At 36.1% G+C, this 288,358-nt stretch overlaps 12 protein-coding genes across 27 annotated transcripts; 5 read left to right on the forward strand and 7 right to left on the reverse strand.

Annotated features, from left to right (window-relative positions):
- Positions 1-16,037: 16,037 nt before the first annotated feature.
- LOC128211055 (B-cell linker protein-like) lies at positions 16,038-79,544 on the reverse strand. 5 transcript variants are annotated; one of them, XM_052915454.1, is made up of 13 exons: positions 79,427-79,544; positions 60,319-60,393; positions 57,717-57,821; positions 44,932-45,090; positions 42,454-42,519; positions 41,859-42,059; positions 40,645-40,669; positions 37,616-37,837; positions 29,073-29,092; positions 24,465-24,596; positions 22,137-22,226; positions 20,950-21,102; positions 16,038-20,265 (listed from the first exon to the last, which is right to left on the reverse strand). In XM_052915454.1, the coding sequence occupies exons 2-13, from the start codon at positions 60,385-60,387 to the stop codon at positions 20,134-20,136; spliced, it is 1,374 nt and encodes a 457-aa protein (XP_052771414.1). In that variant the 5' UTR covers positions 60,388-60,393; positions 79,427-79,544; the 3' UTR covers positions 16,038-20,133. The 5 variants fall into 5 exon arrangements, with proteins under 5 accessions (XP_052771414.1, XP_052771413.1, XP_052771412.1 ...); XM_052915453.1 differs by lacking the exon at positions 29,073-29,092 and adding an exon at positions 31,956-32,011; XM_052915452.1 differs by lacking the exon at positions 29,073-29,092 and adding an exon at positions 32,483-32,556.
- A 4,388-nt stretch (positions 79,545-83,932) lies between these two features.
- Positions 83,933-132,653, forward strand: LOC128210273 (inositol polyphosphate-5-phosphatase A-like). Of its 2 annotated transcripts, none has more exons than XM_052914497.1 (17): positions 83,933-84,172; positions 94,962-95,003; positions 96,782-96,882; positions 103,780-103,867; positions 105,114-105,177; positions 109,049-109,080; positions 109,562-109,686; positions 112,766-112,829; positions 116,400-116,455; positions 117,414-117,498; positions 118,239-118,325; positions 119,206-119,283; positions 120,009-120,082; positions 120,988-121,099; positions 121,926-121,988; positions 122,691-122,727; positions 124,867-132,653. In XM_052914497.1, exons 1-17 carry the CDS (start codon positions 84,101-84,103, stop codon positions 125,025-125,027), a joined length of 1,341 nt encoding a protein of 446 aa, XP_052770457.1. In that variant the 5' UTR covers positions 83,933-84,100; the 3' UTR covers positions 125,028-132,653. The 2 variants fall into 2 exon arrangements, with proteins under 2 accessions (XP_052770457.1, XP_052770456.1); XM_052914496.1 differs by having other exon boundaries at positions 122,691-123,519; positions 124,867-125,005.
- Positions 132,654-132,863: 210 nt separating this feature from the next.
- Positions 132,864-170,250, reverse strand: LOC128210274 (RCC1 domain-containing protein 1-like). 8 transcript variants are annotated; one of them, XM_052914501.1, is made up of 8 exons: positions 170,186-170,250; positions 140,431-140,641; positions 139,655-139,885; positions 138,785-138,974; positions 138,447-138,574; positions 137,877-137,957; positions 134,479-134,610; positions 132,864-133,820 (listed from the first exon to the last, which is right to left on the reverse strand). In XM_052914501.1, the coding sequence occupies exons 1-8, from the start codon at positions 170,201-170,203 to the stop codon at positions 133,651-133,653; spliced, it is 1,161 nt and encodes a 386-aa protein (XP_052770461.1). In that variant the 5' UTR covers positions 170,204-170,250; the 3' UTR covers positions 132,864-133,650. The 8 variants fall into 8 exon arrangements, with proteins under 8 accessions (XP_052770461.1, XP_052770462.1, XP_052770464.1 ...); XM_052914502.1 differs by having other exon boundaries at positions 170,068-170,206; XM_052914504.1 differs by lacking the exon at positions 170,186-170,250 and adding an exon at positions 142,273-142,337.
- Positions 142,344-161,571, forward strand: LOC128210272 (uncharacterized). Its single transcript, XM_052914495.1, has 6 exons — positions 142,344-142,467; positions 145,108-145,225; positions 146,287-147,492; positions 148,194-148,256; positions 149,845-149,964; positions 150,581-161,571. The coding sequence occupies exons 2-6, from the start codon at positions 145,111-145,113 to the stop codon at positions 152,035-152,037; spliced, it is 2,961 nt and encodes a 986-aa protein (XP_052770455.1). The 5' UTR covers positions 142,344-142,467; positions 145,108-145,110; the 3' UTR covers positions 152,038-161,571.
- Positions 170,251-173,074: 2,824 nt separating the features above from the next.
- On the forward strand, positions 173,075-180,140 carry LOC128211976 (uncharacterized). 3 transcript variants are annotated; one of them, XM_052917171.1, is made up of 8 exons: positions 173,075-173,208; positions 173,594-174,062; positions 174,371-174,664; positions 176,647-176,718; positions 177,519-177,761; positions 178,279-178,533; positions 178,844-178,975; positions 179,545-180,140. In XM_052917171.1, exons 2-8 carry the CDS (start codon positions 173,622-173,624, stop codon positions 180,106-180,108), a joined length of 2,001 nt encoding a protein of 666 aa, XP_052773131.1. In that variant the 5' UTR covers positions 173,075-173,208; positions 173,594-173,621; the 3' UTR covers positions 180,109-180,140. The 3 variants fall into 3 exon arrangements, with proteins under 3 accessions (XP_052773131.1, XP_052773132.1, XP_052773133.1); XM_052917172.1 differs by lacking the exon at positions 173,075-173,208 and adding an exon at positions 173,220-173,275; XM_052917173.1 differs by lacking the exon at positions 173,075-173,208 and adding an exon at positions 173,255-173,382.
- A 3,279-nt stretch (positions 180,141-183,419) lies between these two features.
- On the reverse strand, positions 183,420-186,902 carry LOC128212067 (acetylcholine receptor subunit beta-like). Its single transcript, XM_052917313.1, has one exon. It carries the CDS (start codon positions 186,784-186,786, stop codon positions 185,563-185,565), a length of 1,224 nt encoding a protein of 407 aa, XP_052773273.1. The 5' UTR covers positions 186,787-186,902; the 3' UTR covers positions 183,420-185,562.
- A 145-nt stretch (positions 186,903-187,047) lies between these two features.
- Positions 187,048-188,941, forward strand: LOC128212158 (acetylcholine receptor subunit beta-type lev-1-like). The gene is made up of 2 exons (XM_052917454.1): positions 187,048-188,075; positions 188,282-188,941. The coding sequence occupies exons 1-2, from the start codon at positions 187,103-187,105 to the stop codon at positions 188,518-188,520; spliced, it is 1,212 nt and encodes a 403-aa protein (XP_052773414.1). The 5' UTR covers positions 187,048-187,102; the 3' UTR covers positions 188,521-188,941.
- Positions 188,942-190,764: 1,823 nt separating this feature from the next.
- Positions 190,765-204,333, reverse strand: LOC128210704 (homeobox protein Hox-A2-like). The gene is made up of 3 exons (XM_052915056.1): positions 203,469-204,333; positions 200,776-200,999; positions 190,765-191,403 (listed from the first exon to the last, which is right to left on the reverse strand). Exons 1-3 carry the CDS (start codon positions 203,899-203,901, stop codon positions 190,765-190,767), a joined length of 1,296 nt encoding a protein of 431 aa, XP_052771016.1. The 5' UTR covers positions 203,902-204,333.
- Positions 204,334-221,652: 17,319 nt separating this feature from the next.
- LOC128212138 (uncharacterized) lies at positions 221,653-226,462 on the forward strand. Its single transcript, XM_052917428.1, has 2 exons — positions 221,653-222,031; positions 223,255-226,462. Exons 1-2 carry the CDS (start codon positions 221,944-221,946, stop codon positions 225,693-225,695), a joined length of 2,529 nt encoding a protein of 842 aa, XP_052773388.1. The 5' UTR covers positions 221,653-221,943; the 3' UTR covers positions 225,696-226,462.
- An 11,410-nt stretch (positions 226,463-237,872) lies between these two features.
- On the reverse strand, positions 237,873-253,492 carry LOC128210705 (peroxidase-like). Its single transcript, XM_052915057.1, has 15 exons — positions 253,306-253,492; positions 251,378-251,525; positions 250,653-250,867; positions 250,105-250,208; positions 249,167-249,303; positions 248,181-248,287; positions 247,787-247,888; positions 246,158-246,256; positions 244,650-244,810; positions 243,188-243,441; positions 242,465-242,641; positions 241,897-242,013; positions 240,327-240,496; positions 240,040-240,142; positions 237,873-237,933 (listed from the first exon to the last, which is right to left on the reverse strand). The coding sequence occupies exons 1-15, from the start codon at positions 253,490-253,492 to the stop codon at positions 237,873-237,875; spliced, it is 2,142 nt and encodes a 713-aa protein (XP_052771017.1).
- A 4,435-nt stretch (positions 253,493-257,927) lies between these two features.
- LOC128210293 (F-box/LRR-repeat protein 2-like) lies at positions 257,928-267,589 on the reverse strand. Its single transcript, XM_052914551.1, has 11 exons — positions 266,948-267,589; positions 265,967-266,122; positions 265,622-265,767; positions 265,143-265,222; positions 264,616-264,664; positions 264,098-264,244; positions 263,423-263,512; positions 261,970-262,194; positions 261,191-261,346; positions 260,539-260,721; positions 257,928-259,958 (listed from the first exon to the last, which is right to left on the reverse strand). The coding sequence occupies exons 1-11, from the start codon at positions 267,240-267,242 to the stop codon at positions 259,842-259,844; spliced, it is 1,644 nt and encodes a 547-aa protein (XP_052770511.1). The 5' UTR covers positions 267,243-267,589; the 3' UTR covers positions 257,928-259,841.
- A 6,329-nt stretch (positions 267,590-273,918) lies between these two features.
- Positions 273,919-284,158, reverse strand: LOC128212137 (uncharacterized). Of its 2 annotated transcripts, none has more exons than XM_052917427.1 (3): positions 284,104-284,158; positions 275,455-275,717; positions 273,919-275,218 (listed from the first exon to the last, which is right to left on the reverse strand). In XM_052917427.1, exons 2-3 carry the CDS (start codon positions 275,628-275,630, stop codon positions 274,477-274,479), a joined length of 918 nt encoding a protein of 305 aa, XP_052773387.1. In that variant the 5' UTR covers positions 275,631-275,717; positions 284,104-284,158; the 3' UTR covers positions 273,919-274,476. The 2 variants fall into 2 exon arrangements, with proteins under 2 accessions (XP_052773387.1, XP_052773386.1); XM_052917426.1 differs by lacking the exon at positions 284,104-284,158 and adding an exon at positions 278,640-278,805.
- Between the last annotated feature and the right edge of the window lie 4,200 nt (positions 284,159-288,358).

Raw genomic sequence — 288,358 nt, forward strand, 5'->3', positions numbered from 1 at the left:
ATTTGCTATTTTCTATGCTATCATTAATAATGATTATCTCTTAACTATGCTTTTAAACTATTCTTGCCACGAGCCAAAACGTTACGGCCAATGATGACAGAGCTTCGTATGATTAGATGTAGGTTTGCGGTAAATGGTTTTCCCTTATATTTCACTTTGAGATACATACGACTTTCAAACCTCTTAATGTCATGATTGTAAATGGTAGTTTATTGTGCATGTCGGAAAACTTATGATACGATTATTATGCTTTATATGAACTAAAACTAGATCATACCTTAGAATACATTTATATTTGCACTCTAAGAAATATGTCGAATTGTCTTATATCTAGTTTGATTCTGTTTGATAGGGAACAATATTCAAATCATTATGTTCAACCATATTCTTTACCCAATCTGAATGGAATTTCGGACTTGTTTGATACCATGTCACTTAGTTAACCCAATTAATGTAACCTGTTCCCATGGAGTTGTGAAAATAGCTACACAGTACCAGATACAACAGTATATCTCTTTTATTTTAATTCAAACACCCGTTGTACTTGCCAATAAAGATGAAGTTTAGTTATCAACTGGTAGGCGCTTAATCACTCATATTTATGTTGCCTTTCTTAATCGAACAATAGACAAGAGAGTGTTTGGTTTGTAGCAAAACGTTAGAAGACCAATACAAAAAGGTGTTCGTCCAGGGAAGGTCCAAAAATAATCGAAAGCATAATCATTTTATTATGATATATGTCCTTATCTTCTTTGTTTTGTTTGACATTCTGGTTTGTAAACTGATACAATTATTTTGAGACTGTATGCAAACCTTCAATTCACTCTGAGGAGCTATGTCAGATAACTGTCTTTGGATGATTTGATCTTACGGTGATGTCTGTATTTGGTTGTATTTAGTAACTTAAGGAGTTGGCACTGTTGCGCCGGCTGTATACCTTCGTGATCGGTGATGTCTGTGTATGGTTGCTGAGAAGTTTAAAGAGTTGGCACCGTTGTTTTAGCTGGATGCATTCGTTAAACGGTGAAGTTTGTATCTGGTTGTGAGTTTAGAGTACCTTAAGGAGATGGCACTGTTGCTCCGGTTGGATTCATTCATTGAACGGTGATGTCTGAATCTGATTGTTGAGTACCTTAAGGAGATGGCACTATTCCTCCGGCTGGATTCATTTATTGAACGACGATGTCTGAATCTGATTGTTGAGTACATTGAGTAGATTACACTATTCCTCCGGCTGGATTCATTCATTGAACGGCGATGTCTCTGTATTGTTGAGTACCTGAAGTTAATTTATGTGTCTATATGTATTGCTTTACTCTTGTCTTCTTTGTCTTCAAGTTGTTTCTGGCTCCGATTAGGCTTATACTTGTAGGATTGCAAATATTAATAAATGCTGGGTTTTATGTGAGTTTTAAAATCCATAAACTAGATTTAAACCACAGTGAACTCTGCTTCGCTGACCGTCCCAAGCTGGTGACCCCAACATTTAGAGATAAATATATACTGATGCATGTGTGGACTATCTGTGTTGTTGGTAAGTTGTAGTGTCTCACATTCAGTCGACAATATTTATATGAAAAACTGCAGAAACAAGCTCAGTAGCCAAAAATTAAAACATAAACCCTGTTTAATGGCACAGGGTAAACGCGAAAGACGTAGAACAGAAAAAACAAACAAGAATGGAACAACAGCACAAAACTCCGCAAGCAACACAGTACATACACATATACACATATACTATTTAAAACAACAAGGTATGCTTATAAAGGATTGTTAGGTTCCGCCTTGGGACGGCAACTCGTAATTGTAGAAAATATATTTTAATGTTACGACAAATGCCCCAATTTCTCGTAGCATGCTTAGAGTAACGAGCTTTAGTACCGTATTTCAATTAGCCAAATAACTTACATAAACTTAATTTTACAAAACAGAAAAGTTTTGATCATGATTATCATGAATTTGATTTCCTTTAAAAGTCTAAGAGGTCTTAAACATTAGAATGTTACACATTATATAGCAAAAATAAGTGAGCTAACATTAATCATGCTAAGGGACATAAGCTGTTAGAGAAATTGGTTCGAGTAAGTGTAAACCCTTAGCAAAATTATACGTACGTTCACTCTTTTTGCATGATGAAAAATGAGATCATTATTTGTTTGTTTTCATTGCTCTTATTCAGTTTGATGTTTTCTAGTGATGTATATAGACTTATGAGTTAAATAAAAAGAATGCTTGTTTCTGTTTATCTAAACAACATATTTTTCACCTTCTGAAAACCTAAAGTAAATATTTCACTGATCGCTACGCCATTCGTTAAAATAGCTTTTGATGCTTTCTCGGCGAAATGTATTACGATCTTACACTGAAACAATTTTTTGCAAGGCGTTTTCTATGTAAATATTTATTTTGTTCATTTGTAGTACGTGAGTTTGAACCGTAGGTAGAGAGTTTAATAAACTGTTGAAACCTAGTTCATTGCGCCATTCCTATAACAGACGAAGAAACTGTTGACTACAAATATTTTGGGTTTTATCACCCAATAACTTCGTTTGGAATTGGCGTATAATTCCTGCTTCTAACCAACTTTTCTGACGAAAGCGGGCTTTATATATATATATTTTTAAATAAAGACCTTGTCTTTTACCTCACAAACTAAAAAAAAAAATCCCGAGGAAACTTCATCACCGTTTATAAACCATTCCTTTCTCAGGTGATTAAGAGGGATCCTGACTTGACCAACCCTGATTTGTATGGTACAATGTACGTCATAAAAAACACCCAAACAACGTCACAATGAATTAATACGATCTGTCCGTAGGAACAACGACATTGACTATAACCCGGCAAAAACAAACCCATTTCCAAAGTACCTCTTTACAACGTCCGTAATGAACAGGTCTTATTTTTTTTAATTTACAAACTTCTATTCACTAGTTTAAGAGCATTCTTGTTTTTCAAGAGTTACAAGCTTACAATATGATGTCATTGATAAATTGTTAAATAGTCTTTTTATGGACTTAACATGAGCACGAGATGATCGAAGTTGGCAATACGTTTTGTGGCCATAACCAATTTCCTTTATACGCCCGTTACAAATGCTTTAAAATTTAAAACTACTTCAAAAGCGACGACGGCAATAACAACAAAATCAGCATCAGTAGCAACAACAAAATAACTCAAACCACTTGTGTCTATAAACATGAAGTCGGAGCTTCTTACCAGTCAAAAATAAAATTAATTGAGACGAAATAATTTCAATGTTGGAGTACAGATCGTCAGAATACAGAGGGTCCTTCATGGTTGACTACTGTCGGAAATCTAGGGTCTTTAACAATTGTGAAAGGGTAACAATATAATTTTGCTCAGGATCTACAACTTAGGTGGAAATGGAGGAAGGGACTCCATTGTTTGTATCAAGGTAAACTCCTTACACTAGACCAGCGTTCTCACACTCAAAGCTATGTGGGTGCTTCAAGCTAATTAGGATGCTTTTATCCATACATAGTTCATAATTGCATTGTAGTACATGTATATGAATCCTCAGATATTGTTCAATTTATTGTACATGTGGAACCTCATTCGAACGAAGATGCTCCGATTGAGGTGTTAAAAAAATAATGCATTGTGTATTGACCGATACAAAAGGGGTCATCCGTCACCTACCACTGAAGTTTAAGAGTCATAGATCAATGATTTCCCGTGCTATTATGTAGACAAAGTTTTGGACATAAGACTATTGACTAGGGGACATCTTCTGGTTGTGTATTAAATATCGCTGGAGTGTAATGGTCATAGGTCAAATCGTTTTCAAGACCGTGTGCATTTTCACAAGAATGACCTCAAAATTAATAGGAATCATCAATTTGCCAATGGCAACCTACCACTGAAGTTTCATGGGCCCTGATCAAACAGTCTATGCAGATCGAGATGTCATAAGATTAGAATCCATGACCTTGATTTAATAAATCGAAAAAATGAGGTCTTCTGTTGGCCAATAGTAAATTATATGTGATGTTTGATGGACATGGATCAAACCGTTCAATTTGTTATGCGGATAGTTTTCAAAATATTTTTTGACCGTGACTGTGACATCTTCTCTCGAGTTTTTGTGCTAACAAGACTTGTTATACAGAACTAACGACCTATATGCCCATGTTTTCGTTACACATCAATTAAAACAAGGTATGTATGTGAAAACTTTAAAAAGAGTGTTATCATGTCTAAATCTTGCATGTGCTAAATTGAATAATGTATAAGAAGTAAAAAAGGGTAAAGGTAGAAAAAAGATGGAACAAGGGGGAGGTAACGGGAATGGTTAGGTCGATAATGGGATAAGGTTTGTGTAATATTTATTTATATCCAGATACGTTTAGATTAACGTATATAATTCTGAACGTGGTCAAATGTATGTTTAATTTTATTGTTCGTCTCATATGAGGCCTCCTTCGATCCAAAGAGAAGTAATCGAAGAGACAAATCACAAACGGTGGATACCTGACCAATTAGATGATTTCTTTTGGCGTTATGTAATGGACAAGTGAAGAAATAGTGGAAGGTAGCCTCAATAACTCCAAATTGACAATTACGTTATGATACAATGCATATGCATCCTCGCATGATGACACAAAATTTGTGGTTACCTTCGTATTAGAAATCGGGAACATTCTTTATATTCTTATAAAAGTCGTCCTCGTCATTTAGCGTCAGGTTATCCCGGACAATCCCGGCAGATTCCAACAGAGGCCTTATAAATGCAAATACATCTAACTTTAAGCGATTTACGGTCAATAATGTATTTGAAATATCGCATAAAGAAAACTCAGTGTCAAACGTTCTTTTTGACGGATTGTATATGATCGTGCCATGAGGCTTACATTTTTATTCAACACAATAATCAGTACAAAACATATTCTACATATGAATATAACACTCTTCATGGTTGATGTTCAATTCAGGTTGCAGACGGTCAAAACCAAGGAAACCATTTGTAATCTGGAAATAGACAAAAACATGACTATATCAATTATACATTGTTTTATTTTGAAGAATTTCCTGAGCTCCCAAGAATTCGACATAATGCGTTTTGGCTGTATATCAATTATTTGAAACGTTTTTACAAGTTATATCATAAGATGCACAATTAAAAAAAACAATATTTTTCTTTAATCAGTGTTATGGCAAGTATGGTCCTGCTGTTTATGAAGGTGTAAGGCGGTATTTTAATTCGAGCTAACAATAGGATGTGATGAATGATATTACTAACCTTAATACACTGCTTGTTGAAAAACAGATTTTCAAAAGGACTTTAGTTGGACATCAACATGTTAAGTATTCTGACCAATTATGCTTGAAGAATAAAAACAATTCCAACCAACTTTAAGCTTTTTAAAATTTAACGTTTGACTCGATTTGTTAAATTTCAAAACCTGCTATAACACTGTCAGAGACAACATTCGACGTCATCACCTTGACCTGCATATTAATGAATAAGCATTATGATCAAGCCACTTGAAGCTTGGCTAGAAAAAAACAACCCATGTCTGACCAAGTGACCTTCTTGTTTGCACATCACAACCCATAATCAAACTTATCCAGATTTTCTTGACACGTTCAGATAGGATTTTAGAAATATTTTGTCCTACTGTTTACCCATTGTATCCCATAGTCCAACCCGACACAAGAATTTCAATGCCAAACATTTTTGCAAACATTTCCTCATCACATTGTTACTATGAGTTTGATATAATGACCTATAATCAACCTTGACCTTCATTTCAAACATATAACACTTTGACCAAGTAAGTAGAAGCTTGGGTAGATAATGTACCTAATGCCTGACTCAGTGACATACCTTTGGACACATTGCGATAATCAAACGTGTCCCTAATTATATAGACACCTTCTGACCACATTGCAGACAAATACAGTCGAACAAAAGGTTTTCAGTGTTTCAAACATTTGACCGAGTGTTTTTTTATATTATAATATACATTGCATGTAGTCAAATATGACCAACATTTTATTAAACACACATGCTGATCAAACTTCATGAATTTTGAAGGTAAATGTAGATAATAAGATTGTTGTATAATTTGACTTCATTATTCAAATTTTGACTGCATATGATCCGCCTAGAAAACGTTTTGATGCACACATTTTAGTTTCATGAATGGTTGAAATGTTGTGTATCGAAAACGACTAAACGAAACCAAAGAACAACTGTTTTTGATATCGAATGGTGATCGGTGTTACTTATCAACGCCAAGAAGGATCAACACGAATCTTACCATACTTTCACTTCTTTGGAGTAGACCGTTGTTTTTGTTTTTTTCAATTTCGTCTTTCAGAGCATGTTGTTTCACGTCGATTTCAAATGACAGACATTCTTCTTCTATCATACTTAAATAATTGAAAGGAGGCCAATTTACATCTTTGCGAGTTTTTATTTTTTGAAAACATTGAAGTTGAGGAGATTCTCAAAGAAACAAACAAGATGCTATCCTCAATGATCTGAATCCATTATTTCACCGTTAGTTTCAGCGGAAAAGGCAAGGTTCATCATGAGACTAGACGCTGTTCTAACAAATGCATGACAAACACCAATCTTGGAAGCAGAATGAGAGTAGAATGTTGGACAGTGGAACTGTATGCACGATTTCTGAAATAAAACGAACAATTGAAAAACAAGAAAATATAAAAATCAAACCAAGACAAAAAGAAAACTCATCTTTCTTGAAAAATCTCTAAAACAACCTGCCACCAAGTTATTGTTTTTTGCTATACTATTTGAAATATAAAAAAATCAATATTTCGAATGCGGTCACGGGACATCAGCACGTGATATGCGCGATGGTGTTAATAACCGCTGTGGGTTTAAGTTGGAGAAACATCAGAATGTTTACGATCTTGAGAACATACTTGCTAAACCTCTTTTTTAAGATTTGCGATTTGTTATTTACGATGTAAATGTGTGATAATAATCCGCCTCAGATCATTCCAGATGACCATAGGACACACGTTATAAATAACTTGAAAACTGTTTAATATAATTTGTAACGCAGAATTCGGCTAGATTCTTTGCAGCAGTATTCGGTAAACAATATGGTGGGGGTTACACCCACATTGAAATCAGGTAATATTTCTATTTATAAGCGATTCAAAATTAATTTCTTATAAAAAGCAAAGCAGATATACCTGTAACGGGTCAAACATCGACCTCGTCCTTGCCACACACCGGAGCGTCTTTTGGTTCAACTCTTGTGGACAAAATCAGACTGAAATGCTTGCCCTCAAACCGTTTTCCCAAATTATAATCTTCACACATTTTTTCAACATATGCAGCAGTCTCAAAGCAATGAAGACAAACTGGGTTCTAATATAAGCGTTTTTGTTGAAAAATGTTTGTAGATTTGTCAACCGTTTTACATTTCATCTCGTTTTCAGTAATAACCGCTTCATTAAAAATAAGTCATTTATATCACCAGATCGTCTGCATGTGTTTAAAATGTTACCCGTACTCGAACACCCATATCTAAGGATATCGTCATATAAGCTGACTGGTAGCATCGGGAAAAGAGGACATGAATCCAAAACTGCTTTTTTTCAAATTGATCAGTGCTATTTAATATGTTACCCATTATTTGTTCACATTCCATAACATTAAGAGTCCGTTCGACAACATCTTGAACTTCATTATGCAGCAGTCAATTGTAACCACGGCCCCAAGGTCCGGAGGTATACCGGGGGTAGCGGTTAAAACGGGCCGTGTTTTTACCTTTCATGTGGCCCCGAAGTGCCGAGTGAAAGCGCTGGTTTTGTCTTCGCTCCGAAAATAGCGGAGAATGAGCCTTGCCTAGGTATCCCCGGGTACGGAGGCATTTGGCGGGAAATCACAAGTTCTTTGTCCCCGCAGAGCGGGGATTTTACCCGGGTTTGGCTGGACCGAAAGTCAAAGTCCCCGCTATTCCCCGGACCTGGCGGGGCCGTGGTTACAATTGACTGGTGCATTACAAACTACACATTTCCGGTTCACAAAAATGCGACTGTCGGTATTTCTCGCCACCGTAATGTAATCATCACACTTCTGCATTTCTAAGCACGATTCATAGCCTTGGTTATCTTCTGGTCAGCTAATTATGGTTATAAAACCTTCCCGTACGTCTGCCATCATAATTAAGTTCCTTAAAATGTTATAAAGTTGATCTTGAGTGTAAAATCTTGTTCAATGTCCATTTTAGGCTCAAAGTCGTAGCAGCACTCGTACTATTTTTCATGCCCGTTTTAACGAATTTTATGTCAATGCGCTCTATGTTTAACAGAATGACGTCAAAACCATAAAATGAAATAGTTTTATTGCGGCCCGAGTAACTGTTCGTCCTAGTTATTTCCGCGCTGTACTTTTGTATCCCGGTGTTCTTTTCTTAGCAGAATATAACTATTTTAAATCGCTATATTTATACGATTAATGTGGAAGGCAACATAGTGATATTCACTTTAGAGTTGAGCCCAATAATTTCCAGAAATTATTACAGGAGGAATTCGCCTGGATTGGACTGTACTCTCCAATGCACGTAATTTTGTGATATTATTATTTATTTTAAAACACACGTAACAATTCGCACTTGCCCTTATTTACCCCAAAACAACAAAACCATTCGGTGTACGTCCACAAGCTTTGTTCAATTTACAATTCGCCTAAGGTCCTGCCCGCAGGGGTCTTACAGCGCATTCCGCGCTTTGATTATGGAATTACATGGATGTCGAGGAGCATTCTCAGGATTTGATGTTGTTAGAGGGAACGTATCTTAGGGACGTAGCTTCATGACTTGCGGTCGTCCCTCCGAACCGAAATTTATTTGTGTTGGCAGGGGTTTTCTCTCCCAACAGATTTTTAACAATTTCTATTCCGAAATGGTGCATTTTGGATGTCTGTTATTACCTTAATTCTTATTTACTGAATGCATCAGTCAATTGGGACCACGCCCCAAATAGCGGGGACTTTCGGTTCAGTCAAGACCGGGTAAAATCCCCGGAGACGAACTGCTGGTAAAATCCCCGCCAAATGCCCTCGCACCTCGAGGTAAGGCCCATACCCACTATTTTTGGCGCGAAGACAAAACCACCGCATTCCCCCGGCACTGCGGGGCCACATGGAAGGCTAAAACACGGTCCATTTCCCCGGCTATCCCCGGTAACCCCCCGGACCTGAGGGGGCGTGGTTACAATTAACTGGTGCATAATAAAGAGTAAACAGGGACAATTTTTTAAAGCTTTAACTAAATTATATCCATTAAAGAAGTAATTGTCAGCATACGAAATCAAACGTCTTTTCATTGTAAAAGCCCTTAAATAATAGAGAAAATATTACCTTATCAAGTCATTATTTTAAACACTGACATTAATTATTCTCCGTATGAGCAAGGTCCTCCAATAACAGAGAAAAGCATAACAAAACCTACTTACCTTACCATGGCAAAGTTTTAAATACCTTGATTAACCAATCAAAAGGAAAAGCATAATAAAAGTACTCCACGACATATGCTGACAATTTAACTGCAATCTCAGCGGATTTTTACATTTTATAGACGCTTAGGTACAGGGCGTCGTTAACAGGTAAGGTAATTTACATGGCTATTTTTGTACTGTTAATAGTTCACTTAACTGTTTTTCGTACCTTGTCAAAGTGCGGCCAGGGGCGTACCTTCAATGTATGCATACTCCAATACGTCCTTGTACACATCAATATTGGTTCTGAACAGGGAAGTTTAAGGAAACCCGTACCTTGCGTAAGTAAAAGTGCAAATTGCTTAACTTAAAATTGACAGGTACTGGAATAGTAGTGTGGTCAGGAGAGAACAAGGACATACAATTGTACTCCAGTACGCCTTTTTACAACAATATTGGTTCTCCTGAATAGGGAAGCTAGAAAACCTGTACCTTGCAATGGTAGAGCGGCCAGGTGCGTAGCTAGGCACACTCAAGTTTGCACTGGTAATATTGGTTCCCCTGTATTGGCACGTGAGGAAACCCGTACCTTGCAATGGTAGAGCGGCCAGGTGCGTACCAAGGTACACTCAAGTTTGCATTGGTAATATTGGTTCCCCTGTATTAGCATGTGAGGAAACCCGTAACTTACAATGGTAGAGCGGCCAGGTGCGTACCTAGGTACACTCAAGTTTGCATTGGTAATATTGGTTCCCCTGTATTAGCACGAGAGGAAACCCGTAACTTACAATGGTAGAGCGGCCAGGTGCGTACCAAGGTACACTCAAGTTTGCACTGGTAATATTGGTTCCCCTGTATTGGCACGTGAGGAAACCCGTACCTTGCAATGGTAGAGCGGCCAGGTGCGTACCAAGGTACACTCAAGTTTGCATTGGTAATATTGGTTCCCCTGTATTAGCACGTGAGGAAACCCGTAACTTACAATGGTAGAGCGGCCAGGTGCGTACCAAGGTACACTCAAGTTTGCATTGGTAATATTGGTTCCCTTGTATTAGCACGTGAGGAAACCCGTAACTTACAATGGTAGAGCGGCCAGGTGCGTACCTAGGCACACTCAAGTTTGCATTGGTAATATTGGTTCCCTTGTATTAGCACGTGAGGAAACCCGAAACTTACAATGGTAGAGCGGCCAGGTGCGTACCAAGGTACACTCAAGTTTGCATTGGTAATATTGGTTCCCTTGTATTAGCACGTGAGGAAACCCGTAACTTACAATGGTAGAGCGGCCAGGTGCGTACCAAGGTACACTCAAGTTTGCATTGGTAATATTGGTTCCCTTGTATTAGCACGTGAGGAAACCCGTAACTTACAATGGTAGAGCGGCCAGGTGCGTACCTAGGCACACTCAAGTTTGCATTGGTAATATTGGTTCCCTTGTATTAGCACGTGAGGAAACCCGAAACTTACAATGGTAGAGCGGCCAGGTGCGTACCAAGGTACACTCAAGTTTGCATTGGTAATATTGGTTCCCTTGTATTAGCACGTGAGGAAACCCGTAACTTACAATGGTAGAGCGGCCAAGGGCTCAGGGGTGTTCATGCAAATGTACATGTATTGTTTTACGGTTTATGGCCGTTATTTCATTGAATGTTGGAAGTTCCGAAAGCTTGAAAATGGTTCTAAGTCCCAAAATAACATGTAGTATTTTCAAACCAATGACATAATGTGTTGCACACCCTGTCAAAATGATCTGGGATGTTTGTCCATCCTGTCAAAATGATATGGGATGTTTTGTCTACCATGTCAAAATGATCAGGGATGTTTAGTCCAACCTGTCAAAATGATCTGGGATGTTTAGTCTACCATGTCAAAATGACATGGGATATTTGTCTACCATGTCAAAATGATATGAGATGTTTTGTCTACCATGTCAAAATGATCAGGGATGTTTTGTCCAACCTTTCAAAATGATCTGGGATGTTTTTTCCACCCTGTCAAAATGATGTGGAAGGGTTTGTTCACCCTGTCAAAATGATGTTAGACGTTTTATGCACCCTGTCAAAATGATGTGGGATGTGTTGTACACCCTGTCAAAATGGATGTGTGATGTTTTGTCTAGCGTGTCAAAGTGATGTGGTAAATTTTGTCCACCCTTTTAAAATAAAGTGGTAGGTTTTTTCCCCAACAAATCATACTAATCTGGGAGTTTTTTTTCCTACCCTATCAGAATGATTTGGGATCTTTTGTCCACGCTGTGAAATGATGTGGAAGGTTTTGTCCACCCTGTGAAAATGATGTGGAAGTTTTTGTCCAACCTGTGAAAATAATGTGGAATGCTTTGTCCAACCTGTGAAATTGATGTGGAAGGTTTTGTCCATCCTGTCAAATTGATGTGGAAGGTTTTGTCCATCCTGTCAAATTGATGTGGAAGGTTTTGTCATCCCTTTCAAAGTGATATGGAAGGTTTTGTCATCCCTTTCAAAAGGATGTGGAAGGTTTTGTCATCCCTTTCAAAGTGATATGGAAGGTTTTGTCCATCCTGTCAAACTGATGTGGAAGGTTTTGTCCATCCTGTCAAATTGATGTGGAAGGTTTTGTCATCCCTTTCAAATTGATGTGGAAGGTTTTGTCCATCCCTTTCAAAATGATGTGGAAGGTTTTGTAATCCCTTTCAAATTGATGTGGAAGGTTTTGTCCATTCTGTCAAATTGATGTGGAAGGTTTTGTCATCCCTTTCAAATTGATGTGGACGGTTTTGTCCATCCTGTCAAATTGATGTGGAAGGTTTTGTCCATCCTGTCAAATTGATGTGGAAGGTTTTGTCCATCCTGTCAAATTGATGTGGAAGGTTTTGTCATCCCTTTCAAAATGATATGGAAGGTTTTGTCATCCCTTTCAAAATGATGTGGAAGGTTTTGTAATCCCTTTCAAATTGATGTGGAAGGTTTTGTCCATCCTGTCAAACTGATGTGGAAGGTTTTGTCCATCCTGTCAAATTGATGTGGAAGGTTTTGTCCATCCTGTCAAATTGATGTGAAAGGTTTTGTCATCCCTTTCAAATTGATGTGGAAGGTTTTGTCATCCCTTTCAAAATGATGTGGAAGGTTTTGTCCATCCTGTCAAATTGATGTGGAAGGTTTTGTCCATTCTGTCAAATTGATGTGGAAGGTTTTGTCATCCTGTCAAATTGATGTGGAAGGTTTTGTCCATCCTGTCAAAATGATGTGGAAGGTTTTGTCATCCCTTTCAAATTGATATGGAAGGTTTTGTCATCCTGTCAAATTGATGTGGAAGGTTTTGTCCATCCTGTCAAAATGATGTGGAAGGTTTTGTCATCCCTTTCAAATTGATGTGGAAGGTTTTGTCATCCCTTTCAAAATGATGTGGAAGGTTTTGTCCATCCTGTCAAATTGATGTGGAAGGTTTTGTCCATTTTGTCAAAATGATGTGGAAGGTTTTGTCCATCCTGTCAAATTGATGTGGAAGGTTTTGTCCATCCTGTCAAAATGATGTGGAAGGTTTTGTCCATCCTGTCAAATTGATGTGGAAGGTTTTGTCATCCCTTTCAAATTGATGTGGAAGGTTTTGTCATCCCTTTCAAAATGATGTGGAAGGTTTTGTCCATCCTGTCAAAATGATGTGGAAGGTTTTGTCCATCCCTTTCAAATTGATGTGGAAGGTTTTGTCCATCCCTTTCAAAATGATGTGGAAGGTTTTGTCATCCTGTCAAATTGATGTGGAAGGTTTTGTCCATCCCTTTCAAATTGATGTGGAAGGTTTTGTCCATCCTGTCAAATTGATGTGGAAGGTTTTGTCCATCCTGTCAAATTGATGTGGAAGGTTTTGTCCATCCCTTTCAAAATGATGTGGAAGGTTTTGTCATCCTGTCAAATTGATGTGGAAGGTTTTGTCCATCCCTTTCAAAATGATGTGGAAGGTTTTGTCATCCCTTTCAAATTGATGTGGAAGGTTTTGTCATCCCTTTCAAATTGATGTGGAAGGTTTTGTCCATCCTGTCAAATTGATGTGGAAGGTTTTGTCATCCTGTCAAATTGATGTGGAAGGTTTTGTCCATCCTGTCAAATTGATGTGGAAGGTTTTGTCATCCCTTTCAAAATGATGTGGAAGGTTTTGTCATCCCTTTCAAATTGATGTGGAAGGTTTTGTCATCCCTTTCAAAATGATGTGGAAGGTTTTGTCATCCCTTTCAAAATGATGTGGAAGGTTTTGTCATCCCTTTCAAAATGATGTGGAAGGTTTTGTCCATCCTGTCAAATTGATGTAGGTTTTGTCCATCCCTTTCAAATTGATGTGGAATGCTTTGTCCATCCCTTTCAAATTGATGTGGAAGGTTTTGTCCATCCTGACAAAATGATATGGAAGGTTTTGTCCATCCTGTCAAATTGATGTGGAAGGTTTTGTCCATCCTGACAAATTGATGTAGAAGGTTTTGTCATCCCTTTCAAAATGATGTGGAAGGTTTTGTCATCCCTTTCAAATTGATGTGGAAGGTTTTGTCATCCCTTTCAAAATGATGTGGAAGGTTTTGTCATCCCTTTCAAAATGATGTGGAAGGTTTTGTCCATCCTGTCAAATTGATGTAGGTTTTGTCCATTACTTTCAAATTGATGTGGAATGCTTTGTCCATCCCTTTCAAATTGATGTGGAAGGTTTTGTCCATCCTGACAAAATGATATGGAAGGTTTTGTCATCCTGTCAAATTGATGTGGAAGGTTTTGTCCATCCTGACAAAATGATATGGAAGGTTTTGTCCATCCTGTCAAATTGATGTGGAAGGTTTTGTCCATCCTGACAAAATGATATGGAAGGTTTTGTCCATCCTGTCAAATTGATATGGAAGGTTTTGTCCATCCTGTCAAATTGATGTGGAAGGTTTTGTCATCCCTTTCAAAATGATGTGGAAGGTTTTGTCATCCCTTTCAAATTGATGTGGAAGGTTTTGTCATCCCTTTCAAAATGATGTGGAAGGTTTTGTCCATCCTGTCAAATTGATGTAGGTTTTGTCCATCCCTTTCAAATTGATGTGGAATGCTTTGTCCATCCCTTTCAAATTGATGTGGAAGGTTTTGTCCATCCTGACAAAATGATATGGAAGGTTTTGTCCATCCTGTCAAATTGATGTGGAAGGTTTTGTCCATCCTGACAAAATAATGTGGAAGGTTTTGTCCATCCTGTCAAATTGATGTAGAAGGTTTTGTCATCCCTTTCAAAATGATGTGGAAGGTTTTGTCATCCCTTTCAAAATGATGTGGAAGGTTTTGTCATCCCTTTCAAAATGATGTGGAAGGTTTTGTCCATCCTGTCAAATTGATTTAGGTTTTGTCCATCCCTTTCAAATTGATGTGGAATGCTTTGTCCATCCCTTTCAAATTGATGTGGAAGGTTTTGTCCATCCTGACAAAATGATATGGAAGGTTTTGTCCATCCTGTCAAATTGATGTGGAAGGTTTTGTCCATCCTGACAAATTGATGTAGGTTTTGTCCATCCCTTTCAAATTGATGTGGAAGGTTTTGTCATCCCTTTCAAAATGATGTGGAAGGTTTTGTCATCCCTTTCAAAATGATGTGGAAGGTTTTGTCCATCCTGTCAAATTGATGTAGGTTTTGTCCATCCCTTTCAAATTGATGTGGAATGCTTTGTCCATCCCTTTCAAATTGATGTGGAAGGTTTTGTCCATCCTGACAAAATGATATGGAAGGTTTTGTCATCCTGTCAAATTGATGTGGAAGGTTTTGTCCATCCTGACAAAATGATATGGAAGGTTTTGTCCATCCTGTCAAATTGATGTGGAAGGTTTTGTCCATCCTGACAAAATGATATGGAAGGTTTTGTCCATCCTGTCAAATTGATGTGGAAGGTTTTGTCCATCCTGACAAAATGATATGGAAGGTTTTGTCATCCTTTCAAATTGATGTGGAAGGTTTTGTCCATCCTGACAAAATGATATGGAAGGTTTTGTCCATCCTGTCAAATTGATGTGGAAGGTTTTGTCCATCCTGACAAAATGATGTGGAAGGTTTTGTCCATCCTGTCAAATTGATGTGGAAGGTTTTGTCCATCCTGACAAAATGATGTGGAAGGTTTTGTCCATCCTGTCAAATTGATGTAGAAGGTTTTGTCATCCCTTTCAAAATGATGTGGAAGGTTTTGTCCATCCTGTCAAATTGATGTAGAAGGTTTTGTCATCCCTTTCAAATTGATGTGGAAGGTTTTGTCCACCCATTCAAAATGATGTGGAAGGTTTTGTCCACCAAGTTAAAATGATCTGGGATGGTTTTGTCCACCCTTTCATGATGATGTGGTAAGTTTTGTCCACCCTTTCAAAATGAAATGGGAGGTTTTGTCCACCCGGTTAAATTAATCTGGGATGTTTTGTTCACCCTTTCAAAATAAATTGGGAGGTTTTGTCCACTCATTTAAAATGATGTGGAAGGTTTTGTCAATGGGAGGTTTTGGCCTACATTCGTTCCTATGGCATCAATAGCTTTGAAGATACATGAAAAGTCCACATATTTTTTATCACCCCTCAAACTTAATATAATATAAATGAAAAAAAACACAACAACACTGGTTAATAATTGTTCATATTTATTTCAGCTTAATTACAGAAGTGGAAGAATTAATCTGCAGACACACAAACAATTACAGATGAGGTTAGAAAACAAACGATTTAAATGCCTTTATTTAGAATAACTACACAGCCAAGTTTACACACACAAACCCGTCAATTAACATGAATCACAGAATTATTATATCATATTTTTTACATAAAACATTTACTAACTAATTGCATACTAAAATCTTATAACAAATGGCAATATTTTGTTCCCAGAATGTATGTGGTTGCTTCTGGGGCCATGATTACGAACAGTCTCAAGTCACAGTCGAAGTCCAGACTTCAGTGGAAAAACTGCAAATCTTTATTTCGTTGTATCTTTTTATCTAGTTGATTTTTGATGACCAAATTTTTATGACTGTTCGCAATTGCACAATTATTCACGATAATTATTGTAAAACTGATAGAATAAGGATGACTCTGAGTCTAGACTCAGACTTAAACCTGTTTGTTATCAGTGCCCCTGGTAATTTGCTTTTGTTTCGTTCAATAAAGCAACAGGCATAACTCAACAATTATTCAAGTGAGAGAGTAGAGACTCGTTAAACACATTTATTTTATGCTTTCTGGTGATTTATAGATATTTATCAGTGAAATAAAAATGATATTTCAATGTTTAAATCACAGTGAAATATCAATTTGATATTTTTACTGTGTGAAATTTTAGCCCACTCTCACTTCCAAATCAAGATTCAGCGTGCCCAGACAGAGCTGGGACAAAATGTCAACGACTTCATTTACCAAAATGGAAATTACGTTCAAATACAGTTTGACCCGCTTTTCTGAAAAACTACAATAAAATGTCATTTTATGTTACATTTTAGACAAAAGAATAAAAAGAAAAATTGTTGGTTTAAGTGTAAAATCACAAAATATTTCACTTTGTGAACATCGCTCAGTGAAATATACTATGATCTTACTCAGAAACAACAATTATCCTCTATGCAATTTTCAGTGTAAATGTGTGTTTACCGTATACCTTCAAAAAGAGTTAAGCTAAAGACTTGTTTGTTTAAAACATGTTAATTATATAAAATAGATATTTTGATTATGTCATTTTTACATTATTTTAGCTTTAACATATTATTTGTGTATCTTAAATTAGGTGGGTTATACATGGAATTGTAAAAAAAAAGGCAAGATATGGAATAAATAACGTTTTCAAAGCTTATGGCACAAGAAGTGATCCAACACCTAGGGTATTTCATGGAACCTCGTAATTTCACCACACCATGAGCAATAATTTTAAATTTTGAAGCCAGGTGACCGCATATAATTTTGGTATCATTTGAAAAAGCATTGCATAATGATTACAAATGTGTAAAATAAATGTTCAGAAAAAAAATGAATAATAAAGCTGAGTTTTAATTTATTTATTTTTATTTCTACTCGAATCACCCTTAATTGTTTTATGACTGTTTAAACATTGAATATGTGATCATTCTCTTTCTTATTGCATAAACAATCAAATTTAAGGAGCAGCAGAAAAACGAGGGGGGGGGGGGGGGGGGGGGGGGCGGGGAAAATCTTGCAACTTATTTATAGTTGCCTAATCAGCTTCTTTTTCAAATAATACAAAATTGTAAAGGGTCTTCATGCATCAACATTTAACAATATGGCTGATGGAGCTATGACAGGATGCCATTAAATGTTATGGATGATAGAGCTATGACATTCTATCTGTTTTGTGGGTGAAATACCTTAACTAGGGTAGTTAAAATTAGTGGAATGTTCTGGTAAATATAGTATAACAATATAAATATATCTCTGATAAAAATATACAAAAATGTATATTTGTGTACAATGTACATGCTTAAATACTGACTGGGCCTGAAAAATAATTGTTTGTTTCAGGTAACCAGACCCTACCTAAAAAAGGCTGCAGACCCTAGTATTTTTGTCCAAAAAAAAAAAGAAAAAAAAAAAAGTTAAACATACAAATTAAACCCCATACAACTGCAATATATGATTGACATTTGCAAGGAGTAGGGCTATTTTCAAGAAAATAAAAATATAAATAAAAAAAATCCTGCCTACCCTACCTAGTAATTTTGGGGATGTTACCCGAAACAAACATTTAATTTTGAGCCCTTATATTATCAAAAACAATTTAGATCTCATAATCATTAAAATTATTCAATTCATAAACAACATGGAATATTTTAAGTATACTCTTAAACAGTACAGTACATGCATACTGCATACATACTATATAATAAAAACAACTTTTTTACTTTATTCATTAACACTGTGGAATATTATGCACATAAAATAACCATATCAGAGCATGATTAAACAAAAAAGTCCTGCTTGGTGGAATGAAGTTCAAGATATGATAAAATGCATACAAGTGATTTAAATGTCCACATATTATTTTCATCATAAAACAGTATTTTCAACTACAGTGAAGATATTGATTTTCACATGATCATTGGATATCGAGCGATGTCAGTAATTCCGTTATTAATATCAACAAAGTTCTAACAATCGACCCAATAATTTGGAATGATTTTTTATAAAGACTGAGTGAATATTCATATTAGCAACATTATACTTATCCTGCTGTTATATAATTTTTAGTATAAATAAATAAAAAAATATTAAAACATTATTTAATTTCTTCTTTTTACATTTTTAAATTATTTGCAAATTTTTAATATACATAAATGGTGTTTGGAGTTGAATGAAGGAAAATATTATTGTCAATTTATTGATTATGGATGGACTGCTTTAGTAATAATAAAATACACTTTATCGTAAAAACGCCTAATTACATATAAGCCCTCAATAGCCATATTTTTCTACAAAAAGTCTACATCTACAGAATCTGATTGTAAAGTTTAAAATTTAACAGATTTGCTCAAACTGAAAACATCTATATCTAAAGAAAATTAGCTAACGCTAAAATAAAATTTGGACGCAAAATTAAATCATTAATCTCAAATGATATCCTAAAATATGTCAATATTTTATAAATTCTAGGGAGTTCTAAATCTTCAATCATGCTTGTTCAAAAAAAGATATATTCATGCCCAAAGTTGCAGCTTGGAGAAATTAGTAATATTTACTTTCTTGAATAAACATATGCCAGACGGGATACATTCACTTAAATTTATATTTTTTATCAAAGAATTTAGCACCACCTTATCCAAACAAGTTAGCGGAATTGACATAATTGTATATGAGATATCTTAAAGGCACTCATTCACGTTTTATAGCATCAGACATTGAAAAAAAATAATTGTGAAATGTGATCAAAATGCTGGTTTCATTGATAAAACATCACCACAAATTCATATAAGAGCTCTAACCTTAATAAGTTCTTAAAAATGTGATTGAAAACGCTCTATTCTGCCGAAAATTCATAGTAACACTATTGAACATTGAATTGATTTTAAGGCTCTTATTAATAAAATTTTGTTCAAGTGAATAGCTGTCAGTTGCTGTTCGTTGTTTGTTCATTAAAGGAAGCAAAATAACTCAACTTCCATAAGGTTCCACAAAAAAACATTGCAAATATTTTTTTTAATTGAACCCTTTAAAATGAAATTATGAAAAACATTGAATACAACTGGCAAATACAAAAGTCTTTGATCAAAATTCAAATTCATCCGGGTTCCCTAAGTGCAAGTTGCAACTGTTGGTACAAACTACAATTTATCATTTAATAAATACAGATATGTAGTACTTTTATAAAACAGAAATTAAAAAAGAAATGCAAGATTAACCTTTATACAAATACCTGTAATAATTATTCAAAATAGTTGGTTATACTTAGCATAGAGTAAACAGTTCAAGGTGCCAAGCAAATGAATGGCTATTTAGCTTATACAGAAAAAAGAGCAAAATTAATAAAGAATTAAATAAAAAAAACATTCCACAGACTTTTATCATAACCCTAAAAGAATTATTAGGATTTCCTGGAAAATTTAACGTCTGCAATTCCACTGAAGATCACGTATGGAAATGCATTTCCAACTGAAGATCCACAAACGGAGATAATAAAACTTCCACAAGGGAGGTAATAAAACATCCACGAGGGAGGTAACTTCTATGAGAATCCATTGATTCTGATGGGGAATCGTCGCAGGAGGGTTTGATATTGTTTGTTTTGCTTGACATTGACCAGAATCACTTCATGTTTCTTGTGATGGTCGACTAAGGTGGATACGTCTTGAAATGCCTGCAACAGAAAAAAAGCAAGAATTACAAGCCTTGCCGTACATGTGTGTCTTTTCTCTGGAAACATGAGTACCAAATTTAATTCAAATATCTAAAAAAGCTTGAGTAATTAACATGACAACAAGGTTATCATAATAGTGTTCATACAGCCAGACTAGCAATAAATGAAGGAGTTTTCAAGGATGTTTCAAGGACCTTTATTTGATTTTCAAGGACTCTCTTAAATAAGAAAGTATGAAAATGACACATATTTTCAAACACTATCAATAATTTTTTAATAGCAAGCTATGATTAGACTAGTAACTAGAAAGCATTCTCTAAGTGAGATCAAACCTTTTACGTAAGTTTATAGTTTAAGAACTTTTCATCCAGCAGCCTAAAATTCAAGTACTTTTCAAGTCTGTGCAAACCCTGTCTATACCAATACTTAGTTTTTTTGTTCGAAAATAAGACAAGCATTTTATGATCTAGCCAAACTGACATAAAATAGAAAGAATATTAAAATTTTCAACAAACTTGTATGACATTCAATTAACTTTTGAAGATAATTAATAAAAATTGCAAAAAAGGCATTAAATCCAAGGCTGATGGACCAGAGTCACCATCTTCTATTCATTTTTCTAATTTGTCATCACAGTTTGGAACAGAAACATAAAACTTCTATTTAAATAAATCATGAAATTACCAGTTCATCGTCCTTCCATTCCCCGAGGGCAACCTGATTGTCGTCTCGTACACGGACCTTCAGGTTGTACACGTGACTCTGGTATAAGACGACCAGCGTGTACGGCTGCTTGTCTCCGCCCTGTTTACTCTTGCGAACAAGGAATGTTCCATCCTAAAATACATGAAAAGAAACATTACATCCTGAAATGTATGTACAATGTATGAATATAGAACGTTTCATCCTGAAATGCATCTAAGCAGTTTAAATTTAATATATTTGCATATACTTATCTAACTATTTTAGCTTAATTTGAAGATGTAGTTTAACTCTGTGTTGGCTCAAATTGGATGTAAAGGACCAACTTTTTATACTTAAGGTAAGCCTTCCCGCTTGGCTTGAACTTGTCGAGGCTCAAGGTATCTTTGCCGCCCCCTGTGAGTTCGAGCCATGGGGATTCAACTGTAGCTATATGAACACGTAGTCTGATTTTGACCAGCAAGCTTTGACCTTTTTGTTACATTTCTTATGAAACATACTGTAGCATCTCACTGGTTTTGGAACTTGGTATACAATGTGAACATTTCTATTTTTGTAAATAAATTCCATGTCATATCAATTTTAAGTATACAAATACTGGCAGGATTAGTCTAAAGAAACAGATTAGGAGATTCTCCTGATGAAAACGTAAAACATACTCAGCTGACCTATGATTCATCAACTTACTAATTATCGAGTTTATCATAGATTCCAATGTTTCATATTACCATGGGAAAACTGTAAACAGAGTACATATTGTCAACATAAACAGCAAATACTGTTCTTATGCTTCAAAACAGGTCAGTGTGCTAATTTACAAATCTTGCTATTGAAATCTTCTGTAATTTTTTTTTTATTTAAAGCCAATTAAGTTGCTCAAAGCCAAGTTGCTCTTCAAGTTACCAGTAGTGTTGGGAATTGAACCAAATTTTCGATAGTGATTATCAACTGATATTTTTCACTTTTTTTAAAATTTAAGTCCGCCTTCAGTTCCTATTCAAACGTCAGCACACACAGGGTTGGGCCATAATTTCAACGACTTCATTTCCGAAATTACTTTTCATGCACATACAAATTGGCACGTTTTTTTTTAAAAAGGCATATGATAAAATGAAAAATGGTTGTTTCAGTACAAAAAAACTTTAATGAGATAAGAACCAGACCCTTACCTGTCCGATTTGGTTAAGGCGTGACTCAGTTTCGCGACGTTCTATGTTACCATGGTACCACTCCTCCTTACTCAGGGGATCTTGAGGGGGCTGCAATAAAATTATATAGCAGAGCTTCAAGTAACAGGGTCATATTTGGTGTAAAAACGCATTAAAATGCACCACCAATTTCAATATAAAGTCAAACATATATTCAAGAAGTATTCTGGTTATCAGAAATTAATGTCATGTTGCGTTACATTTCATATAAAGTTTTTACCATATCAACTGTTTTTTTGTCTATTTTTTTTTCAAAGTGCTTTGTGTTTCGTACTTTTGGTCTCCTTAGCAACGTTTATGTAAAATCTACAGACTTGTGATTTATCATTTATTATTGCTATATGGTCATATTTACATAATCTGTGTCTTAAATGAACTGAAAAAGGTGACTCTTTGAAACTTTGGATCAACATTACATTAAAAATTATGATCAACATTACAAAACTATATGGGTATTGAAAAATTCAAAGCCTGTCAATGAACTTTACGAACAGTCCTCGTAGTTGCAAATTTTATCAGAACAGTCATTCTAAAATTGCTTTTTTTCTGTTGATTGTTTTCCAAAAGCTTTTTATACTCCTCAAAAACAACATAACAAAAATGTTTTAATATTGAACAAATCGTTTAGAAACAACCTTCGCTGTATCATAAGTTTGTTCGTCAGTTGGAATGTTTTCACAGACTTTATTATCACCATCTGTTTTCTTACGTGTTCTTACGTTTTCTTACGTCTTCAAAATAGTCTTTATATAGTAGCATTTTCTGTTGATATATCCTAACTGTGAGATACTTTTAGTTCATTCTTATTAAAGTACTTTAAAAATGATTTAATTTTAGATATATTTGCAAATACAGTAAAAATTGCAATGTCAAAGGCGTTGGGACCTTAGGCAATACTTCAAGAAAATGAACGTTCCATAAAAAACGAAATACAAAACATGTCTATTATATAAACTAAAACAAAAAATTCAATGTTAACTGACAGTGCTGACTTGACAATTCAATGTTAATTGGCTGGGCTGACTTGACAATTCAATGTTAATTGGCTGGGCTGACTTGACAATTCAATGTTAACTGACTGTAAGGACTTGACAATTTAATGTTAACTGACTGTAAGGACTTGACAATTCAATGTAAACTGACTGTGCTGACTTGACAATTCAATGTTAACTGACTGTGCTGACTTGACAATTCAATGTTAACTGACTGTGCTGACTTGACAATTCAATGTTAACTGACTGTGCTGACTTGAAAATTCAATGTTAACCGATTGTGGTGACTTGACAATTGAATGTTAACTGACTGTGCTGACTTCACAATTGAATGTCAACTGACTATGCTGATTTTACAATTCAATGTTAACTGACTGTGCTGAGTTCACAATTCAATGTTTACTGACTGTGCTGACTTCACAATTGAATGTCAACTGACTGTGCTGATTTTACAATTCAATGTTAACTGACTGTGCTGAGTTGATATTTCAATGTTAACTGACTGTGCTGAGTTCACAATTCAATGTTAACTGACTGTGCTGACTTGATATTTCAATGTTAACTGACTGTGCTGAGTTCACAATTTAATGTTTACTGAATGTGCTGAGTTCACAATTCAATGTTAACTGACTGTGCTGACTTGATATTTCAATGTTAACTGACTGTGCTGACTTGATATTTCAATGTTAACTGACTGTGCTGAGTTCACAATTCAATGTTAACTGACTGTGCTGAGTTCACAATTCAATGTTTACTGACTGTGCTGAGTTCACAATTCAATGTTAACTGACTGTGCTGAGTTCACAATTCAATGTTAACTGACTGTGCTGAGTTCACAATTCAATGTTTACTGACTGTGCTGAGTTCACAATTAAATGTTAACTGACTGTGCTGAGTTCACAATTCAATGTTAACTGACTGTGCTGAGTTCACAATTCAATGTTAACTGACTGTGCTGAGTTCACAATTCAATGTTAACTGACTGTGCTGACTTGATATTTCAATGTTAACTGACTGTGCTGAGTTCACAATTCAATGTTTACGGACTGTGCTGAGTTCACAATTCAATGTTAACTGACTGTGCTGAGTTCACAATTCAATTTTTACTGACTGTGCTGAGTTCACAATTCAATGTTTTAAACTGACTGTCCAGAGTTCACAATTCAATGTTAACTGACTGTGCTGACTAGACATTTCCATGTTAACTGACTGTGCTGACTAGACATTTCCATGTTAACTGACTGTGCTGAGTTCACAATTCAACGTTAATTGACTGTGCAAATCAATGTTATCTTACAACATAGCTGGAGGCATCGTCATATACATCATCTTGCTCCCACTCCTGAGCAGGCGGTTGTGGCGGGGGTGGGGCGGGGGCAGGAGTTATCTTTCTTTCTACCACTGGAGTAACTGGCTTTTCCATGGGCTTCTACAATGTAGCGAACATGTCAACATTACACAAAGGGGAGTGAACCCATTATTCTTTAATTGTATTAAATGGAAATAGAGCTGCATATTCAGGGTATCTGATTGAAGTAAATAATGTCTGAGTTTAAAGATTTTCAATTTGTCTGTTCAAATTAAATCTTATAGCCTCAAATAATACACATTAAACCAAACTGTCTTGGGCTGTATATATTAAAAAGCCCAAGTGTCTAGATTTTTAACATAAGTATGCAAAAATGCAAAGATTATAAGGCCACAATAAAAAAATGTTTGTGGTTACCCTACCAACAATTTTGGAAGCAGATTACGAGATAGGTAAGGATTTCTTTTATTTTTATTTTTTATATTTTTTTATTTTTCCTCCACCTTTTGGCTATTAACACCCCTATGTAGAAAAATAGAAAAGAACAATTTTTGACACCAATTTGTATTTATGTTGGTCGGGTAGCCGCAAACAAACATTTTATAAGGTTAGCCCTGTATTAGCAAGCAGCAGTGTACAGCGAGTTACAGTTATATTAGCAAACTATTATATAACAAGAGAAAATTGGTTATAAGCATAGTTCAAACTGAACAAGAATTACAGAACATATTATAGGCCAAAATTACTTAATATTCAGTTTAGTTACCTGTCCCAAACTTATAGGTCTCAGTAGAAAGGTATGTTTATCCTTTTTTTTACTTTGTAACCCCATAATTCCTACATCATTTTTTTTTACAGAGATATACAGATAAAAATATAGGCACAAAAGAAGCTAAAAAAATGGAGTTGCGATTATTTTTATGAGAAAGTCCAGTAAAGCCAAAGAATATTTTTATTAATTGTGGACCTACTGGCATATATATAAGAAAGCGCATGTGGAAACAGGCATTCTTTTGTGTGTATTTTCGAAATGATCAATTTTTTCTGCCTCTTTCTAACATGTTGTTTTTTACATACAGAAAAAGGCTTAAGCTTATTTTCTGATTATAACTCAGTTGATCTAACACTCATTCGCTTACTTCTGTTTAGCAAGGGGCATAACTATAAAAAACAAGCATTTTATCCAGAGTGAAGGGATTTGCATTATATGCATATAGTCATTTTGTACAATGTGTACTTAGTCTTGTATCAATATCTTGAATGGAATCCAAGATATGGAAAACAGTAAGGGGACGTATTTTGTAGCACAACAACTGTGACCGACCACAGACAACGATCACAATGACAACGACGACAATGACAAAGACGACATCAAGTTTACGACAATACCTTGACTGTTCTAAAAATATTAAAATATATCTTACACAAAAAAAACGCACCTGTGGAATGGGTGGGGGGCCAGGGGGTAAGGGGGGTGGTGGCGCCAAGCCCTGGGGTGGGGGAGGAGGAGGTGGGGGCCCTAGGCACCGGGAAGACATCTGGGTTGGGACAGGGGGAGGAGGCTGCCGTGCCCACAAGGGGGTGGGGGCACTGTAGAGGGGGCGAACTGGCATCAGGGGCTTGGGGCCTGAAACACACATGCGCCTACGTGTAACATGCTAGCAAGCTATTTATGTGAGACAAACACATAATATAAGATGCTAGAATCACACAAGTTCATAAAGTGTTATGCATAGAATAAGCCTGTCCTTTGGCAGCTCTTTAGTCTAGAAATCAAGAGTAAAGGAAAGCTGGAGGAAAGAAAGCTGAAAAGCAGGTTAATCAACGTGTACATATAGTTTATAACAAGGTGTTTAGCACAAATTTCAGCAAAAAATAATGGCAAGTCCACTTCCACAATCTAGGGTCAAGAGTAGAAAGCAGCTGAAACACTAAAAAGCATTAAAATGGCAAATACAGTATAAACTATACCATTGCTGTAAAAAAACTAAGAGTAAAATGTATGTATACATAGCAATAATGTGAAATGTGTTTTGTTTATTGTAGTAAAATTATTGTAATAATATACCTGAACAATTTTTAAACTCTACTTTAGCTGTTGTACCAATCAGCAACACATTTTTTCTTGCATGCTTTTGCTGAGGTGTTTGTTAAAGTCTATAAGACAAAGTACATTATGTTTGTTGTAGCCTTTAGGACGAAGTAAAAAAAATATGCCTGTTGTAGCCAATAGGACAAAGTACAAAAAATATGTTTGTTGTAGCCTTTAGTTCAATGTACATTATGTATGTGGTAGCCTTTAGGACAAAGTACATTATGCCAGTTGTAGCCTTTAGGAAAAAGAACATTATGCCTGTTACAGCCTTTAGGACAAAGCACAAAAATCATGTTTGATGTAGCTTATTGTGCAATGTACATTATGTTTGTTGTAGCCTTTAGGACAAAGTAAAAAAACAACATATGCCTGTTGTAGCCTTTAGGACAAAGTACAAACATTATGTTTGTTGTAGCCTATTGTTCAATGTACATTATGTTTGTTGTAGCCTTTAGGACAAAGTACATTGTCCCTGTCATAGCCTTTAGGACAAAGTACAAAAAGTATGTTTGTTGTAGCCTTTAGAACAAAGTACTTTATGTTTGTTGTAGCCATTAGGACAATGTACTTTATGTTTGTTGAAGCCTTTAGGACAAAGTACAAAAATATGTTTGTTGTAGCCTTTAGAACAAAGTACTTTATGTTTGTTGTAGCCTTTAGGACAATGTACTTTATGTTTGTTGAAGCCTTTAGGACAATGTACTTTATGTTTGTTGTAGCCTTTAGGACAAAGTACTTTATGTTTGTTGAAGCCTTTAGGACAATGTACTTTATGTTTGTTGTAGCCTTTAGAACAAAGTACTTTATGTTTGTTGTAGCCTTTAGGACAATGTACTTTATGTTTGTTGTAGCCATTAGGACAATGTACTTTATGTTTGTTGAAGCCTTTAGGACAAAGTACAAAAATATGTTTGTTGTAGCCTTTAGAACAAAGTACTTTATGTTTGTTGTAGCCTTTAGGACAATGTACTTTTTGTTTGTTGTAGCCTTTAGGACAATGTACTTTATGTTTGTTGTAGCCTTTAGAACAAAGTACTTTATGTTTGTTGTAGCCTTTAGGACAATGTACTTTATGTTTGTTGTAGCCTTTAGGACAATGTACTTTATGCCTGTTGTAGCCTTTACGACAATGTACTGTATGTTTGTTGTAGCCTTTAGGACAAAGTACATATTCCCTGTTGTAGCCTTTAGGACAGAGTACAAAAATTATGTTTGTTGTAGCCTTTTGTACAATGTACTTTATGCCTGTTGTAGCCTTTAGGACAATGTACTGTATGTTTGTTGTAGCCTTTAGGACAAAGTACATAGTCCCTGTTGTAGTCTTTAGGACAAAGTACATAGTCCCTGTTGTAGTCTTCAGGACAAAGTACATAGTCCCTGTTGTAGCCTTTAGGACAAAGTACATAGTCCCTGTTGTAGTCTTTTAAGGACAAAGTACAAAAATTATGTTTGTTGTAGCCTTTTGTACAATGTCCTTTATGCCTGTTGTAGCATTTAGGACAAAGTACATTATGCCTGTTGTAGCATTTAGGACAAAGTACATTATGCCTGTTGTAGCATTTAGGATAAAGTACAAAGTATGTTGTGAAATATTCTGTAACTTTTATGACAAAGTAGGGCAATTTAAGTGTCATGTCCTAATACATTTTAGGACAAAGAATTATTTAGTATGTTGTGTTTGTTTTAGCTTGTACCAAGACAGTACAGTTATGTGTGTTGAGGACAAAATCTGCGCGGTATGTCTTTAAAATAAAACTGTTTTCCATGGACACATGGATAGATTATACTGGCCCTATGGATAGATTCTACTGGTCCTATGGATAGATTCTACTGGTCCTATGCATATATTCTACTGTCCCTATGGATAGATTCTACTGACTCTGATGGAAAGATTCTACTGGTCCTATGGTGGATAGATTCTACTGGCTATGATGGATAGATTCTACTGGCCCTAAGTATATATTCTACTGGCCCTTAAATGATATTTCTGCTTTGTTTATAAGAGACAAGTCAGTCCATGTTTTTTGTGATCTTTATAACAAAAAAGCCGGCTATTATATATACATTTCATAAGACAAAATGTGGATTTCTGTAGTATTTTTTTTTACAATCAGCAGATAACAGAACAAATTATCAGCGTCTATTTTATGTTATATTTTTGGAAAAGAAATGAACAGTTTTCATTGTTTCTAGAAGTTTGGTGAGTTTTTGTCTAACTTCTAAAAGTACACCACCATATACATATTGTGTATATATGTTTTTGTGTTCACAGCATTTTAAAATGTTCAAATATAAACATGTTTGGTAACGAAATATAGGTCATGTTATATTTTTGGTGAGAAAAAATGATGAGTTATGCGTTTTCTAGCTTCTAGAAGTTCAAACACACAGATTCTGCAAAATGCTCGAAATTCAAAACAACAGTTATACACAGTGCTATTAAATACGCAAACCTCAAGCAGCCAGGCTTTGTCAAACCATTAGGAAAAAGAAAATCTTACATTGAAATTTCTTAATCCAACTACAGAGTAAGAAAATTAAACAGCATGTTAAAAAATATTTTACTCCTCAAAAATGTTTGTTATTGATATTATATGATAGAGAAATAACAAAACTAGAGCCATCACAGGAGTGATAAGGACCCAGAATGACTTTGTTTGAGAGGGGATGGCAATCTGAAGGCATGTTATTAAGTATATAACCAAGAATCTATTGCTCAATTGTTATCAACAGTTCAGAATTTCTAAACATACAAAGGGCCGTAAATCTGACTATATTTAAGCATGACTTACATAACTTGTCACAATTAAAATGGAGTTATTTTATAACTTGTCAAGAAAGAGCAGATTGTCAATATGAGTAATTGTATAAAGTTTGAAGGTGATACCTTCTACGGTTTAAAAGTTATTAAGAAAACAAAAACAAAGATAAATTATATTTTCAGACAGCCATAAATCTTACAAAACTGAAGTTGGAGTTATATTTCTTGCCTTTGAAGAAAGCATTGTTACTGTGAGTAAGTAAATGAAGTTTGAAGTCAATATTTCCATGGTTATAAACTTGTACGGAAAAAACATGAAAAATGTAGGGGGGGTTTCAAAAGTTCAGTTTTTTAAAGGGCCATCATTCTTACAATATTTCAGTTGGAGTTATATAACTTGTCAGGAAAGAACACCATTGTTACTGTGAGTAAGTCTGTGAGGTTTGAAGTTGATATCTTCAATGATTGTTAAGTTAATGATATAAAACATAAAAAGTTTGTATTTATTTTAAAACTTACAAAGGGCCATAACTCTAACGATATTTCATTTAGAGTTCCATTACTACAAAGGAGCACATTGTTACTGTGAGTAATTGTACAAAGTTTGAGATTGATGTCCAAAACGGTGGTAGTTATTTAAAAAAAAAAACACATGAAAAATGCGGACGGACAGGGTAATTAATACTATAGGGCACCCGCAATATTTTAACTGAGGCCCTAATAATAACTACAGTTATGTTTGATGGGCTGATATGGAGAATAGCTCAAAGAAGATGCCACAGTAGCAGGTCAAAGTGGTTTGACTTAAGAAAGATAGAACTGGTAGAGCCATCGTCAATTGTGTGTGTAAAAGCTGATTAATCAAATAACAATTTCAATTAATCCTTGATCTTCCTGACCAGAGAAAAAAACTTCCAAGTGTTGGTGCTTTATTTACATAAAGTTCAATCACTTTTTGTTCTGCCTTATTTATATTCAAACATCAGTGCTTCAGAGGCAGTTTAGAGGTGTTGACATTATCTATTTAACATCACCCAAATGCATTAGTTGGTACAAAATGTTTGTGGGGTATACATTGGTGGTAAAGTAAAAAATTAATTCACCCCTTTGCAAGTAGAATGATTGATTGATTGAAACTATCATGTTTCGTGATTTTCAGTATCTTTCATCCAAACAAACGGTTGATGCTTGTTTTAGGAATATTACTCACCTAAAACAAACTTTTATGATCAATTGACATCAGCTCTAATAGGAAAGTAACAGAAACTCTGAGAAGTGGAAAGTTTTATATAAGATTCTCCTTGTGTCAAGTAAGGGTCAGATTATTCGTTGCCATCAAATTAGCAAGAATTGCAAACAAATGCATTGGTCTTCGCAAGCTGTGAGCAGGGTGCTTTAACATCTGGATAAAGCTTTTCGTACTACCATCCCCGATATCAAGTGATATGCTCAAATATCAAGGATTTTAGACTAATGCATTTGTCACTGAAAGCTGTGATCTGGTGAGACTACTGTATGAAACTTAAACATAATTCTAATTATGGCTTTTAATAAACTTTTCACAAGATGCCAACAGCCTGGACCTATAACAACAGGGATTATATAATATTTAAGTTGACCGATGTCAATGATCTCTTAACAAAACCCAGTTCAGTTCTAACCAGCTCATCTTGTGTTAAACATGTTCACACGTTTTCAACGGTTCCGAGAAATACACTGTAATAAACAATTTTTCGAGAAATTTCGTGCCCAGATGTAAAAATTAGTGAAATGATGCTGAAATTTTCAGAAAGGAATCGAACACTTATTCAAATAAACTTTAAGTCAAAAAAAGAAGAAGAAAAAAGGTTTCACAAATGACAGAGTACTGAGGGACCGAAATTATTACATTAAGGCTAAGTAAAAGTTTTTCTTAATCATTAAAATATTACTTCAGGTCATCTAAGTATCTTAGACTATACTATATTTCATTGGCTGACACATTGTCAACACAAACTCTGACTCTGCGAGTGTGTATGGGACAGTGGCAGAACGCGGACTTTTAAACAACCACGAAAGTTGAAATTCTTAATGATTAAGTCTAGTACTTAATTTATTGCCTAGCTGCAATTTCATTGGCTGAAAATGTAGGTTATTTTCTAAGTGGCATAATTTCTCAAAATTCTTGTAACATTTAAGTAAATGAAATAAAAACATTTCAAAGATCTATAACCTATTACTAAACAGTAGTAAGATGAAACTTAAGAGAGGATGGCATTTACCAAATTTAAGCTCACTTTTAATACTTATGATAACTGACAGGACGCTGAACATTCTTCATTTGAATGTGTTCATAACTTAAATCAACCAATGAAAAGGATGAAAAAGCAATATGGGTGTACAAAATTAGATTTTAGCGTCATGTCAATTTATCTTACATCTCTTAAAATAAATGCACTGAGTAACAGAAATTATGAAATAAGATCTATTTGCTACAAGTAATAGCTATCTGCCATCTGTAATAATAACAATAATTAGAAAGCAGGTTTGGTTATAATTATTGTCTAAAAAGGGCGTGGCTAAAGTGATATACTGCTGATTGATAGGTGTCATATAGAAAGGTGACTGTTTGTGCAAGTCTTACTGCAGGTGCTTGGGCTCTGCCCATTTGGGGCTTGACAGCGATCAGTGGCTTGCCAGCTGAAATATCAGAATTTCGAACCAGTTGTCAGTCAGAGAGAAATGCATGCACAGCTAGAGGGATACAAAGCTAGGAGAAACAGTGACCTATAATATGAAGTTATATGTTATTTTTATAAGACATTGGTTATTTCAAATGAAATGTCACCCTATAAAAACAACATATTTCTCCGCATGTTAGTTTCACTGTGAAATTTTAGGAGGTAAAATAAGTCAATGACCTTTGTACAAAAACGTTAAAAAAAAATGTAAAAATCTATTGATTATCCTTATTAAAATTCTTTACTTAAAACACAGAAAACAGCTGTTAAGTAATAACTTCATGTCAAAATAAAAATTATCATAATGACTAAAATTTATATTTGCCAAAAAAATTAAATAGTTTTGTACAAAGTCATAAGCGGGGTCACGTCAAATCATTACTAAAGCACATAGAACATCTCTATGGAGCACATGTCCCTATTTTCTTACAACAGCATGTTGGGGTGGAGAAGTGACGATCGTGGGCTTCACAGGAAGAAGCGGTTTACCTGCAGACGGTTTACCTAGGCAGACAGTAGAAATATGCTTAACACATGCAAATTAGGCGAAATGTGGCCTCATGGTTGATCATGAGTTTTATGCCTCAATAAATGGAAGATGTTTCAACTGAAAATCTTGATGTGAAATTAAAGGTCGTTATTCGGATCCCATTCTTCACGATGCATGTCTGTTTAACAGGATTCATGCGTGCTACTATTTAATTATAAACGTTAGGATTTACGTAAACCTAGTATTATTACAATGGGTGGTGTTCAGAATTTATTTATCATTTAAATCCTAAAAGGGGAAACAACACTAAAATTCCTTCCTATTATGGGGACACTGTGTGTGGCAGAGGAAAACTTCCCTCTAATGTTTTTATAAAGTTATGAGCCTCATGGTTTAACAAACATAAATTCTGCAAAGTGTTTACATAAAGCTGCACCTATCTATATTCTTGTTGGCCAAGAAAAATTGGAGCGAGCGAGCACAATTTTTTTTTTTATCATTTCCTTTGATAGGTAAAAGGTTACAATAATAATCCGTTCGATATTATTTTGAAAATAAGAATCTTGTAGATACAAGGTAACATTAATTATCCGGTTGATATAAGTTTGAAAACGAGAAGCCTTCGTAGATACAAAGGTATCATAAATTGTCTGTTTGATATCATTTTGAAAAAAATATGCTTCGTAGATACAAGGTAAAGTTTGAAAAAGAATTAATCATAAATACAAGGAAACAATATAAATTATCAGTTCCATATTGATTCTCTATTATTGCATGTGCAAAAATAGCGGAATGAGCATTAACACTTTAAGTCATGCTAGAACATCTGCAGTGGAAACTGAAAACAAAGAGACTGAAAGGATTATAATACAGGGGCCGTTTCAAGCTTTTAGTCGATTTTAGGATCTTAGTGTAAAAATTTCATTGTTTTACTACATATTTGATTGAGCTGAACTTTAGCCAGTGTTAAAAATGAACACAGAGTTTAGGACATAAAACAAATCATTGCCTAAATACCTTTCGGAGTTCGGAGTTTATACAGATTTAAGATTATTGATGTTACGACTAAAATTCTTTATTGAAACGGCCCCCAGAATCACACAAGTGTGTGATTTTGGTGAGACTCGAACATAGGATGAACCGTTCTTGAAATCCTTGTCAGGAGCACTGCCAACTTAACTATCAAACACTTGTGAATAAATCTTGAAACTTTCTAATGATAAATCTCCACATCAATTTGCTTTCCGCAAAATTTAAATGTCCCAAGGTACATGATGAATATTCAGGGTATCCGAGGAAGTGTTAGTATCATTACCTGACATAATCGGTGAAAATAAGCCCTAGTTGTGGTGGAAAAGATAAAATTTATGTTATCTGTTGGATATCCATTTGAAAACACTAAATTATAAACAAGGAAGTGTCATTAATTTCAAAATAACTGTTTTGACAAAAATTTCAACTTGACGCAATTTTGTAGAATGATGCAAAGCTGAAATTTTGGCCAAAGGATTGCATCATAAAAACACAAGCAAATATTTCACACATGTAGAATCAGAAAATAGCATAATCTTTTATAGGCTAAGAAGTAATTTCACATATTTTTGTCAAAATAGTTATTTAGAAATTAACGTCACATACTTGTTTGTATACATCGATTGTGACCCGTGGTGACCAATATGAGAACCCCTTAAGTCACGTGATTCTTCACCCTGATTATTCTACATCAGATACCTTAAAGACACAGCATCACAAGACAATCATTGCCTTAATGCAATATCCCAATAACTCGCTTCTTTTTTCATAAGCAGTTACAGTCAATCCCTAATGGCTCGAACTCGGTTGGCTCGAATTCCTCGTTGGCTCGAACTGGATGTTAAGGACCAATTTCTTTCTACTGAAGGTAAGAATTCCTGCTTGGCTCGAATTTTCCCCAGGCTCAAGGTATTTTGCTAGTCCCTAGGAGTTCGAGCCAACGAGTTCAACTGCATTGAGTGATTGCATTAGGATGACGGAATGTTTTTAGGAGTGTTTTTGGAAGAATAGGTAGAAATTGTAGATAAACGAGATTTTGGTCAGAACTGATTTTCTTCAGGTTATTATTTTAAATACTTTACAGCATTTTCGAAGAACATGCCAAGGATAGTTTAAACAGAACAGGGGAGAATTCATCAACTGTAAGGGCTGAAATGATAGTTGAAACCATCCAGAGACATTTTTCATTAATTGCAAATCAAGGATATAGGCCTATAGCATTCATGATTGGTTTTGAGAGAATAAGGTATTCCAAACATATGTTGAATATAATCAGGGTATATTAAACCAATCATATGTTCGGAGAGAGATAGGATGTTACCATCTGCACACTAGCTGTGGTATCCCTGTCTGTTGTTCTTGATGGAACGAGGTCATAGCCGTAAGGGCGTACTGTGCTCTTGGGCTGTAAACTCCCAGGTGCAGTTTTCCCAGGCTTTGCAGGGGTGCGTGGGGGTTGCTTACTGGGCTTTACGGGGAGAGGGGGTTTGTCTTGGGTTTCTGAATTCTTATTGCTGGCTTTAAATGGAGTTTCACTATGTATGCCACTGATCAATGCCATTCTTTGTTTTATAGTTAAACTTGGCATGTTTTCATTATTATCAAAATCTGGTGGAGTTCTTACAGGCGTAGGGGAGCGATTTCTTACAGCAATTTTAGGCTTTGCACCTCTGTAATCACTATCTGATTTTGAATTACCTATATTTGGAGTTGCTTGTACAGAAAGGGTTGTTTGAGGGGAATTTGAACGTCTGGGTTTTGAAGGCAGTTGAGGGCGGGATTTTAAAGATTTTCGAGCATTAGCAATTTGTGAGCTTAAGTCGGACCCGTCACCTTCAGGGTCATCTGTAAAAAAAGAACAAAATTATTTTCACTTTCTAAATAATCCTGGAACCTAGAAAAAATGGTAGTTCAAACTGAATATAAAACAAATAGAGAAAAATTGGTCGTTTCAGAGTAAGATGTTTATATATTTCACTGTATAAGACTTAAAAGTTATGTTTCTTGAGTGGTCTTCTTGGCACGAATGATATTTACATTTTTAGTGTTCATGAAGTGAAATATATTGCGGTCTTACACTGAAACAAACAATAGCAAACAATTAAAATCTGTAACATAATATAAAATGTTAATTCACCATATGGGAAGAAAAAACTAACTTGTTATAAAATAAACCCTGAAAATTTTAATACAAAAAATATTAGAATCAGTTGATAAAACAAAATAAGAGAACAAATTATGTATTTTTTAAAACAAGGGATTTGGATTAAAAAAACACATTCCCCTTAAAAGAAATCCACCATCAACTTTTGCATAGGCAGACAAAATATCGCTAATATGATATTCGCTTTTTCTTGCCATTTTTAAACGCTATTTACCAGGTAGATCTTTTAAAGTGTATACTATAATTATATTTTAATTACAATTTACAACATTTCTATCTAACATAGAAGGTTCGTTAAAAACTGTTAACATGATGTGATTTCATTCATCTTCGCAAAAATAGGTTTGAGGTGTGATTTTGTCTGGGGTGATTTTTTCGTAAAACAAACTTGCTTTGCCCTGGAATTGTTAAAAGTATCTCAACTAAATAGTAAACCACCCAACATGCTCCCGACTGTAAAATTGTAAATCATGCACGCTCCAATGTACACTGCCCAATAGTCAATCATGGTCCTGATGGAAGCTAACCAATGGTCAAAAACATGCTAAAGGTTAGTTTGCACATTAAAAATGATTTGATTGGTTAAAAGTCATTGTTGGATAGATATTGACCAATCAGAAAACTTCTTAGCTAACTTTTGAATTAACACCTTTTACCAAATTAGTTGCAGAACACCATTTCAACTTAAGTCCTTTTTTACGTATACATGTTAGAATTGGAATTTATCTTAACATATTTAAACAGTAAATACAGATTTATTTTTGCTAAATTTTGAAGCTGGCAAGTCAACGAGTCAGCCTCCGTTCAAAGAGAACTGCAGTCCAATAATAATGGCTATGAGAAAGCGCCTCTTGTGGGGCTAGAACACACAACCCCTTGGGTGAGAGGCAGATGTCTATACCACAAAGCCACCCTTGGTTGTCATTTGAATTTAAGGTTCTTCACTTTATCTAATTTTATTTGTAATGTTTTATAAACCAATAATATTGTCGATTTTGCCGTAGATCCGATACAGATTTATACTTTTGTTAACCATCAAGTTCAGTTTCTCGAAACCAAGCTATATATTTAGAAAACAACCACTACATCATTTCAAACGAGAAAAAAAAGACTAATATAACACCCAGACAATGGGCCAATTGCTCAAAACTTTAACTTTACCAGAGTTCTGAACAATCCACACATTGCATCAATTCTGATGTTTTAAGGAAAGAAACATCACTTATGCACAACACTACCTCACATTTCGAGTATATGGTATCTTTCAAAACAAAAGATAGCCTCACACTCCTGCAAGGTGACCACTATTCAGAGGCTTGGTCAATTTTTTCAAAAAGTGATGAGAGAGTATACTTCCCAACTTGCAAAGCATAGCAATCACAGTCATTTTTATCGTTCACCTCGCTGGACCCTTACAATGATAATTTTGCTTCTTTACATAAGCTCGTTCTTTTACTGGCTTAATTATTGTAAAGCTAAAAAAGAAAGAGATGAACCATTTTTATACCATTTAAGGGTCTCTTAACACTTGCAATTTTATTCATTGCATCGGTAACAAGCATCTGTTTAACTGCGGTCATATTTGATAAAACATATTGCGCTTATCCTAGTATCATTATCTGGTCATCCCCATATCGTTGTCGTCCTTCATGAGGCATCGAAAATCAAAAATGGGTCATTTTCTAAAAAAGCTGTTTTGTTCTTTGCTCACAGAGCTCAAAACCTAGATGCACACGGACGCACAACAAAATTACAGAATGGCCTCATCTGTCATGAAAACAAACATTATTGGTACTGAATGCTGTAATTGTTGCAATAAATGATTATTAAACATCAGACTTCATGTTACTATGGTATTAATGATGGACTTAAAATACCTTTTTCTGCCGTTTTGAACAAAGCCATTCGTTGTTGAAAAGATGAGCCAACAGGTGCCGTCTCTTGCTTTTGTACTTCCTGTTTTGGGGGAGGTTCCGAATTTTCAGACGTCGAAATTTTCTTTAGTCTGTTAAGTTTGTTTGCTAGCTCGTTTTGGGAAATACCCAACATAACGGCACCGTCACCCGATACTTTTTTGGTTTTATTCGCTGCAGGTCGTTCTTTGTGGCCCAAGGGGAGGGAAAAAAGAAAAACAGTCATGCAAACCAAAACCATGCACACCTCTAAATAATATTGTAATGACTTTTGATTTGAATACCGTACTTGTCCAAATAAACTCGCCCTGTGCATGTTGTTTTTTAGATCCGCTAACATGAATAAAAATGTCCAAATTTGTCAGTAAAAGACTTACCGATACACCGTTTTACTGCACATTAAGGTGTTTATAACACTTTGAATCAGAGTAAGGATAATCTCTGATAATGCCTAGAAACATATACCCTTTATGCTTGTTTTAGGGCATGCACGCCCATAAGGACAAATACGGTATTCATAATCAGAATTAACCAATGAAAGATGTTTAAGCCCTGCGCCCATCTTCAATCAAAATTATTATTTCTTTAAACAAACATGTTAATTACCAATTACCAATTATCAGACATAATCTGATTAATATATAACCTTAATGTTAATTTCTATTATAAGGCATGGTGCAAAATTGTCTTGAATTCTTTCACAATTTAGTTTTGCACTTTGACCTCAACCATAACCTCTGCTGCAAAGATGCATAGAATAATGTAATGTTTCTTTTATTTTATGATAAATTCCTTATATACCTTAGAATTTACATGAACATTCTGAAGATAGGTAAGGGATAAAAGAACTGTTGGATATGATCATACTGAAAGGGATTGCATTAAGCCATTTTTTATTTTTTTTATTTATTTATTTTAGCTCTTATAATTGAGCAGACAGCTAATCCTATGGGGTTTTTTATACACCATTTTGATAATGGAGCTGGGGCCTTCTCTTTTGACTAAAATTGGGAATACCAAATTTGCATAGAAATGAGCAAGAAAGATTTAAAAATAATGACAGAAAAGATAAAAAAGATTTTGATAATGTTTGTTTCTTTACGAATACACTAACTTTTCCATTTAAAAATAGTGTGTGGGTCCAATCTTTATTTTTTTTCAAATTTTTCTTTCATTTTTTTATCAAAACATAACACCTTCACATATGGGAAAATGTATCGAAAAGAGACGAATTTCTCCCCCAAATGCCTCAAAAAAAATATTACAAATACTATTTGTAATAATTAAATATAATTATAAACATTTTTTGCCATTAAGAAATAGATACTTTTAATATTGTTCCATCTTCCCTGCTTTTATTCCTATGACCAAATATGGTCATACTTAAATTCATGAGAATAATGAATGATAGATTTTGCACCTTTGACACTTTACATCAAAACAATAAAAAAAAATGATATTCCTTGAACATTGTTTTTTGGTATTGGTTTGTCAGTTACATTACACACAAGACCGATTGTGAACAACAGAAGAAAAACATTATTTTGTTTTATATATATATATATATATATATATATATATATATATATATATATATATATAAGCCAAAAATGCACCAAAGTTTTTCTGAAAAAAATATTTTTGTGTTTTTATTTTGTCAGATATTTTCCACACAAGAGACAGACTATGAACAACAAGAGAAATGACAAATGCCAGTTTGTTGCAACAAGATAAATAACAAATAACAAATGGCAGCTTGTCATTAATACATGTATGTTCAAACAAGTCGAAGAACTTTCACGACTTTACACACATTAGACGCAGTGTGAATAACAAAGGAGTGACATGAGAAAAGCAATATGTGTGGCCCTGTTTATCATTATTAGTAGTAGTGGTTTTAGTATTAGTATTAGTAATATTATTGTTATTATTACCATTTTTATTTTTATTATTATTATTATTACTATTATTATTTTTATTACCACCATCATCATTATTATTATTATTATTATATTATTATTATTATTATTAATATTATTAATATTATTATTGTAAATATTATTATCATTTTTATTACTTTTTCATTATCATTTATTTTTTTATCATTATTACTTATTTTTTATCATTATTTAAAAAAAATTTTTTTATTATTATCATTATCATTTTATTAATTTCTTCATCATCATCATCATTACTAATAAAAAAAATGACCAACCATGCAAAATAGCCAAAATATGGTATGAATGATAAATTCTACACCTTTGCAACAGAGGTATTTTTTTCTTCTATAAATTAATGCCTTATATAGAGAAGAACCAAATAAAATAGCCAACAATAACCAAGCACATGTTTCAATTCTTTTTAGATAAAGATAAAATAAAGCTTAACAAAAATACAACAGTGTTATAGTACTGGGTTTAAATACGAGAGGTTGTATTCGACTTGAACAGATTTTTTCAGATTTTGATTTTCATGTGGCCATTATAAACAGAATGAAATCAAAATGTATAAAAACCCATGTGTGTCAAAAACGACATTCTAAACAAAACGCAGTACTAATAACCCTTTTATTATAAACTTTGCTGGTTAAAATCACTAACAGTAATAGACACATGATTTCATAATTAATGACATTTTAATAAAACACTTTTTTCTTTTATGACGTCATTTAAACATCGCGCAATGATACTTTTTATGACATGACGACAGTAGAGTGGAAAATGGCAGTATTACACCGGAGACAAATATGGGCTACCTTTTTTTGCGATATGTATTGTGTGTGAATTCATGATGGGCATATAATACAATATATAATTTGTAAGGAAACGGATACAGATTAAAAAGGTCACTTTCAATAAATAATCAAAGTTTACGATTTGAAAAAAAGATTATGATACCGAATTTAGAGTTTAAGCACTATATTTTCAAGAGATATATTTCTGTAATAATAAGACGAGAGGTGTTGAAAAGCGAAAGAAATATTAAATAATTACCCGGAACAGGCTCTGGACTGGCATCCTGAAAAAGATTTTATTCAGAATTTAAGTGACAATAATTTGAATATGAGACTATTTCCCGCTGTAGTTTTATAAGGTACGGGGTTAGTAGGTGACCTGGTATGAGATATATGTGGCAAATGAAATCATATCGGGTGAGTGTGATTAGCTCAAAGCCATAAATGGTTTTGTGCGCCCCGTTTATCCCTTATCGGTTCACCTAATCCCATAAAATCACGTTGACAACCTTTATAGTAAAACACTTTATAGACTAGTTATGGGAAATGTTTCATTTAAAATTCAAAAATAGACCCCATTTTGGTACGATATAAAGATTAGTGACCCAATATGGAAAAATATGAGGTCACCATGAACAGTCCTGACCCAATGGTGTCGCATTATTCATGTTGGAGGCGTCTCATGAAAGTGACTAAGCTCAAAAGTTCACATACTTTTTTCACAGCCGTTGTAAAATAAATTAAACAAGGCTATCGTTGGAAACGAAGAGTATAAATTTGGTAATTAATTGGAAAAAAATACTTTTCAAGCTTTGTTTTTAACTCTCAGTTATACATATTGCAAGGCTTTTGGTTTGGGGCAGAAGCACAATCATCAACACTGAAGACAGTCATTTCTGTAGCATATAAATCTGTATAAGTCAGGTAAAATGATTACAGGGAGAGACGAGGCTGTAGGTGGGGTGTTGAGACTCATTTCTTCCATCATGGCCTCCACAGAAGGTCGTGTATCCTGTTTTTAACATTAAGTACACAACTGAACTCTTACCCTGCTTGTAGGTCTTTACAGAGTTGGTTGACAAGAAGGGACAAGAGTACAGTTGGGGTGTGGTGATTGGGCGGTGCAGTCATCTATTCCCCGGAGATGGTTATTCTAATTTTAACATTGAAGCACACAACACAGCCCTTACAATGTGTGTCGGTCATGATGATAAGTGCCCCCCAGAGAGGGAAGCAAATTCAGGGGGCTGCAGAGAATGGACTCTGCCGTCCTCACCTCCCCTAATGATCGTGTTCCTTTTTAAAAATTGAAGTACACAATAGAGCCTTACCCTGTGTATAGGTTGTGAAGGTGCTGGGCAACTGGGAGGGTCAGGGGTACAGTTGGACTGCAGTAAATGAACTCTGCTGTCCTCACCTTCCCCAATGATTTTGTTCCTTATTTTAAACTGAAGGTACACAATAGAACCTTACCCTGTGCATAGGTCGTGAAGGTGCTGGGCGGCTGGGAAGGGACGGGGGTACAGGTGGGACGGGGTGAGTGGGCTCTGCTGTCATTGCCTCCCCAGGCACAAACTCATATGTGTCCTCCTGGATTAATTCCTCCTGGGGTGGGGGAGGGAGGTCCTCTTCCTCCTCCTCAGACTCTTCCTCTACCTCATCTTCGACATCACCCTGTGGGAGGGAATGGTGTAGTAAGAGGAACGGTAAATTAAGCTTTGTGTGCAGGAAGGGTGGATTTAAAAAATACCCAGTAAATGCTGCTGTTATCATGAAAATTATTACATCATTACATATTTTACTATTGTTATGTTTGATGTGAGAAGTTTTGCTAACTTTGCATGCTTAAGGGGTATAACTTTCGGGTTACTGAGGTCAGTCTTCCCTGAACATGACATAATGCCTTCAAACACTGTCACCAAGTATCGTGAAAACTGAATGACAATGTAATATCTACCCAAGATGTACCCGGTAGCTTATGAAGGCGATGCCCACAGTGCCTACGACACCAAAACTAAAACCTATACGTCGCCATTTTAGGCGACAGACTCAGCTTAAAAACACCTACCATTTCATACAAAGAATCCCCCTGTGCTTCCGGCTCCTCTTTAAGTTCACATTCAGCGTATTCCTCCTGCAAACAAATTAAAAACATATGGAATTTTATGTTATTTGGTTGAACGGTTTGGTTTAATCACTTCCGAGTGCCTTGTGTAAAGTCCAGATCGCACCAGAATAAAGGTTGAGTGCAATGTATCTTTATGTAAGCAAAGAGAAGTTATTCAAACCCATAGATCAAGTAACTCACATTCAGTAAAACTGTGATCGCTCGAGGACACCAGGGACTGAGGCAAAACCTCGAGGGAACCGATGTTTGAACGATCCGAATTTCAATTTTCCAGTCTGTTATGAAATATCTTTTAGTGCACTTTAAGTTTGAAGACGTCAAACCAACTGTTTACTAAGACACCGATTGGTGTGGAAATCGGTCATATGTTCAAAGGCTGTCGAATACTAAATGTAAAATGTAAAAGAATATCAATAAATTAATAAATAGAAATGTTTATTTTTACAAAATTGACATATTGCGAAGCAAAGTGACAAGTAGAAATTCTTTTTAGATATTCTGACGTTGTTTCGATATGGTAGTGTTATACTCATTTACATTTCTCACAATTAACTTTTCGTCATTAACTTCTCATAATTATCTTCTGAAATGCCCTTATCAACTAGTATCGTTCATGCGTAAACAGTGATAAATGGGTTTTCACACCTTAACAAATTGCCTTTCAACTGTCATTGCATTTTTACAATTTGCGAAAATTGTAACACCTAGCAATTGTTTGTTGATTTTAGAACACTCATTCGGGGAAAAAGTGTGAAATTATGACCTCGAGTGAGCCATGTAATTTAAGAAAGAACTTTAAAAAACGCTATATAATCATAGCATTTTTTTGTACTTTCACCTACTTTTTATATAATAGTAGCATCATTATGGTGTTATTCAAAAATGCAATCCATGCAAAAATAATATAATGATTAATCAATATAAATTTAAGTTACCGGTAACGTAGAAATAATCTCGATTTTAATATCTAAAATGCACTAACACATGCTATCTCAATCCGAACCCCTCAGCCATTTTCCATCGAAAACAACCTCAGATGTATGCTGGTACATCATGCATATAGCCAGTAAAAGTAGTTGGTAAAATTAATGACCGTATAATAATATCAATTATTTGTGTGTTTAAATGTGTATTTTGTATTACTATGTACAAAATGATTGCCAGTAAAGTGTATTATTGCAATTTAATCGTTATCATTCCGAAGAGTTAAGAGCTTAGGTTTATCAGCTAAATTTGAATTACTACGCCTTATACTTGCAGAGTAGTTAATTGTAAACATTTCTGACATGGTAGGACATCCATAAACCTCTGACGTTGTTTTCAATGGAAAATGGCGAATGGCCGATGTCATCTTTGCATCCTTATAATCTATAGGTGGGAGTAACATATTTTACCAGCTATACTGTTTATTATATTACAGACCATGGTAAATAAGTGAAACCACGCATCACTTATGGTACTCGGGTTCATATGTCTGCACTACTTTTCAAGTGCTATGTCATCCAGATATTCATACACTGAACATGTTTTAAAAAATCAAGCAAATATTTTAGTCTGATATTTGTGTAAAACTCTGAATTGTTGACCTAAATGAAAAATGATAATTTTCCAGACCTTTGAAATATTTCCCAGGAGAGATTGTAATCCTTAATATCTTAATAAGTTCTTCAGTAACATTATTATTTTTGTCTAATGAAAGACCATCTTGAATTTGACAATGAAAATACCAATATTTAAACTGACATTATAAAATCAAGCATGCAAAGGGACTAGGCCGCAACTTTTGGCAACATCAGTTACAGTTTTCTCCCACTCTACCTTCTCGTGTCGGCCCACAACGAAATGCTTCCGAGTCGTAGTACCCCTTTAAGTAGTTCTTAAAAAAAATGTTTCTCCCCATTAAGGTAGCATTTGATGATGTGTACATTCTATTCTTGTATTTATTTTCAAGTTTACACATTATTTTAAATCATATTTGAAGATAATTATGTGGTTTTGAGTGATATTTGCAGGACCTCTTTCTTGGGGGGATGGATTCAGAGATGACCCCAGAGATGCAGCCATGACTGTGGCACATGGACGTTATTGATAGTGACTGTAAAGAAATGATGATAGCAGAAAAACGAAACTTAACTTGATATGGTTTTCTGGTGTTTAATCAGCAGACAATTAGTGTTCATAATTTCTGGGAAAATAGTGTCATAGCTGAAATCTATTCTGGAAATTCATAATAAAGTGGTGGACTGGAGTGATTTTACATATAACAAGAAGTGCAATTTCTTTGTGGACCGTGACCTTCTACAAACAGTAGTGATCTTATCTATGTGTACATTAAGAAAATCCATGGCATTGCAAATAACAACGTTTTAACAGATTTGTGAGTAAAAATCATTGGAAATACTACAAATTATTCATTACCTGTTCAAACTCATCTTCTTGCTGTTCGATCTCGCAGGCGTCATACGTTTCCTCTTCCACAGGTCCTCGAGGGGGTGGGGGCATGTGGCGGACAACAGGGGGTGGTGGGGCAGCTGAGCTGTCCGGCTCCTCATAGGCTTCTTCGCAGTCTGAACTGTCCTGAAATGTGAATGGCTTAAGTTGATTATATGGAAAATCAGAGCACCACATGCTCAGTTGGAGCTGTGTTTTTTCACCGATAAAGGGGGAATACTCAATAACACAAATGCCAGAGTTATGGGCAAGGCTACACATGCATGAATTGTCACTGGCAAGATTTTGATCACAGATATCTATTAAACATAATGTATATGGTATGTATACATACTTATGTAGCCCATATGAACATACAAAAAAATGAAGAAGCTGTCTGTAATCCAAAGACAATTACCTTCAATGTGTTTTTAGATATGGCCATGTCTTCACATGCAAAATGCTGATGTTGACGATAATAACAATCCTTTTATCATACGGTAACTTGATTTGTATTTTCTTAAAAAACAGATCTCACAGTAGATGTCTGGCACATAATATTACAAACATTATATTATACAAAGTGTCAGTGTCGGATACCCCGATACACTACTATGCTTAGTTATGTACCGTAGGTGATTTTGCTAAGAAAATCTTGTAATCATGATTAAATAATGAGGCAGCTGCATTGGTTCAGCAAGGTACCAGATGCTTCCCAGTTTAAAAATATCTGGCGAAAACGGCCTTATCAGTACAATAATATTTGTCAGCAGTCAAGACCTCTCAGCCATGGAGGCTACTTGCACTTCATGCAAATACTTTGGAAGAATATAAGTATCTTCCATGGCCGAGAGAGTAAGATTATAAGTATCTTCCATGGGCGAGAATGTAAGATAGGTTCATTCCGACCCGAGCGTAAGGTGTTTTGCGGAAACGAGGTTTACCAAGTTTCCGCAAAACACCTGGCGCGAGGGTCGGGTTGAACCTATCTTACACGAGCGGCTATGGTAGATGCTTTTTCTCCCACCTCAGTTAAACAAAATTAAGTAAAAATGTATTTTTTGCTGGAACTCTTTTGTGCTTAGTGAAAATAATTGCGTATGGATATGTGATAATTCATGGTTGTCATGGATATGCATGCAGTGATTCAGATTATGTTAAATGTCAAATCAGTCTTTAAATAGTTCTAAGGAGAGTGAAGCATTATTTCTTGAAAGGTGCATGAAAACTGTTTAATGGTGACATTTGAAGCGAGAAATAGTTAATTATTGCCACAAGACAAGGTTTCCATGATGCTACAGACGACTGTCTTCAACAAGGGAGGTAATTACAATGTGGTGACCATGAAAAAAGAGTTCCATACGGGCATTTTATCTTCGCCCGTGGGCAAGATAAGAATTTCTAGCATGGTTAAAATATTGGATCTACTTATCTAAGGTGGGAGAACAGTTGTATCCCCTGCCTCATGCATATTCATTAAATTGAGTTGTTGAAAATCAAATGTCCAATGGTATTTATGAATTATAACGGCATCATGGATTCTAGTCATAACTTAAATCTGAATAAAGTCATAAATGGCAACATGGATTCTAGTCATAACTTAAATCTGTATAAATGTCCCAAATGGCAACATGTATTCTAGTCATAACTTAAATCTGTATAAATGTCTCAAATGGCAATATGGATTCTAGTCATAACTTAAATCTGTATAAAAGTCACAAATGGCAACATGTATTATAGTCATAACTTAAATCTGTATAAATGTCTCAAATGGCAACATGTATTCTAGTCATAACTTAAATCTGTATAAATGTCTCAAATGGCAACATGGATTCTAGTCATAACTTAAATCTGTATAAATGTCTCAAATGGCAACATGTATTCTAGTCATAACTTAAATCTGTATAAATGTCCCATATGGCAACATGTATTCTAGTCATAACTTAAATCTGTACAAATGTCACAAATGGCAACATGGATTCTAGTCATAACTTAAATCTGTATAAATGTCTCAAATGGCAACATGTATTCTAGTCATAACTTAAATCTGTATAAATGTCCCATATGGCAACATCGATTCTAGTCATAACTTAAATCTGTATACATGTCTCAAATGGCAACATGTATTCTAGTCATAAGTTAAATCTGTATAAAAGTCACAAATGGCAACATGGAGTCTAGTCATAACTTAAATCTGTATAAATATCTCAAATGGCAAAATGGAGTTTAGTCATAACTTAAATCTGAATAAAAGTCTCAAATGGCAACATGTATTCTAGTCATAACTTAAATCTGTATAAATGTCACAAATGGCAACATGTATTCTAGTCATAACTTAAATCTGTATAAATGTCTCAAATGGCAACATGGATTCTAGTCATAACTTAAATCTGTATAAATGTATCAAATGGCAACATGTATTCTAGTCATAACTTAAATCTGTATAAATGTCTCAAATGGCAACATGTATATTAGTCATAACTTAAATCTGTACAAATGTCACAAATGGCAGCATGGATTCTAGTCATAACTTAAATCTGCATAAATGTCACAAATGACAACAAGTTGGGTGATTTTGTTTTCTTATCTAATACTGATTAAAGTTCAATTAATGCCATTACACATGTATATTGCGAAATAAGGAAAATATGGCACTAAAATTAATTCAACCAGCCGCTGGGCCCTGTTTCAATAAAAAAGGTAAAGCTTAAGATCTTAATTTCCAGGCATAACCCCTTTCTATAAGTAAACTGTGTTTCAATAAAAACAAGAGGCCCATGAGGGCCTATGCTCTACTGGCATGGCTCTTGTGGTCATTTTCAATCCAGACCATGTATGTATGGGTAATAGGCAACAAAGATATAGTTCACGTTTTGTGTTTGGGTAAGCTGAAAACGTTGCACATTCAGCGTCTAGGACAGAAAGTGTTGTAAGCAGATAAGTTGCATGAACTATTTAAATATGTGCCAAGTAAAGGTCATCTGATAAAAAATGCTTTCAAACTGTTCTCATGCTCAAAATTTCTGTAGTTTTAAAATGCAGGAACTAGTATTTAACATTATCATAATGAGTATATATAGATAAAAAACACAACAACAACAATAATAAACAAGAGGCCAAAAAGGGCCTATGCTCTACTGGCATGGCTCTTGTGGTCATTTTCAATCCAGAGCATTAATGTATGGGTAAAAGGCAACAGACATATAGTTCACGCTTTGTGTTTGGGTTTCTTGAAAACGTTGCACATTCAACGTCTGAGGACAGAAAGTGTTTTAAGCAGATTAGTTGCATGAACTATTTTAATATGTGCCTGGTACAGGTCATCTTACAAAAATAAGACTTGCTTTCAAAACTACTCATGGTCAAAATTTCATTTGTTACTTTAAAAATAAAAAAGTTGGTCAAAGTCAAGGTTATCCGAGGACAACATAGATGCTTGATTGCAAAACTGTACACATGGTCCAAATTTCATTGCTGTAGCTTTAGAAATAAAAAAGTAGGTCAAAAGGGGTGGGCTTTCACCCAAGGGGCAAAATTTCAACTGTTTTGCTAGATGGTCATCATATGATGGTCCACAACAAATATCAAAAGTATGAGCCAAGAATATTTTGAAAATATTTCTTGAATAAGTCTTGTGACTTGTACCCCCGGGGCATAATTTGAACAATCATGGTAGTGGACCACTAAATTATGCCTTATTCAAAATAGCAAGGGTCTGCATAGCTGGTTCTGACAAAAAGATTTTCAAACATTCCCAATTTAAGTATACCAAACCTGTGAACCCCGGGAGATGGCCAGTAATGACCCCAGGGGCATAATTTGAACAAACTTTCACAAGCAATTGTGTTTAGATGTATGCACGAACACACAAAAAGATTTTCAAACATTTCCCAATTTAAGTATACCAAACCTGTGAACCCTGGGGCATGGCCAGTAATGACCCCAAGGGCATAATTTGAACAAACATTCACAACCGATTGTGTATGTGACAGACACTTTGGCCAATAGAGCTAAAAATGGCCTTTGGCTTTTCAACAAGAACAAGGGAGAATTATTTACAAAATCAACTGCAGAACCAAAAAGCAAGTTGTCTCCCTTTAATACTAGACTTGACATGTAAACTTGGCTAAAAATAGACTTAGCTAAAATAGCATGTTTTTTTAAACTTTCAAGGCCCATAATCTAGGCATGCATGGGCGGATCTGGCTGGTTTTCAAGAGGAACCAAGCTCTGATGGATATCTAAATATTGTACAAGTTTCATCAAGATACAAACAAAACTGAAGACTGTATTGTGTTCACAAGCAATTGTTTACAGACGCACTGACGCATGCACTGACACACATATGACGTACACATTACCATCGCATAAGCTCTTCGGGCTAACTGACACTATGAAATAGGTGCTGATCCTACCATTTTAATAGTCATTTTTAAATTAAAGAAAATCATTTAAGTGTGTGTTTTAATATGTTATTTAAAACCTTTATAGGGGCTGCATGTACTCCGTATGATGAAATAGCGAAAAAAAAGAAGAAATGTGTCGAAAACTGACAAAAACTTGGTATCGATGTGTACAATGCATTGAAACTTACTAACTTAAGTACCACATATTTTACAATTAATTTATTTTTCGCAGTTATTTCGTATTTTTCCATTAAAAAAGATTACTAGGTATGTCTACCTAGTAGAATTTATTCCTTATGCGTGATTGGCTAGTCGAGTTTTATCACGTGATATTACCAAGTTAGGCATATATATGCTTAAACATCCAACCGGTTAGGGTAGGTTTTCGTAGCACAGATGATACAACACTGGACTGCAATTTTGGCGACGCCAGTTCAAACCCGGTCTCCGACTCAATTTTTTTTTACACTTTGGTGGTTTTTTTACAATTATGATATCAAAGAGTAAAACATTTTATTAAATAATTGCCCTGAGATTCGTTACAGAAAATAACTTTTTTTGGTGCCAATCTGATGTACAGTCCCTTTAAAGCTTTATACAGAAGATCACTTTAACACCATTCTCAAATGATGACATAAACATTCTTATATAAAGGAGAATAAAATAAAAAAATAAGTAAAATAGCCTACCTACCCTACTTGTTATTGAGAAGGACGCAACAGTAGAAAAAACATTTTTTTGGCCCAATGTAAGACACAATCTATGTCAGTATGTTTTTAGTTCAAATCAAAAAAAAAAAAAGTTGTGAAAAAAACTTACAAAGCTATCATCCGATATTTCATTGTCGAACTCCTGTGGCTGAACATGTGGAGACTTAATATCCGACAAGCTTAATTTACCGATATTTTTACGAAAGAATTTCTTCATTATTTTATCGATGCAACCACACAACATTCTACTACATAAGAACCACTTGTACTTGTTTCCTAGTCTATACGCTATTCCAATTACTCATCATAACAGAAAAAAGGGAAATACTTAATCCATTGTCAAGATTTTTTATAACGTGCTTTAAAAATACCACAGAAAAAAACGTTATGAATATTCCTTTTGAACTTCCCTCAGAGTCTGCAATCCAAGTTAATGTATTTAGTTGGTTTGATAATATTTCACACAATTATGACTTAAAAGACTTAAGCACTTTCAACAAAATTGTAGTTTATAATAATAACACATATATTGCAACGTTGATTTTTTTCTTTACGATTTAAACACAAAGTTTTTACACGCACATGGAAAATAAACGAAGAAAATTTTCCAACAGCAGAAAATGAAATGTATTTAATCAAACATATATTTTAAAATCAATAAACCACATGATGTCAAATGTAATATTATTCATCTGTCTGATTTCCGGCAAGAAATATACATGATGTTCCCCTGGGGCATTTTGTAAGTGTTTAAATTTGTCAAAACTTAAGTAATAATACGTCAAAACATGGGGCGAACAAATTGACCAGGTTATCATAATATTAATTATTTTAACAGATGAGTATTCAAAAGTATGCAGTATTTTCATCACTTAGTATACATTACAAGTGTATTCTTTAAATATCTTAAAATGAAAAAAAATAAATATTTAAACATTTTATTTTTAAAAAATAAAATAAAATATGTTTTCTCTACATTATATTTAAGATATTAAAAAAAAAAAATTGAGTTGAGTCGATAAGTGTTTTTTCCAAAGAATATATCTACAGTATAACACTTAATTTGTTTAAAAATTCTCAGTCCATTTATTTCCTTGAGTAATAGACTTAAGAGCCACATTGTCTGTTTTGTGTGAAAGTATCTATCAACTTGGTATATGAATTAAATTCACTCAGGGAAATAATATTCTTGTATCTGGATCATTCTGAACAAAGAAGAAATACATAAAAAGTCCCTGATCATCAATTAACTGAACCACTAATTAGTCTTAAAGCTGCACTCTCACGGATTGAACTTTTTTTTGTCTTGGAACGAGCTAATTTTTGCGAAAATCCATGGAAACCAGTTATATAAGACTGCTGACAAAAAATAAGATCGCAGATTTTTATATTGAAGTTAAAAAATTGATGTTTTATGCATTTTTCTTAAACTGTTAGTAACGGTTTAAGCCATAAAACATTAATATTCGAACAGAAATATGAAAATCTATGATCTGATTTTTTGTCAGCAATCTTATATCATTGGATTGCAGATATTCACGCAAAAATTTGCTCTTTCCAAGACAAAAAATAAAAAAGTTGTAAAAATGGTATATCTGTGGGAGTGCAGCTTTAAATTGCAACAAAGAGATATTTGGTCAATTGTTCAAAGATAACGACATAAATGACATTGTTGTTTACCTTCAATGTGAAATAATAAATTTTGACAATGTGCTCATATATCTAAATAAAACATTAGAACAGCTAAAATAGTTTTCTCAAATCTGGTTAGAAATGCTGCAGATCACAAGAGATTTCATTTATCATCCAGAGCAGTACGTATTATTAGGTTTTTAAGTTAACAATAATGATGTTAACAATGTTGTAAACATTAACAAAGTTCTGAACAATCGGCCATTTTGATATATATATATAGAATATTGTCATATATTCTGGTATTAATGACATTTAAACTGAAATTAAAGTTGCAAAATTGAATATTCATTGAAGTCAGCCCAAGATATGCCTTGCTACATGTAATTTAAAGCATAGCTACATTGGTAATAATACATAAGTTTCCAAAAGGAGCACCTCGGCTATTATCAAACAGATATGACCTCAGAAATAATGCAGGTCTTCAAAAAATAGTCCATCATGGCAACGAAAGCACATATTGACAACATGTTGTTTGTTCTTTCAACTGTCAAGGGACATATTAATGCACCAGTCAATTACAACCACGGCCCCCTCAGGTCCGGGGGGATAATCAAGGAAACGGGCCATGGTGGCCCCGCAGTGCCGGGTGAATACGTTGGTTTTGTCCTGCGCCAAAAATAGCGGGCAATCAGGGCCTTACCAAGGGTGCCTTAGGTGCGGGGGCATTTGGTGGGGATTTTACCAGCAGTTTACTCCCACAGGGTGGGGATTTTACCGGGGCTTGGCTGGACTAGTGCATAAATTGAACACATGGGGAATAGTATCAAGCTATTTTTCTTTTAATTTGAATCTTAATTTAAGTGTTTTTCCAAAGCATAATCAAGACACAATCAAAATAATTCATTTCAGGAAAGTGTTTATGTTATGGAATGAATCTACTTAGCGTTATGATAATTGAGTTAATTGCGAGCGTCCTCATCACATTTTTTTTTAAATCTTGAGGCCTAACGTATTTACAAGGTCTATCCCAAACCTTGCTGTAGATGGCGTTGTTACGTATGACAAGTTTTTAAGCAACACTGACACCATAACCAGTACCGTAATTATTTTCTTTGAAAACCAGACAAGCTAAGAAAAGTCGGAGTGAAAATATTCAACACTGAATTAATTTATATCTGAAGAAATTATTCATGTTGTAATGTAAAAGAAATTTAGTAATAAAAAATTATATTTCTTCACACCAGAATTACATCACTTCAAAATTTAAATGTAAGAGTATAAATATCGCAGATAAAAACCCAAAGCAAAACAGAATACATATCTAAAATTATCATAATGAGTAAATATACATTAAAATATCAAAAGATCAGGAAAAAAAGAATGAAAATTAAATAGCAATTTATTTGTCATGGTAGTGTTCATAGTGAAGAAATCAAGTGAGTTATCCTCGATGGTTAGTTCAGTTGAAAGAGCACCTGCATGACTTCCAAGTAGGGGGTCCCCAGGGTTTAATGCAACCTGTGACATTTGGTGGGACTGTGCTTAACCCTTAGGCTGCTGATGGCGATTTTAAAGGCTTTGCAAACAGCTTGGAACCAGACCAGTCACCGAGTAACTCGGCGCCTGGTCAGGTTCCAAGCAGTTTGCCACTCAGTCAATATAACCCCAAAGTTTTAAGGAAATGGAAAGAAATGTAGAATAAACCAGACAACATTTTTGAGCAGACGACAATTTACCCAGCATGCAAAGGGTTAAGTGCACAAGTTGGATTAGTGAGAATTGTAGTTTTCGAGTCGAGGGGACCACAATGGTTATTATATGGTCTAGTTTGGGAATTCAGAAACATATTTGAGTACAGAGTGGCTGAATGCCACAGTTACGTCACCAAAACAATTTAGCAAGTTTACGAGACATGTTGGTCTGTTTAGTTACTATAGTTGGTAAAGCACGAAAATTGTAAATAGGAGTTTTCAAATTCAATACCCCGATGCCAGCCACATTCTTTTGTGAGCCAAGAAAAAATAATTTCATGCATGAACAGGGTAAATTCCCACAAAGCATAGAAAATGAAATTCCCTGATTTTTCCCTGACCAAATCCCAATTTTTCCTTACCAAACTATCATTGAGCCACATTCTATATAGAAAATAAAATTCCCTGATTTTTCCCTGACCAAATCCCAATTTTTCCTGACCAAACTATCATTGAGCCACATTCTACATAGAAAATAAAATTCCCTGATTTTTCCCTGACCAAATCCCAATTTTTCCTGACCAAACTATCATTGAGCCACATTCTATATAGAAAATAAAATTCCCTGATTTTTCCCTGACCAAATCCCAATTTTTCCTGACCAAACTATTATTGAGCCATATTCTACATAGAAAATAAAATTCCCTGATTTTTCCCTGACCAAATCCCAATTTTTCCTGACCAAACTTTCATTGAGCCACATTCTATATAGAAAATAAAATTCCCTGATTTTTCCCTGACCAAATCCCAATTTTTCCTGACCAAACTATCATTGTTCATTAGAAGCTTTATCGGTCATCTATGAGCATAATTACTAATGTTGGCCTCCATCCTCCCCATCAGCCAACCCTTAACACTTCTTCTTGTATAGTGTATTGGCTTTTTATAATTTATCTTTGTTTAACTGGAAAGGAAGAAGCTGCCTTAGCCTTACTTCCTTCGTGCTGCTATTTAACAAATTGTTTTGACAGCCCTCAGTCTCAGGTTCCAAATTTCCCCTGGCAAATTTGAAAATTCCCTCACACTTCCCTGACTTTTGCCCATTTCCCTAATTTCCCTGAACAATTTGAAAATTCCCCAACCTTTCCCTGACTTTTGCCCTTTTCCTGAATTTCCCTGACCAATTTGAAAATTCCCTGGCATTTCCATGACTTTTGCTCATTTCCAAAAATTTCCCTGACCAATATATTAATTACCCAACTTTTCCCTGACTGTGGGAACCCCGAAGAAAGCATGGAATTCATAATATATATTAGTATGAACAGTGAGTGCTTAACAAATACTTTTTTAAAGGTGAGGAAAGTCCTTAAGTAAAACATTAGTGCCAAACACCAGAAACTAGATCACCGAGGGCTTAACAGGGGCGTACAAAGCGTTTTGGAGGTACAGGAGGTGCTGTGGTAACCCAGGCGTCCGTCTCGATGTATTTCTGTTAATATACACACAAATATTAAACTAGAACAAATACTGTGAAATTACTGGCTTAGGATTAAACAGATCTGAAACACGAGTATTGCAGGAATATATGAATGCTCACCAAACGCCAATTTTCTGTGAAAGGCAGATATAGTAATACAATATGCTGATAGAAGGTACATAAGGTAGCATTATTATACACAAATCAATAATATTCATAACATGCAAAGATATAAATATTTTTTTCATTTTTACTTTTAAAGTAAATTTCAACTAGAAATGTGTCCATAGGACACGGATGCCCCCACTTCGATTTTTTGTCACAGAAAATAAGCCATAATGATTATTCAGGATAATCTGAGGGCCCTAACTCCTAAATGATTAAAGCGATTTCCATGGCTATCGAACTTGATCAAGATATTATGGTCACAAACATGTGTTAAAAGTTTGGTGAGGATTGGACAAACAGTTTTCAAGAATTAGATCGGAAACAATCTTCGGGACGTATTTTTCAAGTCTTTTTTTGCAAATAAAGAGCCGTAACTCCTAAATGACAAAAGCGATTTCCATGGCTATCGAACTTGATCAAGATATTATGGTCACAATCATGTATGTAAAGTTTGGTGAGGATTGGACACATACTTTTCAAGAATTAGATTGGAAACATATATTTTTGAAGTATTTTTGGCAAAAAAGGGCCGTAACTCCTAAATGACTAAAGCGATTTCCATGACTATCGAACTTGATCAAGATATTATGGTCACAAACATGTGTTTAAAGTTTGGTGAGGATTGGACAAACGGTTTTCAAGAATTAGATCGGAAACAATCTTCGGGAATTTTTGGCAAAAAAGGGCCGTAACTCCTAAATGACTAAAGCGATTTCCATGACTATCGAACTTGATCAAGATATTATGGTCACAAACATGTGTTTAAAGTTTGGTGAGGATTGGACAAACGGTTTTCAAGAATTAGATCGGAAACAATCTTCGGGACGTACGTACGTTACAAGTCATATACGTATGTACGTACGTACGTACGTACGTACGTACGTACGTACGGACAAGGGCAACCCTATATGCCGCCACTTTGTGGGGGCATAAAAAATGAATAAAGCTGCAATTGAAATTCACAAATATCAGTAGAAGAGGAACATTGCATGATAGCGTGAATATGGATCTTTAAACATTTTACCATGTCATGGCCATCTATCTATAATCTAAGTTTCGTTTGAGTTCCTTTCGATCATTCCAAGATAAGATCCGAACATTTGCATCCATTATGGAAAATATGGTCAAAGGGAGACAAACAAATATGCAGGGTGGAATTATTGTTCTTGGGAACTCCAATTCCTCTCATTGCAATCTATATTTCGAGTTTCATTTCAATCCCTTTAAACATGCAAAGATATGGCCCATACAAGCACCGATTTAAAAAAAAAAAGGTTTTAAGGAGATAACTTAAGAAATTCGTTGGGAAGAATAATGGTTCCTGTGCACTGCACTTTCTATCATCACCATCTATCTATATTTTAAGTTTCAGTTAAATTCCTTTAGAACTTTCACAGGTATTGGTTTGGACAAGCCTCGATTATGAAACAATAGTTAAAGGGAGATAACACAATAAATATGTATGATAGGATTACAGTTCTTGTGCACTGCACTTCCTCTCATTTACCAAGTTTTATTCCAATCCCATCAGTAGTTTTGAAGCTATTTTCCAGACAAGGGTGTGGCAGATAGACAGACAGACGGACAAGGCGACGACAATATGCTCTTGTCTTCTCAAAATCATACAGTTCTAAAATCTACTTTGAAGATGTATGCCCACACAAACACACACACACACACACGCAAGCACACAAATACTCTAGAAATGGTGAATTACTGTGATAATCTTTTTGGCTTAAAGTATACTATGGGAAAAATGGGCATTTTTAAAAAAAAATGTAAAATGACACCTCAAGGACATGTCAATCCTACTTAAAACTAGAAATTTTCTTATCAGATAAGTCACCTGTTGGGGAGTACCAATTTTTTTTCTAAAAAAAGGTCACTATGACATGATGACCCATAAGTCAATTCATATCATCTTCTTACCTTGACCAATGTGCATACCAAGTTTGAAGAAGTACTCAACACCATATATTGACCCATAAGTCAATTCATAACATCTGCTGGCCATGATGAATGCACATAGCAAGTTTGAAGACATACTCTACACCACATAATGACCCTAAAGCCAATTCAAATCATCTGCTGGCCATGATGAATCAGAATGTGCATACCAAGTTTGAAGAAGAACTCTACACACAGATCTGAAACAAAAGTGTGACACCAGTGCGGACAACATAAAACCTATATATATCTGCTTTGTTTCACAGGTGACATAATTAATCCGGAAACAATCACGCTGAAATATAATAGAACAGTTTCCTCTCAAGAAAACAGTTATTTCAACCCAGATAAGTATAGATCCAAATAGTTGGCAAATTTTGGATAATCCTTTCCTTGCCAACGGTATTGATAAAAAAGTACTCGTATGTTAAAAAATAAAATACATTTTTACTATATTTCATTTAAATGAGGTGGGAGAAAAAGCATTTGCCATTGACCCTTGTGTAAGATAGGTTCATCCCGACCCTCCTGCAGGGTGTTCTTCCGAAACTTGGTAAACCCTGTTTCCGCAAAACACTCTATTTTTGGTGCAAAACATGAGTGAGTCTGTCAATGTATGTACAAGTATCGCACTTATATTAAAAAAAGTGGTTGTTGCTGTAAGGATCTGTTTTATGCATGGGCTCATGGGAGATCAAAATGGGAAGGCAGCAGAAGTGGGGGGAGGGGCAGTACTTACATGTGTGGGTTGTGGTGGCTGTTGGGGTGCACCTCTACCTGATCGATGTGGGGCAGGGCGGGATGGCAGCGGAGGGGGTGCGTCACTAGATCCAAAAGACGTTGGCTGAAATAATCACAATGTTTGGTGATATCAAATACAGTTAACAAAACGCTCAAAATCCACATGACTCGGACACAAAAGAAATGACATCATTGCCAAAATGCATACAATTTTTTAATCAAAGCGCTTAAAGCGTTGAATGGCTTTCAACCTGCAACGTTTTGTGAGTATAGTCATGTAATTGTAAGACTTATTTATTAACATAGACATCTAAAGATAGTATATGCTCACTCATAATTTCCTTCGCGAACACTTTTAGAGTTTAATGTTGATTCTCAATGAGATCATGAAGTATAAGTCACTTGAAATGTGGAATACGCCAAAATAGTTACATAATAACGGGAAGGTATTGAGTAATTCTCAATATCATATAAAACCTTATCTAGAGATTTGGTTTCATAAACAATGCACTGCCAAGGATAAAGCATTATGGAATTTTTAGTAAAATCTACTCTACACTTCAAACTTGACAGTACACTTGAGGTGTATTTAATTTACTACCAGAGTATGGCAACTAAACCAAATCCATCCCAACAAAATGCATTGGACATATTAATTAGGTTTATGTTTAAGGCTTCTTTCTACAACTTCAAATTCCTCTGGATCGAATCACCCACATACTATTTATTCCCTGTATGTTTGATGTACATGTATCTTAATAATGCCCTCAACATATGTTGTTACTCAAGGACACTAGAACTCCGCGAGTCGGATGTGTCGCCTGACGAATTATTTACTGTCGACATTATAGCTGTTAGATTGGCATTTTATTCATTTATAGACAATGATGTTGCCATTTAACTTTCAAGTGTAGGTGGCATTTGAACCCTCAATCAGATATACCTACGGAATAAGTTTCAGGTTGAAACATCCTATAGTTTACGAGATATGCCACGGACAAAACCTAAGCAAGAAAATTAACAAAGGGCAATAACTCTAAAAATATGGCAGCAAGAGTAACGGTTCTTGTGCACTGCACTTGCCCTCAATGAGATCTATCTAGCAATGAAGTTTCAAGTTGATACCTCTTATATTCTTCAAGATATGCCCCGGACAAAACTTTAAGCATGAAAATTAACAAAGGGCAATAACTTTAAAACTAAGAAAGCAAGAGTTACTGTTATTGTGCACTGCACTTGCCCTCAATGAGATCTATCTACATATGAAGTTTCAAGTTGATAACTCTTATATTCTACAAGATATGCCCCGGACAAAACTTTAAGCATGAAAAATAACAAAGGGCAAAACTCTAAAAATATGGAAGCAAGAGTAACACTTCTTGTGCACTGCACTTGCCCTCAATTAGATCTATGTACATATGAAGTTTCAAGTTGATACCACTAATAGTTTAGGAGATATACCCCGGACAAGCGAAAATGGGACGCAGACACGGCCGACACCGCCGACAAAAGTAACCCCTATATGTCGTCTTTTCAGGCGACACAAAAATGAACAGATTTATATCAGTTGTTTTTTTTTAATATTCATATGAGTTATGCTACAAGCTCAATATATTGGATTGAAATTACTGAGACAAACTGAGAAATAATCACATACTTTCTGTTTCATTCGGCACTACATGACTATGACACAAATTGTAGCAGGTCGATAGCCTGTCAACACTTTACGCCATTTGATTTTAGTGGTAAAAGTGTATATTATTTATTATATTCATTTAGTAATGGTTAAAAGGTTGTTAGTACATGTATGTACTTACACAAGAGAATGGTTTTCATGATGCTATCACACATTTTACAAACGCAAGTAAAAAGTAACAATCTCAATTAAAAATGTCAAGTAATAGCCAATTTAGGCAATTTAAAACATAGAAAATATACTTATAAATGAACTACAATCACCAAGAAACTGATTGTACGATATAATGAAGTATTATAATTTAATTTAAAACATTATGAATTGGCATTTAATTGCATTAACCGCATTACATAGACTGATAACTCATTACAGCGCTATTTATAGCAAGCTAATTAATATGCAGAACACAGTCCATAGCAATTAGAGCAGATTGCTTACTAGGTATTTTCGAATTGGTAATGTAAATTAGGTCGGTGACCACCGCGGTTTTAACAGCGCTGGGGTTGATATGCCCGTGTGCGCATTATTTCGTCAAAAGTTAAAAATGTTCTGTCGATCTGCCGATGCAATTTCCGAGATACATTTATAAAAGTCTACAGGCCTAGCGGCCTACAGCCTAAAAAATACAACTAAAGGTCATTATATATCCAACTTAGGCATATAATTAAAAGAGAAATTGTGGGGTTTTTGTTTCTGTGGTATGATTACACTATATATCACCTCATGAACAGCAAAAGTAAATAATTTGCCACTTCTCGTGCAGCTTTTGGTGCTCACTCTGTGGAATATATTGCAATCTTACACTGGTACATAATCCTCTATTTCTTGAAATATTTTCAAATTTATTGCATGTGAATACATACACATTATATTTTATCATAAGAGTATAAAAATCTAAACTTACGTCTGGAGGGAGAGGGCGACCACCACCTGAGCGGGCAGGGGGAGGCGGCAACTTGGACTTGGACGGCATCTTAATCTGAAACAGGCAACACAAACCAAACTTAGTAGGCTTCAGAAAGTTGTTGTTTTGTCCATCCTGTCAATATGATGTGGAGGTTTTGTCCATGGGATGATTTGTCATACAGTCCATAAATTAGCATGGTGTAATGATCAGAAATTAGTAAATTAGCATGGTGTAATGATCATAAATTAGCATGGTTTAATGATCATAAATTAGCATGGTGTAATGGTAATAAATTAGCATGGTTTAAAGATAATAAATTAGCATGGTGTAATGATCAGAAATTAGCATGGTGTAATGATTAAAAATTAGCATGGACTGAAGTTATGATAATAAATTAGCATGGTGTAATGATCATAAATTAGCATGGACTGAAGTTATGATCATAAATAAGCATGGTGTAATGATAATAAATTAGCATGGTCAAATGATCATAAATTAGCATTGTGTTATGATCATAAATAAACATGGTGTAATGATCATAAATTAGCATGGACTGAAGTTATGATCATATTAAAGCATGGTGTAATGATCATTAATTAGCATGGACTGAAGTTATGATCGTAAATTAGCATGGTTTAAAGATCATAAATAAGCATGGTATAACAGGATTTTGCACTTTGGTAATTCCTTACTTGTTTGTTCTATTGCTTCTTTGTTTTACTTGTTACTTGTTTTCGATCAACAGTCTTGAATTTGCGGTGTATAGATATTCCCTCGGAAGAGAAACATTTGCGTAATCTATGTGGACTATCAACTGAGTCGATTGTTCAGAGCTTTGTTAAAGCTAACAGCATCATTGTTAACTTTTAAAGGTGATATATTTTAAGTTGTGCTTATATATTTTAATAGAACAAGCATAGCTGAAAAAGTTGTCTCACAATTTGTAATAAGTAGTTTATATACCTAACGTATAAATAAAACTTCCAGAGAAGTAAATATTTGAAAGTTAACAACGATCATGTTAACAACACTGTTAAATTTAATAACGTTCTGAACAATTGACCTAATGTGTCCTGATTATATATTGGTTATCCATCTAGTTAATAAAAAGGACTTTTTGATTTTTGTTTTGCCCAAGATCCCCCCCCCTCCCGAAGACCATTGCAGGAGTCAAATTCATAAGTTAACAACATTCGACAGAAACAAAAATCTGCATAAAACACTAACCAATTTTAAAGCTCCTATTCAAAAGTGCTAATATCGCTAATTATATATGTTACGAATTTCTGAAAGCATGATCGAGGCATTAGCATATGGACATTTTCATAATAAAAGTTGAAGAGCAGTCAAAATAGGCTTAACTGGCCAATGACCACACTGCTGATGGGGCAGCTGCAAGGAAACAAAAAAATATAAGATAACAATAAACTTAACACCTTTATTATATTGCTTGTTGAAACAAAGGAGATATGCAGAAAAACATGAACTCTTGAGTGGTCAGATACATATATACATAGAAGGAAAATTAACACCAACTTTGTTTTGACGCAAAATTGACAGCAAAAAAAGTGCAGCCATAAAAGTTCAATGCACCAGTGTATCCAGTACTATAGCTATTGGGAATCTCTTGTCAATGATCTTACATGTATCACAATATCATTTTCATCACAAGATTACTTTTTTATCACAAGATCACTTAATCTTATCACAAGATCACTTAACCTTATCACAAGAATACTTGTTTTTATCCCTAGATCACTTGAGCTTATCACAAGGTTTCTTGTTTTGATCACAAGATCACTTAATCTTTTCACAAGAGCACTTGTTTTATTCACAAGATCATTTAACTTTATCACAAGATCACTTAACCTTATCACAAGATCACTTGTTTTTATCACAAGAGCACTTTTTTATCACAAGACACTTATCCCTTCATCACAAAGTATTTAGCTTATCACAACATTTCTTGTTTTTATCACAAATTCACTTGATCTTATGTGATCTAATCATAAGATCACTTTTTTGGAGTTTTAAGTATTTAATCCCTTCCGAAATACATTTAGTTTTTTAAGTGACACGGCTGAGGATCAAACTCTTTACTCCTGGATTGGCAGTCAAGTGTCTTACCACATGACCACAGATCTACCTGGTAATAATCATCTTCAGGTGTTGTGAAAGGGACTCACTTATGATTTTGGACAAAACAGTTATGCATCTGAAAACACTAATATTACAAATATTTTACTCTTTGATACCAAAATAGCAAAAGAAATAGAATTATTTATAAGTATAAAACTGGTTTTGGTGGGGATATGACCATTGCCAGTTCAGTCAAGAAAAAAATAGAAAACGGACAACAAAACCACTCACCCAAAAGGACTCTAACATAAGCTGAGCGATAATCTAACCTTTTGTTGAAAAGCATGAGTAACGCTATTCAAAACCATAACTTCATTGACAATATTTGAATATATATCTACATTTGTTAAAGTGTTCCAGCTGTCAATATCTTAGTTTTAACACTCGTTATGATTTGCCACACTTTATTTTGTCATAAAGTGCATTTTACAAGCCATGAGAGAGTCTCTTCAACCATTTGGTCAAAGGGGGACAACTCCTCCAAGATATTGGAGAATATGTTACTGGATTGTGTGAAATCTCTCTCAGAATTGAATTATACTGTGGACCACAGTCATTTGATAGGAATAAACTCCTGCTTTGGTATCATATGACCTGAAATACATAAAGTGACATTTAACCTAAAAAAACACTTCATAATTATCAAAGGGTTCACTCCTACCAAGGATCTAGCATAAAATAACTATGAATTACTGCATATTAAAAATGTCAGAAAATCTCAAAAGGCCTAAATAGATTAATAAAAGGATGAAGTCTTTAACAGGGATATATCATGTTGTTATAAGTAATTAGCGCATGTAGGATGTTTATGGATTAGCTGCATTTTTCATTTCACTTACAGAAAATACTTTCCCATTTGAGGCTCTGTTAGTGGTTCGGTTTAGACAAATAATATTAAATAGTTGAATTTAAATAAAATTTCAGGAAATTGTCTGTCCAATATATGTCTTCATTTCATGAACATATTTCCTGAAATATAGATATGGAAAAGTCGTGTAAAAAAATTAATATGACAATACGTTTCCAACGAGTTTGATCGCCAACTATCATTTGTAAAACAATGTCCAATTTTATCAGCATACAAAGTGAAATCACTCAATGCATGTCTTGCATGGAAACTTGCATAACTGTACAGGGAACAGTCTTACCGTATTGCCAAACAGTTGTTTTCCGGCTCAGTCAACAGTTTTCGAAACCGTACGTGTATATTTTACCACAATGTCAAATACTAGCTGAATCTATTGGGCACCATACACTTTTGTTTTTTTTGCATCAATAATGATTATAAGTATTCCCCACTAGCTATGGCGTAAAATGCACTCTATGTTAGGTAATAATCTGTTTGCAAGCTATCAGAAGCAAATAGCTGCAATGTTTTCCAGGTTTACATACTTAAATCTTTTCTGCAAATTATGTGTGTCTCTGTACAAAGTCATTACAAGATATACTCATTTACTTGGTAAACCATTTGTGTTCCTTCTTGAACAGATTAAGGACCAAACAAATAACGTTATCAACTGTGACAATCTTACGCCCAGTATTCAGAATTATTATTCATCAAGACCATATAATTAGATATTACAAAAAATATGATAGCCAGCCTTTTAAGTCTAATTTCTTTCGCTTTTGCCTCAATAAGACAACATATTATTGACACTGAACACATTTATGCTAATTAAATCGGAATATCAAACTTAATAATTTATTAAAATCATAGTATCGTATGAAAACCACATCCTTGTCTTATTACTTTCGTTTTCAGCTCAATAAGGCACTAGGTTATTGGCTTTGAAAACATTTATAAATTAATTTACTGATTATATGCAGCTGTGTTATTCTATAATAAATAATAATTGAGACTCACTTATCAACACGAATGAACAAGCGCAATTATTTAAGGAATGAATTGCGGGCTTGATGTCATTATCGGGGATATGAACGCAATTGGGCTGGTCAAAGTATGCGTGGAGTCCGAAAGCCCGTAATTCATTACTTATATTTACACCAATAGTTCATTATTTCATTCAATAATTGTTAAAAAAATACTTAATTTCGTTTAAAAAAACCTTTCAGTAACCCTTTCCTACCCAATCTGTAAATAGAACGACCCGACAGTAACCGGAAGCATTTTTTTCAAATGACGTCACAATATCGCAGGAAAAGATCAACCACTTGAAATCACTTTTAAACGTAAAATTCAAACAGTTATGGCAACTAAACATTTAAAATTTAAAAAATTAACACTTTCTAAGATGTTGAGTTATATTTTACGGGACCTTTTGACACAGTACAAACAATAACAAGATAAATATTTTTCATGTATATTGTTATGCAATGAATTGCGATCCGAACATATCCGAAGATGTTGCGTTCATCGATTAAAAAGCAGTTCATTTAAGGAATGGAAGTTGAGGTGTAAATATTTCCCAATCTATATTGTTTAGTTATGTCATAATTGCTTGAACATACTTGTATGCATTTAATTACTTATAGACATTAAAGTTTTATTACTATTTTTATTTTTTATTTCTATTGTCTTTCCATATTTTATTAGGTCATACAACAATGTTCCATGTATATATGAACATATTCGGTATCACTTATAATTATGTTTATATATAAATGTATGTAATGCTCTGTTCAATCTCTTCTTCAAAAGTGGAAATAAAAGAATTATCTATTGATCTATCTTTATCTTTACGAAACCAGGTAGTATGCAATTTTGCTCTGTCAATTAATGGGCGACCAGGGCAGCCCCCTCCTTTTTAAACTCTTGGTTACCTACAACCATCTTTGTTTATTTGCATTTATCAAAGTCTGCCCGCGCCCATTGGCTGCATCATGGCTTGACCCCGCCGTGATGCCATCACCACTTAAATTGTGTTTAAATGCCATAAGTGACATGAGATAGAAGTAACAGCAATTTGTGTCAAATCCAGACATTGAAAAACTTGAAGAAACAGAGTGGGATACATTAGAGATCCGGTTGCGATACACTAGCTCTTTGAGAAGATACCTCTTGGTTCCCTAGTTACAAATTTAAAATGGCAAGGGATCTTCCAACATGTTTGCTGAAAAAGGCCCTGTATGTAAAGTAAGATTATATAAAAGTTATACACTTCTAATTAATTTCCCTATACATTTCAATGTAAGTAGGCATACTTCAGATTGGAAAAAAATGATATTGCTAGCACTTTTCGTATATATGACAACCATAAATTTCCTTAAAATTAAATTCAAAGCCAATTGATTTCAATAATAATAAGAGCTGTCACAGAGACAGGCCTTCCGGCAGCCACTTACAAAAAAGTAGGAAAAAAGTAGGAGGTTTTCTGACAGAAAAGAAGGAACTAGTAGGAATATTTTTTACAAAAAAGTAGGAAAAGTAGGAATATTTTTGGTTAAATATGTAATTATTAATACCTATTAACTTACCTAGAGGAGATGTTTTTAATGCAAAATCATACCATTCTATATGCCACATTGAATATTTTAGTGAATGATGCTTGGTCGGTTTCTGTTGCTGAACTGTGTGGGTGAAAAGATGATGCACGTCAAAGTGGAGCATGTTGCCACACCTTTCAACAACAGAAACCAGCCAGTTTGACATCTTCTGTTCATTTTCTGCAAATAAAACTAGCACAAAGATCAAACTTTAATATTTTTGCGACTTTATTTTCAAACAAGAGTGACACTCACAAAATACGCCCATCAATAATTTCTTGGATTCTAAGACAACTTACTGTCACATTGGCCCTTTGAGAAGCAAGCTTTTCAAGAAGCAAATGATTTGGCACAATATGGCATTAACAGTAGAAAAAAATTATTTTAATTTCAGGGTTTTACCAACAAATATTTTCAGCAAGTTTTGTGAAGATCAGATGATAACTGTTCAAATTAGACAGTGGACAAAGCAAAAATGGCAAATTTTGACCAATTCAAGGGCCATAATCCTGAAGAGCCTGGCTGGTTATAGAACTTTGCCAAGAATATATACCAACAAACATTTATAGTAGCAAGTTTGGTGAAATTCGGATAAATACTGTTCAAGTTTGATAGTAGACAAAGCTAAAATGGCCAATTTTGATAAATTCAGGGGGCCATAACTCTGGAGTGCCTAAAGTGATTAGGCTGGTTATCGTACTTGACCTAGATATTTCACCAAAAAACACTTTCATGAAGTTTGGTGGAAATTGGATGAGAAATGTTAAAGTTAGAGAGCGGACAAAGCTAAAATGGACAATTTTGACAAATTCAGGGGGCCATAACTCTGGAGTGCCTAAAGCGATTTGGCTGGTTATTGAACTTGACCGAGATATTTCACCAACAAACACTTTCATGACGTTTGGTGGAAATTGGATGAGAAATGATCAAGTTAGAGAGCGGACAAAGCTAAAATGGCCAATTTTGACAAATTCAGGGGGCCATAACTCTGGAGTGCCTAAAGCGATTTGGCTGGTTATCTTACTTGACCTAGATATTTCACCAACAAACACTTTCATGAAGTTTGGTGGAAATTGGATGAGAAATGTTCAAGTTAGAGAGCGGACAACATTGTGGAGCCGCCCGCCCGCCGCCCGCCCAATTTTGACAAATTCAGGGGGCCATAACTCTGGAGTGCCTAAAGCGATTTGGCTGGTTATCGAACTTGGCCTAGATATTTCACCAACAAACACTTTCATGAAGTTTGGTGGAAATTGGATGAGAAATGTTCAAGTTAGAGAGCGGACAACATTGTGGAGCCGCCCGCCCGCCATGGGTGTTCCCATAATACGGCCATCGTAAGATGGGCATATAAAAAGTAGGAATAGTAGGAGTTTTTTAGAAAAAAGTAGGAAAAAGTAGGAAGCTGTATAAAAAGTAGGAAAAAGTAGGAAAAGAAGGAAAAAGAAGGAACGCTGGAAGGCCTGCAGAGACAGCACGCTCACCTATTCCGCCACTTTTCAGTGTATTAGGATTGAAACGTTTTGGCGAGACACGCATGGATCACTGTTAGAATAGATTTCAATGTAATACATGATGTGCTGAGATATTAACATAAATGTGGCTACATAATTCATAAATTAGCATGGCGTAATGATCAGAAATTAGCATGGACTGAATTATGATCATAAATTAGCATGGTTTAATGATCACAAATTAGCATGGTGTAACAGGATTTTGCATTTAGGTAATTCCTTAATTGTTTGTTCTAATGCTTTTTTGTTTTACTTGTTACTTGTTTTGAACAATCTTGAATTTGCGGTATATAGATATTCCCTCGGAAGAGAATATTTTACATAATCTATGTGGACTATCAACTGGGCCGATTGTTCAGAGCTTTGTTAAAGCTAACAGCATCATTGTTAACTTTTAAAGGTGATATATTTTAAGTATTGCTTATATATTTTAATAGAACAAGCATAGCTGAAAAAGTTGTCTCAAAATTTGTAATAAGTACGGTAGTTGATAAACCAAACGTATAAATAAAACTTCCAGAGACACGGCGGGGAATCCACGTGACCAAATGGTAGGTTTCAGTGCAAGATGGCGTCACCAAAACGCTCGACTCGAGCCGAAAATCAAGGCAATACATATGATTATAAAAGTTTCTTTATTTTTTAACATAGCCTATCATATGCCCACCTACCTAGTGTGTAATAGCATATCCATGTTTTCCTTGAAACTTTAACCGTTCTCGAGAACACTTCTGCAATGATTCCAAAATGTACGAAATCCGACTGGTAGGTTACAGTTCCATTTATCATTTTGGCTCGGATTTAGCAGAAAATGAGGTTGTAATTTGGGAAAATCGCAAAAACACTTAAGTTTTGTTTAAACATAACAGGCATATGCATTTGGCAACGAATATTTTAATGATTTTAAAAGATATGAGGACGAAAAGAAAATGATAGGTTGCAGCTCCGATTTTTGAAGAGATAGGTTGCAGTTCCATATAAAGGTTGTCGTCTGGACTGCAAATTATGTAATGTGATTGTATCACTGATATTGTATACAAGCATGGAGGAATTGAAATGTGACAAACTGTTTTTTTTTATGAAATAAAGATATATATATATATATAGGATTATTGAATAATATCACGTTTAATATATAAATAAATGTTAAACATCCTGATATTATATACACGTCGTGTATATAATATCAGGATGTTTAACATTTTTATTTATTTACTGCCGATATATTATTATGTGAAGTATTATGGATACAACTTTTCTACCACCTCAGATTAGTACATCCAATAATTTAACCATGCTGGAAATTCTTATCTTGCCCACGGGCAAAGATAAAATGCCCGTATGGAACTCCTTTTTAATGGTCACCACATTGTAATTACCTCCCTTGTTGAAGACTGTCGTCTGTAGCATCATGGAAACCTTGTCTTGTGGCAATATTTAGAATGCTAGTTAATTATTTCTCGCTTCGAATGTCACCATAAAACAGTTTTCACGCACCATTCAAGAAATAATGGTTCACTCTCTTTAGGACTATTTAAAGACCGATTTTACTATTGATTTAATCGGAATCACTGCGCGCATATCCATGACAACCACGAACTATCTCATATCCATACGCAATTATTTTCACTATGCACAAAAGAGTTCCAGCAAAAAACTCATTTTTACTTAATTATTTTTAACTGAGGCGGGAGAAAGAGCATCTACCATAGCCGCTCGCGTATGAAAGGGTAAACCTCGTTTCCGCAAAACACCCTACGCTCGGGTCGGAATGAACCTATCTTACACTCTCAGCCATGGAAGAAACTTATAACCTTTATCCTGATCAAGTGTTAAAGATTTCTTTAGTTGAAGTTACCTTTAGGTTAACACAAGGTTTAATAAATAAAAAATACCAATCACTTGTTTGGTATTTGTTCATTTAAACTAAGGTGGTCTCAATTGGTCTGACGTTGTTCAACACGGCGCATTAATCGAAAGCTAACTCTTCAATATCTTACATCATATTTTTTCTAGTACTGATATTAAGTCAGGTAATGCATGTTCATGACACGGAAGGATTATAACAGCGACGAATGTAGTTTTATAATTAAACAATGGAGGAATAAGCTAGGTTTAAACCACATCATCCTGCGATTAAACAATATTTTTACATATAAAATACATGTTCACATTGAAAACCAGTCGAGTTTAATTCGTTGATATTGTTCAAACGCAAGCAACAAAGTTAAACGTTATACTTAACTAAAATGACAAACATTGCCTTTCATGAGTTCTGCTTACATGAACTGATGACCAAATATGTATTTCATGTAATATGTAAGGAGCGATTTAAAAGTTCAAGCGTAAATGGGTAATAAATATATATAGCTTTATTTTCCCCATTTTCTGGAGATGTACATGGTATATGGTAATACATACATAAGCATGAATATTTACAAACACAATACAAATTTGATAGTACATAGTAATGAAAGAAAGTCACAGTAACATAAATTGCGACAAGTTTGTTTTATACGCATTAAGTTGGTCTCGTTTACAATTTATAATTTAGCCGCTGCATACAAGTCTGATCTTACAAACGATTAGGAACAATGATAATGCATCGGCTAAAATCAATAGACTATTTCCCATTAATTTAAGCAATATTTCTTCGAAAGCGAAATAGAAATAATTGTTTAAGGATTAGCTCATTTTGTCGAGTGGCATTGTCATTGGTGAAGTGCACGCATCTAAATGCGTCTTAGTTTAACACATCATTGTATAATTTAGCACAGTTGATAAGGAAGTCCGGGTATAATTGTACATCGAGTACCTTTATCAAATGTTCATCGATTTTGCCAAGTGTGTATATAATGAAGGACTGTCTCGATATCGTACTAAGTAAGTCATACATCGGTCCACTCAAACTTTTAATCACCACCAGGAATAAAAGTCGCGAATAGCTATTGTTATTTGAGCAACACTCGAACATCAAGTGCTCGAGCTCATGGCTGCATTGTCGATGGCATAAACGGCAATCAATCGGCTGGTCTGGGGGACGCTGGCAGCAAAGACATGCTAGCAGCTTCATAAGGGAGAGGCTCTCGGGACGAGCTCTCGCGACGGACCACACACTTGATAGGCACAGATGCGGTCAGAGCTTATGTCCATTCTCGCTTTCCATGCAGTCACTTCGTGGTTGTAGACAGCTGTTTTGCAGACACGTTTCCAGATGTACTTGTTTGGGAATGGCACTTTGACTAGGTTCAATATATAATATTATAACACACACACATATATATATATGAAAGCTAAATTATCAAATGTAAGAACGGCATCAGCATAACATGAACTTTTTACTATGATATTTACAGTGAAAATGGATATATTTGTCATGTTTTTTTGTTATGAGAATGGCACATGAGTCTTTTCCGATGATCTTTGTTGGAAGCTGTTTCGACAAATTTCATCTAGCCTTTTCCCAACGTACACCTAAAGTTTCCCTTTGTATTGCATTTCTGTCTGTGAGTGCTGTCGCTTTCTTTCTGCGTGAGGCCAGTCTTGACCTCACCTTGTGATCAAACGAATGCTCACTGAACACTTCTTTTGTTTTGTTGTATCGCTGCCATTTTTTTTGGTTGGCTGTTTAGATATCCTGCATTCATTTCGTTTAGGTTGATGAAGGGAAAGACTCTCTTATTCGTGTCATTGGTCTAAAAGATAAAAATGCATTCCATATGATATATCGAAAATTGCAAAACATCGATTGACACGTAATACAATAAAAGTATAATGGTGTGCAGATTTTATCACAGATAATGGTTTAACAATTCAACTCTAAACGTGTAATACATCAATTTGTCACAGAAAACAAATCATTAATGATGGTAACCTTATAAATTTGTAAGCAGAAAAATCAAAAGTATAAAAACAGCAGTCTCGATGTGATTTTCAATGATTTTATAATTTTAGATGATGTAATAACTATGTAAAAAGAACAATGGTATAGAAAAATATCAGTTGAGTTTTATGGGAACCTATATGTTTGGCTTGAACACTAAAACTAAGTCAAAGAATCTGCAGTCCAGACGGCAACCTAAATATGGAACTGCAACCTATCTCTTCAAAAATCGGAGCTGCAACCTATCATTTTCTTTTCGTGCTCATATCTTTTAAAATCATTAAAATATTCGTTCCCAAATGCATATGCCTGTTATGTTTAAACAAAACTTAATTGTTTTATGCGATTTTCCCAAATTATAACATCATTTTCCGCTAAATCCGAGCCAAAATGATAAATGGAAGTGTAACCTACCAGTCGGATTTCGTACATTTTGGAAACATTGCCGAAGTGTTCTCGAGAACGGTTAAAGTTTCAAGGAAAACATGGATATGCTAATACAAACTAGGTAGGTGGGCATATGATAGGCTATGTTAAAAATTAAAGAAACTATTATAATTATATGTATTACCTTGATTTTCGGCTCGAGTCGAGCGTTTTGGTGACGCCATCTTGCACTGAAACCTACCATTTGGTCACGTGGATTCCCCGCCGTGAGAGAAGTAAATATATAAAAGTTTACAACGACCATGTTAACAACGCTATTAAATTTAATAACGTTCTGAACAATTGACCCACTATGTGCTAATTATATATTGGTTATCCATCTAGTAAATAAAAAGGTATTTTTTTTTGTTTTTGTATTGCCCAAGACCCCCCCAAACACCAAGTCAGGGGTCAATTTTATAAGTTTACAACATATGACAGAAAAAAAAATCTGTATAAAACACTAACCAATTTTAAAGCTCACATTCAAAAGTGGTAATATCGCTAACTACATGTTACGAATTTCTGAAAGCATGATCATCGCATTAGCATATGGACTTTTTCAAAATAAAATGTGAAGAGCGGACAAAAGAGGCATAACCAGCCAATGACCACAGTGCAAATGGGGCAGCACGGACAAAGAAAACACAACTAAGATAGCAATAAACTTAACACCTTTATGATATTGCTTGGTTAAAGAAAGGAGATATACAAAAAACTGACTTCTTGGGAGGTCAGATACATATATGCATAGAAGAAAAATTAACACCAACTTTGTTATGAGGCAAAATTGACAGCGAAAAAAGTGCAGCCATAAAAGTTCAATGCACAGGAGTGTATCCAGTACCAGCTATTGGGACCCTCTTGTAAATGATCTTACATGTATCACAGGATCATTTTTATCACAAGATTACTTCTTTTTATCAATAGATCACCTGATCTTATCACAAGATCACTTGATCTTATCGTAAGATCACTTAATCTTATCATAAGAGCACTTGTTTTTATCCCTAGATCACTTGAGATTTCACAGTTGTTTTTATCACTAGATTACTTAATCTTTTCATGAGAGCGCTTGTTTTTATCACAAGATCACGTGATCTTAATATAAGATCACTTTATCTTTTCACAAGAGCACTTGTTTTAATTCCTAGATCACTTGAGCTTATCACAAGATAACTTGTTTTATCACAAGATAACTTGTTTTATCACAAGATCACGGGATCTTATCACAAGATCACTTAATCTTTTCACAAGAGCACTTGTTTTTATCACAAGATCACAGGATCTTATCATAAGATCACTTAATCTTTTCACAAGAGCACTTGTTTTAATCACAAGATCACAAAATTTTATTGTAAGATCACTTAATCTTTTCACAAGAGCACTTGTTTTTATCACAAGATCACTTAACCTTATCACAACATCACTTAACCTTATCACAAAATCACTTGTTTTTATCAGATAACAAGAGCACTTGTTTTTATCATGAGATCACTTGATCTTATTCTTACATCACTAAGTATTGAGCTTATCTCAAGATTTCTTGTTTTTATCACAAGATCACTTGATCTTATGTGATCTAATCATAAGATCACTTTTTTCAAGTAATATCATATATTACGTCAACAACCTGCTGACATGTTTAAATGTTTAATTTATCCAATCCATCCAATATCGGGTCACTTATTTACCCCGTAACTTATATTATTAATCATCAATACAATATTATTAATTATTATAAAAAATGTGATAGCCAGCCTTTGCCTAATTTCTTTTCTTTTCCCCTCAGTTAGACTACCGGGTACCCGTACATATTATTGGCAATGAACACTTTTATGCTAATTTAATCAGAATATTATAACTTACAAATTTATTAAAATCCTAGTATGATATCCTCATCCTTGTCTTATTATTTTCATTTTCAGCTCAATTAGGCATTAGGTTATTGGCTTTGAAAACAATTATAGATTTATGTACTGATTATACGCAGCTGTGTTATTCTACATTAAGTAATAATTGCACCCACTTCAACTTGCCACTTGCACAATTCAACACAAATTCTTTTTTTAAGCACCATTATTTTCCTTTAATTTATATTGTAATGTTACGTCATTAATGCTTGAGCATACATGTATGCATTTGCTTATAGACATTAAAGTTTGATTTCTATTGTCTTTTCATATTTTATTTAAGTGACACTTATTCAAAATCAATACATACAAATGCATAACAAAATTGTAGCCATGTATTTAATAGCTGAAAACACCAAAATATTAATGATTGGTGAATGCTAAAAGATTTACTGCAATCTTATATTGTCTAATAAGGTAGAAGTACCCTGTTTGCTGCACCTTTCTTTCAAATAAAACACGGTATGCTTCATAAGAACCATTGACATTGTTTTCAACATTTATTCTTCCTTTTAGGTATATTAAAAAAATTGTATTAATTGTGGTAAATCTTATTTGGGAGTAAGAGTGCATCTTTAAGTCATACACCCATGTTCCATGTATATAAATAGATCTCACTTATAATAGCGTCTATGTATATGTATGTAATGCTCTGTTCAATCTCTTCTTCAAAAGAGGAAATAATAGAATTTTCTATCAATCTATCTTTATCTTTGCGAAACCAGTTAGTATGTTATTGGGCTCTGTCAATTAAAAGGGCACACCAGGGCATAGTAAAACAGCAGCAAGGTGCCAAAAAAGGGCAGCACGGCAGCCCCTCCTTTAGACTCTTGATTACCTCGTAACAACCATTCAAGAGAGCCTTTGCTAATATAGCTCATCTTTTATGATTCAGGTACACCATTTTGAAGCCTTGCGATCCCATATTAATCTGGTATCATTTGAAACAAATTTATGTGACATTTTTTACATTTGTTTATAAAAAAATTCAATCAAGAAATGTAGGAATGTAAAATACTATAATAATAAAGCATTATGCACCAGTCAATTGTAACCACGCCCCCCTCCCCCCAGGTCCCGGGAATAGCAGGGACTTTGACTTTGGCCCATTCCCCGCTATTTTTGACACAAAGACATAACCACTGCATTCACCCGGAACTGCAGGGCCACCTGGAAGGTAAAAACACGGCCCATTTCCTCTGCTATCCCCGGTATAACCCCGGACCTGGTAAGGGGGCCATCATGGGTTACAATTGACTGGTGCATTAAATCATTGTTAGTGCTGATGTTATAGTTTTGTTTGTTTCTTATTGTTTTTCAATCTTCCATTATTATGAATAAATGAGTTCAAAGCTCTTACCAATAACACCATTAAATTTTCCCAATTCAAAGCATTTATGCATTAAATTTTCACAAAATGAAAAGGCAAGGCATCTTCCAACATGTTCATTGAAAAAAGCCCTGTATGTAAAGTAAGATTATATAAAAGTTATACACTTCAAATTAATTTCCCTATACATTTCAATGTAAGTAGGCATACTTCAGATTGGAAATTCAGATATTGCTAGTGCTTTTCGTATATGACAACCATAAATTTCCTTAAAATTAAATTCAAAGCCAATTGATTTAAATTATGAAAAGGTAGGACCGGTTTCTCCTAAGAACATTCACTCACTTTGAGAGTTTATTAAGCACCATTAATTTTTCAGGCCAAAAGTAATCAAAGTTGTAGATCAACAGAAAATACATATATTTAATCTCCAATACATTCTGAGAATTTTTTCTGTCTGATTGCAGGTATTGGACTATATTTAAAATGTAATGGTCCACTGTATAGGCAGATGTGCGTTCATAGTACAGTAGAACACTGCTATTTCGAACACCGATAAACCAAATAAATTGGTATTTCGAACTTTTTTTTCGGTCCCGATTTTTTTCCTTCTTTTAATGTAAAAATTAATGTTTAAACCGAACTTCACTATTTCACTTAATTGATTTTTTTAACTAAACATTCGGTCCCAGATACATTTTTCACGTGTATTTATCAATCCTTATTTCAAATTCGAAACTGCACAAAAAATAGTAGATGTAATTTTTTAATCCGCTAGCAGACGACCCATGCTCCTCGCTTTGTTTAGTTTTCACACCTACGCTGACATCGGCGTGACAGACCAATTAACGTTATAATAAGGTGCAATTATCGCGGTTTAAGGAATGCCTTGGGTTAATTGGCGCGTATATGGAGCAAACAACGGTGTCGAATACATAGAGTGATTAATTTTGAGTGATATTATTTGTATATAACGGATGTTTCTTTCAGTAAAATCATCATTCGAAATGTCTGCCACAACAACACCGATCGATGCTTTATTCACTCAACCCACTGCCGAGCAATCTGGAGAATGACGCGGGTAGAGTAGAATTCGGATGCGCCGGATTTCGGAGACAATCGTTGGTGGAACTTCGGATTATTTCTCTCAATGTTTATTTCGAATAATTGTTATTTCGAAGTATTTAGCTGGGTCCCGACGACTTCGAAATAGCGGTGTTCTAATGTATAACATTCCGTTATAGACGGAAGTGCGTTCATAGTACATTGATGTACTTGTTTGGTAATATGCAAATTAGCAAAGCCCGGGTTCTGTATAGATTGAGAATTTACTGTATATAAAGACCAGTGGACCCCTTCAGGGTCGAGCATGCTTTTCTCTGAAGGGATCTGTTGGCCTTGTTTGGCTTGCACGTTACAAAAGTATGACAATTATAAATTATCTGCTTTACTCAGGCTTAAACAAAATATCAGTCTAAAGTAGCAATCTCAATCTTAAATATAGAGAGTGCATCCTGGACCGCGTCTGGACACTTAGCATTTATCTATAAGTACCTTAAATCATACGGAAAGTGATAAAACAAGATGTTTTTACTTAAAACATCACACAATAGGTCACTCTTTGTTGAATTTCAGATGAGATTTAAAGAATAAAATACAATTTGCAATAATTTCATGCACAGGTATAAAAAAATACTTTTGAATCGGGTTACCCGACCACACCTATAAAATAGATGCTAACCCTACCGTTGTTATTGTCTGTTGGTAAAATGAGGTTATAAAAAAATGAATAACATATTTAAGTGTGTGTTTTAACATGTAGATTTAAAAACTTTAAAGCTTCATACAGAAAATTAAATTATTGCCATTCCCCAATGATGACAATAACTTTCTTACATAAAGCCTAATAAGATAATAAGAAAAATAAGGCCTATCTAAAATACCTGTTTTTGAAAAGGATGTAACCATAACCAAACCATTTCTTTGGGCTTCATCTATAATGATGTTTTGACCTCATCTTTAATGATGTTTTGGTCTCATCTATAATGACGTATTGTCCTCATCTTTAATGATGTTTTGGCCTCATCTTTAATGATGTTTTGGCCTCATCTATAATGATGTTTTGGTCTCATCTTTAATGATGTTTTGGCCTCATCTTTAATGATGTTTTGGCCTCATCTTTAATGATGTTTTGGCCTCATCTTTAATGATGTTTTGGCCTCATCTATAATGATGTTTTGGTCTCATCTTTAATGATGTTTTGGCCTCATCTATATTGATGTTTTGGCCTCATCTATAATGATTTTTTGGCCTCATCTATAATGATTTTTTGGCCTCATCTATAATTATGTTTTGGCCTCATCTTTAATGATGTTTTGGCCTCATCTTTAATGATGTTTTGGCCTCATCTATATTGATGTTTTGGCCTCATCTTTAATGATGTTTTGGCCTCGTCTATAATTATGTTTTGGCCTCATCTTTAATGATGTTTTGGCCTCATCTTTAATGATGTTTTGGCCTCATCTTTAATGATGTTTTGGCCTCATCTTTAATGATGTTTTGTCCTCATCTTTAATGATGTTTTGGCCTCATCTATATTGATGTTTCGGCCTCATCTATAATGACGTATTGTCCTCATCTTAAATGATGTTTTGGCCTCATCTTTAATGATTTTTTGGCCTCATCTATAATTATGTTTTGGCCTCATCTTTAATGATGTTTTGGCCTCATCTTTAATGATGTTTTGGCCTCATCTATAATTATGTTTTGGCCTCATCTTTAATGATGTTTTGGCCTCATCTATAATGATGTTTTGGCCTCATCTATAATTATGTTTTGGCCTCATCTATAATTATGTTTTGGCCTCATCTTTAATGATGTTTTGGCCTCATCTTTAATGATGTTTTGACCTCATCTTTAATGATGTTTTGGCCTCATCTATAATGACGTATTGTCCTCATCTTTAATGATTTTTTGGCCTCATCTTTAATGATGTTTTGGCCTCATCTTTAATGATGTTTTGGCCTCATCTATAATGATGTTTTGGTCTCATCTTTAATGATGTTTTGGCCTCATCTATAATGACGTATTGTCCTCATCTTTAATGATTTTTTGGCCTCATCTATAATTATGTTTTGGCCTCATCTTTAATGATGTTTTGGCCTCATCTATAATGACGTATTGTCCTCATCTTTAATGATGTTTTGGCCTCATCTTTAATGATTTTTTGGCCTCATCTATAATTATGTTTTGGCCTTATCTTTAATGATGTTTTGGCCTCATCTATAATGACGTATTGTCCTCATCTTTAATGATGTTTTGGCCTCATCTTTAATGATTTTTTGGCCTCATCTATAATTATGTTTTGGCCTCATCTTTAATGATGTTTTGGCCTCATCTATATTGATGTTTTGGCCTCATCTATAATTATGTTTTGGCCTCATCCTTAATGATGTTTTGGCCTCAGCTATAATGATGTTTTGGCCTCATCTTTAATGATGTTTTGGCCTCATCTATATTGATGTTTTGGCCTCATCTATAATGATTTTTTGGCCTCACCTTTAATGATGTTTTGGCCTTATCTATAATGATTTTTTGGCCTCATCTTTAATGATGTTTTGGCCTTATCTATAATGACGTATTGGCCTCATCTATAATTATGTTTTGGTTTCATCTATATTGATGTTTTGGCCTTATCTTTCATGATATTTAGATGGCATCTTTAAATTATAATGTTGTTTTGGTATTACGGACATAACGAATCATAGACATAACGGACCAGACATAACGGATCATATTTTTGGACAAACCGGACCATCTAGAGAAACATAACAGACCAAGATGCACTCTCACTCCCAAATAAGATTTAACACAACTAAAAAAAACTGTAAGTAAAAAGATAAATCATGGTCCATAATGTCCCCAAATATGGTATGTTATGTCACCTAATATGGTCCAATATGTCTGTCAGTTATGTCCATGTTCCGTAATGTCCTAACACCTTGATTTGGCCTCATCCATATTAATGTTTATATTTTTTATTTATATTATGTTTTGGCCAATTATTTCATATACTACAGGAGTAAACAGCCTTCAAATGAAACCTAAATTGTATGGTCCAGTTAACAAAATTGGACAGAATGGCCAATGGCTAGATAAAATGGCTTGCTTATTTAACGGTCAAATAGATCATGATGCATACACACAATAATATACCTCTTTAAAATTTGGCACATCAATTTTAAAATTGGTCAAATAAAAACCCTGAGGGCTGTTCTTCTTTGTTATTTGATAATCTAGTTTAATATCACACACATTTCATTAGCCAAATAAAACGACAAAGTAAGGCAGATTTTGTTTACTTTTGACTCAGACCTATGTCTATGAACCATTTTTTGACAGTTCTGTAGCCTATAGCGGTATTTAATAAAAAGAAAATCAAGAAATAAATTATTACCTTTATAAAATATACAATTAATTTAGTATATCTTCCTTCTAGCTAGCATACAATAAAAAATCAACAGCTCTCTAAAAAGTTAATAAACTTTTAAAACTTCCTGCTTTGCACTTCCTGGTAGCTTCTGCACATCAAGGTAGATAACTGATCAAAAAATTAAACGGTTAACATCCACTGATATCATTTGATTGGGCAACTATTCTCCGACACAGTGATCTCCCATATTGATTTTTTAGGCGAAATGAATTCGGTAGGACATACGGTAAGAATCTGGCGGCTCCAGAATGCGACGTTAGAGGGGGCGTAATTTAGGGGCGTAACCTTTAGACTTGCGCCCCTCCCTCAGAACCGATTTTATTTTGGTTTAAAATGTTGGCAGGGGGTTTGGAGTACTCCCTCAAGAAAATTTTAAGAAGTTCTAGTCTGAAATGGTGCATTTGGGGCGTATTTTATTACTTTTGTCTCCTATATTGAAATAAAAAGTAAACTTGGACGATTTGGATCCGCTAGTGAGAAGTGGCAGAGGGAAAAAATCCCATTTTAGCAAAATCCCCCGTTAAATCCTGTTAGAGGGGCACTTAACGTGCATTATTCAAAAATGCGTTCTTACAATTAATTTATTCCCTTTGTAATGGTTTCTTTCAAAGTTTGATGAATGAAAACATGTACCATTATAATGTTTATAAAGGGATCTGAACAATATAACAATCAAATTAACGGATGTCTTCATTGTATTTAGAAATGGAAGGGAAAACATTATTAATATAACCCTTTGAATTTCCATTCAGGCTGTCCATGGGTTATGGAATATTACCTAAGCTTTCTTTTGTAAAACCAGTGAGCTAATGTAAGGATTTTAAGCCTTCATTATCTATGTAACGAATCAAACTCGCCACAGAGGACTGAGACTAGCTGCATGAGGTGTTTTGACTGTGTGTGGTTTTTTTTTTTTAATTCAACCCATGGAGCAGGGGAATCCCTGGTTCATGTAGTTGAAGAGACCTGTGGGAAAACTTCGACAAATTGGGCGGGGAAGGTGGTGACAACTAGATAGCGTGTGTACACATAAGGCTTGTAGTTGTAAAGATCAGTGGGAAGACTTCGGCAACGTGGGAGGGGAAGGTGGTGCCAACTGCACAGTTCATGGAGGTCATGTAGTTGTAAAGACCGGATGGATAACTTCTACAACGTGGGACTAGAAGGTAGTGCCTACTGGGCAGTTCATGAAGGTCATATAGTTATAGATACCAGATGTATATCAACGTGGGTGCATGAGCAATATCTGCTTCATATGTCTATTCTGTTTTATTCCTCTTTGGAACTGTCCTTGATATAGTGGATTTTTCATGTGTTTTGCATATTATTGAACTTCTTACGGTTACACTTATGAGTATGCATCTATTCATATGCAGTTTTATATTATGCGGCATTGATTTGCTATTAACAGTACACTGGCTTTTTTCAAGTGCACGACTGATACCCGGAGTGACATAACACCGTTTCTCCAATTTCAACACTACAAACCCTATGTATATACACAATTATTTAATGTATTCATCCCGGAGTATAGCACCTCGCCTCAAATAAATAGGCCGTTTCCATGTGTCAACCACCCTATTGCTTAGCACGTGTTGTCTTGATGACGTTCTAACCCTGCTCTGTAAGAGTTTGTGATAGTGCCCTCTTCCTGTATCATCATCCATATTATATCAAAGAATTCGACCAAGAAAAAATATATTTAATGAATACATTTGTACACTTGAATCAGATCCACCATTTGTGCTCCATACTTCAAAGTTAGTAGTCCTAATTGCTTGTTTCTTTTAATTGCTATTATATCCTTCTTACACTTTGGAGGCCATGCAGGCGAAACATATAATAACCCAAATGTGGTCTTACCATGCTATGTTGATTTTCCCGCAAATATAATCATTGGATTTCAGATCAGTTTGTCAAATGTGATGCCAATATCATATTCTTTCAACTCTTGTAATTTCATTAATATTAATATATTCTCTTCCCTCGTGTTTGCTGATGTGCATCGTTTTACATTTTTGTTTACGTTGAACATCAACTGCCACTCATTTCTTTAAGGTATTTGTTCACACTCTAAGCAATATAAAAGCTGCAGTCGGTGGTAACCCTAGCCATAAGTATATAAATTAAATGTAATACAAATTTTCGCCAACGCCAGCAGGCTCTTGAATGTGAATATTTTATGAAAAGGCCATGCCTCCTCCAATGTTTTGCTGAAAGGTCCTGACTGGCATCAACCAAGAAACGTACAGAAGTGTGGCGAAAGACATTGGCCTTGAACAGCTCTCGTGATTGTGTGAGTCCTGCTCTTCAATAGATATGCAGGTCAACTCCACGACATTGGAGGAATCGGCGATGCTAGCATCACTAGAGTGGTCCAACATAACCAACAAAATCATGGATTTGGCTGAAGATGAAACCCAGACTTGAGGAGATAAAGAAGAATCTCCAACGCAACTAACATCGTGAAAGCAACAACGTCCATCTCCATGGACGACTCCATGGTCACCACCTGCGCCGCGGTCGGTCAGCTCCTACCCGAGAGGACGTTCGACATCCCGAACAGGGACTTCGACCATCCACCTTAAATCTAGACTAGTAAGTATTCATATCGAAAATAGGTATATCATGCACCAGTCAATTGTAACCACGGCCCCCAGATCCGGGGGTACATCGAGGATAGCCGGGGAAATGGGCCTTGTTTTTACCTTTCGGGTGGCCCCGCAGTGCCGGGTGAATGCGGTGGTTTTGTCTTCGCTTTAAATATAGCGGGGAATGGGCCTTACCTAGGGCCCCTGGGGCGCGGGGGCATTTGGCGGGGATTTTACCATCTGTTCATCCCCGAAGGGCGGGGATTTTAGCCGAGGTTGGCTGAACCGAAAGTCAAAGTCCCCGCTATTCCCCGGACCTGGAGGGGCCGTGGTTACAATTGACTGGTGCATTATCTACACTCAGCAAAAATCTGAAACCTAGTAGATGTAACAAGATACAATTGTAAACCTCATTAATAGAGGCGGATCCAGGAATTGACGTTAGGGGGTGGGGTTTCATTTAGGGAAAGTTGAGCCTTTGATTTACGCCCCTCCCTCAAAATCTTTTTTTTAAAAGTGTTGGGAGTTTTTTTTTACAATTTCTGGTCCGAAATGGTGCTTTTTGGGCGTATTCTCGTACCTTTTTCGTCTGTATTGAAGTAGACTGTAAACTTGGACGAGTGAATGGGGGTGTGTAGGGTGCACCCCCCCCCCTCCCGAATTCGCTAGTGATTTAGTAATTTAAATGTATACACTCGATTCTTACATTGTCTTGTTTTACCGTTTCAGCGTTCAGATGCCAATTGATCTAATTTTATATTTATAAGGTGACGGTTAAATGTTATGTTTGGAGTTATATAGAGAGAGAGAGAGTCCACACGATACGTGTTGTACTATGCTTAATTCTATTACAACTGCCAGGATGTTACTGTAGTTGCGGGATTATCTATAAAGTTCTGGGCATGCTCACTGCATACAATATAATCATGTATATACATGTATAACAATTATTTTGAAATAAATATTATTTTTTTTATATTGCTTCTCGTGCTGTCATATGTTTTCACACAACTGTGTTGTATAAAGAAAGACGCTTTTACCGCTATTTTAAGTACCCTAAATAGCTATGGTCTCCTTTAACGACCACATTAGCACGTACCACATATACACGTTATAAGGAGGTTTTACAGGTGTTAAACCTGCAAAATCCTCTTTATAAATTGTATATGAGGTACGACGTCTCCAACTAAATGGTACGATATCTCCAGCAGCAGATATGTTGATATATAGCTTTGACAGTTAGTACAGTGAAGTTAATGTAATTTGAATATACATTATCTTTTTTTTTTTTTTTGAAAATGTATTTTTTATGTATTTTTGTTAGATTTGTTTTAAAGTAAAAAAGTTTATCAATATTTTTATAAATATATGTTTTTATGTTGAATTACAAATCTCATTACAATTTCTATTGAAACACAATTTGAATATTTCGACTGCTTTTATTACATTTAAAAAAAAACTTAAATAAAATTAAGGGGCCGAAATGTCTCTGTGAAAAACCAGTAAGGGGCCGAAAAGTCTCGAGTCAATATTTTTAAGGGGCCGAAATGGCAGGGCCGAAATATCTCAGGGCCCGATTTGGTAGTAGGCCGATTTGGTGGGGTATGGGGCCGATTTGTCTCGCTCCCTCTCAGTCTTACACTTATCCGGGTTCGAGCCCTATCTGGTCGCACATATATCTCACTCTGTGACATTTACATGTATCTGGTTTATTTTGATTTAATAAAGTAAGACGACAGTGTGTGCCTAACCCACAACCCCGACTGAGAAATGTCATAGGTGAATTTACAAGGAACGAAAATCTATAAGATACGAAATATTTTGAGTACAAATTTAGTAACAGTTACTTCCCTTTGAAAAATATAGGTGGCGCAAGTAAAGAAAACAGAATCAACAGGTTTTGCTAATTATTAACCAATTAATTGCGGTATTATGATTTGAAAGGATACTCAAAAGTGCCATAAATGTGTCGTATAGCAAAAAATTGTATAAACGACTATACCCCTCCATATTGCACAGTTTATGTGCTCGATTAAAGAAAATTACAATGGAGGTAGATAGAGTTGATAGTACAAAACTGCTGCTAGTGACAGCAAATGTTGGCTCTATATTTGAGGATGTAAGTATTTGATATTGTTGAACAAATGCCTTATCTATATGCGTTATAAGTTAGATATATTTATTTTTGCATTGCAAGTGGCACTTAACTTGAAAAGCTCGGACTTAAATATTACACAGTTTGTAAAAAAAGGTCCCAACTATTGTGAGTCGCAGTGAGACTATATCAATAACCATATTAAAAATTAACACTTGAGGTAGGATAACCTAGCTCAGACATATTTTAAACATGACCCAAGATACTGCTATGACTCTTCTCAGTTGATGGACTATACCTTTCAATTAGTGTTTTAGCTAAAGCGGAATGGAAGGGCGGCCCGCCCTGCCCTTTTTTGACCCCGCCCCGTTGCCCCTTTTTACACGCCCTGTCATATTTTTCCCGCCCCCTTGCGCCCTTCTGGCCATTCAGATCGTTGTTTATCACAAAGTTACGCCCTAAAAGTATTTCATTGGACAATGTCGCCGTTTCCTAATCTGTCACAGATCAGTGCGTTCTAAGGCACATGACCGTCATCACCGCGGGTCTGATTAACGGTAGTTCACGCTTCTAATCAGGGTGCTAATTGCTGTTCATTATGACACATTATTCCTTGTCGGAGACATCGAAGTTGTCGATCTTTGATGCCGATGTTGTTACAAATTTAATTAATTTAGCAATTTATAATCGGTAATCTCCTAATCACACAATTGGGTCTTCTATCATCCAATTATCGAAACGTCCCATTTTAACCAATCAGAGAAGACACTGGTAAAATGATTAAAAGTTTGTTAAATTGCGATAGAAAACGCGAAGAAAGAATGAAAAATGTTGTCAAGTATTAGTAAACAATTGATACTTACAGTGTAAAAACAAGGCACACTTTTTAGAACAGTGTTTCGTTTGAAGCAGACGGTCATTGAAAAACAGACGGTGGCGCTAAGAAAATCAACTACTTGACTTCATGACCAATATTTGATAGTTTTTGTGTTGAATGTTCGTAATGAAAATTTGTTTTGATATCTCAAAACTTTTTTATTTGCTTTATATAGCGTTTACTTAGAGTATTTTCCTCATTTGTACGATGTTTAAAAGTAGAAGATTCGGCGAGTCACCGCCATTTTGTCATAACATTTTTCGGAGTTTATTTTTCGATTTTCTAGTTCTATTATTAAGTATTAGTGAGTTTTTCATGAAGGATAGAGATTTTAAATGTCATTTTGTTTTAAAATGTCAGCATATTAAAATTTATTTAACCAAAGACAAGTAAACAACAGCAAAGCTGAATGTGACATTCGTACCCTATCCTGATCATACCAAAACAAGATTCGCCCCTGCACTTAAATGTTTTTAACAGCTCATATATAAGGCCATTCTGATTTTTTGTAATGGTATTTTTTTAAATGTCTTTGTTTTTATTTTATACACTTTTTTGGAGGTAAACTTTACATTACAAAAAGGAGACTCTAGACAAGTACACTTTTGATAGGCCAAACAAGAACACTTTTTTAACATTCCATCTAGTAAAAGCAATCAAAGTAAATGTGAATTTAAAGTTTTGTGGCATGGCACAATATTTATCTCGGGTTTAAAGATAAGTATTTCGTCTCCTAAAAGTCTCCCCACTTCTCCCTAATTTGACTGGTGGGAGAAGTTACTTCCCCAAAACATCAGCCTTGTGAGAGCCCTGGTGACAACAACCCGAGATGGTAAAGAAAGTGTCTGAAGTGAAAATGAACAAGAAAAAAGAATTAAGAGTATTCTGTAGGGATATTACTATAATGTGTGCATGAACATGCATGTACTTTGATAAGGTACATGGTTGTTTTACAACAATACAAAGCTAATATTGTGCGCATTGTTTTCCCATTTAAGAAAGCACCATGCCCCTATTTTAGCCCACCCTGCCCTTTTTTTGGCCCACCCTGCCCTTTTTAATTCCTGGCTAAAACACTATTTCAATACTAAATTATATTTACTGTGTTTTTCCTGAACCAGTTAGGGCCTCAAAAATATAGCTCCAATGGCCATTTTATTATTATTATATCGATAAATACACTTTTTCCAAAAAAGTTTTCTTTAAGCAACAAACCTCCTCAGCATTTTGCTTTCCCTGTCAATATTTTACAGCAATATAAGTAATAATTGATAATATCAAGGTAAAAATTGGATTTCTCAAATTTAGTTAAAAGTTAATAAAACAAAGTCTTTTTCCCAATTTGAAAAGTCCTTTGGCTTTCGAAAGTGGTGGAAAAACACTAGCATAATCACTAGTATGTATATTTTTCCCAATTTTAAGAAAAAAATGCTCTATGAGATGAATTGCTGTCACAAAAAGGCTGGCACTTGTGCCCCTATTATGCACCAGTCAGTTGTAACCAAATGCCCCTGCACCCCAGGGACACTAGGTAAGGCCCATTCCACGCTATGTTTTGCACCAAAACAAAACCACCGCATTCACCCGGCACTGCGGGGCCACCTGGAAAGTAATAACCGGGCCCATTTCCCCGGCTATCCCCGGTATAGCCTTGGACTGGGGGGGCGTGGTTACAATTGACTGGTGCATTACAGGCATGGAGTTTTGGCGCAGGAACAATTCATTCTGACCATTTTTTCATGTTTATTTTACAATTAAAAAAGCTTATATTGGTAAAGTTCATGGTTAAAAACACTTATTTCACATATACCTGAACATGTGTTAGTTTTGATGTATGTTTGCTACAGGCACTACTTTAAAGGTTGACTCTAACCTGCACAGCAAACAGTGCAGATTCTGATCAGCTTGCATGGTTGAAATTCTGCTGATCTGAGTCTACACTCAATGGTTGCAAAGGGCAGATGGCATGCTGTGATCTGGGTTTCAAAGTTTTAATTCAAAAATTTAGACTTTGATATTCATGCCTTAAATAATGCACATTTCATTGAATTAAAATTTGTAGTACTGACATCTTAAAGCTCTTACAGTATTACAAAGTGTATATTTAGACACTATGGTACAATTTAACAAAGTCTAAAATTTTGCAACTTTGATACACTGGTTCAACATAAAAAGTGCAAAGACTTCTATTTTTTTAAAAGACACCTTGTCAATCCAATACTGTTTATTTTCTATCTGATACATGTATGTCAACATATTAAAACCTTTTACTACTTACTAAAAAATGTTTTTATGAAAAATTTAATTACTGTTACCAAGATTGTAACCGTGTATTTAATAGCTGAAAACTCAAAAATATTAAATGATTGGTGAGTGCTTAAAGATTTACCGTGATCAACTATCGTCTCATAAGGTAAAAATATCATGTTTTCTGAGCCTTTCTTTCAAATAAAACTCAGTATCCTTTATAAGAATCATTGTTTTCGACATTTATTCATTCTTATTTTGCAGGTACAAAAAAGTAACATTAAAAAATGTGGTAAATCTTATTTGGGAGTAAGGGTGCATCTTTAATAATTTTTCAAGTAAGTGGAATGGAGTTATTGGTGCCATCCACATTCAGGAGTGCCACTGACTGAGCTAGCAAGAATGACATCAATCCATTTTGGAAAGTTTGTTTTAATTTGCTTTTGATGAAAGCAATATTTACCAGTTAATTTTCCCATGGGAATGATGTGGAGCAGAGCTTAATCGATCGCAGAGAGATAGCTGATGAAGATGTATTTGATGTGCAAAAATTAAATCTGATTTTATCATTAGTCAAAATAAGAGCAAATCCACAAGCAATGAGCTGGTAAAAAGGTTTCTGGGGTTATCTAAAGCCTGCATTTTAAATTGCAGAGCTTGCTGAAAAAATGATGCCAAGCTTTAGTATTATACTGTATAATAATTTAGGCTGTTTTAAAAACAAACAGTTTTTTTTTACTGACTGCTGTTTACTGATGGGTCTTAATTACTATTGAATGACTATGTATACCTATGCAACTCGCAGGGAGCACATGGAGTTATGGTATAGTAAGCAGAATTTTTGCTGGACACCATAAGGATACTTGACTTCAAAATAATTTAATAAATGTGCCAAACATCTTAATTTACGATCTTCTTTTTGAACTTGAAGGAAGTATGTCAGTCCAGGTTATGGACTTTATGCACCAGTCAATTGTAACCACGGCCTCCCCAGGTCCGGGGAATAGCGGGGACTTTGTCTTTCGGTCAAGCCAACTCCGGGTAAAATCCCCGCCCTGCGGGTACGAACTGATGGTCAAATCCCCACCAAATGCCCCCGCCCCCAAGGTGCCTAGGTAAGGCCCATTTCCCGCTATATTTTGCGCAAAGCCAAAACCACCGCATTCATCTGGCACTGCGGGGCCACCTGAAAGCTAAAAACACGGCACATTTCCCCGGCTATCCCCGGTATACCCCCGGACCTGGGGGCCGTGGTTACAATTGACTGGTGCATTATACCAAAGGTTTTCTGCACTTTTGTTGGGGCCGAATATATATATCCATTCCAAATGCAATCTTATTGTCTAAAAATAATTATTATTTGTTTTATTTATGTTCGAAAATTGATGTTAAATGTCTGAAATGCTTTAAGAAAAATGATATATGTTCTACTTAGAGTTATCTTATATGACCGGATTGAAGACATTGATGCCAAAATCAGCTTACTCCGAGACAAATTAATAAAAACTGTCAATCTGTGAGAGTGCAGCTTTAAAGCTTCAGGGATGTGATATGTGTTTGAATATTTTGCGGGAGGGTGGGTGGGTGGAGGTGTCCCTGGGGCCATTGGATCCGCAGTCACAGTTACTTGGTTGCGTTTGGTTGTTAGAGTTCATATTCCAGTTTGGTTCCAATTTCAAGTCAGGAGAGTCTTCAAAAGAGCTTCTAAACAGCCATTTTTCTTCTACGGCATTGTGCTTTTGACCCCAAGAGCGCCCCAAGAACCCATGGCTGAAACGATTTCAGCCTCCCAGCTGCCAGGTCAATCACATCTCTGAGCTTGCTGTCATCACAGTAGTCTTTATTTAATTAAAACTTGTCAATCAAGAGAATAAAGTGATGAGAGGATTTTCTCATTTTTGTAGAAATCAATGTTCATGATTAACACATGTATGTTCTACTTTTAATCAAGTAAAACAATAGAACTTGCTTTGGGGCTGTAATCATTCTATCAGGGTTGTACGTAGGCATAGTCCAGTATGCCTGGGCATCCAAGTTAACTTTGGTTCTCCTGTCAGAAATAGCAAATTCTTCAAGATATCAAGAAGGCTTAAACCATACCCATTGAATATTGGCGCCACATTCAATGTATTGAGACTTGGGGCCATGAACAGTCTCAAGTCCAAGTCTAGGCTTAGACTCAGGAAAGCATTTTTATGAAGGAACAAAAGCTCATATTCATTCCAACTCTTCTACAAAAATGTATGTAAATTATAGGGATATTTCAGCAAATTTCACCATCAATGCTTTGATAGAAGGAAAATCACAATGAAATGATATTTTGCCATATTGAGTATTACTCATGATTTGTGGATCAGTGTTTTTCAGCCCCATGCATTTCTGAAAGAATATCAGAGCTTCAGATAACTTTTTTACTTGCAACCTAGTAAAGTGTACGGTACACCCTTGGGCCATTCATTAAAGTGTAATGGCGATTTCTGAAGTGTACTGGTACATTAAAATACAAAAATCAATGACTGATTTTATTTAATGAACTTTTATAGTACATATTTAAATTAGAACTTACCCAAAATTGTAATGTTGCTCAGCAAATTACAAGACCTGATTAATTTAAACATCTTTACTAACTTCTTGGCTTATAGCCTTCTGTAAGTCTTTTGGGATAGTGAATCGATTTTAACAAACCGGTTTAAAATTTAGTCAAAACAGCTAGCTAGAACAGTAAAAATACTCGGAAGAACGAAACGCCCTATTTATTATTTTTAATCGTACCGTTACGAACAGCTGTTTGATTTTATGTTGTAATGGGCTATTTTAAAAGTGTATTTACGCCCATTATGAACCTTATCTGTAGCTCTGAAATATAATTCTCCCTGTCCAGGTAAAAAAATTCCCTTGAACAAAAAAAGGTTTGTTGAATAAAATGTTAACATATCATTCCTCTTTTTGCCAAAACGATGCTATTTTTCCCACATCAAAGGCCCCCACCACCATTCCCTTTGATGTGGAAAAAATACTGTAGGTACAATTCAAAATGCTACAGGTATGCCCCAGTTATTGGCAGCTTCTTCATACATGTAGCATCAATCATCACCTAATTAATATAACTATTATCTATTAAATCTGCCTTGTTTTCTTGCATAAAGTGATATGAAGTGCACTGTGATTAAAGAATTATATATCGCATGCACAGTTGTGGCAGTTAACAATAAACTGTTATTGTTGCACAAGTAGTTTGTTGCCCAATCTTTCCGTACAAGATACACATGTTTTCTGTCAGTCAATTACCTTGTTATGCAAGTGTTATTTCTGTAACAGTCTCGTACATGTTTATTTATTTGCAATAGTTCGGAGTTTTAGCACGTTTGTTTTTGCAAAGAAATGAAGTAACGGTATTGTCATAGCCTTGTTGTCGCTGTTGGCTACATTGATTTATAGAGCAATAACATTAACCTTTGCTTAAAAGTTGTTCAAGATATTCAAATGAAACTTGGTACACATATTGCTCAAAACCATGGCTAAAAAATATTCAAAATATTCAAATGAAACTTGGTACACATATTGCCAAAAACAGTATGCAAAACATATAATAACAAATATTTATAGGCCCATATCTCTTGACTTCAATTATTTCTGTGTTATTTCGCATTAACAATTCCAAAAAAGAGAAGAGTTTTATAATTAATTGGCATTCTCTCCATGGCGCTCTTGTTTAGTTTCATGACAGAGGCTGCAGAAAGTCTTTAAGGACATATGTACCTGGTATTTCCCTGACAATTTATTTCTTATCAAGACAATTTTGTTTAAGATGGCATTAAGTTGTATTTTTATCCGTTAAGCATTAAGTTGTTCTGTTCTGAAGTGTCGTCTTTGTAATGTAACAGTTTTTATAAAAGAGTTTAAGCCAGGTTTTTAAAACGGCAAGGTGCTGCATAAAAGGGCACATTAGGCCACACCAAATTAATGTTTAGTTCCTCGGATTTTTGCCAAAAAAAATTGAAGCGAGCGAGCAAAAAATATATTTTTCCTTATATTCAATATAAATAAGAAAGATTGTTCAAAATAGTTGCCCTTAAACCCATTTTAATGCCACCTTGAACTGAACCTAAAATAGACATTGGGAAAATGTCGGAATACATACTATTTTTTCATCCGTGTTTAGTACAAACATTATATGGATAGATCTAATTTCTTATATAATTAAAACGTACAGTCGAACCTCGTTATGTGGACTTTTACGGGACCTTGTGAAAAAAGTTGAGATAACGAAAAGTCGACTCATCCGAATTACAAAAATATCACCAATCCCAACACGTTTGAGTTGGATTGTCCGATGTTTACATCCACAATTTACAGTTTACATCTTGTTAAATATTTTCGTCGTGAAAACAGCAAACTTATTATTGAAAAATAAAGTGAAACAAAAGAAGAATTATTTGTGTCAAATTTATTTCTTTTACGTTTATGGATCACACAAAACACATATAAAACCACAATTGCATACATTTGTACATTGTAAGATTTTATACCGGGTCCTTCTCTGAATTGGTCGACCAGAGCAGTGGAACTAACATGTGACATTTTGAAGTTATTCTTTCTGTTTCCATTCGGGATTGATATCTAATCAATTAAATGTTCATGTTTTATACTATACCACAGAGCTTGAGCAATAAATGTCTCTTTAATTAAATACATAAACAACTTTAATTATTCGCACTTACCAATTACATTTTTGTATCCCCTAATTATGACAGTTTGTTATATTGACACGCACAGTATTTTGCGACATGCCGCAAACCGTCATAAATATTTTCACAACTACGTCTCGATCTACAGTTCGACATAAAGAACATAGGAAATGTGTGAAATTCGATCACTGGGACTGAAAAACGAGGTCGACATAGCGAAAAAGTCGAGATAAAAAAATCGACACAAACAGATTTATTTTATATAGAAGTGGGCTGGGCAGTGGTTACAATTGACAAGTGCATTACAATCCCGGATTATGCGGCAAATAAAAAAAATATATAAGGTGATAAACTTAGGCTTACTTATGTTGAGGTATATCCAGACCAGTGTTTATATCGCTATTTGTGAAAAGATATTTGTTCAAAATGTTGTTTTGTCAGAATTTGATCAAAAATGAGCTTGATACATCAATTTGGACCAAGCAATGTTCCAGTTAAGTTGACCTGTCATCTTCAGCATCGTCGTAACGAGGTAAAATTTTGGTCCCTTGTATTATGACTTGAATAAAATAGTACTAAGTTGATCATTCTGATTTCCATTCAAAACGAGTCACTAATTACGCAATATAATCGCTACCAGTCTCAGATACACATGCTTTATTGCATAACGATTGCTTTAAATAATGATCCTTTAGTGCATGAGATGATCAACAATGACTTCAAGCATGCTCAAAACATATTTATTGTCAAAAATAAGATTTAATTTCCAAACTTCGAGCCACATTGTTTATGCCATTTTGATTGAATTTATTGAAACCCATGCTAAACCGATCGATATACAGTATAAAAACACTACGCATCGGTAACTTCCCTTTACAGAAACACGAAAACTAGCGTAGAAAAATTATACTTGATTATTTTTAGCCTTTTAATAAATTATTACCTGAACAAAATCTGCTTGGCGATCAAAATGGAGGTGTGGGCGCACAAATTTTTTTTTTTTTTTTTAATTTTCCAAAAAATAGGATCGGTAAATCCGCGGAACGAAATATCACTTTGGTGTGGCCTTATGTTAGGCTTCATAAACTTATTTTCGTATTATGAATTTGACGGGAATGTTGTTAAAAAGATGTTTTATTGAAATAGTTTTTGGTTCAACTGCCAAGCATGTATTAAGTTTGTATGTATTAATCATCGTATAATAAGCTTTAAAACAAAACTTATAAGTTAGTTGACTACAGATGTCTTAAAGATGCACTCTTACAAGATTTACCACAATTAATAATATTGTTTTAATATTCCAAAAAAGATGAATGAATGTCAAAAACAATGGTTCTTATGAAGGATACCGAGTTTAATTTGGAAGAAATGAGCACAAAACATGGTATTTTTACCTTATGAGATGATAGTAAGCCACAGTAAATCTTTAAGCATTCACCAATCATTTAATGTTTTTGCGCTTTCTGCTATCAAATACACGATCTTGTTATCAGTTATTTATATTTTTCATAAATTCATTATTTAGTCAGAAGTTAAAGGTTTATCAGTCAAAATTTATGTTTGTTATACATCATTGTGTATGTATTAATTTTAAATAAGAGTGTCACTTTAAGCTTTCAATCATATGAAGGCAGATGGATGCACATACTCTTTACATAAAAAGGGCAGGGTGCAGCACACTTCAAAAATTCTTCTTAAGTTAAATATGAAGCCCTTTTTTTCTAAGTACATTTAAGTGCTTGATAACATGGAATAATTTATCTTAATATACTGTTACTTACCAATATTTGGTACCATTTCTTAGGGCGTAAGATGATTTTTATTTGATTTTTAATGTAACTATTAAGTACATGTACATAGCTGTTAAAGCTTTAAAATGCTGTTTTTTTCTGGTTGAATCTGGATAAAATAATTCAAAGGGGTATATTGAGTTATTAATCACGCATCAACTGTTATGTATATATATATATTTACCCAATTTGTTTCTCTCCCGTATGGAGATTCTGACTTGCCTCATGCCCTGATTTCTCGAACAATCTTAAGTCCAACATAACACAGGGGCAGGGTGCATTGCCAAACCCTATGACCATCCCCCCCCCCCCCAAAAAAAATAAATAAATATATATGAATATTTAAAAAGATAAGATATTCCCAGGCGGGGACTGACAGGGGAACTGTTACTAGTAATAACTGACAAGAATTATGTATTTTTTATACTTATATATATATTATTCTATAATCTTTGTAAAAGACTACAAAGATTATAGAATGATTGTTTTATTACATGCTATAACAGTTCCTCCATCATTATTAATAAGCCCGGGGAGTGGGTTGGGGGGCGTGGTCATAGGGTGTGCATAACAACGTACCCTGACCCCTGTGCATCGTAACAGGATCAAGCTAAGAACACTTTTTTGTTTTGGTATAATTTGTATAATATTCTTCTGTTTTATGATCCTGTGACTTTTAATTTAGAAGGGCTTTATTTTCATGATCATATGATAAACCCTTTTTTGTAATTTGGCTAAATGAAATTTATAAACATATATGCATAAGATTTTTAAAGATGCACTTTTAATTACTACCAAATAAGAGGAACAACATTTAAAACAATTGTTTTAATTTAGTGAAAGAGGATGAATAGATATCGAAAACAATGGTTCTCATGAAGTATTTAATTTGAAAGAAAGGTGCAGAAAACTCGTTATTTCTACCTTATGAGACGATAGTTGACCACTGTAAATCTTTTAGGACCCACCAGTCATATAGTATTTATGCGTTTTTAGCTATTAAATACATGGTTCTATTCTTGTTATCATGTTTGCAGTTATTTACATTTTCCATAAATTCATTATTTAGTAAGTAGTGAATCGTTTATCACTCAAAATCTATGTTTGCTATATATACATGCTCCGGTATGTATTGATTTTAGATTTTAGTGTCACTTTAAGAAATTGTATACAGTTTCCAAACTCTAATATATTTTTTTTTTCAATTTCAGCCGGAACACATGCTCAAGATATGGCTGAAAGAGTTCTTGGCAGTAAGTATTACCATTGTCACATCACAGGGAGAAAAAACCCTTGTTCTATTTAACATCTGACATGAAAAAAACACAAAGCAATCTTGTTTTCTTTGGAGCATAGAGAAAATGGATCTATAGAGTTATTCTAGGATAATTAAATCATAATGAAACAGTTGTATGCACACCAGAATCTTGCATGGGCTTGAAAGATGTGGTAAAATTTGTTTTTTAGATAGACGAAAAAATGAAATATGATCTTGAATTCATGCACGAGAAAAAACAACTTTCATTGTACTTTACTGTACAGCGGATATTTTAAGGAGACATGTGTAAAACAAGATCCTGTATCCCAAAATACATTTGCTTAAACTTAAAGCTTTACCTAAGGCCCCCCCCCCAAAAAAAAAAATCAAATTGGTTTGGTTTAAGGTTACATTCCTTTCAAAAACAGGTAGGGTAGGTATGCTTTTTTTATTATTTTTTTTATAAGGCTTAATAATAATTTTAAATATTGTAAGAACGTTAATATTATTATCGGAGAATGGTGTTAAAGTTATCTTCTGTAAAAAGCTTAAAGTTTTTTAACTACACTCATTTAAAAAAAAAATATATATCTTTTTTTTCTCCTTTTTTTCTCTACCAACTGAATATAAAATGGAAGGAATGGCTTTTATATCATAGGTTGAGTCAGGTAATGTGGACCAAATTATTTTTTTAGGCCCTAGCTGAAAATAACAGAAAAAAAATCAAGGACATCTTAAATGCTGCATTTCATGATGGAGAAAAACTGGTTAAGTTGCTAAATGTATTGTAATTTGGGCTATTAATATCAATTTGAAACTAATGAAAATAATGGGGTTAATACATTAGCTGATTACCAATCCATTAAAGAATAAATTATAGGTAATTTCTTAATGTGAGTCCCACCCGATTTATTTGGCAATATATTTATGATTACCCATATGTCCATTTAACTGTGGACAAGGGATTTATAGATCATGAAAATACAGTGCTGTTTTGGTAACCTAATTGTGGACAAGGGATTTGATAAATAGGGAAAACATTACACCTATGGCCATTTAACTGTGGACCAAAAATGATAAATGGTAATATATTACACATATGGTAATTTTTATGTGGACAAAGAAATGGTGATACACTGCAACTATAGCCAATACATTGTGGACAGAGAATTTGATAAATGGTGATGCATTAAATCTATGGTCATTTAACTGTGAACCAATAATTAAATTATAAATAATTGGTGATACTGATATTAAATGGCATGTGTTTGGCGATATTTTGTTTGGCGATATGTAGTTTCTGTATTATAAGTCTCTATCTTCGAATGAAGGATTCTCCTTCTGTTGAACACGTTCATGATTTTTTTTCACCATTTTAAAGAATGGTTGCTTAGTGATTTCGATTACATAATCTGTTTATGGAGCATAAAAATCATGCAACCTTTGAGTAATTTATAATGATAATCGATGATGCGATTCCTCAGCACTATTTTATAAATTAGAAAAGGCTTATTCACAGAATGATATTAAGAAAGACACATACCAGTGTTTTATGAAAGTATCAATGCTGTGAAATCCAAATATTGTGCAATCTACAATTTTTGGGCTTATTTAGGTGGTGCGACCCCTGGATTGACAGTCAAGTGTGTTACCACTAGACCACGGATCTGCCACAATGCTTATTTATACCCTTTATTAAGACCACTCATGACCAATGGTGTGTGTTCTATTTATAGCGTGAGTGTGGACCAATTATGCATGTTTTATTTATAGAGTGTACGAGACCTAGAGCCAGGGATGCTGGCCATCCACTGTCAGGAGGTCGGCGGCAAAAACTACGAGGCTTCCATGCAGCATGTCAACCAATTTGTCAAGTATGTATCCGGTTTAACGGGGAAACTTTGTTGGTAATTGAAATGAGTATATCAATTTAGGATTTCCTTGGCCTCAGATCCTGTGCCATACATGTGAAGCAGGATATTGACCTAGTGCTTTTAACAGTAAAGACTGTGTATACTCTGTTATTACTAAATATAGTAGGAAAATAAGACTCAAGGTTAATTGCACTTAAGATGAAGTAAATTACATCTAAATGGGTATGAGATTATTATGAACTTTTAACTAAAAGAGTGTACCCTTTCATGTTTTCAAAGCAGCACTTATAGTCATTCACATACAATTGCTGGTCTTTTAATTATCGTTTCACAAATGCATGTATATTGAACAAAGAATGTACTTTAAAAATGATTTTAAACATCAAAATATGCTGCAATATTATAAAATTGTTTCTCTAGTTGGTATCTACTTGAAAGTCATTTAATGGTGTCTGGTAACAAATACAGGAATTTTGGACTTGCACTATTTTGGAGAAAACTTCCTGAAGTGATGGCTTGTTCGTTCCTCACCCGGGGCATAACTTTTACCGTCTCCGTGGCCTTGTGGTTAAGCGTCCGCCTACGGAGCGGGAGGTCGTGGGTTCGATCCCGGGCCGCGTCATACCGAAAGACGTTAAAAGCTGGTACAGGTAGCTCCCTTGCCTGGCGCTCGGCATTTAAAGGGTAGTGCTTGGGAAAGTGGTGTACTCAGTACTGGTCCTACCCAGGAAAGTTGTATCCCGTGTATCGGTGCTTTACACCGAGCACGTTAAAGAACCAAGAGGTCTCTTCGCAAAGAGCTAGGGTATCGCACCCGGATTTCTTGTATCTCACTCTGTTTCTTCAAGTCTTCCAATGTCTGGATTTGACTGCGAATTGCTGTCATTTCTATCTCATGTCACTTATGGCATTCAAACACAATTTAAGTCGTGATGGCGTCACGGCGGGGTCAAGCCATAATGCAGCCAATGGGCGCGGGCAGACCTTGATAAACTCAAATAAACAAAACAAAAGTGATGGCTTGGAAGTTCAGAATATCAAAGCAATTGGTATCAATGTTACTTAATGACCACATTTTCAATAACTCTTGGAAGTAAATCTTATTATTTAAATTTTATTTATTTTGTGAGGCTACAAATTATTTAATATTTAAAGTGTCTTGTTGGACAATAGTTTCTTAGAGTTTGAGGGACATAAACTTCCATATTTCAGAGAAAAACTTTCAATATTGATGCCAAAGAGGTCCATACTTTAAAGTTTTAAATTCTTAATGGTAGCCTTGTGGATGCTTGATGACCCCATATTAAGTTTGTATCATTTTAAAGGGTTGAGCATTGGACAAAGAAAATGTTATAATTTGAAGTAAATTTAATTTTGAGTTTTTTTTTTTACAGAAATCTCTTGACTCAGGCAATGAAATTAAAATGAAATTTATAAAAATAAAAGCTGACTTATTTATAGTATTATTGGATTATATTCTTAAGCAAAAATAATTACAAAAATGCAAAAGTAATTCAGGTATTACTGGATAGATCCCATAGCCCTGTTCGTTTGTTATTTGAGATGCAATCAGAATTCGGAGAAATTAATTTGCTCTAGGTTATGTTTAAACCATAGGTAAATGATCTTTACCAGCATAGTTTATTTAACAGCAGACTATACAGGAGATTTTAATTAGAAATCATTTTTGCTTCCCTATGCCAGTGCATGCCACATTTATATATATAAAGGTCTTAAAATAGCTTGATTGATGTATTGAGAACGTTTGAAAACTGCAATATATTTGTAATTCAGAACCTTTTTCTTTGGAGAATCGGATGTTTATAAAGGAACACTGAGCATTTTTCCTGATTTTTTGAGACCGAAAAAGTTTCTTGCTTAACTGACGTGCATTTCCGAGTTTTACCAAGCCTGAAAATCTCTCACGAAGATGACTCAGAATAATGTTTTGATGGATAATGATGCTAAATTAACTATAGACTATAAACCAGAGACTGAGAACAAAATGTTCATCAAGAAAATTATTAATACAAAATCAAATGAAAACCTCAAAACGGCGTCGTAAATTTTTAGGAACTATTTGACATTCACTTCAAATTACTCCGTGTCATGACGTTGACGTCAATAAACATCTTTGCATGCATTTGTTAGTGGAATATTTAAAGAAACACCATCAAAATTACACTTAAATCTATATTTTCGGTATGTAAGGAAAAAGTATTGTATTGTTTAAGTGTATGCGAGGGGGATGGAAATATCTGATCCTTGGGCCCGCTGTAGTTAGGGAACTCAGTAAGCCTCATTACCGGGTTCAGCACATGCCCTCAGGTCAGATTTTTCCATCCGCCCCTTGTACATGAGAAAGATACTTATGTTGTGTCAAAATTGAAATCATTATTATATAAAGGACAATTGTTTTTTACAGTGTAATATTGCAATATATTTCACATAGTAAGCACCAAAAGCTGTATTTCACGAGAGGCAGAAGCTGGAGTTAAAGTATTTACTTTTTGTGTTTACGTGATGAAATAACAATAGGGTTCTTGCATTGAAACAAACATTCCTTGAATTATATGCATCAAAAGGATATAAAATCACATTCAGTTGTAGTTTTTAGAAAAGCAACAAAATGGCATGCCAAAGAAACGTAATTTCGGAAATGATGTTGTAAAAATTGTTTCCAAGCCCTGTGTGTGCTGATGTTTGATTTGGAAGTGAGAGAGGGTAAAAATTTTAAAACAGTGAAAAACAGCAAATTGTTATTTCACTGTTGTTGAAAGCAGTAAAATCCTTGGCACTCTTGTTAAGGCAAAAGAAATACATTGTGAAGTTTAAGGGTTACATTCTGTCCAAAAAACAAACTAGGTAGGTACGTAGGCTTATGTTTTTATTTTTTTTAGGCTTAATGTTAGAACATTATTGTCACCATAATAATGGTATAAAATTAATCTTCAGTGTAAAGCTTTAAAACTACAAATTAAAACGCACACATTTTTTTTTAAAAATAATAAACAAAGGACTATAAAAATGGTAGGGCTGTCGCCTATTTTGTTGGTAGGGTTGGGTAACCTGAACCAGAAGTATTGTTTTTAGCCCTTAGAAGGTGGTCCACAGCAAACAATATTTTAAGGATGGCCTGAAATTGTATATGTAATAATATTATAGTTAACATCTCTGCAGTAATTATTGCAAATATAAGTGTCTGGGGAAGTTTGAAATCATGCTGTAGGGAAGTGAGCTGTTTTCATGTAAAATCAGATTTTTTTTCTTTCAAGCTTCGCCAGAAATGGTTTGAAGTGGCCCAACCCACAATATGAGTCATGGACTGTGGAGGGGATGACTTTAAGGCAAACATCCCTGTTGTTTTAAGGAATTAGGACAGCTGTATTTCCCCATTGACTGAAAAAAATAATTTAAACCCTCATAGTTGATTTATCAAGATACAGTCGGCTCTCATTCGCTTGGCTAAACATTCCCCGTTTGGCTCGAATTCTCCGAGGTTTGAGGTATTTTCACCGGTCCCTGAGAGTTTGTGCCAATGGGGTTCAACTGTATTTTAATTTATCAAACAATGGTCACAGGCTATTGCGAATTACTTTCAAAAAAGTTATTCTACAGCCAGGGGCCATTTGTATAATACGGGAAAAGTTATATGCACTCATGCTATCTTTTGGTTAGTTTGCACATGTAAGCACTTTAATTGGTCGACAGACCTACTTGACCTGAGGTGACCCATATTCATAAATGTTCAAGCCAGCATGTAGAAAAGTACTCTGGCAAAGTTTCATAGCAATTGGACAATGACTATTTACTTTATGACATGGAATAAAAACATCCTACGATTTGACTTAGTTTTTGACCTGAGGTAACCCATATTCACAAATGGTCCAAGACAACATGTAGACAAGTATTCTGACAAAGTTATGTAACAATTGGATAAAAAGTTTTTACTTTATAACATGGAATAAATACTTTTACACAGAATTGTTAACATTGATGCCCGCATTATATAACCCATAATTTTTTGTTGAAAAATCCTGCTATTAAGAGAAGTACCAGAGCTTTGCAGAAAAAGTTTTGCTTGCTATATCAATTAGAAAGAATAAAACATGAGGTGGGTATTTTTAAGTGTGTTAATTTTAGGCCACTCAGGAAACCAACAATTGTTAAAGGGTGGTCTGAAGAAATTCTGATTTTATTATAGTTTGCAAAACATTAACAACATAAAGGTGTCTGAGAAAGTATAAAATGAGGTGATTTGGAAGACTTTAGAAGCTTAAATTTAATTTGTAAAAGCAGAAAAATCTTTTTGGCATATTTTCATTATACCCTTGCTCTTGTGTATAGGAGATGGAGAATCCAGCCATAGTTTTTACGAATATAATGGAGCAGGTTTCGAGAACAAAATAAGTGCATTGTAAAAGAAATCCATTATTTTCCCCATGATGTGTGCGGAATGCTCGTCGGTTCAGCTTTTACATTTTTTGCTGCAGAGAATTCCATCATTAGGTTTGATTTTCTTAATATTGATGTTGGCAAATCAAATGATTACAATTTATGAACGTTATTCAAGAAATCTTTTCACCCTTCAAGAACTTATGACACAATTCACAGCAACAAAAATATTGCCCTGATCTGATGGACTGTGGCCAAGTATTACAGCTGATTCTCCATGTGCAAGTTAGAGTGTTAAATTCTATCCTTCTGTAATGAATCAATAATTGCAACACCAAATGTCAATTACAATATTGTAAACATGAAAGTTCAAGGAGTGCAAACTTTTCCTAACATAACAGAATTTAGTAATCCGATAGGTACCTGACACATTTTCAATGAAACGCCCCAATACTTAAGTGTGCTTAAAGATCTTCCATAAGTTTGGTTTCAGAATCTCATCAATATCATGGGGTGGATTTTTTTTAAGAATACATTTATGAAAGAACCATTTTCAAGCAAACCTTACACCAAGATATACTTGAGTAAAAATAAAACAAAATTTTCCTGTACATTGTTGCATGGTTTATACACCCACTTCAAGATTTTGATTTGTTTTTGAAAGGATTGCCATTTCAAGAGGGGGGGGGAGGGGTGTGAGTATGGCCAGTTACACACCTGGTATTGAGGCTGCACTGGAGTATACCCTCAACAATCATAAGTAGCACAATTTTAAATTGAAAAACTTCCATCTTTTACTATCCTGAATACTCAGGATTATAAGGCCTTAAAATGCAAAGGAAGGCCCTGACCCTTATTACTGTTTTTATAGTCAATTTGTAAGAACGAAAAAAATGTATGATTGTTTGAATAATAACAGCATTTAAAACAATCTGCCTATCGTATACCTGTTTTTGGACAAGATGTAACCCAAATGTAACCACACAATTTTTTATTTGGCCTTTTCCACACGTGTTCTGTCTATTAAAAATATTTTTTGCAAATTTTTACCAGTCCAACTCAAACTTGGCATGCCTTTGCTGGTCGGTAAGACGGATTTTTCAAAGAAATGTCAAGGTAATTTGAAATTTACAGGGGTGGATCCTGGATTTGGCGTAACTTAAGAGGGTGAAACCTTTTGACTTGCCCCTCTCCTTCCTAACCAAGATTTCATTGGTTTAAAGTGTTGGCACTGGGGTTTAGAGGTATACATCTCCAAGAAATTTAAACAATATGTAGTCTGAAATGGTTCATGTTTGGGGAATTTTAAATTTTTTCTCCTATATTGAAATTTAATAAAAAGTAAATTTGGACAATTTTGGGAGCCTGCACCTGGAACACCCGCCCCCTGGATTGCAAGTGATTTTTAAATATTAAATGACATTCACACAACACTTGGTACACCTGTTCATAATAACAATACGCTGAATGCATGTTTAGATACTCCTCATCACTTTTGCCAAAACAATTTAGGAGTTATCTACGACCCTAATGATTTGATTGAGGAAAGCATACATTGTTTTGGCATCAGTGCGGGCTGCTATCTTGTTTAAGAGTCAGTGCCTGGTATTGAAGTGTTACAATGGTAATTGAAGTGACAGACAATACTTCAAACAGATAAAACAGTGTCAGGTTGTGTTTTTTTCATCTTTTTGTGAAGGGGGCAAGCAACTTTAGAATTGTAAGAATAGTGACAAATTGCCAAAAAAATTTAATTTTCCCTGCACCTTGGTAAAGGTGGGAGAGGCCAGGCCCCCTTTAAGGTCTTTGAATTGAAGGATATTGAAAGCCTAAGACTTCATTTAAATGTTAAATTCTGTTCTAGTTGTTAACAGTTAAAAAAAGTCCATAGAAATTTGGATTTTGTGGTCATTTTTATTATTATTATTTTTTTATTGTGAATCGGGGTGACTTTTGGCCCCATTTTCAGTTGAAAAGAAAACTCACTGTAATAATTGGGGATAAAAGCGTCCAACAAAAAGAAACATTGTGAAAGTTCTACAGAGTAACATTAGGGATTGTTAACCCTTGTTTAAGAGCAATGTATTATAGCAGCAATGAGTCAAAACCCGCATTTCAATTTTTAATCTCTTGAATTCTCTGACTTTAAAGATTCCTGTGACCATGACAAGTATTATTATTATAAGTTGATGGAGTTGTAAACATGTGTTACAGGACAATAATGGGCAGCAATGAGTTACAGAAGTATGATGGAGCCTGCAAATCGTTTTAACAGTTACTGTTGAATACCCTGATTTTAAAGGTTCAGAAAACATTCAGTAGAACTGTATCATCGTTACAAATTGATGGGATTGTATACCCCTATTACAGGGTGATGTTGGGCAGCGATGACTTTTAGAAGTATTATGGAGCCCGCATCTCTTGTTAAACAGTTAAAAACACTGATGTTTAATGTTCCTGAGACAAAGTATTGTATAATTATTATAATTTGATGTATAACAGGGCCATGTTGGGCAGCGATGAACTACAGAAGTATGATCGAGCACGCATCTTCCTCGATGAGGACTATACAGCTGCTGATAAATTCACAGTACGTTTTTTTGCTTAAATTCAATGTTTCGTTGGCACGATTGTTAAAAAAACTGATATCGTACAGTATCTTGAAAGACAAGATTTGGTTTTCTGGGTAGAAACCTGAACATTATGAATTATGAAAGGTCAGGAGAATGGGGACCCTCGGGTGAAGTTCAAACCCTAGACCTCATTGACGAGAGACACACACCGATACTATTATTAGGGTTTCAGTCATGTTTAAAAAAAAAAGGGCCGGGTGCTACAGAAGAGGGAGACCGGGTGCTTAGAGTGAAAAGGACAGTTTGCATTAGATTGTGTAGAACTTGAACAATGAGAGTTTGAGAGAAAATGTTCGAAAATTGTGTTCATTTGAACTAATATTAGGTTTTAATTGCCATCTATGTAAAGCTTGTATGAATTTATAATCATAATATAAGTTTGAATGAAAACAGATGAAATATTTGATTATCTTAAGCATTTAATTCTATGAAGGTAGTAGGGTGCCCATGCTGGTCTCCATAGGTCAGAAGAGTGCTACAAGAAAGGGACAGGATGCAACACCCTTCCATATTTTTAGCTAAAACCCTACTTTAAGAAACAGGGATGTCATTTGTCCGGAAATCATCGCAGATTTCCACAGATCTAATGGCTTCAAGGACAAAAATAAAAAAATAAAAATGGGGTTTCTTTTGGTTGTTAGTTTATTTGTAGTTGTTTTGTTGTTAAAGTTGGCACTTCAGTCTGCTTCCTATTAAAAGTCAGTAGAGCCCTTAAAAGGGGCTAATAAAAAGCAACTTTTGCTTCTGCGCCAGGTCGCTTCAACCCCCTAAAACACCCCTAAAACCCATCACTAAAATGGTTTCAGTCTTTAAGCTGCCCGGTCAATGACATCCCAGGAGACTTTGTACTATGAACGTTTTATACAGGCTCTTGCATTTAAAGGGGTTAAAAACAAAAAGGTTCTAAGTGACATTTGATTACTAAATGAACAGTTTGAATTTTGTGCTGTTTTAAGGGCCATTTAGTTTGTAGTAACTTTAATTTAACTCGCAAGATTGATTGTTAGCAAACTGAAGACAGCTGTTAGCAAACATCACACTCAAGTCTACTTCTTCTGATACTTAAGAACACTCTCACTTAATGTGAAATATTCTCTCGTACTGTCATTAGTTTTAATAAAGTGTACACTTAGATTGAGTTTGTTTTTGGAGAACTTGTTTATAAAGTGCATGTTTGTATAATGTGTATGCTGTTTTTTTCAGGCATTGGGTAACCTGTACTTCATACACGAGTGTGTGGAAGAGGTGTCAATATATGACTTCATAGGTAAGCACCAATACACCTTTGGACATAATAGTGTGGACAAACTGATTAAGCACATGTTCGGTCATAAACTGGACAAACTGATTAAGCACATGTTCGGGCATAAACTGGAAAAACTGATTAAGCACACCTTTGGGCATGAACAGGACAAACTGATTAAGCCCAACTTTGGGCATAAACTAGACAAAGTGATTAAAGACACCTTTGGGCATAAACTGGACAAACTGATTAAGCAAATGTTGGGGCATAAACTGTACAAACTGATTAAGCACACCTTTGGGCATAAACTGGACAAACTGATTAAGCACCTGTTTGGGCATAAACTGTACAAACTGATTAAGCACACCTTTGGGCATATACTGGACACACTAATTAGGCACACCTGCGGGTATACACCTTTGGGCATAAACTGGACAAACTGATTAAGCACATATTCGGGCATAAACTGTACAAACTGATTAGCACACCTGCGGGCATAACTGGACAAACTGAATAAGCACATGTTCCGGCATAAACTGTACAAACTGATTAAGCACACCTTTGGGCATAAACTGGACAAACTGATTAAGCACATGTTTGGGCATAAACTGAACAAACTGATTAAGCACACCTTTGGGCATAAACTGGACAAACTGATTAAGCACATGTTCAGGCATAAACTGTACAAACTGATTAAGCACACCTTTGGGCATTAACTGGACAAACTGTTTAACACATGTTTGGGCATAAACTGTACAAACTAATTAAGCACACCTGTGGGCATAACTGGACAAACTGATAAAGCACACCTTCGGGTATAAACTGGACAAATTGATTAAGCACACCTTTGGGCATAAACTAGACACACTAATAGAGAACGTTAGTACAGCGGAAGTGGCACCTGTTGTATGTATGGTAATGGCCAGACTGGGAGGAGTAAAGAAAGAGTTGTTATCCATGATACAGTGAAAATCCCAGTAGCCATATGTTAAACATTGACCCTGGTCAGAGGTCCAATATTTTGCCAAAAACAAGGTTGTGACATTTTATAAAATGGCTTCGTCCACAAATTTATGGCCATATGGGTAGTTTCTATAGTGAATGGGGTGTTTAAATGGCATTAATGCATGGGTATATTATAATCATAGCTCCCTTTTCCTGTCCTGTGTACCTTTGTCTGTATTAAGTATTAATAGCATTCCAAAATAAGGGTGTCATTTCATTTTGCAATTTCATATATTTTCAATAATTGGTTGTATCTTTTATTCATACTGTTAATTGCTCATTTAAATTCTGCCATAGTTTAGCTTACCATTCAAGACAGGTAATTGTTTGTGTAACATTATGACATAGTTTTGCATCATGTGGCTTCATATCCTGGTGTTCCTTGAATGTTGAAGTGCTCATGATAATGTTAAACAAACACATGGACTATTTGTTTGTGAATTTATCATGTTCTGATGTCCAAAATGTTTACAAAGTATGATATAAGCTGTTCTAACCTTGAAAATGATTCTTATTTAAACACAATGACCTTACTTAAGTTTAATGTAAACATTGACAACAGATAAAAACGACATTTTCGGCAGTAAACACTCTAAATTACCTACACTCCATACAATGCACAACGTTTTATTATTATACTGATGGGCTGATAAGTTTATTCTTTAGCTGAAATAGTATTGAAAGCGCTATTTACTGTCAGGGAAGTATCACTTCAAAGATATTACCCGACCCTTTTTATTTATCCTATATGAAAGCAAATATCTTTAATAATACAAAAATGCAGTTGCAAAAGTTATTTGTGGAAGTATATTTAGTTTAAGGTATGAATTGTGTAATAGATGTCATTATTGGGGATATGAATGCAGTTGGGCTGGTTAAAGTGTGTAGAGTCAAAAGGTCTCCACACTTACTTTTCATACTTTTCGTAAAACATTCCCATATGCAGAAAGGCTCATCATTGAAGGGATTGAAGTTGAGGTGTAAATATAGAAGTGTAAATATGTCTTTCAAAAGAAAGTTTTAGGTATTGGTCTTAACATTGGTGTCTTTGTTTTTGGCATACAAAATTTGAAACTTGACCGTTTCTTTAAAAACCAGTTCAAGATATTCATATGAGACTTAGTACACATGTTATATGTTACAATGCAAACAGTAGCAAGGGCCACAAGGCCTAAAAAATGGTTTGGTTACGGTAACATCCTTTTCAAAATCTGGTAGGGTAGGTAGGCTTTTCATTTTATTTTTTTTATTATGTCTCCCCCTCTCTGGGGGAGACATATTGTTTTTGCCCTGTCCGTCAGTCCGGTAGTCCGTCAGTCCGTACGTCACACTTCGTTTCCGATCGATAACTGGAAAACCGCATGACCTAGGATCACCAAACTTGGTAGGGAGGTTGGTCGTGAGGTGTAGAGGATCCCTATTGTTTTTGGGGTCACTAGGTCAAAGGTCAAGGTCGCGGCGACCCCCAATATAAAAAACATTTCTGCTCAAAATCTTGAGAACGGTTTGACCTAGGTTCACCAAACTTGGTAGGGAGGTTGGTCATGAGGTGTAGAAGATCCCTATTGTTTTTGGGGTCACTAGGTCAAAGGTCAAGGTCGCGGCGACCCCCAATGTAAAAAACATTTCCTCTCAATATCTTGAGAACGGTTTGACCTAGGTTCACCAAACTTGGTAGGGAGGTTGGTCATGAGGTGTAGAAGATCCCTATTGTTTTTGGGGTCACTAGGTCAAAGGTCAAGGTCGCGGCGACCCCCAATGTAATAAACATTTCCGCTCAATATCTTGAGAATGGTTTGACCTAGGTTCACCAAACTTGGTAGGGAGGTTGATCATGAGGTTTAGAAAACTCCTATATTTTGGGGGGTCACAAGGTCAAAGGTCAACGTCGCTGTGACCTCTAATGTAAAAAAATATTTCCGTGCAATATCAGGAGAATGCTTTGTTCGTTTCCGATCGATAACTGGAAAACCGCATGACCTAGGATCACCAAACTTGGTAGGGAGGTTGGTCGTGAGGTGTAGAGGATCCCTATTGTTTTTGGGGTCACTAGGTCAAAGGTCAAGGTCACGGCGACCCCCAATATAAAAACATTTCTGCTCAAAATCTTGAGAACGGTTTGACCTAGGTTCACCAAACTTGGTAGGGAGGTTGGTCGTGAGGTGTAGAGGATCCCTATTGTTTTTGGGGTCACTAGGTCAAAGGTCAAGGTCGCGGCGACCCCCAATATAAAAAACATTTCTGCTCAAAATCTTGAGAACGGTTTGACCTAGGTTCACCAAACTTGGTAGGGAGGTTGGTCATGAGGTGTAGAAGATCCCTATTGTTTTTGGGGTCACTAGGTCAAAGGTCAAGGTCGCGGCGACCCCCAATGTAAAAAACATTTCCGCTCAATATCTTGAGAATGGTTTGACCTAGGTTCACCAAACTTGGTAGGGAGGAAGTACAAATTTCATGTCCATCATTGATTATTTCTCACCTACGACCACACAATGGGGGAGACATGCGCTTTTTCAAAAAAGCAATCTCTAGTTTTTTATTAGGCTTTATGTAAAAATGTTATTGTCACTATTGGGGAATGGTGTTAAAGAAATCTTCTGTATAAAGCTTAAATGTTTTAAAGTACATATTAAACATACACTTAATTTTTTTTAACATACATATATATTTTTTTCATATTTTTTAGCGACTGACTATAAAAACAGTAGGATCAATGCCAATTTCATGGGTAGGGTCGTGGAACCTGAACCAAATGTATTTTTTTAGACCTTACTCTGTGGTTTCATAATTGTCAAGTAATGCCCCTAGATTGGTGGAAAAGAAACAACAACAGACGAGCGATGGCACCCGCTTGTGGTACTCTTGTTTACTAATTTACTGTCTGTTTCAGAGTGCAAATTTCTCCCAGTGGAAGGAAGGGAGGTAGGTCTTTAGTTTAACAAATTTCTTATAGCTTGATTGTGATGTAAGCTAATGGCTTTAATAATCAGGCTTGAGTCTGTTTCCTGAGTAGAAACCACTACTGGTGTCCAATATAAGAGCACTTGAGGAGGTACCCCTGATGGGGATAGAACCCAAAACTTTTTGTTTCAGATGTGGATGCCTATACCACTAGACCTATAGGTCTATCGGTATCTGTAACAAATAATTGGTTCAATTATTTACATGTCTTGTGTTGAAAATATAAGTGAATAAGATAATTTGTAACATTTGAGAAATCAAATTTCTGATTCTCAAACTCAGATTGAATATGTTGTCTATTTTTTAAGCTTAAATTGTTACTTTGATCTTTGAAAATCAAACACAAACAGTTTTTTAAATTATGTGTGATGTCAACGAAGGTATTTCTTTTTCTTTGAAAACTGTAATTTTAAGCTAAATATTTATGTCTTTGATGTTACAGGTTTTATCAGGGAATATAGAAAACATTCAAATCAAAGAAAAATCCAAATATCCCCAGAATTTCTTCCCCGATTTCAAATGGTCTCGAAAAGGTTTTTTACGGACGAGATGGAATATAAATAACAGGTAAAGTGTGTTAGTGAGTTCATACAGTTTGTACGTAAATTGTTTATAGAACGTATGATGGGGTATACATTTATGACATTTTTAGCAGGACTGTTATGATCTTGTCTGGTTTTGAAGAAAAAGGCTGAGGTAAGGCTTAAAAAAAAATATGTCCGTTTCAGATAACCCGACCCTACCTATATAAAAATGCGCCGACCCTAACTATTTTTTTCCGTTTCTAAGCAAAAAAATATTCGTTAGCGAATAGAGAGTTACGAAGGGCGGATACATGCAGATTTTAATCAGAATTATTGTTTATATGATAAAACAAAGTCAGGCAATGACAGTAATGTAGGAAAGACTGCCATGTGCAAGAAAACACTCTGAACGTACGACAGATTTTGAAAAAAAAATAAAAAAAATAAAAAAAAATCCCTACCTACCCACCTAGAAATTTTAGGAAGGTTACCCTAAACAATTTTATTTTTTTTTGGCCTAACTAACTTTGTGTCATTGGCAGTGGTGTTGTGAAACAAATTTAACCTTGGCCATGACTCAAAAAACAGTTAAAGATTTACAATGGAAAATTGGTACACCTGCTACAGAAGAAAATACAAGCATGTTTTGGAAGGCCCTTAACTCTGCTAGCTGTTAATGATTTTCCAGTTTTTCCCTTGTTCAAAAGTAAAAAAAAAAAAAGCAGGTGAGCATTGACCTTTGTCAGCGGTGCTCTTGTTTAAGGTAATGTGATAGCCTTGGTGTCATTTTCAGCAGCCTGTAAAACTTGTACCTATGCCTTTTAAAAAAAAATCAAACTTGGTATACATGTAACCTGTGATGATAATTGTGCTCGTGTGTAACAAGGTGTATTTCTTAAATAAATAAATATTCAAGATGATCCCCTTTTCAACTTTTTTTCAAGATAAGAACAGCTGAGCTTTGCTATTCGCTTGTGATGCTATTGTTTTAATGTCTGTGATGTTTTCTTCCTGAAATGATTGGGGGGGGGGGGGGGGGGGGAGAACAAAGCAAAAAAATGATTACCTGGGTATTGCAGATCGCTTCATTGCAGTTAGTTTAATGGTATTTATAGTTTGTGCAACTAATCTTAGTACCAGTGCTTGAGAAATGTTAACATTAAGGTGACTTATAAGCCCGATTGGATGGGTGTTATCATCATTTATATTTGTATTGTGAATATCTTTCGTGTTATGCACATGTCACTATAATAAACAACTTACTTACTTTCATTGGTCATTCATTGTTTTAGTGACAGTCTTATTCAAAATTAATACATACACATGTATAACAAACGTAAATTTTGAGTGATAAACCTTTTTACAACTGTACTTAGTAAATAATGCATTTATAGAAAACATTAATTACTGATAACTTAAAATCGCGTATGTTATAGCTGAACATGCAAAAATATTAAATGATTGGTGAGTGCTAAAAGATTTACTGTGATATTTTATTGTCTCATAAGGTAGAAATACCATGTTTTCTGCACCTTAATTTCAAATTAAACTCGGTATCCTTCATAAGAGCCATTGTTTTCGACATTTATACATACTGTTTGGTATATATATTTAAACATTTGTATTAATTTTGGTAAATTTTATTTGGAAGTGACAGTGCATCTTAAAGTTATTGTGGAATCTTCACTATTCTATCAAATTTGTTATTTTACCAGCTAATTACTGTCAGCATAAAATGCATGTCTTAATGCTGTCAAAAACTTAACAATGAAATTAATGATGCGTTTTACTTTCTGTTTATTAAGATAAATTGTTTTTGTTTTCTCAAATTTAAGTACAGTTATGTAAAAAGCATATATTTATGTTGGTTTATAAAGATCAGCTTAGAAAAGTGAAAAACATCTAGTGAACAATGAAGTATACTGCCGGCAATATCATAAAAAATACTGAAGTCAAGTTTCAATCCAAACTCATTTTACTAAATAACATAAAAAGTTATTTAAAATATCATTTGTTTTTACACTTTTCGATATAACATTCTCCCATACATGTATTGATTAAAATATTTGGGAAACATTACTAGACCAAGAAATGTACTTTGTACTCAAGTCCAATTTATATTATATCATTATTATGGCCTGCGTCAAAGAAGTTGGGGTATATTGCTTTGCACAAGTCTGAGTCTGTCTTCGGTTGGTTGGACAAGATAGAGTATTTTGGGCATAAGGGCCTCAAAATTGGTACAGAGGTCAGTTGGTCAAAGGTCACAGTCATGCATGGTGACCTTGAACTCAATAGCTTGTTAGTTTGATAACTTGAGTATGCTTAGGTCTTCCATCCTTAAACTTGGTAGGGAGGTTGGTCATAACCAGCAGAATTTTATAGATTTTGATTAAAAAAAAATAGGGCCACAATGACCTTGAACAAAAAGACCTTGTCTGATCAATATAAAGAGAAAACTGTGACCTAAGGTCTTCAAACTTGGAAGAGAGGTTGGTCATGACCTTAAATTACCCCACAGACATTTAATGCAAAATGGCTAATTGCCTGCCATTAGGGGGGCAAAGATGTTTTACAAACATTTCTTGTGCTCTTACGCTGTTACATTTGGAAGGCCCAATCAAAGGTATTTGTCATGTGACTGCGATAGCACTGTTTCTCAAGTACATTTTGTACTCTAGAAATAAAAAAAAACATATTCATTTAGAATATTGAGCAATATAATGCACAAGAGTATGTGATTATAAAAACATTAGTAATTTGGATATATGCCATCCTGTATTGAGGATATTTGAGTTAAAGCTGCATTGTCACCAGTTTCACTATTTTGACAACTTTTATTAAAATTTTGTTTGTCTTGGAATAAGCCAATTTTTGCATAAATGTCATGAAGCCAGTGATATAAGAAGGCTGACTTAATATTAGGTCGCTGTTTTTCATATAGATGGTTGGAAATTTATGTATTATGTCTAAAACTGATGTATTTATGCATGCACAGTCTTTTTGTTTGACTAGTTGTGAAATTAGCGCAATAACTGCAATTAAAATAAAAGCTTGTATGGAGTTCTTGCATTAATGTGACATTGTATATTTTAATGAGTGAAATATTCTTCTGTTTTCAGTTTGTTTGATCTGATCAACATTCACCTGTTCCACGATGCCTCAAATATCGTAGCCTTGCAAAAGGTAGGGGGTGTATGTTTACAATTGGGCGTAGGCTTTTATTGGAGGGCATTTCACTTGTTGTTTAAAAGGAGTCTCTCAAAGATTTTATTTTGATGACCTTTTTTGTCATGTTTATCAAGCATTAACTAACCCATTTTAGCTCGTCTATTCAAGGAAGAAGGAGAGCTATACTACTCACTCTAGCATCAGCATCAGTGTCAAACTTTAGTTTTTACATGATGTATTTTACAACGATTGTGAAGAAAGTTATGATAACTTATACTAAGTCACTTGTTGGCATGATGTTGCTTGAGAGTGTGGTCTTGTGTTGTGGGGGAAACTGGAGTGGCCTTGAGAAAAACCCACTTGTCAGGCTTGGTGACCACCAACCAAACTCAAATCCACCCAGGCCAGGAATCAAACCCAGAAGGCCTTGGTTTAGAAGCAAGTGTGCTTGCAAAGCAAGTGCGCTAATCACTGCGCTAACCATATAACCAAACATGAAAGCTTCAGACTTTGGTCAAGGTTTTGAATGTAAGCACATTTAATTCAATATCTCATGAAATACATCATGTATTGCATTGAAACTTTACACACATATTCATATATATAACTACTTAATTAATCAAGTAAGATAGCCCTATTTTGAATATAATGCAAGCTATGGCTGTTGATTATTTGACTTCTAAATCTTGGTAAAGGTTTTGCATGTTATCTAATTTAACAGTGATCCATGCATGTTTTACAAAAACTTTGCCATCCTTAAAGTTATAAGTGGTGAAATGACAACATGAGATATTAATGTGCTCTCTCTGTGACAGCTCTTGTAAAATACCCATAAATATCTCAAATTTTTGTTTACAAAGTATTTTCGTCACATAAAACATATAGTTAGAATTTTTGATGTCTGACCCATAGCTGTGAAAGAGTTCATTTAAGAGGAGTTTATTTTTTTTTGAATGAATGTGTTACGTGAACTGTAGGATAAGAAGACGCTTAATGGGATATCTGTTGAAATTTGAATCCACTACAATTTTAACAAACACATATTTGTTTGCACATGAAGAGCTTGAAATGAGATGATTTTAGTGCAAACTATTAATGATTTGATCGTTAGCCAGAAGCTTCTTTTAAGTTTATCCAAGTGTATTAGATCAAGTTATGTGGATTGAGTGTCAGTTAACGGAAACTGTTGCCTGCTACCTTTTACCATCCAGCCACCAATTATGTCCAGATGCCTGTTTCATTAAAGCTGTTGAGGTGAAATTATCTGAGTGTTGAATGTTTTGGGGTTTTTTGCTTGATATTTCAGGATTAATCTGAAGTCAGGATTGAGAGCATTAAAACAATAGATAGTACCCTGGTAACAAACTCAAAAGGGATTTAAAGCTGCACTTTCACAGATTGAACGTTTTGACAACTTTTTATGTCTCCCCCTCTCTGGGGGAGACATATTGTTTTTGCCCTGTCCGTCAGTCCGGTAGTCTGTCAGTCCGTCAGTCCGTCCGTACGTCACACTTCGTTTCCGATCGATAACTGGAAAACCGCATGACCTAGGATCACCAAACTTGGTAGGGAGGTTGGTCATGAGGTGTAGAAGATCCCTATTGTTTTTGGGGTCACTAGGTCAAAGGTCAAGGTCGCGGCGACCCCCAATGTAAAAAACATTTCCGCTCAATATCTTGACAATGGTTTGACCTAGGTTCACCAAACTTGGTAGGGAGGTTGGTCATGAGGTGTAGAAGATCCCTATTGTTTTTGGGGTCACTAGGTCAAAGGTCAAGGTCGCGGCGACCCCCAATGTAAAAAACATTTCCGCTCAATATCTTGAGAATGGTTTGACCTAGGTTCACCAAACTTGGTAGGGAGGTTGGTCGTGAGGTGTAGAGGATCCCTATTGTTTTTGGGGTCACTAGGTCAAAGGTCAAGGTCGTGGCGACCCCCAATGTAAAAAACATTTCCGCTCAATATCTTGAGAATGGTTTGACCTAGGTTCACCAAACTTGGTAGGGAGGTTGGTCGTGAGGTGTAGAGGATCCCTATTGTTTTTGGGGTCACTAGGTCAAAGGTCAAGGTCGCGGCGACCCCCAATGTAAAAAACATTTCCGCTCAATATCTTGAGAATGGTTGGACCTAGGTTCACCAAACTTGGTAGGGAGGTTGGTCGTGAGGTGTAGAGGATCCCTATTGTTTTTGGGGTCACTAGGTCAAAGGTCAAGGTCGCGGCGACCCCCAATATAAAAAACATTTCTGCTCAAAATCTTGAGAGCGGTTTGACCTAGGTTCACCAAACTTGGTAGGGAGGTTGGTCATGAGGTGTAGAAGATCCCTATTGTTTTTGGGGTCACTAGGTCAAAGGTCAAGGTCGCGGCGACCCCCAATGTAAAAAACATTTCCGCTCAATATCTTGAGAATGGTTTGACCTAGGTTCACCAAACTTGGTAGGGAGGTTGATCATGAGGTTTAGAAAACTCCTGTATTTTGGGGGCTCAAAGGTCAACGTCGCTGTGACCTCTAATGTAAAAAAAATATTTCCGTGCAATATCAGGAGAATGCTTTGATCTAGGTTCACCAAACTTTGAAGTGAGGTTGGTCATGATGTCTAGTTGATTTTGCAATCAGTTGGTCAAAGGTCAAGGTCACTGACCTTGAGGTGAAGAACCGGTTTCTGCTCAATAACTCAAGAACGTTTACACCCAGGAACTTCATACTTGGTATGCCAGTTAGTCATGACTAGTTGATGGCCCCTATTGATTTTGGGATCCATCATTGATTATTTCTCACCTACGACCACACAATGGGGGAGACATGCGCTTTTTCAAAAAAGCAATCTCTAGTTTATTTTTTGTCTTGGAACGAGCACATTTTGCGTTAATATCTGCAAACCTATGATAAAAGACTGATGGCAAAAGATCAGATTGCAGATTTTCATATTTCCGCTCCAAAATTGATGTTTTATGCATTTTTCTCAAACCGTTAGAAACGGTTTAAGCCATAAAACATTAAATTTGGAATGGAAATATGAGAATCTGCGATCTGATCTTTTGTCAGCAGTCTTTTATCACTGGTTTGCAGATATTTATGCAAAAATTTGCAATTTCCAAGACAAAAAATGAAAAAGTTGAAAAAACGGTAAATCTTTGAGAGTGCAGCTTTAAGCCCCAATTACCCTGCTCTGGGCAATGTATCCCTCAAACTCAAAACAGACCCATGGCTATTTTTCAGGATTGTCAATTATCAGCTTTTAGAATCTCACGGTGATATAGGTATAATAAATTGATTGTTCATGGTTTTATATGGCAGATCCCTGATCTAGTGGTAAAACACAGGACTGTCAGGGGTCACAGGTTCGATTCCCTGCTGCACCACTAAAAAATTGAAAAAAACATCTTCCAGTAGGGACGTTAAATTGGGGTCCTGTGTGAAGGTGCTTTACATTGGTGCACGTTAAAGAACCAGGGTTACAGTCTGTCTGTGCACTATGCGCAAAAAAACTAACATGACTAACAATCTTATTGGAGCACTCACTAAATGAGCCTTGCCCGAGTGCCAGTATAAATAAGCTAACACAACCACCCTTCATTGTTTCAGAGTCCCTCAGTGTACTGTGACAACAGATACCGGGCCTTGGCACACACATTACAGAGGTAAGAGGGTTGTCTCACATTGTTGGCATTCCTTATGCACTACAGTACAGTAGAAGGTTTCCTGGCTTACTTGAAACTTAAAATATTATATAGCCAGGCTTGTTACAAGTTCTTTAGCCAATTAGTAATGTAAGAATTCTGGCTTGTTCAATGAAACGCCTTGAAGGTGTGAGTTGTCTGGTGATAAAGGTATCCGCCATTCACCTAAGAGGTTGTAGGTTCATTCTACACCAGAGGAATATCAACATAAACTAATATGCAATTCATTGTATTGTTATCATTGAAGTTATAACACTCTATGAACAACAAGCCATGATTCTTAAACGGCTATTAATATTAACTCAATCCTGCACTCCAACATTTTGTAGCAGGAGTACAAAAAATGCACTGATCGCCAACTGAGTTGATTTGAAATTTCTTGGGTGATTTCATATTGGTTTTGTCGTCAGTCCTCTGTGCGGTGTGTGAGACTTAGTTTTCATAATGACTCTTCTGTGTATGTGCGTGCGGAAGTGCATCCGTCCGGACTGAACCTTGTCTGGACTGTATATTGACCATGCATTATAAAATTTACAAATAACATGCCATGTCATGCACATGTCCGGTCAGGTCTGTACCTCAAAGGCCAAGGTCATCCTTACAGGTCAGAGGTTGAAATGATTCTTGTCCGGACTGTATCTTGACCATGCATTATGGCATTTCAAAACTATAGGTTCACCATGATGAGATGTCATGTCGTGCTCTAGTCCCAGGTATGTTCTTCAAAGGTCAAGGCCACTCTTAGTTGTAAAAGGTTGAAATATTTCTGCGTCAAAGGCTTGACATGTTGCCTGTTGGCATCTTGTTATCCATTTTTTGACAAAGAAATAGCAGACCCAATTTGACATCACTTTACAAAAGCATTATAGACTAATATTGTGCTTGATATAAACTAATATTGTGCTTGATATATTTTCAGATTTGAAACAGACCAGTTTGAAAAAGTCCCCTATTTTATATTTGGTGATTTCAATTTTCGTCTAGACATTCAGTCAGTGTTAAAGGTAAGTGTGCTTTTGTGACTGAGTTTAAGCCTCGGGGGTCATGATTACAGAAAGACTGATGTCCAAGTCTAGACTCAGAAAAGCTCCTATATTAAATGACAAAGAATCATCTTTATTCTATACGTTTTGTTTTACTAAAATAATTTTGAATCATTGCAGTAAGTACTCAAATTGAGCGATTTTCATCATCATAATCAACTAGATAGAATGTTGAAATGAAATGAAGATTTGCAGTTTTGCCACTTGAGTCTGAACTCAGACTTGAGACTGTTATAAAGGACTTGAGACTGTTTTAAAGGACTTGAGACTGTTTTAAAGGACTTGAGACTGTTATAAAGGACTTGAGACTGTTATAAAGGACTTGAGATTGTTCGAAAAAATAAGGCCTAAAAAGCAATATCATAAATAAATAGGCCTAGCGGTTGTGACTTGGAATCTAAACTCAAGGTCTTTATTCTAGTAAACAAATCGCTACATCAATCTGCCATGTTATTATTTTTCTGTTAGTATACTTGGCATTTTATATGGAATATATAGATTTATTTCATGGAACATTTCAAATTCCAATTTTAGATTACATGTGGGAGTGAAATTAATTTTGAAAATTGGTAAATTCCGTTTTAACTGTGTATGAAAAACAAAGCTTTAATCTAATTAGCCATAATAGTGCAGTAATTTTGAAGTACGAAGCTCGTATATGCAGCTAAATTTCTTGAATAACGTTAATGTCAATGTTACAGGACCTGACTGAGAAGACTGAAGTCAACGAAATCCGTGGTAAAAAGAACCAGATCTCCAAGCTCACGTACACTGATGCAAATAGCAAGGTGAACATATCTGTGTATATCTATGTACTGTTAAGTCAATAATTTTTCTTTTGCTTAATTTTGACTATGAGTCAGTTGTTCAGATCTTTGTTTAAGTTAACAATGTTGTTATATCATTGTTGTTTACTTTCAAATGTTGGAAACTGCTCTGGAAATTTGACGAAAACATCTGCAGCATTTCTAACACTATTAGAGACAACTGTTTCCGCTGTTCTTGCTCTTTTTAAACATATGTAAAAATCATCAAAATTTTCATGTTTAAAAGTGTATCACTTTGTTAACCTTTAAAGTTTAATCGTTCTATAAGTGCACCCCCCCCCCCCCCCAACCATGTTTTGTACACAATGTCTGTATATTGATCTTAATCTAATTTCCGAATTGTCTTATCAGATATCTGAATATCCTGCTGTGCAGTTTTGGAGGTTTTATTACAGAAATGGACCTTAAATGGCTCTGAGCCAATAAACAAGAAATTGGCCCCTACTGTGACATCAGTGCAATTAGCAGGAGATGCACAGCAGGGGATTGTCATGCCAAACATTCCTTAAACTAGGCCTTTAACAAAATTCTGTACATTTGGCCAATATCTTGCATTTAAAACATTACTATGATACCAAAAATTACTGATACTAGCATCATATCAATAACAACCATGCCACAAGGCTATCCAATTTTTAATATGTGGTGTCCTTTTTCAGACTTTTTCCAGCGCTTTAGTAGATCAGGAATGAAAATGTATGGAGAAATTTAATACCAAAAGTCTCAGAAAATTCATTGAAATTCTCATTTATACATTACAATTACAGGTTTCCCTGAAAAACCAATATTTGAAATTGGAATTGTACACTTTTTGTTGTAACTTGATCTTTTCTTATTGCAGGTTGTGTTAACTGTAGAATCCAAGTATTTTGATCACCATGAAAAACACAACGAGGTGTTTAGAAACAAGGACAGAATGGTAGGTTCACAACATTTTTTTGTTTGTAGAAAGAAATTCATAAAGAAGTTTATATAATCTCCTAGATTATACCATTCTTCAAATGTGAAAACAGCTATAGCCTCACTTAAAGTTCATCCCTTCAGACAAGCCAATCAGAGGCAAGCATTTTAATGCACTTGCAGTCTTTGCCTGAAGTTTTTTCAAAGCACAAGCCTGTTTGGGCTAGTTACTTAGGAAAACCACAAGCCTGAAACCTTTTTCACTAGCCTGAATATAGAAGGTCATATCTGTTACTAAGTTTACGCCTATATGTATATATTTGTTCATCATTTTCTCACCTCTGGTATAAGAGCACACTTGATTATGAGGAACCCCTTGTATTTTTGTATTATTCTTTGGAGGAGCATTGACCTCATTTAGCAAATGTATCAATGAAGTGCCATTTGTGAATACCTCAATAGCTTTGATGAATAAAAGGTTTGAAAACGAGTTAAACATTATATGAATCATGTTAGTATTTTCCCCCTTTTTTGCCAAAATGATGCTAATTTCCCTCATCAAAGGGCCCCCGCCACCAATCCTTTAAAAGTGGAATAAACACTGTGTAGGTTTCTGAGTGTGGTGTGAAATAAAGCTTTCCTTTCTTATACAGATTATACATTTAATATTAACTCATAGATATTAGGTATGGTAAAATATCATGTTGTGAGCCTTAATACATTGTATTCTTCTGTTGTTTTCAGTTGAACAAGTACGACAAAGAATTGGAGATGTATAAAGACCGAGTGTTCGAGTTTGACTTCACCTTCCCTCCAAGGTACGATTTTAGTCATAACTTAAACTTTTATAGATGCAAGTTGAAATTAGAAAAAGTCAAGTGAAATTATTAATGTTTGTTATCCAGAATCAGAGTTGAATCACAGTAACTGATACTTTCTGAATTTATAAAGGCAGAGGTTTCCTTGAAATCGTGTACGTATGAACATTTACTGTGTCTGATTTGTAACTCTGCTTTGTGGTGTCTTAAAGTAACTGTGCTTCCACTATCAATGTTTGAATGCGGCGTTAAGACACTGTTTAAAAACTTATGATGTTGTCTTAGGTTATTGTTTAAATAAGTTGATCAATTTTCAATAATTAAAATATTCTGTTTTATGAACAAGTTTCATGTAAAAGTAAAACAATAAATAACTTTGATTTCCATGGTAAGGACCCTCTGAGGGTGTATACCCCATGCAACCTAAGCCTGTAACGCTAACTATTTTAAGGATTTTAGCTTTAGAGTTAGGGAAGGGTGCTACACCCTGTCCTATTTTGGTAGAACCCTTCTGCCATCGTGGAGACCAGCCTCCTTCCTTCATAGAATTAAATGATTCAGATATTCAAATATGTCTTGTTTTGAATCATCTTAAAATGTGAGGATTAATTTATACAAACTTGCCATATTTGGCAGTTGAAACCTTATATATCTTCAAGCACAATTCCATAAGTTTTAAAATGTGAAATTCATTATGTTCAAATTCTTCACAGTCTCACACATTGTGTTCTTTTCTTCCTCGCAACATGTCCCTTTTCTGTAGCACTCTTGTCTTTTTTATAACCTGGCAAAAACAATATAATAATATACTACAGTTTTTTTCTGACAAGATATTAAGTGCTAGAGGGTCGAATAAAATATAAGGACAAATATAGTATAGTAACAATAGTATGTTCTATCCACAGTTACCCATTCAGCGAAGACGTGAGTGATGGGTTGTCGTACATGAAGACTCGCTGTCCGTCCTGGTGCGACAGAATCCTTCTTTCGCACACGACTGCACCCATTCTCGTAAATGTATGTATTATGAACCTTGACAATGGAGAAAAATGGAAAGAACATTGGCTTCAGCATATGCAAGGCTATTTATTCGCTACCATTTGTATCTTGAAGCTCAGAATGTAAGTTTTCAAAGTAGGAGTATTATTATTTGCTTGTCTGTTTTTTCAAGAAAGATGTCTGGGTTTTGTGATCTCCTTGGTGTCATTATGTTCAATGTAGTTAGGAAAAAACTTGGCCATTATTCAAAAAGCATTCAAGATAATCAATTGAATCTTGGTACACATGTTACCAGAGACAATGTGCACATGTTAAGCTAGGTGCATAACTCTGGCTTTGATAACTATTGAGTTATGCCGCTTGTTAGACTGACAAACTATGCCTAAAAATATCTTACAGTTTCTAGTGCTCGTCATAAGTGTAAGGGTATTTGTGTCACCTTTTAAAGTACTTCCTATGCCCTGGAAAAGGAATCAAAACTTATTGATATCTCCTTGTTAAACCCGAACAATCCAGCTTAATTAAATACCTGTACATGTAAGTATTATTTCAGCTAATGAAAATGACAATTTCAGAGGCTTTTGAAGCATTGCCCTTTAAGCAGTTAATACTTTATAGTTATAAATCAAACATATATCAATAAATATCTTTCTATTCCATTTCAGGAATTTAAATTAGCACAAGCTTTCAAGCCTGAAGCAAGCTGGGGCTTGAAAAAAAGTTCTGGATGTTTTATATGTTGATATATTCAGGCCTATTCAGTGATATTATCTCATTAAAATCATTAAAATCTCATTATCATAGTCAGACTTGTTGAAGAAAATCTTCAATTCCTTTTTTTCAGAATGAGAAACATCGTCCCAAGTATGACATAATCGGCTCAGATGTCTGTATGGGAGATCACAAGGTACTGGTCGTAATACTGTTGTGTTAACTGTCATGTTCTGCATAAAAATGTAATCACTCGCTTATATATTACAGTGATCCAATTTCACACCAGCTGGAAGTTAGAACTTACTTAAACTGTTTTCTCTCTAGAAGAAAATCTAATTATTTATTAGAGCTTATCGAGTATGTTTTTTTATTTTTTTAAATTAGAATTTATAAATGATAAATTGGCAATCTGAATTTCTTACAATGAGATTGTCACAGTCAGGAATAAACACATGTTTTATGATATTTTCATATTAGAATCTTGGAATTGCTATAAGTTGATAAAGTTTTTGTCTACTGTAACATTTGCAAAATTATCCTTCCTAGTAATCTTAATTTCTCCTACTTATTAATAAAAATTGCTTAGTCTTTAACATTTCTCCTACTGAGTAATCAAAGTTTCTCCTATTTAGGTACAAAAAATTCTAAAAAGTACTAAAATTTTCTCCTGCTTAGTAAAAAAGGTTTCCCCAACTTAGATATCAAAATATCTATTTGTTCTCTTACTTGGTAATCAAAATTTCTCCAACTTAAAAATCAAAATTTCTCCTACTTTGTAATAAAAATTTCTCCTACTTAGAATAAAAATTTCTATTACTTTGCAATCAAAATATCTCCTACTAAGAAATCAAAATTTCTCCTACTTGGTAATCAATTTTTTCATTGTATATTTCAGCCAGTGTATTTGTTACTATGGTTACGGAAAGGAAAAGGTAATCAGCAAGCCCCCTTTGATACTCAAACTTCTTTTGAACGTAGAAAAAAGTTGTCAAAAAAAATCTCCATCAACGGAGAAACTATAGACTTCCAGAAGGGAAAAATCAACATCCATGACTACGCAAACTTTGAGAAAAGCGAAGAGCTTATTCCTGAGTTTAGGCTAAGTATTAAGACCAAACAAGGCTCTTCGTTGAAACGTCAACATAATATCTCAGGAGACTCTGCTGAAAATTCAAGAGATGCTCAAGGTGTCACGAAAAAACCATCCTTCCATGAAATAGCACAAAGGGTTCTTTTGATGGAGTCGGCTCTGATGAAGTGGCCAAACCGACCTCGGACACGCCATCACAGTTCATCTTCTGAAGATTTAATGGATTCAGATGAAGAGACGAATCAAGCAGACCGAGAGCCTGATCAAGATTCCGTTCACACAGATGTATCAGATCTTCCAGCTGACACGGAAGATTTGAAATTTGAATTGTCACATTCTTCCCCATCCTCAGAATGTGGAGACGTAAAAAGAAATGCTGTGTCAAAGAAAGCTATTAAAAATGAAAATAACTCAAAATTACATCTAAGAAAAACTGTTTCTAACACAGAACAGGCATTATTCGAAAAAAATCAATCGGACTTGCATGAGAAGTGTTCTGTTGAGCATGAGCATGAAATAAAGAAAATGAGCTCAGGAAAACAGGAGTCGGTGTCTCGTCTGAAGTCGCGATGCCCTCATTGTGTTGTGTTGTAACGTGGGTGTTGTGATGCAGTCTTGTTGTATTCATTCTTATGTGAGTTGGTTTTTAGTTTTCTTTTTTTTTTCTTATCTTTTTTGGTTTCATCTAAGCTTTTGTTTATTTTTCAAACAAAAAAAAAGACGTGTCATAGCTTTGGTGTCGTTGGCTGTGAAGTCATGTAAAATCTAGTGAGAAACAACACGAAACATGTGCATGCTTCCATGACATCTGTTGCAGGGCCGATTGTTCTTTGCTTAAATAATTGTCAAGATATGCATGTTGACTGAGAAAAACAGACAAGTGTTCATATCCATTGATGAACCTCTTGTTATTGTCTTTTATTTGACCTTTAATTTATTTTGCATGAAATTTATATTGTGTTTTTGGTTTCATTTCATCATTTACAAAGCAGAACTAGAGTTGAGTATAGTTTCTAGAGTTGAGTCTAGTTTTAAACTTGGTATTTAAGCATGTGTTCAGATTTCAAAGTATTCATGTACATGTTTCAGGCAAGTTCTGAGTCACTAACAGTTTGTTTGAGAATGAATACGTGGAGTTAATGTTGAAGCATATCAGGGATGTGATTTGTACGCTGATTCACGGAATTCTTCATATCAGATAACTCCAGGGACCAAAATAAAATTAAAATAAAATGAATTAGTGAAATTTGAGTTTGCTTCAAATTTGATGCCATGAGAGTTTGCTGCAAAGAGAGCCCTCAAAAGGGCTTCCAAAGAGTTAGTTTTGTTTCTGCACTGGGTGCTTCACCCCCTTTATTTGGGGGCCTGAAGCAGCCCTCGAACCCCTCACCAAAATTTATTCAACCCTTCAGCTGCCATATCAAACACATCCCTGCATATGCTTGCTTCATTTTCTGAAAAGAAAGATCAATTTCTATTTTGATAATGAAAGTATATAAACTCACGTGTAGCTTTAACCTTGATTGTTTTTTTTACCTGACCTTTTCCTCTATAGTAAATTTAAATGAACAGGATTGAAAACACAGTCACGATAATATATTGTATGAAAGCAATGATTTACATGTCATAACCTAGCCTAAAATCCTTTAAAACTAGATTCTGGGGTTACCCCCGGTATTTACTTTACCAAAAAGGTACCAATAGAAATTAAACTTTAGAATGGACCAGTAGTGCTTGGCATAACAATTTTGACACAGTTCCTTCTATATAAAATTTAGAACTTGATCAAGCCCAGTTAACATTCAACCAGAGTATTGCTTATGGGCTTGTGCTAATATTTGAACATTTTACCATCAATTACATGTTTAATGTCAATTGGTACCTTACAGTATTAATCCCACAAATTAAGATATTCAAAAAATACATACCGTGTGTTTGTATAAAAGTCAAGTGTTAATATATATTACTGCTTGTTTTTCAGCCACTGTTTCACCATCGCCCGAACAGACCCAGTTGCCGATGGCAACGGAAGTGATTGTTCCAGGCACGCAGGTGAAAATATCCGAGGTGGACACTACAAAATACATCCATATCCGCCAAAATGGCACATCTGCTCGCGTCTTCCGTGAAACCTCCGTTTGACTGCTACTGCTGCTGTTGTTGTGTTGTTAACGAGTTAGAAGTCGATGTACTTATTCTCATGTGTCATTAACAAGTCAGATGTCAGGATAATTTTGTACATACGTTTTATGGTTAGTGTTCAAAAGCAAAAACTACTGGGCCATGTTCGGAAAATGTTTATTTTAAACAATGATTTTGTGCCCGAATATGAACTTGCCGCGCTAGAAGAGGCTCCCAATGTTTTTTGTATTTTAACAGCCGACAATAATGAAGCATTTAGCAGATCAATACACGGGATGTGAAAGGAACAAGTTGGATATATTAATGAAATTAATATTGAAAAGTTACTTAGTATAGCATTTGTTTGGTTATGGAGAGAGATATGTTTATCCACATATTAAATAGACCTTAAAGGCAGCCAAGACACCTACATTGTATGTGACTGACATGTTTTTATAAAGTATCACAAAAATCAAATTGATAGGGGCCTATTTTCTCCCATACAACAAGTAAAGTAACAGAGTTTCAATGTCTGGCTATTATAAGAAGAATTATAAGAATATATAAATTCTAAAAGTAGAACTGGGTTTTCCGTATGGAGTTGATTTTTTTTTTTTAAATCCATTTTTGTCACTCTATTTTGCATTTTTCTTTCAACTTTAGCACTGATTTTATTACCAAATATAAAGTACAAGAAATGTAACACTAATTTGTTTTTACCGTTACATTTCAGTGTTTATAGAAGTAGCTGTGCTTGGCTGCCTTTAATGGTTCCATTTTGTATCCTAGCAATGGAAGTGTTGTTTAGTTACATTTTAAACAAATGAAATTTTGTGGGTTTAAGTATAGAAAAGGAATGATGGTCTTGCAATGGAACTGTAGTTAAGTGCATTTCAATAGAATGTGATTTTGTGGATTTTAGTATTGAAATAGAATGAAGGTCGAGATTGTATCCAAGTTATGGGACTGATGTTCAGTAAAATTGGATGAAGGTCTAGCAATGGCACTGATTTTAGTAGCATTTCAATTGAGTATAAATTTGTGGATTTATGTATGGAAATAGAATTAAGGTTTAGCAATGGATCAGGCCCCGATTTCTCGAAACTTCTTAAGCTTTACAGGCTTAAGTAGCTTATTTCAATTAGCTAAAATACATACTTAAATTGAACTTTTATGAAATGAAAATGGTTTATTGTGATAATCATACATTTAATTCCTATCTAAAGTCTAAAAGTGCTTAAAGAAGTAAATATTACGCAAATATTTGAAGAACAAATTTAGCGAGCTTAGCTTAATCCTGTTATAAGGGACTTAAGAAGTTTCGAGAAAATGGGCCCAGTTGTTTAATAACATTTCAATAGAATGTGATTTTGTGGTTTTTAGTATTGAAATAGAATGAAGGTCGAGATTGTATCCAAGTTATGGGACTGTTGTTCAGTAACATTTTCAATAGGAAATAAATCTGTATATTTATATATGGAAATGGTAAGAAGGTCATGATTGTGTCCTAGTTTTGCAACTTAGCAGCATATTGAAACTCAACATGCATTATAGTATGTAATTTGTATTGAATATGCCTAGTCTGGAACTAGATGTTAAGGGTATATATTATTCATGACTCATTTTTGTACAAGAAATTTTTCTGATTATGGCTATTTGTAAGCCATTTTATTGTTATTGTTTTATTAGCTATTCTGTTGGGATTTTTTTTAGCAAAGAAAGTGGAGGTGTTGTCAAAGCCTTGGTGTCGCAATGGCAGCATTGTTGTGCACGAACTTTAACTGTGCCCATAACTCAAAAATGTACAAGATACTCAAATTAAAATTGATACAAATGTTGTGCAAGATGCCTAATTGAAACTTGCAACAAATGTTGCCAAAGATACCCTAATGAAAATTGATACAAATGTTGCCAAAGATACTAAAATGAAACTTGCAACAAATGTTGCCAAAGATACCAAAATGAAACTTGGTACAAATGTTGCCAAAGATACCCTTATGAAACTTGCAACAAATGTTGCCAAAGATACCCTAATGAAAATTGAAACAAATGTTGCCAAAGATACTAAAATGAAACTTGCAACAAATGTTGCCAAAGATACCAAAATGAAACTTGCAACAAATGTTGCCAAAGATACCAAAATGAAACTTGGTACAAATGTTGCCAAAGATACTAAAATGAAACTTGGTACAAATGTTATGCAAGATGCCTAATTGAAACTTGGTACAGATGTTGCCAAATATACCCAAATGAAAATTGTTACAAATGTTTCCAAAGATACCAAAATTAAAATTGTTACAAATGTTGCCAAAGATACCAAAATTAAAATTGTTACAAATGTTGCCAAAGGTACTCAAATGAAACTTGGTACAAATGTTGCCAAAGATACTCGGTTGAAACTTGGTACAAATGGTAGAGACAACACACACACACACACATGAGTAGAAAGGCCCATACCTTTGGGAATTCATTGTCAAGTTATGCCCCTTTTTTGATTGAAAAACAACAACAGACAAGCACAGGCGTTCACTCTTCAGCGCTCTTCGAAAACTTATATAATGTCAGAAAAAAACTGAGATTACCTTTCTGTAATGTAGGACAAAACATCCCATGGACAAAACATCCCATGCCATTTTTGACGAGGTGGACAAAACATACCACATCATTTTGACATGGTAGACAAAACATACCTTTCTGGTTTGCCATCCTGGACACGAGATCTCATACTGGACATGAAATCCCATAAACTTTCAAAAATGGAATGGGATGTGTTGGCCTTGGGATGTTTTGTCTTGCTCCCATTTTTCTGTTGTGATCACAAATATCTCATAATTCAATAATCATCAATAAATCATTGTACAGGACTAGTACCAATATTCTATGATGCATAAGACAAAATCCTTATACCTGAAAATACTTCTGAATTTATGAGTTAATTTAAAGCTGTACTCACACAGATCGATTGTTTTGACAACTTCTTACAATTTTTTGTATAGGAATGAACCATTGTTAGCGAATAAAGACCGTTGATTTATGCTGATAAAAGTATTGAGATTTTTTAACTTATTATATAACTTATTTTACAGTTGTAAAGTTAGGATTTTTACAAGGACATTTGCATTAGAATTAGTAGAACGTACCTTGAAATGAGAATTATTGACTTAAGAAAAAAATAATTTTGGACATGAAACCCTTATACTCAAACAGATCTATGGCAATTTTTCAGGAATGCCAATTATCAGCTGTTAGAATCCCTGCCTCTGCCATTATGAAATTATTTCTTAGATTTTTGTATAAACCATATCAATATGAAAAAATAAATAAGTATGTATATTCTGAAATCTACCTCTTTTCAGTAGTTGGTGTTCAAAATTATATTTTGTTCATTGGCATGGCAGTAAATTTAAATCGGCCATTCATTTAATTTTTGTAAATTGACAGCAGTCTGCTGTTAGTGATTTGAATTGGTCGATTTAAATGGAGGCTTGACCAGTAGACAAAATATAATCTCAAACACTAAGCTGGTTAAAGCGTTATTAGTATGCATTTACCAAATAAATGGGCAGAGCTTTTTCAATACGCCAAGCCCATTTATTTTGCTTTATAAATGCTTACAAATAATCTTTAATCATTACTTAAGGCATAATATAAGGTTAAATATTCAACAAGCTATTTATGTGTATTAGTATTTAAAGAGTCCTTAACTTTGAGTGTAAGCATACTAGACATGTACATGTATATATATATATATAGAAGCAATAGAATGTTTCAAATATCATAATAGTATTCATAGACATATATCAGCATTTTATAAGTGTCATATTCCTTGTTTCATACCCAAAGATATAATTTCTATACCAGTATATTGGAGCCTGTAGGATCCTATTCCATTATTCAAATGTTATTTTGGGGGATTTCATCGCACTCAGTGATAGTTCTTGTTTTTCTATATTATTTTTAGCTGAATTTACTTGAATTTTTTATGGCCTTAACCTTCTGAACTACAGAACACTTTCTGGGTTGATTAAACCATGAAAATTAAAGAACACTCTGTGTCGATTAAACCATGTAAATTAAATTACACTTTCTGTGTCGATTAAACCATGTAAATTAAAGAACACTTTCTGTGTCGATTAAACCATGTAAATTAAAGAACACTTTCTGTGTCAATTAAACCATGTAAATTAAAGAACACTTTCTGTGTCAATTAAACCATGTAAATTAAAGAACACTTTCTGTGCCGATTAAACCATGCAAATTAAAGGAAACTTTCTGTGTCCTTTAAACTGTCTCAACTTAAGAACACTTTGTATGTCTGTCTGAACTATAGTACAATTGTTAACCTAAACCTGATGAATTTAAGGACAATGCCTGTTGTCCATTAACAATTAACCATCTGTACTAAAGTACACTCTGTATTAATTAAACAGATTGTGGGAAAAGTTAATTTTAACAGGGCATACTTGTGTCAAGATGATCAAGTTCAAAATTAATCAGGATTCAACAGAGCTTTCAAGTTCAGATTTCTATATATTTGTAAACTTCGTTGCTAGGCACTAATTTTGCATTTCAAATAGTAAGAAAAAACACTTTAAAATGGATAAAAATGGCTTTGTTAACAATTTTAACAGGATAAACTTTAAGTCCCTTTATACCGGTTACCAGGTCTTGAATATTTAATACTCAAAAGAAATTTTCAGGATTTGGATTTTTGATGGGTCGTTATCTTCCCTTGTCACATAATATGTACATCTTTGGATATATAAACACAATTAGCCTTATTGCAATGTTTTTATGTTACTAGATTATGATAAATTCTGCCATACAAAAAGTCTGAACTTAAGCTATGGCAACATTTAGTTATTATTATCATATTTGTTTATTAAATGAATAAATGAACATGTTCATGAATGTTCATATGTTCATGAATTCATTGTATGTGAGTTTGAAGAATGCGTGTTTATGCATCTGTAATATTTTATTTTTGACAACTTTATGTGCAATATCATGTGCTTTTTTCGACACGTGATGCAATGGTGTTGTTGTTTTTGTTTTTACTGTTGGCGCGGTGACATGCGTAAAACAATTATGATTTTAGTAAATGTTAAATACATAGGTGGCAGTATCAGTCAAAGAGGATAAAACATTTTTTTTTTAATATACCTGGTAGTTATATTTATTGTAAGCACATTATTATAGACAAATATAATTGTACCCTTATTAAAAGAGCATGCCCCCAATAGACAAGCCGGGGGTGGGGTGTGGGGGGGTGTCTTTTTGTGGACCTATTTTTCAAATTTGTGACATTGATAAAGGGAAACTTTACCCTAAACTCCAAAGAAAGCTATTTATACCAATGAAAAATTATTCTTGCGGCTACTATTTCAAAGCACCTGTTGATGACATGCATGTATGGAAAAATCATACCCTTTTTTAGACAAAGAGACGGTCGTGATAAAATATATTTATGTTTTTGACTCAAATTTACTTGATTTTATAAAGTTGCTGAATTTTAGCCTGCAGAAGTCTCTAAAAGACATGCGCCCTGCACGTTTAATGGGACAAATATGGTCAATAAAAAAAACACACCACTTTTGACTGACACTGCCATCTATCGTTAAACGCTTATAGTGTAAAATATTCAGTGTTGGTACATTTCTTCAGAATGTATTGGCATATTATGGCTTGCTGTTTAAGTGCCATTGGAGATTTACATGTAAGTAATAATTTTTTCATCATTATTCATATTTTTGTTCTTTTCATGATTTCTTAGTAAAAACAATTTTGACATTGTTGTTTTACTGGTAGCTGATTCTAGGTACATGTATTATGATTCTTTTGATTTTCAATATTATTATTAATTAAGCAAGTGATTATAGCAAGTGATTATATAAGTTTGAAAAAAGGTTTTATTAATTAGTTCATTGATTCTTTTTCTCAACATTGCATTAATTTTTATGAGATTTTCATAAAAAAAATCATCGCAATTTTTGTTCCATTTTTTTTTACATTTTGTGACAGAAATGTACACATTTTGTAAATGATCTATACAAACAATTTGTTTTGTGAAATTATTGTGTAATTTTTCTACCATTTATACATGTAGAATTAAGTTTGCTATACATTTTTTTTTTCAAACTTTGCATTTTCAATTGTCATGGTTACAGTAATCAGTCATATATGTACTCAGTGTAAATGTTTTATACATGTAGTTACTTGGCAAGGATTGACAACTCAAGTCATAATATATGTAAAGACTGTTATGTACATGTTCTATGCTATTATATATTTGTTCATGATCCAATGTATGATTATAATCCTTGTGTTGATAACAGAAATCATGCCTGATAAATCCATTTATTGTGGATAATGGAGAGGTTGAGAAACAATACTTATACGCGCACATGTGGACTACCTTTTGGGGGCTGCATCCTTCAGGTGTGTGTAGACTTTTTTTTTCGCGCTCAACGTCAATCTGGTATGTTTACATGTGGACTACTTTTTGGCGGCTGCATCATTCAGGTGTGTGTGGACATTTTTTAGCGCTACTTCAATCTGGTACATTTACATGTGGATTACTTCTTGAGTGCTACATCATCTAGGTATGTGTACTACTTTTTGAGTGCTATATCATCAAGGTATGTGTACTACTTTTTGAGTGCTACATCATCTAGGTATGTGTACTACTTTTTGAGTGCTATATCATCAAGGTAAATGTACTACTTTTTGAGTGCTATATCATCAAGGTAAATGTACTACTTTTTGAGTTCTTCATCACGGGATGTGTACCGGTACTACTTTTCGAGGTCTTTGTCATCCTGGTAATACCTATTTGAGAGCCAATCATCCAGGTAAGCATGAACTACTTTATAAAGGGTACATCATTGAGGTACATGTATGTTTGAGCCAATTTTTAAGCTCTACATCATCCAAAAATGTGAACTTTAGCACTTCAATGGTAAATACAAGTAATGTTTACAACCTCACCATTTTCTATTGCTGTATGTTTCTTTTATCTCCTTTTTGGTAATCTGTTTATTAAAGCTGCACTCTCACAGATTGACCATTTTGACAACTATTTCTAATTTTTATCTTGGAATGAGCCATTTTTGCATAAATGTGTGGAAACCAAGTGCTGACAAAAGATCAGGTCACAGATTTCATATTTACTTTCAAACATTGATGTCTAATGTCTAAAAGTGTCACTTATGTGAGAAAAACGATTTTTTCAGCAGTTTTCAAATAAATAAGATCTGTTCTATTGTGAGTTATCTTACATGACTGAATTAAAGGCATTAATGCCAAAATAAGCTGATTCTGAGACATTTTCTTTTTAAAATGTTCAAACTGTCAATCTGTGAGAGTGCAGCTTTAAGTCGTGAAAATATTCCTACCAGTGACTGTGTGAAATATGCATAACTTTTATTTCTACAATACCTGGTGTTTATTTTTTTCATTGTTTTGTGTTGTTAAAAGTTGTTTTTTGTTGATTGATGTGCGAATGATTTCATCATTGTTAAAGACTTATTTATCTTTTTTTTGTTATATCATTATAGATGTATAAACTTGCTGTTCAGTAAATATGGCAATTATACCAAAATGTATCTCCAAAGTTCTTTATCCAAATAAAAGATTTTTTATTGCAAATATTGTGTAATATATTTCCCCTGACCACAAGTTTTCATCCCTGAACAGAAAGATTACCAAGTTGGTTAATTTCACAATCATTAGTCTAGAGTTTGGCCAAAACTCAAATTTATAGTTATAGCTGCTTTGGAAAGTCTTATCATAATCAATTTGAATTCCAAAATTCATATGATAACATTTTTTTGTATTTAGCATGATGACATCTATTTTTCAGAAATTTTATTCAGTTATATTTAACAATAAATTAATGGAGACAATCAGAAAACTATTGGTTGGTTATTTATTGTGCGAAACATTCCGATATTTAAATCAAAACAAGTGTTCTCCATAGAATTTAACTGAACTGGACATAACTCCTTGTGACATACTTTCCAAAACAAATGTGTATGTAAAACAGTCTATAGATTTTGTATGTTTCTGATTGCTGTTATTATCTTTTAACAAAGAATCATTATGACTTAATTCCTGGTTACATTTTCCACATAGCCACTATGAAACAACGCAGACACTTTGACACAGCCCCTGGCTACATTTTCCACATGAACACTTTGACACAACCCCTGGTTACATTTTTCATATGGACACTGAATCCACACGGACACTTTGACACAACCCCTGGTTACATTTCCTATATGGAAACTATGAATCCACACGGACACTTTCCCGGTAACTTTTTCTACATGGACACCTAATGAACCAACGCAGTCACTTTGAAACAACCCCTGGTTACATTTTCTATATGGACACTTGATATATCCAAATGGACACTTTGACACAACCCCTGGCTATATTTCCCACTCAGACACAGCATAACTTTTCTATTGATTAATCTTGAAGGTTATTGCTCCTGCGAGTCGGGCTGTCACGTGGTACTGTTGAATTTGGCTCTGCATATGCAGCTCACTCAACTATTATTCTTGTATTGCTCTCATGTTTTTTGACACTTGTGACATGACCCCTCCGGTTACTCATGTTTGTGGATAAACAGGGTGTGTCTTCAAGTTTCAACCGCAATTGATGTATTCCAACCCTGTGCATGGATACTTTTGACACGGCCCTTGGTGATATTTTCCACATAAACATGTGTGAAACAGTCCCTGGATTTGGTGTCGCCGAGACCCAGTTGGCCACATTTATTCCATCCTGTCACAAAGACTTCCCCTGCAGCTGTAGATGATAAAAAATAGTAAACCCTCCAAAATATATAATTTGGATATAGTATAGTAGAAAATATTCAAACACAATTATGTAAATCTGCTTCAATACTGTTGAAATACCATTTTCAGGTAAGTTTATTCATATATGCAAAGTATTACTGAATATATTTAGTTGACTATGTACACTACTGAGTGGACTGTAGCCCATATTTATGAATTGATCGCAAAGCAATAACAAGAGCGCCACAGAGCAACGCCAACACTTGTCTGTTGTTTGACCAGGTGTACAAGAATCATGACTCACAAATTATTAAAAATAAATGTTTGGGCTTTGCTATACATGTGCTGATTGTCTCTGGCAACATATGTACGAAGTTTCATTTGAGTTCTTGCACAATGAAAACTATGACATCAAGGCTATGACAATTACTATATTGTTTTTATTTTAAAAGGGATGAGCTAATAATAACAACAACTTTACTTGATGTTGATAACAACTCACTGTTACCGTATATGATGTCAATTTTCAAAATTGTCCACAATTAGTGTATATCATCAATAGAAAAAACAGTAATTGTAACTTCGAAAAACAACAACAGTGGATATTAAACAACAAAGTAATGATCAAGAATCAGAAATCTTCAGTAAATGTTAAACCACAGATTTACCTGTGAGTAGACAGGAGTGCCGTGATCCACACGTTACCATGGTAACATGGTAGTCATCTGGAAGGTCAAGGCCAAATGGCTCAGGCTGGATTTGTACATGTCCAACATCTTGGTATAAACATTCATCATTGACTGAAATACACACATGATGAGAAAGTAGAGCTAGTGTCAATTGACCATAAAAACTGGCCTGAAATAAGTTTCGTCCAAACACAACTTGAGCTCTTTGAAACAACATTCTTTTGTTAAGATGAAAGCTATAGAATACTTCAGGACTAAATGTTAACTAGATATTGCTTTTTGAAAAAGCGCTTGATTCCCCAATTGTGTGGTCATTGCTGAGAATTAATCAATGATGGACATGATATTTCTACTTTTGGACTGTAGAGGAACCAACAGTGACCTTGAAGTTCAGCCTTTTCACCTATATTCAATAGTGAACATCTACTGCATACGATCAGTGATCTCAAAATCAATAGGGGTCATCTACTAATCATGACCAACTTGCATATCAAGTATGAAGTTCCTGGCTCCAAGCTTTTTTAGTTATTGAGCTGAAACTGTTTTTACCTCAAGGTCACCGTATCCTTGACCTTTGACCTACCGTTCTTAAATTCATATCATGTACCAACAATATGTTATATTAAAAGAAGTATCAAAGTGTGCTTATATTCAAACTGGTACTTGGTCTGTTACTACGGTAAATATGATTCAAACTGTTACTTGATCTGGCACCAAATGACTTTAATGTGAAGTCATTAGTATTACAGATTTTGCGCTCAACTTTTCAATATATAAATGTTTAAATTATATATATATATATATATATACATATATACCTACTGAGGAAGAGAAGAAAGTGTTGTTGATTAATATTGGAAAATGTAAACGAAGTTTGTATTGTATGAAGTTCCTGGGCGCAAGCGTTATTCAATTATTGATCAAAAACAAATTTTCAGCTCAAGGTCATCGTGACCTTGACCTTTGACCTACTGATCACAAAATCAATAGGGTTATTTACATGACCAACTTGCTTACCAAGTACAGTAAAACTGCGATCGCTCGAGAACGCCGGGGACCGAGCCAAAACCTCGAGGGAACCAATGTTTCAAACGACCCGAATTTCAATTTTCCAGTCTGTTATGAAATATCTTTCAGTGTATCTTAAGTTTAAAGTCGTCAAATCGACTGTTTACTAAGACCCCAATTATGTGTTGCATTGTGGAAATCGCTCATATGTTCAAAGGCTGTCGTATACTAAATGTAAAATGTAAAAGAAATATCAATAAATGAATAGTTAGAAATGTTTATTTTTACAAAATTGCCATATTGCAAAGCAAAGTGACAAGAAGGAATTCTTTTCAGAGATTCCGATGTTGGATCGATATGGTAGTGTTTATTCATATTTTTTATTACTCATTTACATTTTGCACAATTAACTTCTCGTCATAAAATTTTATAATTTTCTTCTCAAATGCCCTTATCAACTACTATCGGTCATGCTTAAACAGTGATAAACGGTTTTCACACCTTTTCAAATTGCCTTTCAACTGTCATTGCAATTTTTACAACTTGCGAAAATTTAAACACCTAGCAATTGTTTGTTTATTTTCGAACACGTGCTCGGTTAAAATTATGACCTCGAGGGCGCCGTAAGGTTTTGTTCATGATTTGTGTACTTGGGACTGACTACATTGCTCGACTCCTTGACATATTTAGGTTTCGCAAGTGTTCTTTAATTATTATGCGGAAACAGGTTCTTCACCTCAAGGTCACTGCAACCTTGACCTTTGACCTACTGATCTCAAAAGCAATAGGAGTCATCTACTATTCATGACCAACTAGCATACCAAGTATGAAGTTCCTGGGTACAAGCGTTCTTTAGTTATTGAGCAGAAACCATTTTTAAGCTTAAGGTTACCGCCAACATATTGGTTTTTACCTGAAGGTAACCACGACCTTGACCTTTATATACAGTAAATTCTCAATCCACACAGAACCCAGGCTTTGCTAAATTGCATATTACCAACCAAGTAAACATAAATACTATGAACATACTTCCGTCTATAACAGAATGTTATACTATGAACGCACATCCGCCACCCACAGCGGACCGTTACATTATATAAGCGGAAACCGTTTTTTTCTCCTCAAGTTTACCACCTTGACCTTTGAACTACTGATCACAAAATCAATAGAGGTCATCTACTAGTGTTTGAAAATCGGACTCCATTTACTATCGATAATTGAATCAAATCGGACCAAGCATTTCGATGTACTATTGGACAATAATCAAAAGTTAATAATATCAGTAACAAATACATTCTTTATACATAGTATCACCATGAAGATCATTTAAATGGTTAAATCTGGAATCAGTACGTGTGATGCTATAGTCATGCTTTTTGCAACAGTAAGTAAATTTTCATAACCTTATTCCGTCTTTCATAATTGAACAAAAAAAAACAAAAAAAACACAACACATACTTAATAATTGCACAACAATTGCAAAATGATGCACACCGCATCAAGTAAGTTATCTAAGCATTTTATCCCTAATAATAAGAGCATATTTAATATTTGTGAACCAGCTTAACAATCAATAACCTATTATATTGAACATTTCATTAGAACATCTTAATTTCATAAAACTTTCACAAAAAAGTAAATTAAGTAATTACAAACGATACCAAATAAGGTGTAAAAAACGGAATGCATCGAGCCCGGATTCTCGGTATTTGCCAGTAAAACCGGACCCACTAAATCATAGAGACAGGTTATTGAAGAAGGTTTTATGAAACATATAAACAATTAAAACAATTTGTTATTTTGGGAGAGTTTGTAAGTTTTTAAGCAAAAGTGTTTACAATCACTGCATTTGTGTAATAGAGTGACATCCCTTGTTAAAATGAACTCAACAAGAAGTTACCGGAAAAAGAAAAAAACACCATTTAATCGACTTTTAACGCAAAACAAAAAATACGTACTTAACCGGAAATAACAAAAGCGACATCGATTTTGGACAAAAACTATCGATTGTCGCCGACATAACAATGTCAGCAACAATTTATCGATTGTACTCGATAATCGTTTCATCACTATCATCTATTAGTCATGACCAACCAACTATTCGATAAAATAGATAAACTAATAGATAAACCATTTTTGATTTACAACCAGTGGATATTCCCATTATCTTTCTACATACCAATAGACAGGAAGAGTAAACAAAGTTTCCTTGCAAAACAAAGTGGCGACTCCTTAAAGTTGTTCGGTGATTCGAAAGATCTTTAACTGATAAAAATTGAAATTTGTTTGATCAGCTTTTTAATGCTCTATTGACACTGGCTCTATAACACTAAGACATATTATACATATAATTATTTTTAATGCCTCACCTGGCCTGTCTGAGTTTGGCGAAGTTGGCAACCCCAACTGCCCACTTTCATTCCATCCCCACATGTAGATATCACCTTCAGCTGAAAAAATCACAATAATCAGAAATAAAAACAAAACAAATAATGACAAAAGCGTCCATTGCCAGTTACAAAAATAGGGGTGAAAAAACAACGTTCTATCTGGGGTTTTTTTATTAAATGTCTATTAAAACCTTTGCAGGTTAACACCATTAAATGTTCCTAACATTGACCATACAAGAAACTTCAGTATAAATATACATAACTAACTAGCCTACCCTTTTATATCAAAAGCTAGCTTTCATAGCTTGCTGTCTTTGAGTACAATACTTTGCATTCTTTTAATATGTTTCATAAGGAAAACAAGCATAGAAAATTAAATTCAAGTTCATGTAAGCTATTGAACTAAGCCATTAACACATCTAAATGCAGCAAGCAAAATTTAATGTGAACAAGTATTTCAGAATTCTCCTCAACAGTGAACTAATCTTTTGTTGTCATGAAAAACCAAACCATAACTGTTAGAGTTGGTTGGTATGTTTTCCAGCATACCTGTTGCTGCTGCAGAGTGCCAACTTCCTGTTGCTATAGCAACTACTTGGATACCCTCTAGTGTTGAAATCTCCATGGGAACACTAACTAGGTCAACGGTGACACACCCATGCCCTAGCTGACCCCGACTACAAACATAATCAGCAACAATGTAACAAATTTGATTGTTTGCACAGTAAAATTCATTTTGAATCTTCAATAAAAACACATAACTTGTTCATTTTTGTTTTAAATTGTCTTCAAATAACCAAATTGTTTTAAAGAATAGCACATTTTTTTATAATATGGTTAAGACAAAAATTAAACATTGTGCTAAAAATTTGTCAGTGTACGTGTACCTTGAAGTTCCAGAGGAAAACAACCTTCCACCATCAGTTAGAAACAGGGTGTGCTCCACCCCACAGGCCAAGGACAACACTGTAAGCCTGGGTGTTGAAAGCCCCGGGGTAGGGTCGGGGTTTATGCTGGAGAATGTAAGGCTGGGTTCTTCCCCAGCTTTATTTAAACTGGCTTTGTAACACTCACCATCTGCAATAAATGTTGATTATTTTGAGGGCAAGCAAGGGAGTTAGCCTCTGATATTCTCTTGGTGGGGTCTACAGAGTATGGCTGGAGAAATAAGACTAGACTGGAACCCAGTTATATCATATAATGTAGGTTGGAAATATAGCACTCACCATCTTCAATTTATCATTAAAATGATATAAAATGATATGAGGGCATGTAAATAGATAGGGAGGTATTTGCCAGAGGTTGTTTAAGGGTATGTTTTGAGGTAGGAAAAGATATGTGTTACTATCAGATATCTTGTTAAATTGCCCTAAGTAGTGAAGACATAATAATCCATATAGTCTATGTTCAAACAGCTCCTTATAATGGCCCTCACAGTATTCAATGGTGTCCAAACTGTCATGTGAACTGTATATGACCTCTATGGTCCATGCCTCTTGACCTCTCGTTACCTTGTTGTTCTGAGAATATCATGAATGAATCAGTCTGGTATTTAACGTCTTAAAGAATGCATCGCCTCCTTGTGTTTCCCAGTAATAATAAATATATGACACAAACACAAGACATTTTACAATGAAAAATCAAATCAGAAAGCAAAAATCAGCATGTACCGATACCCACTTTATAAGTTAATTCAGAGACTTTCAAAAAGTAACACTAATGGAAAGATTTTTTTTGTATTATTTAATAACATGTACCTTTCACACCATAGAATGCATTAGATGTAGCACCAAAAATTGTTACATCATCAGGGTTTTCAATTTCAGTGTATTTTCCATCATCTGTCATCAGCACAATCCCTCCCTTTGACTGTACAAGGACACAGTTTCCACACTCTACTATGCTGGTCACATTGTCCTTGACCTTGGCTTCAATATTGGCAGCCATCTTGCAGCTATTGTAACCATAGAAACAAAGGGATCCATTGTCTGAAAGAAATAATCTGCTTTTAAAATTATGTATCTATGATATCAAGGTGTTGATAAATAAGAAATGTTACATCTAGTGTAGTATAACCGGACAAATTTCATGATTGATAATCAAATCAAAATTAACAACCATAACTTTTTTGTCTCTAATTATATTTAAAGCTGGCTCAACATATTGAAAGATGGAAGAAAAAAACGGATATATTTTTTGTACATTCATATCACAAATTTGGAAGTTATAAATATTATGACGCTACTGGGCCAAAAAACTAATTATTGCTACTCTTGATTCTTTGAATATTGTAAACTGGCAATTTATTTACTAGTTCCACTCAAATTTAAGCAGTCTGTGCAGTTTGGCCAGACAGATTTTGCTTACTTTGAAATTTAAAAACTAACCTGTTGTGCAAAATGAACTTAAAAAGGAAAACTGATATTTATTTATAAGTCAAATATAATATATTAAGAAACAGCACTGACATAACTGAACAACTCACTCATTATAAGTTGATGTATGATTTAACAAACATAACACTCTTGTTTACCTTTGACACCAACAACCTGTGACCATGTAAACACGAGGGGTGCCGGGAAAATGTTAACTGCTACAGATGTGAGACAAGTGAGTCCAAGAGGCATTGTAGAATCATCCTCATTGACATCAACATCTTTTGTCAGTCCCGACAATTGGCCACAGCTATTGTTTCCGCACACATACAGGTGGGGCTCTCTATTTGAAATGTCACACATTTTTATCTGTAATTTTAAAAGAATATAGAATTACGCTCCCTGAGTGCTGCAGAAACATTTGAAAGAAATGCATTATTGAATCCATGGCCTTGACATTTGACCTACTGACTCCCAGATTCATAAAGGTCATCTATTGGTCATAAAGTTTCATAATACTAAGTCAAACCATTCTCATGTTATTATGCAGACACAGTTTTCTTAACAACATTGGCTTTACCTACTGATACCCAAAAACAGTACCGGTCACCTCCTTGTAAAGTGCATTAATAGCCCATTAATATACCTGTAATGATGGTAAAGTCATATGCAAATGTATGCAAGTGACGTTTAGATAATAACACAAATGTGAGGTTACATGTATACATTTAATATAGAAATAATAGCTATGTTGTGCAATTATCAAGAAAGAACTGCATATTGAATCATGCGGGCTGATATAATAGTCATAGTCTGTTTCACATTATGTAATGAGTATTACCGTAATAGATAATGGAACAATACCAGTGAATTTTCATGATCCTAGGTCAAGATAGGTCTCAAATTGTTGTTTGGAAGGAGTTTTTGTAGCACTGTTAACTGTGACTTTGACCCCAAAAGATATATGATTAGGTATCGTAAAATTGTGTGGTCCTACATGTAGGTGAAACTAAATATCTCAAGTTGATATGAAGATACAGTTTTCATAACACTATTAATTGTGACCATCACCAGTCCCGCTGACCCAATTCTTGTCATCTACTTGAAGAGGGTAATTATAATCTTAGATTATCTACCATGCACTCAAGTTGTATGGTCATGTCAGACCCTTCCAAGCTATTGTGATTTAATAAAATTATCAGTTCAATGACTACCATTACCAACAGACAGTAATGCACCAGTCAATTGTAAGCACAGCCCCCCGGGTCCGGGGAATAGCAGGGACTTTGACTTTCGGTCAAGCCAAGTCTGGGTAAAATCTCCGCCCCACTGAGACCAACTGCTGGTAAAATCCTGCCAAATGCCCCCGCATCCCAGGGACCCTAGGTAAGACCCATTCCTGGCTATTTATGACGCGAAGACCAAAACCCACCGCATTCACCCGGCACTGCGGGGCAACCTGGAAGATAAAAACACAGCCCATTTCCCTGGCTATCCCCGTTATATCCCTTGATTTGGGTGAGCTATGTTTTACAATTGACTGGTGCATAAAATAGGGCCACTGTCAGATACCCCCCCCCCCCTCCCCCCACACACCCAATATGCTTCTGCCCTGTGCTTCATTGTGGGTGATTTGACTAGGAGTATTCTGGTGTTGAATTCAGTCCGCCTGATCACTTCATATTTTAAAACAACAACTTAGACCACTCTCCTGCGGAGACAACTGACAATAATGTAACATGCGATTTCATTGCGATTTTGCCATTCAGTTTTCCCACAGTATGTATGAATGTAACGAAAGAAAGTACCGTAAATGAGGACTGTGTAAAACGGAAAGCATACATATTATTTTTCGTTCCGTTCTATCAGTACCTATTTTCCGTTTCGGGTTTTGGTTAACACCCTTCTAATAATCGTTTAGTCAGCAAACTGGGGATTTTATTTTGATACTTAACATAAATTGTGCCCCAAAAAGAAGTTTTTGGTTATCATTTATATACTTAATATGTCCTTTGTCAATTTACTTTATTTTTCTTTAATTTGCTCCTAGAAAACACGACACTCACATCTGGGTCCCGGACACCGAAAAATGAACAACTCAGCTCAAAATACTCTTCAATTTGAAGGAATTCGCTGACCCAGATTTTAAGATTTTCAAGACATTTGCAAATTATAAAGATTTTCACCTACTTCATGTAAGATATACAGCATAAATTATTTATATTGTTAGGTCAAATCAATTCACCTGTTGCCGTTACAAACTGTTGCATTGTAACTGAATGTTAGCCATTAAAATTGGTTTATCCGAATTTCGGATACAAAAAAAGACATTTTATTACAAAAAAAAACAACCAGAAATTATTTCGGATTTGAAGGTGTTCATTGTATTTGTTTTAAAAAGAGGGTTGCATTTTTGAATTTTTAGTAATGCTTTTGCAACATAAAATGAATGATGGAGTTGTAGATTAATGACAGTTAAAGTGAAGTTGTTCCACATTTCAGTGGCAAGATGATTTATCATTAAGCGATTTATAAGACCACTTAATTAATGTACTAAATATTCTTGTAATTTCCACTGACACTGATATCTAGTGTTTCACACCCCCAACACCATATATGAGAAGAAACTTCCACTTGTGTTCTGAACTCTGTTAGAAAAAAGTTATGTTAAAACTGTGTGGAATATACTCAATGTATCATCTATCGGTGTATACCGTCTATCGATGTAATCCGAAACATGCCGAATAACGATCACGTGAACGGGTACCTGCACTTCGGATTGTTTATATTCATTCGAGAGAACTGTCAGCTACAAACATTTGAAGACCATGTCGTTTCTACGCGTAAGAATTCCCCAGAAATTAAAACATATACGTAATTACATTGTTTTTCTTTATTCTAATTCAACTTTCTGAATGTAAGCCATTGCTATTGATAGAATCTCGCAAAACCCAGATCGGATTTTCCCGATTTCATCTATTTATATAGCTGATGACGTCACTGACAGGTGCTTCTTAGCAATGTGCATATTCGCGGTCACGTTACCTCCATGTTTGGTATTGTTATCTACTGAAAATGTCATATACACCGATTGATTGTACATACGTCACAAAACAAAATGGCCGACACCTATGTCAACAAATAGGTCAGGTGTCGGACATATACTATAGAAATACTTTTTATGGCCACATAATTTGAAAGATAATTAAATCCTCAACATATATGTATTAAAAAGTATACATTTATATGAACTTTGATTTGACAGTAAGCAACGGAAGTCTTAGTACACCGATAGATGATACACACAGGCTATTTAATATCACTGTCATGTGTTATGAAAAGAAAAAACATATAACACCCTATTAGTCAATTTAGAAATGGTGTAATTTACCCTTAAGGATGGAGCACCTTGTAGCGCTATAAAGTTTTTCACTTTATGAAACACTGCCAGGATTCGAATTTAACTTTGAGGAGCACTCGCAAAATTTTGCGAGTGTTTTTTGAGACAACTCGCAAAGTGAAAAATCAACTTGCAATTTTATTATTTTCTTTATTCCCTTATAATATTGTCTAATTAAAGTAGATAATTACACCTAAGACATATTATGAATATAAAAAAGTATCAATCTTGAGTGACTCGACTACTAGAACTTGTTGATGGCTTAAATTCTTTTTGTGGGGTACAGATGACTCATCGGATGCTGGCCGCTTCTTGATAACAAAGCTGTCCAATAATTTGACATTGTTAACTTTGAGGGGGGTATATTTACCCTCGCCATCGGGTAATACCCATTCGGCGAGCACCCTACAGATTTCATTAACTGATTAAGTCTATAAGTATTAAAAACAATAACATTATAAATTTAGAATAGATAGAAGCAATAGTAAATGTAGCATGGATGCTTTGACTATAAAATATATCAAAGTCCATTCACTTTGACAGTAAGTTGAGCAGATATATTCAAAGGTTGATGGGGTTTACATATAGTGCGTGAAAGCGCTAAATTTAGCCAATGATTGAGCTAGGTGATTACTTCATCTGTATTCACTTTGTATTGTGCACGCCTCGGAGCATCCCAGAAAGATTTGAGATAAAACTCGGCCTTTTCCGTATTTGTTCTATTTTTGAAAACTTACTTGAGCGTGACTCGGTACTGTCTTCTCTTTACTGGTAGTGTAAACATGCCACTTATAGGTTGTTTACACATGACTACGAATCAAAGTTAAGTTCAAGTTTATTCTACTTTCCTTTTAACATTTTGTGGTCTAGAAAAAGCCACTCGCAGAATTCTGCGAGCTTGAATAAAAGTCACTCGCTGTTTGCAAATGTCCCTCGCATTTTGCGAGTATGCAAGTCTAAATTCGAACCCTGACTGCATAATGTACCGTTGCACAAGAGTTTGTTACATATTGTAACTAATAGTTTGTCAGAAAAACTGAATAAGCATCTCACCCATGGGCCCATGATTACGAATGTAATAATACAAAATAAAACATAAATATATATGTGAATAGTTGTTCAATATCAAATAGATATAGAATTCCACAAATTTAAAAATTGCATCAGCAAAACACTGCTAGAAGGATGCAGACCACTGACAATTTGTCCCTTATGCAATAAAATAATAATGAAAAGTGCACCTCTTGGATGAAATGGGACAGTGTATAATAAAAAAGCCATAATACACTCAGTAAAATAGCTTTAAGTAAAATATAAATCATGCTCTTATTTTCCCAATTTGGAGATTGATCACACTTAATATCCTCCGAATGCAGAAGGCACAGGCTTTTTTTTTTTTAAGTCAACGATTAATATATATCCCCATTACCCGCAGGTCATGTGTGAAGCGATGGAGTCGGTGGAGATGGAATGTGACCAAGACAGCGGCCAAGACATCACATCGAGCCAGCCTGCCCAGCCATCACAATCCTCCCAGCAACATACACAATCAGGTATATCACGCCTCTAACATAAATGACGCAACGCCATTGATCCAGAGCTGGTCACACGGTGACCCCATATTTTTCAATATTGGGTCACTAATCTTAATATCTAAAATGGTGTCTACTTTGTGTCAACGTGTTATTTGACAAAGGAAATGTACTCTTTACAATGTTTTATAAATTTACATTGCTGTGACCTATTTTGTGATTTGACGTCTCTTGTTTAATGTAAACATCCTCTTGTCGTCTGGAGATAAAGTGGCATTCACATTATGGGGTTAATAGAAAATATTGTGATATTATTGGCTTCTTTATCAATGTTAACAGGTTGTCAACGTGAAATATACGTTATGGGGTTAGTAGATGACCCGATATGGGATATACAGGGCGCGGGAAACCATATTCCTTATGTGGTTTCCTTTGCCCCATATATCCCATATCGGGTCACCTACTTACCCCGTAACTTGTAATGATTTTATTTTACTCTATAAATCTGGGTCACTAGTCATAAAATATTCTTAGTCATTTCCTAAGTTAAGTATCTCATTGTTCATATGACATTATAAACTAATAATTTCTGGAATACTTTATTTTCATTGAATAAATAGGAAATACACCCTTTAATGTAAAGAACACTTATTCTTTTATTTTATTTTGACAAAGACATTTTTAGGAAATCAACTTAAGTTTGGAAATGACTCAAGCACGTCAATCTGTCTCAGTCATATTTATACATGTCTAAGCACCGTTAATAAATCTGAGCTCATAGGACCAAAATAAAAATTTGGATTAAATAACAGTATTTCGGATTAACAATTATTAGAAAATGTGTTAAACTCGGACTTTTGACTAATCGTATTCATGGACCCAGGCTTTAAAGATATTTTAGACTGGTAAACTGTAAGATACCTTAGCTTTCTGCCCTATATTTTTTTTAACAAAGATAAGAGAAAATCACACTTTGGGTTAGTATGTAAATTGTTTGTTTAGCCTTTAAAGAGACATTTTAGACTATTTTTATGGAATCAATTAGTAAGTTCATTGGTTAAAATGATGTTTTGACTCTGTAGGAGTGACGTCAGATGGAGTAAGCAGCAACTCTGACCTTTGTCGGTCTGCGGAGTCCTCCAGCGTCGACCAGTCGTGCGACTGTAGCAGCTCAATCTGTCCACCTGTCTCCATCTCCCAACAGCGGTCAGCTGTGAAAAGTCAACAGGCTTTTGGGCAGAACGAGTGTGACGCATCTGGGAGATACGAACAGATATCTCAGCCTGACAATTCAGGAAATGCTTCTGACTCCGACACAGAAATTGTTGTGGACAGTCCAAGTGTCGCGGATAATGCCGCATCAAGAGTTGTGTCTTCTAATGGGGATAATGTTGATGTCAGAGATGAAGAGGATGGTAAATGTAGTAATTCTACGGCTGATTTGTACATGCCACCTCGCGGGATGTCAAGGTCGATGACCCCAAGTCCTCCCTACATCAGATTAGCAACACCCAGTACGCCAGGGACCCCTAGGTTGAGGTCAGGGTCAGTTAGTGGTACTACTTTTGCACCGGTGTCACCCAAACCATCTGCTCGGAACACCCCCATGGAGAGGCAGAGAGCCGGCAGTATGGGAGAAATAGAAATGCGAGAACGAATGCAGGGAATGGTCCGCATAAATGAAAGTTTGGATATCTTACAGTTGCCACGTCCTCGAAACCCAGGGGGAATTCTTCCCCAAAATGGCCATGACAGTATGGATAGCTCAAACGAGGCCCTCAATCTTATCATGGACTTCAAATTATCAAAAGATAAAACTGACAATCATTTACTTGGTACAATGAATTCATTCGGCACTTTTAGGTCTGTTGAACCAGTGTCCAGAGTCTCTTCAAGCTCTAAGCATTCAAATACCAGTTACTTGATTAGTAATATAATAAGATCAACTCCCAACAAACTCAAAACTTCCACAGTATCAACTCTAAGCATCAATTCCCTACGACGTAATGGCTGCTCCATTAACGAGGCGATTGAACGCCCAAAACCAAGCAGTATCATTGACAGTGAGGGAGTGGCTAAGAAGATCGCACGTCTGGACAGTGGGGGGTTTATGTCTACCAGTACATTAGATTCAGTGTGGAGAGCTCCGAGCAGGGAAAGGTCACGAACCCTACTGCCCGGAGTTCGTATGCTAGGGGACAAAACTCCGCCCGAAAGACCCAAGCCACCAAGAAGAACGGTGCTCTCACCTGCTGACAATGGACATCTTGATCTCACCATCTCCTCAAGTATGTTCTCTGTGTATTTAGTTTTGACTACTACAACTGTATAAACATGAAATACCTCTTCATAACATATATATGCTAATTAATATAAAACGACTGGGGAGAAACAATGCTGGATGGGAAAAACTATTCCAAGGAAATTCGGCATTCAAACACTAACATTTTTATGTGTGACTTTCTGTATGAACATTATATTATTGGTACATGCTTTATTATCTTTTCTTGTTTTGAATATAATATTTCTCAACTTGTTTTTCACTAAGGAACTAGAATTTTAGCTAAGGAGTTATAAGAAAGGGTGCTGCACCCTGTTCTTTTTTGGTAGCACTGTTCCACCCTCAAAGACACCACCATGTGCACCCTCCTAACTCCATAAAATTAAGTGCTTGAGACTGTCAAATTTTTCCGATCGTTTCAGACCTTTATTTATAATGTGACTATTAATACATACCCATTTTACATATAAGGCAGTTGAAACTTCTATGATTTTAATTGAAAACAATTCCTAACGTTTTCTGTCAAATTCATAATGTTCAAATTATTCACTACCCAATTCAATATGCCTTTTCCTCCCTTAGCGACCTGTCCATCCTTTAAAGCACCATGTTCTTTTGAAATCCTGACTAAATCCCACATTATGTATTAATGCTCTACATGAGTTCCAAACCACAACTCCTAATACTTATATTAATGTATATTTCAAGGTATGCGGCGCCACTCTAGTCCCTCTCATTCTCAAAGTTTAGCGAAGGAACTCCTTCCCTCGGGTGAGTACTGAATGTCAGTCAATGAGTGTTCAAAAAGTTTCATCTTTTTGCTCATCTGTTTTTTAAAGACATATAGAAAAAGTATCAATTATATAATAGCCTTGGAGTTATTGTCTCTCAGCATCATGCAAAAACTTTAATCATGGCCATAACTTAAAAAATGTTTAAAGCTGTACTGTCACAGATTGACAGTTTTGACTTTCCTTTAATGAATGACTCAGAATCGGCTGATTCTGACACCAAAACCTTCCACGAAGTCATATTAGATAACTTAATAACAGATCTCAATTGTTTGGAAAAATGGCGAAATACTCAGATTTGGTAAAGAGTTAGTAACGCGTTTAGCCATAAAATATCAATTTTGAGCGTAAATATGAAAAATTTAGGTCTGATCTTTTGTCAGCAGTCGTATAACACTGGTTTTCAGACATATACTCCAATACAGACATTGGCTCATTTCAAAATAAAAAAGTTGTCGAAACGGTTAATCTGTGAGAGTGCAGTTTTAAGGTATTTAGATGAAACTTGGTATACATGTTGCCCGAGACAATATGCCAGGTAAAGGAAGGCCCATAACTCTGTTTTTATTACTTATCATGTCATGCCCCTTGTTTTAATGGGAAAAAAAGGGTTTTAGACTGTTTGTGAATAATTACTTTTCCTTAATACCAAGTAATAAAGCTAAGTATTATCAGTTTTCCATGGTTAAAAGGCTGATGTATCCGTATCAACATAACTCTCAGTGTTAATTGTGTTACTAAACCTCATACACTAAACCTCAGTATGAATGTTCTGTGTTTTAGGGAAGGTTTATGAAGGTCATGTGGAGATGTGTCTGCACCTACTCTGTTACCAATTTTGACTTCGTAACACACCTCAATATTAATGTTTTTTTACTTGAAGGTGATGTCGAGATGTCTACACACCAACATCAATCCTGGTGGTAATTGTGTAACTACACCAATATATAAATTTTTTCCATTGTAGCAGTGAGTTTTGATGTAGACGAGATGTGTTTGCACCTCTACCACTACCGATGTCAACATAATATGAATACCTCAATATAAATGATTTCTTAGTTTTATTAGTTTTATTGGAGGTTTATGAAGCTGATGTTGAGATGATTCTGCACTTACACCACTACCGGCCTTCACTTCGTAACTGTTATTCAATATAAATGTTCTGTGTATAAAGGCCTAGTTTAAGCCTTTTACAATAATAAGTGACCCCCCCCCCCCCCCCCCAAACCGTGTATTAGTACACAACCTCTGTTAATTGATCTTAATCTTATTGCATATTGGCTTATCAGATCTCCAATCTGAGTATCCTGCTGTGCATTTTTCGATGCTTTATTATAAAAATTGACCCTGAATGGCCCTGAGCAAATGAACCAATACACAGGAAATTGGCCCCTTCTGTGACACCAGTGCGATTAGCAGGAGATGCACAGCAGGGGATTATCATGCCAAACATTCCTTAAACTAGGCCTTTAATGTATTTCATCATTTGGTAAGAGGGTTTTGAAGGTAGTGTCAAGATGTGTCACCATTACCGATCTTCACTTTGTAACTGTTGTTCTGTGTTTTAGGTGAGGATTATGACGGGGATGTCGAGATGTGTCCGCATCTTCATCACTACCGATGTCGACTGTGTAACTACGCCACTGGTAGCTATAACCTTCTACAGATGCATTCTACCAAACATTCAGGTAACCGAATGAAATTTCTCATCATTCAACAAGCTGCAGATTGATTGAATTTTTTTTGGTGTAATATTTCAAGGTTGTGTGAATGGATCATGTTTTGCTTGTAAAATCCAGCCCAATATTAATTTACTGATATTTGATGTTGGTTGAAAAATGGTCTTCGAAATTATAAGATTTACTGTAAATATGTTTTTCTCATAAAAGGGACAAGACATTCGATGGCCCCCTAAATCGGCAAATACAGTATTTCCTCAAAACAAGACTAGAAGCAATAAGAGCTAGTATTAGGTCAATAATACATCATTTTACATGATTAAAAGAATATTTTGAGTTTATCCGTTTAGAAATAGGGCTTAATGTTTTCCCAGATTATAGTATGTTTATTTTTTATGTGAAAGTCACGTGATAAATACAGATAAATATACTGACGCTTTCGTTAAATTCACTGGGATTTACATGATAGACAAACCCAGTAAGTTTAAACAGGGAAACGATGATGAAGAAGTTTCACTATTGTTGGAGCACCTTTCACATTTAAAACCCAAACATACTAGAAGTGCTGGGCGAATTCAAATTGTAAATTAAAAATAGTTTATATCTGTTGCTCCCTTTTTTACAGGTGGAAGCCGGACGTTTCGCTGTTCAGTGTGTGACTTTACATCTTACGAAAAGGGGAGTTTTCGGCGTCATCGTCGACTGCACCACAAGACATCGCCAGTGAACCTTCTCCGTTGCGTCAAGTGTCAGTTTGTTACACCATTATCAAGGAAACTGCGCGACCACTATCAGCAAGCTCATCCTGATCTCCCAGCATCTACGTTACTTCCCGGGCTTACGTCGGGAGGCGGAACCATTTCTCCCACTCCACTCTCAAGCAATCACACGCTGCCTCTCGATACGACTGGAAACAATACGTATCCAGCTCACTTCTATGACAATTCTCTTCTCTTACACAGATCTGATAGACTTACTGAAAGTTTCCCATACTCTATGACGAATCGACATCCTGTCGATATGCCATTTGATCAATACAATGTGCCATATGAGAGTTTCCGTGACCGACAGGGTGATGCTTTATCGTCCAGTTATTTGCGTTCACTCGCACCTTCAGGTTTTCGCTCATCTCAACAGGCAGCTACAAGCACGGTAACCTCGTCGAGCTACTACATCCCTTCTGGAGTCGGAGGGTCGCATATTCAGGACATTCATACATGTTCAAATCACGGAACATGTGATCAATCTTGTTCAAATCTTCACACTGGAGTGAAAATCAAAATCGAAAATGATTTCGATATTTCTTCTAGTGTTTCTGGCTGTGCATTAAATGCAAGTGGTGTTACGCATAATCATAATGATCAAAGAACAATTTCTCAGGCTGAAGCCATTTGTGACAACCCACGCCCCCAAGCAAGAGGATCGCATACATCCACTTTTACAAATGGCAATTCTACGCCCAGGGAAGATGGTGCAAACAGATCAGCTACTGTTGATCACCCGACTGATCTCACAAGCCCGAATAGACGCAGAAACAACTTCGCACTTAGTGCTACTAGCCACCAGCTGCCATACAGGATTAACGTTGAAAATATCGATCTCGATACCAGTCATGACTCTTCGTCAGTCAGCGGCAATCTTAACATTTCATCCGTGAGTGACACTGTCGTCAAATCTGACTCCACAGCAAGGGGTGTGCAATGTGTTCTGCCGCTGATCAAAACCGAAATCGACCTTGATGGTGACTACTATGACTTCTACAGTCGACCTCGGTTTGCCGGCATAGATCAAGCTATTCAGTGCAATCTCCCAGTTTCTGGTCAAAGGTCGCAATCTCAAGGGTCAGGAAGACTGGGCTATCGGTCGCAATCTGCGAGCGAGAGCGACCAAAGTGAACAACAGTCTTGCTGTTCAGAGTCTCGTTGCGAGCACTGTGGGATAGTTTTTGATGACGAAGTGATTTTCTCAATTCATCTCGGCTGTCATAGCCACACGGACCCCTTCCGGTGCAATGTCTGTGGCAAACAGTGTGGAAACAAATATGGTTTCTACTCTCACATAATGCGAGGACATCATATCTGAATGGCTTACAGAGCATTTGAACAGAGACAAGCAGTAATACGTTAATTCAAAGGTCTTGTGTATTTTTCCACCATTTTGGGAATAATGGTTGGGCCTTACAAATTGGGAAAATATGACATTATGACCTGAATTTGCCTCTAGAAAACTGAACAAGAATGCTTTAAAAAGAAAAATTCAAAAGATAAGAGATTTTTATTGAGATAGTTGTTATAAGAAAACATCAACTTTTCCATGTATACATAAACTGTTTGGGGTAGTAAAAATAATTATATAAAATAGTGGTTTATTTTTGTCAAAACAACATAGGGAATTTTATATTCACAATTGGAAAAACAGTTTGTGTTTTAGCAATGGGAATTAGGGCTGAATTTCAGCCGAGAATCTTTTGAGATAAAACACACAGTACCGGTACTTCTTGGTGATTTTTTTTTTCTTTTTGATGTAAACTTAAGTGGGATGATTCCAAAATCTACTAATTTTATAATTTCAATTATTATTAACTTGATGACCAGTTTCTTCCTGTTGCTGTTCAAATATTGAATATGCTCATGTATTTTTTACACTTGTATATCATTTTTCATTGCTTATGTTTGTACCTTTTAAATGTTAAATTTATAGGTAATTTAAAAAAAACAATCTGTAATGACATTGGTTGAAATTTGCGTAAACCCGGAAGCCCACGTTTGGAAAAATACTTTGTGGGCTTTCTACACTTCTGGATTTTTTATAGCTGGGCTTGTTAAAAAAATTGATGCCAAGCATTAGTGCAAGGGTTCAAGCTTGTTCATCAAATAGTGTTTATCGTTATGACTGTAATGATACCCTTGTTAAGCCATTTCATAACAATCCAGGGCCCCATTTCAATAAGATATCTTATTTGTAAACCTAAAGCAGATTAAGAAGTCTCCATTCTCATTCATCCGGCCCCAATTTCTCGAAACTTCTTAAGTCCCTTATAACAGGATTAAGCTAAGCTCACTATTTTTCTCTTTTAATAATTTGCGTGATATTTACTTATTTAAGGGTTTTTATGCTTTAGACATAATCTTTATAATAATCGCAATAAACCATTTTTCATTAATCAAAATCCAATTAATGTATGTCCCTTTGGCTATTAAATTGAAATAAGCTACTTAAGCCTGTTAAGCTTTAGAAGTTTCGAGAAATTAAAATAAAATACATACTAATAATGGATTTTAATAAATGAAAAATGGTTTCTTCTAATTAGCAAACATATTTTTCTTATATAAATTATAAAAACTCTTAAAGAAGTAAATATAACGCATATTATAGAACAACAAAAATAGTGAGTTTAGCTTAATCCTGTTATAAGGGATTTATGAAGTTTCGAGAAATTGGGGCCTGACGTTTGATTCCAAAACCGTATGAAATTCTTTAAAATGCCCCTTTACTACTTCAGGCATGAATCCCTCATACTCAAACAGATCTACCCCCCCCCCCCCCCACTGAACCCCCACCCCTCTGGCTTTTTCAGGATTTACAAATATCAGCTATGAAAACCCCACCAGCCTTATAAAATTGTGCAAAGTTAGTGAAATGGTTGAAAAGTAGTTGATACAAATATTAATATATACTGGTAAATTTAAATTTTACTTCCTTTTTTAATTGTTATAAAAGAATTCTTTGCTTAATTAATCATATCTGTATTGTCCATAATGGCATATCTTTCGGAAAATGTATTGAATTCATTCACAAAGCTAATGTTAATCATTATCAGTTTCACAAAATGTTAATATCATCTTACGTCATCAGTGTAAAACTATTTAAAAAAAATTTGCAATATTTAACTTCCTCGTTTTGTATAACAAAACCTGGTAAATTAAAATATTCAAACGTCATTGCACATTGTATCTTCACCAAAGCTAATAGTCATTCATTCTTCATTCATTCCATACATTTATTGCATAAAACAAACATGTCTAGTAAAGCTTAATGTTGACATGCAGTCATAAATTCGTCAGATAAATCAAATCAATTGTAAAACATGAATGAAGAACGTATGATGTCAACAGATATTTACACTGTCTAACAAACCAGATACATGGGCTACAATTTAAAAATATTTCATTCGGTCTTATCCGACCCACATTATATGATTTGGGTAGATGGGTAGTTTTATTTTACTTTTCCTGGCCAAAGGCCAGAAGAGCTTATGCAATGGCACTGTGTTTGTTGTCTGTGTGTCTGAAAACAATTGCTTGTGGACGTGATGTGGTCTTCAGTTTTTATTGTATCTCAATTAAATTAATGTAGTAGTTAAATATCCCTGAGAGCTTGGTTTGTTTCTTAAACCAGTCAGATCTGCCCATGCATGACTGGATTATGGCCCTTGAAATGCTGTAGCCGTTGCAAAAGTATACTCTAAGGGAGACAACTTGTACAGAGAGTTGTGTATTACATGTATTGTAGTGTTACTCTCCCTTTGCAAAACCATGGATTACTGGTTGCTTCCCTTTGAATGTGGGTTCAGTACATTGCCTATTACCAGTATGAACATGCTTCAGATAAAAAAATACCAAAGAGTCAGTAGAGCATAGGCCCTCATTGACCTCTTGTTTTTACTTCATATCCCTTAATTCCGTAATGAAAAACATGAACACCAAAAAGGGTTAAAAGACATTCAGCTGATGGGATATTTTATGTAAGTCTGTCAGAAAAGGCCACACATGCTTTTAATTGGGGCCTGGATGAATGATCATATATTTAAGAAATGTTTGGTTAAGGAAGGAACTAGATTATTTAGCTGTACAGATATCTGAGTTTGATCATACATAAGTGTTTACTTATATGTTTTTATTTCCCAGTGAGTTTCAAAGACATATCTTTGTTCAAATTTATTGTACCAGATGTTAAAACATTGTTTACTCTTGTTATTGTGTATCATTGTTTTTTTCTTTAAGTCTTGTGTTTTTGCTTGTTTTAATCTGCTGATAAGATATGGATCTGCAGCCATATGTTAAAGTGCTTTTTTACTCTTTGGGAAAGGAAGCTACATTATATTACCTGGAGCTATGATTACGAACCGTCTCAAGTCCAAGTCTAGACGCAGACTCAGAAAAGCACTTTTATTTAAATTAAGAAAAGAAATCACATTTATTCCATTTCTTTTACCAAATAAATCTAAATAATTTTACAATTTTAAATAGTTATAAAATTCAGCACATTTCATCATTAATATTCAACCAGATGGGAAGCTTCAATGAAATGAAGATTTTCAGTTTTGGCACTTGAGTCTGAACTCAGACGTGAGACTGTTAGTTACCATTGCCCCTGGTTTATTTTTCATTGAACAGGAAAGCATTTATTGCGTAAAAGTGTGAAATTGTGTATGTAACTTGTACAAATATTATTGTAGCCACAGACAGTACACATTCCCTTACAGTGGAGTGTTATTGTGTAATGAGAGTGTTAGACCATGTATAAATACTAGGCTTTAAGCCAGGCTTTAAAAAGGGCAGGGTTCTGCAGAAAAGGGACAGAGTGCTTAAGGAGAAAAGGGTAGTATAGTATATATATATATATATGTATAGTACATAGTATTGGGCTATTAGGACCTTAAATATTATTAATTTGATAGAAAATACTAGGAATAATGTTTATTTTCAGTAATATTACTTTTCAACTGTCAAATTTATATGTAAAATTTGAATATATATATAATCATTTAATCTAAAGAACAGAAATATTTGATCTTCTTATGCAATGATTCTATGAGGGCAGAAGAGTGCACATTCTTGTCTCTATGATGGCAAAAGGGTGTTACCAAAAAGGAACAAACCACAGTACCCATCCTTAACTTTTGAGCTCAAACCCCAAAATAGATTTATGAATGTGATTTTGGCTTGTAATTGTATCTTTAAAAGAAAGAAATATGAAGCTGTAATTTTGCGCTATCAAATTTGTTGGGAAATATGATATTTGAAAAATTGCATGATGCATTCAAAAGGAAAAATACCCAAGTCTGGAAAACGCTTAAATTATATCATGCATATATATATATATAGAAATGGAGCATAATAAACTGTTTATGTCTGCATTATTTTTTTGGCAAAATGGTTGTTTTTGTATTAGCTTTTGTTACATTTTTTTCTGTGATATTCAGATAGATCTGTTATTTGTTTGTTTCGCTTTGCATCTGACAATTGTCTTGTTTGTTTTTTTTGCATTTCGAAAGATTTATCTGTTTATTTTTTGTATCCTGTTCATTTTCGAGTATAATGTTAATTGCTACTTGAAGTTAAGGAAATTCAGAGTTTGGGCTATCCTATAACCACATGTATGGTATCATACGATCGCTTTTTCAACTTCATATTTCAGAGAAGTTAGAATGTATATTTCAAAACATAGAGATTATAATAAGTCAGCTTATGTGAACTTTTCAGTTTGATTTGCCATACTCATAAAATGTGTAACTGAATTTTTTAATCTTACAATATTGTTTTTACGCTAGTTAGTAAGATTGGCGCAAAGGGCATAGAATTATACAATGAAAAGTAGTATTTTCAATTCCCCCAATAAAAAAATGTGGTACATGTATGGTTTTAAAATGTAAGAAATCATTTGAAACGATCAAGTATTACGATATCATGTAATTTGGGTTTACTAATTATCCCATTTTCAATTTATCGGTATACCATGCAGTTTACAAGTTTAAAATGTATGCCTTGACTGTGTTTAAAACTGTCGCATGTTGCAGAATAAATATTTTGTGGAATAGTTTATTGATGGCCTCACATGCGATCAAAATGCAGAAGCTACAAAATCCAAAGTTTTTCAGTATTGTCGCTGGCAACGTGTGTACCAAGTTTCATTGAACGAAGGGCTTGGAATTAAACAAAGAAAAATATACCAGTATTTTCAATTCCCCCTATTAAAACATGTATGGTTTTAAAATGTAAAAAATCATTTGAAACAAACAGGTATTACTATATCATGTAATGCGTGTTACGTTATAAATACTTCGTGGAAAAGCTTATTGATGGCCTGGTCACATCAAAACGCAGTAGCTACAAAATCCAAAGTTTTCAGTAGCAACATTTTTTGTATTTCTTGGTATTTTGATCACACATTGTTTGTTTACAAAATGCCGAAGTTACAAATTCTGAAGTTTGGCATTTCTATTTTTCTGTAAGATGTCTAGTCATTATGTTTGACATTTTGATCACATGATTCATCACCATTTCCTCATTGGATGATTTATTCTGCAATTTGCTACTATATACCGCTCGCCTTTATGATTTAAAAGATGTAAAAATTCCGAAATCTGAAAAAATGCAGCTTCGGCATTTTGACATGCGGCCATCATTATGTTTGCAGAGCATTTCACATTCTACTCCACATATAGAAAGCTTTTTGTATATAATCAGCAAAGAACCTTGTTCAATACTTTTTTATCTTATTTTAAAGCTGCACTCTCACAGATAGACCATTTTAAAAACTTTTTTTTATTTTTTTGTCTTGGAAAGTTCAAGTTTTCGCAGTAAGATCTGCAAACCAATGATATAAGATTGCTGACAAAAAATCAGGTCGTAGATTTTCATATTTCCGTTTGAAAATTAATGTTTTATGACTTAAAAAGTGATCAATTTTTTAACTTAAATATAAAAATCAGCAATCTGATTTTTTGGGCAGCAGTCTTATATCACCGGTTTCCATGGCTTTTCGCAAAAATTGGCTTGTTCCAAAAAAAAAAAGGTTGTTAAAATGTTCAATCTGTGAGAGTGCAGCTTTAATTTCACGTTTATCCCTCGAAATGAAAGAAAATCCATTCTCAGTCTGCAATCATTTATGTCTTAAAATTCTTGATGTAAAAAGCTTGAGACATTTGAAACCACCAAAAAATCATGAAATGTGAATACCTGTTGTTTCAGATACGTAACATCAAATTTGAGGATAGCCCACTTTTTCTTGGAAAAGAGGGTGGAAGATTTAAAGCAAATAAAGATAAAGATTTTAAAATGAAAAAGAATGTACAGAGGGTTACTATTTTGTGTTTATTTGCACATTACTAAGCTCTTAAGAAGTTAAGTTGGTAAAGGCTGGGAGCAGCCCACAAAATACAATTTGATTGTTTAATAAGGCATAAACTATTGCCACCTTTGCAAGTGTTTGCTCAAGCCAGTACATTCATGTATGTTCAAACTACTAAATAACCAATGTACTGAAATCATTTAATGATGTTTTCATCAGAAGCCATTTGAATAATTAAATCGTGATTCTTTCATCGATCCGATTGGTGCCAACACTGAGTATATTTCCGATTCAAACAATAACTTGTGATTAATAATTTTGAATTGGGATATATATGTATCAAAAGAACTTGGCACTTATGTCAACAGTATGGGGCATCATTTTTAAGCTTGTCAATGTTAAAAAAAAAATGTCTGGATATTTTGAAATAGCCTTGGGTGTCGTAATTGGCGTCTTCAGCGTGGAAAACTTGGCCATAACTCAAAACTAATTTGAGATCTTTCAATGAAACTTGGTACACATGTTGCCAGTGACCATACGCACATGTACAGCAAGGCTTTAATGATTAATAGATTATGACCGTTGCTTGACTAGAAAACAGAATATAAGAGTGTGGGTGCTGGCTACGCCGCGCTCTTTTTAATACAAGTACTGTTCGGTCTAAGGAGGTCCATAGCTCAAACTTCAAGGCCACATTAAAAGTTTAAGCTTCATTCACTATGTAATCATTCATGGCTCAGCTTATACTCTGCTTTAAATGATGAAAGAAAAAAATCATTCTATTTTAAAATCATTTGTAAAGTTATGTTAACATACTTATAGTTCTGCTTTCTGTTCATATTGTATCAATTCATAAACTTACGTTATTGTATTGTGTTTTAATCATATTGTTATCTTTTTTTAAATATCGCCTATCTCCTTAGGGGGTATATTGTTGAAAGGATTGTTTCATGACATTATCTTGATTTTGTAATCATTTGTTGATCTCAGCAAGGCAGCTTATGACCATTTGTTCACTGATAGCCTCATTAGCAATTATAATGCTTTTATCTACTGTACACAGTTGCCAAGATGTATGACTTTGTGCTATAATTATATTTAGTGTCGTGAGACCTATTATATTTAGTGGCGTGTGACCTAAATTCAAAGTAAAATCTGCATTTTTTCAATTCAGATCTTGTTATTTTTTCCAAATATTTTGCAAAACTTACCCACCTACATCCATGGAGTCGGGGATTTCCGCCTTGTTCTTCATAAAACTGGGATTTTTTTATAACTAATGAGATCATATGCTTACAATTCTCTTTTTAACCAACCATAAACTGCAGTTTTTCAAACAGAACTGCAACTGAAAAAATAGCTTATAAAATCTGATTGGGAATTTATATTCAACTTTAAGTTAAGAAAATATTTATTTTATTTGTATGTCTACTTTTTGGGGAGGGGGGTGGGAGCTTGGGGGTAACAAAATATCATCTGTGAAAATTGCCCCCCCCCCCCAAAAAAAAAACCCGTTTCAATTGCATCTTTATGACATTTTTGAATTAGTAAGTAAATTGACCTCAAAAATGATACATAATATTCTGTGGGGGGTCTACCAGCTATGTTATGCCTTCCAAAAAATAGATATACTTCCTGCACAATTTATATCTACTTAAAAGGTTGTAAACATTCATATATCCTTATATGGAAAGTTATGTCCTGATATGAAGTGACCTGGAAGTCTTTTTCACATACGGCACGCTTTATATAGTAACATATTACATCGGAGGTCCGATTGCATAGTTTACAGATTTAGACAAGACTGGTCAGTCCTAATAAGGTTTATCCTGAACGAATTAATGGAGTTGTTATAACAAGGGTCATTTCTCCTGGCAACTGTGTCTAGTTATGATGATGTTGCTATTTGACATTTTAATTATGATATAGTCATTGTTATTTCATTTCAGTGGCCATGATTACGAACAGTCACAAGTTTAAGTCTAAACTCAGACTCAGAAAAGCGTTTTTATTAAATTACAAAGAATCATCTTTAATCCATTCGTTTTAGAAAAATATATCCTTGTACGATTTCGAATAGTGATAAAATTCAGCAAATGTCATCATCAAAACTCAACTGGGAAGAAAGTAACAATGGAATGAAGATCTGCAGTTTTGTCACTTGAGTCTGAACTAAGACTTTAGACTGTTCGTAATTATAATGGCCCCATTGGCTATGATTACGAACAGTCTCAAGTCTAATTAAGTCTAGACTCAGACTCACAAAGCATTTCTATTATATTACCACGGACCTTATATATTACAAAGAATATGCTCTTTATTGCATTCCGTTTATAAAAATAAATGTGAGTACCTGTACGGATGGTTATAAAATTCAGCGAATGTCATCATAAATACTCAACTAGAAAGTGTAATGAAATAAAGATTTGCAGTGTTACCACTGAGTCAGAACTCAGACTTAATTGAGACTGTTCATAATCATGGTCCCAGGTCTAATGTGTACCATGATTTAAGGTATTCCAACCATCTTTAAGATGCCTGGTAGCTCTATGGTCTTATAAGTCTGGCAAAAGAATGAGGGAGCACTCCACAAATAGAGAACAAAATATTTATAGTACAAAAAATTGTCCAAAAGGATATTACAAATTGGACTTTTTGGCTCTGAAAGGTTGAAAATAATGGGGGCTACCAGTCGTCAAATTATAATCTGACACAGGAGTTTTTAAGTTCATGATTTATTACTGTAATCTGGATTAAGAGCTTTTACTTCAGACTTTTTTACTGTTGTAAAAATTATTTTGTTTGCTTCAGAAACTGTATGAAGTACATTGGAATGAATATAAATGCCTTTGTAAACAATTTCAAAAAGGGTCTAAGCCCCTTTACCCTGCTTTTGGCATGAATCCCTACTAAAATAGTCACCCAGCTATTTTTAGGCTTAACCATTATCAGCTGTTGGAACCTCTGATGAAAGTCAATGTGACTATAAACAGTAAATCTTACCAAATGATGAAATACATTAAAGGCCTCTAGTTTAAGGAATGTTTGGCATGACAATCCCCTACTGTGCATCTCCTGCTAATTCCAATGATGTCACAGTAGGGGCCAATTTCCTGTTTATTTCTTTATTGGCTCAGGACCATTTGGGGTCCATTTCTATAATAAAACCTCCCAAACTGCACAGCATGATACTCAGATCAGAGATCTGATAAGAGGGATCAAGGCAAGTGTAGATTAAGAACAATACACAGAGGTTGTGTACTGTACACAGAATGGGGGGGGGTGCGGGTCACTTATAGTCGGCTTAAACTAGTAAACTAGGCCTTTGACGCTTATCAACTGTTTGAACCCCTTATTACAGTCAATGTAACTATAAACAGTGAACTCTACCGATGGATGAAACACCTTAAGTTTGCTTTATCGTGCTTATTGTGATGTTATTGACATTATGCCTTAAAAAGTTCAAATATGTTTGATTTTTTTTTGTGAGAAATGTTTTATATGTAGTGTTTTTATATTTGCAAATTAAAAGGTAACAGCATTCCTGTTTTGTTTTGTCACTTACCAGTTAACAACGGGATTAACGACATTGTTGTTAACTTTTAAAGATGAAATATTTGCTGATATGCTCATATATTCAAATAAAACAAGTACGGCTGAAACAGTTGTCTCACCTCTTGTTAGGAACACTGCAAATCATAAGTGTATCTGTGAAACTTACAGAGCAATATTGATTTGTAAGTTAACAACGATGATGTTAATAATTTTGTTAACTTTAACAAAGTTCTGAACAATCGGCCCATTGTTTATTAGTTTCCTAATGAATTTGATTGTGAATTCTTCAAATATTGTGTTTTGCTTTCCGCTATTTACAGCATTTCTAACTTCCTTAAACGTGTATTTATAAGGTTAAAAATGACAACGCGGGCTTTGTGCATAAATCGGGTGATTAAGTGAAACTGGTCCAAATTAGATAAGATCTAATTTTCGCTTAGAGTATGCGTCATACCGGTATACTAATTTAGTCATAATGAATCTAGTAACATGCTTAAAATCTTAAGTTCCTAACTATCCGTATTTATCAAGCTCCTGAATAAAATAAAAATCAACTTAGTAAAAAAAGATTTTTGAACTATGAGTATTTTAAACAATCTCTATTTTCCATAAAATGTATTCATATACAATGTACCTTTACTATTTGGATCTTTTTCTTGCTTTTCAATATGTTTATACAGAGTATGAAAAGCAAGAAAAAGATCAAAATAGTAAAGGTACATTGTATATGAATAAATTTTAGTTAGTTTTCGTAAAATTAAAAAAACAACAACATTTTTTCACTATTAAAGTTAAAATTTTGAAGCAAGATGTGTTATGAAAACGGCCACAGGTCCCTTTAACATCATCTTAGCTTAGTTTCAATGTCATTTATTTTACAACGATTGTGAAGAAAGCGATATCAAATTATGCTTAGTCACTCTCGTTGGCACGATGTTGAAGAAAACGGAGTACCCGGAGAAAACCCACATGTCCTTCTTGGTGAACTCGGAAGCAGGACTTTTCAACCCCCTATCAAAACAAAGACTTTTCCACACAAAGACTTTTTAACCAAACTCACATGACCCCAACCTTTGAATCTCATTGTCTTGATTTGAAATCGTTTCCAAAAAACAAGATTGCATAATTATATTTATGATCCATATATTTTCAAGCATAGTCCGTAGTGTCCCCAAAAACGGTACGTTATAAAATGAAAACAAACTGTATAATTATAATCATGGTCCGTAATGCCTCAAATATGGACCGTAATGTCCCCAAATATGGTCCTTTTTATGTCTGGTCCGTAATGTCCATGGTCCGTAATGTCCTGACACCTTTGAATCGAACACGGTTCGCCTTGGTGAGAAGCGAGTGCGCTAACCACTGTGCCAGACGGACATCTTTGGTTATGTTTTATATACTGTTTATTATAGTCGATTATGAAACAAGCACACTTTAAAGTTACTTTATGGCCATCAGACAATGCCAGGGAGCGAATCATGGATCTCGTTGATAACATATAACGGGACTGAAGTGTCCGTAACATTTTTGACCAACCCTTTCTGCATGACAGTAAAGTGGAAATATGCCCCTTTTTTCTTGCCTGTTATTGTTTTTTCCTCAAAGAAAAAAGACCATTACACAAAACACTTAAAATATATTGACATCATGTAATGATGTTACTAACTACATTGTTCCCAGCAGGAAATTGAGAGTTAAAACTGTGGTATAAATAAAATTGTCACATGAAAGATTTATAACCTTGTTCAAAGATTATGTAAAAATTGTTAAAGTCTTCAAGTGTTCAATGCTGAATCAACACATACAGGGTTATTAAGTAACTTTCAATAAATACAAGAGCGTGTTTCACGTGCCAATCTTTGAACCCGGAAGTGGTTGTTGACAAAGCTGTTGTTCGAGGTAATGGGGGACTTCAATTAGAAGTTCGATATTTTTTACGGTTATGTTTCGCGGTTACCTGTCGAAACACCGGAACGTAAAACACTCCATTTTTTAACTTCCCGTGTTCTCCCTACTCGCTTATCGACCGTTGGGGGGGGGGGTTAACTCAGGTTTAAACAGTTGCGTCCCTTGATCGACATGTTAATGAAATCTTCATAGGTGTCGTCCATTTTCGACGTGTTGGACGGTATATGAGGACAGGTTCATGAGGACGAAAACATCTCAATGGGCATTCATTCCAACCAGCATTGAGCATAATATTCAAATGATGAAATATACGCATTTATCTTACTACTACTCATTTTCAGAATTAACAAACGTCGATTTTGACTAATAAACCTTTAACTTCACTAGATAATGCATTTATGGAAAATATTTATAACTGATAACAATTGTGTACCCGTGAGTTTAAACGCAGATAGCGCAATAATAGTAAATGATTGGTGAGTGCTAAAAGATTTACTGTGATCTACCATAGTCTAATAAGGTAGAAATACCGTGTTTTATGCTCATTTCTTTCAAATTTAACTCGGTATCCATCATAAAAACGATTGTTGCCGACATTTGTTCATCCTTTTTGGAATATTAAAACAATATTATTGATTGTGGTAAATCTTATTCGGGGGTAAAAGTGCATCTTAAACCAAACTATGTAATGCACCAGTCAATTGTAACCACGCCCCCCCCCCCCCCAGGTCCGGGGGTATACCGGGGATAGCCGGGGAAATGGGCCGTGTTTTACTTTCCAGGTGGCCCCGCAGTGTCGGGTGAATGCGGTGGTTTTGTCTTCACGCCAAATTTAGCTGGAAATTGGCATTATCTAGGGTCCCATTGGTGCGGGGGGCATTTGGCGGGGGTTTTACCAGCAGATTGTCCCCGCTGGGGGGAGACTTTGCCCGGGCTTGGCTGGACCGAAAGTCAAAGTCCCCGCTATTCCCCGGACCGGGGGGGGGGGGGGGCGTGGTTACAAATGACTGGTGCATAATCTGCCTTAAGTTTATGTTGCAATGAATCACTCCCAAATAAAAGGTTTGTTGGTTTTAAACTATGGCCCATGTTGACGCATTTAGTCTCAAGTACAAAAAAAATAAAACTGCAACTTTGTCACACGGTTTCTAGCAGGAAATTGATAGTGAAAAACTGCTGTATCAAGAAAATTATCACGTGAAAGATTTATTACCGTGTACAAAGATTATGTAAAATAATGTATTATAAATGATACTTTGTCCATTACAACTATTGATTATCGGAGTCTTGGCTTAAGGATTTTTGTTACGATATTTTTAAGACGGATTTTTAGACCCAGGCTCTATTCTGTTTGTAAACACGCCGACCCAGTAGGTCCCAGAGTCAATGTAGGGTTCGACGAGAACGAGCACCATGTACCCAGTGCGTGGGATCCTATCCACGACTTCTGGGATGAGGGTATATAATTTATAAAGCCTGACTACTCCCTCCCACCACCCACACACACCCACCCACCCACACTCCCTGCTTTTAAACCACTTTCCTTAGTTGGCGTTTACACGTTCAGCCCAGTGAATTTCGTGCGAATTAACTTTCATTGAATTTGCAAGCATTTACTGGGCTGAAATAAATTTCAATATCAAAATTTTCGAAATATTTGTGGTACGTGTTTGTAGTATCTCAGTGCAGTTTGTTTTTATTTATGGTTGAGAGGTCATTATGCATTATGAATATTTCCGGTTTCAGGGCGTTGTCATTCAAGGTCCAATTTTGAAAACAGATTGTACATTGTATAAAGAAGGCGTTAAATTCTATAAATCAGTTTTGATTATTTTAAACTTGGCATACATGTACGGGTGTCGACGGTATACTGACTGATATTTTGTTAAGGGGAATTTCTTATTCGGTTTAATATGAATGCAAGCGTATGTAAATAGATTCATTCAATTTTGAATAACTTTTTCATTGAAAAATAATAGTCGCTGAAATCATTTGTAAACCACAAACTGGTCCGATGTTCACGAAGAGTCACGATCGTTCTCAAAACTGCAAAATTCTAAATCGATTTTAACGAGAATTGGTGGTAGATTTTTCTATATATGTAATCATAAAAAAATGCATTTTCAAAATTAAATACATAGCTCACAAGTGTCTGTTTCTAGGTTCAGACTTAGATCGTTGGTACACATGTGCCCGCTGTTTTGTTTTTTTTAAACAATGAGTATTTTAAACAATCTCTATTTTCCATAAAATGTATTCATATACAATGTACCTTTACTATTTGGATCTTTTTCTTGCTTTTCAATATGTTTATACTGAATATGAAAAGCAAAAAAAAAGATCAAAATAGTAAAGGTACATTGTATATGAATAAATTTTAGTTAGTTTTCGTAAAATTAAAAAACAACAACATTTTTTTCACTATTAAAGTTAAAATTTTGAAGCAAGATGTGTTATGAAAACGGCCACAGGTCCCTTTAACATCATCTTAGCTTAGTTTCAATGTCATTTATTTTACAACGATTGTGAAGAAAGCTATATCAAATTATGCTTAGTCACTCTTGTTGGCACGATGTTGAAGAAAACGGAGTACCCGGAGAAAACCCACATGTCCTTCTTGGTGAACTCGGAAGCAGGACTTTTCAACCCCCTATCAAAACAAAGACTTTTCAACACTAAGATCTTTCTACCCCTTTATCAAAGACTGTTTAACCAAACTCACATGACCCCAAGCTTTGAATCTCATTGTCTTGATTTGAAATCATTTCCAAAAAAACAAGATTCCATTATTATTTTTTTTATCCATATATTTTCAAGCATGGTCCGTACTGTCCCCAAAAATGGTACGTTATAAAATGAAAACAAACTGTGTAATTATTATCATGGTCCGTAATGCCTCAAATATGGACCGTAATGTCCCAAGATATGATCCTTTATGTCTGGGCCGTAATGTCCATGGGCCGTAATGTCCTGACACCTTTGAATCGAACACGGGTCGCCATGGTGACCACTGTGCTAGCCGGACATCTTAGGTTATGCTTTTTAAACTGTTCATTATAGTCGATTATGAAACAAGCACATTTTAAAGTTTCTTTGTGGCCATAAGACAATGCCAGGGAGCGAATCATGGATCTCTTTGATGACATATGACGGGACTGATGCGGCCGTAACATTTTTGACCAACCCTTTCTGCATGACAATTAAGTGGAAATTTGCCCCTTTTTTTCTTGCCAGTTGTTGGTGTTTTTTTCTCTCTCAAAGAAACAAGACCATTACACAAAACACTTAAAATATATTGACACCATGCAATGATGTTGCAAGTCACAATGTTTCTTGCAGGAAATTGAGAGTTAATACTGCTGTATTAATAGAATTGTCACATGAAAGATTTATTACCTAGTTCAAAGATTATGTAAAAATTGTCTAAGGCTTCAAGTGTTCAATGCTGAATTTACACAGACGGGGTTATTAAGTAACTTTCAATAAATACAATTGTGTGTTTCACGTTCTAATCTTTGAACCCGGAAGTGGTTGTTGACAAAGCTGTTGTTCGAGGTAATGGGGGACTTCAAAGTTCGATATTTTTTCGGTTATGTTTCGCGGTTTCTGTTGAAACACCGGAACGTAAAACAGTCCATTTTTTAACTTCCCATTTTCTTCCTACTCGCTTATCGACCGTTTTATTACTTTTGTATAGTCTGGAGGGGGTGGGGGTCAAGTTCTCAAAGAAAATTGTCCATTACACAAAAAACGTTAAATATATTAATATCATGCAATGATGTTGCAAGTGAAATGGCGAGTATATGTAACAAGGACCCTTACTCAGATTTAAACAATTATCGAGTATTTTTAAACGTGTCTTGTTCGATATAATAATGAAATTTTCATAGGTGGCGTCCATTTGCGACGTGTGGGTCGGACTATCTGTTTTGAGGCCCCAAGAATCCATGCACAGGCTCATGAGGACGAAGCCATCTCAATGGTCATCCATTCAAAATAGCATTGAGCACAATATTCAAATTATGAAATGTACATACACGCATTTATCTGACTACTCATTTTTGAAATTTATCAGTGTTTTACATCAAAATCTTAATACGAAGTCTATAGAGGAGGCATTGACCACTCTTATATAACAGAATTCTTAGACCAAACAACGTAGTCTGCCTTCAGTTGATGTTGGAGACATTGAACTCTCTAATTTAACAAAATTGTGAGACTAAACACCGTAGACTGCCTTCAGTTGATATTGGTGACATTGAACTCTCTAATTTAACAAAATTGTGAGACCAAACACCGTAGTCTGCCTTTAGTTTATGTTGGAGGCATTGAACTCTCAAATTTAACCAAATTGTGAGACCAAACACCGTAGTATGCCTTCAGTTGATGTTGGAGACATTTCATCTCAAACTCTCTAATTTAACAAAATTGTGAGACCAAATACCGAAGTCTGCCTTTAGTTTATGTTGGATACATTGAGCACACTGATTTAACAGAATTTTTAGACCAAACACCGTAGTCTGCCTTCAGTTTATGTTGGAGGCATTGAGCACACTAATTTAACAGAATTCTTAGACCAAACACCATAGTCTGCCTTCAGTTTATGTTGGAGGCATTGAGCACACTAATTTAACAGAATTCTTAGACCAAACACCGTAGTCTGCCTTCAGTTTATGTTGGAGGCATTGAGCACACTGATTTAACAGAATTCTTAGACCAAACACCGTAGTCTGCCTTCAGTTTATGTTGGAGGCATTGAGCACACTAATTTAACAGAATTCTTAGACCAAACACCGTAGTCTGCCTTCAGTTTATGTTGGAGGCATTGAGCACACTAATTCAACAGAATTCTTAGACCAAACACCGTAGTCTGCCTTCAGTTTATGTTGGAGGCATTGAGCACACTAATTTAACAGAATTCTTAGACCAAACACCGTAGTCTGCCTTCAGTTTATGTTGGAGACACTGAACTCTCTAATTTAACAAAATTCTTAGACCAAACACCGTAGTCTGCCTTCAGTTTATGTTGGAGACACTGAACTCTCTAATTTAACCAAATTGTCAGACCAAACACCGAATTCTGCCTTTAGTTTATGTTGGAGGCATATACCACACTAGTTCAACCGAATTCTATGTAGTCTGCCTTTCCTTTAATTTGCAATGAATCACTCTAAAATAATAGGTTTGTTGGGTTTAAACTATGGTCCATGTTGACGCAAAGTCTCAAGTACAAAAGATTTAGAACTGCAACTTTGTCACACGGTTTCTAGCAGGAAATTGATAGTGATAAACTCGGCTGTATTAAGAACATTATCACGTGACAGATTTATGACCGTGTACAAAGATTATGTAAAATAATGTGTTATAAATGATACTCTGTCCATTTCTAGCATTAATTACCGGAGTCTTGGCTTAAATGCCTAGTTTAATCCTTCTATAAGTGACCAAAACAACAACAACAACAACAAAACGTGTATTTGTACACAACCTCTGTTTATTGATCTTAATCTTATTGCCTATTTGTCTTATCAGATCTAAAATATGATTGTCCTGCTGTGCAGTTTCAGGGGTTTCATGATATAAATGGACCCTAAATGACCGCGAGCCAAGTCCCAAATACACAAGAAATTGGCACCTACTGTGACACCAGTGCAATTCGCAGGAGATGCACAGCAGGGGATTATCATGCCAAACATTCCTAAAACTAGGCCTTTTTTGGTACGATTTTTTAAGACCCAGAAGGTGAGTCAATGCAAGAGGCAACGAGAAGGTGCACCTTGTACCCAGTGCGTGGGATCCTACCCACGACATCAGGGATGGGGGTATATAATATAAAGTCTAATCACACTAAACTAGTGATGAAACGATAATCGAGTACAATCGATTAATCGTCGCTGACAATGCTATGTCGGCGACTATCGATAGTGGTTGTCCAAAATCGATGTCGCCAATGCTACTTCCGGTAACTACTGATTTTTTGTTGTGGTAAATGTCGAGTAAATGTCAATTTTTGTTTCCGGTAAATTCTCGTTGAAGTCATTTTTACATAGGAGGTCACTCTCTTACTTTTGCGTAAAAACTTTCCCAAAATTACAAATTGTATTTAATTGTTTATATATTTCATAAAACCTTCTTCAATAACCTGTCTCTATAGTGTAGTAGGCCCGGTCTTACCTGCAAATACCGGGGATCCCGGCTCGATGTATTCTGTTTTTTAAAACCTTTTTAGTATCGTTTGTAATTCATTTAGTTTTATGAAATTAAGGTTTTCTAATGAAATGTTCAAACAGTGTATTGAATGTTAAGCTGGTTCACAAATATTTAATATGCTTTTACATGGATAATACGCTAAGATAATTTACTTGATGCGGTGTGCATCATTTTGTAATTAATGTGCAATGATTAGCATTTGTCGTGTTGTTATGTCTTCGTTGAGTTATAAAAGACAGAAAAAGGTTATGGCAATTTACTTACTGTTGCAAATGGCATGACAATAGCATCACATGTACTGATCTCAGGTTTAACCATTTAAATGATCATGATGATACTATGAATAAAGAATGTATTGCTTACTGATATCATAAACTTTCGATTATTGTCCGATAGTAAATCGAAATGCTTGGTCCGATTCGATTCGATTATCGATAGCAAATGGAGTCCGATTTTCAAACACTACACTAAACACACACACCTTGATTTTAAACCACATTCGTTAGTTGGCGTATAAACGTTCAACCCATTGAATTTCGAGCGAAGTAACTTTCGTTGAATTCGCAAGCATTAATTTACTGGGCTAAATAAAAAAATATCAACATTTCGAAATATTTGTGGTACGTGTCAGTTGAAGTATCTCAGTGCAGTTTGTTTTTATTTATCGTTGAGAAGTCATTATGCATTATGAATATTTCCGGTTTCGGGGCGTTTCAATCAAGGCCTTATTTTGTAAACATATTGTATAAGGAAGGCGTTAAATTTTATGAATCAATTTAGATTATGTTAAAACTGCACTCTCGAACATTTAACGTTTTGACAACTTTTTCATTTTTTATCTTGGAATGAGCCAATTTTTGCGAAAATCATGCAAATCAGCTATATAAGACTGCTGACAAAAAATAGATCGCAGGTTTTTATATCTAACTTCCAAAATTGATGTTTTATGCATTTTTCTTAATCTGTTAGTAACGGTTTAAGCCATAAAACATTACTTTTCGAACGAAAATATGAAAATCTACGGTCTGATTTTTTGTCAGCAATATTATAGCATTGGTTTGCAGATATTTACGCAACAATTTGCTCTTTCCAATACAAACAAATAAAAAAAGTTGTAAAAATGGTAAATCTGTGAGAGTGCACCTTTAAACGCGGAATACGAATCCATTGACTGATATTTTGTTTAGGGGAATTTCTTGTGCGGCTTTATAGTGAGTTCAAGTGTATGTTAATAGTTAATTCAATTCGCACACACCATATTTGTCAATGATTTTGAATAACTTTTCCATTGTAATATGATAGTCGCTGAAATCATAATTTGTCAACCACAAACTGGGCCGATGTTCACGAAGAGTCACGATCAGTCTTAAATCTGTAAAATTCTAAATCGATTTTACTTTTCAGTCTTGAGGAGAATCGGTGGTAGATTTTTCTCTTTATGTTATCATAAAGAAACCTGCATTTTCTTAATTAATTACATAGATCATAAGTGTCTCTTTTTAGGTTCAGATTATAGGCTGCACTCTCACAGATTGAACGTTTTGACAACCTTTTTAGCCATAAAACATTTATTTTCAAACGGAAATGTCCGCCCTGTTATTTTCACGGGAGGGCTTTTGTCCGCCCTGTAATTTTCACGGGAGGGCTTTTTCCGCCCAGTAATTTTCACGGGAGGGCTTTTGTCCGCCCTGTAATTTTCACGGGAGGGCTTTTTCCGCCCAGTAATTTTCACGGGAGGGCTTTTGTCCGCCCTGTAATTTTCACGGGAGGGCTTTTGTCCGTGAGGGCTTTTGTCCTACACTTAAAAAAGTATCAAAAAGGTAAATCTGTAAGAGTGCAGCATTTAGATCGTTTGTAAACATGTGCCCGCTGGTGTAACATTTTAGCATGTATGTGTGTGTCAAAACACCATATATCTATGTACTTGGGAAAAAATACTGTAAATGCGGATCAGTGCACGAATAAGTACTCTCAGACTGGCATTCACACACACTCTTTAGAAAAGTCTCCCCTAGGAATGACTCGTTGAGTTCATCATAACTCTGAACCAAGATGACGTGCCCATAATATGATCGGTTTCCTTTAACCTAAGGAGACCCTCCGTCCTGACCCTCCGTCCTGACCCTCCGTCTCTTTTTCTCTCTCTCTCGGCTTCATACCCCGCCTCATAATACAGTGGTTACATTTTAATGAGCTGAACAGCGGTGGGGTTAGATCTTGAATGTCCCGTCCTCGCGGACATGCCTCATAATGCACCAGTCAATTGTAACCACGCCTCCCCCCAGGTCCGGGGAAAAGCGGGGACTTTGACTTTCGGTCCAGCCAAGCCCGGGCAAAATCCCCGCCCTGCGGAGACGAACTGCTGGTGAAACCCCTGCCAAATGCCCCCGCACCCCAGGGACCCTAAGTAAAACCCATTCCCTGCTATATTTGGCGCGAAGACAAAACCACCGCATTCAACCGGCACTGCGGGGCCACCTGGAAGGTAAAACATGGCCCATTTCCCCGGCTTTCCCCGGTATACCCCCGGACTTGGGGGACGTGGTTACAATTGACTGGTACATTAACACTAAAACCAACCAACAAAAAACAAATTTAGGCATCTATAATCCTCTTTAATACTGCACAGGGGTCAAACCATAATGCGGACAGACATCAAAATCTCTGATGCTACGTCACATTAGCAAAACACCTAAACCAATTTTTTAAGTGTTCAATTCTAAATGATCACAGACAGGGTTCAATAAATACAATAATGTGTTTCAAGTGGGAATCTTTAAACCCGGAAGTGGTTGTTGCGAAGCTTTGTTCAAAGTAATTGGGGAATGCAATTTAATGTTACATAATTTCTGAGATTGTTTTTCGCGGTTTCCCGTCGAGACACCGGATCATAAAACATTCAACTTTTTCGACTTCCCATTTTCTCCCTACTCGCTAATCGAGCGTTACTGTTGACCTACTTAAATCGATAGATAATACGGTATTGTTGTCTTGCTATACCGGGTAAAATCAAACCGTTGACATGAAAATATAGTCAGTTGAACAAATAAAGCCCAATTTACCAGTTTACGCTGGTAGATCTCTTATCTATAAATTATAAGTCATATGTATGTAGTCAGGTAAATAAATAAAGACTTATTGAAAAAAAAAATACCCTGGAAAACATGATCTCTTAACCTTTTTAAAGATTTTTTTATTAAAGAGCTGGTGGTATTCAATTCCATGAATTTATGTCGAATAACATTCTTAGATAAATATATTTTTAATTCAGCTGAATCATTGATAAAACACTAAATAGTTATCAACTTGAAAGATTGGGGTTAAAATGTTCACGTCATCAATTAATCACAAATGTAGTGTAGCTGTCATTTATTTTCGCAGTGTAGTTGAAGTTACGGGAATACACGGGGATTTCCCAATACAATACAGAACATGAGTAGTTAGTAAACAATCGAGGGGATTTTAGTTTTAGCTCATAGTTTCGATGTCTGGATAGTATAAAGGGTAAAGTATTTTTCATTTCGTTTTACAAAATTCTGAACGAATATCCAGTACCTTGTATTAAACAGAGGTATAATGATGAACTAGTTTTAATTTAGCGTATATTGTATATTGAAAAATATGAAAGGGTCGATCCAAATGTTGCACTGTATGACCGTGATTATGCATTTTTGAAATGTGCGTTTCTTTGATAGCCCTGTTAATAAATGTTACATTTCATTCATTATTGCTTTATATTTCAAAAGAACCTTAACTTGTATTATTTGTCGATGAAGTGTATAGCAATTTATTATGTACAAGTTTATATAGTTCATATTTGTTTAACAATGACATTTGCCCCGAACAGCAGCGAAGTCGTAATAATATTCTGTTTGATTTATAATTTTAGAACAACTTGCTGGAAAAAAAACAACAACATGGATACGGCAGTTACTATGGTAACGTCGCCAATTGCAAGCCTTTCGGGAAGCAGCTTAGCACCTGAAGTGGAAAGAGACGCTTTAAGAGAGAAGGTTGAACATTTCAAAGTGCTCATTAGGAAGCTGCAAGAGGATTTACAGTCTCATAAAATTCGGAAAGGGGGAGCAGAGACAGTCTCTAAACTTTTACAGGAATCGAAACAGGAAAGTGTAGGTTTAAAGAAAAAGATTGGACAGCTCGAAACTGTGATAAGAAACTTACAAAGTCGACTGGAAAAACATGGATTGTCTACGGAAATTGTGTTGAATGAAAATGAAACGTATGTTCCCGGACATTCAAAACGGTTGTTAGAAAACTTGACCCGCGAAAATTCGAGGTTAAGAAACCTCGCTCGGTCGAAGTCGGGGGATCCGGAGGAACTAGCATATTTACAACAGGTATGGCACCGCTTTACTTGAACTTTCTTAACAAGTAACAGCAGTTATGCAATTAAGATGAAGTTTAAGTTCGTTTTAAATGTTCGTCGCACTTGCATCGCCTGCTTTCGGCATCTTTAAAAAATGTTCCTTACTAGTAAATTATGAGCTCAGTATAAAACGTTTCTTTTTTACTGAAATGCAGTAATGCAATAACCTCTTCCGCCATCAAATATACCATCACTTAGAAAACATTTAAATACACGATGTTAGGCTAAAATAACCGCGTTTATATCGTAAGTATCGTATGATTACTTTTGTCATTTTAGACCAATGCAGATCTCCAACGTGAAAAAAATGCACTTGAGGCGAATGTTTTTGAGCTGCAGCATATTCTCCAATCCTCGGACAGCGAGAAGGACCAAACGATCACGTTGTTACGCGAGGAATTGGCACAGTGCCAAAACGAGGTCGCGAGTCGGGAAGAGAAAGTTCGACACCTAGCGGAAGAGAGTCGCACGCTCCAGCAGCAGCTATTTAGCGTGGCTGAACAGTGCCGGCAGCTCGCCCGGAAATTGGACGAACAGGGAAAAATTACGACGCCGGAGACAGTTTGCAGCGAGGTAAACATAAGACGACACCCGCAATCATTTTTTCTTTAGGAATGACTTGTTGAAATGCGAGTGTATATACAAGGATTCTGCTTTAACCGAGGGTGGCTCCGGGCCACGTCTGGTCTCTTTTCGGTTGTGTAACAGTCAACGTTGTAACACAACCAGGATTTGGGTTCCAGAATGTTAGCTCCGGCCTCATTTCTCACCCACTGATGAGGGGATGTCGCATCCATAAAATACATAATATCCCAACTAGGGATGCACTATGATCAGGCTATAATGCATCCAACTGGCGCGAACAGACCTTGAAGTTCTATTTGGAAACCACCATGTACATTTTGGTGGGCAGTAGCGGTTTTAAAGTTGTTGCTTGGTAAGATGCTGTTAATGTTAACCAAACAATCATTCAGTCGACTAAAATAATGTCAATTTCTGGTATAAACATTATTGACACTCGTATTATAAATCTATTATCCTATTTTGCTTCAAGTCGACGAACGATGACCTCGCTCTCTTAATTCATGATAAGATTTCTATCCAATGCGCGCGGGTTAACATTACACGATATCTCATGATAATTAATCTTTTCAGGTTTTCTAAATGCGTGTGGTATTAAATTCCATTTAATGGATCAGGAAGAGAAGTTTTATTACATTTGTGCCACGATATTGTGGAATGTCTTATCTGCCTTGTAGCTTTATGCCGATTTTAAGATATACATGTATTGCTGCTTTTCCGGCCCCCTAAAAATAGCCTTATCTTCAGCTTCACAATAAGTTATTGTACCAAGGTCAATTAACGGTTATCAATTTATTGCGTACCTGAGTTTCACTTTGTTTATTCAAATTGTCACCTAAATTATTGGTAAATATAACCTGGGAATTTTATTTACCGCCCCTTCGTTAAACTTCCTCCTTCGTAAACAACGCGCTGATTGGTCAGCTCTAGCGTCGATAATATGGCTCACTGATTGTTCGAGAGTTTCCGGGTTACAGTGCGCGCAATTAAAAACGCACCACAGTGTACTACCTAAATTGGTAACATCGCGTACCGTATCCTGTTGTTCACATGCATAACAAACAAATAAATTAACATTTATGCATTTCATCACGTAGCAAAAAATATTTTTGTTGTTAAATTATAGAAGTCGTGACTTTTTTCAAAAGCAGTACAAGGGTTGTGGTTTTTATAGAAAAACAAGGCATTGCAAAATAACATGTTCTAAATTAATATGACTAACAAGCATCACTTTACAAAAATAATTTCGTTTACATAATGTTTTTTGCGTCCTTTCGGTGTAACTTCCTCTTTTTAGATTCAAATCTTTTTGACAGTGTCGGTAGGAGATGGGGGCCAAGTTTATTATTACACACTTAATATGCTCATTTTATGATTTTTATTCCATTTCTGACCGACACTGCCTCGTGTATATCGGCGCACGTCGTCGCGGGATTTACTACACTTTTTGAAGCAATTTTGAAGAAATATTATTGTGAGATCGAATAAAATGTTTGTATTTCGGGGTAAGAATAGGGACCCAGGGGATGTTTACAACCACTTGTGATCTAAATCACATTTATGGAGCAGGTGGGGGGGGGATGTCAAATCCAAATTCCGGACTAGGTAAAATACCCCCCCCCCCATCCCTGCCAACTCTTTAAGCTAAATAAATTTCGGTTCTTAGTGAGGGGCGTAAGTCAAAAGGTTACGCTGGGTTACGCGCTTTAGTTACAACCCTCTAACATCAAATCCTGGAATCCGCCTCTGATTCCCATATGCCACCGCATCGATTGTGCATGCATCCATATGCCACCACATTCACTGTGCATATTGTTTGAAGGTGCACTGTAAGCTGATGTAAAGCAGGTCTGAAGCCTACGTCTTTTTGTGCTAAAATGTATCTGAAATATGCGTCTGCTTGTGCTATTTTAAAAAGATCATTATTGTTTTGTATTATATTTCTTAACAAATGAATTCTTTGCGTCTTTCAGTCGAGTGATAATAGCGGCGAGTTGGCGCGCATGGCAGAGGAAAACAAATTGTTACGGAAACAGCATAAGGAGGTATGAACTTCCGTTAGGTTACACTCCACTATTAGCTGTCTCTTGTGTTAGACAACACATTGACTATGTATGAACAATTTCATCCCATGTAAGATTAATCTACTATCTTAGATTGAAAGTAATGACTAAACATTTTCCGGTAATCAAATAAAATCTTAATTTTTTTCCTAACTGAAGTCATTTTCCTAATTTTAGTATCTCAACCGTCATATGATACAATACTATGATTGTTTTGAAATATATATTTTGTATTGACTTACTGAAAAATCATGATTTATATTTATATTAAAACAACTATACATTTCTTGAACATTTTATGAATTTGACTAAGTAAGGAAATAACTTATGATAGTTAATGTATAGCGCTTCAGGACATTAAACATATTTTTACTATCTAACAACTCAAGTATACCAGCAAAATCATTCTTATTCATCAGATATCTGATAATGTACGCATAGCATCATATCGTTCTGCCCCCAATTTCTCGAAACTTCTTCAGCTAAACAGGCTTAAGAAGCTTATTTTAATGAGCCGAAATACATATACTTAAATTGAATTTTGATGAATGAAAAAGGTTATTTGTGATTATCATGAAGATAATTCCTATCAAAAGTATAACAAACTATTGAAGAAGTTAATATTATGAAATTATTGAAAAACAAAAATAGTGAGCTAAGCTTAATCCTGTTAAAAGGGACTTAAGAAGTTTCGAGAAATCGGGGCCTGGTGTACGAGAATGCAGCGAAATATGTCTGTCTCTACCGTCGAAAAAATCTAACTTGTCTTTCCGTCCGTTCAGGTGTACGATATGAACAGACGCTGGCAGGAACACAACGGCCAACGTGACGCCTACCTAACGCAGTTACAGACAGAACTTGCGCACTTCCGGGCACAAGTGGCGGAGCTCGAGGCGCGTCGGGGAGACCTAGCACCTGACACGCAGGCGGAAGTGAACCAAGTGCTCGACGAGAACAGACGACTCTCAAAAGAAACAGAGCACCACAAACGGTTACTGACCCAGCTAGTCAGTGAAAGAGATAGGGTAGGTGTTCAGATCAAATGTAGTTGGTGGTTTGCAGGCCATATTAGAAAGACCGTGCGAAATTTGTTGGTTGGTCTGCAGTTTCGATCAAATGTAGTTGGTGGTTTTCAGGCCCTTTTAGAAAGGCCGTACGAAATTTGTTGGTTGGTCTGCAGTTCCGATCAAATGTAGTTGGTGGTTTGCAGGCCATTTTAGAAAGGCCGTGCGAAATTTGTTGGTTGGTCTGCAGTTCCGATCAAATGTAGTTGGTGGTTTGCAGGCCATTTTAGAAAGGCCGTACGAAATTTGTTGGTTGGTCTGCAGTTCCAATCAAATGTAGTTGGTGGTTTGCAGGCCCTTTTAGAAAGGCCGATCGAAATGTGCTGGTTGGTCTGTAATTATATCGTATATAAAGGCCTGACCATTATAACAAGTAATTTAGATTTCGATTAAAATCTGACAACTTTTTAGGATGTTTGACAAAGTTAACACACAAGCCATTGTTAACAGATGATTCACTGTTTCTCCCTTTTTGCAGTTTAAACGCGAGTTCGAGAACGCGCATGAGCAGATTGGGGGCCTGAAAGCGGAAATGCGGCAGCTGCGGTCCGCGCCGGCCATGAATGGCGGAAGTGGCGGCGGTGGGCGAACGGATGCGTCGGAAACGATTGAGGCGCTTAAGGCTCAGATTCAGATTTGTACGGAGGATTTTGAGAGCGAGAGACGCGACCGAGAGCGTGCACAGAATAAGGTGTCCCGCCTGGAAACGGAAACAACGCGACTCAGGAAAGAGGTAGGTTATTGGGAATGACGCTGGAAAAAAGACGAGGTTTTTTATGGGTTGTTTAATTGAACACGTGTATATATCATACAGAAAAAACATTTAAACATTCAAATAATATGTCGTATGCCTGATGCTGCTTTAGAGAACTCTGGGACACCCGTAATATTAAGGGCAGCATTATTTCGATATATATTTTAGTTTCAAAGCGTGGTTTAAGTCAATGAAATTTGTGTTTCTTTCTTGCATCATTGTTAGAATATTTTTGAAGACTTGCGGTTTTACATTTTCAATATACACAAGTATCCTATTTCTGTTTTAGATTGAGTCCCTAAAGCGGTCTATGTCCAACATGGCGAATACCTGGGTAAGTCCCAGGAACGATTACCCGGCGCCCCGGAACGAGTACTCCGAGGTTCCGTTCCACAATAACGCTGTCCAGCAAAGCTGTGAGGTATGAACATATTTTATACATCTATACTGTGCAGCCATGATAGATGCATCTCCATTATCAGTTATTTATGGCTCAGCTTATTTTTTACATGTAAAAGTGTAAAGTTAAGCCGGGGAGTAAACTGTGATCGCTGGTTAACTTTTGCGTTTTAAAGGGAGTATAGGTAGATACAAAACATTTTTATTTTTTTAATGCATTTATGATTAATTTTCCTTAGGCTTCATAAAAAAACACCATATGATTTATGTACTGATATAACATATAAGCTTTTATAAATGGGATTTTTGATTAATAGCTAGGTGGTCACAAATTCCCCACTACGGTTAAAAATCTGTTAAGGAAAATAATGCATTTAAATAAATAAAAAATAAATGCTTTGCATAAAATATAAATAGATCATTTCCATGACAACAAGCGCATTAAAACAATGCTAAGGAATGATATTATAGTAAAAAACAACAACAACAAGGTTTTTCCTGATAAATAATGGTTAGTTGGACTTGGCGTGATATTTTGAACTAAGTTTTGTTATAAATAGTTTGGATGTATGATTTTCTTGTCGTTTCCAGGGTTTGGCCGCGCGCGGCGTGAGCAGCAGCCCTAAACGTGATGTGCGTCTTAACCTGGACAGATTCAACGTCATAGATGGCGCACACGTGACTAACCCCAGTGACGTCACTAGTCCAACGATGGAAAGTTACGTTTACGTTGAAAACAGACCCGTCATTATGGACAACATGACTGACAATACTGATAGTGGAAATCCCGGCACCGAGCCCCAAAGTTTTAGACAAGTGTACAATGTACCGAACGTGCCGGATCAACGAATATACATTGGGCAAAGCCCGGACCGAAGGGAAAGTAAAGACGATGAGAAATTCTTATCTTTAAATGCGTCATCGTTTTCCTCTCACTCTAAAGATTCTGATCATGCGAGAGACAGCGGATCTCCTCCGAATTCGAAACGGACAAGTTATGATCTAACGACGGAAGTGACGTCATCAGATCAGACCATGCGCCAAACTATGTCACTTCCGGTAGAAACAATTCTCAGGTGTCCTTCCTGTGACAAAGGTTTTACAAACACCCAGCATCCCGAACTTCTTGCACATATTGAAAGTTGTTGTGATTAATTGTGATGATGAAATATTTTCATGGAACCAACTGTCTCGTTTCATTGTTCTTCTCCTTACTATTTTTAAAACTTGATTGAGTTTCAATTGAAGAGTGTATCTCCCGGGTAAGTTTACACGCATGGGAAACGCGCACCCCCTGAAGTGCGGTTTCCCGAAAAGACGGGCTGGTAGCGTCTTTTTAAGCAGGTATGAGTTTGAGTGGAGGCATGACAACATTCTATGTCTCGTCGAAGCGTGGCGCCTTTTGCAGCGTGTAAAACGTTGTTTAACCTTGACCATTGCTCAAAAACATATTAATACTCGGGCCCCAATTTCTTGAAACTTGTTAAGCTTAACAGGCTTATGTAGCTTATTTCAACAAGCCAACACATACTTAAAGCTGCACTCTCACAGATTGAACGTTTTGACAACTTTTTTTATTTTTTGTCTTGGAACGAGCCAATTTTTGCGAACATCCATGGAAACCAGTTACATAAGACTGCTGACAAAAAATCAGATGGCAGATTTTTATATATAAGTTCAAAAATTGATTTTTTATGCATTTTTCTTAAACCGTTACTAACGGTTTAAGCCATAAAACATTAATTTTCGAACGGAAATATGAAATTCTACGATCCTATTTTTTTGTCACTAATCTTATATCATTGGTTTGCAGACATGTACGCAAAAATTTGCTCTATTCAAGACAAAAAATAAAAAAGTTGTTAAAATGGTCAATCTGTGAGAGTGCAGCTTTAAATGTCAATTACTTAAACTATATACTTAAATTTATTTTGATAGATAAAATATGTTGTTTTTTTGTGTAATCATAAGACAATTCATATTTTAAGTCTAAAAGCTCTTAAAGAAGAAAATATTACGTAAATTATATCCAAATAAAAATAGTAAATTGGCCCCGCTAGCTTAGAGATATGAGAATAAAATCCTTTCCGAAACAAACAATCCTTGGTCTTTTGATGTCAATAAATAAATGGCATTAAAGTGTCAACAAATGCATGCATAAACATAGCATAACTTGCAGATGATACAAGAGCATGAATTGCAAAAAAAAAAATGAAAATCCAATTCCCTGTTATTTTAAAAATGATTGATGGATTTAGCCGCGTGTCTGTGTTTAAAAACAACAGCATTGATGCAATATGGATTGGTAAACATAGAGATAGTGTAAAACGGACGACGTTCTTGGCATCGAATTAAAGGGCTCGTGTTTTGGCACCAAAATGTTTTCCCTGGCAAAGCATCTGAAAACGTATGTATTGTATATTTTTTTTACTTTTTGATACCAAAAATGCAGAATAATATACAATTAAAGTATAATCAAACAACCAACGAACCCACGCCGGTACAGTAAAGGGAAAAATGAAAACCCGGATATTTAAATCTTTATTGAAAACATTGGTAGCAGCACGTGATAATGGCAATCAACTTATCACGCTACAGCCTTTTATTGAATCACGTTTGTAACGCATTTCAAAATTATGGACTTCAAAGACAATAATTGAGTATATATGAACATTTGTTGAAGGGTTACAGCCGACGTATCTTAGTTTTAACACTCCTTATGATTTCGTAATTAAAAAGATCCGTATAAAGTGCGTTTACAAACCATGATCAAGTCTCTTTAAGCTTACATAGAAGCACTTGGTGTTTACTTTGGTGCGAATCTTATCCAAATGCAAGACCTGAATTGCAATTGTATCAAAATTATAAACAAATGGAGAAAAAGAACCCTGACATTCTATGGAACAATAACGGTAATACAATCCATTCTTCTGCCTCTTATAAATTTATTTATATTATGCAATAAATTTTTACACCACAGAATGTATTTAAATTTCTCTGGTCAAAATAGTGTGAGAAAATCAAAAAGACAACACTAATCGAAAATCAATAAGATGACGAACTAGAAACGGCTGATTTTATTACATTCTACTAAACACTGCAAATAAGAACACTTAGTATTAAATACAAAAAGCACACAGGAAAATAATACCGTACTTATAATGCATCAGTCAATTGTAACCACGCCCCCCCCCAGGTCCGGGGAATAGCGGGGACTTTGAATTTCGGTACAGTCAACCCGAGGTAAAATCCCAGCCCTGCAGGGACAAACTGCTGGTAAAATCCCCACCAAATGCCCCCGCACCCCAGGGACCCAAGGTTAGGCCCATTCCCCATTCCTATGGCGCAAAGACAAAACCACCGCATTCACCCGGCACTGCGGGACCACCTGGATTGTAAAAACACGGCCCATTTCCCCAGCTATCCGCGGTATACCCCCGGACCTGCGGGGGGGGGGGGGCGTGGTTACAATTGACTGGTGCATAACTGCATTGCTATGCCAAGAAAGTAATCATATTTTATATGAATATAGCCAGCTTTAAGTGTCTGCCAAAAGTAAAATATGAGCTTTAATGAACTAAATATTTCTACTATTAATGTAAATATACCAAGATCCTTTGCAGAAATAAGAAAACAAATTGAATGAGGTAATCGCTTTATTAAGTTAAAGGGGAAATCCCTTGTATTTGATAACGTGATTGGATCTTATTAAATACATATCACTCAATAAGATCAAACGTAAGAACAGACTGTACTATAGATTCACTTACAGCTTACACGCAAGCTTATGACCCGCAATATTCCTAACATGATCCGAGACAACTGGTTCAGCTGTACCTATTTTTATTTAAATATCTGTGCCCACCATGAAAAAGTTCGCCTTTAAAGTTAACAAAGATGTCGTAAATCACAGTGTTGATTTAACTAATGTCCTGAACAATTGGCCCATTTGTTTTTGCAAGACATTGAACAGAACAGAACAGAACAGAACAGAACATGTTTTTATTCACGTAAACTACATACATGTAGTTTCTTGTGACATATAAATACATTTAAATAAATCAAACTATATATAAGACATACGGCAATAGCACATAGGATGGATCTTATAATGAATATATCAGTTTAAACCATTTCACAATGTAAAGGATATAAAACATGTTCACTTTACACACATTATTTGAAAAAAGTGTTTAGTACCAAACCATACATACAAAAGTCATCGGAAACAGTTCTTTTAACGCATATTGAGTGGAATTCGGTTTATTTTGTGTTGAATCAAAAATATTTGTTTAACTCTGACCCATTAAGGGTTTCTACGTTCATGTAGATTTCCTATAATAGTGAGCATTATTATTTTTGTTGTTATTTGTGTTTTGTATAATTATTCCTTCTAATTTCCTTTCTTCATCGATCAAGTTGACTTTTTATATGATATCTTAACAGTGAAATAAACGACAGTATTATAAAAGATAAAAACAAAAAAACAACGAAAAACAACAACAAAAAACAAGTAATAAAAATACTAAAAAAAAGCTTTTGATGCGGAGTGATTTTTTTGTATTAAAAGTACTCCGATTTGTAATAGAGGTACTCATAAATTTGTGGTGCGTTTATATATAATTTTACTAGTTGACGGGCCATTAACGTTCCAAAAATACGACTAAACTACATGCAGTTTGGTTTAAACAATATTTATTGTATAAAAGTACATGAAGCAAGAACATGAATTGCATACATGATAGGTAATGATTGAGGAAGACAGTTTAGACTCGATATTCAAACCTCTCTGCTTACCTGTCATTTTATATAGTCAACAGTGTAAACATCTTGTTTACGGATTAAAATACAGGGTAATGTAATTCGAGAGTTGTAATGCACCAGTCACTTGTATCCACGCCGTCCCCCCTCTCCTTATAAGTATATATCATGTGTTTTCGGTACGGATAGAAAAATCCGACTCTAGGGCACGCGCGTAAGCCTCGGCGCCTCGTTACCGGTAACGCAGCGTGCCCGAGGGGCGGATTTTTCGATCCAGACCGGAAAAACATGATTGATATTTTTTCTTGCATGCCTAAAATTATGAATTTGTCGAAAAGTTTGTGGTGCGTTGTAAACGTAGTTTTACAAGTTAACGGGTCATTAACGTTCCAAAAATACAAGAAAACTGCAGTTTGGTTTAAACAATATTTATTGTATATGAACATGAAGCAAAGAATGAATTGCATACATGATAGGTAATGATTGAGGAAGACAGTTTAGACTTGATATTTAAACCTCTCTGCTTATCTGTCATTTTATATAGTCAACAGTCTAATAACATATTTACAGATTTAAATACAGGGCAATGTAATTCGGGTTGTAATGCACCAGTCAATTGCAACCACGGCCGCCCCCACCCACCAGGTCTGGGGGTATACCGGGGAAATGGGCCGTGTTTTTACCTTCCAGGTGACCCCGCAGTGCCGGGTGAATGTGGTGGTTTTGTCTTCGCGTTAAATATAGCGGGGAATGGGTCTTACCTAGGGTCCCTGGGATGCGGGGGCATTCGGCGGGGATTTACCAACAGTTCGTCCGCGCAGGGCGGGGATTTTACGGACCATGGCTGGACCAAAAGTCAAAGTCCGTGCTATTCCCCGGACCTGGAGTGCCGAGGTTACAATTGACTGGTGCATAATAATTGCGTCGCTTGTAAAAAGAACAATAAATATGTCAGTGGTTATAACAAAAGTAAAAATCTTACTGGGCAGAAAGAAACGATTATCAACAACATTCTTTTTTTAAACAAGCACTCTTACTCCCAAAAAAGATTTAACACAATTAATACTATTGTTTTAATATTCCAAAAACGATGAATAAATGTCGAAAACAATGGTTCTTATGAAGGATACCGAGTTTAATTTGAAAGAAATGAGCATAAACACGTTATTTCTACCTTATGAGACTATAGTAGACCACAGAATATCTTTTAGCATTCACCATTCATTTAATATTTTTGCGCTTTCAGCTATTAATTACATGGTTATAATCTTGTTATCAGTTATTAATATTTTCCATAAATGCATAATTTAGTAAGTAGTTAAAGGTTTATTAGTCAAAATGTATGTTTGTTATACATGTGTATGTATTGATTTTGAATAAGAATGTCACTTTAACAAAGTAAGAAGGAATAAGAAGAGAAATCGATGACTGGCTTGGAAGAAGAGGATTAATAATCAACTTATAGTTTAACGACTTGTCATGCCCGATTATACAGTGGTTACGTTCAACTAATTTTATTTTTCTTATAAAAACATAACTTTATTTCTAACGCTGTTTAACATTTAGCTCATATTCGAAACTTTCTCCCCATATAATTATGGTGTTAGGGTTCGTGAAACATTATAGATCAGTGTTATTTCGCGAGCAAATCTTTCAACTGTCTATAGAATATATAGGGAATTTATTTAGTAGTCTGCGACCATCAAGGTTTTGAGTATCTCTTGCCCTTTAAAGAAAGACAACTGTGCAAGTAATTCTCTATATTATTATGTACGAGTTGCTTCCCATACGTCGAATGGTTAATGGTTAATAACAGTTTCAAAATGAACTCCGATTTATGTAACATCTTCACTGGAGATACTTATCCCCCAGCATGGAAACGGCCAGTATTGTCGCCGTAAACACTGTCATAAAGATCAGAAATGTCCAGAAGCCTATGAAGTCAATGGCGGCAGATACGGACTTCCACGTGACTTCTTCCGCTTCCTGTGCACGCTTGACATCGCGGGCCACATGGCCGCCACCTACGCAAATGGCGCATTGGATCCTACGGACGCACTGTGTGATGGCGTAAAAGTGGCGGGAGACGGGCCGCTCCTCCGGGCGGTGGTGGATTCGCAGCTGGATGATGGTGACGACCACCATGACCGTGCTGGCCATCGTCATGATGAAGATGTAGAGCGAGAACATGGACGTGTCCTCCGAGTTGCGCGGCATTTCCGTGCTGATTATCGTTAGGAAGACCGCGAACGAGAGGAACGCCGTCACCGCGTAGCCGGTCTTCTCCCCGGAGTCCGCCGGAAGAACGAACAAGAAAGCGTTCAGGAGACCCAGCATGATTACAGGCACGAGTATGGTGATCAAATACTCTAGAGGCTTCCGTTTCATCTCAATAATGAAAAGAATTCCAGAATTGTCACCGGACGTGACTTCTGTGGTTGATGTCTTAAGGATGTCCCATTCGGAGTTCTTTTCGTACAGACTTGTGTCGAACCCTATCGTGCCCTGCGATAGCGAAACCTTTTCCTTGGTGTTGCTCCAGATCAGAAGTTTCAGTTCACACGACGTTTTGTCAAACGGAAAAAAGGTGATCACTACTTCACATCCGCTTTCAAACACTTGATACGGCCGCCAGAGAACCGTCCCGTCCTTTTTTATACGGATGTATAGAAACGAGTCTCCCAACCCTACCATTGTCTCAAAGCCATTCTGAAGCGCCATGTCGGGCACCCAGACGTTTCCCTGTGGTACGTACACTTCCTCAATGTCTGCGTTTCCCGCGTCACCCCAGTTCCGGGCGATCACCTCATCCGTCCACTGAATGTCCAAGTACGCCGTCGTCACCAGCTTTTGTTCCTGGTTGTCAAAATAGTTTATCCCGATAAGGTGCAGGTCGACGGTCACGGCCACGGCGGTTGACTGATCCAAGACAGGCCGGATGTAGGTCGTATAGTTAACCGGCAGTACGTTTCCCAGGTGCAGGCGCATTTCTTCCGATGTTATGCAGCTTACTGGATTTAGTAAGATGCTGCTGTATAACACGACGGCAAACAGAATTACGAAACGATCCATTTTTGTTGTCTTTTATCGTCAATCTTATTAAAACATCATAAATGTACATACATAATTATTTTATTTTAAAAAAACACGAAAGATTGCAGATTAAACATGAATATGGAATATACAAATATAGAATTATTGAAAGCATAAGTGTCTTTTGTTCTTGCTCAGGGTGAGCGCTAGGTGTTGCGAAAACAATACAAAATACTGCACAGATAATTAGGTTTCATTACGTATCGATTTCAATTAGTTAAATTAAAACAATAGAAAGAAAGTTTGAATCATATTCTTACTTATCACCTCAAAATATTGTTAATAAAATAAAAACATGAGGGAGTTACTTTTCTGCGTGTTAGCAGTCTGCGTCACTGAGGCGCATGCAGGCGTTTCCGCGACGGACATGAATACCCATTTATCCGAGACGTTCACTAACTACGATAGCCGCGTGCGGCCGCTGCTGAGCGACCAGTCGCAGGCGGTCGGCGTGTCCGTCGACCTCCATCTGCTCGGAATCAACAACTTCGACAGCTCTGAGCAGAAGCTGGAAACCACGGCGTACCTCGAGATCTCGTGGACAGACGAGGTTCTACAGGACAACTGGGAGAACTCTGACGTATCGGAAGTGCTTATTCCGCAATCGGACATCTGGCTTCCGGATCTCGCGTTACAGAATGGGTTTGAAACGTTGACTGGACTGGGAAACAAGTTTTATAACGTGAGGGTAAAAAGTACTGGTGTGGTCACGTGGCGCCCGTATCATGTATTCGAAAGCGCATGCGCAGTTGACGTCACATACTTCCCGTTTGATAGAACAACGTGTGAGCTGAAGTTTGTTGTTTGGAGTAATCCGAAGAATCTTCTTATGGCGACGGTGGGAACCGGGGGGCTTGACATGACGGGATTCAGCGAAAACAGTGAGTGGAGCATCGAACTAACGGAAGCGAACAACTTTGAAACCACAACATCATCTGGCGTCACGTTCGCCATCCAGATGAAACGGAAGCCGCTCTTCTACCTCCTGAATATCCTCATACCCGTGATTATGCTCGCCGTTTTGAACGCGTTCGTCTTCGCGCTGCCCGCGTCTTCCGGCGAGAAGACGGGATTCGCGGTGACGGCCTTCCTGGCTCTGGCGGTGTTCCTGACGATCATCAGCGCGGAGCTTCCGCGGACGGCCGACAAGGTGTCTACATTCTCCGCCTACCTCTTCCTCGTTACCTTCCTCAGCGCCCTCATCTCAATGATCACAATTATACAGCTCCGTCTCTTCGCGCGTGAACCGGAAGTGCCCGTCCCATCAAGTATTTCCATTTTATTATTAATATCATTATAATTATTATTATTATTATTATTATTATTATTATTATTTATTATTACTATTATTATTATTATTATTATTATTATTATTATTATTATTATTATTATTATTATTATTATACTTTTTGCTGCTTCTTCTTCTACTTCTTCTATGTGATATGTCATGCATCTCGAGCTCTTCCGCTTACAGGTCTACAGAGCCTCACTAAGTGTATCCGACGGATGCGGTGCCGCACGTGTTTTGCGAAATCTGGCGGCTATGTCCGGGGACTCACCATCGAGGAGGTGAAGCGCCGCCTGTCGGATGACGTTACATGGGAAGACGCGGTGGGCGCCCTGGACTTCGTCTTCTTCTGGGTTTTCCTGTTTCTGATCGCGGGCATCACATCTGGCTGCTGCGTCATAGCCGTGAAAGGCGCCCTTGCTTAATACTGCTGTAGCTGCTGTTGCTGACCATGTATTGTTTTCATGTTTGGACGGTTTTCTAATTTAAATGGAATTGGGCCGATTGTTCAGAGTATTATTAAACGCCGTTAACACCGGCATAGTTGTTAACATTTAAAGGTGAACTATTTTATTATTTGCAGTGGTGTTTAAATAAAGTAAGCATAGCTAAAGCAGTTTTCTCAATATCTGCAAGACATATGTCCATGAAACTCTCAGAGTAGTAAGGATTTCTAAGTTAACAACGAGGCTGTTGACAACTGTAGCTTTGACAAAGGTCTGAGCAATTGGCCAAATGTTATTGTTTGATTTTGATTACTATTATGGCACATAATTTGTATGATGTGTGTCATTGCCGCCAAATGCACTTTTTCAAAGAAATAAAAATACTGTTTCTTGCTGTTGATTACGTTTAATTTATTATTAATATAGTCTGAGGCGATAATTGTTTGATCTAATGTAAGATAGCAATATATTTCACCGAATGATCACAAACACTTGCAGTATTTCACTTGGTTATTTATTTTAAGGACACATTTTGAGGAGGACTAGATCATTCCAGCAAAAAGACAGAGCATACGTAACGTAACTAATAATTGAATTGTCTGGTTAGCGCACTCGCTTCTCACGTAGGCGATCCGGGTTCGATTCCCGGCTTTGGCGCATGTGAGTTTGGTTTGTGGTCACCAAGCCTGACAAGTGGGTTTGCTCCAGTTTCCCCCACAACACAAGACCCACTCTCGCGTAAAATCGTGCCAACGAGAGTGATCAATATATTGTTGTAATAACTTGTTTCACAATCGTTGTAAAATAAATATGTTTAAACTAAATAATTGAATTGTAGCCGGCTTCCAGTCATATTTAAACGTTGGGCCGGTTGTTTAGAATTGTGTAAATATTTGAAAGTTAACAACGATGACGTTTTCTACGTTGTTAAGTTTCAAATCTTTACTGCTATGGAAGTCTACTTGATACACTTGTGATCTGCAGTATTTCAAAAAAAATATGTAAGACAACTGTTTTGAACATCTGTAATTGTTTTACTTAAACATATTAGCACTTCATTAAAAAATAACAACACAGTTTTAAACAATCAGCCCATTATATATAGGGTCTAATATATTGTGTAAACTTCCCATTAACTGGGTCAGCAACTCTTTCTATCTACCGCTTCACCTGATGAAAGTCAATAACGGCTGACTGCTGTTTTTACTGAAATAGATGTATTGGATTACGAGAAATACTACCTTTTCGTTGGAAAAAAAATAAAATGTTGATCACTGAAAGGAAATATCACCAACATGAAATTTAGAAGAGTGACCCTTTAATGTTGCCATGGAAACAGATGTAGTTGTAGATTAGGCCAATACTCAGAAGATATGGAACACATTTTTGATATTTATTTATAAAATATAATAGATAATATATGTACATAGACTGACACGATAAGTCATTCGACAAATAATTTACCGAATCTTACGCACAACTTAAACAATAAATAATAACAATATATTATTTTACATATAATCACCAACGCTTGTGCAAACTACCGGGGCAAGTTAACACTATAAGAAAAACTAGGAGCTACATTTCTCCCAACATGTTATTATATGTTGAATTGACGTAAAGTCACAAAGTTTTGTCAAAGGCTTTTTTTTACAATCGGAACTCCTCGGCCATTTTCCATCGATGTATATGGACGGTTTAGAATGTCAGAAATCTTTACATTTAAACTACACTGTATGTACATCGCAAAGTTATTTCAATTAACAGTTTTACGTTATGCCTTTACTGTTTGGAATCTTAATTATTTATGCAAGTATACATTTCATTGACAATCAATTGTAACTTAGTAATACAAAATACACCTTATACATTACTTTAAACTAATACTATTATTTAGAATTTTACAAACGTCTTCTACTGATGTAGTTTTGGATGGAAAATGGCCGAGGAGTTCCGAATGAATTCTGTAAAAATGTTCTTCTATAGTTCGCGTTTTCGGTACATGTAACCCGGAAACCCAATTATTTGCCATCCGTTTCGTTCGATTCTTCAACGGAAAACATATCATGCGTATCTAGAACAAATATTAAACTGTTCAAAACATGTTTGTATTTGTTTGTGAAGGGAATGGGATGAGTAGTGTCGGGATCGGAGGGGGGGGGGGGGGGGGGGGGGGGGGGGGGGGGGGGGAGGGGAGGGGTATATATTGACCCTAAAACGTAGTCAGCGGCAACTTTCCATGTTAAATAAATCGCATTTTCTAACATCTGGTGAAAACCGTTGCTCACGATCAAACTGTTCACTACACTCCCCCGTGTCAACTGATGTATCCATCATTGTTTCAAAGTCATCTCCTGAATGTTCACCATCAACAGGTTCGTCGTCTTCTGATCCTTCAGTCATAGTTTCTTCTTTTATAATATCCGAATGTTTGACTTCAATATCATGATCGTCGAGTGAACTATTTGCATTCTGTTCATAGACGCAAGCGACGTCTGTTTTAACGCTCTTTAAGTCAGGCGCAGTTATTGCGTCATTAATGACGTCATCATCGCTATCAGACGAGCTCTCAGGCTGTCGTTCCACACTGTTCAAGCTTCCCATGGTAAAATCCAACGGCTGATTGACGGGAGTGCCGTTGTTAACCCCGCTAACACCTGGTTGCTGCTTTCGGGCGCCCTGTGCCGCCGCGGCCGCCGCCTCTAAGCGCTCTTTCGCCTTCTTGAGCTTGGCGGCGTTCTGGATGGCCTTGGCGACATCTGGGTTTCGCTCGGCCTGGAGGCGCGTTTCGGGTGCGTCAGCAGCCGTGATGTTCTCGTGCTTTTTCCACTTCGTCCGTCTGTTCTGGAACCAGATCTTTACCTGAAATAAGTATGATGCGTAAGAACATATTAAAATCAAGTAGGTTGCATGTTGAATTATTCGTTATCAGGGCGGGGCTAACATCCACGCTTGATGCATTTCTTTATAAAAAAAACAATATGCAAGTCGAACAGCTGACACAACTGAACACGGTTTGCAATATTCAAGTTATGTCTGAACATTTTAAGTAAAACAACTGAAGTAACACAATTTCAAAAAAAAACAACCCCCAAAAAACCCCGACACAATGACGTTTTTACTGTTTTCTGTTATTAGTCCTAATACGGTTCTACCCTAACGTGCGACGTGGACACCCGAGCTACAAGACCCCTTCACAATTATGGTTTAACATACGTAAGTCTTTTGCCGTTTATCTACTTTTATTCGACCTTGAGCCATGTTGTAACAAAGTAATATTAAATTACATAATGATAATAATAATAATACACATAATTAATTATATTACTATATTTTCCGTCTAATTGCTTTACTGTCAAGTCTTATAGAGTCGTTTTTCTTAAGGTTTATACACAACTTTAGAAAACAAGCCAACTTCGTGACAATATTTAATACAATACCACATAATAATAAAATTATATTTCATCCGATTTTTCGTGTCTATGCAAGTATCAAACTATGTTTCTTCAAAAGACCCATCAACGCCAACTCCCGCTACACCAGACGTTTTAAGCGGTTTTGTTTGTCTCGATGCCAGCAGCCAGATTTTTTGCTCCACGACCGCCCTCCCAAATCATCCCATCAGTTGCTAATTAAGGGTGTTCATTTGACCCCCGGGACGTATAATTCCTATCAGTTTATTAGTTATAATGTGTAATATATCCACTCTCTGCAAACGTTAATGCGAGATTTAGAGAAAACGCAATCCAATTAAATAGCCCTGATTGTTCCAAGAATTAATCCCGAGGGCCCGCTTAGTGGACCGGCCGAGATGTTATGTTTTCTTCTTCAAGGAATCTCTTTCTAAAACCCATCCAGAGTCCCATGGCAAAGCTATAGTTCCCGTTGCCTAAGTGAACGGTATCTACATTGCCTATTATATGAGATGTTCAGGATATAAAACTGCAATGGTTTCTTTTTCAAGGAATCTCTCATTTGACGCTATTTTTAAAATCCATTCAGTGTCCCAGGGCTTAATTACAGTTTATATTGCCTTTATAAGTAAAAAGGTCGCTTTTACCGTGCCTAAGTTTTTCTTTGTTTTTGCGTCATGTTTTAATTCCAAAACCTACCTACCATTCTTGAAAAGAAATTTAAATAAGTGTCATAGTGCCATAGATTTTTTTAATTATCTATATACAACAAAATTATATTATTCATAAATGTTTTTTTTTACAACAAGTGCCCTTCATAGATCTTTGTTAACTTTAAACGAAGCTTCATTAAATTTGCTGGTCCTTACATCAAAAAAATTGAACTCCTACATACAAATACCAACATTTAATATTTATTTTGTGTCAAAACCAATTCATTACAAGACATCTGATACATTTCAACTTAAACATGCTGTGTTGTTTCTGGTGGGTGGGGTAATTTTACCCCTAAAATACCTTAGGTCATGAAATTTATTCAGTGTTAAACGATGTGTTCGTTTAATTGTATTGTTTAACAAATTTATGCATTTAAGTGTAATGGTATTTAAGAGCGATCTATTTAAGGCAACGGTTAAAGAAAACTTCAAATTGCGTAAAATTGTGTACTCCGACATAGCGAAAATAATCGACATAGAAAAATCGACATGAGCGGATTTGTTTTAAATAGAAAAGGAATGAATAAATTCGGGATCGGTGAAAAAGTTTGACACTACCGGAAAATCGAGATATCCGAGATTGACATAGCGAGTTTGGACTGAATTTGCATTTGTTTTCATGAATGACTGAGGTGATCTTAGGCAATTGATTTTTGTTCATGTTTTTCAAGACCAGATTAATGTCCAACAACCTGTTAGAGACACTCAGGGTTTAAAGGGACTGTACACCAGATTGGCACCAAAAAAGTTTTTTTCTGTAACGAATCTTAGGACAATTATTTAATAAAAGGTTTTACTCTTTGATATCATAATTGTAAAAAAAATACCAAAATGTACCTAACAAATCGAGTCCCAGACCGGGTTCGAACCGGTGTCGCCAAAATTGCAGTCTAGTGTTGTATCCACTGTGCTACGAAGGCTACCTGTAACCAGTTGGAATATTTAAACTATAAACCTAACTTGGTAATATCACGTGATAACAACGAGTAGCCAATCACGCATAAGGAATGAATTCTACTAGGTAGACATACCTAGTAATCTTTTTTAATGGAAAAATACGAAAAAACTGCGAACAATAAATTAATTGTAAACTATGTGGTACTTCAGTAAGTAAGTTTCAATGCATTGTACACTTCGATATCAAGTTTATGTCAGTTTTCGGGAATTTTCTTCTTTTTTCCCCGCTATTTCATCATACGGAGTACAGTCCCTTTAAATGGTAGCGAGAAAAGTATTTCGATGTGAACACCTTTTTTTCTAATTCTATGCCATCTAGGGTCCCCTACTTTGTTAAGCCCCACAAAAAATTTGCGCTTAACACTTTAGCAAATGTGTCGTTATTTGTTCATTCTGAAAAACTACCCTCCCGATGATACTAAGCATATAATCATTTTGGCATGGCCTTGGCCGTAACTACGCTCTCTCAGTTCTAGTAGTTAACATCCTTTTATGTTGTTGCATTGTTATTACACTGTCCTGTCACTATTGTATCTCTGTAAAACCTTTTTGTAAAACCTTCACGCAGATTGTAAGTTGTATTTGTTGGCTATGACTGTTCTTACATATGTTTTGCTATCCTATGCTGTTTTATGTTATGTTAAGTAAAGTAATGTTGTTTTGTGTTGTGTTGTGTTGTGTCGTCTTGAAATATATCATTCTTTGCTATTCTATGCTATGTTATTTTATGTTGTTTTATGCTATGCCATGCGACTTATGGTATGTTATTTTATGGTATGGTATTCTATTTTGTTTTGTGTTATGTTAATTTATGGTTTTATGTTATGTTATGTTGTGTTTGTTGTGTTGTGTTGTGTTGTGTTGTGTTGTGTCGCGTTGTGTTGTGTTGTGTCGCGTTGTGTTGTGTTGTGTTGTGTCGTGTCGCGTTGCGTTGTGTTGTGTCGTGTCGTGTCGCGTTGTGTTGTGTTGTGTCGTGTCGCGTTGTGTTGTGTTGTGTTGTGTTGTGTTGTGTCGTGTCGCGTTGTGTTGTGTTGTGTTGTGTCGTGTCGCGTTGCGTTGTGTTGTGTTGTGTCGTGTCGCGTTGTGTTGTGTTGTGTTGTGTTGTGTTGTGTTGTGTCGCGTTGTGTTGTGTCGCGTTGTGTTGTGTTGTGTTGTGTTGTGTCGTGTCGCGTTGTGTTGTGTTGCGTTGTGTTGTGTTGTGTTGTGTCGTGTCGCGTTGTGTTGTGTTGTGTTGTGTTGCGTCGCGTTGCGTTGTGTTGTGTTGTGTTGTGTTGTGTTGTGTTGTGTCGTGTCGCGTTGTGTTGTGTTGTGTTGTGTCGTGTCGTGTCGTGTCGCGTCGCGTCCTGCCATGTTATGTTATCTTATCTTATCTTATGTGTTATGTTATGTTATGTTATGTTATGTTATGTTATGTTATGTTATGTTATGTTATGTTTCATGTTATAAACAGATTTTAATTTACAATAATACTGCTGCTGGATTTTTTAAATTTATTCTTTAGAATAATTTTAATGCAAGTCATAAAACCAACTATTGCATTAAACATACAAAAACAAGGACATTTCTGTTTTCAGGAAACATTACGATCTCCCGGCATAAAGATTTAGCAACTTTCACTTTAAAGGCGCACAATTTAGGTAGATTCTTTTTTATTTAAAGCGTATTCATGTTTTACCCATATGACTTAAATGATTTAAACACCAAAAAGTAAATGATTTAGGTACAGTTAAAAATATTAACTTTTATACATCGTTTCTTTTAAATTGATAGCTTTGTGGCCACAAAATTCCCAGTTGCTTTGTGGCCACAAAATTCCCAGTTAAGATATCGCGTATATTTATTTTTATCCGTACCATAATCATATGCCTTTTTAGCATTAAAGACAAATGAGTTCAACATGATAATGCATTGATTTTTTTTTGCATTTACCTATATTGTGTGCCTTCCAGCCTTAAAGTGTCCGCTTAATTTTACAAGTATTAAACCTTAAATCAATAATAAGGATATACCAAAAATTTATTGCTTGGATTACCAAAACTATTTAAGACCTTTAGATTGTTTTTGTAGAAGATTTTTAACCGAATTTCCACTATTAAAACACGTGTACATTTTCCGAGCGATTAACCTCTTTATAAAGTATTTTCTTATCTGATAAGCATTTTAAAGAGTCTTCCTCTGGTTGTTTTATAGAGAGGTGGCGGTGATTGTTTTGTTGTAGTTTTTTAGATATAATTTATCTAAAAATGCATTTTAAGTAATGTTTAAAAATTGTACGAAAGTAATTACAAATTTAAATGGTTTGATACGACGCAGTACATATTTACAATTTTAAATTAAATGGTCTACATTATCCTATGTAAACTTCCAACTTCTGGGCCAGCCACTGTTAATATCTACCGCTTCACCTGATTAAAAGCAATAACGGATAACTGTTGATTTACTGAAATAAATGTATCGTACAATTGGAAAGATACTGTCGTTTCATTGGACAAATATAACGTTGACCACTAAAGTAAATAATGGTAAAAAAAGAATATTTTTCTTGACTGATAATGCCATCCATCAATTTAAAAACAAAACAGAACAGAACAGACGTTTGTTTCAAAGTAAACAAATGACATCATTCAATGAATTAGGTCAACGTGTTCAATGATCATTGCAGAAATACAATGGGCTCATAAAATGCATGGCGATCGGCAGATTAGAAATTAGCCAACGAAAATAAATAAATGTATTATTCAGGTATATGATTTTTGGTATATTTCATATAAGTAATAGTCAAAGTTTATTTTAGTTCATTTGTTTTTTTGGAATAATCATGTATAATAATTTGAATTATAGTGTAACAGGCGGCTTGTATTCTAGTTAGAATGTATAGGACTTTGGAACCATAGTTCTGTTATAGTAATCCAGGTCGGCGTTGTTTAGTCAGGGGGTCGGGTAAACTGATTGAGGCGGGAACGCAGACTGCACGTGTAACCGGATAGTGTGCTAATTGAGGCCGTAATTACCGGCAACTTCATCAAGCGGGTGGGGTATGGTCCCGAGTGGTAAGGCACAGACAACTGCAGATAATGATCGTTCGTATCGATCTAATGATCATTACTTCATCGATTAGTGTTCGGTTAAAACACTATGAACACATGGGCTAAAACGTACCTGTGTGATATAAGGCTGTTGAATTTTGTTAATTAGTAACGTCAGTCTGTGCCTAGGTTTGAGCCCCATGAGCAACAGTTTTTATAAGCCCCCCGCCCCCCCCCCCAAACCCCCCCCCCCAAAACCCCCCCCCAAAAACAACAACAACAACAAAAAACACACAAAAAACAACGAACAAACAAACACACATTGGTTCGGGTTACTCGACCTTACCTACGAAATAGGCCTCAACCATACCAGTTTTATAGTCAGTTAGAAAAATATAATATTTATAAAGAAGATTACTTTAACACCATTGATCAATGGCGACAATAACGTTCTTACCATATAGGTTAATGAAAATTATATATAAAAAAGCCTACGGATGTAACCCTAACCAATCAATTTAAAATTTATTTATTTTATTATCTTTTTCTCTTTTTTTTTTTTGGCTAAAGCTAAGTTAAACTCACTGTCAAACAGATGCACGATACTAATGGAAATTTTGGCATTCAACAATGTGCCATTAATATCACAATGACTATTATTTTCTTTTTGGAGTTTTACCATATTTAAACAAAATTAATAAAAGGGTAACATTTAACATAGGTAGTGGTTGTGTGAGGAGCAACAAGAAAACAAGTAATATGTCGGTGTAAATGTCTAATAGGGTGATAAAAGTAATGTTTTTAATGCACCAGTCAATTAACCACGCCCCCCCCCCCCCCCGCAGGTCCGGGGTATACCGGGGATAGCCATGGAAATGGGCCGTGTTTTTACCTTTCAGGTAGCCCTGCAGTGCCGGGTGAATGCGGTGGTTTTGTCTTTGCGCCAAAAGTAGCCGGGAATGGGCCTTACTTAGAGTCCCTGGGATGCGGGGGCATTTGCCACCGCAGGACGGGGATCTTACCCGAACCTGGCTGGACCGAAAGTCTAAGTCCCCGCTATTCCCCGGACCTGGCGGGGCAGTGGTTACAATTGACTGGTGCATAATTGGTATGCTTTACAAAATTACTCGAAATAAACTTCCTCATCAATCTTTTGGAAAAAAAATCCAGTCACCTTGCACGAGATTTAAGCATCCAAATATTTTGAAAGATTCCGAATACACCGATTGTGGGAGTTCTGACATTGTCGTAGTGGGATGTTTGTTATATTTTTATGTTTCCTTCACTAAAACATCTGAAATGATGCATAGCTAGAGATTGGAAAACACACACGATGTCATTTCAAAAGAATGTCTCGCAATCTAAGGTTGACGATTAATTAAATAAAAAAACAGAATGGCATTTCACGGTATATCACAATAATGACGATTATATTAAATATCAATTATACATCATGAGAATACTGACATTATGGTCTTTTTTCATTTCGATCACTTTTTTTTTCAGTCACCATCAATGCTATGTATGTGTTTTATATAATCTGGAGAACAAATTGATCACGGTTTCACAAATTGCGTAATGTGGCATTTACTTGTGTTACATTTTCAGATTATTTTCCCTATACACTTCCATTTACCTCAACTGTGAAATTCTTATAAAATGTTTCTCGAAATTGTTAAAATAAAAATTACTTGTGAAATGTTGCCCAACGCAATTTTCCAAAGCAACGCAGCATGGCTGTTATCTAATCATTATTGGGCTAAGAACGATGTAGCTAATCGGATTACTTGTTTTTAATAACTGACCATTTGTGTGAATGAATTCATCGATATATATAATGACCATAATATAAACTTAAGTTAAATATCGAATACCACCCCAGCAGAGCTGACCAGCAATGTTCAGTATACGTGGCTTTCTAATATCAAGGTCATGTATATAGAATTCACATGTAAATAGGTGATAGGAAAATAAATTATGACAAAATCAAGCTTATAATACAAGCCTGTGTGTATTATCAGCCCGAACGACAAGTGCCCATCAAGACTGGTTTACATGGTTCAATTTGTCTATAAACGGTAAATGACGCGGTACGATCAGACAATAAGAGGTGGCGTGCACAGTTAGGTTTGTCTTTTAGAGGTAGAATGTGAGGGAATATCGGTTTAAAACAGGTAAACTACACTATTCGGTCTGGCGGATCCGTGGTCTAGTGGTAACACACTTGCCTGTCAATCTAGGGGTCGCAGGATCGATTCCCAGCCACTCCATTAAAACTACTAATCGTTTTCCGGGACGGACGTTAAATGGGGGTCCAGTGTGACAGTGCTATTCACTGGTGAACCAGGGTAGCTATAACCAGTGTTATATTCTGTCTGTGCACTATGCTCCAAAACCCTAAGATGACTGTGTTAGAGAGGGCAGTTAAATATGTATATAGGAGGTAGAGTGCACATAATAATTCGTCTTTAAGAGGAAGGGTGTGCGGAATGATATATTTACAAGGTACGGTACAAGGGACAATCGATTTGTAAGATGTAGATTGCGCGGCTATATCGGGATAGAATGCGCAGTTATTTCGGCCTATGAGCGGTTAACTGCGCGGTTATATCGGCATATGAGTGGTAAACTGCGCGGTTAAATCGGCCTATGAGTTGTTGACTGTGCGGTTATATATCGGCATTTTAGTGGTACACTGCGCGGTTATATCGGTCTATGTGTGGTAGAATGCGCGGTTATATCGACCCATGAGTTGTTCACTGCGTGGTTAAATCGGCCTATAAAAACTAAACTGCGCGATTATAGCGAGGTAGAATACGCTGTTTTATCGGCCTATGAGTGGTAGACTGTGCGGATATATCGGGCTATGAGTGGTAGACTGTGCGGATATATCGGGCTATGAGTGGTAGACTGTGCGGATATATCGGGCTATGAGTGGTAGACTGTGCGGATATATCGGCCTATGAGTGGTAGACTGTGCGGATATATCGGGCTATGAGTGGTAGACTGTGTGGATATATCGGGCTATGAGTGGTAGACTGTGCGGATATATCGGGCTATGAGTCGTAGAATACGCGGGTAAATCGGCCTATGAGTGGTAAACTGAGCGGGTAAATCGGCCTATGAGTGGTAGACTTTGCTGGTATGTCGGTCTTTGTATGTTAAACTGCGCAGCTATATCGGCCTTTGAGTAGTAGAATGCGCGGTTAAATCGGCTCATGACTAGTAGACTGAGCGGTTATATCGAGATAGAATGTGCGGTTATATCGGCCTACGAGTGGTAGACTGTGTGGTTATCGGCTATAAAGAAGTAGTCTACGCAGTGATATCGGCCCACGAGTGGTAGACTGTGTGGTTATCGGCTATTAAACAGTAGTCTACGCAGTGATATCGGCCTACGAGTGGTAGACTGTGTGGTTATCGGCTATTAAGAAGTAGTCTACGCAGTGATATCTGCCCACGAGTGGTAGACTTTGTGGTTATCGGCTATTAAGAAGTAGTCTACGCAGTGATATCGGCCCACGAGTGGTAGACTGTGTGGTTATCGGCTATTAAGAAGTAGTCTACGCAGTGATATCGGCCTACGAGTGGTAGACTGTGTGGTTATCGGCTATTAAGAAGTAGTCTACGCAGTGATATCGGCCTACGAGTGGTAGACTGTGTGGTTATCGGCTATTAAGAAGTAGACTACGCAGTGATATCGGCCTACGAGTGGTAGACTGTGTGGTTATCGGCTTTTAAGAAGTAGACTATGCAGTGATATCAGCCTACGAGTGGTAGACTGTGTGGTTATCGGCTATTAAGAAGTAGACTACGCAGTGATATCGGCCTACGAGTGGTAGACTGTGTGGTTATCGGCTATTAAGAAGTAGACTACGCAGTATTTGCCATGTGAAGCCATAAAACGCAGACTTTCGTCACTGGCTTTCGCTTTCAGCGCAAGGCTTAAAAATGGGGAATTGTTCTGTAAGGTTTTTATTAGTATAATGTAAATTCGGAATACAACTATAATACGTTATTAGGACAAGCAAAATGCTCGGAGCATGGATGTTGATCGATTAATCTGTTACACATGTATTTACTTTTCAAAAGCAATATTGAATAAAAAGAAAATTTATATACCTGCGTTTCCGTAACGTTTAATAGTGACGCCATTTCCGCCCGCTCGGCAGACGACAAATACTTCTTCTGCTCAAATTGCTTTTCCAGCTCAAATATTTGACGTCCGGTAAACGTTGTTCGCGCCTTTTTCTTCTTCTGTGACACCAGACCATTGTCGCTGAAGTCGTCTGCTGAATCAGACGACATTTTATGTTTGTCGGAAGTGCGTCTAACGCGCTCAGAATCTGAAAGAATAAAACAAAACAACTTATATAAAATTGTATAAATATATTTGTTTGTTTTTCCAAGGTTTTATGGGTTAATAGCTGAAACAGGGCGTTTTTGTTGATACCAAACTAGTTTCATTTTTGATTCCAAGGGTTTTGGCGGTTTGGAAACCTATTTCGACAGTTTTGCCTTAAATAACAAATAAATGGCATTGCGTCAACAACATAATGGAACTTCTGCATGTAGCCATTATTTCTGAATGTCTGCAAGACATTGATACCGCAGATGGTCGTTTGCCTGTTTTAACTAAACGGTGTTTCAACAAATGTATTGAATCACTATCCGCCATGTTTTTTTTTTCGGATAGAACGAACCGACGAAACCACCTCCGGAGTTTCTGTTTTCGTAAAACAAACGATAAAACTGGTTTTCGTATTATTTAAAACTGCCAAAGCAAATACGTGATTAAAATATGTTCCGTGAAACCAATATTAAACCAAACCTAGTTTATTACCAACAAAGCGCCCTAAATGACCTTCTGTCTATGACGTCTACGAAAACTCACATGAACTTACAAACATTCAAATCAAGTGAGTATAATTGTATGCTCGTTCCCGCAATGACTCAGTTTCAACAAGTTTTGAAAATGAAGAACTATATAAGTTGGCAAGCGTCTTTAAGTGGTGAAATAACAATGTAATGGTTTATATATATAAAAAAATGTCAGTATGTGCATTATTGTTTGCTTTTTGTTTGTTTTTGTAATATTTACTACCCTCACAACTCGCGTTTTAGAGATTATAAACAAAAGCTTTAGTGCGAATGTTTAATTGGGACGTACATATGTCGTCAAGGACGATGTTCAATAACTAGCTTGCGGTATAAGTGAATAGCGTTGTAGTTTATCTGCACGGTAGTTAAAGAACGGTAACGCCTATTCTATGTGTTACAGTTACAAAATGGTAGATAATATATAGACGAAAAAACACACTATCAATTATGGTACAATGAAGCATTATGCTATCATTAGCAGAGAGCTTATATAGGTTATTGATCAGTCTAATCAAAATTATGATAAACAAATCATATATAACAATGCTTTCCGGTGGTTTATAGAGATTTATCAGTGAAATAAAAAGTCATATTAAAATTTGATATTTTTCAGTTTTGAAATTTTAGCCCGTTCTCATTTTTAAATCAAACATCAACGCGCACGGGGCTGGGGCACAATTTTAACGACGTCATGTCCGAAAATGACGTTTTGTTCGCATACATTTTGGCGAGCTTTTCTGAAATTACATTACGCTGTCAGTTTAAATCCTTTTTAGCATATACAATGTACATGTACTAAAAATGTTTGTTCCAATTAAAGATCGCAAAATATATTTCACTTCGTGAACACCAAATGTATAAACTTGTATCTCACTCGTGGCTACACAACTCGTGCAGCTTTTGGTGCTCACTCGGTGAAATATATCACCATCTTACACTGAAACAAACAATTATCCTCTATACCACAATTAAACTGAAGCTAAGTATACTCAAATATACGGTTTATTGGTTTGTATATTTATACAATATATATATTTTCAGTAAACTTAAATGCAATATATTCGTCTCAACATTTATACAGTAGAAACCCATTCGCTCGAAGTTGCTTGGCTCGAAATTTATCGTTGGCTCGAACTGGACGTGAAGGACCGATTTCTTCAATTATGTGCTTATATTAAAGGATTTATTTGAAATATCGTATACTTCTTATACTATTATATATTCTAGCCCAGAATTAGCATTTTCGTTTAAATACATAGATTTTTTTGTATACTTATTATGCACAAAATACTGAGTGGTGTCCTTTACAATTATAAATATACTTGCGATGCAATTTAATGATAATTTTGAAAATGGTGATAATTTCTTGATACAGACACGCACTTAAAAACAATATCAAAATCGAAATAAGAACCCTCTCAAATTGTATACAAATTCAAAGGGAAAAGTAAGCATTGCATTGTCCCTAAAAAGAAAAATGATTAACATAAACGACGGAAACTCAAAGAAAGGGGAAAACGGGATAAAAGAGGACTGGAAAGTAAGAAAGAATTCAAGAAGCATATCAAAACACACCAATAATAGAAAAACAAACAAATAAATAAATAAATAAATAAATAAATAAATAAATAAATAAATAAATAAATAAATAAATAAATAAATAAATAAATAAATTAATAAATAAATAAATGGATTGAACAGATAAGTAAAATAAATAAATAAATAAATAGATAATAAATAAATACATAATAAATACATATATAATAAATGAATAAATGAATAAATAAATAAATAAATAAATAAATAAATAAATAAATAAATAAATAAATAAATAAACAAACAAACAAACAAACAAACAAACAAACAAACAAACAAACAAACAAACAAACAAACAAATAAATAAATAAATATAAATAAATAAGTAATAAAAGCACCTTGCGGTGGAGAGTCCACATAATCCCGTTGACGCGAGCTGCACGGGGAACTCGAGTGTCGCCGCTCCTGCCGGTCCGCCTCACTGTCCACGTGCCGCTCAATTCCAGTTGCCGACGGAACCACGAGTCCCTGATAGCGAACACCGCCGGTTGCAGCGGCAAACAGCCGACCGGTGGACAAGATGTCGTTAGCAAACACTGAATCCCCTGCACGTATTTTCGGCGTCTTCTTTGCCGACGGTGAATTGCTCATATCCCGACGGAGCCGTTCGTCGTCATCAGCGTCTTCAAGGTCGAGAATGTTAGTTATGAGAAATGGTGTCGGGTTGCGCACGGGGTTATTGTATATGTGAGGATGCCACGTGTTGATGTGTGCTGTTGTAAAAGGAATGTGGTAGAAAAAGCCACGTGCATACGGTAAAAGTCCTTCCATTTTCGATGCTAGCGTTTATGTCATTTGCTAGTACAAACGAGAAATGCACTTGTTTTTTTTTAATGAATCAACACGTTGTTTATACACACGTTACAAGAAACACCAGTTATGCCGCTGTCATAAAACGCGTTTGTGAGAGAAACGATTCCCGGCTAATTGCGAATCATCTTTTTCGTGCACTATTAAGTCCAAAGAATATCATTTTCCCAGTAAATCGCGTCATTAAGACATTATTTTCTCCCTAATTAGGCACATCTGACCACTCATCATCCCCGATTACCAATTTATACGAGGCTATGAAAATCAGCAATTAACTGTTCATTTCTCCAGAATCAAAACCTTTAATTTGCCACCAGCAATTGCCTAGGATCGGAATCGCCGTACAATAAGCTCTGGCAATGGTTAACTGCTAAAACCGCTTCTAGTATCACATTTTAGCCCTTCCATCGGTATCGATTAAATGATAGTGAACAAGAGAAATTAAGGAACTCGGTGGTATTTCTATAAATCAATTAGTTTACAAATGAGCCAGAAATACTACAGCTTTATTGATAGCTTTCCAATCTTCTGTCGGCCCGGTACGCCAATCACACGGCCGCCGCGCCCCGCCTCCCTCATCGGTTGGCAGGTAAAAGCCTGGTTCAGCCCACCGCGGGCCGCCGTGTGCCGAGCGCGCCCATCCGATAGCACGGCCCGTGGAACACCGCTGATGATGTATGATAACCCATAACTGCTTGGTGCTTAATAATAACTCGTCTCTACACTTCGATAGATATATCTTCTGAGACATCTTCATCGTTTTTGTTTGCTATTCTATTGCAGGTTTTCTCTTGTTATTTTGTAAATTGTCTTAAACGTTTATAATTGTTAGATACAATCAAGCGTTGTCTCCAAAAAGGAAGGTGATATGTAGAATTGATAGAATACAAGGATGCATCGACATTTCGTGAATGGAATCTGTCTGTAGAAGAACCAACTTTAAACTAAGATAATAAAACTTAATTGGTATATAGGTGTTCACCTTTCGACCAGGAGCCCATGGGTTCAAGTCCAAAACAGTGGTATGTTCTAATGGTGTATAAGTGTTCACCTCCCGGTCAAGAGGCCATGGGTTCAAGCCCGACCAGTGGCGTGTGCTCTTGGTATATAGGTGTTCATTTCCCACCCGAGAAGTCATGGGTTCAAGCCCGACCAGTGGCGTGTTATCATGATATATAAATGTTCATCTTTCGGCCAAGAGGCCATGGGCTCAAGCCAGACCAGTGGTGTGTGCTCTTGGTATAGAGGTGTTCTCCTCCTGGGCAAGAGGCCATGGGCTCAATTCCGACCAGTGTGTGCTCTTGGTATATAGGTGTTCAACCCCACCCAAGAGGCCAAGAGATCATGGGTTTAAGCCCGACTAGTGGCGTGTTTTCTGGGTACATAAGTGTTCACCACCCGGCCAAGAGGCCATGGGTTTAAGCCCGACCCTTAGCGTGTTCTCTCATAACCGTCAAAGAAAGACACCAGTATTCCGTTTTTACACAGACAAAAAAAGAGTGTAATAATTATATCAGTTTTTAAGTGCTTTTACAATCGAGATATAAAACTAAATATAAAAATAAACACTTTAAACGTGTTCTTGTCAAAGCTCTCAACCTAAACCCTTACAGCAATTTGTTCCACAATTACGTCCCTGGCACTTTCTGAGATTCCAACGTATCGCCTTCGGACATAAATCAGATAATAATTTGATTTTAACGTGGCAATTAAATTCGTTATCATTGTTGGAAGGCTCATCGAATGGCGCTATTATCAGCTACTTCGCGAAACTTCACCAAATATTTGCTTCTAGTGGTGTCAGCCGAATTATGACGGATCACCCCAATAACGCGATCAATCGGCCAATTTAGGAGCGACTCAGATAAAACTGATAGGTCCCTCTTGGTTTTAAAACTATGTGCTAACGAAATGATTAGATCATTGAAAGACGAGAGGTCAGTCCCCCTGAAGAAATTAACTTTAGATTCCCAGTGTTGTCATCGTGTCAAACGCTTAATTATCCAAGACCGTTTTTTTTCGAGTGTCACAAAGAAAGCTCTTTAAGCTGTACCAATTATAAATGCAATACTTGACTCTTCGCGTTTCTCAAGAAAAGAGGCGTGCAAGAAGTTGTGTTATTACGTTTCAAGTTTGTATTGCGTTTAAAGGAAAACACTTACATTGTAATTTGAATAGGACTCCGTTGCCATCTTACACAAAAACTATTGACTGCTACCAGCTTCTACCGAGAATATTATGCCTTCGAATCACCTCGGCCATTTTCCATCGAAAACAACATTCAAATCAACTCGGCCATTTTCCATCGAAAACGACCTCGGATGTTTACCGTTACATCCGTAGAAGTAGTTCGTAAAATTTAAAAAAATAGTATTAATGAATTGTAGTGTTTTGTGTATTTTGTATCCTAAGTTTAATTGATTGCCAGGGAAGTGCTTAATTGCACAAATAATACAGATTCCCAACGGTAAAGCCATAAAGTTTAACTGCTAAATTGAAATAACTACGCGATCTACTTGCAGCGTACTTAAATGTTAAGATTTCTGAAATTGTAAACCGTCCATATACATCTAAAGTTGTTTTCGAATGGAATATTATTCTGTGAAGTGTTTAAAGTTAAGCATTGAGACGTGCAATAATTTAAAGCCATTCTTGTGATGAATTATTTTTACCCATTTCTGTATTTTCTTTTTTACTATTAAATTTTCAAGAAAACGTATCCAGTACCAGCATATGCATTGTAGGAGATGGGACCGATATTCTTCTCCCAGGCCTGACATGTGAGCAATGTCATTTGACAAAGACTCTCCTTCGCCAACTTGGATGCAATACAAACTATTGACTGCTACCATCTCCTACATGCGTGTCTCTGTCCTGTGTCAAGAACTGAAAGCTCCTATTTTATAAACGATAATCTTCTCTTTAAAATGTCTGCTTACCATGTTCTTGCTACGTTTAGCGAAACATTGTGTGAGGCCAAATGTCTTTGTTCTGAAAGTGTTTGTACCCTGTGCCTTGGCTTGGATATCAGAGTGAGGAAATACGTGACTTCAACGGGGTTCCCACATGGATCACCACGGGTCACAACCGATGTAAACACGTGACTTCAACGGGGTTCCCACATGGATCACCACGGGTCACAACCGATGTAACCAAACAAGTAAGTGATGTTAAGTTCTAAATCACTTTTTGCAATCGTTGGCCAAATTTCAGCGTTGCATTCTACAAAATACCGTAAAGTTGAAATTTTGGCCAAAGATTGCATCATTAAAATACAAGCAAATCTTGAATATTTCACACGTGTAGAAGCAGAAAATATCATAGTCTTTTATAGACTAAGAAATATTTTCTGTCAAAAAAGTTATTTAGAAATGAACGTCACTAACTTGTTTGTTTACAACGGTTGTGGCCTGTGGTGACCCATGTGAGAACCCCTTTGATGCCACGTGTTTCCTCACCCTGTGTTTGGGTGTATTCGTGTTACGAATTGGCTGACGCCGTGAAGGTTCATAGAGGATTTTGAGTAGTGAGTTTCGAGTTGAATAACGTGAGTTTCGAGTAAGATAAGTGAGTTTTGAGTAAGAGAGTAAGATAAGTGAGTTCCGAGTAAGATAAGTGAGTTTCGAGTAAGATAAGTGAGTTTCTAGTAAAGTAAGATAAATGAGTTTCGAGTTGAATAAAGTGAGTTTCGAGTAAGATAAGTGAGTTTCGAGTTGAATAAAGTGAGTTTCGAGTAAGATAAGTGAGTTTTGAGTAAGAGAGTAAGATAAGTGAGTTCCGAGTAAGATAAGTGAGTTTCGAGTAAGATAAGTGAGTTTCGAGTAAAGTAAGATAAATGAGTTTCGAGTAAGATAAGTGAGTTTCGAGTTAGATAAGTGAGTTTCGAGTTAGATAAGTGAGTTTCGAGTAAAGTAAGATAAATGAGTTTCGAGTAAGATAAATGAGTTCCGAGTTAGATAAATGAGTTTCGAGTAAGATAAGTGAGTTTCGAGTTAAAAAAGTGAGTTTGAGATGAACAAAGCGAATTTCCATTAAGTGAATTATTAGTAAGTTTATTATTGCCATTATTAGTGAGTTTCGAGTTGGAAAAAGAATCGAGTTTCGAGTTTCTGTTTAAATGATATCTACACTTTTCGACACTTAGTTTCTTCAATGAATATAAGATTAAAAATTTGATATATAAAAGATCTTAAAGTTGCTTCTGTAATCAGTCATTGTCCTGCAAAACAAACTAAATATCGCTTTTTTTTTGGTTCGACATTGGTATACGAACTTCTGGTGTTATATTCAATTATTTTCAAAAATAAACAAAACCAAAAAGAAAACATAAATGGGCCAGAGTGAAATTGCCCCTTAACTGAAGGCGCGTAAATCATTATTAATGACCTTGGACCTTTGTTTCGAGGGCGACCATCTATAACGCTGGGAACACTATCACTTGTCCATGGTGATCTAGTATCGGTTATGGAGTCTTAATTCGCCTTATAAATTGCCATCTTACTTGCTTAAGTTGACATTAATTTATCTTTGACTTGTCGAAATATGTAAAACTATTGATACCACGGGTCAATAATTTTCATAAATGGCTCAGTCGCACATTAACTTTAAATCTATGATAGTTCAATCCGCGTTATTTGTTTACATTGGGATAAATATTGAAAATCAAAACTAATAACCGCCGCTTTTAACAGCTGATAAGCCAAGTTCATCGGGGGAGCTATTGAGAAAATAGAATTAGATGATATCTGAATTCCGAAAGCCAAAATGTGTAACCAATTTACCGGCGGTGAAAATACATTGTAGTAAACGACAAATGTAGTCATCTTTGAGCGGCATTACTTGTCAGATACCGTTTAACATGCTGTCATTTTGGGACACCTTTCAAGTGTTTGGAAACACTTTAGCTGCAGAAAGGAAATTCCGCAATGTGAAAGCAATTACCCCTTAAACTGCTATAAATGTCGGGCATTCGTAAAGAAATTTCCAACAAGCACACTCCGTACGACGCACGGCCATTGGCAGAATGCGGTACATGCAGGGGCGGATCCGGGATCCGACGGTGGCGGGGATGCCTATTGGGATGTACCCCCATGACCCCCACACTCACACAGACACACACACGCACGCATGCACGCACGTACGCACGCATGCACGCACGCACACACACATAATCCGACAAAAAGAACCTCTAGATGTTGCAGGGTAGGACTGCGGGGGGTTGTTAAGCAGGGGAGAAGTGCATGGTTCAAAGTCACAATTTTGATTGCCATAAGACAAAATATCTTCTTGATAGTATTACAAAAACTATTTATTTTATTAGTTTAAAGCTCTCATTTCCTCATTTATCCATTCATTAATAGAACCAAGCGTATCTTCTTTAAGTCACATTAAACACTCAGATAAATGCAGACTATGATAATGTAGAACACAAAATATAATAAAGACAATCTGGTCGTCACATTTTTGCGCCATTTGTGTCAGTGACGTTTACTGAGATGTGACGTCTATAATTAACAACAGTGTGTTATTACCTGCAAACGCTTCCCGGTATGTGATTGTGTGATTATGTGCAGGTTTGTGGCTAAATATGTTGCAGTTCGGAGTTTTATGCGAGTTGTAGAGCTCGGGGAACCGCTGTTTTTTTCCTAATGTAGGTACATAAGTATATATATATAAGCCGATTAAAATACAGCTCGAAATCGCTTTGCTTGATTTTTTTTGCTGACTCGATGTTTGAACAAAGGACAGATTTTTAAAAATATACTTTTATATAAAAATAAGTACCGCATGACTAGTTTTCGACTGTCTGTTTCGGCGATTCGAGCCAACGGGTTTCGACTGTCCTTTCCGGCGAGTTCGAGCCAACGGATTTCGAAATCACATTCCGGCGAGTTCGAGCCAACGGGTTTCGACTGGCTTTTCCGGCGAGTTCGAGCCAACGGATTTCGAAATCACATTCCGGAGAGTTTGAGCCAACGGGTTTCGACTGGCTTTCCCGGCGAGTTCGAGCCAACGGATTTCGAAATCACATTCCGGCTAGTTCGAGCCAACGGGTTTCGACTGGCTTTCCCGGCGAGTTCGAGCCAACGGATTTCGAAATCACATTCCGTCGAGTTCGAGTCAACGGGTTTCGACTGCCTGTTTCAGTGAGTTCGAGCCAACGGGTTACGACTGAACATTCCGGCGAAATCGAGCCAACGAGTTTCGACTGAACATTCCGGCGAATCGAGCCATCGAGTTTCGACTGAACATTCCGGCGAAATCGAGCCAACGAGTTTCGACTGAACATTCCGGTGAAATCGAGCCAACGAGTTTCGACCGAACATTCTGGCGAAATCGAGCCAATGAGTTTCAACTGAACATTAGTTCGAGCCAACGATTTTCAACTGAACATTCCGGCGAGTTCGAGCCAACGAGTTTCAACTGAACATTCCGGCGAGTTCGAGCCAACGAGTTTCAACTGAACATTCCGGCGAGTTCGAGTCAACGAGTTTCAACTGAACATTCCGGCGGGTTCGAGTCAACGAGTTTCAACTCAACATTCCGAGTTTCAACTGAACATTCCGGCGAGTTCGAGCCAACGAGTTTCAACTGAACATTCCGGCGAGCTCGAGTCAACGAGTTTCAACTGAACATTCCGGCGAGTTCGAGCCAACGAGTTTCAACTGAACATTCCGGCGAGTTCCAGTCAACGGATTTCAACACACACAAATTGTAACCAGAAGTTTATTAAGATAAACTTTGGCTGGATTTTTTTAAAAGTGTCAGAAATAGCTCTAATTGCTGAAACGGTGCTGGTATTTGCAAATTACAACGAAATATTTTAGTCTGAAAAACTTTCAAACAAGTATCTGTTAATTGCTGACTATTAAAACACAGACTTCAAACTGACTAATTTTTAAAACACAGACTTCAAACTGACTAATTTTTAACAGTTTTTTCTTCAGATAAATATACTTTTGATTGTATATTAAACAAATGTCAGAGGAGATGGGCCGAAAACCCTATACATTTGCTGAAACGGTGCTGGTATTTGCAATTGAGACGTAATATTTAAAACGTTTTGACAACTTTTTTATGTTTTGTCTTGGAACGAGCCAATTTTTGCAAAAAACCATGGAAACCAGTTATATATGACTAACTTAGATCACAGGTTTTAATATTTAAGTTAAAAAAAATGATGTTGTATACATTTTTCTTAAACCGTTAGTAACGGTTTAAGCAATAAAACATTAATTTTCGAACGGAAATATGAACAACTACGATCTTATCTTTTGTCAGCAATCTTATATCATTGGTTTGCAGATACTTACGCAAAAATTTGCTCTTTCCAAGACAAAAATTTAAAACGTTGTAAAAATGGTATCTCTGTGGGAGTGCAGCTTTAAATACAGAATGAAAACTGAATAATTTTTAAAACAGTTTATTCTTCAAATAATTATACTTTTGATTGTATATTAAAAAATGTCAGAGGAGATGGGCTGAAAAACCTACATTTGCCGAAACGCTGCTGGTATTTGCGATAGCGAAGACATTTTTCAGTTAAAATATTTCAAACCAGTATCTGTATGTTCCTGATTATTTAATTACATATTGAATACTGCCTCAATTTAAACATGCTTGAAAAAGTTAAAAAGTCGTCGATACTAAATCTGCGAGAGATTCCGTTTGATTCCATTCTGTAGGCCGGCCATCCGCCCAGCTGCCGCTTCTCGGAAGCTATTTAGGATCTTAAATCTGAGCGGCATGGTGGTCTGTCGATAAGCGGAACCTTTAAAGTCCGTTTTCGAGCAACTTCCCATTATCAAGAACACTGATTTCTTTGAAAAACAGAAAGTCTGAACATTACGTTATCTTAGCTTTTATCGTGATTTCACGCGTGATTTCACTTGCTACGTTCGGCAGGCGCGATTTTTACACGTGCGCACGTGCATTGAAAGTGTCAGCGTCTTAATATGTTTTAAATGGATTTTGGATAATGTTATTCTGTAATTTGCTAATAGGCTTTCGTCATTACTGCTCATTTGACGTCAAATTAAAGCTCATTGGTGGTAGTGTATGTTTAATCGGCCAAAGCCTATTCTTTCTAAAAAAAACAACATTATTTCTTAGAACAAGTGTTTAGACCCGATTTTTAATAGCATTGTTATTCAACGTAACATAATATTAATCTGGCCATTATTATAACATTGTTTAAAAGAGACACCATCATATTATTTATTTTGATCGGTTATTCGTTTTGGTCCCAACTCATATCAAAAGTATTTGCCGTTATGTGTGAAAAGAATGAAATCGCCGGTGTTACCCTCCCCCTAATATTTTAGAAACAAAGCTCTTTAGTTGAGTTATAAAAAAATAGAAAACACCTAAATTCACCAACACATGTGTCTTGAGGACCCCGTTCTAACAGCCAACCCCCAACCCTCACCCCCAACATTCACCCTCACACACTCACACAAACCCAGACCCTCTCACCGGAAAAAAAACCGCTCACATTGCACCCCCCCCATTATTTCCCCAAAAACCAATTCAGAATATTAAGGCACTATCGAAACTTCAATAGATATACAAATAGGATTTCAGAACTTATTTAAACGGCTTCTTTGTCCCCGATTTGAAACAAATGAGTATAACGACTACAATCAATCAGCAATGGTAGAGAATACATGTAGAGTCATAAATCCGTTATCAAAATTCTAGCGCTCACAGAGTGCTTGCCGCCAGTTGCTAGAATTACATTTTAGTGCTCCGTGGATCTCCCCATGTCAGGTATATCATCTAATGATCTCTGTAAATTGCTTCCAATTAAGTTGGCAAATTAATTATTGCCACTAATTGCCGAGATAAATGGTGTAACAAGTCAGACTCCCGCGTGCCACTGGGGGTCACGTGATATGCTAATTACGGGGGCCGACCAATTTGTCGGGCATTATATAAAGCATGGGGTCTTCCGCTTTTAATGAAGTTCGAAGGCATTTGAGGATAGTAGTTCTTAATTCCTAATGAGAGCCGGACAAAATATCCCTTGAATAAAACCTCCCACGTCATTTTTGACTAAGTTGACAAAACCTCCTACACCATTTTGACATGGCGGACAAAACACCCATTTTTTAAAAAGAATCATAAACCAAATCTGAACTTGTCCAAATAAGTGGAACCAAACATGTCGATGAAAGTCTACTCGTACTAGTACTGGGCCCCGTTCCAATAAAGATCATAAGGCTTAAGATCGTAAATTTCCAGGCGTTACCAAGTTTGAGCGTCAGGCGTTACCCAAATTTGAGCGTTAGGCGTTACCAAAGTTTGAGCGTCAGGCTTTACCCAAGTTTGAGCGTCAGACGTTATTCAAATTTGAGCGTCTGGCGTTACCCAAGTTTGAGCATCAGGCGTTAACCAAAGCCGAGCGTCAGGCGCTACCCAAGTTTGAGCATCAGGCGTTACCCAAGTTTGAGCATCAGGTGTTACCCAAATCTGATCGTCAGGCGTTACCCAAGTTTGAGCATTAAGCGTTACGTAAGTTTGAGCGTCAGGCGTTACCCAAGATTGCGCGTCAGGCGTTACCCAAGTTTGAGCGTCAGGCGTTACCCAAGATTGCGCGTCAGGCGTTACCCAAGTTTGAGCGTCAGGCGTTACCCAAGTTTGAGCGTCAGGCGTTACCCAAGTTTGAGCGTCAGGCTTTACTTCAGTTTGAGCGTAAACTAGGTTTCAACACAAATATCGTACAGACATGTACCACATAGATTCTGCCCGTAACTTTACGGCTTTCCCCAAACTCTTTTAAGCAACGTTAGGTTTACGACTTATCGGATTGAAAGTGGGCCCTGACTGGGTGTATGACCAGTTTTATACCAGACCCAGTTTTTAGCAGTAATTCTCATTGCAGTTCCATTCCAATTTGAGGAAGTTCCTTATTCCTTAACGGTGGCTCGTTTAGCCTAATTGCTTATCAGTCACGTTATCGTGCCAATTTTAGGCGTACATGTACCGTGCAATGTGCGTGCCAATTTCTAACCGAAGCTTTAAATACCTGCTCAGAAATAAGGGGAGAGAAATTAAGATATATTTATCAACGTTATTTTATCGAACCGATAGAGAAGGAACAAATATTTTAACGGCTTTTACGTGCTGCACGTTGTTCCGTTGCAATATCTGTGAGCCAAGTCTTGTTCTGTTTGTCACGAGTTCAATGTGCCGATTGGCCAGGATATTTTCAATATATATATATAGTAGATACTTGCGTGACGGAATGTTATGGTGGCTGTTTTCATCGTGGCGAAAATACGAAATTGCAGTATTATTTGACCAACATCTGTGCGCAAATCTGGACGAATCTTGGGTTGTCCTGGAGGCAAGACTTCGTACAGTACTTAACTTATCCCACTACTCGTCTCATCGAACTGACAGGTTTACCTCGATAAACTTTTTAAGGAGTGAATTGCCTCGTTATACGACGTTCTTTACTAAAATCCGTATTTCGCTAAATACGACACGCCTACTCAATAGGACGTACCGTAATATTTAAGACGTTCAGCTATACAACGTAACGTACTAACGTACGTCGTAAATGACTGAATGAGGTTCCTCGCTTCACGAAATACCGTACTGAACTACCACGTTACTTACTGAATGAGGTACCCCGATATATGACGTTTCGCACTGACGTACCACGTAGATTACTAAATGAGGTACCCCGATATATGACGTATCGTATTAACGTACAACGTAACTTACTGAATGAGGTACCTCGATAAATGACGTATCGTACTAACGTACCTCGTAAATTACTGAATGAGGTACCTCGATAAATGATGTATCGTACTAACGTACCACGTAAATTACTGAATGAGGTACCTCGCTAAATGACGTATCGGTACCTCGATAAATGACGTATCGTACTAACGTACCACGTAAATTACTGAATGAGGTACCTCGTTAAATGACGTATCGTACTAACGTACCACGTAAATTACTGAATGAGGTACCTCGCTAAATGACGTATCGGTACCTCGATAAATGACGTATCGTACTAACGTACCACGTAAATTACTGAATGAGGTACCTCGCTATATGACGTACCATACCGACGTACAACGTAACTAACTGAATGAGGTACCTCGCTATATAACGTATCGTACTAACGTACCACGTAACTAACTGAATGAGGTACCTCGCTATATAACGTATCGTACTCACGTACCACGTAACTAACTGAATGAGGTACCTCGCTATATAACGTATTGTACTCACGTACCACGTAACTAACTGAATGAGGTACCTCGCTAAATGACGTATCGTACTAACGTACCACGTAACTAACTGAATGAGGTACCTCGCTATATAACGTATCGTACTCACGTACCACGTAACTAACTGAATGACGTACCTCGCTATATAACGTATTGTACTGACGTACCACGTAACTAACTGAATTAGGCACCTCTATATATGACGTACCATTTTGATGCACGACGTAACTAACTGTTTGCGGTACCGCGTTATACGACATACGTTTCTGTCAGAACAGTATACCACAGAACGATCGAAAAAAAATCGATCACCCATTTTTTGAAGAAAAAAAATCAATTTGAACATCAAACTTAGAAAAAGCTAATTAAAATTGATACGAAACATGATTTTCCCGGCTTACACAGCCATAAAACAATTCCATCATTTAAACTGCCTCAGTTGTTGCCGTAACTCAACCTTCGGTATAATCAAGACCGGAATACGTTATTTAAGAAATCCCGTTTTATGCAAATGAGCGCCTGTCGTTTATGACACAATTTGCGATTGTTTTTCATAAATTCACTGACTCGGCACGCTAAATGCCAACAAGATGCTTGTTTTGAAATCGAGATTCGTTTGTTCTCACTAGCAACGGGTCTTTAACGACATAAAGTGCATTAGTTTAGCTACTAATGACGAATATGGCTGGTATATTAAGTCGTCAATAGATTGCAAGCTAAAATTACAATACACGTCATTTGATGGAGCAATTTAGAAAGAAATGATCTGTAATAGCCGCTTATAAGATCTTCTCAAAACGTTTCTCGTGTTCGCTACACGCCATAGATTTCCGATTAACTCTTCAACATGAGCCGGGCAAATTGTCATCAGAGGGACTACAGGGGAACTTCGTGGGAACAGAGAGAGATAGTGCCTGGAAAATATGTTCACTGGCAGTGCATTACGACGCCAATGGTGCAAACGGTTAATGGCGGGTATAAACTATTGACGGTGCCGTAAATACTACGTGCAAGAATTCATAATGGTTGCTTATAAATTTGCAACGTTGATAATGGGTGCAAACCCTTTTGCAAAGGTTTCAGCAAGGAGGAACATTGTTGACAAATGCGAAAAGTGGGTGCAAAATACCAACAACGGCTGCATAATTCTCTGAATGGGTGTAAAATGCTTATAATGGATACAAATGCTGACAATTGGAGTGAAATGCATCGACGGATGTCCCCGATACACTACAACGCTATGTTTCGTTTTTGTCCGTGGGCGGTTTGGCTAGAAAAATCTCGTAATCATGAATAATAAATGAGGCAGTTTCATTGGTTCCGCAATGAAACCTTTATGCCTAACATGACTCTCACATATGCGTAGAAACTCGTACAAATGTTTTCTCGTAGAGAAAGTTTTCTGGCGAAATTTCAAATTGAATTAGGCCCGCCTGATGCCTACAAATTTTAAGCCAGCAAATTAGACAATTCAACAACTGACAGTATATGGTTATTGAAGAATATTTAATTGTAACATGCGCTTTCGTTGGTAGAAGGGTTGTCTCCCCTGCCTCATGCATATTCATAAAAAAGAAAGTCAATTTTCCTTCGCTATGTATGTGGTGTTCCGGAAGAAATTACCCTGGTTGTCAACGATAGGTTACATGATGACAACGGTTCAAAATGATACAAACAGATGCAAAATATTGAAAAATGGTTCAAAATATGGCCAACACGGGTCATATACTAACGATGGGTTCCAAATGCGTACATCCTGCACTAAATGTTCAGAAAAAATGAGGTAAAATATTAACCATGGGTTAAAAAATGCATGCAACCTGTACGCATTGCTAACAGTGGGTGCAAAATTTTAACAACGGGTGCAATAAAAATAAAGCGGTTGAAAATGTCAGTCAATGCAAGATGCTAATACATGTAACTGGTATAAAAACATAGACAACAGGTGTAATTATTGTCAACGGGTTCAAAATGATGACAATCGGTACATATTGCTCTCAATCTCAAAAGGTGCAAAATACTAACAATCGGCCGATTGTGCAGAACTTTGTTAAAGTTAACGACGTGATTATTGACATCATTTTAAACTTTTGAACGTTAACTATTTTATGATGTGCTTATACATTAAAAAAACAGTTTTCCAAATTATTCTTGACTGTACCGGTGGGGACTACAGTCTGGATGTATATACTTTAAATGTATTTGTTTTTGCAATTGTGGTATCAAATAGTAAAATTATTATAATACAATATGTATAAGTGATTTCAGATGCGTTAGCGGGAAAACTCAAATACTATGCCTGAATCTAATTATTTTGAAATATATGTCCTATTCTTCTATTTATAATCCTTCAGAAAAAGCGACCGTATAATGCGCTCTTCCGTGATAACGTGCTTTTATAAGATGACTTTTTTTTCTTTTCTTCTTTATGAAACTTCCTTATACAGACATAAGTCATGTACATATATACATGTGTAAATCATATCCAAGTAAAACAAAGTTTGATTTTGAAATTATTTCCCCAAAATTGATCTTAAAACACTGAAAATAGCCACCCCAATATTATTATTTTTTTAAATAAGCATTTCGTTAGTACATATATACAGAACAATGTGCATATTTATGAAAGAAATATGTTTTAATATTTTTTTCAAAATTTTGGTATTGTAATTTTTAGTTTGGAATTATAAGATTATTTTTTTAAATTGGTTGAAATTCGATGCCAGTGCTCTTAGAAGTCACTTCCGAATCGGTGTATGTTGCCCATTAACTAAACTAAGCGACTTCTTCACTAAGGTCCGCTGTAGTCAGGACCCTGTATTCCATCCTGATATAGACTAGGTGGACAGTGATCAAAGACCGCTTTTAAATAAAATTTCGGAATAATTAGGAGTCTCCGACAGTTTTCGCACATTAGCAGTGGGCTATAATATCAAATGGCACGGAATAAACTGCTTAATTCTCGTATCATTTATTTTCCATTATCTCAATGAAAACAAACTACAGTTTGATGTTATGGTCCTCGTAAAATTGGCTTTACTTCAGAACGAGGCTTCTGCACGGAAACTGAAGGCAGGGATTGATTGCAGGATTCCAGTCCTTTTAGACGTGTTTGCATTCCTTTTAACAGCGTCGTAAAATATAGAGAATTATATAATGCAAGTTTTAGATTTTATTGTTTCAAAAGGTATTGGCGCTGCATTGTAAAATCGGTGCAGTGTTACATTTTATTTGTTCTTTGACGTCAATTATGCCTGTGATAAAAACGATAACGAGGGGATATTATACTCTCTAAGAGAAAGGCAAAAACAACATGCCAAGAAATTATTGGTCATTTGAAGACGTCAGATAAATACATAAAACGTACATCATAAATCAACTGTATTTAACTGCATTGTAAAGAATGTTTTCTATCAAAGTTGTGTTTGATACTCTCGCATCATTTTCTTCTATAAAAACAACAATCATGCATGGCGATGACTTGAACATGCCATGCCAGTTTTTCGTCCGAAATTTCCCTATTGTATACAAGATCGCCCATATAATTTAAGTTTTGTACACTTTTTTTAGCCTTAATGATAGCTTCTAGAAATCATGCTCTAGTCCATTGGCTGGGTAGGAACCAGTACTGAATCCCTTTAAGAGATATCACAAGATGTCCCTGGTGGGGCTTAATCTCATCACCTCGCTGAGGATGTGCGTTCATTCGAAATTCTTCCATGTACGCAAGACCCAGTGAGATTATTAAAAGTATTGTAAGGTTCTGGACCTTAGTGCATAGACAGGACGTTACCCGGGTCAAAGCTATTATTCTTCTTTTAACGCGCACAAGTAAACACTGTCCCGCAGGACCCCCAGAAGACGATTATTTTTAGGTTGCAGGCCGTATGCCTACAATTTTAGTTCTTTAATACCACGAGCGTTAGATCTACTTTTTGACATGACATGTTCAAATAATTATTACGACAGGGTTACAAATTTGGGCGTATCGTTTTATGTGGTTTAAAACAGTGCGCATTATTTGACCTCGTTCATATGATAGCAACGTTAGTGTGAATTTGAAAAAAGGCCGACCAATCTTAAATACATCTTGGTCAGGAACCGATAGGGATAGATAATTACGCAGAAAAGGCGTTGACTACAATCCTTGCCTTACTTTACCCACTACAAATAGTCAAAACGTCCTCAGCTAATATCGGGTTTATTAAATTAACTTTACACTATAGCAATTAACTTACGAGATGAAAGCAATGTTGATATATCCTGGTATGTGTATAGGTTTTTATCAGTTACTATTATGAAACTAGATAATTGTATTAACAAATCATCAAATTTCGTAACCGATTCTTAGTCAATGACATGCACTCATCGGTTGCAATTTGGGACCACTCAAAATATTTGGTATATACTGTTGGAATAGATTTTTATATCAAAAGGTTGTATTCAAGTTGAATTGCCTGACAACAGATTTGTAAATAAAGTAAAAGCACTTTTGTCGTGGCTTCAACCTTTCAACGCTTTCAGTGCTATTATTTTATTGCAAGAATGGTGATCAAACCTGCGACCACCTGATTAAAGTCAGCTACACTACAGCGTCACGTACACTACGTTAAGTTTTGTATTGATCAGCATAGTGGAATTCTTTTTCAAGCGAGATAAATAGTCCAAGCGATTCTCTAAATCATAAAAGAATTCATTTTGAATTGGTTGATAATGTTAAATATTGATGTGTAAAAGATGTGTGACGGACACTACAACTGTTGGTTATGTTTAACCAGATGGACAATTAATTATTGTATTTATTGTGTATACAATATCTTATTTTTCTTTTTGAACAGCATCTTAAACGTTAACAGCTAGAATAACTCAAACTCAAATGTAACTTTATATATGTATGATTATTGTAAATATTTATACAAATAAAACTTGCATAGATCCACAATTTAAATAGTGGAATAACCCTGTTTTCTTTTTACTTTGACAATGCTCTCTCAGAAACGGTAGATGATTTTAAATACAGAGATGGGACGTTCAATTACAATGGTAAATTCGGCATAACCAATTTACATTGGACGGATCAGGCACGTAAAGCTATATTTAGTTTTATGTCTCAAGTTAAGAAACTGTGTTTACCTACCGTAGTTGTTTGAAGTGGTGGACCAAGCCTGGGGGGGGGGGGGAGGGTCCGTGCCCCCATAGTTGACCGGCAAACCCTAAAGCACCTAATTTAAACCTTATATTAACGACTTAATAATGAAAACGATGAAAATAGAGGTTTTAAAGGGGGCGGTTTTGCCCTCCCACCACTCCCTCCGTTATAAATTCCTGCGTCCGCCACTGGTTTGTAAATACAATTAATCCAATTTTATTGTATGGTTCCGACATTTAAGGCTATGAAAATATTGTTATTATACCTCTATTTCAACTTAAGTTTTTTGAGAATATGTTAAAACTGGAAATGTCTACTCCCACCACTACGGTGATATTTCTTGGATAGATTAGTCAGTGGTTAACAGTTTATATGAACTATGCATGATCAAACGTGAAAAAAGTATTGCTGCAGTTAATTGTCATCCACGCACCACCCCCCACCCCCTCCGCTCGGGGGTATACCGGGGATAGCGGGCGAAATGGGCCGTGTTTTTACCTTCTAGGTGGCCTCGCAGTGCCGAGTCAATGAAGTGGTTTTGTTTTCGCGCCGAAAATAGCGGGGGATAGGCCTTCCCTAGGATGTCCCCGAGGTGCGGGGGATTTCGCGTTTGGCGGGGATTTTACCAGTAGTTTCTCCCCGCAGGACGGGGATTTTTCCTGGGATTGTCTGAACCGAAAGTCAAATTCCCCGCTATTCCCCGGACCTGGGAGCGTGGTTACAATTGACTGGTGCATTACCAAAACAGCTGGCTATTGTTCTTTGTAAATTTCAATTTACCAATAGCAAAGCGTCGTTGTCATGGTACTAAAAGACAAACTGTGTTATAGTCAAGACCACTCTGTTTGCTTTAACCATAATGATAAATGTTAATTTACTCATATCATCATTTTAAGTTTAATATTGATTGATCTGTATATCATGGTTTCTTTATTTTCCATTTTGGTTATTATTTTCCATAATATTATGTTTGTTATAACTCATACCCATGTCGGCCATGAGTATAAATAAAACTTGAAACTTGCGGTGACCGCTGCGCGATCTTGTTGGATACGTGTGAATTTGATCCGTCAATGAACTTGACGTGATCTAGGACGTGTGAAAAGCGTCCTATCGCATACGTTTTTTATTGGCAACAGTTTGAATCTTAAACTTACAGCGATTCATCTTCTAGGCTGTGGTAAGCCCTGTGCTCAAATGACCGACGTTTCCGTAATCATTCGTAACGTAATAGTGATCTAACAAAAAACAAACAATTAGCAATTACTCTTCACAGTCGTAAACAATAATTACGATGATGAAGTGTTTATGCAAAATGTCTGTATACCGTTATTGAAATGTACTGCACATTTCGCTTAATTAAAATTCACTTAGTGTGCTATATAAAGTAAAATATTATGTTTCTGGTTATTTAAAAAACAACCTGCGGAAATATTTGTTTTGAAAAGACGGGTGCTTTTTACAGCAAAGGCACTAAATGAATATACGTTATATTTTAAAAATTAATTGACTTTTTTCGTATGTTTTTTAAATATTAAAGCCTTCTTTAGAGTATTCGAAAAAAAAAAAAAAAAAAAAATCTTGTAAGAATCATCAACAGTTGAGGACATGTGTAAAAGGTCTGCAAGATGGATTTCCATGGTAGCATTTCTGCAGACTTTACTTATTCGTGATGTAACATCCGTCCATTTAGGAGGTAAGCGCTTTTCGTTCAAACATCACGTGCATTAATGCTTCTTTTAATCATAGCATCTTGATGAACATAATTTAAAATCATGGACTCAGTATTAGTTTACATTGTTTTATTTAACAAAATTCTTATCATATTATTCATTCGGAACTCCTCGGCCCTTTTTATCCAAAACATCATCGGATGTATGCCGGTACATCAGTAGAAGTAGTTCGTAAAATTTTGAATTCTATAATTAATTAAACGTAGTGTGTTGGCTGGTATGTGTAGATCTTTGTTTAAATTGAATGCCAGTAAAGTGTAGTATTGCAAACATAATTAAGGTTCCCAAGAGTTAAGTCATTAAGTTTAACTGCTTTTAATTGAAATTACTACGCGATCTACTTGCTGCGTAGTTAAAGTGTACCGATTTCTGACATTGTAAACCGTCCATATACATCCTAGGTTGTTTTCGATAAAAATGGCCGAGGAGCTCCTAATGGTTATAGTTTATTCTGATATATTTTCGCAATATTGGGCAAATAACACCAATTCGGAAGTGACTACTCAGACATACATACATTTTTTTAACATTTGACACTGGATCAAAGCATGGTTATACCATCTCAGAACATTGGGTATTTTTCAGCTTTATCAGTTTTGAAGTTAAATGGTTTGGGATTTAAAATAACAACTTGCTGAACATGCTGGATCTACTTGATCTACTTTTTCTTTTCATCGCATTGTTTTTACTCATACATCAGAAGTGGTAACTTTATCGAATACACGGTGGTTCAATATATTTAGGCATTGTAGTTTCCTTACTATAAATAAAGATAACGTTTAGTTGGTATGGTCCCGTTGGCCCTAGCTGGTTTGTAAGATGAGAAATTGTTCTTTCACAAGAAAATAACTGTGTTGGTGGACCGCTTATAAAAAAAGACCCAAAGTAATCAAAATTTTACCAAACATTAAGCTAAAACAGTAAAATCTCATTTTTCTTACCACTATTTGTATTTCTATAAACAGCTGGAAAGCATACAATGATTAACTAAAGTAGTATATAGTTCATATAAATCATTTTATTCATATTTAAAAAATGTAGCAGCTAGCTGCCAGCAGCATAGCAGCTAGCTGCCAGCAGCATATCAACTTGCTGCTGGCAGCTTGCTGCTATGCTGTTGTGCTGCTAACTTCACGCACATGAGTCAATTCTCACCGCTTTTAAATGTGTTCTGTATTGTTTGTAGGTACGCAGGGAACAGATGAAGTCAGACCCTTTAACATTCAGGTGATAGAGCGCGTCAAGATCCCCGGTGACCCCGGAACTAACGTGCAGGCGCCCGTCATTAGGCGTATACACGGTGGTGTCCACATTGAGACGGCTGAAATTTCTCATAATGGCGCCATCGGCAGAGATCATACAGGACGAGATTCCCATACTGACCGCCAGGGTCCATCGGGCGCTCTAAGAGTCAATAGTGGCGTCGGGAATACTTATGTTGATTTGCCCGGCCAGGATGGAAATGAGTCTTCGTTTCATATGGTCCATAGAGACATGGGCCATGGAGTTGGGGAAATACACGTTGATCTTCCCGGTCAGCACGGCAATAATTCGCCATTTCCGATTATTCATAGAGTGAATGACAGCCGTGTTCCGCATCGAAATGACAACGCGTTACCGATGATCGACAAGGTCAATCTCTCGCAGGAAAGTCCAGGAGCTAGACAAGACAGCTCCAATAGCAAAGACAGGCGTGGCTTTGAAAAAACGACCATATCTAGCGTCCCAGTTGTTGGAGCGGAGGTGCACGTAGACTTTCCCGGCCAGCACGGTAACAACTCGCTACATCCGGTTGTTCACCGTATTGGGTCGTCTCCCATCATTGTTGAAGCAGGCCATGTCCCGAATGGTGGCATGCATGGTGGTCAAATTGCCCAGCCCGGCCTCCAAGGAAACGACAGCTCACCCGTGGTCTTAAGGGTCGACCAAACGCAGGGAATATACCGAAGTAGACAGGACAGTTCCCGTGGCGAACTCCTGCGTGGTTTTGATAGAGCGACTATTTCTAGCATGCCACATTTTATAAGAAAGGTACTGCCAAATTTTAAACGCAAGATACACATGGACTTGCCCGGCCAGCATGGAAACAGCTCGTCAAATCCGGTTGTTCACCGTACTGGGTCTTCTCCCAGCATTGTTGAAGCAAATCATGGCCTGAATGGTGAGGACAGAGTGGTACAAATTGACCAGCCCGGCCACCATGGAAACGACAGCCCATCAGTGGTTCAAAGGGTCGACCAAACGCAGGGAATATATCGAAGTAGACAGGACGATTTCCGTGGCAAACTCTTGCGTGGTTTTGATAGAGGGACTATTTCTAGCATGCCATATTTTATAAGAAAGGTACTGCCAAATTTCATACGAAAGGTACACGTGGACTTGCCTGTTCAGCACGGTAGCAACTCGTCACATCCAGTTGTTCTCCGCACTGTGTCACCTCATTACACTGATGAAGCGGGCCTAACCCCGCATAGTAACGGTAAGACTGTTCATGCAGAACAGCCCGGCCAACATGGAAACGACAGCCTATTACCGGTGGTAAACATGGTTGATCGGATGCAGGGCAATCTTAGGGTTAAACAGGACAGTTCCGGTGGCAAAAGCAGACGCGGTTCTGAAAGACCGCCAATTTCAAGCTATACAGATTTTAAAGGGAAGGTGCTCATGGACATGCCCGCCCAATACAGAAACAACTCAAATCCGGTTGCTTACCGTCCTGGGTCCCCTCCTAACATTGATAAAGCAGGCCATGTCCCGCATGGTGCCAGCAAAGAGATTAACCTTGACCAGCCCGGCTACCATCGAAACGACAGCAATCCGGTGGTTCAAAGGGCCATCCGACCTCATGGAATAACCCAAGGAAGACAGGACAGTTCCCGTGGCAAAAGCATGCGTGGCTTAGCAAGTTCTAGCGTACAATATTTTAGAGGGAAAATGCCCGTGGACTTGCACAGCCAGCTAGGAAACAACGTGCCACCTCCGCCTCACCGCACGGGATACTCTCCTTATACTGATAAAGCGGGCCTCGCCCCTCATGGTGGCGACAGGAAGGTTCATACAGAACAGCTTGGCAAACATATCAACGACGGCCCATTACCGGTGGCCAACATGGCCGTTCGGCCGCACGGCAGCCCTCAAGGTAAACAAAACAATTTCCGTGTCAAAAGCAGGCGTGACTTTGAAAGATCTCCTATTTCTAGGGTCTCAGATGTTGGAGGGGAGGTTAACGTAGACTTGCCTGGCCACCGTACTTGGTCACCTCCTTATATTAATGAAACAGATAACGCTCCGCATGGTGGTGGCAGGAACGTTGCTGTTGACCAGCCTGGTCAGCATGGAAACGACAGCGCGTTACCGGTTGTCAACCCTGTCGACCGATCACAGAGCAGTCTTATGAATGGACGGGAAAGTTTTCTTAACAAACGCGGACCGCCAATCTCTACCTTCCCAGGTATTCAGCGGTTTCCTCAAACAGAACGTAAACAAGTCATATTCGAACGCCGATTTAGACCACATTCTTTCAGAGTGCCGAGATTTCCAGGCAGAAAGTCGAGGCTTAGGATGCCTACTGATATGTTTGCGGATGATGATGATAATGATGATGATATTGATGATGATGATCGATGATGATGATGATGGTGGTGATGATGATGATGATGATGATGATGATGATGGGAAAACACTTTTATTATGTCAATATTAATTTCATTGCAAATTACCACATAGCAGCTCATTTCATTAATTTACGATATTTATCCAATTTTGGTATCCTTAGTCCGGTATACATGTTCAATTTTATTATTTTGCCAGATTGATATCATAGTTTCAAAGCTCATGTTCATAAAAGTATACATTTTTTCATAAACATGCAAAATGACCCGTCGTGGTTAAAATATTACGTAAATCATCAACTAACATTGCCAAAATCGTCTTTCTTATTGATATTTCTCGGTATAAACATCTGACCTTGTTAGTTAGCATGCTTCCGGAAGTTCAACTATGGCGCGTGCAAACTTGTTGTGACGAATATGGTGTTCCATTCAAGACATACATTCTCAATGACTTAAATTGTTTAATAAGTCAAATTAAACGTTAATTAAACCAAATTTCAATTGTCAGCGGAAGTGCAACCTGTTGCTGAATACATGTCTTTGTGTGCTGTGTCACAGATGATACTTATTGAAATGTTTGCAATTTGTTCATGGTGATAATAATATAAAGATACTACGCTGACTAGCCTCATTATTGGATAGAAGCTCTGGCAATACATTGCCAAAGTTTTGTTAAAAAATGAAGTCGTTCTCGTTGTTAGCAAGTCCATGTATTATATAGTTTATATATGTGTTATATGTGTTGATGATGACGTATATAGGGCCTTTTGCTTATATGAAATAAAGTTGTCAAAGTTGTCAATGTGTTCGTATAATTATGCCCATGCATATTGTTGCATTTAGAATAACATAATCAATACATTTTTGTTTTCGTTACAATGCCATATCGAGTGATAAGTATTTTCTTTTGCAATGCATATAATTGCATATAGAACAACATAAGCAATAGAGTTTTCAGCTGGTCAATCCCTCGCGCCATCGAGTTATTGGTAAAAATCAGAAGTAAAGGAAAGCATAGAGCAGGCGAGGAAAGAAGTCATGAGTCATTGTGGATCACGCATTGCTATTTTTAAATGACATCGGAAACATAGTGAATGACGTCTTATTCAAAATCCCCAGCCATTACGGTAGATAATACCATATACGGATAAAAAGTTTATCAGGAAGTATATTTAAATTGTGAATGCAGTTCAAGTTAACAACCTCCACCCATCCCCTGTTTTAGCCCCTTCTAGGGTCAAATAGCGGAAACGCGGCCCCCGGATGGGTACGATTCATATAACTGCTAGTTCCAAAACCGAAGTAGAACTGACTGCTTTCCCGACATACATGTACTTTAAACGAAGAAAGGCAATTTAAAGGCTAAAACGTCTCTCATAAGGTTAATTTTACCCGCATTGTTTAATTCAGATCGGAAAGACCTCTTCCTGGACGAGGATGTATCGGAATGAAAGACAATTACGCCGGGCCTCAAATTTGGAAAACATTAGCGCTTAACATTAATCCATATCTTTTAAACTTGCTTTATTCCCCGGTAAATCACCAAACTGGCGGCGATTAAAGGCCTGGAATTTTCCTTAATTGTCTCCGTTTTCAGCAAGACACGCCCCTCTCTGGAAACTAATACCGCTGTCTAAAACAATTGCCATGTGCGGTGAAGTTTTGAGGGCGATTTATGATCAAATTGATTCCAATACGAACTTGTTATCTCGGCTGTGGAATCTACTCGCTCTTTGTGTAGGATAAGTGTTTTCAATTGCTCATGTGAATTATCTTCGATAGAAGGCGTTATTGCGTTTAACAAGTTGGCTTCCATTTCAAATTAGTCACTTAAAATTAAATCTTTATCTCGTATACGCGTTCTCCTGAACAGTTTAGCTGGCTTTTAATCTTTAAACGGTTTCAAGATGCCTCATGATTTTGTTCTAAAATCTCGATATTTTTGGGAGCTGTTTAGTAATGTTCGTGGACTTATATCTGAAAGGATAGGAGTTAAACTACATAAGACGTAAACAATTGTGTCCACAAACCCGACCGACCCATTTTTTCTCTCCAGATCCTTCACTTTTTTGGCCTTTGGATTGTTTTGTAATTTCTTAAAGATGCACTCTTATTCCCAAGTAAGATTTACCACAATTAATACTATTGTTTTAATATTCCAAAAAGGATTGATAAATGTTCTTATAAAGGATACCGAGTTTAATTTGAAAGAAATAAGCATAAAACACGATATTTCTACGTTATGAGACTATATAGTAGATCACAGTATTTTTTTAGCATTCACCGATCATTTAATATTTTTGCGTTTTCTGTTATTAAATACAGGGTTAAATCCTTGTTATCAGCATTTTTTTTTCCATAAATGCCTTATTTAGTAAGAAGTTAAAGGTTTATCAGTCAAAATTGATGTTTGTTATACATGTGTATGTATGGATTTTGAATAAGAGTGCCATTTTAAATAAATTTGCATTTTTGGAATCAAGAGTGAAAAAGTGATACACCCTGATATATGTCGGTTTTGTACAAAATACTGGTTCTAAAAAGGTAATGCCTACCTTCCTACCCTATCTTTTTTTAGACGTTAGTGGAATCAAGATACTTTTTTATGCTTTATTTAAGTGATTGATCGACAATAAGGCCTCACCAAACTGATGTTTCATCCGTATATTTAAAAAAAAAGACAAAAAATATACCTACACATTTAGAAAGAAAACGACCGATCCGACTCACCAAACAGTAAAATCCGCCCCCACCCCACCCCCCACAAGAAAAACAAACAAACAAGGAAAAAAGCTAAATAAACACAACAACAACAACAACGAGAAATCAACAACATTAAAACCAAAAGCATTTTGTGAAGCCGTGTTGCATCAAACAACGCGAAAAAACAAAACATTTTCCATATATATGTCTTGCGACTACCAAAATCGTGAAACACTTCCTATGTGATGCATATACATTTGTCCTTTGATGGCCATAAATTGCTGTTGGTGTATATCAGAGGGTGGCATTTCTTAGAAACCTAGCAAAATGTAGGACTACGGACGGATGCCTGTTCACTACAATATCAATTATCGCAGCTATAATCATTCATTTCATATATGAAAGTTGTCTTAAAATTGTGATAGTTTAAAGATGCACTATTACTCCTAAGTAAGATTTACCACAAATAATACAATTGTTTTAATATACCAAAAAGGATGAATAAATGTCGAAAACAATTGTGCTTATGAAGGATACCGAGTTTAATTTGTTAATTAGGTTCTGAATACACGGTATTTCTTCCTTATGAAACGATAGTAGATCAGAGTTAATATTTTAGCACTCACCAATCATTTAATATTTTTGCGTTTATAGCTATTAAATACACGGTTACAATCTTGTTAATATTTTCCATCAATACATTATTTAGCAAGTAGTTAAAGCTTTATCACTCAAAATGTATGTTTGTTATACATGTGTTGTATTAATTTTGAATAAGAATGTCACTTTAAAGGTAGGACTTTATTGACATTATTGAGGTTCAGGTTATATACTCCTTAGAAAAAATGATCGATGTAACGCACATGCTTATATATTGGTCTCCGTAACATGGTAAAAAAGACTGAAGATGCGCGTAATATCCTTGAATAGTGGTCAACATTATATGTTGTCCAATGAAAAGGCAGTATTTCTCGAGTTTTCCAAAACATTTATTTCAGTAAAGCAGCAGTTAGCCGTTATTGATTTAAATCAGGTGAAGCGGTAGATATAAACAGTAGCTGGCCGAGTTAGTTGATAGTTTTCATAATATAATGTAAAGTTGTTTACCACAAAAAAAGCTTAATTGTTAGTCAGTACGTACACAAAACAAATGGCTATGCGACTGCTTCGCTTCAAACCATTATCCTTGTGAAGTACATTCTAACAATCTTTCATGTATCAATCTTTAACCATTTTTAAAATGACCAAATTAAAGATACCATGTGGGTTCGCCTTGTATTGCTTGCTTTTGCCTGGTTTGATGGCGGTGCTTTTGAAACGTACATGTAATGTTTTAGATATTTATAAGTTCATGTTGTATATATTTGCGTTTATCTTAATGTCTGCAGTGTAGACACACAGTTGCAAATTTCCAAAACCATATTAAAACTCCATGACAACGCAGTGTGTATGTTAAAGCTGCACTCTCACAGATTAACCGTTTTGACCAAAATGTCTTAGAATCAGACAATTGTTGCCTTAATGTCTGGAAACAGGCAATATAAGACTGCTGACAAAAGATCTCATCGCAAGTTTCCATATTTACTGCCGAAAAAGGCATTTTTCTTAAAGCGTTAGTAACGCTTTTAGCTAAAAAAAAACGATTATTTTTTTAATTTAAATATAAATACTGCGATCTGATCTTTTGTCAGCAGTCATATATCAATGATTTCCAGAGATGTATGCAAATATGGGCTCATTCCAAGACGAAAAGTAAAAAGTTGTCAAAACCATACTTCTGTGAGAATGCTGCTTTAATAGTTCCTATGACATTCTGTCTTTAAGCAACATGGGGTATGAACGATGATAAACTGCATATTCACAATGGACGAACGTAGTTATGGCTGGCATTTATTGCAGAGAAAGTAAACGTATATCTTCTACTTCACACATTTCCCACAGATATGGTCTCCAAAACATGCAATGTAATCTCGGCTCCGCTGCCGAATGCTAGAAAGTGTCAATTGATATTAAGAGATAATTGTATTGTGCGTTGTCGTTATTGATAGCAAAGGGCCATGTTTTCTATATCTGTCAGCAAGCAAGTTTCATTAAGATCAATTTAGTTCCCATCTAAACACCGCGTGGCTTAAATCGAAAACAATACCAATCGTTCAAGACAAAGACGTTAACCAGGGCAATATGTAAATTGATCGTGGTGATAGCCCGGAAAAACACTCCGACTATTTATTAATTTTACAGCAATTGGTGGTTTTCTTGGAAATCGCTACTGTTGAGGAGGTTCTTAATGAACGGAACGGAAAAGAGCGTAACGGCGAAACAGACAACATAATTACTATCAAGATAAACATGGCTATTGTTTAAAAGAGGATTATTCATATTCATATCGCAGGTTCCTGGAACATGTCTTGGAACATATATTGGAATTTGAAGCAAAACTACTCATTTTGAAGATTATTCTAAAACCAAATTATATATCCCTGCGGTTCCAGGATTTGACCGAAGGGGGTGGGACATACCCCACCCTCGGGGAAAAAAACGGTCTATTCGTGATGTGGTTGGTTCGGGGAGACAAATTTGTAAATGTTAGTATAAAATGATGGTGTATTATAGAGGCCATATTTTTACAAAAAAAACACACCATAAGAATGGGCCTCAAACCTTTTAAATCAGCATTTTGTTTTCATTCCACCAAATCTGCAATCAACAACACTCATTTTTTCACTTCCTATTTCAATTTTAACAGAGTTTGATACATGTGTAATTTTATTAGTTTTGCCAAACACTTTGACAGATGTGCTTGGGGTTTTTAAGTTAATTTTGACAATGCCCCGACAGACGGTATCGTGCATTTAAATCATTTCAATCGTTTATGTGCATTTAAACAGAACAATGTCAGTGAACATTCTGTTAAATAATTGTCCTGAGATTCGTTACAGAAAAAACTTTTTTGGTGCCAATCTGGTGTACAGTCCCTTAAAAAATGACAACAATGCCGTTAATCAAGTCATTTTTTTAACTCAGTAACGATTGAGCCAATGAAGTCATATTCGTTCATGACTTGATTAACGGCATTGTTGTCACCTTTTTAAGGGACTGTACACCAGATTGGCACCAAAAAAGTTTTTTCTGTAACGAATCTCAGGACAATTATTTAACAGAATGTATTACGCTTTGAAATCAAAATTGTAAAAAAAGTACCAAAATGTAAAAAAAAAAATGTGTCGGAGACCGGGTTCGAACCTGTGTCGCCAAAATTGCAGTTCATCGTCGTATCCACTGAGCTACGACGGCTTCCTCTATCCGGGTGACATAATTAAGCTATACACCTAACTCCGTAATATCACGTGATAACACCGACTAGCCAATTACGCATAAGGAATGAATTCTACTAGGCAGACATACCCAGTAATCTTTTTTAATGGAAAAATACGAAGTAACTGCTAAACTTAATTAAATTGTAAACTATGTGGTACTTCAGTTAGTAAGTTTCAATGCATTGTACACATAATACCAAGTTTATGTCAGTTTTCGACAAAAAAAAATTCTTGCAAATTGTCCATCTGGTGCACAGTTGCTTTAATGGTGAAATATATTTGGATGTGCTTATATATTCAAATCAAACAAGTACAGCTAAAACATTTGTCTCTATTTTTTTTGGAAAACTGCGGATCCTAAGTGAATGATTATCAGTGAAACTTCCAGAGCAACAGATTTGAAAGTAAACAACGATGACCTTAACAACGTTGTTAACATTCTGAACAATCGGCCCAATGTAGATAAAGTTTATATTGCGGTACATTCTGAACAATCGGCCAAATGTAGATAAAGTTTATATTGCGGTACATTCTGAACAATCGGCCCAATGTAGATTAAGTTTATATTGCGGTACATTCTGAACAATCGGCCCAATGTAGATAAAGTGTATATTGCGGTACATTCTGAACAGTCGGCCCAATGTAGATAAAGTTTGTGTTGCGATACATTCTGAACAATCGGCCCAATGTAGATAAAGTTTGTGTTGCGGTACATTCTGAACAATCGGCCTAATGTAGATAAAGTTTGTGTTGCGGTACATTCTGAACAATTGGCTCAATGTAGATAAAGTTTGTGTTGCGGTACATTCTGAACAATTGGCTCAATGTAGATAAAGTTTGGGTTGCGGTACATTTTGAGCAATTGGCTCAATGAAGATACAGTTTGTCCTGCGGTACATTCTGAAGAATTGGCTCAATGAAGATACAGTTTGTCCTGCGGTACATTCTGAGCAATTGGCTCAATGAAGACACAGTTTGTCCTGCGGTACATTCTGAACAGTTGGCTCAATGTAGATAAAGTTTGGGTTGCGGTACATTCTGAAAAATTGGCTCAACGTAGATAAAGTTTGTGTTGCGGTACATTCTGAACAATTGGCTCAATGTAGATTACGTTTGCGTTGCGGTACATTCTGAACAATTGGCCATATGTAGATAAAGTTTGCGTTGCGGCACAATCGACCCAATGAGGATAAAGTTTGTGTTGAGGTTCATTCTTTACAATTGGCTCAATGTAGATAAAGTTTGGGTTGTGGTACATTCTGAGCAGTCGGCCCAATGTAGATACAGTTTGTGTTGCGGTACATTGTGAACAGTCGGCCCAATGTAGATACAGTTTGTGTTGCGATATTTTCTAAACAATTGGCTCAATGTAGATACAGTTTGTGTTGCCGTGCATTTTGAACAATCGACCCAATGTAGATACAGTTTGCGTTGCCGTACATTCTGAACAATCGGCCCAATGTAGATACAGTTTGCGTTGCCGTACATTCTGAACAATCGGCCCAATGTAGATACAGTTTCCGTTGCCGTACATTCTGAACAATCAGCCCAATGTAGATACAGTTTGCGTTGCCGTACATTCTGAACAATCGGCCCAATGTAGATACAGTTTGGGTTGCGGTACATTCTGAACAATCGGCCCAATGTAGATACAGTTTGCGTTGCCGTACATTCTGAACAATCAGCCCAATGTAGATACAGTTTGCGTTGCCGTACATTCTGAACAATCAGCTCAATGTAGATACAGTTTCTGAACAATCGGCCCAATGTAGATAAAGTTTGTGTTGCCGTACATTCTGAACAATCGGCCCAATGTAGATAAAGTTTGTGTTGCCGTACTTTCTGAACAATCGGCCAATGTAGATACAGTTTGCGTTGCCGTACATTCTGAACAATCGGCCCAATGTAGATAAAGTTTGTGTTGCCGTACTTTCTGAACAATCGGCCCAATGTAGATAAAGTTTGTCCTGCGGTAAAATATGTCATACCACCATCCTTCAAGACCTGTTGTTATACAATCTAGGCCATGAAAATCACTATATGTTTATATACTAGTATCTCTTTTGTTTTCACATGGCTTATATTATATCATTAGTATGCAAATAATCAGCAAATATTTACATACATAAAAATATGGTTTATACCAGGAACGCAGTGCATTTTAAGATATTCGAACTGAATGTGTTTCTAACATTGAAATATCGACCTAATTTTGGATTAAAATTCCAAAAAGGTTCACTCAATGACTTGTAACAAGACCTGTTTAAGGTCAATTTTCCTCAAACACGTCATTTAACTGCCAATTTAATTCAAAGTTCATTAGTTTTAAATCTGAATCCACAAATCAATCTGTTTACAGTTATATTTGAGACATTATCGGCCCATCTATAAGCGTAGTTGAAATGCAAGCAACTCTTAATTTCTGCTATTAATTACATTTTACAAGAATCCAACCTTTAAACGGCGTGGTGGCACGTCACAAATTGTGTTTTAACGGAGGCGCAAAGTGCCATGAATAATATCGCGACACGATCTCGTCTCCAGACGAGGGGCGGCCGCGGACGCCTCGCTGCTAACACCGCGGGCCGGTTAGCTGATATTTTTTATGACTTTTATAAAAGTGTTTGTATCAATAACGACGAAAATGTTATACAAAAGACTATTATAAAACGTAATACAATCGGCGTCGGTTTAAAGAAATATCGCAACATAGCTATAAATTTACACTATGCCAATAACAAAAAAAGTTGCTCCAGTCGTTCACGTTATTTGATGTTATTATGATCAATTGATGACGTCATTAGAAGTTACTCCGACTAAAAGGGAATATTATTGAAGTTTGTATTGTCAACTGTTAAAGGGAATTTGTCAGGATATGACCTAAAAGGGACGTAATAGGAAAATGCTATCGCTTAAAAAGTGACGTAATTGCAGTGAGTGGAAGTTGGCTTGCAATTGCATTATGGTGACGTCGTTTGAAGATGCTTCATGGTGACGTCGTTTGAAGATGCTTCATGGTGACGTCGTTTGAAGATGCTAAATGGTGACGTCGTTTGAAATGCTTCATGGTGACGTCGTTTGAAGATGGTGACGGAATAGTAGTTAGCTACTACAGTTACTGTTATCGGTATTGACGATATGACCTGTTACTGAAGTAATTTGAAGTTACTTTGACCTAATCGTAATGGAACTCAAAGCTTACCTTATGATGACGTCAATTTAAGTTGCTTTGGCAAAATTTCATGTTGCTATAACTAAATGGTATGGAAATGGGAAGTTGCTACCGCAGTACGATGACGTCATATATATATATATATATATATATATATATATATATATATATATATATATATATATATATATATATATATATATATATATATGTGTGTGTATATTGGCAGTTGGTGTGACGAAAGAGTAAGATAATGGACAATTTTAATATTTTGCTACTCATATAAAAAATCTTTTATTTTTTGATGTAGCTAGGCCGCTAGACCGCTAACTTCACGTACATTATATTTTGATATTTTTATTTTGCGTTGTTTTTTTTTCAAAGAGAATAAACTGTTTTCTGTACAGCCGCGGTTCCACCATTGTTTAACACAAGTACATGTACATGCAGTAGATCGCATGACAAAGGCCAGTTAAAGAACCCCGATCCGCGGACATTAACGATATTAGCGCACTAATCACAGGCCCCAGTCGATCTCTTTAATCTGCAAACGTGACTTATTGCCTCTAAACGTACCACCATGAGAGCGAACTTATCTCCCGTAACCATTTAAATCCTATTTACTTCCGATTTTACTTCATATACCACTATTTATCGACACTCTAATACCTGTACGATATCCACTTAAAGCCAATTTAAGATAAATTGATCATTAAACATAGAGAAAGCTTTTACCTTACACGGCTATTAATTTTCAAACAAATTTTATGAAAAATACCAAAGTTGTCACATTTGACGGCTTCGTTTTCCTAATATAGGATTCCATAACACCCTGGAGTCGTAGGGATGAGACAGGAATTCGTTGGCATTATTGCATTCCTAACGCCCTAGTGGTCAGTCGTTGGTCAGTTGGTGGTTAAGCCCGCACGGACTTGCCGTCTCGTTGAACAGGTGGTCATTCATGCCATTATAGTCACAGTCAGTAATATTATTATTTGACGAGTTTAGTAATATCTCATTATATTTGAAAATAATGCGAAAATCTCTGATAATGTACATTCCACACATTTTAATCCTAAATTCTCCAGCTTGAAATTGGTGCTCGCACATATTCAGGGTGCGGAATCATGTGACTGAAAGGGGTTCTCACATGGGTCCCCACGGGTCACAACTGATGTAATCTTAAACGGGTATGTGACGTTAAGTTCTAAAATTGCTTTTTGACAGAAAAGATAAGAACATATTGTTAGCCTATAAAAGACTATGCTATTTTTGGCGTCTGCACGTGTGACCTATTTTAGAATTGCTTGTATTTTAATGATGCAATCTTTGGCCAACATTTCAACTTGAAGGAACTTTGTAGAACGATACAACACTCGGAAATTTAGGGCAAGTATTGCATCATTAAAATACCAGCAAAGTTAAAATATTTTATACGTGTAGAAGTAGAAAATAGCATAGTCTTTTATAGGCTAATATTTCCACATATTTATGTCAAAAAAGTTATTTAGAAATTAACGTCACTTAATTGTTTGTTTACATCGGTTATGACCCGTGGTGACCAATGTGTGAACCCCTTTAAGTCACGTGATTCCTCCCCTTGATGTTTATGGGCCAATGACAATCAAGGATTTACCCAATTCACTTAAGCTCCATAGAGCAGATATGACAGTGAATAATAACATTTATTTTCACTGCGCTCGCTCCATTTTCTATTGATCGCACAATGAACTTTACCATATACATCAATGGCTAAATCTGGCAGTACCATTCTCATTCTTAAAAGGTTTGATAAAGATACATCTGCTGTACGCATAACATCATCGCTCTTGTGTACGAGAATGGGTGGTACAAATGAGACATGATACAATATTTACGGAAAAACAACAATTCACAAGAAACCTTTCACCAAGGTTTATTCATTGAGTACATTTTACATTTCACTTACATACGATGGAACACAACATTAATATAACATACAACGTATTCAAACTAATTTTGAGGATATGTCGTTGGTAGCAATTATTCAAATTTAGAAATGCCATTAAGGTAAAAAGAAAACGCCTGTATATTTTTTATCATTCTTTACAGAAAATATGAGCCCAAAGTGAAGTCGTACCCTTCTATATTCTGTAGAACGTTAAAAATATACTATCATTTTTAGTGGATGCCATTATTTGTGGACCGAGGACTAAACCGAGTTTTTGGTCTAATGTCTATGTACAAATTACACGTTAAATCTACAAATTTATTAATAGTATTATATGTAATTTAACGAACAATTTCTATTGATGCACCGGCATACATTCGAGGTTGTTTTCGATGGAAAATGGCCGAAGTGTTCGGTTTGACAGCACACTTCCGGTAATGACGTCAAAATAATTTCAGTAACAGATCATCCCGTCCGGGCCACTGCGGAATACTAGTGACAAGCAATCGGATCATCTCTGCTATTATCCAAAGAATTTACTATCTCGAAGCTTGCCGGAGATGGTCGAGTTGAATCGATTGCGTGGCAAGGGACAATTGGTCGTAGGTTCGAATCTCACCATACTCACAAACTTTTGTCAATTACATTTACTTAGACTCAATAAAACCAATTCTTTGTCAGTCAAATCGTTCTGCGTTTTATGGAGTATAAACAGGTGGAAACTTCGAAAACACTCAATTATCATTAGTCCACAAATATTGTCGTTGGTATCTTGTTCTTTTACATTTCGAATATTTAATCAGGAAGTTAAGGTTTTTGGCTTTCACATTTATCTCATTCTTAGTGAATTTATTATAAATTTTAATGTATACAAATGAAGTAAAAACTACATAAATTATTTTGTTGGTTACATAAAACAGCGACATTTAATATTGCTGCTGTGACCCGCTTGTATTGGAGAGAAGAAATCCTGAAGAGGCCAGTGTGAAATGTTTCCCTTGAAAGACTATAAGATCGCCTCAAAATAAGTTTTCGCTAAGAAAGCCTCAAAATAACTTTTCGCTTCGATGGTTACTGTTTCCATAGCGACAGATCTAGGTCATCGAAGAGCTGACAATTCATCATCGGGTTCCTGAAACGCATGGAAAATACTCTCCCCATAATTATGTTGTACATGTATGCAGCAATTAAAATGAAAAGAAACACCTACAATAATTATCATCGAAATGATGACTACCCTCGCATAGAACTATTATTAGAGTGATGACTTGCCCGAAACACCGCATTATTTCAAATAGTACATGAAGTATAACTCTAGGAAAGTACAGTCAACATTCGATTTGTCGTTTGGACCTGGGGAAATACTTCGAGATAATGAACATTTGATATAACCGAAATACAAACAATGTATAACTTTACGAATAATTCGACTTAACCCGAACATCGAGATAACAGAATTCGACATAGCGAGTTTCGCTATGTTTGTACGGTGACGAATTAAAATACAATCAATAAGTATATCAATATTATTAGCCGAGGTGAATGCATAGAATATGTCGTGAACCAAGTTTTAGATAGCATTATATATTAAAATAATTGCGCTACAGCTAATGAAGTAATTCGAGACTCAAGATTCTAAAACAATATAATGTTACAACGTCTCTCACTGTCTTGCTCATTTTTTTAATTTGAGATATGTACGCCGACATTTAGGTAATCAATGTGAATATCTGATGCCTGGTGACGCATTTTATTTTGGAATCACTTTAAAGGATTTAATTGATATAAACAAGTGCGTACACAAACATGTTTTTAGACACTGAAAGATTTTTAATAGGCCATATCTGTGATGACAGATTCCACTTGAATTAAAGAATACAAAAAAAAATGCTTTCTCCGTCATTTATTCTACCAGGAATACCATTTAGATGATACCAAACATATACGGAGTCACCAGACACCAACCTTTATCATTATAAACAATGATAGGGTAAAATGAACAACGTGTTTATACAACAGATACCTTAACAAGAAATAAACAAAGGGGAAAATAGAGGGGAACATAGAGGAGAAACAGAGGGGAAAATATAGGAGAAAACAGAGGGAAAAATAGAGGAGAAAACAGAGGGGGAAATAGATGGGTAAATAGAGGAGAATCAGAGGGAAAACAGAGGTGAAAATGGAGGGAAAACAGATGGGTAAAAAGAGGGGAATAAGAGGGAAAACAGAGGGGAAAACGGAGTGGTAAACAGGTGGGTTAAAAGAGGGGATTTAAAGGGGAAACAGAGGGGAAAACGGGGTGGAAAACAAATGAGTAAATAAAGGGGAATAAGAGGGGAAACAGAGGGGAAAACGGAGAAGAAACAAAATGGCATAATGAAACGAAAAGCTTATATGTACATTGGATACCTAAACAAGATATAATCAGAGGGGAGAACAGAGGGGAAAGCGGAGTAGTAAACTGATGGGAAATTATAGGGGAAAATGGAGGGGAAACAGATGGGTAAATAGAGGGATATTAGAGGGGGGCAGAGGGGAAATAAAGTGGAAAAAGTGGAGTAAACAGAGGGGAAACAGGGGGAAACAGAGGGGGAAAAGAGGGGAAAAGAGAGGAGTAAGCAGAGGGGTAAACCGAGTGGAAACACATGGAAAACAGAGGAGAAAAAGAAGGGGAAAATAGAGGGATAAACAGACGGGAAAAGATGGGAAAACAGAGGGGAAACAAAGGGAGAAAAAGAGAGGTAAATAGAGGGATATTAGAAGGGGAAACAGATGGGAAACCAAAATGGTAAAAAGTCGGGAGAACAGAGGAGAAAACAGAGGGAAAATAGGGGGGGGGGGGTAAACAGACGGGTAAACAGAGGGAAAACACTGTGAAAAAGGGGGAAAAGAGAGGGGTAAACAGAGAGGTTAACAGGGGAGTAACACATGGAAAACAGAGGGGAAAATTTAGGGGCAAACAGAGGGATAAACAAAGGTGTAAAAAGAGGATAAAAAGAGAGGGGGACAGAGGGGTAAACAGAGGGTAAAAAGGAGAAAACAGAGGGGGACACAGAGAATTAAGCAGGGGAAAGAGAGGGGAAACAGGGGGAACAGATGGGTATTAACATAGGGATAATACAGGGGGAAACACAGGGGGAAACAGAGGGATAGACACAGGGGTAAACAGAGGGGTAAATGTTCAACCCTATATTGTAATTGCGATGATGTTCATGAATGGGTAGAATGGAACTCTTACATTGGTCCAGGCATCCTGAACGGGTTCATCTGCACGTGCGGTGTGTGGAAATGTAGACACATCAGCTTGGACATGGTCATCGTCTTAATGGAGTTAAGCTGAGCTAGAATAGACAATAACTTATTCATTGTTTTCGTTCATTCAAGGAAGTCATCATCGTGAAAAGCACACATATAAGCATTGTATTCATCATCATCATCATCATCATCATCATCATAATCATAATCATAATCATCATCATCATCATCATCATCATCATCATTGGCTAGCCTCAAACATTACTCTACCTTGCGAGAAGCCTGTCCGTTTGTCCTTGTTTTCATAAAAGAACCTGTCGCCGTATTTCAGGTTGTAGAATTGTTCTCCCACAATGCAACTGAAGAGAGGGCCGATCACGCCGCCCTCTACCGGCGTTTCCGACAAGCCGCCCGCAAACGCGTCAATATCGTCTGGGTGCCTGGTCGAAATATAATGAATAAGTTTTTAAGGATTTTTTATTGGAATTATATTGAGTAATATTTTGTTTACTGATTTCAGGCAGAAGGCAAACTGTTCAACATGTTTTGTTCGGATCATGCATGTTTTAATATACATAACTGTACTCCGGTACCTTAAACAGAAAAAAGATCATTATCTACCACCCTAGATAGGTAGATCCAAATCCTTGACCATGCTGGACATCCTTATCTTGCACAAGGGCAAATATTAAAAGTACCCGTATGGAACTACTTTTTCACGAATAAAACAATCCAGTGAAAAATATATTTTTATTAAGTTTATTCAAATTGAGGCAGGATAAAAAGCATCTACCATGGCCGCTCGTGTGAGATCCAAACCCTTGTGCAGGGTGTTCAGGGGAAACTCGGTAAACCCCCGCTTTCGAACAAAATCAAAGCATTGATAGTGCTGAACGGCTTGAGCGATGATTCCTTCTACGTGATATTCACAACAGATCATATGAATGATAGCACGGCACTCGCGCGCTCGCTCTCCCGTCTGCACGTCTCTACACACCCAACCTGCCGATACACCCGCCCGCCCACTCACTCACGCACCACTAAAACCCACTCTTAACCATATCCATCCACCATACTGATTCGGTGTATTCCACGAGCAGCAAAATAAAACGTGCATCATAGCAAAAGGTAGTATTCAGATTCAACTAAAGCATTATACAAGTGTTTCTATTACGCACCCCCCACCCAAACTTCAAAACTTCAATTTAAAGAGAATATGAGCACGATTGTAGTATAGAAAAAATATTTTAATTCAGATCATAGCTTAAGCAAATGGAGAATATCAAATTATTTACAAATGTAGGATAAATGTTCTTTATTATAACATACAATGCGTCTGGGTATATTTCGTCCACTTAGCTAATTTCACTGCTAAAACACTGCGGGCGGAAGGGAGGAAACCACACTGAACTAATTATGAATTGAACATCTGAGTTACCTCCCCTGTTGTATCTTATTAATAGAATTATTATGCAATATAGTTTCAATTCAGGTAAAAACCAGAACTTCAAAGAGTTTTCAGGTTTATAGGAGTTTTCCCTTTCATATCCGCGTTTTATACGTGTGTTTTACTGTTAATATACGCAAAATATAACAGACTCTTAAATGAACTTATTTTGAAAGTCAAACATTATTCCAGGTATATTTCAGAAACTGATTTGCATTGCAATCTGGTACTTTTGAGTATGATGTTCAACTCCACAGTGACTCAGATGAATTTTTGTGGTCTATAACAAAAGCTCAAGCCTAAAAACTACGGGTTGGGTTCTTACACTCTCTGACTCTCTGACATAGAAGATACTTATAATCCATTGGGGTCGACAGATGTTGTCTCACATACCTGTAGATCGAGAACAATTTCTGTGCGTTTTTCGGGGTGTGGTTGACTAGCCCGCCCGGCCCCGTGCCGAAATGGATCGCGTACGGCAGTCCACAGAACTGTCTCCATGCGTTATACCTGCAAACAAGAACTAACTTTACAAATGATGAAAGGCGTGCTTGGAATGATTTGTGCGTTATCTAAAACATGTTTATTAATTCAGTAAATAAATACATTGACCAGGGGTGATATTCAATAAAAATATGCAACTAAGTAGTCTTAGGCTCATACATCATTGTCTTCATTCTGACTCAGTTATTAATAACAAGTTAACCGATTAGCTACATGGTTCTAAGATCCAAGTAAGACTAATATTGAATACCAGCCCATACCAAAGCCCACACTCCGCCCCTGATCTTTGGCTATCGAAGGTGCACTGAGCTAATTTGTGAGCGATGGTTGGTTTTATTATCGATGTCGTTATGTGGCCGTTAAAAAACTAAGCGAAGAAAGTAAAGTAGTATGAACGCGTATGATTGTCAGAAGCACCAGCACAAGCATCAGTACCTTAACCCCACCTTAATCTTACCCGGCTATTCCATGGTCACGGCCCCGCTGGATGTTGAGTGAGATGAGGTCGAAGCTGCGGCCGTTCATGTCAAGGAAGAGGTTGTTGCGGACACTGTCCACCACCTGTTCGTCCGCGCGGCTGGAGGGATGCAGCGACAACCCCATACCCACAAACGAACAACCCATCGCCTGGTCGCTACAGTGAAATGAGAAGAAAACTTGGTTGAACTGTAGAGAGATACAGCGAGGGCCCCTTACCCGCAAAGGATACCCCATCAGGGCGCTACGCCATAAATGAGCGCCTGGTAATGAGGGTGCGCTTATGTAAAGTATGCTTTGTAGAGAATGGCAATAAACACAATCTATAGATAAAGAATGGTTGGATGGGACGAGAAAGGTTTTGTGGTTACTAAAAACCATAACTTGTTTTGCCTAAAGTAGTTACTAGAGTATGACATTTTAAATGGATTTTTAAGAAAAGCTATTTTAAACCAGGCAGTATAAGTATAATTTGATGAAGGAATTACAAAGTTCAGGTGATATATCTACCAACTTGTGAAAATCGTACAACTATACTCTTCAAGATACTTCTTATGACATCTATTTCTAAAACAATAAGGAAACTGTCGAGAAGTTGGACTTGGGTTGACGTTTGAACCGTTATTCATAGCACGCAATCCGATAAGCTATATCATTCTTAGATTCAATTACGATCAATATTGAAAACCATCTCTGTACTAACCTGAAAATCATGGCGGGCCGGTTGAAAGCCATCTCATTCCGGACGTGCATCCCTTGGTTCTTCATGAAGAGTACCGTGTTCTGTAAAAGCGTGTGACCGAACCGGAAAGCGACGGCACCGAACACGTTGGAGACGGACGGGTCGATGTCGGGCCGATACGCTGTGCTATGGCCCGCCGGTGTGGGTGATAACCCCATCTGAAACGTCAGGTGCTCGCCGATCACGTGCGGTAGCCATTGGGAGTATGTGATGTGCTGTGGTTGGAGAGACATAAATGAACATGTACATGTTTTTTAAAGAAAAATAAGGAATTTGAAAAAAACACGCACTACGCTAGTTGGTTTATCTGTGCACTACTAATGCACCAGTCAATCGTAACCACGTCCCCCTCCAAGGTCCGGGGAATAGCGGGAACTTTAACTTTCGGTCCAGCCAAGCCCGGGTAAAATCCCCGTCCTGCGGGACGAACTGATGGTATAATCCCCGCCTAATGTCCCCGCACCCCAGGGGCCCTAGGTAAGGCCCATTTCCCGCTATATTTGGCGCAAAGACAAAACAACTGCATTCACCTGGCACTGCGAGGCCACCGGGAAGGTAAAAACATGGCCCGTTTCCCCGATTATCCCCGGAATATCCCCGGACCTTAGGGGGCGTGGTTACAACAGACTGGTGCATAAGTCTTATAGCTACTTGAGTAATGGTTCAAATTGCATTGGCCTGCTGTTACGTAAAACAACTTGTAAGTGATACAACCCCGCAGCCTTACCCACTAACGCCATATACATTATGCACCAGTCAATTGTAACCACGCACCCCCCCCCCCAGGTCCAGGGATATACCGGGGATAGCCGGGAAAATGGGCCATGTTTTTACCTTCAAGGTGGCCCCGCAGTGCCGGGTGAATGCAGTGGTTTTGTCTTCCCGCCATATATAGCGGTGAATGGGCCTTACCTTGGTTCGGGAGCATTTGGTGGGGGGGGGGGGGGGTTGACGAGCAGGGCGGGGACTTTGCCCGGGCTTGGCTGGACCGAAAGTCAAAGTCAATTGACTGGTGCATTATGCATACTAGGATTAAGGGTAGCTCTAGTGTGAAACTTTACAGTTTTGTAATCAAAATATACTGTATGATAAAATTACAAGCGTTTACTAAAATAAGAAATCATTCTGTCGGCAGTCACATAATTCAAGGTGAGGAATCACGTGACTTCAAAGGGATCCTAACATGGGTTAGCACGGGTCACTACCGATGTTAACAAACAAGTAAGTGACGTTTATTTCAAATAACATTTTTGACAGTAAAGATATGAAAATATTTCATAGCCTATAATAGATCGGTTAAATAGTTATTTTCTGCTTCTAAGCGCATGAAATGTGAGACCCCTTTGAAGTCACGTGATTCCTCACCCTGTAATTAGCCGTGAAGAGTCTAGGAAAAAACTATGGCGCAACACTAGTGTCATACCTGGTATTCTGCGATGACAATTTTACGGGCCTCCTGGTAAATGTCTTCGTCACACCAGGTGGGATTCATCATCGCCAAGGCCTCCGCAAGACGGTTGTGTTCCCTCAAAAACATGACCTGTTGAGCCGTGAGGCCCGGCATTACGTGAATTCGGAAATCACCTGCAATGATAAATGGAGTACCCACTTTATAAGCTGCTTTTCGAAACCAAAAAGTGTCCAATAATTTTCAAAATTCAGATTCGTTTTAAGAAAAGGGTTCACAATAATAAAAAAAAAACCATTCACATTGGTGCAGACCTTTACTGTAGGGTTAATATGCTAGGATGCATTGCAGGATCAAAACATGAAATACTCAGTGTACTTTGCGAGTTCCAATAGAGACGTATACATGTTTACCATAACGAGGTCCATCATAGCAAGTATCTGAGATAAAATTATTTATACTATGGTGTACTAGCTTGCCATATTTCCTCGGCATAATCCGAAAGTGTCCGGTTTGAGTGAAACACATTTGCAGATATATTCATTTGTATGTATATATGTATATGGTATTAAAGCGACTATGCACCGGGGAGTCATTACCTGTTTCATTTTAAGGAAAATACATCAATGGGGAACATAGTTGTACAACATGTAAGTATATTCGCGTTCTTATCATTAAGATATAGATGTGTCAGTTCTGATCACAAGGATGAGGAAATCATCTGTTGGGAAAGAGCCTATATTTATCGGCATGTAGATAATTCAGTATCGTTAGAAATATGAAGAAGAACATGGAAAAGCCTTTTTTAACAAGATGCAACATAAGTGTCATTACACTTCACAGTGAGTCCCCGCTGGAAAACGGGAAGAGGTACGTTGTGTGGGGAGGGTAGTGTAGGAATTGCGGAGTGTGTGTTCACTGAACTCATGCAGAAATATCACTGGTTTTGCAATTCACACTGTGTTTGATCATCAAGATCGGATGGGAAAGGAATGGGGGTAAGTTGTGAGGAGGAGGGGGGATATGAGTAGGGTGTGTGGAAGTGTTTCCTGATTACATGCAGTAGTCTCCCAGGTCCTGAAAAAAACAGTTAATCAAGAAATGCTGGGGAAATGAAGGGGGACAGTTGTGCGGGAAGTGGAGAGTATTAGTAGGTGACAGCAAAAGTTTTAACTTACTTCATGCAGTAGTAGTCCTGGTTCTACAATTCACAGTAAATCTGTTTCTCATGGCCCGCGGTAAATTTATGTGGCGAAGGGGAGAGTAGGAGTGCGGGAGTGGGGGAGTGTTACCTGACTTCTTGCAGCAGTCTTCCTGGCCCACTTGGGATAGGAAAGAGTAAAGGTTTGTGCGAGGGAGTTGGGTGTAGTTGTGTGTGTGTGTTAACGTTACCTGTCTTTTTTGCAGAAGTATCTCTGGTTCTGTAATTTGCAGTGAAATTGGAAGGAGGGCTTACGTGGAGTGGGGGAGGAGAGGTACGAGTTGGTAAGGGGAGGGAGAGAAGGAGTGGGGGAGATGATTACCTGACTTCATGCAGTAGTCGCCCTGGTTCTGCAATTCACAGTGGGTCTGGTCCTCAAGGCCTGCTGGGAACAACTTGTCTCTTGTCATCCTCAGTTTCCCTACACATATAAATAATATACACATTAGGTAAACGTATGTACAATCATGAAATCTCGTACATATCAACAAAGTATTGAAACATATGCCGCTCTGTATAAAAAAACGATCATTACTGGTATGGCGACTTGATATATGACAAGGTTACTTATTTATGGAAATAATGGATAATGGCGCCATCTTATCAACGAGTATACGTTCAAGATCTTAAAGGGACTTGTTTGTAAAGTGCCATTTTTACGAAAAATTGATGCTACGAAATAAAGTGTTGGAAATAATTATGAGTGTTAAAACTAAGATACTGACGACTGGAACCCTTCAAAAAATGTTGATATTTGCTCAAATTTAGTCGTCGAAGTCAACAAATTTGAAATGCGTTTCTAATGCGATTCTACAACAGGCTGTAACGTGATTGGTTGATTGAAATTATAACGTGATGCTGTTTTCAATAAAAGTTTTAATATCCGTCGGCAACATATGCCTCCCTGTGGGCGAGTGCATCAAGTATCGGTTTCCTATGTTTTCTTGACTGTACCGTCGTGAGTTCGTTCCCCACTAAAACCAGTTTGTTGTATTTAATTAAATGAAATAAGTGCAGCTGAAACATTGTTTCAAATCTTGTTACGAATACTGCAGATCACATGTGTATCCATGAAATTTCAAGCGCAGTAGACATTTGAAAGTTAACAACGATTACGTTAACATCGTTGTTAACTTTAACATACTTCTGAACAATCGCCCCACCCCCTTAAGGATGTTTACTTGTGTGACATGCGAAATGCAAAGCTTTAAAAATGCATCGCATTGATTACGTTGCATATTTATGACAAAGTATGTTCATGCCATTTTTATGAACGCAATTAATTATAATTGATTGAGTGTCTGAAGGTTTGTGCATTATGTTATATATTTTTGTTAACTGAAGGCCATACTGTAAACACGATGGCTTTTCTAGTTATAACTGTAGTTATGTCACTACTCACTTTATAATCAATTTTATGATTATAATCCTTAAAATTTTAATTATAACTATAAAGGTGATGATGATGATGATGATGATGATGATGATGATGAAGATGATGAGTAGAAGTAGTAGTGGTTGTTGTTGTTGTTGTTGTTGTTGTAGTAGTAGTAGTAGTAGTAGTAGTAGTAGTAATAGTAGTAGCAGCAGCAGCAGCAGCAGCAGCAGCAGCAGCACCAGCAGCAGCAGCAGCAGCAGCAGCAGCACCAGTAGTAGTAGTAGTAGTGGTAGCAGTAGTAGTAGTAGTAGTAGTAGTAGTAGTAGTAGTAGTAGTAGTAGTAGTAGTAGTAGTAGTAGTAGTAGTAGTAGTAGTAGTAGTAGTAGTAGTAGTAGTAGTAGTAGTGGTAGCAGTAGTAGTAGTATTTATAGATTATTATTACTTTTATTACTACTACTACCTCTGTTATTATTTAGGCCACTACGACTTGTTTTGGTAAAGAGAGGCCATTACATTATCTGAAGCCAGTACAAGTGTTTAAGTGTTACATCCCCTGAATGAAGTGGATCATACCTCCTTGGAAGGAGCGGATTTTGCCGGCGTCCTCGTCATTGTGCCCGTACAGGAAGGAGGCGTCTAAGAACGACGTCGCTTGATTCAGCTGGTCACGTCGTCCTGCAAACGGACGGACGAAAAAATGTAGTAAAATCTATTATTTATCAATACACAAATAAGCAATCAAATATATTTTTTTCTGATGGCGGACGATGATGAAAATACATAAGACAACTAGTATTATTCATGTTTTAAGAGGCAACCGGACGTGCTGACTTATTTCTTATATATAGTATAATTATTGTTAAACAGTCTTCTTGGCTTACATACATGAATATATAAACATGTCATTTAATTTGGGACCGGATATAGCACTCAGACCTTTGCCCTATTGTACCTTTAGCTAACTTACCAATTTCACAAGAGTCGCTGTGACCGGCTATGGAGCGCACAAAGTTCATACAGGGCTCCTTGAATCGGCTGTCCCCTGGGGCGATAGGAATCGGGAAACACTCTGACCTGTTGGGAAGAAATATTCGTTGGTGAACGGAAATAGTGCATCAGAAGTGTATATAGAACTTTGGCATTTATAACAAATCAATGATTGACATGCAGGTAAAACTCGCTAAGTCGAACACTGTTATCTCGAAGTTATGGCTATGTCGAATTCAGTTCAAACGTATTTGGTTTGGTCTTTGTTTTGTGTTTCGGTTATATCGAATGTTCGTTATTTCAAGGTTTTTCCCGAGGTACCTATGACTTCGACAAAGCGAGTTTTGATTGAACTTGTAGACGGACATAGGGCACTGAAATGTATTTGATCCATATGTGGTATGATTAACAGACATAATACACAACATCCGAATAGTAATTGTTTAACTAAGAAAAAACAACAGATTTTAAGACACCAGTTGGGTGATATCAAAATGTGTTTACATACACCAATTGTCAAGCACCAGATATATCAGTGTGTACATCGCAGTATATGCCGTTTAGAGAGCCCCGCCTCCGTTTAATTACCGGAGTTTGACCAGTTTCCTCAAACACTTCGATAAACCTGTCTCCAAAACTGTGATAATTTTGACAGTGATCCATCAGGCGATGGTTTTATGAAAAGGTTTGTCGAAGTGTTTAAAGAAACTAAACTCTAAAAAGGATGATGGTAAAAGACCGACGGCGGGGCTCTGTAAGCGTCGTAGACTGCGCTATGTTTCATTCAAAATGTTGAAGAAATAATAAAGTTATCTATGTTTAAAGTCTTAATTTGAAGCAAAAAAGGTGCCTTCTGACGTAGCATTTATGACGTAAATTATCACGTGGTATACACACTGTATTTAAAGATGGACAGACGGGCCTGAACAAACATACAATTAAATGAACATCAGTAGACGGACGGACCTTGATTGGAGTACTTGGCTAGTGAGGTTACAGCAGATGATTGTGGCGTCATGGGCGCCCTTGGCGATGGCGGTGTCCGTCAGATCGTGGTCCACCATCTGACCCCACTGCATAACGTACAGAGAAAGGTCCCGCTCCTGAAACATCAGAACAAAAATAGAGCCGACGTCAAGTGAAAATGAAAATACAGCAACATCAAATTATGGTGGAATCGTCGCGCCCTTTGCGATAGTGGTCTGTACCAGGTAGTTGTCCATCATATGACACCACTGCTGTACGTGTAGAGACAGGAGGTCAAGCTCCTAAAAACATCACCTCTCCCGCGTTTTGATGGTCACAAGAAAGATCAGAGCTTGTAAAAAAGGTGACAGGGATGAAATGCATTGTTTAAACTGCCTCTCATACACGTGTTTAATGATAAATGCAATTCTGAAAAGTCACTGATGGTTCCTATACATAAAACCCGATTGTTCAGAACTATGCAAGTTAAGTTAACAACGCTATTAATGTCATCATCATGTTAATTTTCAAATCTGTAATTCTCTGGAACTTAAATGGACACATTTGTGATCTGCAGTTTTTTCTTGCAACATTCAATGCGCCTGTTTCAGCTGTATAAGTTGTATTTACATGTGAGCGCATATCATCAAAGTATTAATGTTTTAAAGTTAACAAAGATCTCGTTGATCTCATTGTTAACTTTAACAAAAATCTGAATAATTAATGTTATCCTTTTATTTAAATGTTTGGTATACAGCGTACCTTGACAGAGCAGCAGGGGTTTAAATGTTTGGTATACAGCGTACCTTGACAGAGCAGCAGGGGTTTAAATGTTTGGTATACAGCGTACCTTGACAGAGCAGCAGGGGATTAAATGTTTGGTATACAGCGTACCTTGACAGAGCAGCAGGGGTTTAAATGTTTGGTATACAGCGTACCTTGACAGGGCAGCAGGGGTCCTGGTTGTGAACGACGTTACTCACGGTCCGCGCGCCGGGCAGAGGTTCGCCTGTGACGCCCGTCTTCCGGGGCTCACCGATGTCTGTAAGTAACAGAACATAGTATCAGACATATGGGAATGGTATGACGACATTACGAAACAACTTAATCATAGTACAAATAAAATATCTGTATTTAAATTTAATCTTGAATTATTGCGCTCAGAAAAACAAAGACAAATGTAAAATATATATTTAAATTGGCCCCAATAATAGTCTGCTAGATTGAAAATGATATTAATATTGACAAACAAACGTCCAAACCAGATTAAAATTAAAGAACAAGTGAGAAAGGCGCCAAATTAAGAAGGGCTACAAATGAACCTACGGCAATGAGAAAGAGTTCCCTCCCTTAATAATTATTAAATTTCCTCAAAATTTGTTAAATTATAAATTTCGTTCTTGATTCAAACCATGCAATGCTTCTTAATCAATTAAATGTTAATAAAAAAGAACACATTCACCCACGATAAGTCTTATATCTTTACCATCTTTGTAGACTGGTTTCAACAGACGTCTGTGTGGGCGGTTGGAGCGGCCCCAGACCGGATTGTTGAGGTTGTTACAAGAACCGTCGATGGAGCGGTAGCGTGCAGTGGCGTCACAGATGGCGTCTCGCCGGATGCAGTAGGGCGAAATTAGCTCCTGCCACAGCTCCCGTAGCCCCGGGCATGCGTAAAGCTGTTCCGGGCTCATCATTAACCTGCATGGACAGTGTTATAGTTAAATATTGCCGTCATCGTCGAGAGCAATAAAGACAAAAATGCCGATTGTGTAAACTGTATGATGTGTATACCAAATTTCGGATAAAAATTCGAATACAAGGTAGGATCGCGTTCTACAGCCAGTTTGAACTTCACTGCGGATGCGCCAAGTCTAATTTTGCTTTTATTTCAAAATAGGAAAAAAAGTGATCAAATACGCCCAAAATGTACCAGTCGGACTAGAAATTGTTAAAAAAACTTGGAGTACCCTCAAATCCCCGTGCAATCACTTTAAACAACATAAATTTCGGGTCAGAGGGAGGGGGCGCTTGTCAAAAGGTTTCGCCTGTAAGTTACGCCCCCTCTTACGCCAAATCCCGGAACTGCCCCTGACAAAGGATATCTCTGCATAATGAGTTCTAAGCGGGGTAAGTTTAAGTTTTCAGCATCACATATTTACTATTAAGGACGTGACGAGAAGAAAAGGGGAAGTTGGACAAATGGCTTACATCTGTGCGATCTGCCTGGTGGCGTGCTGCACGATGTACCCGGAGTCCACCTGGATAGCGGCGGGGGCATTCAGATGGGAGAAGGCGGCGTAATGTTGGTGGTACGTCTTCGCCATATACGGCGTCGGGTTCATTGCCTCGTCAAAACCTGCAGACGTGGGGTCATCATGGATTTATTAATCGAAGAAAAAGATGTTACAGTTTTGCTTAAAACAATGGCCTTATTTAAGACTTCTTGTGAATTAGGGTCGAAGGTATGGTTAATACTTTGAAGCGTAAGGTTCAATTCTTCGCCGAACTCTGTGACATGAAAATACAACTTAGACTTAAGACAACATAGGAGTATAATTAGCTATTTAATGTATATAAATACACCAAGTATTAAATGAACTACCGTGGAGGTCCTCCAACAGATATATCCACATGTATATTCATATTTCCATAAATGGTTTCCAAAACGTTAGTCAGATATTATTTTCGCACTCCAAAGTAAAAAAAAAACGTCGCCAAATAGAAGATCCCGTTCACACGAAGGATCCGTTCTTTTAACTCGTTGCTTGTGGTAGCTTCTTGATATGTCTCCCAACACAAATTGTGGAGCTGGGGGGGGGGGGGGGGGGGGATACGAATTACCTTTGTGGTGGTCGTCCGACCGTCCGTCCTTCCGTTGGTAACGTTTTTGACTCTCCGCCCAATTTATCCCACACCAATTGATGAATATTGATAAAGAAACTCGTTTTCTGTTCATCAATGCATCATATTAAACAAACCCAGTATTGAACTGTGTCGGGTCAAAGTCACAATACTGGTTAAGGGATTTAGGCTTACATTTTGTGTTCGCTTGATACGTCATACACCCATAGAAAGATATTGACGAAACCTGGCTCACATTTCATCTAAGGAAGCCATTATGGAACCACGCCAGCCTAAGGTCAATGTTGCATGACTCGGTCAAGGGTATTATCCTTACTTTTGTTGTTCGCTACATACCTCCTACATCCATCAAGTGATCCATGTCGGAGCAAAGCCGTTCCAAGGTCAAGGTCAAACTACTTAGTTCATTATTTGACCCCAACATCTAACCATTGTATTGAATATTCAGTTAATATGTTCTAATATAACTACCAAGGATATGACTCAGTCAAATGCTTACTTTGTACGCTTAGAGCAATTTCAGGTTCCAAAACCATGTCTTAAATTTTCAATCAACACTGTCATTAAAAACACAAGGCGGAAGTTTGTTTGATGTTCATCAGCGGAGTTGAAATTAGGGAAATAGCGCATCAAAACCTTCCATAAATAAAAACATTCAAAGAAGAAACGCTGTTGAGTATGTTCGCCTGATAATTATACACTAATTGACGGCTTGTTTTAACTCGTCAAAGGCTAATTATTAATTTAGGGGATCATAAGTGTTAGCTCACCGTGAACGCATTTGTATAAACAATGTGCCTTTGAAAAATACAGAAAAGTTTTTACATGTAGGACAGAATGAATTATGAGTTAAAATTTAACGAATGTACATTTTGTACAAATTAAGTATGAAAGTCTCACTGTATAAGCAATACTAAAACTACTTTTATTTAAAACGTTCAAATTACGATTCCCCCTTGCATCCCGAAAGTTTCGATTTTCTACCTGAAAACTGCGTACCAAACAATATTAAACTATTTTGTAAGTCTGCGTACCGAAAAATGGCAAGTCTTGTAATTCTGCTTTACGCATACCGCTGTCTTTAGTTCTCAAACAACAACGCCGCTGAATATTGCGTACCAAAAATAGGAGGGGTTGGGGCGAGGGAGGGGTGATTAGGACATGTCTGATATTAATTCCTATGACGGAACCGAAATCCGGCGCATTCTATTCAAAATCGAATTCTGCGGCACAATTGGGCCAAAGAAAGTTTTCCACGTGATTTTTCAGCTCACCTGTCCGGCTAAAGTACTCATTAAGCTGTTTCTGTGAGTTAAGTGCAGATCGTGCATTCTCGATTGCACGTGATATCATCGCCCTCAGCTGCATTAGATTCATGCCACCACACGTGCCACCCATCTGCGCATGCGCACACAGACACGTGACACCGAGGAAGACGACCACAGAGTACAATACACTCATCTTGGTGGTCACTGAAAACGAAACAAAAAAACTTAATGAGCATACTCAGTATATGTATCCCAACTTTTTCCCGAAAATAGCAACAAAACACAACAACAACAGCAACAACAACAAACTACAGAACAGTTTTAAAAAAAACCCACAGACGATTGCCAAATAAATGATATGCAATTATTTGTAGAAATTGGTGAACTTTCTTTAACACTCTAAACAATCACGAACTTCAGCTTACGACGAGCTTGCTCATGCAAATTTGTTTTAAAAAAAATGTTAAAAAGTAGTACTTTTTAAACAATCAAATGTGTTCTGATAAAGCCAAAAAGGGTCGTGTTAAAAAAAATAGTCCCGGTGACCGTACTCTATCGCTAATTAATCTCGTAATACCAAAACAAGTATGCATTTTACAGATCTTATTGTTTGAATTTAATATTGAATGTAAAAATCCCACCTACCAAAATAAATATTTTAGTAAACGTCCGTTTTAATAAAACCACGCCACCAAAACTCTTCTTCACATCGCATTTAAACAACTTATACTAATAGCATGTATTTCTTTAGCACTATTGAGGAACTTAATTTATCTCATAATATATGTTTCAGAACATTTTATCCGATTTAATCAACTTAATACAATTAAAATATTAATAAAGAAATAATATTTATGAAGTAACAAATCAAACAAAAATAAACGCATCCTACAGGATCAGAATTACAAGAATTTTATATTAAAAAATTATAAAGAATATACATCCAATATTATTAAAAATCACTTTTTTCTAAGTCCTTTCACATGATCATTACCTGTCCGATCTTCTGAGGCAGTAACGACGAGAACAGAAATACACGTCGTATCATTAAGCGGCGCGTTACACCGTCCAAAATTAGCCGTTAACAAGCTGTTTCCGTCCAGTAACACCCAAGTCGTGATCTAACACCTAAACTGGCGTGTAACGTCTTTTAGATCGTTGACATGTACACGGGGACGTTATCACAGCAACGTTTATTTATGCTTATAACTGGTCTACGTGGGAAAAGGCAGAGATGACCGCTACAAAATCCCTAAATAGCAGAATTAACGAGACGGGCGTTCCCTCAAAACAGGTGTCCTCATAACATCAGAGGTCGAACCAAAATTGCCTACCATTTTCAGTTCACAATACCTCACGGAGGATACAAAGAGTGGTCGTGTCGCGGTATGCAGAAACCCTAATTAATTTAATCTCTTTCAACAGTGTTTGATAATGATAAATATAATGTGGTAAGCATGGCATTACCACTCTGGCGTACGAGAATAGTTACGCAGGATTCGGGTATAAAATTAAGCAGTATTCGGAACGTAAGGGGGCGGGGGGAAGGGGGGGGGGTACACCCAATGTTTTGCTTGCTATTTCAAAAATGGTAAGCTCCTTTTAACACGAACACTATTTATGAATTGAATGCTTACATGGTCCGTTAAGTTGTTTCAAACTTTCGCGGACAAGAGTTAACAAAACAATGCATTGTGTATATCGAGGTATCAAACCCCCGCAGAACGATGGTCAACACAGAAATCTAAAATTGGTTTTAACAACCAATCGAAGATGCATATTATAAATAAGAAAATAGGGAAAAACGTGTGAATTTAGAATTCTGATCAAGTGACTTCGCATTATTTGCTTGCCGGAAATAACATTCATAATTTTATGGAAATGTTGAATCTATCTTACTAGGTCATTCTTCTTTTCCCATGGGGCTTATGTACGCATGCGCGACTTGTCGACATGATTCCGGCTTGTCGTCGCGGAAACGAACATTGTCTTTGCAATTAAGTTCGTGGCGAAACACGTGTTGTAAGTTTACAATCTTTACAATCAGCAAAATGAAGCTGCCATGGCTGCTCAAACTCGCCGAGCAAGACTTTTTACACACTGGACATTTATATACATTACTCATTTATTACTCATATATTTAATCATGTACAAATTTCATCCTTTCTTTAAGCGTGTTAGTTCCGTTCTTGTTTTTTTGTTTGTTATTTTTTGTAATTGATGAGTTATTAATTAGTGGGTCTGTTTCAATAATCTACAAAGGCGGATGAAATCATTTCTGTAAGTGTTTTAGTTCCGTTCTGTTTTTTGTTTGTTATTTATGTTGTAATTGGTGAGTTATTAATTAGTCGGTTTGTTTCAATAATCTACAAACTATAAGATTGACAAGTAGAAAAGGAATTGGACTTATACTGATCCATTTCACTGTTTAGAAATAAGCTTTGTCACGCAATTAAATATCGCACGTTCGCAATGTCCCTTTGAACCGAAGAAACGGCCAATTTGTTTCGTCCCAACTGCGGCTTCGAACAATTAGTTTTACTATAAAGAAGTTCGTATGTCCCAATGCCGTTTTTTACGAGCGTTATTTAAAACTACGATCCAAAATGTACATGTGTGGATGGGTATGAGCATGCTTATGCAGTATGCAATATGCCAAAATCAGTTATTGCGGAAGTCCGTTTCTTTGATGTGTGTAGTCGATATTGACAGGCTATAGATGATGCACCCGATTTGAAATTAAATTAAAGGATTGGTGCGATGCCACGATCACTCGTCGCTTCCGAAGACATTGAAAGGCTAAGTTCATCTGCAAATGGAATTATGACGTTGTGCTCTAGATGGCCTTATGGCAAGCGACATGCGCATATTATCAGCTGGTGTTTTAATTAAGAGTTATGGCCCTATTAATTCTTCATAGTGTGATATGGGCTATTTTCAACAATTTTATACAAAGCTCTACTTACACGAGCAGATGATATATTATCACTAAGTACGTTCTGGTTCTGTGATTGCTCCCAGAGTTATGGTCCTTCAATTACCTTACAGAGTGATATAGGTTTATTTGTGTCTGCACTATTTCTCAGCAACTGGCTAGAATTCAATGAAACTTCATAGGAAACTTTAATCAAAAAAGGATATGCGCATATTATCTGCAAGTTCTTTCTCGGTGATTTTTCACAGAGTTATTGCCCTTTAATTTTCATATAGTTGGATTTAGGTTTATTTGGTTCTGACCTTTTCTATTATACCGACAACATACAGTACTGTTACGACCAAATTTTACACCCTTGTGCACTTTGAGTGCACTCCTTGTTAACAAGATATGCACTATGGATAAACTAATGTAGTCTATAGTTTATTAGATAAGCCAGTATTGATGTTTCTGGTCCACAAAGATTGGCCTTACTATATTGATTTAATAGCACTGATAAGATAATTTCCTCTACCATCTTATTGTTTAACTTGTGATAAAATATTTTAATATGTATTGATGACTTTATGATGTAAAGCCGTATTACTTACCTTGTATAAAAGAATAGCTGATACGTATTTATAACGTATCGGTTAAATGACGTCGCGCTTGTCTAATTGAAATTAACAATGACATCATAATTCCTGGCTAGCTATACAATATGAATCTATACAATGGATGAATGTAAATATATCCATATAAAGCCAAAAACGTTCTTTGTTTCCACTTACATATCCAAAAGAAATTAGCACAGGTAGGTAGGCATAACCTTTTTCATTTTTTTTTGGAGAACCGGGATTATATACCAAGCCCACCTATATCATGGCATAGAGAATATTTGTTTATTTCAGAGTAAGATCGTATTTTAGTTCACAAGTGTCATATAAGAACATATTTCACGAGCGGTAAACGGGATAACCATTTTTCAAATAAACGGTAAGTTCTTAATTTCCAAATATATCTTTATTTAAACTTGTGTAACATTTCTCGAAATTCTAAATACTTTATTTGCCAACATTTTCTGGTTCAAAGTGGAGTGTTCAGTTTTGATCTATGGGAAGTAACTACAATGTATTTTAAAAGTAGTTCTAAAAGTTGATATTTTCAGTGTTGTTATTTCACTGATAAAACTTCATATTTCATCGAAAAGCATGAAAGAAATGTCACTATTGTAGAATTTTTTTAATATAAAACTGTCAAATTTTAACATGTTCACTGAAAAAAATGAACATTTTTTCTACGAAATTACAAAAAATATCCACACCAGAACAATAAAACTGTAGGGTTGAGAGGGAAAAAATGGTTTGATCAGGTAAGTGGAAAGAAACATTTTTTTTTTTATAAACAGAAATATAAATTCTTTTTTTATTCAAAACAAATAGCAATAGGTAAAGTACACATATTTTAAAGAATACATGCACATTTATTTGTATTTTAATACATACAACAGCACTGAACACTTCATAATAATACTATATAACAAAATAAAATTTCTAACAAATTGACAGTACACTTTTAGAAAGGTATAAAAACAGAACATAAATGAAAGACTGAAAACATAAATAGTATCTGCTCAATCTTTAAATATATATTGGTCTTTGGATTATCATTCCGTTATTGACAGCTACTCATAAACCTGATTGAAGTCATATAAAAGTCACATGTTGACAAAGGCCAGTCATAACAGCTCACCATTATTTTAAGTCACATGTCAACAAAGGCCAATCATAATAGCTCACCATTATTTTAAGTCACATGTCAACAAAGCCATTCATAACAGCTCACCATGATTTTAAATCACATGTTGACAAAGGCCAGTCATAACAGCTCACCATTATTTTAAGTCACATGTCAACAAAGGCCAATCATAATAGCTCGCTATGATTGTAAGTCACATGTCGACAAAGGCCAGTCATAATAGCTCACCATGATTGTAAGTCACACGTGGACAAAGGGCAGTCATAATAGCTCACTATGATTGTAAGTCACATGTCAACAAAGGCCAGTCATAATAGCTCACCATGATTATAAGTCACATGTCAACAAAGGCAAGTCATAATAGCTCACCATGATTATAAGTCACATGTCGACAAAGGCCAGTCATAATAGCTCACCATGATTATAAGTCACATGTCGACAAAGGCCAGTCATAATAGCTCACCATGATTATAAGTCACATGTCGACAAAGGCCAGTCATAATAGCTCACCATGATTATAAGTCACATGTTGACAAAGGCCAGTCATAATAGCTCACCATGATTGTAAGTCACATGTTGACAAAGGCAAGTCATAATAGCTCACCATGATTTTAAGTCACATGTTGACAAAGGCCAGATATAATAGCTTACCATGATTTTAAGTCACATGTTGACAAAGGCCAGTCATAATAGCTCACCATGATTATAAGTCACATGTTGACAAAGGCCAGTCATAATAGCTCACCATGATTATAAGTCACATGTCAACAAAGGCAAGTCATAATAGCTCACCATGATTATAAGTCAGATGTCGACAAAGGCCAGTCATAATAGCTCACCATGATTATAAGTCACATGTCGACAAAGGCCAGTCATAATAGCTCACCATGATTATAAGTCACATGTTGACAAAGGCCAGTCATAATAGCTCACCATGATTGTAAGTCACATGTTGACAAAGGCCAGTCATAATAGCTCACCATTATTTTAAGTCACATGTTGACAAAGGCCAGATATAATAGCTTACCATGATTTTAAGTCACATGTTGACAAAGGCCAGTCATAATAGCTCACCATGATTATAAGTCACATGTTGACAAAGGCCAGTCATAACAGCTCACCATGATAGTAAGTCAAATGTTGACAAAGGCCAGTCACTATGATTGTAAGTCACATGTTGACAAAGGCCAGTCATAATAGCTTACCATGATTGTAAGTCACATGTCAACAAAAGCCAGTCATAATAGCTCACCATGACTATAAATCACATGTCCACAAAGGCCAGTCATAATAGCTTACCATGATTGTAAGTCACATGTCAACAAAGTCCAGTCATAATAGCTCACCATGATTTTAAGTTACATGTCAACAAAGTCCAGTCATAATAGCTCACCATGATTTGAAGTCACAGGTCGAGAAAGTTGAATCATAATAGCTCGCCATCATTCGAAGTCACATGTCAATTAATTTGAATCATAATAGGCCACAATGAATGAGCATCTTGTTATCATGTGAACTTAAAAGACTTACATAATAAAGTCGGTCTAAATTACCCTAAATTGGAGTTCTGTTGATTAATGTAACTGGCCTAACTAGCCCTAACAAGGAGAACAAGAAATTGGTCTGTACACACTGCCATCGGTCTGTTTGCATTTATCCAATCAGGGGTTGGTGAGAAATTTTGACCTGAGGACAGTTAATCAGGATCCATGTCCTTGCTGTTCAGGCACATGTATTGAGTGTCAACCACAAAAGATCAGAAAGGACATAGCGCTCAAGGCTTGCACGCCCAAATATGTTTCCTTGTCATATCAATGTCCTGATATCATTATCCTGATATTGTTAAAATTATATCAATATCCTTCCATTATCAGACGAGTTTGTCCACCCTGCAGAACTGACCGGTGTCCAGGTTTCTGGCCATCAGCTGGTCTGGTGCGGCATTGGGAGTGGCATGGCCCACAAATAACCGCGGTATAGTGCAGTCCTGGAAAAGTCATAAAACAAGTTGGTGAATAAACGGCAACAGAAGCACAGTGATAGTAGTTTTTTTTATTTACAATGATTTTGAAGAAAGTTATTCACTTAAAGCTGCACTCTCACAGAATGAGATTTTACATTTTTTTATATTTATGTCTCATACTAGCTGATTTTAGCATCAATGCCTTCAATTAAGTAATATAAGATAACTTAGAATATAACAGATCTCAATTGTATGGAGCCTATAGTACTTAACTACATACTACACCCTGCTGTACCCCTTTGTGTGACAGATTCTATTTTTAGAAATAAGTTTAAATATATAATAAATATATATAATATTTAAACAACTAATTTTGACACTTCAGTAAAGATATTTAGTATTGAAAGTAGTTACAACATATATGCAATAAGAATTGAACATGGGCCCTTGCAAGTGCCCCATTAAGGCTCATTAAATGCATCAAAAGTGCCCTTTCTGACCTAGCACCCTGCCCTTTTCAAATCGTGGCTGGAGCACACTGGCCACAGGTGAAAGCATTTGTTTTTGCAAACTAGCCAAAAGATAATAAATATATATCGCTAACCTTTAGATATCTGACAGCAACTGGTGAGATATTGGCACAGCCATTCATGTAGATCTCCTCCAGCTGTGGGCAACAGTTAGCCAGACAGAATATGGAGGCATCAGTCAGGCTGCCAACACCCGACACAACCAGCGACACCAGCGAACAGTGGCGGGCCAACTCACACACTCCAACATCCGTCACCTGAAAATTTAACCAATACAATAAAACTGTGATCGTTCAAGGAAGCCGGGGCTCGAGCTACAACCTCGAGTGATCCGATGTTTCAAATGACCAAAGTTTCCATTTTAATCTGTTATGAATGTCTAACAATGTTTCTTTTCAAATTTTGTATTCGTTTTACTGATTGTTTACTATGGCTACATGTATATAGGTGGTATAAGCATGTAGCTGTGGGCTGTATGGCAATACTTGTATAAAAAATGTTATGTCTACCAAACCACGGTTCCTTATAACAAAACAAGGTAACTACATATTCAATTTTTTTTTAAATAAAAAGTTTATTATTTTATTTATTGAACAAAAAACATCGAATATTCATCAACAAATTTTGACATTTGAATACCAAACGTTCAATCGAATATTCGAATATTTGTTTGAATCTCTAATAAAAACACAGAAAAGCTAAAAATAAAAACAAACTTATGCATACCAGTCTACAACCTTTGATGCACAGTCGACTTAGGCCGGGGCAGTTTTGAGCAAGAGTGGTCAGTATTTCATCGTCCACACACGTCACACCGGACAAGTGCAGACGCTCCAGGTTAGAACACTGTGCCACAACCTCTGACAATACCTCGTATGACAGCTGTGACATAACAAGCAAATGTTTTACCAAAAGAAAACGGCTAGCATTATTTCAAATATGATACTTTTGTTGTGAAAGTTGTTGGCGAATGTGCAAAGGCTGTCAAGTCAGCTTCAGAATGGTCAATTTTGAGCCAGAGTTGTCACCAGATTGGTCAATTGTCAGCTGAAGTGGTCAATTGTCAGCCAAAGTGGTCAATTATGAGCCAGAATGGCATGAAAGACACGAATGCTTCAGGTTAGAACACAGGGTAACAACCTATGACAGCACCTTGTATGATAGACAGGAAAATATACAATATAATGATACAAGGTTCTTACTAAATTGTTTACAGAACTTCCAGGCCAGACACTGTTACTTTAATTAGGTTTCATTCTTTCAGGTATGTGATGTAGCTAATGAATAGCAATGTTTTTCATTTTTCTCAATTTTCATTTATAAAAGAAACATATTTCATAAAATTATTTTTCTCCTCCAAATTAAATCACTAGCAACATGCAATTCCTGCCACCCTATAGTCTGGAATAAATGGCAGGGTCTCTTAATTAAAGGTCAGTCATGTTAATGTTTGGAAAAAAAAATCAACACAATATCTGTCTATGTAAAAAATCATTTCTACTTACCTTTTTCATGCCGATAGCCAGACCCTTCAGCCTGGTGGCCCGGACAGGGTCCCTGAGCAGCGGAAGTAGGCCTGTTCCAGTCATGTTTGGTATAAGGCTGAGATGCAGGGCCTCAAGGGAACTGCAGTGTTGTGTGACCGCCTCCAGGGCCTTGTCCGTCAGACTAGCTGACACTGATCCACTGATGTCGAACAACGTCAGGCCTGCCCCGATATGTTCAAGAATCTGCAATTGAGGTTGAATAATGAATGACTGATTCCACTCCTATCTGTTCCAGAACCTGCAATGGAGGTAGGATAAAAAGACTGCTCCTGCTCCTTTGTGTTCAAGAATCATCTACCAACTTTTTCATTTTGCTGCAAATCTCGATTCCACTTCTCATTGTTTCCCTGAGGACTTAATATTCTTAAACATGTGCATCATTGCCTTAAAGTGATATGCGCACAAGACAATACTTTAATATGGTCCATGGTTATGAAAAATTCTAGTGAAAAGGACGCAATTCAGCAGATTTGAAAATGAATCATTGCTAATGAGGAACTGAGTACATGTATATTAAAAAAGTGTGGACACCATAATTTAAAAGTATATAAAAATATTGTATATCAATACAAAATGTAGGTAAGTCCATGAACGATAGACAACACCTAGTTAGCATGAACATATGATTGTCCAGTTAAAATGATTGTTAGTGCACTTGCTTCTCGGCGAGGACTGCTGGGTTTGATCCCTGGCATTGGGCATGTGAGTTTGGTTTGTGGTCATCAAGCCGGACAAGTGGGTATTCTCTGGGTAATCCTGACTTTGAGCATTCCATTGATACCATGAGCATATTTTGTCCCAGATCATTGTCCAATAAGGAGTCTGATTTTCCAATAAATATAAGTCTCTATCTCATTTTGAATGTGAAGTAAAAGATAAAAAGTAAAAATATAAATCTTCTGTGACCTATATAAAATTAATAATCTGGAACAACATATTATTCAGCCAGAACAATGACATTGAGTATTTTTATACAAATTCTAAGTTGCATATGAAGATTCCTATTTTCTGAATTCAGTTGTTAAGTTAAAAAAACGAGTCAAATGTGGAGGTTAATTTGATGTTTTTCCCTGTTTCAAAATTCAAGCCCGGTTCCAAATCAAATGTAAGCATGCACAAGGCTGGGACACAATTACAATGACTTCATTTCCAAAATGATGGTACGTGCGCATACAAATTGGCGTGTTTTCTAAAAAAGTGTTATAGCAATATAGCAATTTGTTTCAGCTTGTGAACACCAAGGTGGATATTTCAATCGTGGCCATGCCACTCATGAAATATAAATTTTGGTGCTCACTCGGTGAAATATATTACGATCTTACACTGAAACAATCAATTATTCTCTGTTTCATTGTTGTTGTTTTTTTTCTCCTTGCAACTGAACCATTCTGTGTTGGTTGTTATTGCCTACCTGAGCAAGTGTTTCATCATTCAGGGCTGGCACTCCGCACAGTTTGACGCACTTGAGACGGCGTAGTCTCTGGAGACACTCCACCAGGATCTGTAGAATGGAATTGAATGGAATACATGTGGATTGGAATAGAGCAAAAATTGGCATTGAATAAAATGAAACAAAATATAATGGAACATAAAATAATAAAATAAGATGGAATGGAAAAGAAAAGAAAAGAATGGAATAGAATAGTATGAAATGGAACATAATAAAATTGAATAAATCAGTATGAAATAAAATAGAATGGAACAGAATGGATAATGGAACAGAATGGAGAAAGAGAATACAACATGAAATATTAATTACAATACAATGGAAAGAAATAGAATAGAATGGAATAGAACAGAATGGGATGAACTAGAGAGGAGGAAATAGATAGGAATAAAAAAAAGAGTGTAATATGAATGCTATAGAATACAACAGAATAGAATAGAGAATTAAAAACTTTCCAACTTTTTGGCTTTTATAATTCACATCATAATCAGTCATTCTACAGTAGCATGAATTTGATTAGCAAAACACAAACAGTTTAAGAATTGATAACTTATTCAAACCAAACAGGTACATTGAATAAAACATACTGTATAATTTATCATAATTATTATTCAAACTATTTTGTAAAAATGTACTCGCCTGTGTGTCGGTTAGGAGAATACCAATGAGTGAAAGGTCGGTCAGCGATGTTGGCAGGGTCCATAGGGCCTCAACATCAGGCGGGCTGCACAGGTGGGTGCAGAATGACAGGTCCAGAACCTTCAGGCCGGGGCAGCCTATACTGAACTAAAACAAAAGGTGCCTGTTTTAATAAAGATCTTAGTAGATCTTAGAGGTAAATAGATCTTAGGGTTATATTTTCATTAAAATTTGCTTAACATTTTTGTGAACTGAACATAACTCTTCCCCAAAAATAAATTGTCACTTCTGTTATTTTGAATGTTTATTTACTATAAATGCAAATGAAAACTGAAATATGTTTGGGCTAGTAAAAGTTGTTTTGGGCTAGTACATTTACTTGCCAGCTAGCCTGAATAGGCCAGTGGTCTCAAAAAAAGGGCCACAGACTGTATGCCTAGCAATAAACGTGTATGGATGACAGCATTTATATGGAATTGATAACAAAAGACAGAATCATAGTCAATTAAGAAAATTACCTTTGTTAACGCCTGTCCTGATATTTTTGAGCTTCCATGCAGATTGAGGCTAAAATAAAAAATTGAACCATTCAAAAAACAAACTTTAAAATCTACCGGTATTAGCAAGAAAATTAAGACCAATCATCACAAGTAAATGAAAGGTTTTTTATCAGTTGCTTAACTGAGAAAAATAGTTCATGTGACTTGCTCCATACAAGCATTTTGGCATAGTACCAAGTAGTATGTGTACAAAGTACAAAAGTCAACTGTTTTTAAAATTTACACTTCGGCCCTCTCACAGATTGATTGTTTTGACAATTTTTTTTTTGGTCTTGGAATGAGTCAATTATTGCGTAAATGTCTGGAAACTAGCTTAAATGTGAGACATCACAACAAAGACACAAGGCTTAATATAATGACAATGCCTCACTGCAATTTTTTTTCTGATGAAACAGACTTTTCTGCAAAATCCCCGAGATTTTTTCTGTGAGAAACATACGGTTTCCGTTGGAGACAGAGAAACTTAAACTCCTGATATGTCTTACATGCGCATGTTCGGACAGTAACTGGCCACTGCGACAAGGCATTCATCACACATCTGGTTAAGCTTGGTGTCCAGCACTTCCTGAATGAGAAACTTAATAGTAAAAATATACATTCTAGCTGGAACAAAAGGTAAAAGAAATTTGGGAGTGAGGTTAACAATTATAATAAAAAAAATTCTTACAGTTTCTCATAGGGAAAATTATGGATACCAGCACCATTAAAAACACAGGCTAAAGCAAGCTATGCATTCAGTTAAAGCATATGCGGCGAACGCTTGCTGTTTGGTTCCCTGTTTGCAGTGAATGGCTGCGTTGCAACAGGGATACAAAACGAAACAGTTTGCTTACATTTTGTAAACCCACGCCTTATTGGATGCATTGCTGATTTTGGAAACTGATGCAAGCTTGATTCTATAGTCTATCGGTTTCCGTTGCAATCAAGACAAATATATAGAATAATGCTATATCTATATACATACCAGACTTGGTCCAAGGTGGTAGGCAAGGCTGATCACATAGGCGTGCATCCTCTCCTCGTGCGACCTCGACCTATGGGTATGTTCAGCTACACCCCAGAGGTACAGCTCCTTGATCTGCCTGTTCCTTCCTGCAAGGGTGTCCACCCCTACAAGACAGAGAAAGTGGTAAACATATTACAACTAAGCTTCACCCGAGAGGTAATTAATTAAGCTTAGACCGACTACAAGTCCTTAATTAACCTGTTCTTCCCTGCCATGATGTCAACTCCTACAAGGCAGACTATTTTACAAAACCAGTAATTTTTCATACAATCAATTACTTCAATGATTACAACAAATATTTACCTTTGAATGAGATTCCACTGCTTTGTTTTAAGTCAACAACTATAAGATTCTCTGACCACACCAACTTCAGGGCATTGTCTGTCAGCTGTTTCATCCCTCTCAATCTCAATAACTTGAGTTCTGTCTGATTTCTGGTAATAGCTTGTACCCCATCATCTGTAGGATACATTGAAGTAAGTTAGTTGAGAACTAAGCTTTGCTCTTTGAAATAACCATGGATAGTACTGTTAAGACCAAGCTTGACACCCTTGTGCAAATGCACTGTACTAAGATAAGAAAATGAATTAACTAGATCAATAATATAGTATGCGTCCATAGTCACTTAAGTCTTGAATCTGAAAAAGAGGCCCAGACTAATGAAGTGAATTTCAAAAAGTTATAAAAAATCTTTGATATACTTGCATTACTTACTTTTAACAAAAGCAACATTTATTGTTGTAACATAATTATATTATTGAAAACATATACAGCAATTTGTTTTCTATCTCCAAATATTTGATCTGGTTGAAAATTATTTATCAAATATAGCCTTTGAACCTTATAAACAATCCCCAATTGATTGTAAACCTTCTATAGATGTTAGGAAAACAATGGACTAATAATCACTGATTATGATAATTGGCAGGATCATGATGTTAATCTCTGCCCTGCAATGTGTGACAAGCTGAATGCAGTGACATTATGACAATTTTCTAACCTTGCAAAAAATGCAATTTCAGGGTATTTTTTTTTCAAAAGTGGTAGATTTTGTCAGGATAGTAGTAGATTGGTAGAGGGGTTCACATGTCTGCAGATTCCCAAGGACCAAACACACTTTGACATTTCAATAATAGATTTAGTCATTCTAAAATGCCGTCCAGGCTCTTTTTTTTAATGATGGTTAGCCTGGACGACTAATAATAGATTATGAAAATAAATAAGATTTATAAAAACACCACATACATATAATTTTCCATTTAATAAGTAAATAAATTTCATTACCTGTTATGCCAAAACATTTGATGATTGACAAGCTTTCCAGTTTGCATTCAGATGCTGCGATACTTTTTAAGAGATTATCACTAATTTGTTCACATTTGTAGAAATTAATTTTTGTCAATGACTTGCTGAAAAGCTTGGTCATGTGTGGAACATAGCTTTCTGTTAACAAATCGTGCCAAGCTATTTGTTCCAGTAATAATTCTTTGTAGACAGTTGGTAATTTACAAACATCATCCAGTTTGTGTAGATTATTTTGAATAAAGTTCAAGGAAATATCACTCAATGTTTTCACCATTTTGAATATATTCCTGCACTACCTAAAGTGCTAAGAGTCAGTGTTCACTGGAAAGGGAGTGTTTAATATAAATTTCCAGTGTATAAATAGAATTAAATGGAAATATCTATTTATCTATTTTTAGAACATGAGTAACAGATTAACTCTTGCAAGCTCGAAGAGTTGAAGGAGTGGTTGTGCCTGATGTCATTCTGTTGAATTCATTGATTTACGTCTGTTACTCAGTTCAAACTACAAAATATTATAAAATATGAATTCCTTCCTATGTTGTTCGGTGAATTTCTTTTTTTTATCTTAAAAAATAATGAATGCACTTCGTTTGTTTTGATTTTTGAACTTTCAGACGCTTGTCGATCATGGTAAGGCGTTTATTAATCATAACGTCCCTTTTTATTACGTTCGCAAACTTAAAACAGCGACCACTTCCCCTTTTAATAGAGTTAAACAAATACTCAGGCAAATATCATCGATTCCAGATGTGAAACATGAAGTGCAGGTTGCTAATCTAATGTAAATGCTGAGGCCGGATGCAAAGTAACTCTGTAACTGTGTATTTTCTACTTCTTAGGTCCATTGTGTTTTGTTGTCTTCTTTGGAACTGTACGTACTTTATAAATATAGTTGTTTTCTAAATGTTTTTGGCATTTTACTTGTATTTTATTTCACCTTTTTACATCCGATATTTACTTTTTAGTATTTATATGTATTCTGTATATATTTTGGCTGCACTGGCCTTGTTTTAGTTAAAACCATCTTTGACACGTTCACACCACTGATGATACCGAGTGTCCTTTCATTGGTACGTCGTGGGATCCAACTGAAAGAGCAAACTAGATTCGGATTGAATTAGAAAAAGATTAAAATATGTTTAAATAATAAACTGACTTTCATTTTCAAAAAAAATCATCAGTATGGCAAAACAAAACAAAATAATTCATGAGATGAGAGCCCCCAAACTGTTGATGGTGTACACACAAACCCGGTATAATGTTTGGCTCTTAGAAGAGCATGTTCCAAGTTATCCGACCCTTCAATTTAACCCCAACGTAAAATCAGCGAATTCATTAAATATTAAAATCAGTTTTATTTTGAAATTTATATTTCGTCCCATTGGTGCAAAAAGATACCAAACAACATTTTGACCAAAATTGACTTTTCACTATTTTTAGTTAGAAATAACTTTTTTCTACCTTGTCTAAAAAGATCTCCCCTGAATATTGAATATTGACTGAGATATGAGTTCGTGCAGTTTGGTACCAAGTGAAATTGGTGCTTTTGATTGGTGGAAAAGGGTACCATATGCCATCTGGTGTATGCAAGAAGGTGCTATAAGACACATGGTACCTTTCTGCATTGAAATATTTTAACACATTATATATTATTTTTTTTATGCAAAAAGGAGCCTTATGGCATGTGGTACCTTATTGCATAAGATGATTCTAAAGCATTAGGTACATATTGCGATGTAAAAAGGAGCCATACGACTTGTGGTACCTTCTTGCATAAAATGATTTTAACTTAAATAAGTTTACAAAGTGTGCAATAAGTGACAAAGTGGCATATGGTTCTTTTTTGCGTAAATTATTAAGACTAAAATGTTAACATTTTACAATATAATAGAAGTTTATATGGTAGGTACTGATAGCAATACACAATTTTCTACTAATTAACACTGATAACGTTGATATCAGGTAACAAGTGTACGGTTGGTTATTGTTACTTTTTGTGGGATAAGAAACACCAGATGTTGTTGACTTCACATTCGAGAAGTGTAATTTGTTCATAAGGACAGAAGATTAAGAAGGGAGATATGGATACCATAACTGTGTAAGTATTGTTTTCTGTCACCTTCAAAACAAAATTAAGTAATAATGATTATAACTTTATTTGGGGTGCGTTGAATATAACTGAATGTATTATTTGTCTGTAAAGTAATGGTATTTTGGATTTATCCGTTCTAATTTTGCATTGCGATATGTAATATGGAATGTGTATTTAGCGTAATATATATCTAAATATGTTTTATAAAATAGTAAGGTAGTTATTATAACAAAATTATGTTTCAGTAAGATTGCATAGTAAGATGAGGACATCTACTTTGCGACGCCAATAGCTGATTAAAGTGGAATTACACAAAATTCAATATGTGGAGATACTATAACATCAAAAAGAACTATTCATGACGAGCCTGCTATACAGAATTCCAATTCTGAAGATGATTTTTCATTAACAGATATACAAAGGTGTGAAGGACTGTGGTAACCCGTCAAATTAAAATGAATAGATCCAAGTGAAGAAGGTTACAATGACATTGATCTTGATGAAACTTACAAACCAAGCAAGGATCATTTTACTTCCACTGATACAGCAAATGAGACTATATTTGGAAATAATAAACGGAAAACAGAGGTTTTAGCGAGAAAAATCATGGAAGAAAATTCCGAAACATATCAAGATCTAGCAAATGAAGACTCGAATAAAAGAAGCGGGAAAGAACATAGAGAGATGTCCATCAAAAACTAATGAACAGTATAACACTCTCACAAAATAAGAGATGCAAACAGACAATAAAATTAATAATTAGCGCCACTTGGAAAGAGCAAAGAGTATAAGTATAACGTTACATACAATGCAAACAATTGTACGACAGTCACACATCACGACTGGATAACTTTCTTGTCAGCAATGAACATAAGCGAGCTAACGTCCGTGGGGATGGAAACTGCTTTTTCAGAGCACCAAAAGAAAGATAAAATGAATTTATAACTGATGATGTATCAGAAAGAAGGAAAAACCAGTGTAACATTATATTGCAAACCAGTGAACATTCTGTTCAAACAAGCCAATAGGGTACCGCAGTTCCAGTGAAATCAAAATGTTAAGAACAATCTTACAATCTTACAATCTTTGTTTCTACAAGCCAAAACAGGACCAATGTTTCGTGTGTGAATTATATAGAAGGTAGCAAGCAGATGGTAGTACTAATGAAAATTTGACCAAAGAATACGAAGAACTTCAGTTAAATAAAGAAAATGAAATAGAAGGGACGGAAAAGGTCAAAGAGAGAGAGAGAGAGAGCAAAAGCTTTCAGTAGTGTGTACGTTGAAACGTTGGACTCACAAGGCAGTGCTTAGGCCTTGCAACTCTCTTTTCATAAGTCAGTGAGGTAGACTACTGTATAAAACTATGTGACCATTTGACCATTTATTCGTTGTGAAATAAACAAGTATTTTGTCACCTTTGGAACAATACCCAGTGCATACGAGACTCCTCCGAGGTAGCTACATGTCTCATAAAAACACTTTGTAAGTTTGTTAAAAAGGTTATGTGCAAGAGATTGTGTACATCTCTGACAAAACAGAAACCAGTAGGTAACGTCATCCTTTCTGTTCACACCTACAATTACCACAACTCAAACCCCTTTGTCACAAGTTTCTTTTGTCAGGACAATCTCAAATGGAATGTGATTCTGTTCACTCAACTATAGAAACAGCAAAAAAACGTCTGTGTGTGTTCGTCGCAATGGATTACACGAAAGACAAACCTGTATGTTGTGGTTTTAATCAAATACAACCATATGGTAGACTACAATAAATTTGTGAAAAATACTGTCCAAACTTAAAATTGTCAACCTCTTGTATGCGCAGAAAGTGGCTACATGTTAAATTGAGTTAGGTAAAAAAATCCTCACCCAAAAATACATTTGTGAACTATTTATTTGAAATGAACTCATTTCTAGAGATAGCAATATCAACCTTAACAAGGTAGACGGAAATGTTGGCCTTTGCACAAAGGAGATCGTTTCAACACCTCTCACTTAATGTCAGCATAACAAACATAGATGTTGTGCCAGTCATCGGACGATAAAGATATTGATGTTGAATAAACATGAGTATTTCAGTATGAACAGATTCATTTTTCATACTGGAAAAAGCTTTCTTTTTGTAGTAAAACTATTTACGGTATAAGCTTCATGTATAATTTCTGTGCGGAAAACAGTGAACACTATCTTGTGAATACATATAATCAGGGTGCAATGCAAAACTGTTGACATGTGTAATAATTATGATAAACGTTATACATTTACACTGAACTGGAATTAAAAATCATGATACAAAGCCTTGTTCTTTGTAATATTGTTCAAATTTTTGCACCATAAATGAATTATTATAACGTTTACTATACTATAATACTATAAATATGATCACTTATATTGGAAATATTGTACCAAATGTTGCAATATTAAAGATCAATGAACATTTCTTATGTTTTGTGTTTGACATTTATGCCTAAAATATAAAGCAATAAGGTACCATATGACATAAGGCACCTTATAGCATGCAGTTTTATCTGATTATTCCAACTGAGGTTTATGCAACAAAGTACTAGTTGCCATATGGCTCCTTTTCACATTATTTGTTTTACCTAATCACCTTATGCAAGAAGGTACCATGATACAAAATTAACTAATTAACCTTAATTATCCATTGTATTGATTTGCAATTCAATGAACAATTTAAATAAACCATTTGAGATAAGTGATAAAAGATTCAAAGTCGCAAAATCGTTTTCTGATTTTTTAGGAACCGCCAAACCTTTAAACTCAATTTACTCGAAAGTATGAAAATGTCGCTTGGTACCTTTTTGCACCAATTGGACGATTTATTCTTGATCCGGGTTAATCCAGATGATCCGTGTTGGCTTTGGTGTGAATGTAGGTAGCTTTGTTGCGGATAGAACACCCCGTACATGCCCCGGGGTGATCTGTGTCCAACACGACAGGCCGGATGGCCCATGATCAACATAGTGCCTCTGCAGAGCTTCCGGGGGACCAACACGATTGCTACACGGACAGTCCCGGGCGAACCCGGATTGAAAAATCCGAGCCGATGGTCCCAGATGACCATAGCGAAAAAAACATCGAGCCTCGGAAAATTCGAGCCAAGCGGAAGTTTTCACATTCAGTATAAAAAAAATCGGTCCTTTACATCAAGCTCGAACCAAAGAGGAATTCGTGCCGAACGAGCTCGAGCTAACGGAGAATGACAGTATTGAAGAAAAAAAAAACACTCGGATAATTAAAGAAAAATAACACATAATCATGTTAGAAGTTAAAACATGAAAGTTAATTTTATGAATAAAATGATCATACGGAGAATAAGAAAAAAGCGTCGGCAGCAGCATTCGATCCTTTGGCGGTCGGGGACCATATCCAATGCATTACAGCATTCGGAGCTCCTCGGCCATTTTTTCAAAAACAACCTCGGATGTATGCCGGTACATCTGTTGAAGTAGTCCGTATTTTTTGAATAAAAGCATTAATTAAATGTAGTGTTTAAGAGTTGTATTCATTGCTCTCAGTTTAAATTGATTGCTAGTGAAGTGTATTATTGCAAACATAATTACGATTCCCAAGGGTTAAGTCATAAATTTTAACTACTAAATAAGATTACTACGCGATCTATTTGCAGCGGACTTAAACGTACCACTTTTTTAGTATGTAAACCGTCCATATACATCCGAGGTTGTTTTTGAAGAAATGGCCGAGGAGTTCCGAATGTGCATTACAGTAGACATTCCATTTCCCAGAGTTCTACGTAACATATGGACACAATGTATGATAAATTATGGCGGCGTATGTAAACGTTGTAACGATAGTCGTCAATATTCAAAGGTTTATGTGTACAATTTAAGCGAACACTGTTTTCTACAAACTTATCTTTTTTGTCGACGGTCTTCGTTATTAGGACTAGTTATGTAATGCAACTAGTGATTTATTTCTGTACTCGTAAATATAAACGAATGCACTGTCAAGGACAAATAATGGGGCTTTAAAGGGGCACAACTTCCAATAGGTTTACATTTCATAGATGCAAAAAAATAAAATAATAATTCATTATTTTTTATTCATTTGACTTAAATTATTAAAGAAATGATTTGTGTGCATTTTAAAAAAGATCAGCCTTTATAAATCGAGTTTCTAATTTATAGCTACGTGGCCACAAATTACCCAGTTCAAAAAGCGCCAAGCTTTAGCTTATTTAATTTTATCTCCACACAAATCAAAAGCTTTTAAATATTGAAGACAAATGAGTTAAACATAATGATGCATTAAAAAATGCACATATCAAGTGTAACCTATAATGTGTCCCTTTTAGATTGGGTAGAGCTAATAAGGGCTCTAGAATTTTAACTAAGTTTTTCGATCATTCGACATTATATATTACTTTTTGACGAAACATGACCCACATTTGATTTCACATTGACTGTAAATAGAGACACATATTCTCGCCAATTTTTAAAGAGTTTGTTTATAAATATTTTATTGAAAGAAAATACTATAACGCACAACGTTTTGGGAGCACGACTGGAAGCCACTCACTTCACTTAACTAACCAGGACCATGGTGTGCTCAATTCAGTTTAGGGGTCAACATTATATTTTGTCCAATGAGAAGGCAGCGTTTCTCAAGTTTTCCAATACATTTATTTCAGTAAATCAGCAGTCAGCCGTTATCCATTTTAATCAGGTGAAGCGGTAGATAAAAACAATGCAGGCCCATTTAGTAGGTAGTTTACACAATATAATGTAGACCACTTAAAAACTTTTAAGATTGTTAGTAAGTTCTTTCACAAAATAAATGGTTATTCAACTGTGTGGCATCAAACCATTTACTTCTGTTAGTACATATATACTAACAAGTTTAACCATAACTTAGATGGTCATGCCCATGTATTAAGCGTTTAAAATACGTTCGATAAAATATGGAATGGTTAACTTCGTGGAAACATATAGAGAATAAGATCGAATAATATATTATTATGTATTGTAATATTTATGGCAAAACAACGATTGCACACATATTGAATAGTTGCTAATTTGAACATACATTTTCATTACGTATAAAACATGACAATAATTAATCAATCAAATAACAATATTTCAATAAGGGACTCTGATTGTTCCGAATTTTGTAACAGTTAACAACGTTGTTAACTTCGTCGTTGTTAACTTTAAAATCGTTACAGCTATAGCAGTTAAATGGATACACTTGTGATATGATATATTCTAACACGATTTGAATCAACTGTTTATTATGTATATATTTATATCTATATCCATATATGCGAGCACCTTATCAAATATTTCACTTTTAGAAGTTAACAACGATGTCGTTAATCACGTTGTTAACTGTAACAAAGTTCTGAGCAATCAGTCCCTTTTCAATGACTTGTTATCCCGTGTTAATGATTTCTTCTCCTTTAAAAGACGACGTATGTTTCACTCTGACGTCATTGGAATGCATCCACGTTACGTTTTCGTTCAAGCGTTCGTAACTATACGTTTCATTGTTCGTCTTGTTATTTGGAACAGTTATATGTTTATTGCTACCACTGGAAGTCGACTGTTCGTCCGAGTGTTCATGAAAATATGTATTCGTGTCATCCGGAACTTCGATAGATATGGCCTCACCTTCGTGGTCACACAACTTATAACAACTAACGTCTTCGAGCGGTTGGCTGGCCTCGATATTGTTCAGCCAACTTTGGCACTTCCGGTTATTATCTTCCTGTTCGATTTGCTCGTTAAACGAGCTCTCTCTAACGAGTCCGATGTCAACCGGTGTTGTGTCCGCCAGGGTCACGGTTAAATCATCCGCCGGAAGATCGCATTCGTCGATCGCGAATTGACTGTGGGTTCGGTGTAACTTTGCCCGCACACGTTTGGGCTTATTTGTTTTTGATGTTATTTGATAATTGGAGCTTAAGCTCTCGGGCGCACTCCGGGTAACTTTCCCGATGTCGGTAAACTCGCACTCCGAGGCGGAGCCGGACGGCATGAAGTCCCTCCAACATGGCGGCCGCGGAGGGCGGCAGCTGACTCCTCTCCCGGTCGGCACTACCGTAATTCTTTGCATAGTCAAAACATCAACGGTCGGTGGGAGCGCGGCGGAAACAACCATTGAAGGCGAATCTCTTGATTTTGAGGTAGAAAAAATAAAATACAAACACAAAACGGAATAAATTCAAAAGAGGGAAAATAAAGTGTAACACATTTGTATTTTAAAAGTTCGAAGAAAAACTATATTGGTGCACTTGGCTTATATTTCTTGGCAGGGATATGCCGTACTGTGTAGTTCACCTATAAACATTCACTATACAGGTACTGGCAGGCTATATATCACAAGCACATTCACGAATGAAACTATTACCCAGTCAGAGAAACAGAAAAACAGCCGCTTGAGTTGTATTTGTTAGGTGTCTTCTGTTGTTTGTTTCTAGGCACGAGTCCCACGCTCACAGCTGCGAGCTCCCATGCCATCCGACTACGCCCCACTGCATTCGGAACACCCTCGGTTAATTTATGCACGGAAATGACCGACACCATACGATTACGTTACTCGGTTTCAGGAGAGTCTTGCTTCAAGTACATTGTGGTTGTTGTGTGCTTGAAAGCGGACACGCCTTGAAGATTCTGAAATGAGATGGAACAAAGAATAAATTAAGTGCGATTATAAATTGTGACGTCATCGTTAGACGCTTGGAATAATCATGGGTCAGCTGTGGTTTAAAGATGCACTCTCACAGATTGAACGTTTTGACATTTTTTTTTGTCTTAGGACCAGTCAATTTATGCAATAATGCATTTTCCCTGTCATATAAGACTGCTGACAAAAAATCAGATCGCAGTTTTTCATATTTAAGGTAAAAATTTTATGGTTTTTTTTTTTGCCTTTCTCTTAAACCCTTAGTAACGCTTTTAGCCATAAAACGTTAATTTTCGAACAGAAATATGAAAATCTGCGATCTGATTTTTGTCAGCAGTCTTAAATCACATAAATCACTGATTTGCAGATATTTAAGCAGAAATTGGCTCATTTCAGGACAAAAACTAAAAAAGTTGTCAAACGATAAATCTGTGAGAGTGCAGCTTTAAACATATTTATTTTAGCTCGATTATGAAGATACCGTCGAACTCCGTTGACTCGAACTCGTTTGGCTCGAATTCCTCGTTGGCTCGCTCGAATTTTCCGAGGTTCGAGGTATTTTCGCCGGTCCCTAGGAGTTCGAGCCAGCGGGGTACGATTGCAGCTGATATGAATCACCCTTGGATCCGTTTCTTGGGCAAAAACCAGTGCTGTGTGCTTTTTGAGAGGCAATGAGAAAGTACTCCCTGGAGGGGATCGAACCCACGACCACACCTATACCACAAGACCACTCTTATCGCAGCTCTTATTGACTCCGAACAACTGTCCACGCGTATGAAGATTACTTTTGTCGACAAAACTCGATGAACACATTGTATCGACTGGACAAAAATCAAGTACAGTCGAACTCCGTTAGCTTGAACTCCTAGGGATCGGCGGAAATACTTCGAGCCTCGGAAAATTCGAGCCTATATTCAGTATTAAGAAATCGGTTCTATACATCCAGTTCGAGCCAACGTAGAAATCGAGCCAAGCGAGTTCGAGCCAACGTAGAAATCGAGCCAAGCGAGTTCGAGCCAACGTAGAAATCGAGCCAAGCGAGTTCGAGCCAACGGGGTTTGATTGCATTTATAAAATAATGTGCGTTTAGCTTACTTGAAGACGAAAATACGGCTAACATACCCAGTTTATTAAGCCAAAACACTCGTTGGTATTGTTATGTTTAGCGGCAATCCTTAGTACGTAAACCTATCTAGCTACCCTGAAAAAGGAACCCCCGAAATTTTTTTTTAAATGAGTGACATCCTATGTAGAATATCCACACCAGGGCTTTCTCGATTGTTAGATCGATTTTCACGCAAAATGAGTTCAAATTAAACTTGTATTTAGGTGTGTTGGTCATGGAAATCACACAGAATGCACCATTTTCTGATAGGAAATACCATGAATACTTGTACAAAGTATGAAGCATGTTGTTTACATTTGTGATCTGTAGTCGGTATTATAGTAAAACAAAATGAAAAACATTCGAAAAGATCGTTGATCATATAAAATGTGTTGTTGTTGTTGTTGTTTATCCGGAAGCCCAAAACCTATCCGTCCGCGGACGCTAAACATAGAAACAAATTGGTGTGGCCTAAGTGAAGAAGTTGACATGATGTCAACAATATGTCATGCTATAACACGTCAAGACAGAATAAAACGGCATACAGACCACCAGATTAAAGTCATAATTGGATCATCAGTATATACGGTATACGCCCCAATATTTATGAGAGAAAAATAATATGCAATTAAACAGATCGACCAAAGTAAGTTTCCAATATAGCTCTTTGGCCTTATAAAAAGAAATGTAGGCTAATTATTTTAATTTTGAGTTGGAATGTATGACACAATTATCACTAGCGGATTGGGGGAAGCATCCGGCGCGCGCCCCCATCCCCTAAAATCGTCCAAGTTTACTTTGTATGTCAGTATCGGGGAAAAAGGTTATAAATTACGCCCAAAATGCACCAGATTGGACTAAATATTGTTGGAATATTTACTAAGGGGAGTTCTCTCCCCGTCCCCCCAACATAGTGGCATTCAAAATTCGGATCCGAGACTGGGCGAATGTCAAAAGGTAAAGCCCCTAACGCACACTATAACGTCATTTCCTGAACCCGCCCCTGACTGGTATGTACCTCAAAACTAAATGTACAGTATATATGCTTGATTCAGCAACCAACGTGATGATCACCAAAAACAGTGAGGGGTCAAAAGGCATAGAAATAGTAATCAGCGACTTACATGTGGACCCAATACCTTAAATGTCAGCATCTGAACTCAGTTGACTAAGAAATCGGAATTAAGGTATACATGTTTCAATAACTTTTAAAATTTGTTTGGTAGAAGGAAACAAGAGACAAACAGACACATAGACTAACTCCTCACACTATGTCCTAGTCAAAATAATTGTACGTGGACGGATGTTTTTTTACCATTTTTATATGGCAAATCCTTTTTTAGAGATAAGAAGAATCCTGCTTTGAACATATATTTTTTTTCAAGTTAGACTATTTAAACTATGTCCGTGTTAAATGTGCACTCAAATAATGAAATACACCCAGTTTACCTCACATACATACGGATGAAAGTACACCTGTTAAACACGAATACCCGCTTGATGCCAATACTGATTCTGTCTGTGTCTATTGCACATACTACACAATATTTTGTAAGTAATGCTGACATAGTTTATAGAAGATTTTATCAACGAAGTAAATATATCGCCACATACGAAATGGATCATCAATTTATCATTGCTGAGATTCATGTTTTTGTGAATCATGGATGCCAGTATTGGCTTATCAGTCAAATCATGGTTTCTGTGTCTTTCATACACAATATCAACTATGTTGTAAGAGAACTGACATTGTTTTCAGAATATAAATCAGCCATAATGTTATAAAGTTTGTAGATCTACTGACCCCAAGTGCCTTAAATCCATCATAGAATCAATCCACAAGTTAATAATGAACCGAATTTCCTTAAAACATACACATGTCGGCTAATCCCAGTGTGGCTTAGCGCATGAATCATAATCCGTATTAACTCTAATCCTCAGAAGAAAACCAATTACAAACCATTTCTACGCATGCGTATGTTCTGAGGAATAACATATTTCTAGGACATAATATTGGTCAGATAAAAGAAAGCGCAGCACAGGTAGAGTCGTCAGAGAAAGGTCTTCGGTAAATATCCAAACAACACTCCTACGCACAGTACAGAAGGTAGAAAATTCAGCTCTCTATGAGTTTATCAAGTTATGCTCACACTGAGCCAATTTCTGACACCTGTGTGCAAAAGTGACAAAGGATAAACAGCCTACATGTCCATGCTTAAGACTCGACAAAGTAAAGCATATAAAAACAGTGCATTTTAACGTCCGAGATTATGTAGACATGGATATGTTTTTGATAAAAAATAAGAATAAATAAATATATGTACAACATAAACGCCTTTGCGTAGGGGTAAATAAAATATCAGATGTTTTATATTTCGATCTGTTTACACAACCATATATAAAGAATATGATCATTTGAACACGCTTTTTTGCGCATGCCCGATTGATTCTGATTTTTAATACCAATACTGACCGTGAAAGGGCGGCCTATCGATCCTTTAGACGTTGAGATTTTCAAGCAAAAAAACTGTTATAAATGTGTCTACGAAATAAAAAATAAAAACAACAACAACGATCGTGGCGAGACTAATTAACAAACTTAAACCTTCATATTAAAACAAGTAGTCTGCTAATAATTGGTATACACCTTAAAATGCAGATATTAATAAATGAAGAAACTGAATTACTATGTTTTTAATTTGTTCGACAGTTTTAATGTTGCTCACTATATCTAAAACCAGGTATTCGTTTGGCCAAAACACGAACACAGCTATCAGTGCGCAATATAGCAGTGCATGTGTACTCAATAGAAACATATAAATGTTTCCGTCTCGTGCATTTTCAGAGTTTCAGGCGGATGCATCCTACTTGAGTCCCTCGTCGGCACCCATAGTACATATTCCGTTTTATATCATTGTGCAAAGATGGAGCGCGGATTGGGAGTACCGGAGTCACGGAGCAATGACCGGATATCAACGACTGATCCATTCCGTAACACTGCAAAAGAAACCCGATGGGTCGGACGTGGGTATGAGTAACGCATTTGGTCGCCCGTTGATATGAGTAACGGAATGGGTCGCAGTGTGTATGAGTAACGGAATGGATCGCACGTGGGTTTGAGTAACGGAATGGATCGAACTTGGGTATGAGCAACGGAATGGATCGCACGTGGGTATGAGTAACGGAATGGATCGCACGATGGTATGAGCAACGGAATGGGTCGCACGTGTATATGAGTAACGGAATGGATCAGACGTGGTTATGAGTAGCGGAATGGATTGCACGTGGATATGAGTAACGGAATGGGTCGCACGTGGGTATGAGTAACGAAATGGATCGTTCGGGAGTACGAAAAATGGAATGGGTCGCAGTGGGTATGAGTAACGGAATGGGTCAAACGTAGGTATGAGTTACGGTATGGATCGCAGTGGGTATGAGTAACGGAGTGGGTCGAACGTGGGTATGAGTAACGGAATGGGTCACACATGGGTATGAATAACAGAATGGATCGCACGTGGGTACGGGTAACGGAATGGATCGCACGTGGGTATGGGTAACGGAATGGATTGTACGTGGGTATGAATAACGGAATGGGTCACACGTTGGACTGCGCCACTTTGTTTTACTACGAAATTCTGATGAACTTCGACACTTTTTTAACGAAATGGATCGCACGTGGGTATATGGGTAACGGAATGGATCGCACGTGGGTATGGGTAACGAAATGGATCGCACGTGGGTATATGGGTAACGGAATGGATCGCACGTGGGTATGGGTTACGGAATGGATTGTACGTGGGTATGAATAATGGAATGGGTCACACGTAGGTATGAGTAACGGAATGGATCGCACAAGGGTATGAGTAACGGAATGGGTCGCACGGGAGTATGAATAACGGAACGGGTCGCAGTGAGTATGAGTAACGGAATGGGTCACACGTGTGTATGAGTTACGGAGTGGGTCACACGTGGGTATGAGTAACGGAATGGATCGCACGTTAGTATGGGTAACGCAATGGATCGCACGTGGGTATGAATTACGGAATTGATCGCACGTGGGTATGAGTAACGGAATGGATCGCACGGGAGTATGAATAACGGAACGGGTCGCAGTGGGTATGATTTACGGAATGGGTCACACGGTAGTAGGAGTAACGGAATGGGTCACACGTGGGTATGAGTAACGGAATGGGTCACACGTGGGTATGAGTAACGGAATGGGTCGCACGGTGGTATGAGTAACGGAATGGGTCACACGGTAGTATGAGTAACGGAATGGGTCACACGGTAGTATGAGTAACGGAATGGGTCACACGTGGGTATGAGTAACGGAATGGGTCACACGTGGGTATGAGTAACGGAATGGGTCGCACGGAATTATTATTAACGGAATGGGTCGCACGGTGGTATGAGTAACGGAATGGGTCACACGTGGGTATGAGTAACGAAATGGGTCGCACGGAATTATTATTAACGGAATGGGTCGCACGGTGGTATGAGTAACAGAATGGGTCACACGTGGGTATGAGTAACGGAATGGGTCGCACGTGGAAATGAGTAACGTGAAGTGTCGCATGCAGGTACCGGTCGATGGTACTGGGTGTATGTCACAGTTAATTAATTAAATGTATTCCGATTCGCATCACTTTTGCTTAATCAGTTCGGAATGTCTCTTTAATCTGTTTATTTTTAGTTTTATTATTAGTGTAAATATAATAATATCAAATTTGACATATTCAGTATGGAGTGCCTCGTAACGCGGGGAAATAAAAGAGTATTCGATACTCATGGAGCGGGGAGGGGGAGTTACACCTCCCATTTATTACGTACAAGCGGCTCGCTGGTACGGTATGACACGAATTGCAATAGTAAGAAAGTATTGAATGCTAATAGTACGTTCCAATTATAAAACATTAAAAAATAATACAAACCTTCAAGTATTACCCACTGCGGGGTTCTATATACGGGTGTTTACGTTAGATCACAATACAGCGCACTTATAAAGCATTTAAATGTTTGCACAGCTAATCTAATTAAACACACTTGTAAGCCACATGATACACACCAGTTGAACCGAAAGCATCTTAAGAATTAAATCAAGATATATGCTAGCGTACAACCGTTTTAGACTTCAATAAATAGGGCAGCTACGCACGGCCACAATTAATAACTAAACTGTTATGCGTTTCTCGATTTACATTATTCGGGACACCTCGGCCATTTTCCAACGCAAACAACATTCGGAACATCTCGGCCATTTTCCAACAATGTTTTCGATAAAGAATGGCCAATGAAAAAATACACGAGACACGAATGTTTTTATTACCCTGACCTATGGTCAACTATTGTATTGTTTTATTCAGTTATTTTTTTTCATTACGGATGAAGTAATAATTAAGTAAATAAAACTAATTGATAAAATACCTACCAATCAACCCCTAAAGATATGAGTAGGGAAACTATAAACAAATTATTTCTTGAGTGTGGCCTAGCGTACCTTGAAATTAAACATTTATTGCATTATCAAATATTAAGCATACGCTATTGTTTGAAGTCCTCTATCTTCAAAAGGCGGTTTATGGTCACCATTGTATCTGGCCCCCATATTTCTATAATGGCTCGTCTTGTCTCTGGTTTATGACCAGAATGAACCTTGGATTTAATACGGTAAACCTTGGTCTTAATTGGAGTCGAGTTTATGCATTAAATGGTTTATTGTTCTAAAGAACAATACGTCTGTTCTCTGATGCATGTATTGCCATTTTGGTCCAATTAGCATCACCTGTCCAATCTTCAAGGTCCAGTTTCAACCTTCATTGTATATTGACATCTTATAGTTTGTCTATCTAGCCTGATGAATGAGGCCTGTATAACCTCCTTTGTTTGGAGGCTCATACTTTGTTTAAGAAAAAGATGTTCTACGGTTCAAGTGGAAGAGACAAAAATGATTACTCTGACAAAAAATAAATGGAGGCCAACTATTTACGACACTTATTGGACTGCGCCACTTTGTTTTACTACGAAATTCTGATGAACTTCGACACTTTTTTGACTACGACACTTTGTTTGACTACGCCGCCTTGTTAGACTACGACAATTTGTTGAACTTAAACACTTTGTTGGACTACGAAACTTTGCTGGACTACGACACTTGTTGGACTTCGACACTTTGTTGGACTACGACACATGTTGGACTACGACACATGTTGGACTACGACACTTTGTTACGCAGTGGCACAATGCTGGACTACGACACTTGTTGGACTACGACACTTTGTTGGACTACGACACTTGATGGACTACGACACGTGTTGGACTACGACACTTGTTGGACTTCGACACTTTCGTTGTTACGCAGTGGCACAATGCTGGACTACGATACGTTTTTTTGACTACGACACTTTGTTACGACACAATGTTGGACTACGACACTTTTTTAGACTACGACACGTTCATGAATTACGATACTTTGTTGGCCTACGCACTTTGTTTTACTACGACACTTTGTTTGATCGTTGCTGGACTAAGACACTTTGTTTGATCGTTGCTGGACTAAGACACTTTGTTTAACTACGACACTTTGTTTGGTCGTTGTTGGACTACGACACGTTGTTGCTGGCCTACAACACTGTTCTTTGTTGGACTACGACGCCTAAAGCCCATTTCCCTAGTTTGAACAGTTTAATTCACGGTCACTGTATCTTTACAAATGATGAAACAATATGCACCTTGGATAATGCCTTTAAAATGCTCTCAATTGCCCAACCATATTTAATAGCAACATGGGTTGAATTCCTGCTACCGAGTTTCTTCTTTCCCCGTCTTTTTTGCAAGTTAAATCTAGTCTTCTTCGAAACTATATTTCGAAATGTTGTGAATGTTGTAAATATGGCTACACAGAGCATTAATTTAACGACATGAATGTCGTTAAAACTTATATCAGAATTTCAAATGTAGTATGTTCAGACAAAATCATAATTCAATTACAAAAAAAAAAAGAAAATATGTACATGTAATTGGTAAAAAGGCTTCAAAACAATGATCCCTCAATGAACCTAACACAAGCATTTGTTTGATAACAGAAGTTATAATGACATAAAACCCATTCACTACACTTTAACTGATTGAAACAATATTGTACGAGTCCGATGGAAGATTGAAAAATGTAAACGCATTGTTTAAGCTGAAGCGTTAATCGCAATTAAGCTTTTGAACTTAAACAAAAGTCTCAATTAACCTTTAAATTTAAAACTGCATTATATACTTACTTTGATTGCAGATCCAAAATCTTTATTCCATATTCACCAACGAACCGCCTTAAATCACCTTTCAAAAACTTGCGAATAAGGTAAGATTCGGATTGATATATATATTCTAATCTCGCTTTGAATGATTAAACATTCGGCGTACTCCAGCGAACACTTTGTTTACAAAGTGATGGTCCTGTGGATCCTTTGTCAAATCAGCTATTCGCTTTTCAATGTCCGTGCCATCGGGTGGAACATGTTAATCTAAATAAAAATATTCCTTTTTATTTAAGCTTTTATCCTATAGAAAAATACGTATAAATAATCATTTTTTCTGTAGGATAGATGTTTAAGTATACAGAAAAACATATTTTACAAATGCTCTCAATATCGTTTATATTTGTCCTTTAAAGCTACGCTCTCAGCAATTGAACGTTTTGTCAATTTTTTTTGTCTTAGAATGAGCCATTTTTTGGGTAAATGTCTGAGAACCAGTGTAAAAGACTTCTGACAAAGGATTAGGTCGCAGATTGTCATATTTACGTTCGGAAGTTGATGTTTCATGCGAAAACCTCATTTTTCTTAAAGCGTTAGTAGCGCTTTAGCCACAAAACTTCAATTTTCGAACGTAAATATTAAAAACTTCGATCTGATATTTTGTCACCGGTCATATATCACTGGTTACCAGATATTTACGCAAACATTTGTTCATTCCAAGACAAATAAAAATAAAATAAAAAGTTGTCAAAACGGTCGATCTGTGATACTGCAGCTTTAAGATAATTGCAAACATGCTGTATACATGTTCATATTTATTTTGTTAATAATAATAATATTACAGTTATATTCTTAAATCACTACAGATGTGAACAGTGGAAACTTTTTAGATGCTCAAAGATTGATAACAAATGGTTAGATACTTTTGAATCAATAATTCATAAAAAAACCCACATAATTATGAAAATATTTCCGATTATCAACACACATTTGAGTAGATGGTGATAATCAACTTTAACAAGAGATGTTTGTCAAACATTATGCCCCCCCCCCCCGCAGCGCAATGTTGTCAGGATTATTTAGACAATTGAATGAAATATGCATGGACCTCCAAGTCAAGTTTGAGGGTCATGGGTGCAGGCAGTGGCAAGTTATCACGCAGACAACCTTCTGCGTTAAAGGTCACTGTGACCTTGACCTTTGACCTGATGACCCCTTAAATTAAAATATAATGTAAAATATTATAAGGTACGGGGTTAGTAGGTGACCCGATATGGGATACACGGGGCAAAGGAAACCATATCGGGTGAGAGGGAAGCTCGAACCCGAATATGGTCACCTGCGCCCCCTATATTCCATACTACCTACTAACCTCGTAACGTATATATCACCTCGACAACCAATTTACATGTTTAAATGTTTCATTTATTCATTGCAATAGGAAAATAGTGGTACGATATAATTTTGGTGACCCAATATGGAAAAATATGGGGTCACCTCGTGACCAGTCCTGGACCAATGGCGTTGCGTCATTTATGTTGGAAGCGTGAAATAGGTTGATACAAAGTCTGTTTTAAGTTATTGCATTTTTGTATAACTTTTTACTTTTATGACCAAAACAAAACAAAAGAAGATGACGTGTGTAAAAAAAAATAAGCCTAAATCATTTTATTTTTTCGTAAAAATTCATGTGGAGTCCTTCCTAAGTTGTTATTGGTTTTGCCATGCCAGTATTGACGATGAGCATTAAAGTCACCTAGCAATATAAGAGGTTTTCCAGATTTGTCAATTACATTTATGATTTCAAACTGTTTGTGAATCATTTTATTCTTTTCTGGTGGAATGTATATGGATCCAACAATAAATGAAGTCTTGTTTATATATACTTCGGCCCAAACTGCCTCAACATCGCGTGATCTCAGATCTTTTCTCTCAAATATTTTGTCGATCATAAGACTGACTCCACCTCCTTGGTGTATTCTTCTTTCATTAGCAATCCAGTGCCACTTCCTTTTTACTGATTCTTTAATGTTGTTTCCTGGGTGCCAAATTTCTGACAGGCTAATATTTGTATTTTTTGGGCTTTAACTGCATTTTCAATAAAGCCAAATGATGTGTTCATAGATCTTATATTTGCATGTGCTAATTTCCTATTTTCAAGTACTACAGAAAAGAGACTGTAACGTGCGACGCCAACAAGGCCAACAGATCCCTTTCGAGAAAAGCATGCTCGACCCTGAAGGGGTCCAATGGTCTTATATAAAGTAAATTCTCATTCTACACAGAGCCCGGGCTTTGCCTATTTGCATATTACCAACCAAGTAAACATACATACTATGAATGTACTTCCGTCTTTAACGGAATGTTATATTATGAACGCACATCCACCGCCTACAGTGGACCGTTAAACCATGACCGCACATCCGCCGCCTACAGCGGATCGTTACAAGAGTATTCAAATTCTATAGAGTTGAATATCTTTTGTACTTTTCATCAAATTCCTTTTTGTGAGAATACTTTATGAATTTGTGCTAGTTTCTTCTTTTCAATCTATCACACAAGTGCAAAAATTCTGAGCATTTGCTGTAGCTGGCTGCGTGATACCCGAAAGAGTTTTAACACTTTCTTATCCTCTTACAGTTTCCTGTGTGAGATTCTGCACAGTTCTCACAGTATTGGTTCTTTGTGCAGATGGCCGCTATATGCCCAAATTCTTGACACTGGAAACACCTTGTTGGAAGGTAACTTTTGGTCCGGAATGCTTGCACTGCAATTTGTTTCTTCTCTATTGTGATCTTGCTTTGAAAAAGTTTCTGCTGATCTTCAGAAACACTCAACGATTGGTATTGGTTTTTGAGTTTCCCTATACCGCAGACGCCTGTAGGTTGCTTTCACACCAGTTTGCAGGTTTACTCCTTCAGCAACTAAGTCTTCTGATATGCTTGTAGGCACGTTTCTAAGTACGCACAAAGGGTAGGGGCCGTTTTAACGAATTCGCAATGTTTCTTTACTTGAATTGAAAGCTCCGATTGACCACTTCTTTTCTTCTTTGTCGGTCCGGTTCTCTGTATGTACTCCAATTCCCCCTCTTGACAGCGGATATGCGTATTTGGCTTTAACTTTCTTGTGTTCAAGTATTTCCTTCTTGATTACCCTACTGTACTGGAAGTCTGATGGTGCTGATATACCATCGATGATAACGAAATGTTCAATTTGTCTATCTGTCTCAGCTGATTTGTTCTGTTTCAGCTGAGTTTCCTCTGGTGTTTGTGTTTTACATTTACCGACCGTTCCAAGACGGTACCTAACAATCCTTGATAAACAAGCTGTGTGAAGTTAGCTAAACATACGACATTGGACATTGGACATTGGACATTAAAGATGAATGTCTCGCTAGCACGACATTGGACATTGGACATTAAAAATGAATGTCGTGCTGGCACGACATTGGAAATTCAAAATTAAAAGTCGTGCTGGCACGACATTAGACATTCAAAAATGAATGTCGTGCCAGCACGACATTGGACATTGGGATTTCAAAAATGAATGTCGTGCTGGCACGACATTGGACATTCAAAATCGAATGTTCTCCTGGCACGACATTGGACATTGGACATTCAAATGGAATGTTGTGCTGGCACAACATTGGTCATTGGACATTCATAAGTGAAAGTGTCCTCTTACCCTAAGTGCCTAGTTTTATATTTTGTATCTATTACATAACTGATACTAACACTGTACACATTTAGGTGAATATATATAAAGAGTTCACTAATATATCCAAAGAAGTAAACCAATTGACTCCACACTGATTATACAGTGTTCTATAAGGTCGTTCGGATGATTGCATATATCAGGGATATTGTCCAGAAAGATTTGCTAAAAACCATATCAATAATTTCAAGAATGGCGTAGTGAGGATTCTTTAAATGATGTTTTCTGCGACATATGATTTTTATATTTCAAAATCCCACCGGTCAGGATTCATGCACTGTTAAGTCCCCATATGTCCACGCTTCTCGCATTGGGAACGTTGATAAGGGTAATCTCTTGTATGTTTTTCCATGCTTCGGTAGTCACAATTACTTTAAGGTTTACCACAATTAATAGAATTGTTTTAATATACCAAAAACGATGAATAAATGTCGAAAAGAATGGTTCTTATGATGGATACCGAGTTTAATTGAAAAGAAAGGTGCAGAAAACACGGTTTTTCTACCTTATGAGACCACAGTAGATCACAGTTAATCTTTTAGCACTCACCAATAATTGTTTTGGC

Source organism: Mya arenaria, chromosome 12 (genome assembly GCF_026914265.1).
Source record: "Mya arenaria isolate MELC-2E11 chromosome 12, ASM2691426v1".
NCBI lineage: Eukaryota > Metazoa > Mollusca > Bivalvia > Myida > Myidae > Mya > Mya arenaria.

Excerpts from the sequence above, each read along its gene's own strand:
- LOC128211055 (XM_052915450.1), bottom strand. The coding sequence starts at position 60,387 with ATGCCGTCCAAGTCCAAGTTGCCGCCTCCCCCTGCCCGCTCAGGTGGT. Across the intron at positions 37,838-40,644 it reads CAGTCCAGAGCCTGTTCCGG|AACGACCTGCAGCGAATAAA; the intron begins GTAATTATTTAA and ends TGGGCCACAAAG. Across the intron at positions 20,266-20,949 it reads AATGGAAGGACGATGAACTG|GCATTTCAAGACGTATCCAC; the intron begins GTAATTTCATGA and ends TTTCTGTTGCAG.
- LOC128210273 (XM_052914496.1), top strand. The coding sequence starts at position 84,101 with ATGGAGGTAGATAGAGTTGATAGTACAAAACTGCTGCTAGTGACAGCA. Across the intron at positions 105,178-109,048 it reads GTCAATATATGACTTCATAG|AGTGCAAATTTCTCCCAGTG; the intron begins GTAAGCACCAAT and ends TGTCTGTTTCAG. Across the intron at positions 109,081-109,561 it reads TCCCAGTGGAAGGAAGGGAG|GTTTTATCAGGGAATATAGA; the intron begins GTAGGTCTTTAG and ends TTGATGTTACAG.
- LOC128210274 (XM_052914498.1), bottom strand. The coding sequence starts at position 142,116 with ATGTATGCTTTCCGTTTTACACAGTCCTCATTTACG. Across the intron at positions 140,642-142,080 it reads TTACACAGTCCTCATTTACG|ATAAAAATGTGTGACATTTC; the intron begins GTACTTTCTTTC and ends TTAAAATTACAG. Across the intron at positions 134,611-137,876 it reads GCCAAACTCAGACAGGCCAG|TCAATGATGAATGTTTATAC; the intron begins GTGAGGCATTAA and ends TGTGTATTTCAG.
- LOC128210272 (XM_052914495.1), top strand. The coding sequence starts at position 145,111 with ATGTGTGAAGCGATGGAGTCGGTGGAGATGGAATGTGACCAAGACAGC. Across the intron at positions 145,226-146,286 it reads CCAGCAACATACACAATCAG|GAGTGACGTCAGATGGAGTA; the intron begins GTATATCACGCC and ends TTGACTCTGTAG. Across the intron at positions 147,493-148,193 it reads TGATCTCACCATCTCCTCAA|GTATGCGGCGCCACTCTAGT; the intron begins GTATGTTCTCTG and ends GTATATTTCAAG.
- LOC128211976 (XM_052917171.1), top strand. The coding sequence starts at position 173,622 with ATGGATACGGCAGTTACTATGGTAACGTCGCCAATTGCAAGCCTTTCG. Across the intron at positions 178,534-178,843 it reads CAACGCGACTCAGGAAAGAG|ATTGAGTCCCTAAAGCGGTC; the intron begins GTAGGTTATTGG and ends TTTCTGTTTTAG. Across the intron at positions 178,976-179,544 it reads CTGTCCAGCAAAGCTGTGAG|GGTTTGGCCGCGCGCGGCGT; the intron begins GTATGAACATAT and ends TGTCGTTTCCAG.
- LOC128212067 (XM_052917313.1), bottom strand. The coding sequence starts at position 186,786 with ATGGATCGTTTCGTAATTCTGTTTGCCGTCGTGTTATACAGCAGCATC.
- LOC128212158 (XM_052917454.1), top strand. The coding sequence starts at position 187,103 with ATGAGGGAGTTACTTTTCTGCGTGTTAGCAGTCTGCGTCACTGAGGCG. Across the intron at positions 188,076-188,281 it reads GGAAGTGCCCGTCCCATCAA|GTCTACAGAGCCTCACTAAG; the intron begins GTATTTCCATTT and ends TTCCGCTTACAG.
- LOC128210704 (XM_052915056.1), bottom strand. The coding sequence starts at position 203,901 with ATGGAAGGACTTTTACCGTATGCACGTGGCTTTTTCTACCACATTCCT. Across the intron at positions 201,000-203,468 it reads TGTGGACTCTCCACCGCAAG|ATTCTGAGCGCGTTAGACGC; the intron begins GTGCTTTTATTA and ends TTATTCTTTCAG. Across the intron at positions 191,404-200,775 it reads TAAACGTTACGGAAACGCAG|GTAAAGATCTGGTTCCAGAA; the intron begins GTATATAAATTT and ends TACTTATTTCAG.
- LOC128212138 (XM_052917428.1), top strand. The coding sequence starts at position 221,944 with ATGTGTAAAAGGTCTGCAAGATGGATTTCCATGGTAGCATTTCTGCAG. Across the intron at positions 222,032-223,254 it reads AACATCCGTCCATTTAGGAG|GTACGCAGGGAACAGATGAA; the intron begins GTAAGCGCTTTT and ends TATTGTTTGTAG.
- LOC128210705 (XM_052915057.1), bottom strand. The coding sequence starts at position 253,492 with ATGAGTGTATTGTACTCTGTGGTCGTCTTCCTCGGTGTCACGTGTCTG. Across the intron at positions 250,209-250,652 it reads GAAACCAGTCTACAAAGATG|ACATCGGTGAGCCCCGGAAG; the intron begins GTAAAGATATAA and ends TGTTACTTACAG. Across the intron at positions 244,811-246,157 it reads CGACTACTGCATGAAGTCAG|GTGATTTCCGAATTCACGTA; the intron begins GTAATCATCTCC and ends TTATCATTGCAG.
- LOC128210293 (XM_052914551.1), bottom strand. The coding sequence starts at position 267,242 with ATGGTGAAAACATTGAGTGATATTTCCTTGAACTTTATTCAAAATAAT. Across the intron at positions 265,768-265,966 it reads CAGTGGAATCTCATTCAAAG|GGGTGGACACCCTTGCAGGA; the intron begins GTAAATATTTGT and ends TCTGTCTTGTAG. Across the intron at positions 265,223-265,621 it reads ACCACCTTGGACCAAGTCTG|GAAGTGCTGGACACCAAGCT; the intron begins GTATGTATATAG and ends TTTCTCATTCAG.
- LOC128212137 (XM_052917427.1), bottom strand. The coding sequence starts at position 275,630 with ATGGTGTCGGTCATTTCCGTGCATAAATTAACCGAGGGTGTTCCGAAT. Across the intron at positions 275,219-275,454 it reads TTTTCTGTTTCTCTGACTGG|AGATTCGCCTTCAATGGTTG; the intron begins GTAATAGTTTCA and ends CTCAAAATCAAG.